Source organism: Carassius carassius, chromosome 48 (assembly GCF_963082965.1).
Source record: "Carassius carassius chromosome 48, fCarCar2.1, whole genome shotgun sequence".
Lineage (NCBI taxonomy): Eukaryota > Metazoa > Chordata > Actinopteri > Cypriniformes > Cyprinidae > Carassius > Carassius carassius.
The window spans coordinates 11064743-11353100 of NC_081802.1; the positions used below are offsets into that span (position 1 = coordinate 11064743).

The 288358-nt window shown below is 37.1% G+C and overlaps 13 protein-coding genes across 33 annotated transcripts in view; 4 read left to right on the forward strand and 9 right to left on the reverse strand.

Annotated features, from left to right (window-relative positions):
- Window positions 1-14078: 14078 nt before the first annotated feature.
- Window positions 14079-46803, reverse strand: LOC132131992 (TLE family member 5-like). 2 transcript variants are annotated; one of them, XM_059544200.1, is made up of 7 exons: window positions 46392-46803; window positions 24237-24325; window positions 21155-21218; window positions 18285-18329; window positions 16452-16514; window positions 16066-16140; window positions 14079-15217 (listed from the first exon to the last, which is right to left on the reverse strand). In XM_059544200.1, exons 1-7 carry the CDS (start codon window positions 46416-46418, stop codon window positions 14990-14992), a joined length of 591 nt encoding a protein of 196 aa, XP_059400183.1. In that variant the 5' UTR covers window positions 46419-46803; the 3' UTR covers window positions 14079-14989. The 2 variants fall into 2 exon arrangements, with proteins under 2 accessions (XP_059400183.1, XP_059400182.1); XM_059544199.1 differs by having other exon boundaries at window positions 14080-15220; window positions 46392-46800.
- A 5087-nt stretch (window positions 46804-51890) lies between these two features.
- On the reverse strand, window positions 51891-88028 carry LOC132131950 (guanine nucleotide-binding protein G(q) subunit alpha-like). 3 transcript variants are annotated; one of them, XM_059544142.1, is made up of 8 exons: window positions 87072-88028; window positions 64196-64380; window positions 63666-63820; window positions 62186-62314; window positions 61718-61846; window positions 53945-54074; window positions 52771-52924; window positions 51891-52635 (listed from the first exon to the last, which is right to left on the reverse strand). In XM_059544142.1, the coding sequence occupies exons 1-8, from the start codon at window positions 87205-87207 to the stop codon at window positions 52445-52447; spliced, it is 1209 nt and encodes a 402-aa protein (XP_059400125.1). In that variant the 5' UTR covers window positions 87208-88028; the 3' UTR covers window positions 51891-52444. The 3 variants fall into 3 exon arrangements, with proteins under 3 accessions (XP_059400125.1, XP_059400127.1, XP_059400126.1); XM_059544144.1 differs by lacking the exon at window positions 61718-61846 and having other exon boundaries at window positions 87072-88026; XM_059544143.1 differs by lacking the exon at window positions 62186-62314 and having other exon boundaries at window positions 87072-88025.
- An 8317-nt stretch (window positions 88029-96345) lies between these two features.
- LOC132131161 (guanine nucleotide-binding protein G(q) subunit alpha-like) lies at window positions 96346-98791 on the forward strand. Its single transcript, XM_059543149.1, has 6 exons — window positions 96346-96528; window positions 96719-96873; window positions 97038-97166; window positions 98094-98223; window positions 98309-98462; window positions 98576-98791. Exons 1-6 carry the CDS (start codon window positions 96373-96375, stop codon window positions 98776-98778), a joined length of 927 nt encoding a protein of 308 aa, XP_059399132.1. The 5' UTR covers window positions 96346-96372; the 3' UTR covers window positions 98779-98791.
- A 3419-nt stretch (window positions 98792-102210) lies between these two features.
- LOC132131475 (guanine nucleotide-binding protein subunit alpha-11-like) lies at window positions 102211-114021 on the forward strand. 4 transcript variants are annotated; one of them, XM_059543512.1, is made up of 8 exons: window positions 102211-102580; window positions 103233-103406; window positions 104433-104617; window positions 105213-105367; window positions 106962-107090; window positions 108482-108611; window positions 109738-109891; window positions 113384-114021. In XM_059543512.1, exons 2-8 carry the CDS (start codon window positions 103256-103258, stop codon window positions 113584-113586), a joined length of 1107 nt encoding a protein of 368 aa, XP_059399495.1. In that variant the 5' UTR covers window positions 102211-102580; window positions 103233-103255; the 3' UTR covers window positions 113587-114021. The 4 variants fall into 4 exon arrangements, with proteins under 4 accessions (XP_059399495.1, XP_059399496.1, XP_059399494.1 ...); XM_059543513.1 differs by having other exon boundaries at window positions 103251-103406; XM_059543511.1 differs by lacking the exon at window positions 113384-114021 and adding an exon at window positions 110802-111620.
- Window positions 114022-148974: 34953 nt separating this feature from the next.
- On the reverse strand, window positions 148975-152899 carry LOC132131252 (C2 calcium-dependent domain-containing protein 4C). Its single transcript, XM_059543273.1, has 2 exons — window positions 152798-152899; window positions 148975-151268 (listed from the first exon to the last, which is right to left on the reverse strand). Exon 2 carries the CDS (start codon window positions 151234-151236, stop codon window positions 149971-149973), a length of 1266 nt encoding a protein of 421 aa, XP_059399256.1. The 5' UTR covers window positions 151237-151268; window positions 152798-152899; the 3' UTR covers window positions 148975-149970.
- Window positions 152900-155593: 2694 nt separating this feature from the next.
- cdc34a (cell division cycle 34 homolog (S. cerevisiae) a) lies at window positions 155594-174799 on the reverse strand. The gene is made up of 5 exons (XM_059543442.1): window positions 174538-174799; window positions 158978-159064; window positions 158078-158175; window positions 157739-157873; window positions 155594-156689 (listed from the first exon to the last, which is right to left on the reverse strand). The coding sequence occupies exons 1-5, from the start codon at window positions 174721-174723 to the stop codon at window positions 156470-156472; spliced, it is 726 nt and encodes a 241-aa protein (XP_059399425.1). The 5' UTR covers window positions 174724-174799; the 3' UTR covers window positions 155594-156469.
- A 3624-nt stretch (window positions 174800-178423) lies between these two features.
- ap3d1 (adaptor related protein complex 3 subunit delta 1) lies at window positions 178424-215518 on the reverse strand. Of its 3 annotated transcripts, XM_059544033.1 has the most exons (34): window positions 215217-215517; window positions 206457-206552; window positions 206282-206362; window positions 205553-205633; window positions 205260-205367; window positions 205049-205178; window positions 204834-204973; window positions 204673-204746; window positions 204506-204555; window positions 204368-204417; window positions 203441-203489; window positions 202239-202384; window positions 201982-202130; window positions 201561-201791; window positions 201256-201487; window positions 200759-200904; window positions 200548-200689; window positions 197011-197082; window positions 196853-196925; window positions 196577-196773; window positions 196424-196497; window positions 194406-194568; window positions 194177-194305; window positions 189205-189258; window positions 185575-185676; window positions 184613-184765; window positions 184460-184507; window positions 184242-184262; window positions 180614-180803; window positions 180446-180534; window positions 180242-180327; window positions 179378-179499; window positions 179210-179289; window positions 178424-179093 (listed from the first exon to the last, which is right to left on the reverse strand). In XM_059544033.1, the coding sequence occupies exons 1-34, from the start codon at window positions 215310-215312 to the stop codon at window positions 178998-179000; spliced, it is 3750 nt and encodes a 1249-aa protein (XP_059400016.1). In that variant the 5' UTR covers window positions 215313-215517; the 3' UTR covers window positions 178424-178997. The 3 variants fall into 3 exon arrangements, with proteins under 3 accessions (XP_059400016.1, XP_059400018.1, XP_059400017.1); XM_059544035.1 differs by lacking the exon at window positions 189205-189258 and having other exon boundaries at window positions 215217-215518; XM_059544034.1 differs by lacking the exon at window positions 184242-184262 and having other exon boundaries at window positions 215217-215516.
- Window positions 215519-216584: 1066 nt separating this feature from the next.
- On the reverse strand, window positions 216585-224874 carry hdgfl2 (HDGF like 2). The gene is made up of 16 exons (XM_059543245.1): window positions 224640-224874; window positions 224065-224141; window positions 223336-223474; window positions 223076-223249; window positions 221208-221330; window positions 221025-221093; window positions 220766-220952; window positions 220499-220583; window positions 219912-220215; window positions 219694-219824; window positions 218923-218990; window positions 218771-218841; window positions 218143-218244; window positions 217741-217894; window positions 217526-217649; window positions 216585-217434 (listed from the first exon to the last, which is right to left on the reverse strand). Exons 1-16 carry the CDS (start codon window positions 224709-224711, stop codon window positions 217305-217307), a joined length of 2010 nt encoding a protein of 669 aa, XP_059399228.1. The 5' UTR covers window positions 224712-224874; the 3' UTR covers window positions 216585-217304.
- A 1084-nt stretch (window positions 224875-225958) lies between these two features.
- On the forward strand, window positions 225959-230620 carry ubxn6 (UBX domain protein 6). The gene is made up of 11 exons (XM_059543999.1): window positions 225959-226185; window positions 226583-226737; window positions 226817-226881; window positions 227742-227870; window positions 227943-228040; window positions 228113-228188; window positions 228259-228343; window positions 228438-228657; window positions 228742-228872; window positions 229628-229776; window positions 229863-230620. Exons 1-11 carry the CDS (start codon window positions 226103-226105, stop codon window positions 229986-229988), a joined length of 1317 nt encoding a protein of 438 aa, XP_059399982.1. The 5' UTR covers window positions 225959-226102; the 3' UTR covers window positions 229989-230620.
- Window positions 230621-231723: 1103 nt separating this feature from the next.
- Window positions 231724-248537, reverse strand: chaf1a (chromatin assembly factor 1, subunit A (p150)). The gene is made up of 16 exons (XM_059544000.1): window positions 248197-248537; window positions 247275-247322; window positions 245295-245845; window positions 245161-245208; window positions 244650-244894; window positions 244482-244542; window positions 244313-244381; window positions 243879-244093; window positions 243585-243756; window positions 238687-238767; window positions 238492-238593; window positions 238173-238419; window positions 234626-234767; window positions 232655-232952; window positions 232485-232569; window positions 231724-232403 (listed from the first exon to the last, which is right to left on the reverse strand). Exons 1-16 carry the CDS (start codon window positions 248249-248251, stop codon window positions 232279-232281), a joined length of 2544 nt encoding a protein of 847 aa, XP_059399983.1. The 5' UTR covers window positions 248252-248537; the 3' UTR covers window positions 231724-232278.
- A 560-nt stretch (window positions 248538-249097) lies between these two features.
- scamp4 (secretory carrier membrane protein 4) lies at window positions 249098-261689 on the forward strand. Its single transcript, XM_059543131.1, has 7 exons — window positions 249098-249216; window positions 259043-259109; window positions 259236-259364; window positions 259476-259632; window positions 259703-259804; window positions 261200-261317; window positions 261416-261689. The coding sequence occupies exons 2-7, from the start codon at window positions 259103-259105 to the stop codon at window positions 261551-261553; spliced, it is 651 nt and encodes a 216-aa protein (XP_059399114.1). The 5' UTR covers window positions 249098-249216; window positions 259043-259102; the 3' UTR covers window positions 261554-261689.
- Window positions 261690-263495: 1806 nt separating this feature from the next.
- si:ch211-129c21.1 (uncharacterized protein LOC563087 homolog) lies at window positions 263496-275678 on the reverse strand. Of its 3 annotated transcripts, none has more exons than XM_059543132.1 (15): window positions 275557-275678; window positions 271171-271473; window positions 269772-269917; window positions 269602-269664; window positions 269394-269492; window positions 269055-269154; window positions 268841-268951; window positions 268066-268217; window positions 267814-267986; window positions 266693-266852; window positions 266388-266610; window positions 266055-266170; window positions 265518-265681; window positions 265154-265206; window positions 263496-264297 (listed from the first exon to the last, which is right to left on the reverse strand). In XM_059543132.1, exons 2-15 carry the CDS (start codon window positions 271280-271282, stop codon window positions 263579-263581), a joined length of 2391 nt encoding a protein of 796 aa, XP_059399115.1. In that variant the 5' UTR covers window positions 271283-271473; window positions 275557-275678; the 3' UTR covers window positions 263496-263578. The 3 variants fall into 3 exon arrangements, with proteins under 3 accessions (XP_059399115.1, XP_059399117.1, XP_059399116.1); XM_059543134.1 differs by having other exon boundaries at window positions 271171-271479; window positions 275561-275573; XM_059543133.1 differs by lacking the exon at window positions 275557-275678 and adding an exon at window positions 271555-271731 and having other exon boundaries at window positions 271171-271479.
- A 1134-nt stretch (window positions 275679-276812) lies between these two features.
- Window positions 276813-288358, reverse strand: part of camsap2a (calmodulin regulated spectrin-associated protein family, member 2a) — a 46828-nt gene continuing 35282 nt past the window's right edge. For 3 of the 11 annotated variants that reach the window (XM_059544076.1, XM_059544080.1, XM_059544075.1), the window contains 12 exons: window positions 285344-285434; window positions 285156-285252; window positions 284989-285026; window positions 284820-284886; window positions 282739-284728; window positions 281457-281593; window positions 281153-281373; window positions 280645-280735; window positions 280417-280482; window positions 279800-279918; window positions 279419-279537; window positions 276813-279091 (listed from right to left, as the gene is read on the reverse strand). In XM_059544076.1, coding sequence (XP_059400059.1) covers window positions 278786-279091; window positions 279419-279537; window positions 279800-279918; window positions 280417-280482; window positions 280645-280735; window positions 281153-281373; window positions 281457-281593; window positions 282739-284728; window positions 284820-284886; window positions 284989-285026; window positions 285156-285252; window positions 285344-285434 — 3342 coding nt within the window. In that variant the 3' untranslated portion in view covers window positions 276813-278785. The remainder of the gene's footprint in view (window positions 279092-279418; window positions 279538-279799; window positions 279919-280416; window positions 280483-280644; window positions 280736-281152; window positions 281374-281456; window positions 281594-282738; window positions 284729-284819; window positions 284887-284988; window positions 285027-285155; window positions 285253-285343; window positions 285435-288358) is intronic. The other 8 variants (XM_059544085.1, XM_059544081.1, XM_059544077.1 and 5 more) reach the window with 7 other exon arrangements.

Genomic DNA, 288358 nt, shown 5'->3' on the forward strand with positions numbered 1-288358 from the left:
CTGATTGTGCAAATCCTGGAGGAGAGGGAATGTAGGTGCAAAGCGACTGAGATTAGAAGCCTTAGTTAAAATGACCTTTTGTTTTACTATGGCACGTTATTGGGGTATGTCCTTTATGTGTTGTTATTGCAGAATGAATTTCAGTTCTGGATAGTTTTGGGTTTTGTCCGAAACGTGTTTGTTTCCTTTGTTTGCTGCATGCTGTGTCGTGTCCTCAGACTGAAACATGTGGCTATAATAAAACGCATAAATCCTATTCTCTGCCTGTTAATTCACTTCCCCTATGAGTTTAAGCCGAGCTGTTTTTTAGGCCATTTAAACCACATAACTCCCTCTGGATTCTCAAAAAACAGTATCTGGAATTTTTCAGTATTTATTCACATTGTCTGGCCCCTCAGGCAGAGCGCGTACACCTTCTCTCCTCATCTTTCTTTCCTCTCTCTCATTCATTTGATTATTTCACAAAAAAACTGTTTTCCATCATGAGCTCTTTCAATTCTCTCTCTCTCTCTCTCTCTCTCTCTCTCTCTCTCTCTCTCTCTCTCTCTCTCTCTCACACACACACACACACACACACACACACACTACATCTGGTCACAAGAATCTCTGCCTGTGGATTTTACACTTACATAATGCGCCAGTACAAGCCAAAGAGAAATGAGAAATTGGAAAGAGATTGAGTGTCCATTAACACCCACAAGGTAGGCAGCATTTTTGGATAAAGATCTGTATTTCGTGACACACTTGGAGGCAGATGACTGAGGAAAGACTGTGCTTTGTTTGATAGTGTGAGATGCTATTCTGATTCGAGCTGCCACAACAGGTGAAGCCCGAAGTTAATTACTGGAGTGATGGGAGGTCCGGCCACACTGATGCGCTCGCTAGCAATCAGAGCTTAGTTCGGTTAAAGAATAGACCACATCTATCAGAACAATCGATACTCGCTGACAAAGGTAGTCTCTCTTTTCTTTCATTTTGTGTATGTGTGTGCTTGGTAGGCTAACATACACTTGTGTGCACTCACATCTCACTGGAAAAATGCTGGTCATTTATTAATATAAAAATGGCTATGTGTGCGTACATACAGTATAGCCTATGTGTGTGTATATTTTGTTTGTAATCTATCCATTTTCATAATACATTTTAGAATGTATTTATAGATACAAAAGAATATAATTTGAATAATGTTGGTAACCAAACAGTTGTGTACGCTACCAATGTGTACTTTTGGTGCGCACAAAACAAGACCTGAAAAGCTGGGTTCATCCCATTTCCAAACGAACTCTGGTGCAGTTTGGCCAGCACAATCTCACGGCAATTCATACGTATTTTACAAGATGGTTAATTCATACAAATTCATATGATTTCCTTCGTACAAATTCATACGATTTGTGCTAAATCGTACGTATTTTACAAATTTGTATGAATGACCTACACCTAACCCTGTCCTTAAACCTACCCGTCACTGGGGTCTAGACAAATCTTATGAGTGAGGTCATCTGAATTCGCATGAATTAGCCACCTAATAAAAAACGTACGAATTGGTCGTGAGATAGCATTGGTTTGGCTCAAATATGAACACAACATGGACCAAAGCCATCTAAACAAACCAAAAACATAAGAGCCACGGTGCCCATTACAGTTTGCCTCAGTGTGCAACAGAGGAATTCCTGGCACTGTTTTAACCCCTTTACACATTTTATAAGCACTTTGTGAGTTCTCAGCTATATTACCACACATACAACAGAACGCATTTAACCCAGTGGACAGCATTGTTCTGTATTTTTGCAAAGTTCTGTCACAAAAAAACAAATGATAAATGCAGGTTGTGACCTTATCCTTATGCCTATTGTTTTGTATCTTTATATTTGGTGTTAAAAATGACTTTGTCTAGCATGTGAATGCTTAACAAACCAGGAATATAAGTATCATTTTCTTTTTTGCAAGAGATCCGTGTGAACACATTGTCAAACATGTTTGGAACGACATGAGGACATAATTTTACTTTCACGTTATGTATTTATTCCTTTCAAGAGGTTTTACTGTAATGCAGTGTTTGTTGTTGTTGTTTTTGAAGGCATAATTGAACAAGGAAAGGATCTTGGAAATAAATGAGATGAAAGTTCTCTCTCTATGCACAGCTGCAGAGGGGTCTGGCCAGTTGGAAGGGTGCCCGGCCCATGTCATGCCAATTAAGTTCATCAGCTAAAAGTCTTCCATCTGGGAATGCCGCCTGTTATAGCCAACACTAAGGCTACGTTCACACTGCAAGGCTTAATGCTCAATTCTGATTTTTTGAAGAAAATTCGATTTTTTTGCAAGGCCGTTCACATTTCCAATTAAATGCGACCTTTTGTGATTTCCTGTGTGAACATGAAAGGACCCAGAAGTGACCCGCATGCGCAGAAGAGTACTCAACGCTCAACGTCACTCGCACACTCGTTGTTTGCGGAAGTAGCTAACGTGGATTAAACATGGATAAACATGGATGTCAACAACAGTGTAGTCAACAGCGGAGCTCTTTTTGCAATATTAAAGTTATTTTCCCAACGGAGCCAGCACAATTACAATCTTCTCGTTTTAAGAAGAAAATTAAAAAGGAGGAGGAGAGCAAGGTTTTTGGCCATGGGGTTTTGTGGAGCAGTGGGATACTGATGTGAGTGGCTTCACTAATACAGAATTCATCAATTTATCTTCTTGTTCCCGCCTACTTCAACGCAGAATTATGACATTTGTAGCGTATCAATGACGTACGGGTCGGATACATGTGGCCTGGCCGTTCAGACGGAGGTCGCATTTCAAAAGATCGGATACGTATCGGATTCAGGACCACATACCCAAGTGGCCTGGGTCACATTTGAAAAGATCGGATCTCAATATCGGATCTCTTAAACTCAAACTCAAAGCCAAACTCTTTTGGTTTGATTTCAGCACTAACCTTTATTGTTTAAAACAGTGCTGGATTACAGAAACATGGCTTGGGAATATGTGCAATGGGCTGTTATAGATCACAATCCAGCTAAATAACCCCATCTGGTGGGAGCCTTGCATTAGAGGCAAATCAAAATTACAAGAGCGTCCGACATCAGCCATTTAACACACATTGTGAGGAAACTAAAGCTTGAATGTAATATGCCCTTGTGCAGCTGTAAAATGAAATTTCAAATCATAATGTTCAATCGGTTAACACTTGAGAAGACAATGTGTGGCCACATTTCAGTCTTCTAATTACGGAGTAACCGAGTGACACGGCATCACACTTACTCATTGCTAACTCAAAGCTTTACCTAATTAGGACATTATCCCATTCACACTGACAGTGAATTGCACAACAATTTGATGTAGGCATGTCTAGCAGTGCAACAAAATTGAAAAGACTACCAATGGAGTGAAGATAGTTTATTGTTTGTCTCAGTCTTTCTTACTGATTTATCAGCCTTCAAGTATTTTTTCAAGTGTCTTTTCATCTGTCCCCCACCATCACTTCATTTTTCTGACTCAAACACCCTTTGATGTCAGTGACCTGTTCTCCGCTGGGCCCTTGAGGGCCTTCTGTTCCAGCTCTGACTGATATTCACACTAAATATTGTATGTAGAGAAACACTGAACATAGGAATATAAAGCAGATTTGATATTCAGACAGTTTGAGATTGTCTATCACAAACATCCCGTGTGTCGCTTATACACTCTCACGCACACTCATACCGGAGTGTCAGGTAAGGAAATATCAGACAGGAAAAAATAACCTCGGGCACTGCTTTTGACTGACTGCTATTCTGAAATAAGAAGGAATGGAAACTTCAAGTCAGAATACAAAAATACCAGACGGTTTTAAAGGAAAAACTTTGAAAGAAATGCAACCGCGACCGTATGTAATTAACATTCCTGGGATTTGATGTACACAAATAAACACTATGGCTTTGTATTGAAGTCAACCAGAAAGGGCTATATTTACTTTCATAAAATAAAATGTGTACGTTTTCCTATTTACATGTAATATACTTTATAGTCTTATTGTAAACAATTAGTACATGAAAAATCTAATTCATAATTGTTCTTTAAAATATGAATCTGAAATGATTTTTATTTGACGTCACCAAACCCCTTTCAAGTCCAATACATTTATGATAGTCCCACTCTACATTTATTTACATTAAACATTCTATTTCTTAATTATCTGTTAGTCTCAAAACTAAGGCAAAACTAAGGGTGAACACAAAAACAAAAGGCAAAAAACAACATGAAGCGGAGCAGAAGACCACCACATCCTTGGGGTCGAGGCCAGAGTCCTCCAGGGCGGGGCAGAAGACCACCACAAGCGTGTAGTCAGGGCGAGAGCCCCCCAGGGCGGAGCAGAAGACCACCACAACCATGTGGTCAGGACGGAAGCCCCCCAGGGCGGAGCAGAAGACCACCACGTCCTTGTGGACGAAGCCAGAGTCCTCCAGGGCGGAGCGAAAAGCCACCACAACTGTGTGGTCAGGGCAGAAGGCCCCCAGGGTGGAGCGGAAGACCACCACAGCCATGTGGTCAGGACCAGAGCCCCCCAAGGCGGAGCAGACCTCCGTGCGGCTGGACCAACGGGACGACGAAACTCTGGTAATCCCCTGGTGTCCTTACTGGACTCCAGAAGATTGGTGCTGGCCTGACACTGCTCATGAAGATCATTGGTGACTTGCCTTTGTTCATGAAGATCAGAGGTGACTTGCCTTTGTTCATGAAGATCAGAGGTGACTTGCCTTTGTTCATGAAGATCACCGGTGACTTGACTCAGTCCCTGAAGATCACCGGTGACTTGACTCAGTCCCTGAAGATCACCGGTGACTTGACTCAGTCCCTGAAGATCACCGGTGACTTGACTCAGTCCCTGAAGATCAGCGGTGACTAGCCCTGACTCTGGAGGATCAGCGGTGACTAGCCCTGACTCTGGAGGATCAGCGGTGACTGGCACCTGACTCGACTCTGGAGAGTTCACTGGAGGGTCCACGGGCACCTGACTCGACTCTGGAGGGTCCACGGGCACCTGACTCGACTCTGGAGGGTCCACGGGCACCTGACTCGACTCTGGAGGGTCCACGGGCACCTGACTCGACTCTGGAGGGTCCACGGGCACCTGACTCGACTCTGGAGGGTCCACGGGCACCTGACTCGACTCTGGAGGGTCCACGGGCACCTGACTCGACTCTGGAGGGTCCACGGGCACCTGACTCGACTCTGGAGGGTCCACGGGCACCTGACTCGACTCTGGAGGGTCCACGGGCACCTGACTCGACTCTGGAGGGTCCACGGGCACCTGACTCGACTCTGGAGGGTCCACGGGCACCTGACTCTACGCTGGAGGGTCAGCTGAGAGTCTCATCCTGTGCAGCGGCGCTGGGCAAGCAGCCATCTTGGGCCATGACTCTGGACAGGCGGCCATCTTGTACTGTGGTGCTGGGCTGGCGGCCATCTTGTACTGTGGTGCTGGGCTGGCGGCCATCTGGGGTTGTGGTGCTGGACTGGTGGCCATCTTTTACTGTGGCGCTGGACCGGTGGCCAATTTGGGCATTGGCGCTGGGTTAGCGGCCATCTTGTGCTGTGGCGCTAGGCTGACGGCCATCTTGGGCTGTGGCGCTGAACCGGTGGCCAAAGTGGGCATTGGCGCTGGGCTGGCGGCCATCTTGTACTGTGGCGCTGGACTGGTGGCCAATTTGGGCATTGGCGCTGGGTTGGTGGCCATCTTGGGCTGTGGCGCTGGAACGGTGGCCAATTTGGGCATTGGCGCTGGAACGGTGGCCAATTTGGGCATTGGCGCTGGGTTAGCGGCCATCTTGTGCTGTGGTGTTTGGCTGGTAGCCATCCTGGGCAGTGATGCTGGACTGGCGGCCATCTTGGGTTGTGGCGCTTGGCTGGTAGCCGTCCTGGGCAGTGGTGCTGGACTGGCGGCCATCTTGGGTTGTGGCGCTTGTCTGGTTGCCATACTGGGCAGTGGTGCTGGGCTGACGACCACCCCGCCGGAAGAGACAGAAGTGGCTGGGGCATCCCACCGAAGCCGATGCTGCAGGTAGCGCACGAATTCCCAGAATTCCAGTGTCTCTAACTGCGCCATCTCCTCCTGAGACACTGGATCATCCAGCCTGCCATTAAAATAGTCTTTAAGGGCTACGTTATTGTATCCCATGCCCTCGGCCAGGGACCAGAACACCTGTGCCAGGGCACCCACCTCATTGCCCTCTTGGCGGAGGGCAATCAACTTCAGATACTTCGCCCTCCGCTCCGCCATCCTGGCTGGGGAGCGGTAAAAAGACATACCGCTGGTTCCTTGCATGACGGAGTCCTTCTGTCACATACGGTGTTACAGATAACACAGGAGAGGGAACCAATTGCAGGTAAGTCCTTTATTTGAAGGGTAATCCAAAGGGGTAAACAGTCCAGGCAGGGTCAAAACCAGAATATCCAAACATAACATAAACCAAACAAGAAGACAAGGCAAGGCAAGGGCAAGAACTGACGGACATGAATTAACATTCAACAAGGAACATTAAACAAGGACTCCGTAACACAGACTCAGACAGACCGGGTATAAATACACAGAAGGATAATGAGGGAACAGGAGACAGGTGGGGAACAATCAATACTCAACTGGAGGAAAGTGACCAAATAAGGGAACAGGAAGTGATAAGGTGACAGACACCGTGAGAAAGGAGGACCCCTAGTGGAAACCCAGGGAACACAACCCAGACACTGTGACAGTTCTATCACATTACATTTTTCAACCTGAACAAACCTTGCCTTGTCATAAAAAGGCAAAATTATCTGAGATTTAACCGGTTTACTACATCAACAATACGTATTTATTTATTGACAAACTACACAACATTAGAAAGGTCAAAAGTCATGAGTCAACCTCCATTTTGTTTAAATATAGTGACAATTTTTGTCAGTAGGTACGCAAAATCGAAAACAAAGTCCGTATCTTTTAAGAAACAATGGTATAATTTCCTGGCTTTATGATTTTTCCTGGATATTTATGCACATTGGTAGCACTACAACATATTTAGCAGACAAAGGTTTTTCAAATATTTTAGTTAATATTGACCCACACTTTGTGTACATCCAAGACACCAAGGGTGGTTAGCATGATACTGTTTTTCCCTTGGTAGATGGCGTATATATATTAACATGAGAACAGAAGTTTTATGTAAAGTGTACAGAACTGGCTCATGAGCAGATTCCTGCAACTTGGCCAAGCAATGTGTCTTCACACACTACACATTACCACTCCAGGCCGCCTGTGACTATGACACAACTGTTCCAGCAGCGTAAACAGACCACACATTGACCACATGCCATTCAAACCAGCCACTGCTGTTTGGCGGCAGCCAAGAGTACAGCCTCAAGGGAAACCGTTTGGATGGAGAGATGGGTGAAGTGTCCACTAGGGACTCATTCAGCCCTTTAAGCCCCTCCCACCATCATTACACCCCACACAAGTTGTACATTGACAAAGTAAAAGTTAATTTATCACATTATTTTCACTAATCCTGCGGTTGCAGGGGATGGTGTATACTAGGTTCGTGTGCCATCCAGAATTGAGAATGGCTTTTAAATTGTAATTCAGAGAAAGTTAGGGAAGAAGGGGATGAGTGACAGAAAGGATGTAACAACAGGAACAGAGAGGAGAGGTGAGAGAGTTGAAAAGTTGAAGCAAAGACAGATAGAGGCAGAGGGAAAGAACAATATGGGAAAGAATGACAGATAAGGAGAGGAAAGGATGGATAGATTGACAGCGGATGGCTGAGGAAGAAGGGCAAAAGGGCAGTTATGTGCTGGTAGCCCGAGGTGTTCTCCTACTTCAGACGCCTGATGGATGGAGGAGGCGGTAAACGAATGAATAAAGAATGAGAATTTCAGATGAAAGTTCTCTCCAGGAATAACAGATTCTCCTCCATCAACACATTCCGACCTAAGACAGATAGTGACTAAGGTGAGAAAGCTGAGGAATCTTTTTAACTTACTTTCTAACAGTAGCGATTGGCGACTTACTAACAAACATCTGTCCATTTACCCAGGAGGTGCGGCAATCAAGCTCCTAAAAGAACATAAAAAGTAACAAAAGTCATTCAACTAACAAATTAGCCAACTAACTAACATATAACCATCCAGAACAAAGAGTCAGTCAAGCTCCTAAAGGGAGCTTTTACGTCCTTTTATGTGCTTTACTGCTTCTTGTCCTGAAGAGATAGTTAGTTAGATACATTGTATCATAAAAAGCAGCACAACTAACCACCTATTCAGGACAAGAAGCCGTAAAGCCCATAAAAGTATGATAAAAGTAGTCCAACTGATTAGCCAACTAACAAATACATCTAGGACAAGGTGCAGTAAAACTCCTAACTGACATAAAAATATTAATCTAGTTAACTATCAACTAACTAACTAACATCTATCCAATTCAAGAAGCAGTAAAGCTCATAAAATGACAAATCATCATAAAAGTACTAACTGACTAACTATCTAGGACAAGAGGCAGTAAAGCTTGTAAAATTTAGTAAATTAAGTTAACTACCAACTAACTAACTAACCAACCAGCCAACCAAAATCTATTCATACAGGATAAGTATCAGTAAAGGATATAAAAGTATACAGTCTAATTAACTAACTTCTATCCATCCAGGACGAGAGGTAGTAAATTCCCTAAAAGATGGATAAGTATCATAAAAGTAGTCCATAGTTAACTATGTACCAACTAAGTAACTAACCAATTAACCAACCAAAATGTATTCATCTATCCAGTATCAGTAAAGCACATAAATGTAGTCTAATTAACTAAAACTAATTAACTACTATCTATTCAGGGCGAGTGGTAGTAAATTCCCCAAAAGACTAACTAGCCAACCACCTATCTAAGAAAAGGTGCGGTAAAGCTTGTAAATTACATAAAAGTAGTTATCTACCAACTGACCAACCAAATCTATCCATCCATCCATCCTGATAAGTAGAATCAAATTCCTATAAGGACATAAAAGTAGCCCAACTAACTAACTAAACATATTCAGGATGAGATTCGAAAGTATATTATTATATTCAAAGTATTGAATTCAAAATTCAAAGTATATTATTATATTATGCCTTACCTTGAAACATTTCTACATGAAAAATGACTGTGTACATCTAAATAGGCATCTTAGCAAAACCAAGCCTAAAATAGCGGTTACCTTTCTAATGCATTATGGGAAAGATGTGTGCAACCAGGAATTCATTTGATTCCAGACCAGTATATTTTAAGGTCTCACTGCTCTACAGCCTGATTCTATTGTTTAGAGGATTTTTTTTCTGAAATAAATGCTCTCAAATCTCAGAGCTGTTGGCCAAGTAGTGCTTTCTATTTACAGGAGAGGTAGAATGAGAAAAGGAGTGGATGGATGAGAAAAGAGACAGATTACAGTCTGACAGTCCTTCTCTCCCATGGTTCAATTCTGCAAGCACTGAGAGATATCACAGGACAAGAGGATAAAAAAAGAAAAATGAAGATTAAGATGAGTGCTCTGGCCACTGCCTGGAAAAATGAAGGGATGAAAAAAAAGATAGAGGGGAAAAAAGAACAACGTGATGTTGAGTCTGGTGTAAGCCTAAAGGAATAGAACAAAGAGAATGAAACTGATAAAGAAAGACAGAACAAGAGAGAGAAGCATTGACATGCCACATTAATAAACCAGAACAGCAGAGAGCAGAATGTGTCTCCATTATCAAGCAGTAAGACATACAGAAAGAGAGAGAGGACGGGAAGAGAGAGAGTCGATCATGATTAATCCACAGCCTGTCCTCTTTTAATAATCTCTCTTTTCACACTTGACACAGAAAACTGGTCTACATCAGCAGAAAATGTGAAGTCAGTCACTATACAGATGAATGTCATGAAACATGTCACCCCAAATTACAAGAAATTAATAATGTAAGAAATAAGGATTTTTAGATTTTACTCAAAAAAAAAAAAAAAAAGGTGAAAAATGTAACATTTTTAGGTCTGTTAACACTGTGCCATTGACAGATATCATGGGTATCATAACTAAAACTACAACTGAAACTAAAATTAAAACCATGAAAAACATTTTACTTTAAATAAAATAAAAGTAAACTGATATAAAAAAAATAATGTACTACTATAACTGAAATAAAAATTACGGTAATAAAAACAACAGATGCATATTTAAAAACAAACTATTAAAAAATGTCACACACAAACACAAAAAGTACTGATTCAATACATTACTAAAAACTATAATACTATCCCAATGACACTAAATTAATAAACATAATAAATATATACATAATGCAATTATAAATCATTTTATTATATAATATTTAAATTATATTTATACACCATAGTGGCCTTTAATTTATGTTGATTTAATTTAATAATTAAAAAATCATACCTTAGTGAAATAAAAATTTTACAGTAATGAGAACCTACTGAGAATAATCAGTAAAAATACATAATTGCATTTTAATTTTTAAAAAATATTATCATCACATTACGGTATCCAGAATGTTTATTTCAAATAAATGAATAAATGGAGGCCACTATATTCACTTTTAACAGAGTTTTCCCTCTAAGCTTCTATTTAATAGTAAGGTAGTTGTTAAGTTTAGGTATGAGGATTAAGGGATCTAAAATATGATCAAGCAGAATAAAGCAGTAATATGCGTTTTATAAGTACTAATAAACAACCAATATGCTATAACATGCATGTTAATAATAGTTAATAATGAATGCGTTCCCTAATCTAAAGTGTTCCTATAGTGATTAATACATTAATGAATGTTTATATATATTAAAGATTTTTAAAATAACTTTTCTTGTTTGATTGTTCTTTGATTTTGGGGTAAATGTAACCTGGAGATGTAACCAGTCTTTGTGAAATTCACCCCTATGCTTGCAACTATTTGATATTGTGATCCATTTGAATCTTTAAAGCTGGCTTGATCTCATTCCGCTCTGTAAATTGATCACAACAGCTTTTAAGTATTTAAACACTATGCTAAATGCGAGAAAGTGAAGCTGAATAAACAAAACCCTGCCTTTCTGAGAGCCTTCTGACAGAAAATAGGGCACTTTCATATTTATTTAAGCGCTGGGCTCAGATCCAGAGAAATCCTGTGAGAGTTTGAGACAGAAAGAAAGCTAAAGAGAGAGAGAGAGATGCCAGGCGCTTTGTGGCTTACCAGCAGCAACAGCAAACACACAGACATGGGCAGACTGTCATTCAAAAACCACAATCATGAGGGAGCGTGTGAGAGTGTGTACCAGAGAGAGGCAGGAAATAACTCACCGATCACACTGTCACATTTAGATACGACTGAGACGGCAGTTTACGAAACCAAATCAGGTTGAGCACCTCCAGCGCTCAGTGAAATATCTGGTTAGCCACTGTGGAGTGTTTATCTCTCAATGATTCTGAACTGTGCTATAATGACTCTACTGCCATTTAATTCCTTATTTATGGTGCAATTAAGATATAAAACTATGAAACATGAAAGGTGAAGAATACCTTGCTAAGTTTGTTGAATATGCTGTTCTGAAATGGGGAACGTCATTTTGTTTATTTTAAGCATAACCAAACAAACAAAACAATAAACAAATTGTTTTTCTAATAATACACCTCTTAATATTCTATATATATATATATATATATATATATATATATATATATATATATATGCGATGTTATTTCCCATAAGCATACAAACAACAACAGCAGCAACAAAAACATTGACATGTTCTACATTGATTTGATTGATTTTATTTGTAAGGCACCAGAAGCATTTCCTTACTGCAGAAATTTCAATTTATGTATAGTAAATGTTTATGTAGTTGTTTTGATATGGAATGAAGCTATTTTATAACACAATTATTTTTGCACTGTACGTTGTACAATACACATAAAATTAGGAGTTGAAAAACAAACAAAAATACTTTTATAGCACAGAATGCTTACAATGCTTTAAACAAATGGCAAAAGGCAAGCAACGAATTCTGGGAGGAGATGGCTGTCATAGGTTTAAGAAAGAAGGGATGGGGCGACAACCTGTTCTAAAGGGCCTCATGAGTAAAGAGTCCTCTAAAACACAGACATATCATTCCAGACTGACACAAAAGCATCCATTTGCACATAAAGCTGTAGGTCTATGTATAACGTACACATACAGTACACCTGCGGCCCATCTTTATAACAAAACACTTTGCATTTGGCTAGATCTGATCCTGAACTCTTAACAGTTATGCAGTAACCGCTAAATTTTTGTCCTTACTTTAACGAAAAAAGTGTCAATAGATAGATTTGAGCATATGTAGCAAGCCACAAGGATAAATCCTGGCACTTCTTTCATAAATACACTAGCAGAATAAAAGCAAAAACATTTCCCACAAAAAAAAAAAAAAAAAAAAGCATGAGAAGATTTGTTTTGAAAGCACTACGATATCATCAGGTGGCCTTTCATTTAAATTTTTTCTTATGTTGGCACTGTTTAACTTTTAACTGGAAAACAGAGCACTGTCCCATTAAGACGAGGTACAAGGAACCAGCTTCACTCCTGAATCTGATATGGTTTAACTATTTATGTTATAGAAGGTGTCCATAACTGCAACATTTGGACAAACCAAATCAAAAGCATCCATACAACCACAGTAAAAAAGCATAGACCTAGAAGGGAAAAAAAAGGTGTTAAGAGACTGGTTTGCATTTCCGGACTGGACCAAATAAGAAAACAGAGTAGATAAAGTGTGATGTGTACTTTGGCATAAAATGTGACATAATCTATGACTACTTGATGCTTACTCGGGACTGAATAAATGTTAGACCAATTATTTATTTTTGGGCAGGTCAAAAGAAGCATATTTTATATAATAGGTTTGCAAAAATCAACATAGGACACTTAAAATAGACCAACTCCAAACTAATATGACCCTGAGGGTGTTAGTGTGGACTTGCTATGGACTTACTGCCCCCTCTTGGTAGAATTACATACTACATAATACAACATGACACTGGGAGACTGAATAAACAAAACTGCAAAACTTAGCCTTTGCCTTAAGACAACTTAAGGTAACATACAGTGCTAGAAGAATTTTTTTTTTTTTTTTTTTTTGGGAGGGCTTGTTATAAATCATACTTATGATTTCACATACTTCCTGTTCCTGTAGTGCTATCAAAACAGTGAATAAAAATGTTTAAAGAAGGAGCTCCCTATTTCTTATTCTCACAACTTGCCTTCTAAGAAAAACAAGACTCTCACCATGTAGACGATCAACACTACTATAAAAAAAGACTGAAAATATATTTTAAACAGCACTCCTTTTCACTTGGTGAGCAGGTTAGCTAGCATCTCAAGGGATTCATCTGATATTATCTGTCTAAGACAGCACAACAGCTTCCAAGCACATTAGAAATCAGGCAAATGGGTAGATTGATATACAGTACGTTGAAGGGCGTAGTACAAATGTTCTTTCTTCATTTCAAAATAGTTCATCAAGCAGTTTAAAGGGTAAGTTCACACCTAAAATGGAAATTCTGTCACCATTTACTCACCCTTGTGTCCTTCCAAACCTGCATCACTGACTAGGTGAAACACTAGAGGAGACATTAAAATGAAAGCGAATTGTGACCTCAGCTATGAAGCAAAATTTCCAGAAGATAATATCTTTAATTTCCTAAGTTTCTCACTCAAAAAGCTTCAAAACACCTGGAATATAGTACACGAGTCATATGGATTAGTTTTGTGATACTTTTCTAATGATTTTTGTTCTTGACTGCTTTGGTCCCCATTTACTTTTATTGTATGGAAATGAGCAGCGCAAACATTCTTCAAAACATCTCCTTTTGTTTCCACAGAAGAAACCGTCAAACAGGTTTGGACTGACATGAAGATCATTTACAAAACCTTGACCTCCAACGTCCTCTCTTTTATTCCATACAGTTACATTGAATGGTGAGCACAGCTATCAAGCAAAATTTAAAGTGAAATGACTTTAATTTTTGACTTTAATGACTGAAATTTCTCACACAAATGGCTTCAGAACATTTGGAATATAATACATGAATCATATGGACTAGTTTTTGAATATCTTTTTTTTTTTTAAGTTAAACTAAACTGGTCCATATGACTCGTGCTATATTCCAAGTGTTCAGAAGAAGTTTTTGTGAGAAATGTAAGTTATTTACTATAAATTTTGCTTGCTGCCTGTGGTCACCATTCACTTTTATTGTACGGAAAGGAACAGCACAAACCTTCTTCAAAATAGCTCCTTTTGTGTTCCACAGACGAATACAAGTCAAACACGTTTGGAAAGACAAAAATTAAACAAATCCTCATTTTAACTTGAACTGTCCCTTTAAGGTAGGAAAGATGCAACAGCCATGACTTCGAACATAACACCAATCCTTTAAACTCTAAATGGATTATGCCACGGTTACGTTTTTAGATTCAAAGTTGCTTTTAGTCTCAGAATTACTGCCTGGGGCCAAAGTGCTTTTGACTCCGTTATTGTAGATTGTGGCTTTAAAAGGTGAAAGATTTTAAAAGGAAGAGAGTGAGCAGAAAACAAAAAACAAAAAAAAACAAAAAAACTGAGGAATTATTACTAAAGGGTCGATGGTCCATTAACTGTCGCACCATTTTGTAGACCATTTCCACAACGATCGTAAGAAATATACAATATATATATATATAGATATATACATATACGCAGGCAAGAAATAGTGTAAATAAAATCAAAATCAAGCTTCCGTAACACAATAAAAAGGTGGATTGGTATAAATACATACAGAGAGCTGGTGGAATAAACCAGAACGAATGACATTAGGCATGTGAACACAGTAGCAATTTAGAGGGAAGGTAGAAAGATGGAAGGAAAGTGGAAAACAAAGAAAAAGAAAATGGGAAACAAGTGCCTCTGCTCTACATGGAGCTCTGGATTATGATTGGATGAAGGAGCAGGTTTGGCGGGTGACTAGTCGGACTTGTCTCCGTCTTCCTCGCGGTGGCTGTCGGAGGTCTCACGTGTGCTCTTATCCTCCTTGGCCAGCTGGGCCTGAGAGGCCAGGATGCTGGAGAGGGAGAAGAGGCCAGAGCTGGAGGTGACAGCGGGGAGGCCGGCCGGTTGGCTGAGGCCGAGAGGAAGAGGGGTCATGGGCAACGCCAGCCCCTGCAGCTGAGAGAGCTGGTGAGCCTGGAGCTGCTGCTACAGAACACACACAGTGTTGTTACCTACGTCATTTCTTAGCTAATTTTTACTTCACTATAAAACATTACTGTAAAATATAGTTACAACTCTAAAGTATTACTGGATGAACCACAAATAAAGCCATAAATTAGCAAATTCTAAATTAATGAATCAAATCTATATATACACATTACCATTCAAAAATGTGGGGCTCAATTAAGTTTTTTTTTTTAATAATAAATATGGCATTTTTAAAAACCGGATATTTTATTTATAGTTCGATTACGGATATTTCACGTCATGTTCGAATGCATATTCGAATATCGAATAAAAAGTGACAGCCCTAATGCAGAAACTGAACAAAGATGACAGTAAAGACATTTATGTGTTACAAAAAGATGTTTCAAATAAATGCTGTTCCTTTGATCTTTCTATTCTAAAGGTTGCTGAATCAATTTTTATTAGTTAATTTATTTTAGAATTTATATTTGTAGTATTAATAAATTTGCACGGTTTTTCTACTTTGTATTGTTTGTTGCGTTATTTTCACTTGTACGAAGCAAAAGCTGCAGATATTTTCAAAATATGAATGTATAGTTGTCATGCCAATAAAGCATGCTAGAATTAAAACTTAAATTTATAAGAGACAGAATTAACAAATTCAAAGCCATATAAATGCAAACATGACTATTAAACAATCCCTACAGCAACACACAATAAAATCGTTAATAGTGCCTTTCGTTAAACATAATTAGACTGCCATTAATTAATATGCATTTCCATAAACAAAACCTACTGTACAAACCTGCATTTGGGCCCACATGAGCCACACACACACACACACACACACACAGTTTGTTTACCCGTATTATGGAGTTCATCTCTGGTGGGGTGACCTGTTTGGCTCTCTCTATCGCCCCCAGAACCTGCTGTTGGTGCTGAAATAGACACACACAAAAATCACATCACATCTTGTACAACATGTTCCAACATTCACACTAATCATTGTGAACATAATCATGCATTTACACTATAAATACCTGCCCTCCAAAACAGTGCACCGAGCCCTTAGGCTGTATAGATTTTATAGGGATGTAAAGATTTTACAATATAATCTGTTCAAATCAGTTATATATGCATAAATATGCAATATCATGAATAAGATGACAAATCAAACTAACTGTGAGCCTTTAAGAAAGGCATAATGCTATAAACGACATGTTGAGGTAACGCTGCTATCTCTCTGTACCTCTTGAGACAGGTAAGGCAAGACTTGACCACAGATCCCATTTAATCTCTTCACGATCTCTGCCTGCAGGGAGAAACACACACGCACACACACTTCTGTTCAGCAAATTCTTCCCTTTTAAAGTCGTCACAAATCCCTACAGTAGCTCAGATGCAAAAATATAAACAGTCCTTCTTGTCAGAGTACATAATTGACTACAAATACAAAAAATCCAATAATAATAATGATATATAATCAAATAATTCGAATGTTTAGTAAAGATCATGTTCCATGAAGATACTTAGTAAATTTTATACTGTAAATATATCAAAACTTGATTTTAGATTAGTGATTACATTGCTAAGAATTCATTTGGACAACTTCAAAGGTGATTATTTTTTTGCACCCTCAGATCTATGCTAAATATTGTCTGATCCTAATAAACTATACTTCAATGGAAAGCTTATTTATTTATTAAAAACTGACACTTAAGACACTTATATTTACTACTGACACACTACAGCAAAAGATAGAAATAATTGCCTTAAAACCATTTTATTTTTTTGGTGAAAATACTAGTGGCCTAAGACTTTTGCAAATTACTGTATGTGTGTAAAATACATATTTAGCTACAAAAAAAAGGACAAAGATATTATGAATGGAAAGCTCTTATCAGGAAAACGTGAAATTTCTGAATACTGAAAATGCCTTTGAGAGCGTGAAAGAGAAAAACTGTAAAAAAAACATGCAGTGGGACAAAGAGAGAGGCAACAATAACCCTGTTTCAAAAGCCTGCCATGTTGACACTTCAGAGAGAGAGAGAGAGAGAGAGACAGAGAGAGAGAGAGAAAAATGACTGCATACCAAACACTGGCATGCTTTATTCTTTGCATTCATGCCCTGTATTTCTGTCTTGCACACACTCTTCTGTGCTGGCTGACTTTTTAAAAACATATTTCACCTGTGCCACATAAAGGGGCAGGGACTGATGAATTGTGCTCGTGAGACTGGAGCAGTGGCAATGGTGCGTGCCTAGATTTCCACATGCAGTCAGTCAGTCTAACTAAGTGTCGTCCACATACAGATGATTCTATAGACATTACAAGGTTCTGAAGAGCCACACTCATTGCTGCATTTCTTATTTTGTGGAAAATGAAGCAATTTCACTCACTGCATCATTCAGATATCTTTATTTATATATTTATAAAAAATATATGATCACAATTTAAATTAACTGTTTTGAATTTAACATTTTCTGCATCATTACTCCAGTCTTCAGTGTCATATGATCCTTCAGAAATCATTGGCATGATTTGCAGCAGAAGCGTTTCTTTTTATTATCAATGTTGAAAACATCCTTTTTTTTGTGTGGAAACAGATTTATTTATTTTTTCAGAAGAAAATCTTAAATTATATTTGAAATAATTTGTTTTGTAAATAATTTTGAGAAATATATATATATATATATATATATATATATATATATATAACCTTTACAAAAAATAAATCACAAAATGTAATAGCAGGTCAGGCACAAAAAGTCAAAAAAGTTACTTCCTATGGACTGAAATTTTCTTTTACATTTAATTTAGCTGTCCATCAAATGTGTCCCATATTCATTAAAAATATATCCCAGCTACCATGCCCTAGAAAGTGTAGTCACAAAGCTGGCCATGAATAAACCAATTTTCATAAATTGTTAAGGCATATTTTGATACCCCACTGACACTTTTGTGCACAGACTAAAGCACCAGCATTCAAAAACGTGAAGCAAAAGTGATGAAGATAAAAAAATCTGAGCATGTAAACTAACTCTCAGGGATGTGCGTTATTCATCATATTAGACAAACTCACCTGCTTGTGCATTTCGATGTTCAGCCCATAGGACATCTCATAGTACTGCAAAGAAATAAAGCAAGTCAGACATAAACGTGCTGTATTACAGCTTTAATACACAGAACTGAACATCTAGGACCTCAGCGTAACATGTGCGGCGTACTGGTGCGTAGTACGTGCTGAAGTGTTAGCCTCACTCATCATCAACACGTCTACGAGCAGTGCAACACACGCTCGGCCGCTGAACAAGACCAGGGAGCATCAGTGATGGAGCCAGAGTTAGATCAGGGTCGGCTTTGCCAAGCAGCAGTAGGTCCCTAAAGCAATTACCACCCACGCAAAGCAGACGCCTACCCTCCCCATCTTCCAGCGGGTGCGGACAGAGAGGGGGAACCCGATAGGCTATTAGAGGGAGGGAGGGAGCTCTGGCTGATGTGCGTGAGAGCAACGCCGCACAGATTAAATGAGATTAAGCCGCTCGACGGATCAATTAGAGGCAGAATATCAGACGGCAACATGAGGCTCGAGCCGGAGACAACACGGTTAGAGCAGAGGGGAGGGAATATCACCGGGGGGATGGAGGAGAAGAGAGAGCAGAGTATATGGACAAAAGAAAGAACGGCAGACAAGGTAGAAAAGGAAGGGATGGGGGTGGAGGACCAGGGAGTAGATTAAGTCAGATCATACAAGATGGAGATGAATTTAAACTGAAAGATTATTTGAGAAAAATAGAATTTGATGCCAGCTTCTTTAAAAAAATGTACTTGCATTAAAAATAAATGATAATATAAAAATATAATATAACAATATAAAATAATATAAGACTGTGAGAACTGCCAAATATAAGACCTGATAATAAATAAATAATTACAAATATATAACATAATATAAAAAACATAATATAACAATAATCAAAGTTGAAAAAAATTAACCACTAGATATACATATAAACAAATGCATATAAAAAAAAAAAAGGTTTTTATTTGTAAATAAATAAAACAAAAAATATATATATAGAAAAATCATCACATATTGAAAACATACACAATTACAACTAAGCCATTTGTGAAAAATAAATAAATATATATATATACACATATATATACATATATATATATATATTAGGGGTGTAACGGTACGTGTATTCGTACCGGACCGTTTCGGTACAGGGCTTTCGGTACGGTGCACGTGTGCACTGAATGCAATATTTTGTTTGCGGAACATATACATTTTCGTGTTTCCAAACGAACATATTAAGTGGCGGATATTAGTCTGCCGTTTTTGCTGTTTGTCAGTTGCGTGATGGCTGCTTTGCGTTTTCTGTGTCTTTACACACCAGAATCGTGCCTGACGCGGCGCTGGCGCACTGCTGCTACTGTAGGTGACATAGAAGGAGACCGCCGACAGACCAGGATCTTGTCTTCACGACAACAATATATATACTTCATGTTGAGCATAAATATAAAGCCTACTGATAAAGGACACTGTCAACAGTATTGACGGCAAAATAGACTATGTTTGACAGGTGCAATATGCCAGTGTGTCACCGGCCTAAGGTTTTCAATAGGCATCACGAGAGTGTGAACATCACTACAACTAGGAAAAAAATGACCGTAATTCAAATGCAGCTCCCGTCTGCATTTAAACAGACCTTTGCTCTTAATTCCGATCGGGCCAACGCTATAACGAAATCTGAGCAGGTCTAAAAACTGAAACTGTTGATGCTGCACTTCACACTTTGGCAAAGTTATATATATATATTTTAAATGTGAGCAGGCCTACAAGCTGGGATTGGTAATGCTGCACTGTAATCATGGTTATTTATTTATATTTTTCATATTTTATTATATGATATTGGTTTGAGACAGAGTATTTTATTTAGTGGAGAACTTTGCAGCAGTATTTTATTTCTTTTTTATTTTTTTATTTTATATATTTTATTAAAAAGTATTTAAAAAAATACAAATTGTAAACACGTTGTTAAAAAAAAGTTTATAGTAATAAACAACCTGCAGTTTAATGTTTGCATTTCTTTCCCTTACTGTACCGAGGTACGTACCGAACCATGATTTTTGCTTACCGTTACACCCCTAATATATATATATATATATATATAATTTCTAAGAGCTAATGTTTTTTGTAATTAATCAAATAAATATAACATAATAAACAACCATATCATAAAGAACATAATAAGACTAAGAGCTGTCACATAAGAACTCTAAACTGAGAAATAATATATAATAACAACTGCCATTTGTAAATAAATAAAAACTAAATCATATAATATAATGTAATAATGTAAAACTGCAAGAATCACTTAACTGAAAAAACACATACATATATATATATGTATATATATACATATGTATATATATATATACATACATATATATATATATATATATTGTGTGTGTGTGTATATATATATATATATATATATATATATATATAGACACACACACACACAAACACACAAACTACAAAGTTGTTTGTAAATAAGTAAATATACTATAATAATAAAAAGTAATATTATAAAGAACCATCAGATTTGAAATAAGTAAATAATTAAACAAGTAAATAAAGAAAACGTAATATAACTTTCTTTAGTAAAGTTGCCTAGAATACCAAGTGAGCCCAGCTATGCCACTGATGTCCCCTTTAAAAAAAAAAAAATAAATTCAGATGCATGACGCCTCCGGGTGGACAGGAGGTACAGAATGGTAATAGAGCAGCAGAAAAGACAGTGCAGAGGCAGACAGAGGATAAGACACAATGGAATCAGACAGGTAAGGGCTAGGTTAGTTTCTGGCGGATGTGAATATGTTCCGGCACATCTAGCCTAAGGCACGTCCCACTGGAGGAGAGCACGTTCTGTGCAGACTTACCATGATATAATGACGTTGCATTTCTGACTTCTCACTGGCCAGCTTGTCGCATTCGAGCTTCAGACTGGAGAGAGAAAAGAAAGACTGGTCAATGGAAGAAAAAAAAAATGAAGACACCAGATATTTTTAAGATTTTGGGCTTCTTTACATTCTATTGGTACTGGAGTCTATAAATAGAGAGAAGAATTTAATGTTAATAAACTAAATAAATAAATAAAATAAATAATAAAATAAATCCTTAGTAATCCTTAGTGTGTTTTTATAGTTTTTATTAGTAGGAATCGTATTATTATTATTATTATCTTATCAGGAGTTTTGTACATTTTTGAGCATCACACGCAGTTACACATTGTCGGTTAAAAACAAGAAAGTGGCTGGTAAAAACATTGAGTGGCTGGTAGATTTTGAAATCCACCAGCGACAAAAAAGTTAATTTCCATCCCTGATATATATATATATATATATATATATATTTTTTTTTTTTTTTTTAGTTAGGCTTTTTTTTTTAACCCAAATCAGAACCCCAAATCAGCCACATTAAAAAAAAAAAAAAAAACTTCGCTAATTTGTAAAAATACATAAATAAATAAATAGATAGATAGGAAACACTTTAATTAACTGGAGAAAGAAATGATTAGACAACATTAAATCAGTCAAATATTTGTGTGATCAATTCATGGATAAAATTTAACAGATGTTTGGCTTAATTTCTTTATATATATAATGTATAGATATAAAATGTTATTTATACATAACATATATTATATTTAAGAGAAAGTGTCAGTACTGGATTTTCATACAATGCCGAATGGAATCGAACCAGAATGTCCCATTTGAGCACCGCAGCTAATCTAGCCTTTCAAGACTCATTACTGCTTTTGTTCCCAAAGGAAACCAAAACTTGATTTAAAATTTTCAGCATGTTGGGAAATCCAATTAGAAGTTCCATGTGGAAAAGAGTGTTGCATGAGAAAATGTAAGGGTGAAAACAAGCCAAGAAACCATAACTGATCTATAGATAAAAAATAAAAATAAAAAAAGTGCCACGACATACTAGAGGTTTTTGTTTTGTCTCCATGTGAAAAGCATTCTGTCTCTTCATACCTCCCCAGTCTGCTGCTTCCACTTATCCCAAAAAATCTGGGCTGTTATGACTGTGTAACATATATTGGGGGTTGCCATGGTGACCATCCTCCCTGCTGCCAGGCTACCTGTGATTGGCCATGCCAGCCACTGATTGGCTGAGACCTCCTGAAGCTTCCAAAGATGCTCTCGCCGGAAAAAAGAGACGGCAAAAAAATGACACATTGATGGAGTTTTATTGCCGCCTCTTTCCGCCTCCAAATCGCTCCTGCTGTCATCCTTATTTTGATTTATGTATTCCCTGATCTATTTGTGCATTTGTAGCAGGGAACGACAGCTCGGGCGAGGCTCTGGGGAGCGCCTGCAGTACATTTCCTTTAAAAGGCTGAAAGCAGCACCAAAAAAAGTCCTTGTCTTTTGAATCTCAAGTGAAGTCAATGGCGGCGAATCCATGCTCTGAATACACATAGAAAACCATAGGGCCTATTCTTCTGTGAATCAGGGTTAAATGAGGGTTTTCTCGTTGTCATGGGAATAGGGAGGGAAAGACAAGTTGCCTTAAAGACGGGACAGTAGCAGCGTCTTTGTGTCTTTAAAAGAGTCTTCCGTCTCGTCTAGTCAAAGCATCAGATGGATCAGATCACAGTAGCCGCTCCATGTTAATCGGCAAGGGAATAAAGGCATTGGGGAAGCTTGTTAGAAGCGTTAAACAAAATATGCCTGCTAATAGTGAGTTTAGTCACAGTGCTTTGTAGAGGACTGCCTTGAAGAAACGGTTCAAAAATAAATGTGGTTCTAAACTTATATGGCTTGCTTGCTTGCTCCTGTGGAACACAAAATGAGAAATTTTGATAATGTGGTGGTCGCTCTTTTCTAGTGAAGTCTGATTCAAGAGCAAATGACTCTTACGAACTGGTTCTTTTAATGGACTGCACAAGACGACACAAGTTATGGGACTGAATCAGTCTGATGATTTTTTCACAAAATGTACTCACTGAATCAGAGCAGTTACTAAATTTACATTTGATTTACTAGATCACGAGTTATTACTTTATTACCTGTAATTTCTGGTTGCTCTTTTTTTTTTTTTACCAGATTCAAGAACAAATTACTTTTATGAACTGGTTCTTTTAATGAATCGCGCAATAAAAGACTCATGAGTTAATGGTCAGAGTCAATCTGGTGATTCCTTCACAGAATTAACTGAATCAGTAGTTACCAAATTATCATCCGACTCACTCACTGAATCACGAGTCATTACTTTCCAACTCATAATGTGCTGGTTGCTCTTTTCTACTATAGTTAGAATCAAGAACCTTATAAACCAGTTCTTTTCAAGTATCAAAATGAAAGACATGGGTCAGAATCCATATGGCAATTCCTTCACAGAATGACCTCGCTATAACAGACATCTGACTCACTCACTGAATCATTACTTGCAGACTCGTAATGTGCTGGTTGTTCTTTTCTATTTTAATCAGATTCCAGAACAAATTACTCTTAAGAACTGGCTCTATTAATGAAAAAAACAAGACGACTCATGAATTATGGGCCATGAATACATAGCTATTCCAACTGCTTCGACCGGATAATTGAGTGAATTCAACTGAACTGAATTAGTCAGATTTGTGAAAAAAAAAACATTTTAATTCAGACAACCAAATCAGCCGATTCTATGAACCAATTCTGACTCAAAATAATGATTAATTCACGGACTAGACATCGCTATGTTTCAATCTTGAAAGCTTCAGTCCTCCATTATAAAACAGCAACCAGCACATTCTTCAAAACATCTCGTTTTGTGTTCCACAGAAAAGGGTTTTATTCTTAAATAAAACTACAACAAAAATTTCCAATAATTGAAATAAAGTCCAAGTACAAAAACGGGAATTAATATTTATTTAAGCCAAATATACACAAGAGTGAATCAATGATGCCAGACAGTAATTTTTAAGTGAACTATTGCTTTAAGGTACTGAAAGTGTGTGTGTGTGTGTACCTGTGGTATTGTGCTTGAAGGAACTGGAACTCGTCCTTGATGCGGTCGCATGAGTCTGACGTTGTGAACTTCAGCTGCTGCGATGAAGCCTGGAACAAAAGTAATTTACGGCGGTCAATCACATTATTCAGAAAACGTGTCACAGCATCAGCTGGGCATCCAAGGGACGGACCAGAGCTGCGGTTTCAATGCCAAGAACAGAAAAATCCGGCCAAAACAGATGCGGCTTTCTAAACACAGGGAGATTTGTAATCAAGAGTGAATTCAAGTGTACTGAATAAAAAAGCAGCAAAAGAAATCTCGAAGGCTTACTGCTCTGCAACATTCAAAACTCATAATTTAGAAGGCGTCTGTCATGTCTGGAGCGCGACATCACCCGAGGTTTTTGAATTACATGTATTCTGCTTGCAGGTGAGCTTATTTCCCTAGTGTGGGGGCCACACCTGTAGGGAAAATGCAGATGTTATTGCAACTGTTTCGCGCTTTTCAGGGTGGATTTTTCCTAGACTTGGTGACATGTTGGTGGTTTTCCCAATAAGTAACTGTCATACTCGAATTTTGATGAATGCAGGCCTTCCAGCTTTCAATGTAATTCTAGTAATGCTGAAAACAAGAAACCCCAGGACGATCTCTGCTTTTGCCAATGTTTCAAATTCTGGCTACTGAAAATGTGAAGAAATGTGCTACAGTAGAAATGTCATTTTGACAGTAGAATTGACTTGAGTTCACACAGTCACGAGTCAAATGAGCTCGAACCTTTGGTCACAGCGGTGCGCGAGTTAACATATGATTTAAGTTTTGGTACAGACCAATATTTTGTGGAACTATTTTTTTATTGTAAATGAGACACTATTATCAATTTTATTAATATTTTAAATGAGCTTATATAATTAGTATCACTACTACTACCATTACTTCTACTAATACTATTATTATTATTATTATATTAACCAGCTTCCAGAGATTATTATTTTTTTTTTTTTTTACAGTGGATATGACTGGTCAATACTGTTTTGATAGCATATTTTCTATCGCCATTTTTAGCATAATAATAATAATAATAATAATAATAATAATAATAACAAAAACAACAACAACAACACTAAAATATACTAGCAAAACTTACAGATACTACAAGCAGATATTTATATACAAGTCAAAATTTGACATTTTAAAAAATTTGAATTTTTAAATCTTTGGAAGTTGGAAATAATAGTAATAATAATAATAACAATTGTGTGACCTATTTATTAGGTTTTAATTTTTGATCCTCCAGGCCTATCAGTAAAAGGAAGCAAAGATAACAAAAGAGAAACAAATTCGGACACTTGTCATCTATCAGCATGCTGGACTGGTTGTTTTTATTGGGCGCTCTGATCTCTTATGAACAATCGAGCAGCTGATTCATCATGTTATTTTCCAAATTGCCAACCCGTTCTTGACTCCTTTTGAGTGTTTGCATTTTTGCGTTGAAAAAATCCCGAGCCACTCAGATGAAATTCTCAGTACGAGTGGACCAACCTTTAACATAAACTGTGTACTTAGCCCGAGCGCTCTGTGCTCTGCTGCATATGAAAGAGAGGCTTGTGTCAACAGCCAGCACTTAGTGCCCAAACAGTCAATCTTTTTCAGACTCCGCTAACAGTGGCCCTCACATCTCTGGGTGGCTACGGGAGATACGGTTTCCTTAGGGAATGCTGAGGGAATGGGGCAGATGGGGAAAGTTGTTGGGGAGATCACTGGTGTTACATACTTACAATACTTGCTTTCAACAGCAGCCATGCTGACCTGCTTGTTATACATAACGTCACCTAGGATGTTTAAGCATACGCTAAACACTGATAGCGGTTTCCTAAACAAAGAGAGCACTTTAAAACGGTCATTGAAAAATTTCAGATTTGCACATGCTGTGTAAATGAACACGTGCTTATGGGTACTAAAGAAGTTAATAGTGAGCAGAATTATGGTCATTTTTTTGTCATGATTATCAACTTTGGTATTTTGACATTTAAGTGACTTTTGTATTCAAAGCAACTTTAAGTATACTTATTACAAAGTTAACCTTTTATAGAATAATCTAGAGTTAATAGTGCCCAATGGTGTTTTACATTTATTCATTTTTCCAGTTGCTTAAAATCACTTTAAGATAAGTAAATTAACTCTTTAATGTAATCTTTTGAAAATAAATAGCTAAATAAATATCTATCTTTCATACTGTATATAATTAAGCTATGATGCCTAAATTCAATTATAGCATTAAAAAAATATACATTTTATTTTGTTTTGGCCTATCATTTAATATATTAAGAATATTCATATTTATTTATTTAGGATTAAATAGTATATCATTTAAATATGGGCCCATCAGTTAATATATTGATATTCTTTATTTATTTATTTATGTAGGACCAAATAGTATAGTATTTCAATAGAACTCGATCGATATTTCATTTTGCCAATATTATCGGCCGATATGAGCCTGTCGCTGATAAATCGGTTTTACCGAATATGCCCGCTGATATTTTTTTTAAATAAGATATAATGCAGATAAAATGCTTGAAATGGTGTAAATACTTAGTTTGTCCAGCATTGTTTGCTATTGGCGACCTGAATGAAACGCTGTAAAGCTATGGAAAACCATTGAAACTTTGAACGGCCATATCTCCTTAACTTTCAATGGCACGGAGAATCCGCACCAAATTCGGGGATCCCTTCAGCTCAAGGAACCCTCTGGAACGCAATTGTAGTGTATGTCTAGAGGTCATCTTTTGAATGAGACCACCCCCCGCGTCGATAGTCCCCGGGGTTCGGGAGTTACGGGTGGTTAAATTCGAGGTCCGGCACTGACCGATCTAGCGATCCCGGGGGGCTACCGACATGTGGAGAATGGTGTTCGAGAGGGCTTCTCCAGCTGAAGGGATCTCCCGAGTTTGGTGGAAATCTGGAAAAAAGTATGTTCCGAAGTGAAATAAACTTCAATGGAATAAAGTTTAAAAGGAATTTAATTCAATTAAAGATGAATAAAATTAAAATTTACTGTTCTGTTCACGGATGTTAGACTCATTTTGGATAATAGAGTTTATTGTTTAACATTGTTATTGCCTACATTACATATCTCCGTTTATGTATATATTCTGTTTATGTATACTGTATTCTATATTATATATATATATATATATATATATATATATATATATTAGGGGTGTAACGGTACGTGTATTCGTACCGGACCGTTTCGGTACAGCGGAAGTCTCCTTGTTCAGCGCAAATCCCCCCTGCAGCTGATTCTAAAGTTTTCAATAGGCATCACGAGAGTGTGAACATCACTACAACTAGGAAAAAAATGACCGTTATTCAAATGCAGCTCCCGTCGGCATTTAAACAGACCTTTGCTCTTAATTCCGATCGGGCCAACGCTATAGCGAAATCTGAGCAGGTCTAAAAACTGAAACTGTTGTTGCTGCACTTTACACTTGTGAAAAGTTATATTTATTTTTTTTAAATATGAGCAGGCCTACAAGCTGGGATTGGTAATGCTGCACTGTAATCATAGTTATTTATTTATATTTTTAATTATATTTTATTATGTGATATTGGTTTGAGACAGTATTTTATTTAGTGGAGAACTTTGCAGCAGTATTTTATTTCTTATTCTTTTTTATTATATATATATATATATATATATATATATATATATATATATATATATATATTTTTTTTTTTTTTTTTTTTTTTTTTTTTTTTTTATATTTTGTGAAAAAGTGTTTAAAAAAAAAAAAGTGTAAACAAATTGTTAAAAAAAGTTTCTAGTAATAAACAACCTGCAGTTTAATTTGCATTTCTTTCCCTTACTGTACCGAAAATGAACCGAACCGTGACTACTGTTACACCCCTAATATATATATATATATATATATATATATATATATATATATATATATATATATATATATATATATATATATATATATATATATATATATATATATATATATATATATATATATATATATATATATATACACATATATACACATACATACATTACCGCTCAAATGTTTGAACACACAAATGGGAAAGTATTGGAGATATGGCCGTCCGTTCAGTCTTTTGACTGGTACTGTACTATAATCACTGTTGGGAACGTTACTTTAAAAAAGTAATTAGTTATAGTTACTCACTACTTGTTCCAAAAAGTAACTGAATTACTCTATAATAAAAGTAACTCGTTACCAGGGAAAGTAACTATTTGCGTTACTGTAAAAAAAAAAAAAGTTGCTATATGTCAAAGAATTTGTTTTCGATATTTATTGCACGTCAACGGACAGCAAGAGTTTTATCCTGCTTTTATGCGGTGGGGGGGGTGGGGGGTGGGAATGAAAACTTCCTTTTCATTCTTTATGTGCCATCTATTAGGGCTGTACGGTTAAAAATTATAATCACGATTATTTTGATTAAATCAAAATCACAATTATTAATAACGATTATTCTATCCAGCTAAAAAAACAAAAAAAAACTGCTAAAACCAGCCTAGACTTAGTCTTTCAGCTTGGTCAAGCTGGTTGTTCCAGCTGGTATCCCAGCCTGACCAGCTAAGGAAGTGGTCAAAACCCCTCTAAAACCAACCTTCTGACCAGCTTCGACCAGACCAGGCTGGATGACCAACTAAAATCTGTCAACCTGCTTAGGCTGAGTTTAGTTTTCTTTTTTTTATTCAGCAGGGAAATGCAATAACATTTAAGGTGTCCTTTAAACAACCTCCACTGACTATACACTGACTTCATTTAACCAACTATGATTAGGGATGCACCGAATATTCGGCCACCGAAAATTTTCGGCCGAAAATGGCCAAAAAGTGCATTTTCGGTTTTCGGCCGAAACACTTTTATTACCGAAACAACACGGCCGAAATGTTATGATGACGCAAACAGAAACCGCGACCTGCACGTGCACCTGCATAGCGCAGACCACGAGCTCCCCGCGTCATTCACTTCACACCAGTGGGTCTTAATAGAGAACATTCTCTCTATTCTTATTCCTTTATTCGCAGCACTAAAGCGTCTCCTAACAAAGAGATTGAGACGGACCACGAAGTGAAAACAAAGAAAAGTACAGTCTTATAGAGTCTGTTAGCACACGTCTCACTGAGATCTTTTCGGATCCTCCGCACTTCATCGCGAATGTGCTTGATCCGCGTTATAAAGACCATTACTTGGACGCGGAAATATGGCAGAGCACACGAGAAATGCTCCAGGCCGCGCTGGATGCGGAGAACCCGCGTGGAGACGGAGAAGCGCCAAGCGCAGGAGACTGAGAACAGAGCGCAAAAAAAAAAAAGACTCGTCTCTGCATATATAATACACACACATATACATATACATGCATAATATCAGATTGTAGCCATATTTCTGCTAGATTCTTTGCTAGATTTCTGCTTTAATTTGATAAAAATGTTTATTTATGCCCTGGCCCTATTTAAATACACTCTCTCAAATATTTCTCAAATGTCAGGCAGATGACAAGCTCAACTGCTCAACAGCTAGATGGTTATCTGTCTGAAGTCCCCATCCCCAGAAGTGATAACAGTCTTGCCTACTGGAGAAGTAATGCACTTTCTAGTACTACAGAGAAAAATTTCAAATGCTCTTCACCTAAATGCACTTTTTATGAGAGAACAGTTAATTTTAAAACCTTTCTGCAGGCCAGTAGGCCTGTACATTATTATTTAATATACAGATGAGTGGGATTAAATTTTAGTTTGAATTTTATTTTATACTGTGCATTGTTGCAATGTGCTTAATAAATATTTGCATAATTTGTAATTATGCATTTTTATGTTTTTTTTAATAATTTATGTAATTGTAATTATCTTTGAAACTTTAATATTAATTTATGCAATTGCAATGTTTTAATTTTAGTAAAGTTAGTACACGGTCATAGCAATAAATGCAATGGTACTAATAATTGGGATAATTTCTTTCGGTGTTTCGGTTTCGGTTTTCGGCCTTGGTTTTCTCTTTTTCGGTTTTCGGTTTCGGCCAAGAATTTTCATTTCGGTGCATCCCTAACTATGATAATACAAATCTCTTGGTTTTGGTTAGTGTTTTGTCATCTGTATTCACATTACATTTTGCAAATGGGAAAAAGCCACTCAGATCGCACAGTAAATTTGCTCAAAAATCGTGAATTCACACTGAAAACTAACATTGCCATGCCATTTTCAACACGAAAACTGGTAAAAAAAAAAAAAAAAAACTTTAGAAACTCTTAATATAAATTCCAGCAATTCCAATATATGTAAATTTATTGTCAAAGGGAGGAAAAGCACATTTATTCCTCAAACACAACAGATCCATTATTGAAACTCAGTGAAAGTTTGATCATGACCCATTTGGTAACACAAACAGTACAAATGGCTTGTGAAAACACACACATTGTCTATATGACACTTTCATGTAAGCAGAATATCGCTGTGGAGAGATCGCTAAACTCATAGGCTGTTTTCATATCATCATCAGCACTTGTTCCGCCATCTCTGTTTTGGGGCTTAGAGCTCTTTTCATCTGGCAACCACAAGCATGATCGCTAGTGAAGACTTGTTAGCAATGTATGCACGTTAACGTAAATGCCAAATTAAAAACGTTTCAGGATAAACAGCCAAGCTGGGTCTAAACCTGTCATCCGGTGACGACTGGACTTTTGATGCTTGTCAGGGGCAGGATGCGCAGCACTTAGACTTGGAGCAGGAGAGCTACTCCGGCTGCTACTCGCAGTACAGCCCTGTCAGGCGCAGCACAGTCATTCTATTCTACATCACTCACCGATCAAATCCAGTTCTGTGATTACCGCTAAATCGCCATCACTTGCTTTCAAATTGAGCGGCATTTGATAGACAGAGCCGTAGATCACTGATAAATTATGACAAAATAACCATCTCGACAATCATTCAGGTAAACGCAGTCAGTTATGTCTCTAGTGAATGAAAACAGTAGGGGTGACAAATAGTCGACGATTCGATGCTTCGATTCGAGGAGCCTGATTCGACTACCAATCTCACAGTCGAATATTCGCGGGCTCTTATGATTATGCCATTCTGACAAATGCTCACTCTACTGGTCATCTTCAGCGCGCACAGCTCAAAACAGAAATGCAGAACATTAATAATTACTGTCATATAGGCTAACTTTATAATGAGAGCACTACTGTAAAAATTTTGAATTGTTAGGATTTCGCTGACGTTTAGTGTTAACTATCTTTTAATCAAAACATAAAAACATTATTTACCCCGTTTGTATCTGCGAGGCATTTGTTACACATTTTCCCTGTGTGTTAACATCAGTAGTTATGGCTGTTGAATGTCTGACTTGACTCAATGTGTTTTGCCCCGCCCCCAAGCATATGATTCGACCATCAGTCGAATATCAGGAAGATTCGAAAACCCTAGAAAACAGCTGAGAAAGAAATGGGATGTGATGTGTATCATTATAACAGATCTGTGCATCAGGTCTTAAAGGGACAGCAGCCTATAAATACTGCTACTGTAATTAATGATCATCAAACACCAAAACATCTGTGATAAAAATCTATATTTGATTTATACAGTAAACACTATGCAGTGTTATTTCCCCTAATTATTAAATTTCTGTATTTGAATACTACAAACCTTTTTTTGCAGCATATTGTGTTGTATTTAACTATGCTTGTAATTTGTGTATTTGTTATTTTTACTGGCTGTTCTCTTGTCGCTTTAATCATGTTTAAACTTTCTTAGTTAATCTAGTAGTATTTGCTGTGGTATCAAAGAAGTACTTTGCTATAAGTAATAAATGGAAAGCAAGTCAAATTTGTATTATTTTTATTTTCTTGCTGATCCGAAAAATTATCTGATCCGTGTGTTTTACTCCTTAATATCGGTATCGCCCCCACAAAAAAACATATCAGTCGGGCTCTAAATTTTAATTTCGGACAATCAGTTAATATACTGAGGTCATTTATTTATTTATCTTTATTAATTAATTTTTTTAGGATCAAATTGTATAGAATTTCAATATAGGCCTAACAGTTTTTTGGGGGTGGGGTTTTGAGCTAATGAATCACAGCTTATGTTGCCACTGTTGTCAGATTTTATTGCTAATTTGAAATAAGTTATTGAAACGTGACATTTCACACAGGAGATTTCTGTCTTTTTCCCATTCACGTAAATAGGAGCTATACTTGTATAACTGGAAATAGCTTCTCGGAAATATTGCAAAAAATAGCAGCTGACTGAACTGACTTTCTTTAAAAGTGATTCATCGCTCTTCTCTATCAATTGATCTACAGAACTGCTTTATGGAATTCAAACCTGCAACCTTTTGGTTACCAGACTAAATCTTTAATCACTAAGCTACACCAGCCTTAATAAAGTGACGGAAACCTTTAAGGATGCAAAGCTTAGTCTAATGATTTTCAGCTTTAGAGCAAATCCCATATTCACTTAAAAAAAGAAAAAGAAAAAAAAGAAAAAGGAAACCACACACAGATGCACTCATGCAGCACAAGAGCCAAAATATGGGACAATCCCTAATTTGACTCTGCTTCTGTGCATTTCTCCTTTGAGATGCAATTAAACCATTAAAAGGCTTTATGCGCTGGTGGGCAAATTGTAAGTCTTCTGTGGCTAAATGGGATTCATCATTCCCGTAATTTACAGTTGTGCCTCCCACCCCAGAGTTTAACAGAAAAAGAAATGTTCTAGAAAATTCTTTTGAAAACTCTAATGTTGGCAGTTTTTCCCATCCCAAGGGATTACATACAAAAGCCCAGATGTAGTTATCTGAAGAGGAGAAGAGAGTCTTTACACTTGAATTACAGTGAATGTGGTTCGGTGAAATGGCACCAAACCAAGAGGCACTAGGATCACTACAGCAAATCCTCACCCCCAGTCTTCCTGTATCTGATGCTATGTTTGGAATAACATACTACTACTACTACCATTTCTGCAGTATACAGTTTGTATACTATGCACAGCACATACAAATAGAATATGCAAAAGACTGTTACATTAGCCAAAATGTGGTGTACACAACAGTGCATGCTGTTTGAAATACTGCATCCTAACTTTAACCTCCATTTCTAATTATTCATTATTTGAACCAACAGGGCTCCAGACTAATATACAAGTCCTACAGATGGTGGATATCATTTAAATAAACAATTATCATAGTTGTCAATTTACCAATTTAGCGTGAAGTGACCCATAAACACATTTGTTTAATAGTAAAGTGTTTGCTTTAAATTAGCGCTCAGTAATTTTACTAAAAATCTGATTTAAACAGGAGTTTTTTGTTTTTTTAATTCAGTTACAAAAACTGTAGATTAGCCAGAATTGAGTCCCGAAAATAAGACTGATTACCCCTTGGTTAACTGCTAGTTCTTAAGACACGGTCGTAATATAGAGGCTAGATTTATGCAGCTGGCCCCAATAGTTCTTGGTTTTGGGGTGTATATAATTTATAGTATAACTGAATGGGACAGTGGTCTAGGGATGCACCAAAATTTCGCCTGCTGAAAATGATCGGGCAAAAATCAGAAATACCATTTTTGGATTTTGAATCGAAAGGGAAAAATCTGTTAATGTTCAGTTATGTTTTACATTTGAAAGAGCTTCTGTTATGTTGAAGTTTTTGTCGTTATTGTACAGAAGAGTAGAGCTTTTGGTTGTGGATTAGCTTTGCTATGCTAGTGCAGTAACAAGTTTTTTTTGTACTTCAGCTATCTAGCTGTATCCAGTCTTTTAATTGTGCAAACTATCTCGTAGGCAAATACAAACAGGACTTAACTCGAAATCACAGACACTTTTTTTACATTTATTCAGGTACATTCCATTAAAGAAATTAAGCCTTAAAAACTACTCAAAAATATTATGTGTAATATTGTTATGCTTAATTTTTGCTTATGCTTAAAAGTAGATAGTACATACCATTTTTACAGTGTAGTAATTACATTAGACTTAAAGTATAGTGTTTCTTCACAGTAGCAGAAGCATAATGGGGACTACTAAACCGGAATCCACAATGTGAAATAATGGTGGTAGCTAATCATGTTTGGGACAGGAAGCTGATTTTGATGATTATCCCTTCGACCCAGCCTAGGTTATTGCAAACCCTCACCCCCTTTCACTTTGAAGGGAATGGTGTTATCCCACTTCCTGATGGGAACCGTCAGTCAAGAAAAAAAAGTGTACAGCATGGCAACTCACGATTGAAAATTAAAAGCAGGCAGGTCAAGGTGATTGCGAGATTATAGGCAGAACAGTTGTAATCGTGATTGATGCCATGTTGATAAAGAGCTCGGCATGGGTCAGAGACTCCGGAAGACAGCCGATTACTCCCGACCCTGTAACAACTGGCACGGCCGTGGGAGGCGAGCAACTGCCCACAAATAATGACCCCTTGGAAAGAACCCTTTAGATGTATGGACTTCTCGGTTTAAGCAAAATAAGACCAGACTGGTTGATTAACATTCAACTGTGAGCCAGTGTTATTTTAGTATTATTTATTTACAACAAGCATGTAGAATTTTATTTTATTTTTTTTCAGTTTCAATACTTTTATTTTCATTAAGTTTTTCTTATTTACGCTTTATTTCAATTAAAGAAAATGACTGTTTATTCATTTCAGTTGAGAATAGCAACACTTATGTGAGTTAAATACAACTTCATCGAGAGCATCTGTGTACATTCTTACAAATACCAAAGACAAAAAAAAAAAAAAACTTCTCTAAAAATACATGTAACATGATTAGGGCTGAAACGATTCCTCGAGTAACTCGATTACAAAAAAATGATTGAGGCAAATTCCTCTGCCTCGAAGCCTCTTTTAATTTATTTAAAATCTCACGTCAGGTTCTTTCGCAATTTTATTTTTTTTTTTTAATGTGACAACACGTTTACGTCAGCAGGAGTCAGCAGTGTTTTGATTTGAGGGCGCGAGCAAACGTAAAGAGAACGTCGTGGCGTGTGTCCATTGCAAGATAGAGCTGGCATACCACAAATAGGGCCCTATGATTTCCGCGATGCAGAAAACGCAGAGGGAATCGCGGAATCCAGTCATAAAAACGGATTTTACAGTTTAACGCAGAATGGCACGGACATTTGCCAAATTATGAATGAATTAATCAAAAATAGGTCATTGCACTTACATCAAATCACGATATGAACTAATATCTGTAAATATTAAGCCGGAACAGTCTATTTAAATATGAATCCTGCATGTTCTGCGTGTCTCTGTTATGAAATGGAGCAGAAGCGCGTCTTTATTCATTAAACACACGGAAGCACGTGTGACACTCCGGTGATTTCAGCGTCTGCTGTCTCACTAAATAAGGACGTGAACACATGAACTACATCTCCAGAACTGCTCTGAGAGTCACTTCATGAGCATTTGACCGTTTGATTTGAGTAAAACTAGCGTCACATCACATACACAGAACTGTAAAGGTATGTCAACCCGTCAAAATAAAAGTCCTGTTAAGTTTAAAGACAAGTATTTGCCAGAGATGTATTACTATTGTTTAGAGCTGAAACAACGAATCGATTTAATCGATTAAAATCGATTATTAAAATAGTTGTCAACTAATTTAGTCATCGATTAGTTGCTAAATAACTTTTATTTGCCGTAAGCGGCTCATTTCGTGCATATTTCAAATCTGCGGTGACCAAAGTGTGGCAGTAATGAGCCACCGGAGGTTTTACTCAGCCAGTAGAACAGGAGAAGTAGCGAATAGCCAATAGCTGGCCTCGTTTTATGTCACGTGCTTCCCGAACAGCGTCTCTGCAGCATTCAGCCGCATTCAGCGGGATGTGGGACTACTTTACTTTGAGCCTTCAAAAAAGAAGAGTAACCTGTAAACTCTGCACTACTGAACTGTTTAAGGGGTCGTTCACATATCGCGACTTTTGCGCGCTCAAGTTCGTTATTTCCAATGTAGGCACGCGGAATGCGCGCTCATAATGGAAGCGACGCGGACGCGAGCCGCCCGTTTTTCCAGGCGCGTCCGCACCGCATAGAGTTAAAAACATCTCAACTTTTCAGAGAGCCGCAAGCGCACCGCGGGTCATGTGACAAGAACTAACCAATCAGTTTCATCCTTTCCCGTAACAATGCTGAAAGCTTAGCCAAGATGAAGGAACAGCTGATCATAGTTGTATATGGATTGCCATTTTGAAATAAATTTAGTAGCAGAGCTACTGCAAGCGATTTTTAGAGCTGCAAATCCATTTATCCTTTGCTGAAATTTTCGCGTCATCAAGGAGAGAGCACGTCATGGTTGCTTAGCAAAGGCAGACGCCTCAGGAGCGCAACAGCACAACGGCCCCTAAGACTTTCATTTGTGCAGATTCTCCAGTACAATATTGTTTGCAAATGTTTAGTCGTAAAAGCTGATAACATTGCTTTTTAACAGTTAACATTTAAACATTTACAAACATGTTCTGTGATCAGTTTGTCGTTTACCAGTTCAAAATTCAGTCTTGCAGCTTAATTATGACTGAATGAGAGAGGTAATGAGAGATGTTTAAATATATTTGAAATGCAATTTTCACACAGCAGGTTTTTAGTGTGTGTTCAAATTTTTTTTTTCTGGACAACCTTCTGATGGATTTTACTTTAAAATGTGAGTTCCATTCAGGTTTCATGCCATTGGCACTTTATTCGAAAGGATTGTTTACAATTTCACAGCATAAGCTATAAAGCTGTTTCCCAATAAATAATAAAATGCAATGTACTGCAATTTGATTCTGTTTTATCCTTATTCTTTGTGAAAATATGTTCTTAAAGATTCCTTAATAAGCTTTGTTCAGGATGTTAAACTACTTTAGGAGCTCTAAGGACTGCCATGGTGAAAACATTATTTGAAATCTCCTTGTGAAATTTGCTAGAGTATGGGTCTGTTTTTTTATTGCAGAAGAGTTCAACAAAGGATCACTAACACATAATAAAACAACTCCAGGTATATTTTTGATGAGGATATGACAATGCAAAATGGTTAAAATCTCTTAAAAATCTATGCTGAAGGATAAATACCCTTTATTTATAATTTACTTATATAAACCGATTAATCGTAAAAATAATCTACAGATTAATCGATTATCAAAATAATCGTTAGTTGCAGCCCTACTATTGTTCAGCAGAATGTACATAGCCCTACTACTAAAAAAAAAATAAAACATTATTTTTTTTAGGTTTAATCACACAACATTTCTTCCATGTTTTATTTTTAATAGTAAATCCCCTTTGTTTACCAAAAAGTTAAGTTTGCTTAATTTTCAATAATTAAAAGATAAATTAAATTAATGTTTTATGTGTTTAATGTTTAATGTGCATCTCAGAAAATGCTTTATTTAAAACCCCAACTGAATGGCACTTAAATGCACGTAATTCATCTGTCAACTTTATTGTCATTGTTCACAGTACAAGTACAGACAGAGAAACAATGGGTAATAATTAATTGTTTATTTTTTGATGTATGCATTGCATTCTATGCATTTAAAAAGTAAAAATATTTTTTTTCTAAAAAAGTAAACTTAGTTGTTCATTTTAAGAGACCCAGGAGTCTTATTTTCTCTTGCATAATTACTATTGCACTTTAATTAAGCAAAAAACAAATTTTATCCGATTACTCTACTAATCGATGGAATTTTTGGTAGAATATTCGATTACTAAAATATTCGATAGCTACAGCCCTAAACATGACAGAAAAACATTCAGTGAGGGAGTCACTCAAATAACTAAAACATGATTCAACTGGATGTCACTGTTCATATTGCTCATTGTTGTTTGCAATGAACTAAAAGCCACAAAGAAAGCATTCAAAGGTCCCGTTCTTCATGATCCCATGTTTTAAACTTTAGTTAGTGTGTAATGTTGTTGTTAGAGTATAAATAATATCAGTAAAATTCTAAAGCTCAAAGTTCAATGCTAAGTGAGATATTTTATTTAACAGAATTCGCCTACAAAACACGACCCGTTTGGACTACATCCCTCTAGTTCCTGCAGTAATGACGTCACTAAAACAGTTTTTTGACTAACTTGCGCCCACAGGAATACACAAAAAGGGGGAGTGGTCTTGTTGCACTCTGACGGAAAAGAGGAAGAGCTGCGTTTGTGTTTGTCGCCATGTCGTTGAAACGCTGTTATTCTCATCTCGGAGTCCAATCATCTTTGTTTGGGCTTCCCAGGGATGCTGTACTTGGAGATTAATGTTTATAATTTATGTTTAACTCTGTTCCTGAAAATTATAATCCACATGTAAAACTATGTGCAGCACATTTTGCTGAGGACAGCGAGCTTCCTCAATCTCAATCAGTTTAATGCCGGATTCGCAATAAGATTATTCTTGAAACATGGAGCAGTTCTTTGTCTGGAGAAGGCGTTATTTATGGACCACAACCGGTAAGTGTATTTTATTATTTAAGTTGATGCATTTAACAGTTTCTGTTACTTATTACACAAAGGGCAACGCTGTTTAGTTTTGTTAACTAGATGTTAGGGCTGTGCAAAAAAATCAAATGCGATTTTCATGCGCATCTCGTCAGTAAAAACATCTCCAGCACGTGCGTTCTTTTACTGTCTATGGTTCAGATCAGGATTGCCAGGTTTTCAAAACAAATCCTGTCCACTTGCTTCTCAAAACTACTCCAAAACTAGCCCAATCGTGTTTCCAGGAGGGCAGCGCGCTCTAAGTTGGTGTCGAATCACAACACAGGAACCGCTGGCACAATCAGAACTACTTACATATTTCTGAAGGAGAGACTTCATAGAACAAGGAAGTCATCAGCCCGTTTTTATGACAGTGAAAACAACGGTATACAGATATGTGAATGGTGTGAAAAAAAACAGTTTTTTTTACACGCGAAACATGAACACATGTTATATTGCACACTGTAAACACAATCAAAGCTTCAAAAAAGCACGAAAAACGGGACCTTTAAATGTTTTAAATAATTTCATTGTTCATTGTAGGGCTGCACAATTAATGCGCATCTTGTCAGTAAAGCTGGTTCTGTGATTAGAAGTAAACTGCATTACCTGCTTTCAGGTGGAGCAGCCTTTACTACACAGAGCAGTAGTTCACTGACAAGCTATGTAAAATCGTGTTCATAATTACAGATGATTAAATTGCACAATTATGAAATCGAAGACATTGTTTTGCGATTTCGAAAGCTGTTTGCGTTGTCAGTGAACTGTGTAGTAAATGCCGCTCCACCTGAAAGCACGTGAAAGTACCACATTTAATAATGTTTTAACTCCATACTCACTTTTCAATGTCAGTCGAGTATTTGAAATAAATCCTTCTGTGAGATGATGTGGCTTCTTACACAAAATAAGGCACGAAATGTATTTCATAGTATTCTAAGCAGTGATAAAGGCGGTGTCGATTAGTATTGAATTTTTATATACTTTATTATAATAAAAATTAAAAGACAAACTCAGATGAACCATATATTGTTGTAGTCGTGTGTTTATTAGTAGGGCTGCAACTAACGATTATTTTGATAATCGATTAATCTGTCGATTATTTTTACGATTAATCGATTAATCGGTTTATGTACTTATATTTTAGTTTTTTCCATTCCCCCCCCCCCCCCCAAGTAAATTATTAATAAATGGTCTTTATCCTTCAGCATAGATTTTTAAGAGATTTTAACCATTTTGCACTGTCATATCCTAATCAAAAATATACCTGGAGTTGTTTTATTGTGTTAGTAATCCTTTTTCGAACTCTTCTGCAATCAGAACACTGACCCATACTCTAGCAAATTTCACAAGGAGATTTAAAATAATGTTTTCACCATGGCAGTCCTTAGAGCTCCTAAAGTAGTTTAACATCCCGAACAAAGCTTATTAAGGAATCTTTCAGAACATATTTTCACGAAGAATAAGAATAAAACAGAATAAAATTGCAGTGCATTGTATTTTATTATTTACTGGGAAACAGCTTTATAGCTTTTGCTGTGAAATTGTAAACAATCCTTCGAATAAAGTGCCAGTGGCATGAAACCTGAATGGAACTCACAATTTAAAGTAAAATCCATCAGAAGGTTGTCCAGAAAAAAAAATTGGACAGTCACACACAAAAAACCTGCTGTGTGAAAAAGAGCAGTGAATACTTAGAAAAAAAAGTGCATTTCAAATATCTTTAAACATTTACCTCTCTCATTCAGTCATAATTAGGCTGCACGACTGAATTCTGAACTGGTAAACTACAAACTGATCACAGAACATGTTTGTAAAGCTTTAAATGTTAACTGTTAAAAAGCAATGTTATCAGCTTTTACGACTAAACATTTGCAAACAACATTGTACTGGAGAATCTGCACAAATAAAAGTCTTAGGGGCCGTTCACATATCGTGCCTAAAAACGCGTGGAAAACGCTAGGCGCATCGCTTTCTCCTTCTTTCCAAAGCGCTCGGGCAGAAGCGCCCCTGAGGCGTCTGCCTTTGATAAGCAACCATGACGTGCTCTCTCCTTGAAGACGCGGAAATTTCAGCAAATGATAAATGGATTTGCAGCTCAAAAAATCGCTTGCAGTAGCTCTGCTACTAAATTTATTTCAAAATGGAAATCCATATACAACTATGATCAGCTGTTCCTTTCATCTTGACTGAGCTTTTAACGTTGTTACGGGAAAGGATGAAGCTGATTGGTTAGTTCTTGTCACATGACCCGCGATGCGCTTGCAGCATTCTGAAAAGTTGAGATGTTTTTAACTCGATGCGGTGCGGTGTTGGAAATAACGAACTTGAGCGCGCAAAAGACGCGATATGTGAACGTCCCCTTAAACAGTGCAGTAGTGCAGAGTTTACAGGTTACTCTTCTTTTTTGAAGGCTCAAAGTAAAGTACTCCCAGTCTCCCACATCCCGCTAAATGCTGCAGAGACGCTGTTCGGGAAGCACGTGACATAAAACGAGGCCAGCTATTGGCTATTCGCTACTTCTCCTGCTGTACTGGCTGAGTAAAACCTCCGGTGGCTCATTACTGCCACACTTTGGTCACCGCAGATTTGAAATATGCACGAAATGAGCCGCTTACGGCAAATAAAAGTTATTTAGCAACGAATCGATGACTAAATTAGTTGACAACTATTTTAATAATCGATTTTTATCGATTAAATCGATTCGTTGTTTCAGCTCTATTTATTAGTCATGTTGAATCAATGAAAGCGGTTAAATCTTCTGTTTATTCAGCAACTGCTGTATTTTTTTTATTTTCTGCAACGTATATTTGGAGTTTCAGCGTGTGAACGCCCTCTGACCTTCGGATGGAGATTAACTGCTGATCACAGAACCATACTTCACTGAAATATACGCAAGGATACAGTGAGAATGTGATCATTTTGCACTGAAGGCACTATGAGAAGTGTACGAACAGTGACGATCATAGCCTTTGGCTGTGGAGGCGGAAGTGATTCAGCAAGGCTTCTTTAGCCTGGTGTGTCTGCCGACAGGCAGGTCGGAGCGAGGTGCTGCCACATTAAACAGTCCCCCACCAGGCTGCTTTGTTCCAGACCACTGCTTTACTCTCGGGCGCAGCTTTCCCACAGCGCAAGTCCATCACTGCCAGAGAATACTGATGCAGCCCGTCTGTCTCAGTGCGCACACGCACACACACAGAAACATGTGTGTAACATACAAAGGCAATAAGCCACGAGCAACTGGCAAAAAACCTGCGCTAGTAAAAATAATCCTGCGACGCAATTATCGCAGCATGCGTCCTTCACACCAAAGGCCAGGAGAAACACAAACAGTCAGACAAGCTAATTAAGGCATCCGCGCCTCATCCTTTCACCACAGTACAGGCCGAGCCTATTCAGGGCGGATGGCATATTGTGAGCTGCTCTTTTGAAATGGCCTGAATTTATCATTTAAATGCAAAAAAAAATAAAAAAATCCTGGGAAATAAAGGAAGCGGTTTTTCCTTGTCCTCTCCACGTACGCTTTTTTAGTCCAGAAAAGTGTTCGAAGACATATTTGTGATGTTAATGAGCAGTTATGCCATCCACAACCTGCAGAAATAAACATTGAGTGTTGCTGCATATTTTTATGCTATTTGGCACAGTTTAATTAAAAACAGATTATTAGTCATGACTGCAAAGGCAATAATTACAAAAACTAAATTTTTATTATGTATGTGTGTGTGTTTGTGTGTGTATTTATGTGTATATGTATGTGTGTGTGTATTTATGTGTATATGTATGTGTGTGTGTGTAAAATATTTTTTTTTATAAAAATGCAGTTTATATAGACAATTTTTTTTAAATATTAAAATATATACTTTGTAATAAAAGTATTAGGGCTGAAACGATTCCTCGAGTAACTCGATTACAAAAAATGATCGAGGCAAATTCCTCTGCCTTGAAGCCTCTTTTAATTTATTTTAAATCTCACGTCAGCAAGACGTCTTTCGCAATTATTTTTTTAATGTGACAACGCATTTACGTCACCCACAAAGCCGAAGGAGACACAAGCGCTGCGTCCGAAATGACATACTGCAAGGAATCAGCTGTGTTTTGATATGAGAGCGCGGGCAAACGTAAAGAGGAACGTCGTGGTGTACGTCCATTGCAAGATAGAGCTAGCATACCACAACTAGACCCTATGATTTTCGCGATGCAGAAAACGCGGATGGAATCACGGAATCCAGTCATAAAAACTGAATTTACAGTTTAACGCGGAATGGCACGGAATTTGCCAAATTTTGAATGAATTCATCAAAAATAGGTCATTGCACTTACATCAAATCACGATATGGACTAATATCTGTAAATATTAAGCTGGAATAGTCTATTTAAATTTGAATCCTGCATGTTCTGTGTGTCTGTGTTAATGAATGGAGCAGAAGTGTGAGTTCCTTTATCACACACACTGAAGCGCGCGTGACGCTCACGGTGATTTCAGCATCTGCTGTCTCACTAAACAAGGACGTGAACATGAATATCATAGGCACACAGAAATGTAAAGGTATTCACGGCACCCCGTCAAAATAAAAGTTTGGTTTAACTTGAAATTATTGTGCCTGAAATATATTACTGTTGTCATATATACGGTTGTACACATTTTTTATTTATAAAATGTAATTTAACCATTAAAATAAATTAAAAAAATTACAGCAAAAAAAAAAAAAAAAGTAATCCAGACAAATTAAAATGGAAAAAAAAATAATTTGGAATTTGGAAAATAATAAAACTGATTTCATAGGGCCCTAGACGTAAAGTACGAAAGAGACAGGAACTGAAAGAAAAAAAGACTAAATCAGCAAATGCTAAGAGGTAGATTCAAACTTTTACAGCTATACAAGGAAAGTCCTTTTTAAAACCATTTTTATCTTAGCATGACAAGAAAAGTAGTTTTTCGTCACGCATGCATGAGTGTGCAGGGGATAAACGGTGAAGTGGGCTCTTTCTCATGCACGTATGCATGTGTCTGTGTGTGTGTGTCTGTGTAAGAAACAAAGTTTATTTAATGAGCAAGATGTGGGACCACAGGGATAATCCGCCGCGTTTAGGGATTTGGGGAGAGAAAGACCGAGGTCTGTCCTGCTCACTCGAGCAGACTTAATAAATCTGCCCCGAATGCCCCCACCAAAACATCAGGTCGAGAGCCACACACACACACACACACACACTGGTGCATGTATATGTCAGTGCCAACTCTCACTTCTCTTTTTAGCCATTACTACAACAATGGCTTTCAGAAGCGACTCCTTGAAAAGCCACAATCAATGGCGCACTCCAATTCACAAATCCCCACCATTATGACATCCCTCATCTGAATCTGGATTCAAAGAACAAAATGGAGGACAAAACACTATTAAACATCCTTAGCCACACAACACAGTCAGATATGGTTGCAGGAACTTACTCCCTTAACGTTCATACAGCATTGAATGAACATTCACGCAATTTGTACACCGCTGGATGCCTTCCGGACGTGTGGGGTTAAATCTGTAATCCCTGTTTTTAATTTGGTGCGGAGGGTAATACTCCAATAATACTCCAATTTGGGAGCATATGGGTTTGAAAATTTCGCCAACGTTGTTAGGTGACCTTGAAAAAAAATGGACGGGTGGGCTTGCAGGAATCAAAAAGCTGCATGTACGGCTACACCGAGGTGGACCATTCAAGTCATGAGGCGTTCAGGCTGGTCAGAGTAAATACTTTCGGTGTCAAGTCTGGTGAGAAGTCATTGCTATGGAGTCACAGCGACGTGGCAACAAAATAGTGCCGACTACAACCGGGCCCACATTTTCACATGCTCCCTGTCAGCCGTTCATTATCAGACCGAAAAGGAGCTGTTCAGTTCACGACCTCAGCTCAAACACCTGAAAAATACGACGGATATATTATTGGATGCGATTTTTGGGCAATTGGCCCTACGCAAAAGGGTCCAGGTGTGACTTCCAAATTGATCCAGTTTATTTCCTTAATACATGGGTCGAACAAGAGGGAAGAGTAAAGTCAGACATACAAAATAAAAAAAAGAAAGACGTGGTGTATAACCATCAATTAAAATGCAATAACATTTTAAATTAGCCTATATTTTTCATGGTACATTTTTTTTGGCCTGTATAAATATTACACATTCATTAAAATCTTTCAGTTTTTGGGGGGTCGTGCCAGATTTTACAAACTAAACTAACCTTGCCTTGTCATTAAAAGGTCAAATTATGTTAATTTTGTTATAAGCAAGATTAATGACTTTTTTTCTCTTTTTCAAGAAAAAAATAAATTCTGAAAAAATTGCATTCTTGAAAAGAAAACCTTTCTTCATTATGATTTTTTGATTTTTAAGAATTTTAAAAATGTTAACAATTTTGATTCAAAAATAAAAACATGTTCATTATGAATAAGGTGCATTCAAGTATGAATAGCATTTTAAACATATTTTAAAATAAATTAAAATGACAAAAAATGAGTGTCACATAATCGAACCACAAGTTCAAGTTAAGAAATGTTTTTCAACAAACTTCTTCTGCCAAAATAACTTTCCTTTCTGTATGACATCACAAAGTCCACATTACACAAGCCGATCAAGTGTCACCCTAATATTATATATATATATATATATATATATATATAAATGGCATTTTAGATGTAAAATGAGTTGTGGATGTTGATTTTATAAAGGCCAAACGAATGTACAAATTAAATCTGTAAAGCAAACCAAATCATGTTGCTCAGTGGCATCTCATTCCCTTCTATTTCCCGCCATACGGCATTAATCAGGGGCGCCGAATCAAAATATCTGTCATATTAGCTCATTAATCAGCAACAAGCCTGCAAGAAACTTACCATGAGATGAGTTATTGCATTCAAACCAGTCTAGAAATACAACAGAGTAAACCCCACTTTAAATCACTTACCCAGGTTAGTTAGGCTGAGGAAGCAACTCATTAAATGTGTAACTCAATCCATAAATGAGTTCATAAGCAGTAATACAGACTCTCTCTACTTGGGTTAAAAGAGCAACACACCTCTGATTAGCTGCAGGGAAAACATCTTGCACAATGCAAATGCATGTCATTACAGATTTACACCTTGGGTTTTTGGCAAAAGTCTTGCTGTTCTTACAAAAAATTTTAATTAAATAAATAAATCAGCTCGTGTTCTTTAAAAAGTGTGATTGTAGTGTAAGTTAACATGGATTTTGACACTCCATTGGCAAAATGATGAGAGTGAGAAAAGTGAGATTGTGAGATGTGATTATAAACATGAATTTGGCACAATCTCATAATTTCATGCCTTGTACAAGGTTATAAACGGTTAGTAAAATAATGAAGCAGAACTAGGAGGTTCTGGGACTTAAGTTGCATACAATAATACACAATTGGCCAACTGTTAAATGTCACGGCCGCACAACATCTACATTGTTTCCATTTGCAAACAGTCATGCACTGCCAAATCACACATTAGTGGATTGTAAGGTAAATACAAAAACAAACCGTGTGGTTTGGAAACCTAAAAGGGTGATGTAATAAAATGTATGATGAATATTTAATCTTCGCGATAAGTTTCAGTATACACACTTAGACGGATGCCTCTCCTGCCAATGCTAAGCTCAAGACAGCTAACAACATCAACACACGCGCCAAAAAACCGCTCGGTTTTCACTCACCGAGTGCCTGGATTGTGGAAACATCATGTCAGTTTTGGTCTTCAGGGTCTTGCCTTCTCCTCCTCAGAAAACAAGGAAGCAGTTCGCTCAGCAGACGGTTATATTAGTGTGTTTTTTCTTTGTTCCGTCGCTAGCTGAAGCTCCTGTGCCAGCTACAGGCAGCTCGCGCCGCTGCTATGGCAATAAAGTAGCCTGATGTGTGCCGCACTGCACGCGCTCTTTAACACGCATTCGGCATCAAAAAATGATCCGGAGATGATTTGTTGGAATCTATCGGATTGATATGGCGTCTTTCCTGTCCCTTTTCCACGTTAGGAATGAGCTGAGATGAGGGCTGGCGGATCTCTCCTCCCTGGTTGGAGGAAATCGAGTGACTGTGCAAGAGATGAAGTGGAGTTTGGGAGCTGATGGCTGCTGTTTTTTTTTCTCTGTATGTGTGCGTACGTACATACATACATACATACATACATACATACATACATGCATGCATATATACTTACGCTAATAATTAGACTTTAATTACATTAATAAATATTTAGATTATATTTAGATCATCAGTAAAATATGGAGTGCCACAAGGATCCGTCCTAGGCCCCCTTCTATTTTCAATATACATGTTGCCCCTTGGTAATATTATTAAAAAATACGGAATTAGCTTCCACTGTTATGCTGATGATACTCAGCTATATATCTCAACGAGACCAGATGAAACTTCTAAATTATCTTAAGCTAACAGAGTGTGTTAAAAACGTAAAAGATTGGATGACAAATCATTTTCTCCAATTAAACTCGGATAAGACAGAGATATTAATTATAGGACCAAAAAACACTACACAGAATCTTGTAGATTACAATCTGCAACTAGACGGATGTACTGTTACTAACTCTACAGTCAAAAATCTGGTTGTTATATTAGACAGCAATTTGTCTTTTGAAAATCATATTTCCCATCTTACAAAAACTGCATTCTTCCATCTTAGAAACATTGCCAAGCTACGAAACATGTTATCTGTTTCTGATGCAGAAAAGCTAGTTCATGCATTCATGACCTCTAGACTGGACTATTGTAATGCAGTTCTAGGTGATTGTCCTGCTTCTTCAATAAACAAGCTACAGGTAGTCCAAAATGCAGCAGCTAGAGTCCTTACGAGGTCAAGAAAATATGATCATATTACCCCAATTTTACAGTCTCTGCACTGGCTACCTATTAAGTTCCGTATCAGTTACAAATTATACTTACCTATAAGGCCCTAAATGGTTTAGCTCCTGCGTACCTAACTAGCCTTCTACCACGTTACAATCCATCACACTCCCTAAGATCACAAAATGCTGGACTTTTGGTAGTTCCTAGGATAGCAAAGTCCACTAAAGGAGGTAGAGCTTTTTCACATTTGGCTCCCAAACTCAGGAATAGCCTTCCTGATAATGTTCGAGGTTCAGACACACTCTCTCTGTTTAAATCTAGATTAAAAACGCATCTCTATCACCAAGCATTCGAATAATGTATCTCTTAAATTGTGAGTTTAGTTGCATCTGATCAAATGTGCATTCTTATTCATTAGCTTGGGTCCAACTAATTAATTTTACTTTGTTGGATCAGCAGTTATGCTAATGATGTCTCTATTTGTTTCTATGTTTTGCCACTAGGATTTACACAAGCTCCAGTCTGGATCCAGAACGCCTGAGAAGAGATGATGCTGACCCTCAGAGGACCTCAGATGATGCTAACCCTGAATCAAGAAAAGAACTAACAAATATTGCTACAAGTGTGACTGCATCATATAATAATTATTAATAATATTAATAATTTTTATTGTCTGGCTGACTACGTCTTGTATTAATTTTTCTAAAAATCCTGTCATACATGCACAAACTGATAGTCACCACTTATAAGCTACTACTAAATATTGTAGAAACATAATTTTCTGTAAAGTTGCTTAGTAACGATTTGTATTGTAAAAAGCGCTATACAAAAAAAAAAAAAAAGAAAATTTTCTGAATATACATAAAACTTGCAAACATTTTATATATATATATATATATATATATATATATATATATATACACACACTCAATTAATTTTTTCATGTAAAATTACGTTAAATACGTAAACATACTTTTCTCATATCGTTTAGAAATTCATTGTTAGAAATACAATATACAATATTCCATTTACATTTACAAATTATACAAATATATGCATCAATAAAAATTACTTAAATCTAATCAGATTATTCTGATATGAACAGTTTATATACACACACACACACACACACACACATATATATATATATATATATATATATATATATATATATATATATATACTTCAACTTTGATCTTCACATAAAACCTCAAAATGTAAAAAATAGCATACAGCCATCTAATAAATATGCTGAAATTTGTGCTGTGTGTGAATAATTTTGTCATGTATTATTGTGTCTACCAGGACTCTTAATGTAGGTGATGTTTCACCAGGTGGACATTTATCTTTCTTGTAATAAAAGGCATAAATAAAAGCGCAACACAGACGCAAACATATAGGAACAAATTTTATTCCAATTTAAAATGGATTTTTTTTTTCTTTAAAGGAGAAGGCTATGAAAGTAATTTTCAATGCATGAATGAGGTTCAGACAAAAGTGGTTGAAATGAAACGTACAAAAAAAGAAATAGGTCTAAAATACTGTAAATGAGCAATATTTAATTTATATTTAAATATTTAATCCCCTTGTCAGCAGGGTTTCGTGTTAATATGGTTTCTCCTTTACCCAGCCCTTTCCACCGAAAACAAACACATGCAATTAAAATTTAATTTCTTTTAAAAACAGCAGTGTCACCTTTAATCTTAAATACAGAATAAAATTGTCCTTTTCCTATTGCGCACTTACCATAATCACATACTTAATGTTTATTTGTTTTTAAAAACCGGACCATAAAATACACAAGTCCTTTTTAAATGATTTCCACAACATTGGCACTTGTAAAGAGTCTGGCTCTACAAATCAAAGGGATTGGCACACTCAATATAGTACATAATTTACATTTGGTAAGCTTTATATAATAAAAAAAAATTAAAAACAAAAGCAACCGACCGAACAAGCAATACATTACAAAGTATTACAATACTTTGATTTTATACACCACTACACAAGTTTATTTTATCCGTTTTATCAAAAACAAGTGTATTATATTAAAGCGTCCTACATACAAGTGTTCAGGTAATGCATCGACATCAGAAAAGAAAAAAAAGGGTATAGCTAGCTTCATATTGTTCACATCCATCACGTCAATGTGGACCTCAAGCAAAGCATCATTTCTAATCATTAGTGTCTGCATCTCAGAGTACCAGAAACAAGTTTGTAGGAACAGATACGTCACATGAGTGGAGTTTGTTCCATTACTGCAGAGTATGTTCAGAGCATCAACCCAGGGAGGAAAAACATATATCAAACTTCATCACAAATTGTTGAGAATGACCAAAAATTCCCCTTGAACACCAGCAGAACAGGATATCTATGATATTTTTACCATCTGTACAACGTATTCTGATGTTTTGTGGTACTTAATGGGTACGAAATGACTTAGTAGTAGATGATGTATGACTTAGACGTAGTGTTGTAGTGTTTCTGTTGGATAAAGAAAGGTGTTTCTCAGATCAGGCTAAGCCCTTTAAAATGAAAGCTGTATGTACAAAAGCTTTAAATGTTCATGTGTTCAGAAAAAAAACATCGTAAATTTGCAGGTCCACTATTTGTACAACAACGAAACAGTTTGAAATTGGCATATGATGATTGACAGTACCATCCCACCCAAGTAAACAGTTTAAATTGAAGTGTGAAGCCCTACCCAGAAGCAAGACGGTATGCAAATCTGGATGTTTGAAAAACTAAATAAACAAAAATGCTTAAAGTTTAACTGGCCTAGCTCGAGAGGATTTAGGTAAAGACAAAAAAAATTAAATAAAGTTAATTTGGCAAACAATTCGTAAAATGCACTAAAAGGTCCAAATGTATACGCAAAGAAGGCTTAAAGGATTAAATGCAACAAAACTGCAAATATACAGGGAAAATTGAGTATACACCTTCAAAACGACACTTCCAACATAATTAGTCTCAAAAAAGGAATCCTCCTACAATACATTCAATTACTGGTTTACAAAAAAATTGCGCCATTAAATGACTGTTGTGATTCAAATATTTCGCTAAATCATTACGTGAGATGTTGTGATTTTCGCAAATTCAGGTTCTCTCAAGCTTTGTTTATATAATACGAACAAAGCCAATAAGACTTGTATGAGTGCTATTGTGCAACAAATTCATAGCCAGTCGGGCAAAAAAAATATATATATATATATATTTTCCGATAAATGAGTACGCGATACCGTCATGACCCCCAAAACCAAACATGGCAAAGAGAAACACGTGACACCACCGCATACTTTATTCCTAACATATAAAATCAAAACGATCAATTTGAAGTCGCTTCACTAGCGACAAAAAAATAGCATACATTTTCCGAGGATCTCTGAAGGTGCTCCTTGGATGCACTGCAAGCTGAACCCATGGAAAATGTCAACTCCCGTGGTGTCCCCCGCGCTGTCCCTGATTCAGATACCCACTTCGGCATATCTATTGCTCTATTGTCTTCATAGAGTCCTTTCATTCTTCGCCCGCAATTAGCCCTTGTAATGAAAAGTATGAAAACTCACCTGGAATTACATCGTAAAGACCCACCCCACCCCCCTCAAAAAAGCCAGCTAGCTATGGAATCTAAAAAGCTAAATTTAAGCGAGAACTAAGATATGGTACTACGAAACCGAGAGCGAACTCTCAAAAAACAACGCAAGCAGAGACCAGTTAAGAATTGAACCACTGATAAAATTCTCAATTTCCTATTTGCATAAAGCGACATTGATGAAATGGAAATTCAGTTTCCCATTCTCAAGCATTTCATATATAAGATCAGAGCGGCGACAATCGATTTACGAAATACCATAAAGAAAAGATCACTTGCCAATGGAATTTTTTTTTTTTTACAGCAGTAGAGACTCAATTCCCGATGGAAAAGTGAGTCTGACTAAATTACATATCTGGTCCATAAATTACATAAATAAAAAAAACTAAAATCGATTTCACCATATATAGCATTTTTGCACTGAGTTCCAAATGAGTTTACGAACATTTACATCACTGGATATTCATATCTCAATGTTATATTGAGTAAAAGCATGAATGAATCGGCTAGGAAAGGCGTTTATTTGATTGCTTCGGTCAAAGATTTAAAACCGATGTAACAAAGCATGTAAACAAATCACAATCTTTCAGTAAATATCTTTGAATACTAGCTGGATCCCTTTAATTATACTGATTAAAAACCCAATACCGGCAAACATCAGACTGGAGGAAACAGCCACCTGAATGATCAGTTTTGTGGATACAGAAGTGAGCCGGGTGTTTTTAGAAAAAACATTTTAGGGTAAACGTTTGAAGATAAAAAATTAATAATTTTATCTGTCACTTATTACGAAAAATTCACATGGTGTGCCATCTCTTCCAAATACTAAAGCAGTGATGGGAAATCTCTATACTTCACTCCTAAAATAGTATTAAATCACCTCCACCTCTAGTGTTATAGCATGTGATTGCACAACTATCACCTGGTTAAATTCAGTAATGCAAGGTGAAGTCCTTCAAGAATGTCGCACACTCATTGGGTCTCCACAAAGTGTTTCCATTAAGTTCCTACCTCAGTAAGAGCCCACCTACAGCCCATCTACAGAGCAAACGAATGCTATTTATCATCAGGCACCGGTTTAACGGCCCAGCCTTCGTGTTTGAGGAAGATTGGATGATAAAGCTATCAGCTGGAGGGGTCGACACTCAGAAAGAGAGGAAAAAACAGGCAAAGATGAGGACTATGAGAAGATCCAGTGCCTGATGGGGGTGAAGGTGTGTCCGAACGGTTTCCATTCATGTGTTTCTGCGTGTGAGGTGTGTAGTGCTTTCGGCCATGTGTGCGCTGCAAGTGTGTCGCTCTCGTTTGGTTTCTCTCTCACACCAAGTTGTACTCTTTCAGGTTGTGCTGCAGGATGGTGTCCTTGACCGCCGCGAAGACGAAGCGGATGTTTTCGGTGTCTGTGGCACAGGTGAAGTGCGAGTAGATGATCTTGTCGCTGTCTGGGTTCAGGTCCACAAACATCTTCAGGATGAACTCGCGGCCAGCCTGAGCGTCTCTCTGGGGACCTGTGAGTCAGCAAATGAGATAAGCATTGATTTTGAAGACAAAACAGGCTAATGGGAAGTGTATTTGGAAGTGGTTGCAGTTCACAAGTCTACCACATTGTGTCAGTGTAGGCTTCATTGTGAAAAGATTGTTACCATCAAATTCAGGGAAATAGTCCACCAGGTGAGAGTACATGATCTTCTCTTCCAGAAGGTCCTTTTTGTTCAGGAACAGAATGACTGAAGAGTTCATGAACCAGGGGTAGGTGATGATTGTGCGAAACAGCGCTTTGCTTTCCTCCATGCGATTCTGCAGAATTCAGAAACAAAAATACAACAATGAAAGAAGCGGCCCAGCTTCGACTTTTGCATCATTAACTGTGCTTAATCTAGCTGATGAACCTCAATGGAATATATTTCCAAATATACAGAACTCTATTACCCTAATATTACTCTTAAATACACAATTTATAAAATAAAAATTATATGAGTAAATACCAATTAGAAATAAAATTTAATTATGTATAATGAATGTCATATTTGTACACATTTTAAAATAAATAAAAATATCTAATACTAATAATAAATGCATTTAAAATGTGTGAATACATTACAAAAATCTATAAAATAATTTTAAAAAAGTATAAATAATAATGTAACAATCACAAATATTAATTTATAAATGTACATTATTCATTTGAAAATATTTCCACATTATAAAAACAACTAAAATAACACATTGTATTAATACTAAATATGAATAATTCAATATTATATCAAACAAATGATAAATTATATACATAAATATAAAATTACTAATACTAGTAATATTTATTCTAATAAATAAATTACAAAATATAAAATTAAACATTAAAATTGCTTGTCATTGCATATATACATTTTAATGTTTGTTTACACTACAAAAAATATATATAAATAACAAAAAAAAGAATACAAATATTGATTATAATAACTACTTTTAAAAAAAGTATAAACAATGTAACAATTTAAAATAATAAAATGTATAAATGTTCATTATTAATTTGATTTATACATTATAAAACCTACTAACAGACAATAATATTAAATCATATCTAAAACAAATGATCAGATACATTAATGAATTCTTATTTTGATATACACATAAAAATCTATAAAATAACTTACTACTAATACTAATAAAATGTATAAATATAATTAAACAAAAAATTTGTAAGTGTACATTATTGTATTAATTGTATTTTTTATACATAACTACGCAGTCACAAAAAAAATATACAATATTGATTATAATAAATAAATACAAAAAAAAAAAAAGAAAAAAAATCACCTCATTGTCAGATTCCACAAGGACCTGGTCATATTCGCTCAAGGCAACCAGGAACATGATAGACGTAACGTTCTCAAAGCAGTGGATCCACTTCCTGCGCTCTGATCTTTGCCCTCCGACATCCACCATCCTGAGACAAAGGGGGCAAAATAGGAGTTCACATAAAAAGAATGGTTTGATGATTATGATGACAATGAAATCAAATTACATCTAGAGGCCCTGCAATGCCACCAAAAATAAATTGGTCCTTAGGTATGGAAACCACTTGTCACACAAAATTAGATGCATCTCAAAAATCACATGTCTGTTATCATTATATTAAAATTTTGGCTGGAAAATCATGAGGTTAATTGCATTACATCTGGAATTCATTCTCACCAACATGCACAAATTAAGTCATGACTGTGTGGTTTCCAGGGATCAACTGTTTGGATAATATAAAACTGAACAAGACCAGCTCAAAAAACGACAGCAGACGTTAAACCTTCCCAATTTAATACAAAGAATTACAGAAGTTTTGAAACAGGACAATAAGCACGTAATTATGATTTCATCATGCAGCTGGAGAGTTTGGGGTTGGGAGAACAGATCTACGGTTAAGCACGGAGCTGGTCATCTTCAGTTCTGATAAAATGGCGACATTGTAAGAGGTGAATTTCACAAAGGAAGCAAAACTAACAAACATTTATAAATACACCACAAACAAAAACAGAACTGTAGAGTTTCAGATGTATGCTGGGATTAGTAACATCTATACAAAGACAATGAAAGAATGGATAGGACGGACAGGGTGAATGAGCGAGGAAAAAGCATGTTCACAGACTTGTAGCCACTGTATTAGTAAAGACCAGGGACAGATGGAAAAACAGATATGAAAGGTGCATCGAGCCGGTCAAAAAAGCCAAACACGCTTATTCACAACAAAGCAAATATTAAAGATGAACTAAAAGTACATGGGCCTTTGCGTTTCATGAACAAAAGTAGTTTTTTTTTTGTTATTTGGAAAACCTCATCAAACAAAAAGTTTCTTCATCGAGGGGCTCTTCTGGCCTTATAGATTTGTAGAAAATTCACTTTTTAAATACTTTTCATACTAGTTTGATTAGTAACATTATCCAATAGCAAATATATATTTAACAAATCATTTGTTCCGCAAGTCATACTCATTCTCACCACAATTTTGAATAAAATGGCTGACACCTTTGTCTCACTAAGGTGAATTTCATAGCTGGCATTTTATGTATGGATAATAAGCAGCCCTTAATGTCGATCAAATAGATCCACCATGACAAACAGAAAATATTTTTTTATTTAGCACAGTGGCTAGATTAACAAATAATCAGACACCACGCGATTTAAATATTCCATCAACGTTTAAAAGACTTTATGAATTCTTCACTGATAAAATGGATAACATCAGAAATACAATAACAAATGTTGATTCTACAGCGTCTTACACTTCAGTTTCATCCATCGCACCCAAAGATAAACTGCAGTGCTTTACAACTATAGGACAGGACGAGCTAAATAAACTTATCACTGCATCTAAACTAACATGTTTATTAGATCCTGTACCCACTAAATTACTGAAAGAGTTGTTACCTGTAGTAGAAGAACCGCTTCTCAATATTATTAACTCATTGTTATCTTTAGGTCACATCCCAAAACCATTCAAGCTAGCGGTTATTAAGCCTCTTATTAAGAAACCACAACTAGTGAACTGGCAAATTATAGGCCCATTTCAAATCTTCCATTTAGGTCTACAATTTTAGAAAATGTTGTGTCTGTTCAATTGTGCTCTTTCCTGCAAAAAATTATAAATAATAATAAAAAAAATATTATCTATATGAAGAATTTCAGTCAGGTTTCAGGCCCCACCATAGCACAGAAACTGCAATTGTTAAAATTACAAATGACTTGGTTCTTACGTCAGATCAAGGCTGCATCTCATTGCTAGTTTTACTTGATCTTAGTGCTGCGTTCGACACCATATATCATGACATACTCATAGATTGATTACAAAACTATACAGGTATTCAAGGGAAGGCTTTAATATGGTTTAGATCCTACACGTCCGATCACTACCCCTTTGTTTATTTAAATGGGGAGTCATCTCATTTATCATCAGTAAAATATGGATTGCCACAAGGATATGTCCTAGGTCCTATGCTATTTTCAATATACATGTTGCCCGTTGGTAATATTATTAGAAAATACGGGATTAGTTTCCATTAGGCTAGGGATCTTACCCGGTAAAGAAAATATGATCATATTACCCCAATTCTACAGTCTCTGTACTGGCTACCTTTATTAAGTTCCATATCAGTTACAAAATATTACTACTTGCCTATAAGGCCCTAAAACGGTTTAGCTCCTGTGTACCCAACTAGCCTTCTACCACGCTACAATCCATCACGCATTTGGCTGGACTTTTAGTAGTTCCTAGGATAGCTAAGTCCATTAAAGGAGGTAGAGCTTTTTCGCATTTGGCTCCCAAATGCTGGAATAGCCTTCCTGATAATGTTCGGGGTTCAGACACTCTCTCTCTGTTTAAATCTAGATTTAAAAAAAAATCTCTTTCATTCAAATAATGCATCTCATAATTTTGGACTGCAGTTGTATCTGATCAAATGGCAGTATAATTATTTAGCTTGGGTAAAACTAATTAATTTTACTTGGTTGGAACAGCAGCTACGCTAATGATGTCTATTTGTTTCTCTGTTTTGCCACGGGTTGCAACTAGGATTTACACAAGCTCCAGTCTGGATCCAGAACACCTGAGAAGAGAGGATGCCAATGCCTCAGAGGACCACAGATGATGCGAACCCTGAAACAACATACAGAACTACCAAATATTGCTACAAGTGTGACTGTATCATATACTAATTGCTGTTAATAGTATTCATCATCCAGTTGACTACAGTATGTCATTTTTCTCAAAATTTCTGCCAATTGCACATTAACTGACAGTCACCACTGATAAGCGACTATCGTAAAAAGCGTTATCCAAATAAACTTGAATAGAATTGAAAATATTTGTGCCATTTAATGCATTTAAGACACTGTGTTTTCCTCTGTCCATAACTGACATGTCAGTTACAGTGGGTACGGAAAGTATTCAGACCCCCTTAACTTTTTCACCTTGTTATATTGCAGCCATTTGCTAAAATCATTTTCCTCAATGTACACACAGCACCACATATTGACAGAAAAACACAGAATTGTTGACATTTTTGCAGATTTATTAAAAAAGAAAAACTGAAATATTACATGGTCCTAAGTATTCAGACCCTTTGCTGTGACACTCCTATTTAACTCGGATGCTGTCCATTTCTTCTGATCATCCTTGAGATGTTTTTACACCTTCATTTGAGTCCAGCTGTGTTTGATTATACTGATTGGACTTTATTAGGAAAGCCACACACCTGTCTATATAAGACCTTACAGCTCACAGTGCATGTCAGAGCAAATGAGAATAATGAGGTCAAAGAAACTGCCTGAAGAGCTCAGAGACAGAATTGTGGCAAAGCAGATCTGGCCAAGTTTACAAAAAAATTTTTTGCTGCACTTAAGGTTCATAAGAGCACAGTGGCCTCCATAGTCCTTAAATGGAAGACGTTTGGGACGACCAGAACCCTTCCGAGCTGGCCGTCTGGCCAAACTGAGCTATCGGAGAAGAAGAGCCTTGGTGAGAGAGGTAAAGAAGTACCCAAAGATCACTGTGGCTGAGCTCCAGAGATGCAGTCGGGAGATGGGAAAAAGTTGTAGAAAGTCAACCATCACTGCAGCCCTCCACCAGTCGGGGCTTTATGGCAGAGTGGCCCGACAGAAGCGCCTCTCCTCAGTGCAAGACACATGAAAGCCCCCATGGAGTTTGCTAAAAAAAAAACACCTGAAGGATTCTCTGATCTGATGAGACCAAGATAGAACTTTTTGGCCTTAAATCTAAGCGGAATGTGTGGAGAAAACCAGGCCGGTCCAATACAGTCCCAACAGTGAAGCATGGTGGTGGCAGCATCATGCTGTGGGGGTGTTTTTCAGCTGCAGGGACAGGACGACTGGTTGCAATCAAGGGAAAGATGAAGGCGGCCAAGTACAGGGATATCCTGGACGAAAACCTTCTCCAGAGTGCTCAGGACCTCAGACTGGGCCGAAGGTTTACCTTCCTACAAGACAATGACCCTAAGCACACAGCTAAAATAACGAAGGAGTGGCTTCACAACAACTCCGTGACTGTTCTTGAATGGCCCAGCCAGAGGCCTGACTTAAACCCAATTGAGCATCTCTGGAGAGACCTGAAAATGGCTGTCAACCAACGTTTACCATTCAACCTGACAGAACTGGAGAGGATCTGCAAGGAGGAATGGCAGAGGATCCCCAAATCCAGGTGTGGAAAACTTGTTGCATCTTTCCCAAAAAGACTCATGGCTGTATTAGATCAAAAGGGTGTTTCAACTAAATACTGAGCAAAGGGTCTGAATACTTAGGACCATGTGATATGTTTTTTTAATAAATCTGCAAAAATGTAAACAATTCTGTAATTTTCTGTCAATATGGGGTACTCTGTGTACATTAATGAGGAAAAAAATGAACTTGATTTTAGCAAATGGCTGCAATATAACAAATAATTAAACATTTAAGGGGGTCTGAATACTTTCCGTACCCACTGTATATTTTTCATTTGTAAATGTTAGAAAGTCATGCAAATATAGCCAATTTGCTGTCAGGAGTGGGCGATTCTTACGCAAGTGATCGAGCGCTGTGCTAAACAGATGGAGCGCAATAGAACAGAAGCTCAATCATTTTGAGGAAAATATACATTTTGCTAAAATATTTGTTGTTGAACATTAAATGTGACATGCAGAATTTTAAACCTACATAAGTATATTAAGTGCAGTAACTGTAAACCAAATGAAAGCTAGCTAATACTGCCCTAATTACTAGCTCATGTGATCCTCTTCAGTTAAAATCGTTTTTTTTCCTCATTTTTAATTGAGGGATTTTAACTTTTAATTTGGTGTTTTTAATGCTTTAAAGAGAAATTTTATATTGTATTGTTTTAATGTTCTACTAATAACCATAAAGTACAGCTGTCATAAAACCAGAGAAAGGCTGCATAACTTCTGATCAACTGAATGTGCATGTAGCAGCATGTTAAAATGTTTTCATCTAAAAAAAAAAAAATCTTGGGCACAATGCATTAAAGGGATCGTTTACCCAAAAATGAAAATTTTATGTTTATCTGATTACCCCCAGGGCATCCAAGATGTAGGTGACTTTGTGTCTTCAGTAGTACACAAACCAAGATTTTTAGCTCAAACCGTTGCAGTCTATCAGTCTTATAATATAAGTGGATGGGAATCACGGCTAAAACATACCAAAAAAAAAAAAACCTACATAACTTTTTTTTTTTGCTTTATTGTATATGTTTTAGCCGTGATTCCAATAAAATAAATAAATAAATAAATAATAAATAACAGCTTTACTTAAATTACAGCTTTTTGTACTATTATGGCTACATATAGCTTTAATTAATATTTTATTTGTAAATTTTTATATCTCTTTCATTTTAATTTAGTAGACGTTTGTCATTTTGTAGATTTTCTGTAATTTTTCTTAATTTTTTTAAACATCTTTAGTTTTACAGTTTTACATCAAGTTAAAGGAAAATGAGAAAGGTTAACCGAAACTAGCTGAAATAAGTTTTTTTTATTAAACTAATTACTAGTAAAGACACTTTTTTTTAAATATTTTTAGTTTTAATTATATTTACCCTGCCTACAGTTGAAGAAACACCCACTCGTAATTGTATTTTACATTAAAGTAAGTCGAATAGTACAGTCACATGCGTTATATGTTGCATTAAAGCAGATTAACGGTTTTTTTTTTCACTCTTAATGCAAACAGACAGAAAATGAATAAGTGCATTACAAGAATATGCTCAAGCTTAGTCAGCAGTCAGGTAACGCTCACTGCTCCTAAAATTAATGGAAATGTACGAAGACAAACTCACTGGAGATTCCAGCTAAAACAGAAGGGAATAATCAGAGCAATTCTCAGCTGTGCTATTTTTTCCCTTATTACACTTGCAATCGTGCTCGGTGAGGCAAAACATAAGAGAAGGATTTTATTTTATGTAGGCAACACAGTCTCGCTAGCTCGGTCTCTAGTGGCCAGGCATAAAGCTTTGATAAATGGACTCCTTCAGGAGCTACAACCTAAAATAAAGCCTCTTCAGCCAGCCTCCGTTCCTGCAGGAGGTACAGCTGACCTACTTACGAGGATAAGCTCTCTTACTCTGGAGGACGAGGAGCCGGAGAGGAAGACAACTCAACCTTGATACAGAATGTTTAAATGGCTGGGGTTGAGGAGTTTAGTGTGTAACCAAGTAGGTTACTTAACCAAAACAATTGCATTTCGTAACATCGCCTACAGAGGTTATCTGCATTCTGTAGTAGCAGTCACCTGAAACCACATGTGATCTACCTTGACATTTACCTGGAATGTGTCCCAGCCACCTCCCAGAGAAGTCAGCAAGTATTTGTTTGTTTTAAATGCAATAAACATTCACAAAAATGGTATTTGTACATGTCAAGTGCAGAACTTTTGTGATCACCTCTTTTCAGAGGATTTCTCTCTCATCTAGGCTCTAAACAGGGGGGTTGTGGAGTGCTACTCATTGCCACATCACCTGCCGAGCCGTGGTTCGTATATATATATCCTGCTACAAGGGCCTGAGCTCTGTGTGGGAATGTTCTCTTGTGTGCAGTGGATTCTACTTTAAGGCCTTGAATTGCAATGTTTAAAAGGTAAAATTGTGTCTGGTGCCGAGTACTGTTAAAGAACTCGGAACTACTTTTTGTAGTATGGACTTTTCTTGGCATTACAAATTTTTACACTTACATTACATTTCAGTTTCTCATTATGCAAATAATAACCATGACTGAAATCTTTATTAAAGAAGTCGTGGCAAATTTGCAGATACTTTCACCAAAGAAGACATTGCTAGGATTCAAAAAAATGTCAAGTGATACGAAAGCAAAACAAAAAAAGTTTTGGTATCAAACTTAAGAGCATTTAAAATGAAAACTAGGATATTATATAGAGAGAGAGTTTTGTTCTGCTAAACAGTTTAATACGTTTAAATAAATATAAAATTTAATTGAAAGGTTAAAAGGCAAAAACAAAAAGGCACAAATCAAATGAAAAGACAAAAACAAAAAAAATGCAAAACAAAAGGTAAAAAGAAAACGCAAATCAAAAAAAAAATAAAAATAAAAAGGCAATTAATAAAATGCAAATCAAGTGACAAGTCAAACAAACAAAAAAACGCATAAAGAAAATACCTTATGCTTTTAAAAATTTGATTGCTTAATACAGCTTAATGTACTTAAATTTATATATTTTAGAAACAAAACAAAAGCGAATGGCAAACAAAACAAAAAGCAATATTGCTCTAATGCATAAAAACTGTTGCTATCACTCCTAAGAACTTGGTTCTGGTTAGAACATGGATGAACCCTTATGTCTCACAATCAACCTTCAATCCACTGAATTTCACACACATAAATAACGATAAAGACAAAAAAAATGGATGAATGTTAATGAAGTTAATGACTTAAGAATGACATTAACAGCCAGTAACATCAGAAAAGTTGATAAACTTATCGAACCTTGTTTGTTTAACTGGCCGAAGTGTACCAGATCAAAAAGTTACAAACATATGAAGACATTAAAACTTGAGGAGGAGTCCTCTCCGACATTATGGTCTACCTGAAAATGATGCTTTGCAAGTCGAAGGGATATTCAATAATCCCTGTAGTAGGGATGCGAACCCTAAGCACGTCTTGCTGAGTCGGCAGATATGACGGGTCTGCGATACGGTCCAAATCACTTAGATAGCTAGAGACAAGGAGAAATGGAGAGAAAGGAAGAAAGAAAGAATCAAGCATGGCAGCAGATCCCTTTAAGATCCCCTTGGAAAAACAGTGAGGGAACGCCACTCAGGATCCTGGGATGCAACCCCACAACCTTCTGCTTATTCCACTGATGATCTCTACAGTGAGTTCCCCCAAAACAACACTCTTTAAAAGAAGCAAAGAAACCACAATAGCAAAGGTTGAGCCCCGGATAGGTGTGAGAATGCAATCAGGGAAGGCAGAAGTGCAGTAGCAAGCAGCAGCAGGTTAAAGGTCAGGAGACAACGGCGGCAGTGAGGGTGTGCCGTGGGATTGGTGCTACCTGAAGATTATATTCTCCAGGTCAAAGGGATACTCTATGATGCCAGTAGTGGGCACTCGGACCCTCAGCACATCCTGTTGGCTGGGCACGTATCCCGGAAGCGATATACGCTCTAAATCGCTAAGGTAACTGTGGGATGAACCGGTGAGAAACAGAGGAAATGTACATGTGTGTATATATACACAACTAAGTAGACCCACACGAAAACTCACAAAAAATCCTGAACTTTTCATGTTTTCCATGCAGTTTTGGAAAACCTGTAAAACTGATTTAAATATGGTTAAAAAAGAAAAAAGGTATTTTAAAAATATAAATATGTAAATATTCAAACCCCAAAACATACATTTTGACTTATCGTTATTGTTCTAGACCAGATTTTCTTTTGTGGAACACAAAACGTTTAGAGAATTTTTACGCTGCTCTTTTTCCCCCTTTGAAACTTGGTGGGACTTGTTCAGTTACAAGCCACAGTGCATGAACATTGAGTCAAACCTGGCACAACACATTTTTACATTGAGTGCAAATGAGATTTAAGGGGATTTTCAGAACAGAATTTTGTTTGCTTTTTCCGAAAAAGGGATTAAAATGTTACAATAGGTGTGTTTGACTTTGGCTGTGGCTGGAATTCACAGAAACTCTGCCATTTACAGTTGAAGACTTGAAGTCAGACGCTTTCTGGTTCCCAAAGTAATGTTCGTGTCGTGTTGCGTATTTTATAAGATATGAAGTATATTACTGTATTTTTCGGACTATAAGTCGCACCTGAGTATAAGTCAGCCACAGTGGGCGGTGCACAAAAAAGTTAATTTCAATCCCTGATTCATTACCATTTTTTATTTTCACAAAGACACTGTACGACATCAGACGACATTGCCCAAGTCACATGAGCAAAAATATGCCATAAAAGTAGCCCATTATAAGCAGCGTAAACATTCTTTAAAATTTCTCCATTTATTATTTTTTTTGGAACAAGATGAATATGTAAAACTTACATTTTGAGGAAGTTTTGGTAAGAGCATAGATTCCGTGTGGGTGTAATGATAAACTAAGTTATGCCATTTTTCACATAAAGGTGATTGTACTGTACTTTACTGCAAAGGCGCATTCACACCAAGGACAATAACTATTACTGAAACTATAACCATAGAAGAATATGGAAGTCCACACCACCACTATAAGGAAACACAAAGGAAAACACAGCCAATCATATTTATCCGGCTTTTAAGGAGCTTTCACATTTAAAGCAGCACAAAACCGCAGCACGCTTACAATAAACAGAATGTAATCGTCCATTGGTGTGGAAGCTAATATAGTTATTATGTTCTTGGTGTGAACAGGCCATAATACTGCATCTATACATCTATGACTTATCACAAATATGCTTCTAACTGACCGCAAGAAGAGATGTAGCTTCCGACAACTCAATTAAAAGCAATAAAGTTAAAAGGAGCTAATGGCTAATAGCACCATACACACTTACTATTTAGTGGAGTCAGAGAGCTGGTACTCTCGCCTGCGGTCGTAGGCTTCCTGGATGCCTTGATCCGCCCAGAGCATCTTTATTGCATTAACATAGGGCTGGTCGAAGGAGCAAACCTTCTCCACGTCGACCTCTCGCACCAGCAGAGCATTGTTCTGTGGATAAAAACACATTACACAATAAACAGCCCATTTTATGTCTTAATGGCGGTGTAATACTAATGACTTCCAATGGGGTTTACAACCAACTAGGTCACAAATTGTCGAGTTAAAGTTTCTTCTTATTAAGGCAATATCAACTGATTCTTCAAAACCAAAACATTAGAATAATTAACTGTAATCCTGCACTGAAGAAAGACAGCTGACCGTGGTGTGACAGCAATAAAATTTACAAGCAAGTTTTGTAATGCTTTTTATAGCCACGTTTATGGCCTATCTGGGTTTGATTTGCATCTCGACGTGCACTCTGGGCATCAAAGAGATGATTACAGTGGAGTGACAGCCAGGGATTGTTCAGCGTGCAGCAGTCACCTTGTTATTTTCGTTCTCGAACGGGATCTTGAGGTGCCAGGTGGCATTGATCATGGCCTGCATGGAGGTGAAGATGTTCTGGTAGACGAGTTTGGTGAAGCCACGCTTGTCCTCATCGGTGTAACCTGTCCCGTGAATGATCCGCATCTGTTTAATGAACGTACTCTTGCCGCTCTCGCCCGTGCCTGAGGATGACAAAACAACAGCAACATTGGGAAAGGGTTAGATCATATTTTGGCTCCAGTTTTAAATCAGCCTCCTGATTTTTGAGAGCCCAAAGATATCAAGGTCTATCTGAAGCTTTTTCGTATTTGGCTCCAGTTTGGATCCAGCCTTTTTAAAAAGGTTTTAGTCAACGACATTTGAAAAGACTCTGGATGATGCCAACTTTATAAGGATAATAGTTTTGTATGTTGATTCATTCACAAGTTGTAACTGCTGCCTAACACGTTTGTTGTTTGCTTAATGGAATACACAGTGTTAACTAACCACATAACATCCATTTGGCAGTAATATACAGCTATAACAGGTTTCTTTTGACACACTGCACTCTGGCTGAATACTTTTTAATTGTAACATTAAAACAAGTATTTTCTATTAAGCTGCTTTAAAACAATGCGTTATGAAAAATGCTATACAACTTTGAAAATCAAATACGAGTATGAATACTAATTTGAAACCATTTATTCAATAATTAATTAAAAATCTTAAAATTACAAACTACAATAATATATCATTATTAAAATTCTACATTGGCTTTAAATATGATAAACAGAACTACGATTACTAAACACTTGTATCAGAGAGTATTTAATAGGCCAACATTTTATAAAACAATATATAAGAAATTAACATTTACTATATATTAGCACGTATTTGTCTTGTCTTGACAAACATTTGCACAACTTTTCTACAAAATATTTTTATACATAAGCTAACATATGGTACTACATGTACACATTTAATATTAATATATGTGATAGGTACCAAAATGTCATGTTTACAACAACTCTATATTGAAATAATTAAGTGTAGAAACCTTAAACAAAAGCATTTTCATCTCCTAAAAAGAGGAGCTTCAAACTTTTATGTTCTAGTTCAAGATCTAATCATGCAATTAACCATGTTAACGCAATGTAAACTAATACAGCCACACTTTAAAACAGAATTCTTATAAAGGAACATCTCCCTGTGCATTTCTTAGGTGCTTAGGATGACTCAAGCCAGTAAAAATGTTTAAGCCATCGCCAAAGTTCAACAATACAACTTCCCTGGAAACTTGGGAGGTCTTGGACTAGCGGGTGGAAAAAACAAGTCAAGTAACTGTTCCAGTTTTCAAAATATTTCACGTTCCGGACAATACAGTGTCAACAGTTAGGAAAGTCGTGCATCGATTGGTATGATAACCAGTTGCACAGGTTTTATCTTGGTGTACACATGATTCCAGTATTGACATCCTTGACAACTGCCATTTATTTAAACAAACAAGAGAGACTGAATTCAAAACCCATGATCGAAGGCCTGTAGCCTAAATCGTGCATGGTAAGGAAACATGGCGTAAACGTGTATATCAGCAGAATGAGCATTTGTTTTTTATATTTTGTAATTAAACTCTGCACACCTAGGGGAAGTCGTGGCCTAATGGTTAGAGAGTCGGACTCCCAATCGAAAGGTTGTGAGTTCGAGTCGCGGGCCGACAGGAATTGTGGGTGGGGGGAGTGCATGTACAGTTCTCTCTCCACCTTCAATACCATGACTTAGGTGCCATTGAGCAAGGCATCGAACCCCCAACTGCTCCCTGGGCGCCGCAGCATAAATGGCTGCCCACTGCTCCGGGTGTGTGTTCACAGTGTGTGTGTGTGTTCACTGCTCTGTGTGTGTGCATTTCGGATGGGTTAAATGCAGAGCACAAATTCTGAGTATGGGTCACCATACTTGGCTGAATGTCACGTCACTTTCACCTAACTGCAATAGATAGGTGCGTTGGAGACAAAGACCAACAAGGTCAAAAACTAAAAAGCAAAAAAAAAACAAATCCTGCACACTATGCAAAAAATATCTATTTATTATTGACTACGTTTCGGTCGCATGACCTTCATCTGGATTTTTTTTTAAAAGGTTTAAAAAATACCTAAAGGTCATGCGACGAAACAGTGAATAAATAAATATTTAGATATTTTTTTGCATAGTGTGCGAGATTTGTTTTTTTGCCTTTTCTTTTTTGTAATTAAAATGGCACAATACTGCGTTTCTTTGCAACCAAAAGGTGTTCTGGGCCTAATCAAATTTCACTAGACAGAAACGCCAGCTTTTTTTAAATTACATGTGTCTCAACATCATTAGGCATTAGAAGTCTTTTCTAGAAGCCATTGCCAAGTGGTTCGTTCACACACTCACAAAAAGTTGAGCTCATATGAGAGATGCAAGTTCGATTTCCCATTATTTTCCTGTCCCATCTCTCCCTGAGCTGAGTCATGGCTAGTTTTAACTCCAACAGCTGGATTGTGATAATCCAGCTTCCCTGCAGACTATCTGCTTGCTGTCGGTCTCTCGCTCTCACTGTACTGCCGGTGGTTTGCTGACAGGGGAAACCCAATAAACAGCCTGGTTGCATAACCACTGCTCTCCTGGCACCTTCGGCTTGCCAAATAGCTGCACCTCCCTGCAGCTTTACAACAACTGCGCCACAGAAACTGAACCAAAACTGTTTGAACATTACTGAAGCACCTTGTTATCAGGTCTTCCTCCATATTAGGTCATTTTGTGGGAAACAAACACACAAATGTTTGGTTGATTGGCAATTAAAGGAAACTGGAGACCTGGTAGTGAAACAAATGCATGTGCAAATTCAAATAGCTGGTCTACTTCTACAGTATAAAGAAATAACAGACAAGGTTATTTGTCTTAGTGGCTGCAAACTGATGTTTGCAACCAGATATTATTTCCGTAATCGGATGCATTTAAGCAAAGCAGGATGGGGAATAAAAAAAATTTAAAAATCCATCAGGAATTAACTGGATGATGGAAACAGGGAGTTATATCAAAATATAGCCAGACCAACAGGGGTGTAGCAATATTAAAACCAAGCCGCAATACACTTGGTACGCATTTTCTAATGTACACTACCAATCAAAAGTTTTGGTAACAGGTTATTTTTTAAGAAATTAATACTTTTATTCACCAAGGATAGCAAAAGTGACTGTAAATAAAAACTATTTAAAAATATGTTTATCTGAAATGTATCACAGTTTCCAAAAAATATTAAGCAGCACAACTGTTTTCAACATTAAGAATAACAAAAATAAATGTTTCTTGAGCAGTAAGTAATTATATTTGAATGATTTCTGTAATGATCCTGAAAATCCAGCTTTACATCACAGGAATAAATAACACTTCACAATGTATTAAACCAGAAAGCCTTTATTTTAAATTGCAATACAATTCCACAATAATAATACTGTTTTTAATACACTTTTGATCAAATAAATTCAGTCTTGGTGAGCGAAAGAAACATTTTTAAAACAACCCCAAACTTTTGTAGGTTTGCATTATATATGATAAACATTAAGGCTACATTAATGAATACTATTAGTTCCAAATCAGAGATAATTTCATTTACAGAGGTAAAAAAAAAAAAAAAAAAAAAAAATATTACATAAAAAGAATAGTGAAAGAATCATACATAAGACCACTGATATGTATTAAAGTAAATGGTGTCAAATTTGACTTAATGAAAAGCAAGCTACACAAAACTAGTTTTAAGAAACTACATGAGAGAGGTCAAACATCAAGGCCGAACTACAGTCTCTTTATTGAGGAAGAACAGCAGTGAGTCTGGATCCATCCTATAGTCATGTCCGTGAGCTCACAGTGCAGCAAAGGAGGTCGCCATGGCAACATTTTTACAGCAATGATTCAAAGAGGAGCCATACATTAGCGAGGTCTGCTCTTCTTTCACCATCACATGAATCAATCCTCCAACGGAAACCAAACAAAATGGCAAGCAGGAAATGGGAAAATTTGTAAAAGATCATTTCTACATTTCAGCCATGCCATGTTGCTGCACAGTAAGATAACATAAGCATGATGCCCCAACTGAAAACATGGAACGAAATGGATGCGCAATCTGTGAAGCACTACTTAAATCACTGTTGTTGTTGTTTTTTTTCCTATTTCTATTGCCGAAATTTCAGTGCATTGCTACTAGATCAAATATAGAGCCATTGTAATCGGCACTTGGACTTAACTACATTATGATATTTTAACGACATTATGAAGAAACTCATTACCACGAGTTTAGAATACTATAAAATATATATATTTTTTTGGAGTAAAAGTTAGTATGTCAGTGAATCTCTTTGTTGGACAACAGGCTCATACACATGCAAACCTATCACAAACATGCTACTGTAGTATATTTATTTCATTGCACTGACCAATTTTTTTGTCCGACTGTACAGCCCTGACCAAACCAGTCCAAGATTGTAGAGGCAGATGCTCATTTAGCGATAAACTCCTTCTCAGTTTCACGACTGCCTTCCAATGAAAAAAACTAAAAAAACTAGGTTTTATCGTTGTTATCACACCAAGACTAATTTCTTATAGTGTGGGCCATTTTTATCAGTATATCGTAAATGATAAGATATTTCCCACCCCTACGATTATTACGATATGGCAAAAATATCATATCACAATAAATTTTTCAGAAAAAAATAAATAAAAAAAATCACTATTTACAATTCTTTGCCCATGCTGGTTTTACTATTTTGCAATAGTGGGCGAAGTTGAAAATAAGAAAAATAGTAATTACTTTATCTTTGTTAATAAATAAGAACAAAGATACACATTACAAATAGAATATACAAATTAAACAAACAGTGCTTAATTTTTCAGGTACAGAAGAGGTATTTAGCAGTAGCATTCAATAAACTGAACAAATAAAAATAAAACACTAAATACACTTCACTGTATAAATTATACATTGATTCCTATTAAAGCAACTGTATTATTGTGTATTCACACAGGTCTTTTTTTGGTTCGACTGAATCGAATTCAAATTAATTTTCCCACTTGCGGATCTTTTGGGCAGGTGTGAATACCGCGATCACATTCGGGTGCGGACAATGTTCGCTATGTGATACTACAATATTTTTTTCAAAAGCTGATTGTGGAGACATTTTAATCATCCTCAAATCAAAAAACGTGATATCGTACACCCCTACCTAATCAGTAATCACACTTCTATCTATACATCAGAAGCAACCATTTAAAATGTTAAAATACAGTAGCAAATTTGGTTTAAAATTAGACAATTGCAAAAAAAAATGTCCTATTCTACAACTTGCACAGCCATTTGATTACACTTCATAATGTGTCAGTTCAATCAAAAGTTCCAGCTCTACATAACCGGTTTCCCTTGCTTGTGTAAAATGGCGGATACCCACAGAAAATCAGCTCACATCAGCTAAGAGACCCATGTCGGGATACAAGTGTGTGTGGGTGCTTGCCCAACACACACATACTGGAGAACTGGAAGCGAGGGTAAGACAAAGCTTCCCTATCAACAGATGTAACATTTGAATCTTGCTCTGCAACGTTTTTAAAGCATAATTAGCACTGAAAGTCACCACAGTCCAACCAAAGCATATAAACGCACTTATAGTAAATTAAAAATAAAACAAACAATAAAACAAAGCATTAAAATAAAAAATACAATTATAAAAAAGACTAATTCAAATGATAACAGTAAAAATGAAAATGGCTAAATAAAATAATAGAAAAAGATAAAAGCTAAAAATGCATTTATAAGAGATAAAATATCTGTAATAAAACGGCAATAAAGATAAGAGAATAAATAAGCCAAAAAATACATACATTTTATAATTTTTTGTTATTACAACAAAATGGTAAAAAACATTTTAAAGAAAAAAAATAATAAAATAATTGTTTAAAATTTTATTATACTTTAAATTATCATTTATTTCTGTGATGCAAAGCTGAATTTTTAGGATCATTGCATCACATGATCCTTTAGAAATCATTCTAATATGATGATTCATTATCAAAGTTGGAAACAGTTCTGCTGCTTAATATTTTTTCAGAACATGTGATACTTTTTTAGGATACTTTGATGAATAAAAAGTAAAAAAAAAAAGCTATGTTTTGAAAATATTTTGTGATAATATACACTACTGGTCAGTAATTTGGGGTCAGTAATTTTTTTTCTTTCTTTTTTTTCAATAAAATTAATACTTTTATTCAGCAAGGATGTGTTAAATTGATAAAAAGTGATAGTAAAGAAAATATATTATTAGAATATATATTAGAATTTTTATTTTTTTTTTGAATAAATGCAGTTCCTTTTAACCTTTTATTCATCAAATATATTAGACAGCAGAACTGTTTCCAACACTCATAATAAATCAGAATATTAGAATGATTTCTAAATGATCATGTGATAGACTGGATGTTACATGTGACTCTGAAGGCTGGAGTAATGATGCTGAAAATTCAGCTTTGCATCACAGGAATATATTATTTTTTAAAGTATATTCAAATAGAAAACTATTATTTTAAGTTGTAATAATATTTCACAATATTACTGTTTTTCTGTATTTTTGATCAAACAAATGCAGGCTTGATGAGCAGAAGAAACTTCTTTAAAAAAAAAATAGTTAAAAATAGTAATGTTTCCAAACTTTTGGTCTGTACTATATATATATATATATATATATATATATATATATATATATATATATATATATATATATATATATATATATATATATATATATATATATATATATATATATATATATATATATATTGAACTATATATATATATATATATAGTTCAAACAACCGTTCAAAAAATGAAACTTTAAATGGACTTGAGAACAGGCCATGTGTGTTTTTTATTGAACGTAACCGACACTTAGGCTAGGCGGAACGAGGCAGCCATAATCAAATGCTCAAAAAGGCTAGGGCCATTACAAAATTATTGGACAGGAAAACAAGTCGATCAACATTTTCGGGGTTCAGAGGAGAACCAGGGTTCATTTTTTATTCACTATATGTCCAGCTGTTGAGAAGACGCGCTCCGACCACACTGATGTCCCAGTGACACTCAGGTACTTCATTGCCAGCTGCGCAAGGTAGGGGTATTACTGCCAATTTTCCACCACAAAAGCCGGTCGCGAGACCTCCAGATGCGCTTAAATGTCTTTACATTGACTCAACATTGAAATCATTCGCGCCAGGCGCTCTATTCACGTTTGGTGTGAACGGAGCATAAGAGGTCGCTTTTGACGTCACTGGGTCTTATAGGCGCGTAAAATTGCTGGTATTTTCTGTGTAGCTTTCGCAACGCATACTGCACTTTCGGAATTCTTTATTTTCTTTTTCTGCTTGTTTGCGAGTTGTTACATCTATATTTTTTAATTGTTTTATTCTTTTACAATTAATAGTGTACATATTTGGTTAAAATCGATTCCCTATTTTCATTTTCAAAACTTTTTGGTTGATCCGATCGATTGTGCAATCGATTTTTGAACTAAAAGTGACAGCCCTAATATATATATATAAAACAGAAATAGTACTGTGTTGTTTTAAAGAGAAAATCAGCTGCTACTCCATACATAGGTTTTTTTCTTATATTTTATTATTATTTAATTTTTTCAATTAAACTGGCATAGTAGTATACACTCAAAATATACATTTGTGTGTATATATAAATATATATTAGTGGTGGGCCGTTATCGGCGTTAATGTGCTGCGTTAACGTGAGACTTATCGGGCGATAAAAATAAAAAAATATCGCCGTTAATCTATTCTCAAAGTTGGGTTGAGAGCTGGGTCTATACTAGGTGAGCTATGATGACTGTCACCTTGATATTTTAGCACGTATACCTAGCCGAATCTGTAGGGGGAAAGAACGAGTCTTTAAACCTGCATGTATGCCTACTGTGAAATTAGGCCTAAACACGCCTGTTTCACACATAATGCTCGTTTCAAATATAATCCGTCTGCAGTGCGTATGCAGTCCGGCAGCACGGACTCATACTCATTGTGCTTTCACAAAGGACGCGTTTGCAGTCCGCTACTCGGTAGGAAAACAATCACTGCACTGCTGCAGACGCAACGCTCCTGGAACGCACTGACGGACCGCAACCACGCGAACGCTGGAATCTGTTAACATTGGTGCGTAAAAAAAAAAACGAAATGCATACGCACTGCAGACGGATTATGAGTGAAACAGGCGTAAGGTTGTTTGCACCTTGTGCAATGTGTTTAAAGCTTTAAAGTTTAAAGCTTTCTCAAGCAGTTTGTGATGCATTTTGGAAACAGGAGATGAGCCCCTGGTCTAATGCACCACCCGGCTTGAGAAACCCGTTCTCAAAGACTTAACGTTACTTTTAGTCATTATTTTATTTGGGTAGCACACATATTCTAAATGCCTTCGGCAGAATTCAAATGAGCCATTTTAATCTAGATTAATTCCAAGATTACAGTGAGATTAATCTAGATTAAAAAAAATTAATCGATGCCCACCACTAATATATATACACACACACACATATACATACATACATACATACATACATACATACATACATACATACATACATATATATATATATATATATATATACACACACACATTTACTATTACAAATACTCAAGTATTTGTAATTAGAGTAAACTACTTTTTAAAATACTAGTAATCAGACTACAGTTACTTTTTTATGGATTACATATTATTTGCACAATGTTTCACAATTCACTGATTCTCCTAAGTTTCTTTTTTTTTATGTTTATATTTTTTCCTAATAAACCTGTCACTTATATACGTTTGTGATTCTTTGAGTTTTTCCGGCGGAGAGGGGGAGGGGTGTCAGAATTACGCTCAGAAGAAATCAGCAACAAGATAATGAAAAAAGGAGGGGAACCTCTTTTTATACAGTCTATGAGGGGAATGCAGCCTAATTTATTCACTGGATGTTCAGACATCATTTAATTTTTAAAGACGCGGAAAAAATGTCACTATCATTGTAAACTCTGACTACCAATTTGCTGTCCATGGAAATCTTTGACCTAGCAAAGTTAATGCTGGTAATTTCATGTTCTTTAATATATTTTTGTAATGTTGATTTTTCTTCATTGTGCACTTCAAGTGTTTTGAGATGAAGTATTTGACCTGGAAATGGTCTTTATATATTAGGCAGGGCTCGACATTAACACTTGTCCGGAACAAGTGGATTTTGTGAAAGTGCAAGTGAAAGAATTTTACTTGCCCGAACGGACAGTAACCTGATCAAAATTTTTATAACAAACAATAACTAGGGCAGCACAATTTGGCGAAAATGATTCAGATTTTATTACTTTCAGTGTAAACTGTGACTAATAACAGATAATGTATTGACAGTATCAAGGTCGAGTCAGTTGAGGCTCGTGCAGCCGGTCTGACTCACAGAGAAATAAACACTATAAGCGCAACCGCACACACAAAGAAACAAACATGAACAAACACACTGCGGTAGAAAAAAAAATCTAAATATTCTGTATAATGTGTGCAACATCACACGACAAGGAGTGATGTTTTCCCGACTGTCAGTGAGCCGGTTACTTCATTCATTTGTTGAACGAATCAGCCGTTTGAATGAATCGGTTGAATCAATGATTCACTCATTAAGACAGTGACTTGCCACCACCTACTTGTGGTTTAATATCATATTTAAAAGTATCATTGCATTTTTCAGCATAACAGCAATCAATTTAAGGCAAATATAAAAAAATATGTTGATTAAAATAATACCTGATAGAGCACTGATGAGAATGCTTCAGAATATATTACATTTGTACCAAAAAAAACTTTTTTACTCGGACAAGTGAATTATTTACTTTTTACATGACAAGCTCATGTAAAAGCTTAATGTCGAGCCCTGTATTAATGTTATTGTTGTGAGTTTCATCCTCTTTAATATTCATATTTGTAATGTTGTTATGGTTTGTTTTTTCCTCATTGTTACTATGCACTTAAAATGGTTTGAGATGGATAGAAATGTCATTGCTGTATGAGTTTAGTCTTTTTCAAAATTCATGTTTGCAATGTACCTATTGTTTGTTGTTTTTCATTGATACAGTCCTATTAACTTCGTGTTTTTTTTTTTATTTATTTTTATTAAAGACACAAGTATGTGTAAAGACACAAGAAGTTATTGTGGCTCTCTTTGGTAAATTAAATGTATAGATTTTTAAATATATTTTCAAAAAAAGTACAAGATTAAGCTAACTGAATATATATGATATCAAATAAGGTTTAGCACAAATGTAATCTAAATGTAATCCAAAAGTAATCAGATTATGTTACCAAAAATGTGTAACCTAAGAGATTATATTACTGACTACAATTATTTTCATGTAATCTGTAACTGATTACAATTCATTAGTAATCTACCCAGCTCTGTGTGTAAAAAAAAAAAAAAAAAAGTATAAAAGATATTGAATATATAAAAAAAATTGGAATACTATAAATACAAAATACATAACTATAATACTGTGTTATAATATTATATTATACAAAAAATATATATTAAAAAATTGGACTCTGGTAGTTTTAAAAGAAAAAGTCTACTTTGGCAGTTCCTTATACTTCACAAAACTCATCCTGATTCCGGATAAATGTTGAACAAACACAAACACTGTCTACAGTCTCTGCAACTCCAGCTCACTGGCTTGAACATGGAAATCATGAGGTATGTATTAACGGGATATTTGCATGGTTTTAAACTCAAATGAAAATCCTGCAGCCTTATCGTTAAGTGGTTGCAAATGCTAACCCAGCATTTCATAAACACAACCACAGTGGACAGATTGCTTCGCTTGAGTGAGGAACAGAGTTTGAAATTGACTACGGCATTTTGTCTGCACTTTCGAGTGCAATTCACCATGAGTGGGCCGAGTAATACTTCAAATTCGGCCTTTAAGCAGTGTGTATAGAGAACCTGAACGACACAAAGGTTTTTCCTAGCGATAAAGTGAAACGAAAACAGGCCATATGTTGGTTGCATGAGAACAGTGTCAGCTTTGTTCTAGGCGTGTCCAAAAAACAAACATTCTGTACAATCTTTATGAGTCATCCAGCTCCTCTGCAACACACAGGTGTTATAGACTCTATCCTCCGGTGCGTTTTCAACTCGGCTGGGTAAATATTGGCTAGAGCTGACTGTGTGGCGTAATAAGAAACCTGGAAGTCCGGGTTGTCATTCAGATGTGCCCGCGCCAGAAACAACTTGCTTAGCAGCACGTTTATGTGAATAAGGTATACAAGTGAGTGACAGACAAGATCCTTTTCCTTGCTTTCTCTCTCTCTGGATCTCTGCATCCGGATCATGTGTGCATTCATGTGTGCAGCAGAAGTGTGGGCTGAAAATAAAGAGTGGCTGCCCTCGGCTCAAGTCCCCCCAGCAGAGAACGCCAACACACACACACACACACACACACACACACAGTCTTCTCTCTACCTCAATCACCCTGTATCTTCAGTTCCTCAACCAGAGAACAAAAACACAGCTTGCTGTACTGCAACAACTAACTTATCAAAATCATGCAAATTGATGAATGAAAATAGCTGACGATGAATGTCAAAATCGTTTAGTTGAGTCTGCTCTCACTTCTTGTAATGTTTACATCTAGGGATGCACAATATATCGGTATCATATATGGCTTTCAGCTATTTGATCTATATGTAATTTTGGGTTTACCCTGTCAATTTTGCATGTAAAAGTCATGTCAAATGTAAAAAAAAAAAAACTAGTTAGTTATGTCTGTGAATGAATGAAATCAGTAACATAGGTCTATTGGTTATCGGATTACAGAATATTTTTAATTTATCTAAAGATAAGGATATTTAATTATGCATACACATTTCAGCCCAAGTAAAGTTGAGTAAAATCTTTAGCTAATCTCAAAGTTTGTATGCATATTTCTTGCTGTATATCAGAATGTTGTTCATTTAAAACAAAGAATTGTATTATCAGCCAAATACTGAATATATATATATATAGTAACTCAACTGGTTATCATTAATGCTATACTATTAATACTAATAAGTAAGTTATTATACTACCAGTTTTCAGGAGTTTGATGAAAAATTTTATGCTTTACAAGTTGAGAACTTTAAGGGAACATTTTATCAAACCAATAATCTAATGAAAGTAAAAAATATTGTCACTCTAGTAATGTAATCAGAAAAAAAGGTTCAAATAGCTGGAATACAGAAGACAAACAGCTTCTAGAGTTTGAACAAACATCAAACGACAAATAAATGTTGAGCATTACTTTAGAAGGAAGCTACATCAAGTCAGGAAAGTTAGTCACGCTAACAAGTTAATTAAATATTCAGAGAGAGGACAAAGACGTATTATGCTTATTTAAACATGCTTTAAGAATCCAGTTTAACCAGACATCCAAAACCATCGTTTTTCTTGGAATAACCTTGGGGGAGGCAGGTCAAAGTGTTTGAGAACTTCTGTAGAACGCCCCCCAAAAAAAAAAAAAAAAAAAAAAAAAAAAGAGACAAACCACAAAAAGGCTTTATGTATTACAAGAATAATCAGGGTTTTGCAGGTTTTTGTGATGGTAAATTTAAGACTTTAAGACCTTAAATAAAGATTTAAAGAATAAACTGAAGGGAGTACAATACATCAATAAACTGTTTAAAGTTAAATGTCTAGGGAGAAAATAAAGAGTTGGTTTAGAAACTTTTCAAAGTTTGAAAGAGCAACTTCCAACTTTTGGCCTGCTTTCCAGTACAAATGTCAAAATATACTAAAATCAAGTTAGTTACCTGAGAAGCAAAATGAGATAAGTTTCTGTGAAACTGATCAAAATGAAGTGAGTTTATGACTAGGGTTGGGAATCGTTAGAAATTTTCCGGTTCCGATTCCGGTTCCACCTAACGGTTTCGGTTCTGATTCCGGTTCCATTAAAATCATTAAACAATTATTAAGAAATAGTGGTAAGGAAAAATGCACAATACTCAACTACTCAATGCTCAATACTGTTTATTACTTACTGTCAACTTAATTTAAAGGTTGGCAATGTCAAAATGCAACATATATTACAGTGTACAGATCTTCATAAGTAGGGTGGGGTATTTTTTGGTTTGGCTTCTGGTTTCATTTAAATGAACTATGTTTTTTACTATTTTACCTTCACTGAATGTAGCGTTGCTGGAAACTAGTAAGTAATGCTGAGTAATGCTAGTCCATCAATCAGCATGTGTTTCAAAGTTGATGTTTTTTACACTATCAATAACGTTTTGCTTTTCAAGCAGGAATAAGCTGGTTGGCCAAATAGTCCCTTGAGGGCTGAGACACTTGTTAATTTCCCTTAATTAATGAAATATAAACGGTTAAACGTATACACACTCTCCATAAAGTCCATATTTTACAAATAATAATGCAGTCAGGAGATGGTGTGATGCAATGAGTGGTTTCCACATTTTTAAACATTTAAAATGCATTAAAATAAATATTTTCTATCACTTTGCTTATCACTCTTGAAATGACCTGTACACTAAATAATCTAACCCTCATACTTGCATAACAATAGCAGTGCATTTATTTAGTTGTCCAAGTTGAAGCCAGTATGTATATTAATGACAATATGGGACAAATATAATGTCATTTAGGGTGTACTCACACTAGCCAGTTTGAACCGTGCCCGAGTGCGTTTGACCACCAAAGCGCGGTTCGTTTGACCAGTGTGAGTGCTCCGTACCGTGCCCGGGCGCGGCTCGATTGGCCGGCCCTGGCCCGCTTGGAAGAGGTGGGCCAGAGCACGGTTCAGTTGGACTCGGGCGCGGTTCGCATGCAGTGTGAGCGCTAACCGTGCTGGAGCACGGAACAGGACGGGTGGCATCACGGTTTTGCGACGCTCCAAAAGCTCAGCTGGTACCTTGCAAACCTCCTCATACGAGCAGCACGATTACGTGAAAATTTTCGCGCCACTAAGGCGACACATCTGTTTAACAACAGGCTGTGAGAGGGCTGTGGACCACCGTGGACCAAACGACACAAAATTATCCACAAAGAAAACCGAGCGATGGACTCCATTGTGTTCAGAGAGCGCCGCTCTTCCTGTTTATCCCGAAACCGTTGCGCACCATAATGACGTAAGCGTGCTCCGGCACGAATGCTGAAACCCTATGTGAGTGCAGGCCAGAGGGGGAGTGGGGACAATCGTACTCGGGCCCGGTTCATGGCAACCGTGCCTAGTGTGAGTACACCCTTAGTGGCGGCAGGTGCAGCGCGCTGCTGTTAGATGTACAGTCAGACAAAACGATGTGCAGTTATCAAAGGCACGAGTGCACATACAGTCGTGAGAAACAATGTGTTCGGCAATTAAAGACGGGACAGCACAACGAGTTTGTGGAATTCGTGTTATTGGAATCAATGTGCTCAGTAATTAAAGAGGCAGGGAGGCGTGTCTGTTATTCGGTTCTCAATTCCAGTCCTCGCACCCGACTGCTCTGCATATTTTGCACGTTTCTCTTTGTTAACACACCTGATTCAGATAATCAGCTCGTTAGAAATGAACTCCGTGCATGAACTGTGTTCCAATTGTTCATTGCTCCCTACTCTCTGAGCAGGGGAAATCTGTTGAAGTTTACCTCACATCGAAACATTCATTCACTGATTTGTGCTGTGCAGCGTCTTTAAACATGGACAACTGTGACATATTATACCTCTGTAAATCAATACAATTTAAATTCACGTCTTGCACACTTCAATGCACTTTGATTGGAACATATAGCTACGTTCGCTTCGAACTGGAATCATGGCTGAATATCCTGTGATGTCCACTTCGCAGGGCACTTATGTTCGAATAGAACAAATGCCTGAAGCGCTAAGAGAAACGTTCAAAATGTGCAGAGCAGTGGGGCGCGAGGACTGCAATTGAGAACCGCTGCTTTACGGGAAACGCTGAATTAGGGCTGCACGATTAACCTTTATCGCATCGATATTGAGGTTTTAACTCCCGCAATAACCTAACCTCAGGAGTCTGAGGTTTTTTCCCCCACCTCTGACATTTGAGTGATAAACCTATTAGCCAATCAAAATGGTCAAATCTTGCGTTCCTGGCTTGCTGGCCAATTAGAAATGGCAATGGAAAAACAAGGTTGTATGCAGTGCATCGGCTTTCTGTCAGCAGAAAAGCAGCTAACACACAACGTTTACCTCGAATTGTGCCAGAAAAAGCTTGTGTAACTGCGCAGAAATGGCCGAAGGCACTTCTTCGGTGACGTGAGAGGAAGCGGGGGAGCACTTGGTTAACAAGAAGGGTGGTACTTCAGCTGTTTGGACTTATTTTGGATTCGCGAAAAACGACGTGGAGCAAAAGAGTGCTAAATGTAAAATATGTCGACGTGCCGTGGCCAGATCCAGAGGAAACACTACCAATCTATACCAGCATCTTAAAAATCACCACCGACAGCAATATGATGCATGCACAAAAAAATGTGGATGAAGACAAAGCCACAACTAGCCATGGAAAAAGCAAGCAACCAAGCATTAAAACTGCATTCGCTTCTGTTACGCCATATGAAAAGTCCTCAAGAAGGCACATTGAAATCACGACGGCTATAACACGTTATATCGCAAAAGAAATGATTCCCCTGAATACAGTCTCAGGGGAAGGCTTTCAAAATCTCGTTCATACACTAGACAGACGTTATGTGGTTCCATCCAGAACCTACTTCAGTCAAGTGGCGGTCCCACAAATGTATGCAGAATGTAGGGGGAAGTTGGAGGCAGAACTCCGAAGCATTGGATATTTTGCAACAACGTCTGATTTATGGTCAAGCAGGACCACTGAGCCCTACATAAGCCTTACATTGCATTTTATTGACGATGAGGTTCACCTGAAAAGCCGTTGTTTGACGACAACGTACTTCCCCGAGGAGCACACAGGAGAAAATATAGCCAGCGCAATAAAGGAAATCTTGATGAGTTGGGGCTTGTGCGAAAAGAATCAAACATGTATCACTACTGACAACGCAGCAAATGTCATCAAAGTGGCTGAACTCAACGAGTGGATGAGGCTGCAGTGTTTTGGCCACAGGCTTCACCTGGCTATTGGTAAGATTCTCTCCTTTTCTCCCACAAGTCTTGTTCTTGTGTGTGTGCTGCATGATTACATTGACTAAGCGCGCCTCACAATATCGTGCGATACTCATTAACAAGTTTTACTGTTAGAAATTCTTAAAATGTTTTCTATATAGTGGTTATTTATTTTTTTATATAGTTGCTGTTAATAGCTGTTTTTTGTTGCTTATATAATGTAGATTTATGGGATTAAACTGTCAATCTTACAGGTCTGCTTTCTCTATCTTATTTTTTTCTTAAGAGAATTCAGTGAAAAACGAACCACGGGTCTGATGGATGTCCAGAAAGAACTGAAACTTCCAGAACACTCACTCGTCACTGAATGCCAAACAAGATGGGGTTCAAGGCAAAGGATGGTGGATCGCGTGTTAGAGCAAAGTAAAGCACTGACACAGGTACTGTCAGACGACCGAAAAACCAGACACCTAGTACCCACGTGGCAGGACATAGAAGTCCTTGAATCCATCAACAGTGCCCTTAAACCTCTCCAAGAGTTTACAGACGTCCTCTCAGGTGAAGAGTATGTAAGCGTGTCCTACCTCAAACCCGTCCTGTATCTGCTGAAAAACACAACTCTGGCAGCCAAAGAAGAGGACACTGACTTGACGAAAACAATTAAGTAAAAAATCATTGCATACTTGGAGAAACACTAAAATGACCCAGAGACACAAGAGCTGCTTGATGTCGCATCTCTTCTGGACCCAAGATTCAAAAAAGATTACATCAGTCCAGAAAACGTGATGCGCATTGAAGACAGAGTGAGGGTTGAGATGGAGGAGATTGCACGAACGGTAATAGTATTATCATGTAATTGTAATTCAAAATATTTAGTAAAGAATTAAAGGAGCTATATGAAATTCTAAAAAAAAAAAAAACACTTATGTCACAGATACTTAGGAATAATGTTAATATAACATGATCTCACCAGTAATGGTAAAGGCAGAATTTTAAAAAAAAAATTTACGGTGACAGAAATGTAGTTTGTTGTGTTTTTATGCTTTGCCAGGAGACCCCAACCATTGTGGTCTTTTTAATTCAAGTGCAGTGCTCATTATGGCCACTATTTTACATTCATCTCCTTTATGCATTATTGCTGTTTTATGTTTTACAGGAGAAAAGGCCTCATAATAGCGACACAGGGGCAACTGAGAAGAAGGGATTGCGCCGCTCAGTGGGCAGTTTGTTTACCAAACAGACACCCTCTGCTGCTGTGCGGGTAGAGGCTGTCATCGATGCTGAACTTAACAGCTATTTGATGGTTCCAGTCATTACCGGAGAAAGTGACCCCCTGGCTTGGTGGAAAATTCACACTGTGAATTTCCCAATACTAAGCAGACTGGCTCGAAAGTATTTGTGTGTGCCAGCAACGAGTTCGCCCTCAGAACGTCTTTTCAGTGCCTCAGGAAACATCGTCACATGTGAGCGGGCCTGTCTCAAGCCTGAAATGGTAGACATGTTGGTGTTTTTAGCAAAAAACCTCTAAAAATGTAGCACTCTGACAGGAGTTCTCATATTTGCACTTTGTCTTGCAGTGGGCAAGATGAGATGTTGTTGTTTTTTTATTTTACTTTAAAATGATTGTGTGCAATTATACAACCATTTTATGTTTGGTGATTGTCAATTTTTTCTTAAAGTGAATTAGGGCTGGGCGATATATCGAATATTAGCGATAATATCGGAATAATTTTGATGAACGATGTACAATTTGAATATATCGGGAATATCGAATATTTTAAATTCAAGCATACTTTCCCAAAAGAACGCGCCGAATGTCCAAAAAAGGAACCTGTAACTGCTGACTGCTCTACGCCCCTCTACTACGAGAGCTGTAATGATAGCGGTTGCCAGATAACAAGAGTTTAAATCTCCGAATCAGAGCTCCACTGTTATAAGGATACATTTTCTGCCCGGTGTTTGCTTATTTTAAGCAATCTGGCAACCATGCGCACGTGCTCACTCCTCATTGCGGAAGAGCCGCTGACGATAATCTGAAAACACTAACAAGCTGGAATTGAGCGATCTAATGAAAGCGTCGTTCAGCCGGTCTGTGTTCTGTCGTGAGATCTCAACTGTATTGTTTGCGTTTGTGATCGCAAAATAAATGCACTTACTCGACCGCTGATGTTTGAATAGAGAAACATAGGCTATGGCCATTTGGAATTACTATTGGGGAATTTCACTGATATGTTTACCAGTTTCCATAATATAGACAGAGAAAATGCAAAAGTCTTTGGTATTCATTTATATATATTTTGACAGTTGACAGACTTGTGTTCTTAGCTTAAAAACTTGTTAAAAAAATTAAAATAAAATACTTCTCCCAGTTGCATAGTTTAAATTGTGAATTGCATGCACTAAAAAGTTGACAGAATGCACTTTCTATAACTGTTACTTAATTTGCACTGCTTCAGTTACATATAGGCCTACATATGTATTCATTTAATAAAAAGCAGTAAGTGATCTCTTGGTCTAGATTTTTTAACTGCTTAAATTAGCTGTTTAATCTAAATGTTTTTTGTTTTTTTTTAATGGGCAAAAGAAAATCATGTTTTATTTTTTATTATTTAAATGCAAATGCAAACATATCGAGATATATATCGAATATCGTAAAAAAATAGACAATATCGCGATATATTTTTTTTTTGTATATCGCCCAGCCCTAAAGTGAATTTAATGTTTCAAGTGGATTTCCAGTATGTTGTTATTCTATGCCATCAGAGCATGTTTTCGGTGCCAGTGACAACATTGTCACATGTCTCATGCCAGAATTGTAGACATGTTGGTGTTTTAAGCAAAAGAACTCTGAAAATCAGTTCTCAATCGCACTTTATCTTTCAGAAGGCAAGCTGATCTAGCTTTTTATTTTACTTCAAAATGTGTGCAATGCAGCTGTTTTATATTTACTAAATGCCAGTGGGTTGCAGTATTGCTATATTTATTTTTTCTAATTCCAAGTCTAATAAGAGATTGTATTATTTATTTTTCAATTTTTAAGTTTAATGGGTTAGAATTGTTCACTTTTTCTCAAAGTAAATTTAACATTTGTCAAGGTAATTCCCAGTAGGTCTCATTATTCTATGCCATTAGAGCATATTTTCAGTGCCAGTGACAACATGTGAGCGTGCCTGTCTCAAGCCAGAAATGGTAAATATGTTGGTGTTTTATAGTAAAAAAAACCTTTAATGTAGCACTCTGACACAGTTTCTGATTTTGCACAGATTCTTATCTTGCAGAAGGCTGGATAAGGTGTTGTTTTTAATTGTTATTTTCATTTATTTTAAAATGTGTGTGTACTGTGCAATATAACAGTTTCATGTTCAGTAAATGGCAGTGGACCGCAGAATTATTTTGTTTTTCTAATTGTAAATCTAAATCTAATAAGAATTCATTTTCTATTTTTCAGTGTTTAAGATTGTTAAATTTAAAAATAAATGAACAAGTGGTTAAGTTCATTTCCATTATGTCTTATTCTTTGGTATTTAGGTTCAGGTATTTAATAATCACGAAGCATCAAACAATCCCATTACCTCAATAACTACCTCAATAACTATGTATGTAGTTTATTTAACCCTCTTTGTCATAAAAGTAACAACATATTTTATTTAATTTAATTTTAGGTTTTATGCACTTAAAAGTATTGAACGCAAAAATCAAAAATCGCAATCGCAATATTTGTCAGAAAAACCGCAATTAGGTTTTTTCTCAAAATCGTGCACCCCTACGTCGAATATTCAGAACACCAGCGCAAGGCTGCTCACAGCGCTTGGTCAAGTGTTGCACCAGAACCGTTTTCGGAACCGAAACTTAGAAATTGCTCACGGTTCCGGTTCTTTTCCGGTTCCGGATCTTTTTCTGAATAAGAACCGGTTTTCGGTTCCCATCCCTATTTATGACTGAAACAGCAACAAATATCTCATGAACAAATCAAAGGTAAAACAAGGTTTCATTAGGGCTGTCGCGCAATGATACAATATGGTTACGACTGTAATATTCTCGCGAGCCGTTGTAGCTTTACGGTCCTTCGTTTGTTTTGAACAGGGAAATTTCTTAACCACGACAGCCCAAGTTTTCATACCCCTCATTTGACAGATATTTGTTATTTTAGAGGGGTCAACCTGTTGCCCATTTTCCACAAGTTGATATGACTCTTTAGGGTCTTAATGAAAAGTCTGTAACACAGTTTGGTTAAAAATTCTCAATGGTAGTTTAAAAAACACAGTATTACCCTGTCAAGCTCTTCAGAGCAATCCATTTTGTAGCATTCTCGTTTAAATGTTAATGAGCTCTGCTGACCCCGCCCCTCTCTTGCGAGCCGCTCTCAGAGAGAGGTTTACTTTAGCTGCATTCATCATGAAACTTGCTAATTAGAAATTATTAGGAAAGGCGATTTGCAAAGATTCATTAAAAAAATTAATCAATCAAGAATGATTCGCGTGAACAAATGCATTTTGGTAAATCGGGGGCGCATTCCCTTCAAAAAACAAAGGGAGTAAATGACAATTGAGATGTTCATTATTACATCCAACAACAGAACACTTCAATCACTTAGGAGTCATTCTTGTCGCTCCTTCGGTGAAACAATGACCGACTGACTACAGCTCACTCAGGGCGGGTCTAAGGTTACACTACTGTCAATCAAACTATCGTGGGAGGGGCCTGTCTGTGTGACATCTCACAGATAGGAATTTGAGATCGGCTCGATTTGAGAAAGGGGTAAAGATTATCACACACTGCCAACACACATTTCAGTTCAAACAACTTGTAAAAGTTCATGTAGCATCGGATGACCCCTTGAACCATAAACTCACCTTTAGTTGTTCAATTTCTCAGAAAACAAGACTTCATAAGTTCAGTTTGCATCTCAAGTCTCTTGATTTAAGGAGGTTTCAAAACATTTGTATTGGAAAATGACAAAAATATGGAGGAAGTTATACATTTTTAACACCAAATGCAAAATTGAATGTTGTGACTATGAATTTAAAATCTTCTGCTCTTATTTAAGATCTTTTTAAGGCCTTAATCTGGAAATGGGGCTTTCTGAAGATCTTTCAAAGACCTGCAGAAGCAAATTAACAATTCAAATCTGCCACTCTTTTAGAAAGTAGCTCTGCAAGCCCTGAGCGGTGACTGCTTCCTCTCAGCTTTCAGACAGAGCAGTCGAGAGTTTACAGAGCTAGAAGCAGAAGGTTAACAGCGTTCATTGGTCACGCAAGGCCCTCATCCTCAACAGAGGCGTATCTTATTGCCGTCTTTCCTCTGTGAGTCTGGGCACAAAGGCTGGTTGTGTTGCATGAGCTTTCTAAGGACATGCATTCTGTGAAATGCTTTTATGGGTCAGCCCACACTTCACAACACGGCCCCGTGACCATGTCTGTTCATCTACGCAATTTGAGGATCCCTCTCTGAGCAAAAACATAATCTTTTAACAGCAACTCGGCACGTAGCAGCCAAATTAAGGCAGTTTTTGCCATTTTTGGGAACAGGATTGGCCTGAAAAACTGCAACCTGGACAGAACAGGTTTCATTCTCAATGTCGGCGCTTCATAGTCTCATTGTGCCTGCCAAGGAGCAGTTAAAGAGACACAACCATAAAAGATACAATCTGGACCTTCTTTGACTTCACCAGTCAAAAACTGTGATGCAAACACTGTCCTAAATAGATTTTGCAACCCGAGTTTCAAATTAAGGCTCTGATTTAATTATTTTCATAGTCACTGCATCTCTCCGATCTGTAAGGACGTGTGTTATGAAACATTCTACCCAACTGAAATATTCAGATATAATCTCTTAGGCTTAAATTGCTGACAATCTAGCTTTGCTTACAGCCACAAATTGGGCTAATGGCTCTGACACCAAAATGAAAGCAAAGAGCGGCCTAATGGTCAGATCCCGAGATGAATGTAAACTGACACTAGTGCAACTCAAAGACTCTTTAAAACACGTACATTGCTAATAAATTAATATGGAGATTTTCAGTAACAGTTTAACAGGTTTTGTATGGTCTCATACCCTTGTCAAAAAATATTAATTCATGTTCGATCCTTATGGTTCCCATACAAATTGCCATATTAATTTCTTTCCAGTCATTTGATTGCAATCTCTCACAATATATTTTAGTTAAAAAAAATTTTTAATTATACAGACTATGGTTGTCAATAAATATCTTAAACACTTAAAATATCTTCCCCATTTAACCAAAATATTTTTTAATATTTGAAAAATAAAAAGATTAATTTAAACAAATAACTAAGTTTTAAATATATTTTATTTCAAATATTTTCAGCAAACACAACACATTCATTATATAATTTAATAAGTAGATTTTTTTAATATTTTAAAAACAAGCTCACACAAACTTCATTTAGTAATATTCCATGAAATTACCCTATATTTCCACGACCGTGGGGAACGATCCCATTAGACCTGGGTCTACACAGAGACAATTTATAAAAGGACTTTGGTCTACATGAAGATGACTATTCTATCATCATTAATTTTAGGAGCCAACAACCCTAAAACACAATGCAGATCAACACGTGCATGGATTACATTAACTGAAATCATGCACACGAATGACAAGTTGTGAAAGCAATGCTTCTTTTTCGACTTAAGCAGCATCACTGTGCATTAAATCCACAAAGCAATATGAGTTCATGTCAAACCTCACACATCTCTCGGCCATAACTGACTGTCAGCAGTGCACTTACCCAGTAAGAGGAGTTTGAGCTCTCGTCTCGAATCTCGTTTGTCTCTCCGGAGCTGCTTGTCGATCTCGGAGTTGATTCTTTTGGACTCCTTCGCCTCTTCACTCATGCAACAGGCCATCATGGACTCCAGAGTCATCACCACGGCGTTTGGAGATCCCAACCCTGTTCTGACACACTTCTACGACCCGCTTCCCTTTGCAACCGCGTCGAAAGAGGAACAGAGTGGATCTGGGGGAATGTGGTTTAAAATGCCTTATGGTACACGTAAATCGATGAAGCAAAATAGACCCCAGCCTGCTCATACAAATGGATCTATCAAACAAGGCCAAACACTGGATGAGATTGGAGGCCAGATGTGAATCTAAAGGTCTCAGGTCCCTGCTATCAGACCAGCTCAAACCCTGTTTTTAGGATCTGTAATCACTACCAACTAGAGTCCCAGAGGGACAAACTTGCCTGCCACGACATCCGTGCTGTCCTTTGCTGTCTCGCTAAGCTAACCGCCCCAGTGCCCAGATTCACCGCAACACCGTCCATCAGCTGCCCGGATCTCTAGCTAACACACGGCGACAGGTGGCAGAAGACAGCCATATGCGCTTTTAGAAATGCTACGTTTATATATAACACTGACTGTAGTGCAAACATTTGATTTTTAAGCATCTAAAACCCGAAAAGTGAATTAGCTAAACGCACTAACTAGCTTAATTTGGTGGGCTAAGCTGCTAGCTAGTCGGAATCTTTATTTACACTCCACGCGCTGATTTCACCACTCATTTCTTTGAATCCGATTGGGGTTCAGTGATATTTAAAGCCGACATTTTTTGGCGGAACAACATGACACAGGTGTGGGATCGCCCCACCCCCCCAAAAAAAAAGAAAAGAAAAAAAAATCGACGGAGTGAGAATATTTCCAGATGATCACACCGTCTAGTCCGGTGTGAGTCGCATACAAACCTGGAGTTGCGACAGCTGGAAAATAGAGCGTGAGTGACGGGGAGCAGAGCCTATCGGAGGAGACAGCGCTCAAAGGGGAGGGGCCTCAAATGAGGCAAGGTCGGTGGAGGAACGGCTGTGGAGCTCGCGGGGCGTGTCTCGCCACAAACCCTGCTATTCGACTGAAAGGACAACGCCCATTCCTAGTCAAACATAAGCCTATCCTCTCTTTATACTTTAATTAAACACTTTTAATAGTTTCATAAAATATATAAAACATATATATTTATATTCAGAGGTGTATTATTAAAACCAATCACAGACAACATCGATACTGTGTGGAAACTGCTTGGAAGAAAAGGGTAAAAAAAAAAAAAAACATCCGGGTCCAGTATTTTACCTGGAGCTATTTAAAAGTTACTGATCCTGTAGTTACTAGTTACTATTCCAGCACTTGACTATCTTTACTGTTGTTGGTAACATTCAGTTGTTTATTACAAGACAACAGTTCACTGATTACAGTTTTTGACAGTGATGCTTATAATGGACTTTATAATGCATAAAATAATGCATAGCCCACTAAAACATTTAAACGGCAATAAACCATTGTTTAGGTCAACAGAAAACGTCATGAAACGAGACAACCAGTCCCAATATATACAGCCTAAAACAACTTCCCTGTGACAACTAGCCCCTTTCTAACTAAAAAGTAATCTAGTAAATCAAAACAGATACTTAAAACTATGTAAACAGCTTTACTTAATTGGTGGGGAAAAAAGTGACAGCCATTCTTAGTTGTACCGCTCTGCAAAATGTGAAATGTAGTGCATTAGTATTGAGATGTTCACAGGTATGGCAATGAGCAATCAAGATAACAATGTAGGTTATGCTGTTATTTTAAGGAACAGTTTCCCCAAATACTGTCACAATTCTATCATGATTAACTCCAGAACAAAGAAAATACGGGTTGAGCCATTATAACATTACGAAATAGGACAAAAAGGAAGATGGAAACATTTTAAGGACAAATCCAGGCCTTATATGAATTCACCACAGAAGATCAAATAGAAAAGTAGATGAGACAGAGAAGGAAGTGGATCTAATGCTTTGAGGATGTGACATCACTCACTAGGTTTCTGGTTCTGGAGGAGAATAACAAGGATGTAAGTTTCCGCCTTCCCAGACTTCTAACAAATCCTTTCAACAAACAACTCAACAGTTTGATTACCTCAGATGGAAGTAAGAATGAGCTGCAGACCATCTTGCCCTACATGTGCATTTTTAACCAAATTTTCCAACTTTGGAATTAATTTCTAGTGAGAACTTAGTATTGTTGTAATTACATATATGCTTAGTTATCATCAAAGCTCTCCCAGTTAGCACATATAGGTCTGGAAGATGTCTGTTAAAAACCGCTTCATCTGGAAAGCATCTGCATCTTAAGATGTCAGTTTCACATACATTCTATTAAATCATGAACTTCTTAAAGACATTTTCTAAACGTCTATTTGACATCTGATAGGAAACTTCCAATAGACATATTACAGGTGAGCAAACACTCTAAAAAATTACGTCTCGCAGATATAAATGCAGATGGCAAAGAGACATCTCTGTGATAAAGGTGTGCTATCAGGGCTCTATCACTTTTAGGAGGTCACCTGAAAAGGCAGTGAGGCAACAAGTCATCTGCCGAAGTTTTCGGATACAGCCCTGAAGTTTTGAAGCCCCGGAAGGACTGCTCTAGGAAGGACTCAACCTCATTAGGATGCAGCCTTTCATTTGAGAAGCACCTGCATGTTTCATCTCCTGTTTGTCATGCATAGCTGATTTGCTTTTCCTCTCCTCGGTGGTTTGGCGCCACCTTCAGGCAAGCCTCGAGACGATAAAGATGCCATGCTGTTCATTCAGGATTGCATGAAGAGCAAGTGTTTAGGTGTGAAACAGCGAACTTTAAAAGCATTTACTCTCACTTCATCTGCGCCTCAGCCCTGATAGCACACATACATCACGGAGACGTGAAGGGGAATAAAAGGATACAATTTAAGTTATTCCACAAGTTGTTTTTTCTGTTTAGTTTAGGTCAGTTCTCAGACTCGGCCGGTCTTCTTAAGCCATTCCTTTGTTGACTTAGATTTGTGTTTGAAGTCTTTATCATGCTGAAAGATTAAATTCCTTTTCATTTACAGATTTGTAATACATATTCATTTTGTAGATCTTTTTTTAATCATACCTGATTCACACTTTCTTTTCCTTTCATCTTTGGTTTGGCGCCACCTTCAGGAAATATTCAGAATGTACCGGATGTCATGCAGTTCATTGCTCTACCAAATATGTCACTTTATGGCAAAAGTACTTGAATTCATTCACACTATGAAAATCGAACAATATTAACTATACTACTAATTTATTTAAATATATATTCAAAATAAAATGTTTTCATATACTGAATCTTCTGTATTTATTGAAGTATGCCATAAAATATTTCAGGTTTTCATTTTAACACAGGAAATTATATTTCTTTGTAAACCAGCAATGCTGTGTAGTGTGAGCCAGAAACAACAGCATGAGTGCTTCTTGAACATGAGAGCATGCTTTCTCATTTAGTAGGCCACAGTGGTGCACTTGACACCCAAGAAGGTTTGCAGGCTCTGGACCAATTTAAAGCTTGACAAAAGTTTTCAGAGAAGACAAAAGAAAGACGTGGCTGTTGTATAGTTTTGCATAAAGTTGTCACTAGTGATAATTATGATTTCCACACATTAATTCTATACATTTTTTATATTTACTTCAAAAAAATATCAAAAAGTGACAAAAATACATCCTTAAGAAATGAGATCAGTATATTCATGAAGAAATAATGATAGCTGTGTCATGTTCATAGTTATGAATGATCAGAAGTTTATATTTCTCAGCAAACAGTCCATTCTGACTGCAGAAATGGATGATCTGAAAACATTAGCTGAGCTTTTGTACGTTTACAAAGCAACAAATCAACCTTTTGGTCGAGCACGGTTTTGAAAAATTAATAAAAACATACTAAAGGTCTCTCATGGCACAATGTAACATACTTTTGTAAAGTTAGGGCTCTTGCAGTGTAATTATGTAAAAAAAAAAAAAAAAAAAACTGCTAATGCTTACCTTGCAAAATTTCACCAAGAACAGTTCACATGGCAGGAGTGATTTCTTTGTTTCTGACATCCATGTTACAAGTGCTGTTAAAAGGCTTTGTGACCTCTAGTGGATTCTTTTGGCATAACATACCTCAATCAGATGGTGGAGATGGCTCAGAAATCAGCTTGAGTTAAGTTAGGTACTCGTGTAATTTTAAAGGCCAGTGATTAGTGGCATTTCATATCAGCAATCATATAATGGTGGTGGAACTGCCAAATAATAATAATAATAATAAATATTTTTTGTAATGGATAAATATAAAAGATATTAAAAATGTTAATTATTAAATTATTTTATACATACAGTAAAAATAAAAATGTTTTATCTCTATGTGTGCACTAATTTAAGAAAGACTGTATCATATACTGTAATGTATTGTAAATCTGATTAGGTCTGTGATATCCATAGATTTATGCCCAGTGGTTCCAGGATCTGAACATACATCAGATAACACAGCTGAAGAGAAGTTATGTAGAGGCTATTCGTCATCTATGGGCAGACAAAGGCTTTAAGATTTGTTACAGACGGCGCAGAGAGTATCAGCTACTAGACTCCACTAAATAGTAAGTGTACTTCAGGGAGTTCCTGGCACTACCTGCATTTTTGTTTATTTCCTCTTTCCTGATGCCAGTGCATGCACCGAATGTTATGCACATAAGACTTTCATAAGCAATTCTATGGAACATTGATTTTCATTAAAAGTGTTTGAATTCTGTGTTCTTTATAGTTTTATTGATAACTTGGAGCACATCGCAGCTGAAGGCTACATCCCAACACCTCAAGATGTTCTTCAAGTCCGGTTCCCCACCACCGGCATCATAGACCACTGCTTTACTTTAGAGAAGATGACTCTCAGGTACAGCAATGAATGACCGAACCCAAACTTTATGTGTAATAAAAATGTCTTTGCACTATTTTTAATCCATTGACACAAGCTGATTGATGCGTGGAAGAGAGCTTCTCACTGTTAATAATAATAATAATAATAACCCCCAATCGCACCTTCATGACATTCCACATCAGACTATAACATTGCTCTCAATGCTAATCCACGTGCATTCAGAAACATTATTTTATGGATTTACATTTGTGTTCTCTTCAGCCAAATGAATGTTTTAGCATTATTTATAACAAAGCACACTTGGACTAAATGTAATTGTGTAAATGTACTTTTTATTTTGCCTAACAAATAATCTATATTTTAAATACTAGACATGTCAATATTTTAGAAAGGGAGATTTTGAATTGCTTTTTGATGTCACCTAGACACCAGTTTCTAATTATTAAAAAGTGGTTTGAATTCTTGGAAAAGATATTTATTTAAAGGGGGCATTTTAAAATTCTTTTATAATGATTCCTGGGGTGCACTCCTAATCTTAGTATGGTTGTTTCATCAAAAACATAATGTTGATATCAATTGTCATTTTCTACTGCTGTGAGACTTCCAGTGTGAAAACCCACTGCTATGATTGGCTAACATCTTTCATTATTAAAATTAGCATTACATGTGGTACTGTCTTGCAAACTTTTATTGTGTTTTTACTATAACAGCCGCAAAGATGAACCATAAAGTGTCGATTTTAGCGATATTTTTAGCACTACTCGCATTGCATCAAAGGTACAGTAATGTCTACTGAGCACACGATGCAATGATCTCCTGATCGCAACAGAATTTCCACAATCTCAAAAATACTTTCATCATACTGTACAGTAAGTAGCACAGTAAAAACATAAGGTAAATAAGACTGCAAGTCACTGATGATAAAACGGGAAACATTATGTTTACCACAGATATCTTTTTTGATCTTTTATGATTCGAAAAACCCATAAGAAATTTTAAAAGAACCAATGGTATATTTTGATGTCAAGACTGCAGCCATGAAAAAACAAAAATACTATGTAAGTCAATGGCTACCATCAACTGTTTGGTTACCAGTATTCTTTGAAATATATTATTTTGTGTTTAACTGAAAAAAGAAACTCATACAAGTTTGGAACAACTTGAGGCTCAGTAAATGATGACAGAATTTTCAATTTTGGGTGAACTATTCCTTTAACTCGTAATCCTGTGTCTCAGTGGTAGAGCATTGTGTTAGCAGTGCAAAAGGTTGTGGGTTTGATTCCCACGAAACACATGTTAAGTAAAAAAATGTTAGTCTGAATGCACTGTAAGTCGCTTTGGATAAAAGCGTCTGCTAAATGCATACTTTTATTTTATTTTACAAGCTTCTATTCTTTATGGTAATAAGGACCCATTATCTTCTTATGACTACAAATCCACAACATCTCATGACCATTTACATATATAACACAAAAACAGAGGATGCATACATTTTCAGCTGAAGCAATAAAAGTATACAAATCCTTGTAAATCAAAGCACATGCTTCAATTTACAGCAGTTCGGCAAATCCAAAACAATGAAATCATTTTAATATCAAAGCTAAATCATTCTTGGATGCCTGGATCTACATATTTTATTGTATTGCATTTTGCGTGTGCAACAGACGATGAACCCTGCTTGGATTTGGAGCAAACAGCAATTCCACAGCAATGACCTTCACAACAGATATGCTTCACAAACAGCAACCTACACTCCAAAACATATCCTCCTCATCCTGGAAATGAACATTATCACGTACTATTGTGGCATTATACTGGTCTATAATCGACATTTCTGCTACATCGATTCAGTAAAAGTATTAAAACCAACAGTTAACCATTGTTATGGTCAAAAGAACCCAGAATATGTTGTGTGACACTTTACTGGTTCTGCTAGTATAAAATATGTCGGTCCCTTTAAATAGCTACTAAGCTTGGCAGAATAATGTCAAGAAATGTCATTCCTCTGACTTCCCTTTGGTTATCTAATGCTTTGTAACATACCCAGCATATTACACATTAAAGGCAGACTTTCAGGAAATGCAAGTGGTTTGTCTGTAGTGAAGGAACAATAGACAAAACATCTATAAGGGAAATCTCCTTCAAGGTGGCATATCCACTGTCCAAATTGAGCAAGAGGATGTTGTTTCCCATTTCACGCCGTAGGTTTTCCTAATAAAGGTGAGTGTTTCTCTTGTCGTGTTTACTGTCATGTCATGTGTTCATTGCTGTGTAGCACAGTGATGTAAAAGTTTATTTGTTGTCCATAGAAGAACTTCTCCATTTCAGTCAGTGATTGATGTGTCTATAATTGTGAGCTATTGTTCACACTGTTTGATGCTAGGAGCCGATATCACTCAACAGAATATGTACGGTTAACATGAATATCTATTTTGACTGTAGCCTAACATTTGGCTTTCATACATCAATTTAATTAGAAGTCCTAAGTAATACAAGGCTGTGCCCTTTTTGAACACAAGACACTCTCCAGATATAGGGCTGAATGGGAAATGTATCAATGTGTCTGTCCAGTGACTAATAATGAAAGCGCAGTTTGCAGGGAAGCGTTTCAGTTGTTCACGGTGGACTGTCTGACTTAAAGGGACAGTTCACTCAAAATGAAAAAGTGGTCATCGTTTAAACACCCACAAGTTATTCCAAACCTGTAATAATTTGTTTCTTCCGTTGAACATAAAAGAAGATACTTTTAGGAATGTGAGTGTCTAAAAAGTTTCTGTTCCCCAATAACTGTATTTTTTCTCTTCTTTGGAAGTTATTGAGGACCAGCAGCTGTTAAGTTACCCGCATTAGGCCTATTCAAAGTATCTTTGTTTGTGTTCAACAGAAGAAAGAACTTTATGCTGGTTTAGAACAACCTGAGTAAATTATGACAGAAGTTTCACCTTTGGGTGAACCATACTTTAAAGTGACAGACACATCTGTGCTTCTAAAGGTGTAGGCCTATTGTTTTATTAAAATTTGGATAGTCTGTTAATATTCCATACATTATCCGAGCTTGGTAGACATAATTATTAATATTTATTTACTGTTTATTAATTTATCATTTATATTCATTATATAATAATAATTTCATACAATTTGGCATTTAAAAAAATGCTAAAAAATTTAGATAACAATTTGGACAAAATAAATTAGATAATAATGTGGTCCTAATTTATGCAAATGAATTATAATTAAAAAAATCACATTCAGGTCACAACAATTTAACAACAACATTTAAAACAACAATATTAATGTGTTCTGTTGCAAGTTTACACACTTGAGCATGTTTTCTCATGGTCTATTGTTGAGCTATGAGTTCTTCACTGATTATTTGTCCTTACAAACCCAATTTTCAGAAAACAAAAAACTAATGGCCAGCTAGTTCATATTATTTCTTCTCCACCAATGAAAAAGTTCCAGAAGTCGTCTTGCAAAAGGCTTTGAAGCTTTGCATGTAGCCCGGCAATGCAGAGACTAAAAACCTGTCTTGATAAGCGAGCTCTGTAATCAACACTCCGGGTTTTCCTTTTCCAGCTTCCGGCACACTAGTTCAAGAAACCCACACAGCCAAATCTGCATTTAATTAATGATGAACATACTACTGTACATGGTCATTTTGAAGGAATAAAAAGTCATGCTGAATATTGTTTTTGTTTTTATAGTTCCTCTAATTCTGTTGGAGTAATGGGGGTTTCCTACTACTGTCCATGGTTCATCTGTTGCTTGTCTGAAGAGGAGAGGAACGGCATTTACATAAATAATGAAATCAAACGCATCCTTTCAGAGCAGAAAAAAAGACAAGCGAGAGATTTAAAGTTGCTTTTATTAGGTGAGATGATTCTGTCTGTCTTTAATCAGAATTTAATTCAAATTAGCAACATGCTGATTCATTCCAACTGATATGTTTCCTCTAAAAGTGAAAGCGAATTTAATCATAGACGTAAATGTCATAAGCGGTTTGTTACATCATCTCTTGAGGGTAACTTCCTGATATGTGTTCATGTAAGAGCTGATTAGACTTGTATAATAACTGTATAATAATTTACATTAATAAATATAGTGCTTAATGGAATATTAGTTAATGTATATTCAAAGAGTTAGAAACGTGAGATAATGTGCTTGTTAATGTTTGCTAAAACACTTATTAAACATTAGATAATGTTCAAACAAATCATTATGTAAAATGCTTACAAATGCAATTAAACTTTCATTGAACTGAAAGTTAATGGAGTGTAAAGTTAAGTATTTTTTTATGTTGAAACATGATCATTTGGCTTTTATTTAGGCACGGGAGAAAGTGGAAAGACAACGTTTATGAAGCAGATGAAAATCATTCATGGAAGCGGATACTCAGAAGAGGAGAGGCGTAGCTACACTAAGCTGGTTTTTCAGAATGTATTCCAAGCTATGAGTACAATGACGGATGCCATGAAGACCCTAAAGATCCCCTACTCCAACCCACAGAGCGAGGTGATCAAGAGAAGAAGTGTGCTTTTAGAGCCCGTTCATTAATGAGGGTTATTATATTTCAACAATTGCATACTAACAGTTAAAAAAAACAAAAAAACAGTTGTTATCTATATGCTGGCACCAATTTAAGAAAGACTGTATCATATACTGTAATGTATTGTAAATCTGATTAGGTCTGTGATATCCATAGATTTATGCCCAGTGGTTCCAGGATCTGGACATACATCAGATAACACAGCTGAAGAGAAGTTATGTAGAGGCTATTCGTCATCTATGGGCAGACAAAGGCTTTAAGATTTGTTACAGACGGCGCAGAGAGTATCAGCTACTAGACTCCACTAAATAGTAAGTGTACTTCAGGGAGTTCCTGGCACTACCTGCATTTTTGTTTATTTCCTCTTTCCTGATGCCAGTGCATGCACCGAATGTTATGCAAATAAGACTTTCATAAGCAATTCTATAGAACATTGATTTTCATTAAAAGTGTTTGAATTCTGTTTTCTTTATAGTTTTATTGATAACTTGGAGCACATCGCAGCTGAAGGCTACATCCCAACACCTCAAGATGTTCTTCAAGTCCGGTTCCCCACCACCGGCATCATAGACCACTGCTTTACTTTAGAGAAGATGACTCTCAGGTACAGCAATGAATGACCGAACTCCTTAACTATAGAAGTTATGCTGGCATTTAAAGGGACAGTTCACCCAAATACTGTCATCACTTTTTATCTTTCATGGAACACAACAAAATATATTTTGAAGGCCCAATGTACTGACACACATGGCTATTTCTTTTCTAACTTTGTACATTAATGGCATTTTGACATAATTCTGTGCGTATTCAAGTGCAATAAAAGTGCAATAACTGATAAGAAAACTTAACTGGGTATTCACACTGGCCTGTGCATGTGCTTTAGGTGTGTGTCAGTAAGCACATTTGCCATTCTTTTTCAGGACTTATTTTATCATTCAGTCATGGTAATTTTTATTCTAATATGTCTATAACTTGAAAGCTCAAATATGCTTCCGTTTTAATACTTATGCTTAGCATGTAAAATCAATTATATTGATAAACCCTTTATGTTTTCGCCAAATAACCTGTTGTTTTAGACCCCATTGACTTTTATTTCAAAGGGACAGTATGGACATTCTTCAAAATATTTGATCTTCTTTCTCATAAAAACTGAAATCTTAAATGTCTGGAACAACATGAGGATGAGTAAATGGCAGAGTTTCGATTTTGGGGGTGAATTATCCCTTCAACTATTGATAATATCATGTCCTAAAACATTAAGAAAGCCTCTGCGCTATTTGCACACACTGCAAGTGATTTATTGTGTTTACATAACTGACAAATAACCTCAGGCAAACGAGTTAACTCAGCAAACAAGACTGAATTTTCAAGGAAATCAAAGTGAGTCATTGTTTGTCATTAGAAATGTGACAAAAGGGAAGAAGGAACTGATTTTAGGGACAAATCTGGGGCTGTTACGAACCTACCTCAGCAAGATGAAATAGAAAAGTGGATGACTGAACTTGATTTCTGGTCTGTCTGTCTTTTTCAGGATTGTAGATGTCGGGGGTCAGAGGGGACAAAGAAGAAAGTGGATCCATTGTTTTGAGAATGTGACGGCAATCATATTTTTAGCCTCCCTCAGTGAATACGACCAACTCCTTGAGGAGAATAACAAGGATGTAAGTGTCTGCCTCTCTCCTCATATGTCCTGTCCTTCTATTTTAATATTAATATATCTGTATAATCTGACTCTCTTTTTTTCAGAACCGCATGGAAGAGAGTTTGTCGCTGTTCTACACCACCATCCACTCAACATTTTTTGATAATTCATCCGTCATCGTCTTCCTGAACAAAACGGACATCCTGGCTGAGAAGATTCAGTTCTCAGATCTAAAAACATACTTTCCTGAATTCAACGGTAGTTTGGTGCACATTACATGAGATAAAAGACAAGATTATACATGCATCTCTTGTTTATCATATCTGATTCCCTCTTTCTTTTCTTTCCTATGTGGTTGACGCCACCTTCAGGCAAACGTAGGGACATTCAAGATGCCATGCTGTTCATCAGAAATTTATACAAACAGAGAGCGGTTTCCTTCGAGACTAAGAAATCCAAAGACATCTTCTCTCACTTCACCTGTGCCACAGACACTAAAAACATCCGGAAAGTCTTCAGTGACGTGAAAGAGGCCGTACTCATCAAGAAATTAGAGGAATATGACATACTCTAATGAGCCAAATGTGCACTTTTAAGGCACTCGGCATCAGACTGTATTGAACCCAATGCCAATCCATGTACGTTCAGAAATACTACTATTTTGTGGAGGCACATCTCCATACTCGTTTTACCAATATTTATAACTGGACACACTTGGAAAAAATTTAATTATAGGTTGATTTTTATTTCGCTTATTTTATTTTGCTTAACTAATATATATTTACATGTTAAACTTGGACTGTTTTATAAAGGGAGATTTCAAATGGTTTAAAAGCCATGTGATATTAATGAGGAAAACTGACTTTAAAAATCAGTGTGATGCCAGTTTTTATCATTAAAAACATGGCTCAGAAAAGTGGTTTGAAAAGCTTTAGCATCAATTAGTAAATAAATGCAAATGCAATTCACATTTTAATGTGACTTTGATGTCTAAAATTAACTAGTAAATTAAGTTTCCCCTAATAAATTTTGGTAATCCAAAGGCACCATCCAGAAACAGGCAGAAGGCCATGTCCAAGTCCAATACAATAACAACAGGACAAAACACAGGCAAAGGATAATCCAAAAGACAGGTATTAATTAAGATTTTGGAACAGTCAATAGCAACTAAGAAGAGGATCTGAGAAGAATAAGGTTGAAGAAGATCTGATATGTGCGCAGGACCGAGACCACGCAGTGCTTTAAATACAAATATTAAAACCTTAAACTCAATTCCTTACTTTAATCTTTGACAGAGGTAGTACTTTTTGCCTGCTGTTTCTTGTATATTGTCAATTTGGACATACTTATCTTGTTACATACTGTTATTGGCCAATTAAGGGAAGAATGCATCTTATACCCTTAGCCTGTATAAAGCACTATTTAGGGGACTGCCATTTGTAGCTGTGTCTGACACTATGGGTTTTTCCTAATACCACACCTGTGGTCATAGCACTTGACCACTGGTCTGCTTACATCATGTATTTCCAGAATTTGGCCCAAGTGTGCATTAAAACAAGTGTGGATACAACTTTTGATTACCCAATGGGACACTCTTACAATGGTGTTGTAAAAATGTTTTACTTACACATTTTTTAATTTCAATACTTTGCACTTTAAAGTAAACTTCCAAAGGTATTTTCAGTAGTAGTCACTATGTAACATCCAACGTTATTTAATTGTGTTTCTAATTAAGTGATAAAAAGCAGTTGTAAATGCTTTACAAAATACACAGACTCGCCTCTGTGCCAATAAAAATGTGCAGCACTATGTTTTAGTACCAAAATTATATGTAATATCTACTTAATTTAACTTATTCTGTGTGTGTTTATGGCACTGAGTTTGGCATTTTTCTGACCTGGGACAGCACATCTTGTAACTTGCATGTGCACTCAAGTGGTAAAGACTGCAAGCAAGTGTGAGTAATCAATCCCATGATGCACAAAATCAAGTGTAACCTACTAACTCAACGACTAGCTGCTAGACTACTGTATAGTATCCATACACCTGAGCATAGAGCCGAATACATTCCGCATCTTGCCAGAATATGGCGTCTGCAGCATTTTCCGCCATCCTCACTGTGTCTTTCAGTGCACTTAATTTGTGGAGTAATGTAGGAAATAATGAATGAAGAGTTTATGGGAGTTGTTTTTTGGATGTAGCATCAGTATTTTTTAAACAAATCAGTGGAGTGAATGAATTCCATTCTCTAATAAATGTTTTGAACGGAATGCATAAATGCAGTCACTTGTTGCGACCTACTGGCATAACAGCATAACCTGCAGAAATCCCCACCATACTGTGAAAAATGACAAACTGGATAGAGCCATGAAAAGTCCTAGTGCTGTTGGAACATTGCTCAGTCAAGACAACTGACTGTTTTATAGACTGTAGCTTCAGTTAACACTATACCAGTCAAAAAAAGCTAAATGAAACACAATGTCGAGGATTTCCAGGAACCCTACACATACGCATTAACAGAATATCACTGATTGTTTAGGGCAATAAGGACCCAGTGTCTTCTTGTAACCAAAAAGCCACAACATCTCATGACCATTTAAATCTATAATGCAAAAACAGGGGATACATACATTTTCCATTGAAAAGGTTGTTTAACAAAAGCAATAAAAAGTCATAACCTACACAATCTTGTAAATCGAAGCACATGCTTCGGTTTGATCTAATTTAAAGCAGTTCAACAAATCCAAAACATGTGAATCATTTTAATATCAAAACTAAATCATCCTTGGAGGTCTGGATCTACATCTTGATTGTATTGCATTTTGCGTGTGCAACAGAGGATGAGCTCTGCCAAGAATTTGGATTTGTGAGTGAGCAGCAATTCCACAACAATTTTACTCCAAAGTTTGTTTTGAATCTACTTGCCATAACTTAAAGCATAGCTTACTTTCCAGGTCACCTCTTCCATTCGCATCAGCTGCCCATCACATTTTTGTTTGTCTGTGTATTTCTAATTCACTGAAGCATCATTGATGATTTATGAATTGTATCTGTACAAAAAGAGTTTGTTATGCTGCTTTATATTGCAAACTGGTATTAGTAATATGTTTTAAAATGTATCATAATTATTAAAAGCACTGCCTTGTAGCACAATTAGTTTTAGGGTTTACTTTACTGCATTTGGTTATTCTTTACTTATTTACTGTATCTAATGAAGCAGAACTCTCCACATATTTAAAAAAAAAAAAAAGGCTTACTCTTTTGCATTGCACATAAGGTGGATGCAGTGTAAAAATGACTTATTGAATTTATGGTTTGGAATCAGATAGAAAATGGACAGGCTTGTGCTGCAGTTCCATAATAGATGTTTTGTCCTCCAGGTCTTTGTGGCTGAAATCTCTGAACAGGTTATCGAGGAATGTGCGGTGATATTACAATTATATTCCAGTTTGGTTGAGTCTCCTAAACTGTGTATAAAAACACCCATCCTTTCTTTCTCCAGGACTTTGACTTACCTGGTTCCTATGGCAATATGTGAACTATAGGCAATCTCAATATCTCACAACTCCGTGAAAGGCCTGATAAACCGGTTCTGCCTTCAAAGACAAAAGACTGACTTCCAGACCCCAAGAGAGAGGAGTGTCAAATGCCTGCACAGCTATTCAAGAAGTTAACACCACTTGTGACTTCGAAAGCAGCTTTTATGCTTTTCTGCCTGAAACTGGATGTTTTTCTTCAATGTGATACTCAAAACTAATAATCTACACTCATCTGCTTAGGTCAGTCTTAGCAAGTACTCTCAATTCTGTTCACTATATTGATGATAACAACTAAGGTTTATCGTGCATTCCACTGACAAACGGATGTGTTTAAAAACTTAGTAACCTGTCTAAATAGACAGCATTTTTTGGGAGATAGGATGCCTAAAAATGCTGACTAGCACAACCCTAGAGGGCGCGTTCTCGTCAGTTCTTTTCGGTTTATGTACGCATGCGTCATACGGACCTTGCGTCGCGTCTCCAGCGTTTCGCGTCAAACTAAAACCTTCTGAAAGCGCGCCTCGAGACCCTTGCGTGCAGTTCCCCGGTATGCAGCAGCAGCTGACTAGATTATGACTCAGCCCATGTTCACAGTGACAATTCGTGTTCAAGAAGGACTTTCCTGAATTGCAGGTAGCCTAGAGCTAGATTTTCCTCCAAGGAGGAAAAATCATGTGAAGTTTACAGAAGAATTTGGATTGTTTGGGGGGAAGCTTTTTGAGAAAAACCTCTACAAGAGAAAGAAGTTAGTTTAAACCCAGTTCGGCTGAGGGAGAATTATGGACCGTGTTTCGTAAAGGCATTACTGACTCCGTACAGGTGTGTCGACGAATGCAGGTAAGAGATTCATCGCGTTTATGTTGTCTAAAAATGTGTACATTTATTCAGTTAGTTCCTGTCTTTATAGTTAGCCTGTGCGAACCTGCAATAAGGGGTTCGTCTTTTTCGTCGTAGGGGAAGTCCAAGATTTTTTTAACGTGTTTCAAATAGTTTTTAGTATATCAAAATTTTATAAAAAATTAAAATAAAAAAGGTTTTCCCCTGAATGGTCTATTACACTCATACTTGTACCCCATACGTATACACTAGAATGGAATTTTATACATTTATACTAATGATGGAAGCTTGGCTCATTTACGAGAATCGGTTCTTTCGAACTGTTCGCTTTAAACCGATTCAGTGATTCTATTAGGTCACAACGCAATAATCTTTCTCGCATATTTGAAACTCTGGGTTTGTTGCAGCCAACATGGCTCTTAAAAAGTAAATTTGAACATAAATACAATTTGTTACAATAAATAAGCGTTTTTATTTTTTAATAAATAAATATCTTCTGAAGAACCTATCTGAACGAATCGTTCTTAAATTGATTCACAAAAAAGTTAAGAATCAAAACAACTTCGCTATTATATGCGTTCTAAATTCAGTAGACCGAATTTTCTTTATGCGAATTATTCCATGGAATATTTATCTCTCAATGGCTCTTCAGACGGTTTAAGGGCTGTAGCGGAGATGGGGGGCTGTGGGAGATGGTGCTACACGACGTGCATCTGCTGCTTGTCTGAAGATGAGAAGAACGCCGTCGTCATACACAATGAAATCAAAAGAATCCTCGCTGACCAGAAGAAACGAGAACGCAGAGAAATCAAAGTGCTTTTATTAGGTGAGAAGTTTTAACTATTAAAATGTATTTAAAAGTCATTAGAAGCACAACTGTGGACACTGAAAACATCACCAAAGGAGCTGAAGACTTTCAATGTTCATGACAGGTGAGAACATCTCTGAGTCATCTTAACTGTGAAGGGAGTGAACCATTGTCTAGAAAATACTTGTTTATGCATGTTCCTACTGATGCATTTAAATATGTATTTAAAAAAAATAAAAATACAACCTGCACTAATGTTTTATTTTTTATTTATTTTTTTATTACTGTTGAAGAGCATCACCAAACCTGAAATACAGATTATAGTTGTGGCACGTTAAATTGTGAATAAAGGTGTTATTACTGCTTTACATGTCACATTACCTATAAATTATTGGTGTGGCACCTACATGGAGACGGTTGTAGCTGGCCAGTTAGTTAGTATGACTAATCTCTTTATCAGCTTTCAAATTTGTCACATGATGTCTCGAGGGACACATTCTTCAGTGATCAAGTAATCAGGGCATGCCTGCTTTTTTATTTTTTTTGCCTTATTGCCTTCTTTGGCAATGAAGTGGGTAAAAACTGCTCAAACTGATTTGTTTTGATGTGATGTGTGATTGTTTGCCTGTCAAATATTTGCCGTTTGAGAACAGCCTGAGTTACTGGGAACTAGTTAATGCTTGTCGGCTTTAATCAGTTAAACCAAAACAATTTGAGGAAAATTGTTGTAGACTTCACAGCAGAGAATATCCCCCGATGTTGGAGGACACCTTTGTTCAAAGGCATCCAAACACATCTGGCTGCATGCTTTCTGACAGTCTCCAGCTGTCAGTCTAAACACGGTGAAAACATCTCGCTTTGTGGCTTCTCTGTTATGAGGACAGAGAGCATTCCTTTGTTTGTGAATAAAGCCTTGTATATTATCATTGCATGTTGCATTCTTTTCGGTTCTCCATTTTTGTCATACCATGACCTGGTTTCAGAACTAGTTTTTGATATTCCTATTCTGCTTCATGTAATTTTTTTTTTTCTTATGGACTTCAGGCACCGGAGAAAGTGGGAAGACGACTTTTATCAAGCAGATGAGGATTATTCACGGCAAGGGCTTTTCCGAAGAAGACAGGCGTGGCTACACTAAACTGGTTTTCCAGAACATCTTCACAGCAATGAAGGCTCTGACAGCGGCCATGAACACATTAAAGATTCCCTATGGTAACCCGCAAAACGAGGTAAACTGCCAGAGAAAATCTCTGATTGCTTCCCAATCCCTCACAGTTTTAAATGTGAAATTAAATGCACAACATCTGTACATTTAAATATACAAATCATCAACTTTTATGTAAGTATGTATATATGTGTATGTGTTACGTCGCACACACAAGGAACACGGGGATGAGGGAGCAAGAAGACACAGAGTAAAGTAGTTCAAAATGGGTTTTTTAACTAAGGCTGGGGATCACAGGACTCGACACATTAGGATGACATGACATTCAACAGCTGACAAAGAATAAGAACTAGAACACACTTTAAATACACTGGACCAATGGAGAACACCTGGGAACGAATTAATAAACACAGCTGGAGACGAATACACCCAAATAAGGACAGGAACAGGAAGGACCATATAAGGGCATTGGAGTCACATAAGGAGCAAAACACACACAAAACATAAACCAGAGACTGACAAAATCTGCGTGTGTGTGTGTGTGTATGTAAATTATACCTAGCTGTGACAGCTGTTCTTTCAAATAGACCAGGAATATAGAAAGCATCCACACAATATGTATATAAACAAGCCTCATTTGTTGCCATTTATATCCTTAGATATATGGGAAACAGTTTCAGGAAGTTGAAATCCGTCAGATGACACATTTAGACAGAATGTATGTGGACGCTATCCGCCGACTTTGGGCTGACGATGGTATCAAGGGCTGTTACAGTCGTCGTAGAGAGTACCAGCTTCTGGACTCTACAGAATAGTAAGTATCTATATAAAAAAAAAACTAGAGATAGATAAACTGGGATCAGGACCCTGACGCCAAGCCTTATATCATTCTAAAGGGGTTGATTTTATAATACCGACCAGTTGACTGTATATTCGCATGTTTATTACATGAATACGTAACAAATAAATAAATACATGGCCATGAAATTCTGATTTGAGAGACAAGAAATTTAACTGAATATTTATTATTACATTTCTTTTAAATGTATTTGAGGCGACTATATTATTAGAATTAGAATTTTTAATGAATTATAACATCTAATATATACATTTATTAAATCATTTATTTTAATATTATAGTATGATATTCATTTATTAAATCTAAAATGATCAGTATTAGAATTACAGTTATATAATTACATTGATAATATTAACCGCAAAATTGATCTAATTATTACTGTTACTAACTAAATAACTAACTACTTAATAACTAATTACATAATAATTAAGATGATCATAATTACAATACTAATACTAATGTTTTATTAATATACTATATTATTAATAATTTATTATATTACATGAATGAATTAAATTGTATATATATTTAATGAAATGTAGTATTTCTATCCGTATTTTATCATTAGAATATAATTAAATCTTTTTATTATATATACTATCGATTATATAATTTTATTAGCTAATTTATTTGTAATATTATATCTTGATATGTATTAAATCATTAATAATAATAATGCATTTAATTTAATGGCACCTTTAAGGTCACCTTACAAGCAAATAAACAATAGTCTAAAAGAATAAATAGATTAATAACAATAAACAAATCCCATAAGCATCACAACAATGATGTGCACATATAACTACATTAATAATGTTAACAAATATATTTCTAACATATATTACATAAATACTAATATATGATAGTAATACTAATATATTCATATTAACGGGAATTTTAGCAGTTCATTTTTTGCCAAATGTTTATGTATATTATGTTTATGATAAAAACACCCAAAATGGTTTGTGCAGATCCAAAGAACACCACTGGAGGGCAATACAGCTGTATCTTTAGACAAGCTTGCAAATCCAAGCAAGTCAGTATTGCAGTAAACCACTTGGCTGCATCAAATATTAACAAGTTTTCTTTCTGTTCTCTTCTTTGATGATTGACTGATGTGTTGTCTTTTATTTTAGTCTTATATTATTAACACATTTTCACTCTTCAGATTGTATTAAAGATGAATAAAGTGTGTTTTTGTTTTAAAGTCATAAACTCACTTTAGGCCTGTTGAATTAAGGGATTACTTAATATTGTTAAGCACATTTCCTGTAAAGTACATCATTGTGTTCTTGTTAGTCGCTACCTAATCACTCCTTTACACAGTTCTGCTCTCCTTCTCATTCTCTCTTCCTGCTTCCCCGATCGTGCTTTCAGGTCTACAAACCTGGCCATGATAAGAAACACAAACAAACCAGGACGTTTAATTAAACTGCTGTCTAAAGCACAAACACCAATAAAGCAAAAGGCAAATATCATGGCACTTTATCACACTCACACAGTTGTGAAGTGTTACACTAAACTATGTTGCATTTGTTTTTTATTTTAGCTATATGACACATTTGGACCGTATTGCGGCCCCAGACTTCATCCCCACAGCCCAGGATGTGCTCCGAGTCCGATTCCCCACCACAGGCATCAACGATTACTCCTTCAGCGTGGAGAAGATCACCCTCAGGTACAGACATCAACACTTTATAGAATTATATTATTTCATTTTCAAGTCCGTTTTTTTATTTATTTATTGTTTTTAACATTTTATATTTTATGATTTTATTATTTTGTTTTGTTAAAGGAATAGTTCACCCAGAAAAAAAGAAAAAGAAAGAAACAGCTGAAAATTTTCTCAGGTTATCCAAAATGTAGATGAGTTTGCTTTTTCATGGGAACAGATTTGTAGTAATTACATCACTTGCTCACCAATGGATGCTCTGCAGTGAATGGGTGCCATCAGAATGAGAGTCCAAACAGCTGATAAAAACTTCACAATAATCCACAAGTAATCCACACCACTCCAGTCCATCAATTAACAACTTATTTCTTAGAAACAAATCCATCATTAAAAAAACTTCCAACCATAACTTCCAGTTAAAATACGGGTCTTCTATCCATATTCCATCCTCCAGTGTAAATTTGTGTAGTCTGAATCAGGAGAGAAATATGCACAGATCAAGTACTGTTTACAAGCACAAACATTTAAAAACAAAAATGGTTTTTCATGTAAGAGGACAACAGGGGATGGACTTTTTCACTGAAGTAAGCATTATTATGCATTATGGACAGGTATTTTGTCCATTAGTGATGGGTTAAAATTTAAATCCATCTTAATGATGGCTTTATTTCTTAAAAACAAGACATTAACTGATGGACTAGATTGTTGTGGATTACTTGTGGATTATTGTGATGTTTTTATCAGCTGTTTGGACTCTAATTCTGACGGCACCCATTCACTGCAATGTATCCATTGGTGAGCAAGTAATGTAATTAATTTCTCCAAACCTGTTCTGATGAAGAAACAAACTCATCTACATCTTGGATGGCCTGAGGGTGAGTACATTATCAGCAAATTTTCATTTTTGGGTGAACTAAACCTATAATTCAAGAACCCCCTGCAGTTTCCTCACAAACCTCAAGGGGTTTGTGGACCCAGTTTCAGAAACCCTGGTGTAAGAAAAGTGGTGTTCAGTAATAAGATTTAACTTCTGCCTGGCAACTACCTAGAAAACCATGGCAGCAGCATAGCATTGTGCTAAAAATCACTAGGAACACTTTAGCAACTATATAGCAACACTTGAACAAACGTCCTAGCCTTGCTTGCACTCATATACTTTTCAGAAAATGTAAAACAAATATAGAAATTTTTATAAAGAAGCCAGTTACAAGATGCGAGTCAATTACTTGATGCAGTCTACTATATTTGGAGGCAGACATGTTTGATATATGACAGCAAGGAAGTAGGAACAAATGATAAGGGGCTCACAGTTAATGTTTAATGGTTTTGGTTCAGACAAAACGTTTCAAGATTAAACAACAGAACTGAATCCCGGTCTTAACACTTTTTATCTGAAGGATTGTGGATGTGGGTGGTCAGAAGTCAGAGAGGCGGAAATGGATCCATTGCTTTGAGAATGTGACATCGCTCATATTTTTAGCCTCCCTCAGCGAGTACGACCAGGTGCTGGAGGAGAACAACAAGGAGGTAAGAGACTCCTTCACCCCAGTCTGCCTGAATCTCTCTCGTCCTAATCGATTGCTTTGATCAGTATATCTTGAGTTGCACTTGTACAGGCCCGAGTCATATTTCAGTGCAACTCAAAGACAAAAAGAAATGTGCATATTTCTAATCTGCATAAAGATATAAAGCCGATATTGTGAAATTATGCAATTAATTACTTTTGTTACTGTTAAATAAAACAAATGGTTGCTAACTGAAACATTTAATAAAATGAAAAATAAAATAATAATACTAATATAAAATATAACTTATTTACTAAAATATATACTATACTAATAATAAAACTATAAACATTACATGAAAACTTAAAAAACTTTAATGGAAATTAGAAATTAGAAGTATAATTTGAATTACTGAAACTAAAACTGCATATAGATTTATGAAAAACAAATACAAATTACAAATAATAACAAAATTCCTTAAAATAATTGTAAAAACTTTAATTAAAATAATGAAGTTGCAATGAAATCATTCAAGATATTAATCAATTATATAGTAGTATGTAATTAATACTAAAATAATGCTTGTTCAGTAAGGAAAAAAAATTGGACATATTTACATGATAATCAGATATATAATTCTTTTTGTATAATATTAGCATGGATACACTTCATTTAAACTACATATCACAAATGAATTATTTATTTGAATTATTACATTTATACAAATTACATAAGTACTAATTAAATACAATTTTATTAAATTCTCTACAAAAAATGCCAACATTTTACAAAAACTAATTTATATATATTTTTTGCATTATATTCATTGCATTATAGTAATGAAAAAAAAAACAATTTTCATATTAAAATAGGCTACTGACAGGTTTTAATTGTTATTGCCACAATACAAAACATCTCAATTGTCTTAAAATATGCTTAGTTTTATTTATGCAAAAACATGTATTTTTTTGTCATTAAGATAAAACATGACACAGACATTTCTTGACAGATTCACGCTCTGTTGTTTCAACGTTTGTGTGAACCTGCGCCGAAACGCTGCATTGACAAATTGCGTAATCTCTCTTGCACCTAGTGTCTCTCTCATTTAATTAACTTCTGCTGTGAATGCTTGCTCTCTCCGGCTCCAGAACCGCATGAAAGAGAGCTTGTCACTCTTCTACACCACCATCCACTCGCCATGGTTCGCCAGTTCCTCCATCATCCTCTTCCTAAACAAGATGGACATCCTGGAGGAAAAGATCAAGACATCAGATCTAAAAACTTACTTCGCAGGGTTTGACGGTATGGAAATAAGTATTTGTGCACCAACAATTCAAGAAATCTGCCTCTTAAAAAGAAATATTATGGGATGAGAATACCAGGCTGTCAGAATTGACAATGCAGTCGGAACATGTTTTGCTTCACAGCAGATGGTGTAGGACTGATATTAGTTTGTTATTGCTGATAGAGAAGCAGTATTTGTGGCAATGTTTGATCACTGTAGATCTCTCGTCCAACCAAAAATAGCCAATTCCATGCATTTACATCCAGAAAGAGTAGCTTCGTCCTTGAGATTTAAAGAGAACTGCTCTTAAAATGTGCCTTATAAAATAATAATAGTTAAATTTAAAGAGACAGTACACTTAAAAAGAAAAAATCTATTGTAATATATTATCATATATAATTGACCTGAATTTCAGCATCATTACTCCAGTCTTCAGTGTCACGAGATCTTTTAGATATCATTCTAATATGCTGATTTGCTGCTTAATCTTTATCAATATTATTGGTGCTCAATTATTAATAATGGTTCTAAAGTTATATTAAAGCAAGTTTTAGCAGTTTAATATTTTAGTGGAAACCGTAATAGATTTTTTCAGGATTCTTTGGTAAATAGAAGGTTAAAAAACAGCATTTATTAGAAATAGAAACCGTTTTATTAAATCCTTTTAGAAAATAGTGTTTTTGAAAGAATCTCCTATGTCCACCAAGGCTTCATTTTTATTTATTTTTTATTTTATGAATAATACATTTTGAAATCTTAATACAGTTTAAAAAAGACCTGCTTATTTGATGTTAAATGATGATTCTTTCTCTCGCCTTTATTATTCCTGGCTCTATAATTAGCATGTGGTGCTCCCAGTTTAATCGCTCTTACCTTCCAAGCTTGTACTAACTCCTCCCCTTTTCTGTGGTTTGGTGCCGCCCTCAGGCAAACGGCGGGATGCGCAAGACGCCATGACGTTCATCCACAATATGTATAAACAGAGAGCTGTGAGAGCTGAGACAAAGGAGGGCAAAATCATCTACCCTCACTTCACCTGTGCCACAGACACCAATAACATCCGGAAGGTTTTCAATGACGTTAAAGACACTGTCCTTATCAAGTCACTGCAGGAATACGGAGTGCTCTGAGCAGCCCATTTCTTTCAGGACAAGGCTTGCTTCTGCCAACCTAATAAACTGAGCTTGGAGCGACGCACACCTCTATACAGCCTTCCATTTCTCTGTCTATTGCTCCATCTATTCCTATTTTCTTACTGTTTTGGTGGATAAAAACATCAGATGACACATTCTCCAAATTAAATCATTTGAACATTGCCAAACGTCTACTTAAAGCGGCATCACTCTGAAGGAATGAGGAAGCTGTCATATCATACCTCAGACTTTGACAGGAATGCTACACAACAGGCAGATTTTCAGCGTGTTTTGGTTTCGAGGGGGTGGCAGGAATTTTACTCTATAGCTGCTGGCAAGAATGACCTGAGAAATACAAAGCAAGGTTTGGCTGATCTATACTGGGGGCACGTGCTCAGTTTCTTCGCCAAAAATGTGACTTTACTGATTGAAATAGGACCAAAAAGTTATATGGAAGACTGTTTATGCGACAGAATAAAGATATAAATAAATAAAGATAACCTGTTATCTCACAATTCAATATTTTTTCTCACAATTCAGATCTGATTTTGCTTGTGAGATATAAACTCGCAATTCTGAGAATAAAGGTCTGATGATAAAGTCTGCTACTGTAAAAACAACAACAACAATAAAACAAAATTATATTATATATTTGATATACAGTACAGACCAAAAGTTTGGACACACCTTCTCATTCAAAGGGTTTTCTTTATTTTCATGACTATGTCACACTGAAGGCATCAAGGGCTATTTGACCAAGAAGGAGAGAGATGGGGTGCTGCGCCAGATGACCTGGCCTCCACAGTCACCGGACCTGAACCCAATCGAGATGGTTTAGGGGTGAGCTGGACCGCAGACTGAAGGCAAAAGGGCCAACAAGTGCTAAGCATCTCTCGGGGAACTCCTTCAAGACTGTTGGAAGACCATTTCAGGTGACTACCTCTTGAAGCTCATCAAGAGAATGCCAAGAGTGTGCAAAGCAGTAATCAAAGCAAAAGGTGGCTACTTTGAAGAACCTAGAATATGACATATTTTCAGTTGTTTCACACTTTTTTGTTATGTATATAATTCCACATGTGTTAATTCATAGTTTTGATGCCTTCAGTGTGACTCTGCAATTTTCATAGTCATGAAAATAAAGAAAACTCTTTGAATGAGAAGGCGTGTCCAAACTTTTGGTCTGTACTGTATATAAAAGTATAGTTCTTCAGGTAGTTCTGACTGTCTGATCGTTGTGTATAACAAGTGTAATAATATCTTTAACCATAAAACTGTAATTAGTTAATACACACACTGCATATATAAGGATTAATTTATTATCAATTCATACAAAACTCGGGTTATCTGTTCAGTTGTCATTTAAGCATTTAAACTGATCCAATCCAAATGCTGTAATTAAAATTAGACACTTTACATAATTTCTAATACTACTTAAGTGTGCTCACTGTGAATAATTCAGGGAAGATTACATTTGTTTTGTTATATGTTTAAAACTGGAAATGTAACTTAACGCCTTTATAATAATAAACATCACAAGCATCAGCTACACATAGATATGAAGCACTTTCCATGAATAAAGAACAAAAATACAAATTACAAAGTTTTCTCAAATGGTCGATGAAAATAGGCAGTTCATCTTAAGAAAATATTGATTGTGAACCTCAGAAGGTGATTTCTTTTTCTGTTCATTTTGATATTTCATTTGATTCATGTAATTTTCAAGGTTGCAACACTGTTACTGTTAAATTCTTTCTAAATAGAATATAAATATAATTCACTTTTGCTATTTTCTTACTAAAAAACATCAAATGAACATTAAAAAAACAAATTTCCCATAAATCTAAGAAAACTATTTGCTTGATTGTTTTCTATTTACAGTAGAATGGGTAACAGGGTTGAAGGTTGAGCATGATGGATGCAGTTTACACTACAGTTTGTATAAGAACTGAGAAAATGTAATTAGATTATTTCACCTCTGCATGCTGTAATTATTATTTATTTTATTTTTTCCCCTTAGTTTTACTAATTTAATGTTCTCAGTGTCTTATATGTACTGTATGTATTTAAGTCTGTACCAAAAGCTCCTAAAAAACACACTTGGGGAATAAATATCATTCTGATTCTGATTTTATACAAAGTGCTATAGATATAAAATCGTTGATAAGTAACATATCTAATAGTTCTCAAAAATTTATATTTTTTTTCTCTAATGCTTTGAAAAAACAAATTGTACCGTATACATGGAAAGTGCCTCTAACTTAAGCATCAATAAACTGACCCCCCCCCCCTTTTCTGTCCTTTTGTTTTGTTTTTGTATATATTTTTCCTTATGTCTTTATTTAAATGTTTTCTAACTCCACCTTATTATGATGGCAGGCAAAAAGGAAGACATGAATGAAGCGATGGACTACATCAGGGCCCTGTACCTCAAACAAGCTTTCAACCGTGAAAATCGAAAACAGAAACACATTTACCAGCACTTTACCTGTGCAACCGACACCGACAACATCCGCAAGGTCTTCACTGATGTCAGGAGAACCCTACTCGTCAAGGAACTGAAGTTATATGGTATGCTTTAAGATGCAGAGCGGCTTCATCTCAAATCTCCTAAGCTACAGACAATCTTAACTGATTCCTGGAAAGACAAAAAAGAATTGCTAAGATCACTACATATGTTATAACACGGTGGAATAGATATCTCTATTAATGTAAATACATGACTGATTCGCTGCACTTGCATTTGAAAATATTTTGTTACATATTTTTGCACCATTAAGAGAAAAATATGACTTTCTGACTATCTACTGAAATTAATTTCTATATTCTACCCAAATAGAGTATCAGAAAATATGAAAAATGAAAAATAAAGAGACACTATTGGTTATAATTACAGTGTATGACAACATGACATGGATCTCAAAAAATGAAAAGTGATAGAAATATTCTTTGAAATAAAATGTCACCATTTTCATGGTCAAAATTCATGAACTCTTTGATTAAATACTGTTTGCTAAATGAGACTCAAGTACTTCATGTGTTTATTCTATATTTACACAATAGATTCAATAAATATTGATCACTGTAAAGTCATCTATGTATTTAAAATGATGCAAAACAAATAAAAAAAGATGTTTTACCATCTAAAATACTATTTTTTAAAACATTTCTATCAGCCAATGATAATTATAGTGATAATTATCAGCGGCCGAGATCGCATCTGATTGACAGAAAACCCTCGAGCTCTATCAGTTATTAATGTTCTGGGCCCGCTTCCCCAAAACGTTCTTATCGCTAAGTAGTTCTTAACCTATTACTTAACCTCTCTCTTAACCTTATGGCATGGTTCCCGAAACGTTCGTACGCTAAGTATATCTTCTGTAAGTCATACTTTCGTAAGGTTGGTCTGGACCATTCGTAGCTCTCTCTTAGCGTTATTTGAGCTCATGACGCTACTGTACAGCAGTCTTTAGAAACCAGCGCAGCGAAGTACAAGTCAAACTATGGTATGTTGACAATTTTGTGGCTCAACAATGATTTTCTGTTATTTTTTAAGACTCATAATAAATTATGTTCGCAATGGATACAGGCCTATTTATGAAGTTGACTTTATGTGGTTACAGAACTAATAAGGTGGTAATTAGCCTAGGCTTTTTCGTAATGTAATGAAAGCGAATTGGCAATCATTTTTTGATAATTAAAATCTGGCAAACAATTTGGCTCTAAATGGCTAAGATCTTTAAATGGGTAAGCATGGTGGTGTCCAGTAAGCGACCAACTATGGCAGCGATCCAACGTGTTCTTGTATTGAATCAAAGACGGAGCCGGACTCGGAGCCGTTTAGTCCATGTCAGTTTTTTTATTCGGCAAAACTTAAGCCCTTTTGACATTTTGCCTGACGTGGCTATATTAAAAAAAATCCCCTCCCAAGACAACTCATTGTGGAGCAGCTAGACCTCCCCAGACCTGCGCTGGCCAGGCTAACGCGGCGGAATTCTGCTTTAAGCCCTGAAGCCCAGCGCTACTTTTTTTTTTTTTTTTTTTTTTTTTTGCTACAGAGAGATTAATCGAGGTCGTGGGAGAGGGCTATAGCCTAATAAAGACCTCTGTGTGGAAGTGCGTCCACACTGTCACCAACGCCCTTCTGCGCCATGCCGGGGATTGCATCCTGGTGGATGGCACTCATCCCTATCGCCAATCCATCAGTGAATGATCAGGCGTAGGCTACTTATCGCGAAAGGAAGACGCGGCCATAAATGTGCAGGTTATAGTGGACCATAGGGGTGTGATATCTGACCTGGTGGCAAGGTCCAGCAACACTTCAAGTTCCTCTGACGAGAGGCTTGGTGCCCTTTTTTACGTTTTTACGCTTCCCCAGCATATTTTGTATCGCTCTCTCTCTCTCTCTCTCTCTCTGTTCATTGTAGATAGGTTGCTTTTTATTAAAAACATAAACCAATTGCAATCAATACCGCATTAAACAGAAGTAACTGCAGCTGCTTGCCAATCAATTCTAATTGTAAAGTACCTTAGCATTAATATAAAAGTGTATTATATAATTTTTATAAGTCGTTAAACCCATGTCAAGAAGCGGCACAAGTGGCACAACGGGATGGATGATTAGCGAGGGATACCCGGTTTGTCTTACCGTCACAACATATCGTGCAGGGACGTGCGGTCAGGGTAGGCAGGGTAGGCAGTGCCTCACCAAAGGAAATGTTGACATTACATTTATTAATTCCAAGAGCTTTATTAATTCACCACATTATTAATTGCATTAATTGTATTCCAAATATTATTTTTTGTAACAAAAATTTTCAGGAATACACATAATATACTCATTTTGCCATTGTTTGCTCCTAAAAACCGTTGTTTCATGCAGGAAATTCAAAAGCCATGGCCATTGAGGCAGAGGTGAGCGGTGCCTCTTTGGTCCATAGAACGTAGTTTATGTAGATTTGCGCATGCGCAGTCAGTTCTCATGCTGTCTTGAATTATCAACATTGAGGCAGAGACCGAGCTTGCTTCATGTCACGTGATCTACTCGCTCTCACTCAATCCGCGCGCTTCCCGAATACTAGCATCTAGTAAACTTGCGTGTCGGTGTGTGCGCCTAGCAGTTTGTAGGAGCGAATAAGCTGTTTTTGTACTTTAAAGCTGTACTGCTGACGCAATGTTTTCTGACTGTAGCCTGGTGCGCCGTCACCAGACCAAAGGTGTGTGTGTGTGTGTGTGTGTGTGTGTGTGTGTGTGTGCGCCGTGGCTGTCTGTGCGCGTTTGCGCATTTTGATGGAGTGACTAGGCTGCCGCGCCGCCTCCTTTTCTGTGTCCCGCACAAAACATTTGTTTGTTGTATAAGTCATAAGATAGATGTGTCCATTAATTTGATTATTATATTTGATTGTGCATTAGCCTCACATGACTGACTTTGCTGAATGCAGGCAGCGATCTGATGATGCCTGATATGAACTTGGGTTGCTAAATTAACTGAATGAATATATGAACATATTCCACACATTGATAGGTCACAGCCTACCCATGACAAGATTTCACCGCACGTTACTGATATCGTGTGAACATTACTGACCCTTTGATAATTTAATTTATATTTTACTGATAACTTAAACTATGTTAAAATAAATGTTACTGTAATAATTTGAGGAATTTTTCATTTGCATAGAACGTGTTGTATTTCTTAACGCTGTATTGCACCTTCGCGTAAAGTGGAAAATCGATTCATGAGCAATCGATGCCAACTAATTCAGCACCCTGACTTTGGACAGCGCTCTTGTAACGTCGGACGTAAGAGGCAGCATGCTAAGAAGCTTCCTAAGGGACACTTCGGGGAACACACTTAGAAACATCAACAACTTTGGTAAGATATATCTTTCGATGTCTTCTTAGCGCGCTAAGAGTGAACGTTATCGGGGAACCGGGCCCTGGTCATTTTGTTTCAGTGTGCAGTTTGTTAATATTACGCAAAGCATACAGTCAAAGTAAACTTCATCATTAAGCTGAACTGTGCACATTTATTTTAGACATGTCTTGTTTAATTCATGCGATAAACGCATGTTACTGAGCTGTGGGCTATGACTAATTTCACGGGCAAAGCAAAGTTTTTACAATTTAGGATAAATATTGTCTATTTTTATTTTATAGAAATAAAACTTCATAATATGAGAAGGATACATTCTACGACCTATCCTGCAGTCATCATGGTGAGATTAGGTTCCTTCAATCTAAAAAACAAGAAACGAAAAAGAATCAAAATCATCGATTTCAGAACCAGGAATTGGAATCGGACTCGATCTTCAAAAATCTTGGAATCGAACAGCCCTCTGGAAATACAAACCGGAAGACAGAAGACAACGAGCTTTGTGCTGAAAAGGGGCGTGGACACACAAGGTCTTTATAAAATATTACAATAATACCTATAATAATATAGGTATATACGATACTGTCACGTTCGGTGTTATGGAAAACACAGGAGAGAGAACCAATTGCGAGTACGTCTTTAATAAAGGGAAATCCAAAGAGAATACACAGTCCAGGCAGGGTCAAAACCGGTAAATCCAAACATAACATAAACAAGGCAAGGCAAGGCAAGGCAAGGCATTGACGGACATGAATTAACATTTAACATTAAACAAGGACTCCGTGACTAAGACTCAGACAGACCAGGTATAAATACACAAAAGGATGATGGGGAAACAGGAGACAGGTGGGGAACAATCAATTAACTAAACAAGGAGGAAGGTGACCAAATAAGGAGACAGGAAGTGATAAATGATAAACACTGTGGGAACTGAGGACACCTAGTGGAAACCCAGGGAACACAACCCAGACACTGTGACACAATACTATACAAATTCGAGGAGTATAAATATGATTCGAAATGAACATAACAGCCAGAAAGTCCTGAATTTCTAAATAAGTATATAACTTTAAATATCTGAATTGTCCGGTTCCCAAAGGATCTCCTTCTCTTTGCTCCATAACCTACTCAAGCTTGAGGATATTCTTCTAATCCCTTGCTTCACTTTCTCCTCCACACAACAATAATTTCCAGCGCCACCTATTTCCTGAACAGGGCTCAGGTTGCTCTTTAAATAATCTGGAAGGGATATTTTATGGGTTTTAGGCAGAGAACAATAACAGGGCAAGTTGTACAATTGAACAATTACATTAAGCCAAATTTAACACTTTTCTCCTTCTGCTCTTCTCCCATTCATTGCATGAATGCATGAAAGTAGAGCGCACAGAGTGGTTTTATCCTTTTACAAGCTCTTTATGACCCAAGTAAGAAAAGAGCCTCTAATAGCTTATACAGTAATTTTAGCATGATGCTGAGCTCAATCACATGCAGACCTTTAAGGAGGTGTTTGAAAACAGCCACTCTCACTAGAAATCTATAAGAAATGTGCCGTGATTCAGTGTACTACTCTCTATTCATTCTATTATGAACGTGTAACATACGTCACAGAATAATTTAGTTATTTTCCTAAAATCATGAACATTTCCGCCACCGCGTCATTTCCAGCACATCTCAAATCACGTATTTGTTTGTAATAGCGTTCTGAAGTGGAAATGACATTTAAAAGACTCTCGTTAAAACATGGCTGACTCCTTTGTAGACTACACATAATTAAAGGCACAATGTGTAAGATTTTCATAAAAAAAAAAAAAATTCCAAAAAACCACTTGCACTGTGTGATATATTCCATGCAGTTGTGGTCTTACATTATACCAATAGTTCCAAAAACAGAGAAATTCCAATTTTAAATAATGGTTGTTCCCTGTTCATTGTCGCCTATCAATTACATAATATCTGCGCTATCAGTTCCAGCTTGTAGAAACTATAGGTGCATTCTTGGCATGTTGTAATTACTGTGATTACAAGATACCAATTTGTAAAAATCGTTCACGTCCTCATAGAACTCGTAATTTAAACTTGTGAACTGGGAGTTTTCTGAGAGCGATAACTTCTACTCGTACGACAAGACATGAATGATTGAGAACTGAAGGGGGAAGCTCTACTGAATAAAATTCAACCATATTAAAGTCAAATAAGTATTACATATTTAATCAAATAAATGAATGAGTGAATTTTCTAAGTGATTCCTTTACATATACGTTTTGGGTGGACTGTTCCTTTAAATAGCCTTTGGTTGTACATGGACTGGTTGACATTAAGTTTCTACGAAGAAGAAAAAAAGAGAAAATCCTTTCAGGTGAAAAACTGTAGAAAAGCACCTATACACATTATGAGCACCTATAGGTTATAACCTGTAGGACTTCCTTTAGCCCACAAAACACCCTCCACACGGCGATGCACTGATTTAATTAGGCGGCGATAGGTCTCATGGAGTGTCCTCTGTTGGTAATCGGCGTACCACGTTCGGTCATCGACGTGATACACCAGGAATATTGATTTCTCAGACCAGGCCACTTTCTTCCAATCATCCACGGTTCAATCTTGATGATCATTGGATGTGTTGTTGGTGATGGCGTGCAGGCATGCAGGGTGGTGTATATACTGCTCTGAGAACTGCACCTGCGGCAACATTTGGATGCCAGGCGCACTCATTGATTTAGGCTGGGCGAGGTCATAATGGCTCATCAGTGTATACATGCACACAAGAGTCTATACACTGGAAATGTCATTTATGTTTGTTTCTTGGTCTATCTGTAAGAATTATCTAAAGATTGAGCAAACATAATGATCATATGACAGCTCAGGCCTTGACCCAGTGATTCATAGGGGCATCTGCTATTGTTCAGTTTCATGAAAGATTTGTTCTGCCAATTGCTTTGCTAATATACATAAGGAGCAAGTCAGACCAGCCTGGAAATACTTCCTTATTTATTTATGAAGGAGTCAAATTTAATCTGAAGCATTTGTCAAGCACTACTAAAGTCAGGTTTGACGTCACGCAAGTCGAGTTACATTGATATTTAATACAGTCTACTTTACAAAAATGTGTTTTTATTATAAACATAATGTATGCCTGTGGATGGTATTTTTAAGGATATGTGTAAGATAATAGATGTTAAAGTTAACATGCTGCATAGACAGACACAGAATTGCAGTCATGACACCAGTTTACCGACCCACGCGCACTAATAGACAGCAAGTCGGAAACACACACTGAAGTGCGACTGATGTGTGATCCAGCAGCACCGGTGACTGTCATTCTCTGTTGGTTGAGCGGACACTCTTCCCGCTGGGCACCTTGTGTTTGTGTGTTTGTGTGTGTGTGTGTGTGTGTGTGTCAGCTTCCTATAAGCCACAGCCATGGCACAGCTAGTCTCACTGCCCTTGTCAGAAGGATGCCTCTTTAGATGTGCTTACCATTTTTTCCAACAAACTCTGCTGCCATTCTTTATTTCCTGTGATCAGGGTAGGAGTGATAATCAAAAATTCCAAATTTCTAAATTCAACAAGTTCAATAGAGAGAGAGAGAGAGAGGAAGAAAATACTGTCATCATTTACTTAACTTCATACAGTACAAACCTGTTCTTTCTCTCTCTCTCTCTCTTTTTTTTCATGGAGCATATGATGATGTTTGGCAGACTGTCCAAGCTGCTCTTTTTTATGCAATGAAAATGCACTCTACCATACAACTTCAGTGCCTTTTGATGCTAAACCAAAAGAACAAAAAGAACCATAAAATGCCATAAAATATACTGCATACACACATCTTTCATAGCCTTTATGTAGGAACGGATAGGGAAAAGGGATGATTATTTTAGAATAATTGCTTAAATTGCAGTCTTTTCCACACACAAATGGGGTCCCATGTGTTCTGGAATTAGTCATCAATTTTCCAGGTTTTCCAGGACACGTGGGACCAGGACACATGGAAAATGAGATAAAATGTCAAATGTCCTGGAAAATCTTGTTGTTGTCCTGTAAAATTATATATTATGTTTCCCTTTTATGGTAATTTTTAAGGAGGAGCCCCGGAAGGATTAAAGTAGGAGTGACGACAGTGTTGGACGACAGAGTACTAGGCCTGGACTTTATTTAGTTTTTTGATTCTGTTTGTGCACAATAGTCATCCGCGAGGGGCTGTCGCGCACAGACAGAACCAAAACATCTCCTTTTATCCTTCCGGAGCTTCTCCGTGGGACTCGAGATCGGTGAGTGGTGCAGGCCTCACGCATTAGCATTAACTCCACCGGCCTCGCTCCGTTCCCACGGCTCTCGGCCCCGCCCTTCTCGTCACAGTCGCGTTAATAAGTGCATCACTGCTTTGTTTACAGCGTTTACAGAAACTTGGCTTCACAAGGACATTCCCAGTTCGCTTATGGAGATGGAAGGTTTCTCCTTGGTTCGAGCGGATAGAGGGGAGTCCTCGGAGAAAGTCAGAGGTGGAGGAGTCTGTGTGTACGTGAGTAACGGATGGTGCACACAATATACAGTGAAAGAATCCGGCTGTACTACTGACGCCGAATACCTCTGTCTAAGTCTAAGACCTTTTTATCGAGGGAGGGAGTTTGGCAACGTGATATTGTGTGTAGTGTATATTCCTCCCAGTGGTAACGCCTCCAGAGCTGCCTTAAGTATATCGGACTGTATTCAAAAACAGCTACAGCGAACACCGGGAGCTCCAGTCCTTGTCTTGGGCAATTTTAATCATTGTAAACTAGAGCCGTTTTTACCAGGCTTTTTCCAATATGTTAAATCTGCGACCAGGAATAATAACGTTTTGGATAAATGCTATGGCAACATTAAGGATGCCTACAAGGCAAAAACTAAACCCCCTTTATCCACGTCTGACCATAATATAGTTCATTTAATACCGACATACAAAACTGCTTTAAAAAGGAGTAAACCTCTGGTCAAGACAGTGACTATATGGGAGGAAGAAAAGGTAGAGGCATTAAAAGGGTGTTTTCTAAGTACGAACTGGTCAGTATTTCACGACACAGATCTGAACGTAGTTACTGAAACAACTACGGACTATATTCGCTTCTGTGTGGATTCAATACTACCCAAGAAGGAGATAATGGTGTTCCCTAATAACAAGCCTCACATAACAAAAGAAGTGAAAGCCTGCATCAATAGGAAAAAAGTAGCTTTTCTGAAAAAAGATCGGGTTGAGTTAAAAGTCGTCCAAAAAGAACTGAATAAACTATTATGGGAAGCTAGGAAGCGAAAAAAGGACTACATTGAACAAAACATTGCATCTATGAACAACAGAAAACTGTGGAACTCACTGAGAACGATCTCTAACATGGATTCTAAAAAACAACGTTTCATTACTACTGATGATTTTAAGAAAGCAAATGAATTGAATGACTTTTTTATTCGCTTTGATAACAATGATTCAATTAAGGAATGTGAAGAGTTCCTACAAAACATTGAATGTGCAACGGATGTTAGATTACTTGTGAACCCTCAAGAAGTTACTTCTCTTTTTCGGAAAACTTGCATTAAGAAATCAACTGGGCCGGATGGTATCTCCGCTTATCTTTTACGAGAGTGTGCAGAAGAATTAACTCCAGCTTGGTGTCCAATTTTCCAGCAATCCTTGGACAGTCACATGGTTCCTTCTTTATGGAAAAAGACTATTATTACACCTGTTCCTAAAAAAACGGGTGCTGTTGACAATAATGATTTTAGACCAATTGCTATAACTTCTGTAATTATGAAATGTTTGGAGAGGTATGTGATGTCGAGACTGAAATGTTGCGTAAATTCATAAGTAGATCCATTTCAATTTGCCTATATGGCGGGAAGAGGAACTGTTGATGCTGTTAATACTATCACTCATTTGACTCTTCGACATCTAGAAATTTCTAATGCTTATGCACGACTGCTCTTTGTAGATTTCAGCTCCGCTTTTAATACGCTTCAGCCGCAGTTACTCCTGGGTAAGCTTGTAAAAAGTAATGTCAACCCTTTTATCATTAAGTGGTTCTTTTCTTTTTTAACCAATCGTACTCAATATGTAAAAGTAAATAATACACTCTCTGATGTTAAATCTATTAGTATTGGTGCGCCTCAAGGTTGCGTATGCTCTCCTTTTTTGTTTACTCTTTATACAAATGACTGTCTTATAAATAAGAATAATTATATTATCAAATACTCTGACGACACAGTGATATTGAGTCTCTTAGACAAAGATCATGATATATTAGCGTATCAGTCTGAAATTGAGAATTTTGTGTGGTGGTGTAATGTAAATCATCTTATCGTAAATGTATCAAAAACGAAGGAAATGATAATAGACCCAAAAAGATTAGGTGATTATAGCCCAGTAATCATCTATGATAACATCATTGAGCAGGTGGATACCTATAAGTATCTAGGTGTGGTCATTGATCGTTCATTTACTTGGAAAGCCCACATTGAGTACATTTGTTCAAAATTTCAACAACGCTTATATTTTTTGAGACGCCTTAGGCTGTTTGGTGTAAATCAGAGAATTATGCAATTATTCTATTACGCTGTGTTAGGTAGTTTTTTGAATTATGGGATGCAAACTTGGTATGGCAATCTTTCGGTCCAATTAAAATCACAGCTTGCTCGTCTTGTAAAAATTGCAATGAAAGTTATGGGTGTAAGAGAGTACTCATCACTTCAATCAATTTACGAATCGTTGATTTTTAAAAATGCACAGACAATAGTGAGTGATTCAAGCCATGTTTTATTTCCAATGTATCAGCTTCTGCCATCAGGGAGACGGTATAGAGTCCCATTGTGTAAGAGCAACCGTTACAAAAAGTCATTTATTCCTGTATCAATTAATATGTTAAATGGTAAGATGTAGTAATGTAGTCATGTTGAATCGGATCCATTTTTTATTTTTTTTTTATTACATATATGGTGGAAAGAGGTGACTGTTGCTGCTGTTAATATTTTAGCTTTTTATTGGTTGTGTGTTTATGTGTATGTATGTATATGTTGTGAATCAATGCAGCTTGAGTCCAAGACAAATTTCCTTAAAAAGGACAATAAAGTATACAAACAAACAAACAAACAAACAACCACGGAAATGCTATACTGCTAACTACTGGCAGAGAGTTTTATGTAGTACTATTTCAATTAGAAATCTCCTGGAAAAGTCTGCTGAGTCCTGAAAAAATTATCACTGAAAAATAGTGGGAACCCTGTGGAAACCCATTTCCTCCACATAAGAAAAACATATTTTGCTATGCTAAATTGTAATTTTGACATAAGTTTAAATTATGACAAAAACTCAATATTTCAATATAAAAAGTAAAAATAAAAAGCCATAATTATGACCAAACATTCAAATTTATGCTATAATTATTACTCATATGTATGACTTGTATTTCATATTTATTTGAACTTTTAATGTTATATTTTTTGGCAAATTTTGAATGGCGCTTACAATGCAATTTCATAATTAAGACTTAGTAGCTTATCATTTTGACTTGTCATATTGTTTACCGTCATTATTTTGACTTTATCTTATAATGACTTAATATCTAAAAATTTAGACTTTTTATCTCATTACTATGACTTAGTATCTCAATTTTTCAAATCATCAACTTTTTCTTATGTTGTTTTCTAATTGGGATTGACTTGGGATGTATATTTTATTGTATTTTATAGTGCTTTTGTGGAACTTGGAAACATAAATTACCATGTACAGTCATTGTATGTAAAGAGCAGCAACTTTTACATTCTGCAAAACATCTTTGTTTTAAGGAATAAAGAAAGTGACAAGTTCAGACTGAAATAAAAGAATATAACATTTTGGGTGAATTATCCCTTTAAGCACTTGATAAATGTTATTTTTATTATTTTCTTTTTCAAAGAAAATATTCAACCTCAGTTGCTCAGCTTTGTTTCTCTCTGCTGCATTATTTGTAAAAAATTTTTGCATATCTGTGCCAAAAATTAAACCCTGTCACGTCACTTTGAGATTGTGCTTGTATTGGGTTTCATTAATCTTACTTCTGAGCCTATTTAATAATGTCAGACAGTTATTATGTGACATTTAGAAATATTTATTCATCTTCTGTGTAAGCTTGATTATTATGACAGGTTTGTGTGAACGTGGGTTAGACTGAAGATATCCGTCTGGTTTAAGAAAAGCTTAATATACCCATCTGAATATAACATTAGAAACTTAGAATGACAGCTTACCAAAAATTGATTTCCACTTCCAGGTTAATAAAGTATGTAGCATACTGTGGCCGAGCAGCTGGAATTCAGGAAGCTTTAGAGTCTGACTCTGGAGAGATGCTGGTCGCATTAGCTGCATGGGTGGCCATGATGTCACTGTGGACTGCATTTGCTGATAAGAAGCTGCCAAATCTGTTCTGAAATACACTGGCTAGAGCTGGTTTTAAAGTTCCTCTGTGTATTTATCAAGCAGCTCCTGCATTGATGTATGGAAAGTGTCTTTCCACTTCAGCTAGGAATGTTCTAAGCACCTGCTGTATGTAAAACACCAATAATTCGACAGGTAACACTGCCCAGGGAGGCGAGGGGTCTTGAGAGGTCAGGCTCAAAGGCAATGTTCTGTGTAAATAACTGACGGCTGTCCTCATGAAACCTTAACCATCATTTATTCCCATTAAAATGCATCGTTTCTGTCAATTTTGTCTTTCATTAATAGCTCTGCTAAGCCAACTTGTACAGGCATTGTTGTTATGCAAAGCGTGCTACAAACCACCTGCATGACAAATAAATATAAATATATCATAAATGTAAGTATCACCGTTACTATTGCTCATATAGGACATGATGATTTCCATGATGCAGAAAGCATGGGCAGAAAAGCTGAACCTAGTGGAATTCAAAATAACGTTGAATGTTACAGAATAAAAAAAATTAAATGAATAAATTGAAAGTAGGGCTGTACACTTAATCAGATCACGATTTGGACTTGAGTCTGTGAATATTAAACCACAAAAAGAGTAAATATGAAGTTTGCATGATCTGTGTATTAATGGTGCAGTCTTATCCATGTGCTCCCAGGCTTTTGATGCTTGTGGTTTTCAGTGTCTGCTGTCTCACTTTATGAAGACATGAACACATAATCTTCATCTCCAGAGCTACTCTGAAAGTCAATTCATAATTCATTTCATTTGATAAAACTATCAACAAATACATGCAGAAACTAAGAGGTGTTGAATGTCTACAAATGCCAAAAATCTAATTTTGGTTTAACTTGAAGAAATTATGACAAAAATAATAACAGTAATAAAGTAATTAGAACAACAATTAAAAAGTTTATTAAAACATATTTTGTTAATACATTCATGTGACTTCTGTTTTAATCTCATTAAAGGAATTGTTCAGAGATTAATTATTTTATACACTCACTTGATTACCACCCATATTGATAATAAATAAGTAATAAAATCATAAAACGCAGATTCCAGAAGAATTAGAACAAGACAACAAGACAAACTCATTTAATAGGACTGCCCTATTATAATTTTGTAATTTTATTAAATTATAATTTTTTTTTTAAAGTTTTATGAATTCACTTTTTTATTACTAAAATTGAATTCAACCATTAAAAAGGGAAATACAGAAAAGAAAAATATGGAAAACACAGAATTTGGGAAACAACAAAACATATTTCATAGCACCCTGCATATTCAAGTGTTAAACATGAAAATATGAAAAAAAATCTCAAATCTTTATTTCCTTCTGGTGGGCCATAAAGCAAGTGAAAAAAAAAACCTCAGAGACTGAGGAAGGGACCCAAATCATAAATAAAGATTACTTTTTTTCATATAGCTTCATAGCAACCACCCTGAACACCCTAGCAACCACATAACAAAGCCAGCGAGTTTTACACAGGCATGTGCCACTCAGATTTTCTCCTGAAATTTTTAAAATCTAATTTCCACCCTTGCTTCCACACATGCTGACTCGCATACACACCTGTTTTGAGGACATTAATTAGACTGAACCAAAACAGCTCAGGGCTTTTGGTTTATTAATGCTGAAAAACACCAAACACAAAATGTTCCCAATTAAAATGAAGATGAATGGCAGGGCACGTCCCTCCCTTAAAGCCTCTGCGTCTAAATGATCACTGTGCAGTCAAACCATTAAATACACAGCCCTCACCCCATCCCGACAGTCTCTGCCCGAAGCACCCACTGCGATCTGTCTTTCTCAATCTTGTTTTCTATTTATGTCTCTCTCAGTCCTGGTTTTGTCACTACAGGTGATGAGCTAGGGGACGGCGCATTCATAACAGCTTAAATAAAATACTCATGTTTTTTAAATGAGCTGCATATTATAAAAAGACTTGACAGCTAACAAGAGATAAACAACGTAAATGAAAACACATCTGATTCATAATAAAGTAAAATATCAAAGAGTTTAAACATGATTTATCTCAAACTTGAAAGGATATAAGATGAAAGGGGCACCTGAAACTCTTTTAAAATACAAAGGAAACTTCAAATCAACGTTTTACATCAATACAAGGAACCCAGTCAAAACACAGGTTTTAATTTCCTTGATGTTGTCAGAGCATGCTATGTTGTTAAACATCCTGTTTCACTCTTTGTGGCACAACCTGAAAGATGCATGTCTACCAGTCCACGGCTAGCTGTAAAAAGGTTGTGGAGAAACTGTTATGACTGTTGACACAAGTGTCGGAAAAGCAAACATGCATGAGAACAAAATGGTGCCACCAAGACATCCAAATGTTCGGTTTGGCACCAGAGAGGCGGGAGAGTTTTATTTGTCTATTTCTTGCCTTAAGGCACTGTATCTTTTTTTTTTCTACTGTAACTTCTGATAAGAGAAAAGGACAAGTCTAAAATTAAAAATCTAGGCTTGAGACATAAAACAAAAATAAGTAATTTTGTTATTTAACGTGCATACACCTCTGCTTAACAGAATTCATTTTCATATTCATCAGTGCATTCCAATGAGGTATAATGTAAGAATATCGAAGCAATAAAATTATTAGTCGTGACCAACGTTTTCCTTGCAGCACCATTGCTTAAGAAACATTTCAGGAAATGCAGATATGGCAAAAAACTTTCTGAGAACATTATTTTTGATCAGAAAATGTTGTAATTGCAGTAGAAAATTTTACCTTTTGTGTTGTTATATATACATTTTAAATATACTAATAATTATAAACAATATAATAATAATGTAATCAAGTATAAATAATAAAACATTATGGTCCTTTAATAAAGAAAAAAAAACATTAAAATGTCATTTGTGTTCAAATATTTCATATACATATATGACATCATGGATGTTTATTTGACAACGTGAATTTTTTTTTATCTATTCCAAATATTTACAATGAAATAAGATGTTCACATTAATTCACAAAAAAAAAATGACTGGGAATATTCCCTTATGTTTCCTTAGATTTTATTTATTTTCTTCACACATCTTTAGCTCTTAGCACACATGATTGTCTCCTTGGTAACAAAGTACACTTTTTATGTTATGATGGGAATGACACCATAACTGAAGGACTGTTATGATTTCTGTCAAACGTAAATTAATCATTTGCATTCAGTAAATATTGAAAATAAACAACGTTTCAAAATGTAATAATATTCATATTCACTATGAAATTTTCACACTTTAAGACAGGAAGTGGACTATATTTACTACCGTGTCTGAACAAACGGTTCAGTGACATAAATCCCATTCTGGAAATCAGTCCTGGTGGGTGGACAAAGCCGAGACAGTTATGTCTTTGGTTGGAAAGAGCGAGCTCTTGTATTTCCATATTGAATTTTAATGAGTGTTTGATTTGAAGGGGTGAATGAGACTGACCTTTCCTGCCACACTATACCAGTGATGAATCCTGCACACACACTGAGACTAATTGTAATGGAGAGACTTCCAACAGAGACACACAAACAAAAACTTGCAATGGATTTCTGCGAGCTGCACACTGCAATACAGAATGAGAAGCTGACGGATAGTAAATCTGTTAATTATGTCACTGATTAAACACACTGCCTATCACTTAATAAAAGAATTACATTGCTGAGTGTTTTGGAAATTTTGGATTTTGTTTGGTTTAATAATTAACATTACCTTTGCAAGTATGACTCTCACTCAGGTTGTGAATAAGCAGAACTTAAACACTCTTGCGTAGGATTACCATCGTACAAACTCATACGGCATCTACACCTTGCAAAATGATGTTTGCTCACAAGATCAGGTTTGACTGTGCAGCTGGTAGGGCTGAGGTCAGCCTGGTAGATCATCTTAATCAAGATAAGGACTGATAGATCACCTTGGTTTACCAAGTCAAACCATCAATCATATTCCAAAAAACAACCTGACCACCATAAACTGGTACAACACAGTTTTTCCATTATGGCACTGCAAGCTAACAATGCAATTAGCACAAAATTAGTAAGTTCCTGTCATAATCAACACACTCGTTTGCAGTGCAGACTGCTTTGTTGATTGCAACAGAAGTATTATAATCTGGTTGCTTGTTTGCTCACTTAGACCTAACCAAACTGACCAAACAAAACATAAATATGTATTTATGCACAGAAATATGAACCCATGTAGACTTCAAGGCAAACACTGAACAGGAGAGAGCATTTTCTAATCTGTACATCCAGACCTTAGCAACATTTTCTTTAAAAAGCACCTACTGTAGCAACAAATTTAGCTATTTTTAAAATGTATTAGTCAACTTTTAGCAACTATAACTCAAATGATAAAAAGGCACACATTTTCTCTCTAAAATCAGAGGTGGCTAACAGTAAACATATTATGTGAATTAAGTTGCTAGTAGCAATAGTTCAACAATAACTGTTCATTTATGATAACACCTTGTTATTAGTTTGTACCTGCACTTGTTGATGGAAAAGGTACTGATCATTTTCTGCCAGATCATTATATTTTCAATATTTAACACAAAATACAGTGCATCATTTTAAATTCAGTTGAAAAACCTGTGAAAACTCAATATAGAAAATCCCTTCAGATACAGACTTTTCTTAAACTAACTAACCACCAGTAAACTGCTCAAAAATATGATCATTCAGAATGTGTAATTTTACTAGCTAATAAGAAAATACATCAAATTGATCAAAATGTGTAAATGTTCAATAATTCAATGTTGTATTTAAAACTAAATATATGATGTTATTAATATTTTAATATTATTATTATATATATATTTTTTCACTAACAAATCTAAATGAACATATCCATAATCATAGTTTTTTGCTGCTATTTGAGTGATCTGATTGTGTATTCAGTGCAGTTTTGTGTTATAATTACATGATGATGTCATCGGGCAATGACATCACAACGTCATTTAGCAACTTTTAACAACAAACTGTCCTGCCTTTAGCAACTTTCCCTGAAAATTAGTTGCCAACACTGTGTACATTGCATGTAATTTTCTCCATGATGGACTTTAGAGGTGAGGTCGATCTGCAATAAGTATTCTGTAATTTCATGGCTTGTTCTGGGGAGGCTTAAAAGCCTAGTTGACCTTTACAATGGGACATTAGCCAGCACTTACTGTGATGGGCCACAAAAGCATTATAGTTTATAGACCGGAAAAGGAGATCTTTGTCAGCCTTGGGGCACTGACGCTAGCATGAAGCTAATGCTAAATGACTAGTTCCCTGCAGTCAGTGCCATTACTGGAGTTGTTGGACTCAATATTGTTTTGCTAAAAGGTTAAGACAAGGGTGTTTTTACCTCTCTAAGGGCACAGGAATTTTCAGATACAACCATTTTGTCATTTATGCTTTCCTGAACTCCTGTAATGCCAGTAAATACTTGCAAATGCAAATGCTAATGCTGTGCTATTAAACCAGATATGTTGTTATTCAGGCAGCTAGCTATAAAATTGTCAAAAGTACAATTAACTTTGTCTATATTGCATAGCGACATTCTCTTCAAACTATTTCTCTGCTATAACAATGCTTATACATAAAAGAAGCAAGTGTAATTGTATTAAAAAGTGCACTTAAAGGTAGAGTGTATTTTTTAACTTGGACCTTAACCTGGACTTGCAGATGACGCAATATTAAAGTGACATAAACAATGAAATTTCCCTGTGCTGTAACTAAATTGATTATGTATGCCTATTCTATTCTTAATTAATTAAACACTGCAAATAGAATATAATGATCAAATTAAAAGTATACATATGCATCTAATTAAACCCCCATAATTAACATTTTTGGGCAATCATCAAAATGGATAATGTGTTATGATTACAATTTCCATGAGAATATTTTAACTATAATTTTCCACTCCTATGGCTGACTGGTCCCCAGTAGATTTAGCTTTCTTCCTTTCATGAGGATGCCACATGATAGTGAGATAATGAGCCAAACACACAAAGACACGCATACGTGCACACACACACTTTCATCTCAAGAAATCTAATTAGTCAAACAAAATTTGAGAGGACAATTGTGGCAACTTCATCTTTCCCATCCAGGCACAGAAATACTCACCAACACTCCCACACTGGTTTACTGATTGAACATTTGCGTTTTCAAAACCAAAAACGCTGTAAACAAGGCCATCTAAAGAGCAAACGCAGAAAGAAAAAAGGGAAAACATACAAAAAAGAGCATCAACCAAGGCTCAGACTGTGGGCTGCTGCAGAGATAAATAGTTACGTGCCTGTTTGGCTTGTATGTCCATTCATCTCTCTCTGATCTTCTCAGTCTGTATGGACCCTGTCACTGAAGCAGAAACAACCATTTGTACACACACACATATACACATATATATATATATATATATATATATATATATATATATATATATATATATATATAAAGTTAATTTGGAACCAAATAAATTTGATATAAAATTTATAAGAAAATGTAGCCATGTGCAGTAATATTGAAAACTGAGAATGTGACGCATCGTGATATTGAGTTGATAATGATAATCGTAATTAAATTGAATTGTGAAACCAGTGAAGATTCACACCCCTGTTTTTAAAAAGCGTATAACTGCAATTTTAAGATGTAAAGTTGTAAATATGTATTTGCACAGCAGAAGAATTAATTGGGAAAAAATGTAGATCAAGAATAATTTTGGAATTGGATCGTGACTCCCAGGATCGGAATTGGATCGGATTATGAAGTGCCTGAAGATTCCCACCCTTAATAGATGTACAGGTTGTCACAGTGTCTGGGTTGTGTTCCCTGGGTGTCCACTAGATGTCCTCTTTTCCCACTGTGTCTTTCACTTCATTAATCACATTCCTCACGTCCCTGCTTAATTATTGCACCCAGCTGTCACTAATTACCTATCATCACACCCTGTCAGTTTCCCATTAGCATTTGTCTCTCCTTGTGTATATAACCCGGTCTGTCTTAGTATGTGTCACGGAGTCGTTGTGAATTCATGTCCGTCAATCTGTCTTGCCCGTGCCTTGTCTTCTTGTTCTTGTTCTTGTTCTTGTTCTTGTTCTTGTTCTTGTTCTTGTTCTTGTTCTTGTTCTTGTTCTTGTTCTTGTTCTGGTTCTGTTTGGATGGATGTTTTGGTTTCGACCCCTGCCTGGACTGTTATTCTTTTGGATTAACCCCTCGAATAAAGACTTACCTGCAATTGGTTCTATCTCCGTGCCTCATTGGATCCCTGCCGTGACAGAACGACTCCGTCACTCTAGGAACCAGCGGTATGTCGTTTTTCCGTTCCCCAGCCAAGATGGCGGAGCGGCGAGCCAAGTATCTTCGGTTGATCGCCCTCCGCCAAGAGGGCAATGAAGTGGGGACCCTGGCTCAGGTGTTCTGGTCCCTGGCCGAGGGCATGGGTTACAACGATGCGGCCCTAAAGGACTATTTTAATGGCGGGCTGGATGATCCAGTGTCTCAGGAGGACATGGCGCAGTTAGAGACACTGGAATTCTGGGAATTTGTGCGCTACCTGCAGCATCGGTTTCGGTGAGATGCCCCAGCCACTTCTGTCTCTTCCGGCGGGGTGGTCGTCAGCCCAGCACCACTGCCCAGGATGGCAACCAGCCAAGCGCCACAACCCAAGATGGCCGCCAGTCCAGCACCACTGCCCAAATTGGTTACCAGCCCAGCGCCACAGCACAAAATGGCCGTCTGTCCAGCGCCACAGCACAAGATGGCCGCTAACCCAGCGCCAATGCCCAAATTGGCCCACGTTCCAGCGCCACAGCCCAAGATGGCTGCCAGCCCAGCGCCAATGCCCAAATTGGCCACCGGTTCAGCGCCACAGCCCAAGATGGCCGTCAGCCTACCGCCACAGTACAAGATGGCCGCCAGTCCAGCGCCACAACCCCAGATGGCCGCCAGCCCAGCACCACAGTACAAGATGGCCGCCTGTCCAGAGTCATGGCCCAAGATGGCTGCTTGCCCAGCGCCGCTGCAAAGGATGAGAGTCTCAGCTGACCCTCCGGAGTCAAGTCAGGTTCCAGTTTACCCTCCAGAGTCGAGTCAGGTGCCAGTGAACTCTCCAGAGTCGAGTCAGGTGCCAGTTGACCCTCCAGAGTCGAGTCAGGTGCCAGTTGACCCTCCAGAGTCGAGTCAGGTGCCAGTTGACCCTCCAGAGTCGAGTCAGGTGCCAGTTGACCCTCCAGAGTCGAGTCAGGTGCCAGTTGACCCTCCAGAGTCGAGTCAGGTGCCAGTTGACCCTCCAGAGTCGAGTCAGGTGCCAGTGAACTCTCCAGAGTCAGGGCTGGTCACCGCTGATCCTCCAGAGTCAGGGCTGGTCACCGCTGATCCTCCAGAGTCAGGGCTGGTCACCGCTGATCCTCCAGAGTCAGGGCTGGTCACCGCTGATCCTCCAGAGTCAGGGCTGGTCACCGCTGATCCTCCAGAGTAGAGACACCATGTAATTACCAGAGTCTCGTCCTCCCGTTGATCCGGCCGCACGGAAGTGGTGGGCTTCTGATCCGCCCTGGGGGCTTTGTGCATCGACCACAGGGATGTGGTGGTCTTCTGCTCCGCCCTGTAGGGCTTCCGCCTTGACCACAGGGATGTGGTGGTCTTCTGCTCCGTCCTGGGGGCCTTCCGCCCTGACCACATGGTGGTGGTGGTGGTCTTCTGCTCCGCCCTGGGGAACTCCGGCCTCGACCACAAGGATGTGGTGGTCTTCTGCTCCGCCCTGGGGAACTCTGGCCTCGACCACAAGGTTGTGGTGGTCTTCTGCTCTGCCCTGGGGGGCTTCCGCCTTGACCACAGGGGTGTGGTGGTCTTCTGCTCCGCCCTGGGGGGCTTCCGCCTTGACCACAGGGGTGTGGTGGTCTTCTGCTCCGCCCTTTGGGGCTTCCGCCTTGACCACAGGGTTGTGGTGGTCTTCTGCTCCGCCCTGGAGGGTTTCCGCCTTGACCACACGGTTGTGGTAGTCTTCTGTTCCGCCCTGGTGGTCGCCACGTGAAGTCCTTCATGGACTTATGTTTTTCGTTTTCTGTTGTGTTTTCTGTCGGTTCCCCTCTGTTAGCCTGGCCCTCTGTTCCTCCCCCTGGACCTCCTCCGGTCCTCCTCCCTCCTGGTCTCCCTGTTTTGTGTTTACACTTCTGGTGTCTGTTTCCTATGTTTCCTTTCTGGCCCTCCGTCCCTCCCCCTGAGCCTCCACCTGTCCGCCTCCCTCCTGGTCTCTGTTTTGTGTCATGTCGTGGAGCGTCTGGGAGCCGCTCCGTAGAGGGGGGGTACTGTCACAGTGTCTGGGTTGTGTTCCCTGGGTGTCCACTAGATGTCCTCTTTTCCCACTGTGTCTTTCACTTCATTAATCACATTCCTCACGTCCCTGCTTAATTATTGCACCCAGCTGTCACTAATTACATATCATCACACCCTGTCAGTTTCCCATTAGCATTTGTCTCTCCTTGTGTATATAACCCGGTCTGTCTTAGTATGTGTCACGGAGTCGTTGTGAATTCATGTCCGTCAATCTGTCTTGCCCGTGCCTTGTCTTCTTGTTCTTGTTCTGGTTCTGTTTATGTTTGGATGGATGTTTTGGTTTCCACCCCTGCCTGGACTGTTATTCTTTTGGATTAACCCTTGAATAAAGACTTACCTGCAATTGGTTCTATCTCTGTGCCTCATTGGATCCCTGCCTTGACACAGGTTGTATGACAACATTCGATGCATCATTAATCGTAATCGAATTGAATCGTGGGCCTCTGAATCGTCATCGAATCGTGAGATACCCACAGATTCCCACCTCTACAATTTATCTTGATCTTCAAATTCCAAAAGTTTTCACCCCCCAGCTCTTAAATAATATTGTTTCCTTCTGGAGCATCGGTGAATGTTTGACTTTAAACCTTTTTTAATAGTTGTGTTTAAGTCCCTCAATTGTCCTCAAAATCATACAATCACTGCTGGAAAGGGTTCAAATATGCAAAGATGCTGGAAAACTGAAGAATCTGCAGGACCTGAAGGATTCTTCTGAAGAAGAGTTCTCAGTTTAACTGTTCAGAACAAACAAGGGACTCATGAACAACCATCACAAAACAGAAAGACAGTCGTGGATCATCCAGGTAACAGCACACAGTATTAAGAACCAAGGGTTCCCAAACTTTTGAATGGGGTTATTTTAATAATTTCAGCAATTTTTTTTGTCTTGTGGACTATATGCAAACATCTTTTATGTAAAATATTTTACCCAGGACAGTACTAAATAAAATTAAAAAAAGCATTTAGTATGATCTCTCTTATTTTGTTTTAATTATTCACATTTTCACATATTCTGCAAGGGGTTCCTAAACTTCCGCATGCCATTGTATATGCAAGTGCAGCTCCTATCACTTTGAATGGTGAAACATCACATTCTCCAAAACTGTTCATAAATGTTGTTTCTTTTGCTCCAATAGTGTTAAAAAAGCGTTATTCAGGCTAGACGATCCAGTGTGTGGTCCTAAGCACACATCTCAGAACTCTGACTGTTTCTAGTGCAACCAGGACTTCAAACGGCATCTGCAGGGATGTGAGGACTTTACTGATTAGCGATTGGCTCTTTCACTCAGGAGGCGGGACTTCCTTCAATAAAGCGGCCATATTATGCATTTCTTTTTTCCCCCATTTAAAACTATACGAGTGACACATCTTCGCTATTCTGCAGTCTTTGGTACAAGAGGGCGGAGATATGCTAATAGGGCCGTGGGCAGACTCAAAACAATAAAATCAATAACTGAAACTGTTCAGGTTTTTTGGGTATTAAAAAAAGGAGTAAATTGATTTGTATTATTGTAGGGTGGTTGTGTCCACATAGTGCTAAGACACTGATTTTGATAATACTTCTATGGGGCTTTTATGTCCTTTTTGATAACATGAGGATGTCAGTTCAACCAAAATGACAGAACTGGTAACAGTTCCAGAGTGTTTGGTACCTTCTGCATGTTTGTACCATTTTATCCTAAAGGAGGCAGGAAAGAAGAGCAATATGAAGAAAAATCAAAGAGCAAAAGAATATCAGAGAAGCGAGAAGGGCAAGTGAGCAAAGAGGAAACAACATCTCAGCACTGCCCTTAAAAGCCCAGCTGTGAGAGCTCAAGCACACGCCATCAGATTGGACCCCTCAAGGAATCACTACAAGAAGCAAAGCAAGCAGATATTTTCTTTGTGTCATGTGCAATGAAAAGCCGAGCTGTTATTGGTCATTGGCAGGAAATCACAGAGAGTTTCCTTAATGGAATGGAAATCAATACAGCTGCCAGTGGGGAGTTCATGCTGCCAACAGAGGGAATCGGAAATAAAGCTAATCCTCTCACAGCCACACAAAAGTTGCTAAAACGGGATGTGAGAACTCAAAGTGAGATTACGGTCAACACAAGAGGGAAGCTATGATGAGAGGGAGATTAAAACACAAGGGAGCTAAAAACTGACCGAAAAGTTCAACATGACTGATGAAAAAAAAAACAACAATGTAGAAAACAGCACGAGAAGAACACTCACCTCATACTGTATATGACAGGCACAGTGCTTCAGATTATTTTGGGCCTGTTGCTTGCAGAATCGTATGGGAGGCCGAATTGAGTGGCAGTGGGAAATCGATTGAGCAAATAGTTGGACTGCAAGGATTTAGAGAGGAGGGAAACATGTTCCTCTCCCTCTGACGGGAAGTGTGCACTGTGTGTTGTTATATAATATTATGTGCTATATGAGCCGAGCGCAGATTCCTTTTGTTAGTGAGATGAAAAATGCTCCTGTGGCTTCAAGGATTACTGGTCTCCATTTAGCGGGAAAACTCTTTTTCACTGATGTTTTTGGGAAAAATCTGCTTAAGGGACCAAGCTGAAGTTCTAGGAGAACCACGGTACATCAAATTGTCAGGTTCGTCAGAAACTCACAGAAAATACAAGTCAGTTACTATTATATAAAGATATAAAATTAATGTGTTGTATTTTGATGAACTGTTTCTATCATACACATTCATACACATTTTATTTATCATTCAAAGAGCTCAATTTGGCTTGCATGTTAGCATACATTTGAATTTCCTTTTGATTAGATTTTTGATTTTAATTTTACATTAATGTTTACATTCGATAATGTTATGACACTTTTTGTATCATAGTGTTTGTATCTTGAGTGTTTTAAAGTGCGAAAAATCACAAAGCACCACAAAATAGACAAAAACCATTGCTGGTATACTTACTGTCTTTGTGTTGTTGTTGCTTTCCCTCACTTACTGGGGGATGATGCCATCAGGGAGCTGGTTTTGGATATTTAAAAGGATATTATGCAAAACTAATCAGAAAGAGAACAAACTAAAAGTTTGCTTGGCACTTATTATGCAAAATCCTCTTTTACAAGGTGTTTGGATTAGCATAGTGTTCGCATTAGGCTTGTTCGAGATGCATCGGCAATGCACAGACCAATCGGCGAATGACATCAAAATACAGAGAGAGCGATTTAAAAGCTCAAAGAGCTGATTGGTCTGCGCAGCGCCGATGAATCTTGAAAGAGCCTAATACTGTTTTTTCAGCTGTCCGTTTCATACATGTACAGCTGAATACCTGTCCTCTCACTCTCGCTCATGTTGCTTCTCCTCTCTGTTTATTGCCACATGGAAATCAGAGATGTCTAGGCTCCGCCCCCTTCTGGAGTCAGGCGGGAAGTTGCAGCTCATTTTCATGTAAGGGAACACACCCCTGAAGCAGCACTTTTTAGACCCGCCCTGAAAACGACACTTTTCAACAAGTTATAATAAACGATCTGTATGGTATTTGAGGTGAAACTTCACAGGCACATTCAGGAAAGCCATAAGATTAATATTACATCTGCTCTTTAAAGGGATAGTTCACCCAAAAATGAAACTCACCCCAGCATGATTTACTCAACCTCAAATAACCCTAGGGGTATATGACTTTATGACTTTATGAGTCATATTTTAAAAAACGTCCTGGCTCTTCCAAGTTTTATAATTGCAGTGAATGGGGGTAAAAATTTTGAAGCAAAATAAAGTGTGTCCATCCATTATAAAAAGTGTCCCACACGCCTCCGGGGGTGTTAATAAAGGCCTTCAGAAATTTATCGATGCATTTTTGGAAGGAAAATAACCATATTTAAAACTTTATGGGGAAATAATTCTATGGAAGTCAATGGCTAACAGCAACTTTTTGATTACACACGTTATTCAGAATATGTTCTTTCATGTTCAAAAGAAGAAAGAAACTCATACAGGTCTGGAATAACTTGAGGGTGAGTAAATTATGACCATTTTTTTTATTTTTTAGGTGATGCATCCATGGTAAGTCACCACGGTTCTGAACAACTACTATGATTGCTCATCTGAGAGCATCTCTCGCTAACGCCGTCTTTGTTGTGTTAATCACTCTCTCTGCATTGAGAACGACCACACTCTTAAGAACAACACACACACACACACACACAGCAGAAATTAGCCTCTGTACAACAGCAGAATAATGACATGTGGAAGCAAACATCTCTCAGCCTTTCATCAAATAATGAACATTTCACCTCACAGCCACCTTTTCATTTGAACTTTTATTCAGATAGAGCAGCAATTTTCTCTCTCTCTTTGCTAAATAACTGCTAGTATTAGCAGCTGACATCAAATCCTCTGCTCCATTAACATTTGCACAGCACGATTAGCAGTTTTTTCCTATACCTAATATGAACTTGTTGAGGGCAGCTTGTTTTTTGTATATATTTGGATGTAGGTTATTTTTGAATGGGTATCGACAGCATGTTGGTGGTTGGGTCATCGCTGAAGCTATATAGCGTATGTTATTGTTTACACAATACTGAACATGACAGCTGCAGTGACTCCAATAAAACCAATTTTCCTGGAACACAACAGTAGTTGTGCGCACCAGAGGAGGCTGTGTTTCACCTCTGGTGCTCACTGTGCACAGCTGTAAGCTATGAGCTGCTCAGTGTCTTCCATAGAAGAGGAAACATCAGTGCTTCATACTGCTGATGATCATAGCAATAATGATCTTAGCTTCATGCTGATTCATTGTATTGCTGCCTGTGTAATGAATAAGAAGTCACTTTGCACAAGTATGAGCAGTTTGTTGTCCAATTTGTTTTAGAAAGTGACAGAAACAACAATTTCCATGTTATTGCTCATCTGACATAAAAACCCACCAAAATGACTGTCCAACAGTGAAAAGTATTTAAAAAGGTCTTTATTTTTACATCTACAGTAATAAAAAAAAAAATTATTAAAAATAAATTAATGGTTTTCCAATCGTAAAACCATTAATTAGTAACACAACACTTTTTATAGAATGGAGGATAAATTACCAAATTTGTACTATTTTTTTTAATCAGCATTAAAATTAATTATCACTATATTTAATTACAATTAATTTTTTTATTAATTTATGAGAACAATAAGTTTCATTTGTTGACTTTTTAGCAATTTATTTAAATATTTCAAAATGTATTTCATAATTTACTTTTGAGAAATTTGGTCTTCCATAACAATTACCATAAGGTAAAGCAAATATGAAATACAACAGACATTTATTTATATTTTTTTTCAGCTATTTCATTATTATATTAATGATTTCTACATTTTATAGTAATACATAATTGTTAACAATAATTTATTTAAAAAATAATATATACATATGTGTGTATAAATGTAATATATATACATATATATATATATATATATATATATATAATATATATATATATATATATATATATATATATATATATATATATATATAATATATATACTGTTTATTGCTAGAAGATTACAAATCATGTTCAAAATTCCTCATATAAAATGAACAGAAAATATCAAATCTAAATTAATATTTTTTATTTAAAAATACATAAAATCTAATGAAAAAAAATGTCATACTTAGTTTGGTCTCCTATTCATTATAACACTTTCTGAAGATTAAGCACCTCTTATATGTGCCAGAAACTTCTATTTTAATGTATAAGCCCCAAAAGTGCCGGCTTGAAAAAAAGAAAAAAGGATTAAGTTTTAGCTGCATTCATAAAGGGCAAAACTATTTATCCTACGGTTTCAAGTTATCTGGCTTGTCCAGGGCAGCAGGCAAGTCAAATCAAATGATAAAAAAAAGGCACCTCGAGATTTCATGTATGAGATAAAAGAAAGTAAAATGTATCATTCCAACTCAGCTGTCCTCCTCATAGAATGGCCCACTCTTGATAAGAGGTCAGAGAAAGTGGAAGTTTCCATCTATATCGCGCATGACGTCAAAGCAGCCTGTCACAATAGTGGCCTAGCAACAAATAAATCCCATTTATGGCTTTTCTTCAACAAAACCTCAGAATCCCAGATGCATTATGGACTGATTCACATGTCCACAGTACTGTGCCAGTTTACAGCATTATCATGGGAACTCTTCGTAATTAAGTGCTTTTTATGTACGTGGCATCAGCAACAGTCTTGCTGTATTCAACCCACCTACACAGCTATGTTCTAAAGGTGTGGTCACATTAGCAAGATTTTGGGGACAAAAAAGGTTCATGTTATTGTAAATGGTGAAGTGACTTTCAAACCAAGTGATTTTGCTTGACCAACTTTGAAACCTTTGTAAAATCTGCGTGCGAATATCTTTCGCCAAATTCCCAATTGTGTTGATTCCTCTTGAAATGATTGGATTTCACCAGCTAAAGTACTATTAATATGACCTCAACTCTACACAGAAAATTACCGATTTCGAAAATTACATTGGCAGCAAAATACTATTAATGACAGAGACTGAACATACAATATTTCAGTTTGGTGTTAGCATGTTGCTAAGCTAACGATGCAGCACTCTAATAATCATAAACATCCATAGCCCACACCAAATGTTGAGTAAAATAATTCATTTTAAAATGAGATTTACCATGGTCTATGAAACTTCTCTACATTGAATTACTTCGCCCACAATCTTGGATTATTGTTTAGAATATTACTTAGCATGCTGCTAAGCTAATGATAATGACTTGATACTCTACTAAGCATACATGTTGGCATAAGTAGTCAGTTTTAATTAGATTGAACCATTTTATTCAGTTTTTGTGATTAAGTATTTTTATAATCAGCAAACTCTTTACCATGTTGGAATCCAATTTTTTATTATTGCAATGCATTCTGGGGTTGTTTTATTCACAAAGGACACGACATTGAGGGTGAATAAATAATGAAAGAATTTTCATTTAAAAGTGAAGTGTGTCGTGTTAAGTGGTTTTAGATTATCTATCACTTTAAAATATCTTTAGCATGTCTCAAAATTCTTCCTTCTTAGGTAGCTCACTAGATTTTGGAACAAAAGCCATTAACTTGGAAGAAACAAGAAGAAACAAGAAAACAAGAAAAAGAAATCAGAAACAAGATAAGAAATCAGATATCTAACAGTACTATGTCTCAATTTGCTCTTAATAAATCAGGGGTTCGACTGCAAACAGACACTTGTAATATTGTGCATGTTTTTAATAACATAAAAGATTGAGAGGATATTGGCACTCTGAGGCTTTGGACACCTGTTCAATTGTGAGATAATTCTCTTTGATTTTATGGAAGCAGTGCGTTAAAAGGGATGCCAAAGTTTCTCCGTCCATCATGTTCCCCCTCACTCTAATTAAAGCTTTGCCTGTTGCTCGCCCAGGCAGTTATTAATTCACAGGTGTCCGCGTCGACTGCGTCTCCATGCCAACGGCAAGGTGTCCCATTAATCCCTCCACATTTTATCGATGCTGATTAATCCCAACCGCAAACAAAGACTACACTCTCATCTCGCCCCGTTTCTTACCGGGAAAAATGGGAAAGCGTTGATTGCAATTTGAGCGCTTTCATGTGGAAACAGTGGAGGGTTTGAATACAGTATTGAGCTGGATTTTGATTTGGAAGATGATTTGTGTTCTCGTTATGACGTTCTAAATGGAACAGACAGCCTCTTGAAGCGTAATATTTCAGCCAAACGTGATTTGGATACGCAACCTTGCGTTGAGGTCAGCAATGCGCCCAATAGCTCCTACTTAAATGGACAGTTCACCCAAAAATGAAAAGTTGGTCATAATTTACTCACTGTCATGTTGCTCCAAACCTGTATGAGTTTCTTTCCTCGGCATTTTTGAAAAAAAAAAAAAGTCTCAGCGTTTGGTGTCCATACAGTGATTATGGAGTAAATTGAGTGTAACAATGTCGTGTTAGCTAATGACTTCATCTTGTTGTATTGAGTTAGTTTAGCAAAATCATCTGCTGAAGTCTACTGCATACATAGATATCCATGTATGCATTTAACTGGGGTTGCAGATGCACAGACCACTTGCTCTCAAGTGTTCAACCTGCTTGGACCATTCCAATATGGGAAGTCGTGGCCTAATGGTTAGAGAGTCGGACTCCCAATCGAAAGGTTGTGAGTTCGAGTCCTGGGCCGGCAGGAATTGTGGGTGGGGGGAGTGCATGTACAGTTCTCTCTCCACCTTCAATACCACGACTTAGGTGCCATTGAGCAAGGCATCGAACCCCCAACTGCTCCCCGGGCGCCGCAGCATAAATGGCTGCCCACTGCTCCGGGTGTGTGCTCACAGTGTGTGTGTGTGTGTGTTCACTGCTCTGTGTGTGTGCACTTTGGATGGGTTAAATGCAGAGCACAAATTCTGAGTATGGGTCACCATACTTGGCTGAATGTCACTTCACATCACATCACATATGGCGGACAGCCTATGTATAGCCATCCATAGAAATAGACACTAATAGGGCATCTATAACATATCTATGGTTTAAAAAATTAAAAAGGTAATTGTGACTTTTTATCTTAAAATTCTGACCCTTTTCAGTTTATATCTAACAATTCTGAGCTTTCTTTCAAGATTTCAAGATGTAGACTCAGTTCTGAGAAAATTTTCAAAATTGTGAGATGTAAACTTGAAAATGTAAGAATGCAAAATGCAAGAATTCTAAACTTATATCTCGCAATTTAAAGTTCCCCCACCAAAACTGCATTTGAGATAAATTCGCAACTGCTTTTTTTTTAATTTATTTATTCCGTTGCAGACCATAATATTATAGCAACATGTCCTCCAGCCCATACAACCATATAGGTTGTTTGTTGCTTCTATGAAATATGACCCATAGGAGCGTTTACTAAATTAGCAGCCCTACTGACAGCAGGACATGCCACAGAAACTTTCAGATTAATGCATTATGCTCTTTTTCTGCATTACAATTTGGTATTTGTGTAGCTTGAGTGGTAAAAAAATGTTGCATTATAGAAGCAAAGGGATCATGGGTTTGATCCCAGGGTAACATGCAACACAGCGTCGTTATTTTTATGCCTCTAGAGGGTGAAATAAGGACAAATTAGAGGTTGTAATTAGGACAAGTACAAATATACAAATGTCCTATTGTGCCATTTTTTGAAGGAAGACTGTCTCTATTATAGAGGCTTACGGTGTGGTCAGATTAAACGTTGTATGGTGAAATCCAGTGATTTCAATAAAAATTAACGCGATCAAGAATTTTAAAATATTTCCCAATACAGATTTTGCAACACTCTGACCAAGAGAAAGCTGCTTGGTTTGAAAGTTACTTCTGTGTGAGCTGTGCTTAAGACATTCCACATTTTCCAACAATAGACATCGGATGATTTTCAGCCTGCAAAATGTAGATGAAATTGCAATCACGCCTTTAGGGGTGATCTCAGTACGCAATTACAAGTTTTGTACACGAAACATTTTTTTTAAAGTAAAAACTTTTTCTAAACAGCTCAAAATGTTTGCATTCAGAAGCCCACTGTGGAGAAGAAAGACCCAGCATCATCTCCACTGCCTTGAGACCACATATTCATGTGCTTTCCGTTAGTTTCAGGGAGCAAAAGGTAAGGGCTCTTATTGGCTGGGGGATTGCTATGGCAACAACAGAGTTGGGGAGCAAGTGAAGGGGCTGCTGCCTGTCTATTTTGCATGTGCTGGAATGAAATGGGGAGAGACGGCCATTCAAGATGGTCTGACATATCATGCAGGATGAACTGTAACAGGAATACTTTGTTCCATCTTGGAAAAATGAACAACGAACAATGATTGTGGGTCTGGCATCCAAAATGTCTTACCACTGCCGTATATCTCTTTTCAATTATTCATGTGTAGTCTACAGAAAATAAACAAATAAATATAATAAATAAATAGCCTAAAGTACTATGGCATTACTAAGGGGTATTTATTCATTTATTTACTTACTATTTTAAATATTATATACATACATGGTTTATGAATATGGTAAATGTACAGAATCATATTTAGATATGTTCCTGTAAAATACTAAAAGTATTACATAAAATATAATATTAAATAAACACAATAAAATACAATATTTATTAAATGTAATATTAAAATACTCTTTAATTTACAGGTGCTGGTCATATAATAAGAATATCATCAAAAAGTTGATCTATTTCACTAATTCCATTCACTATTAATGTGCTTGGACACAGAGCTCTGTGAACAGCCAGCCTCTTTTGCAATGATCTTTTGTGTCTTGCCCTCCTTGTGCAAGGTGTCAATTGTCGTATTTTGGATAACTGTCAAGTCAGCAGTCTTCCCCATGATTGTGTAGTCTGCAGAACTAGACTGAGAGACCATTTAAAGGCTTTGCAGGTGTTTTGAGTTAATTAGCTGATTAGAGTGTGGCACCAGGTGTCTTCAATATTGAACCTTTTCACAATATTCTAATTTTCTGAGATACTGAATTAGGGATTTTCCTTAGTTGTCAGTTATAATCATCAAAATTAAAAGAAATAAACATTTGAAATATATTAGTCTGTGTGTAATGAATGAATATTCAAGTTTCACTTTTTGAATAGAATTAGTGAAATCAAATTTTTGATGATATTCTAATTATATGACCAGCACCTGTATATATTTAAATTGAAAACATTTAATTACACTTTCAGTGTGTACGTAGGTTGGAATATTACAGAGCTCAATATTTATCCAGAATACTGTTGCAGATGGATCACTTACATAGACAACAGTGATATTTCCACTTCTCGGCAGTCTTGACCTTTTAAGATGACCTGTACTGTCTTAGATTGTCTTTTCTTGTCTTTCCATCCAGCTTGAGCAATGAAGCTCACTTGATCACAGGCCTCCTCTCAGTTCAGCTTTATTGCTACCTACAGGCAACAACAGACCAATTTAAATCAGATTGACATGCGTTCCCATGGAAACCCCAGGAACATCTGCCCTTGATGATAATAGAGAAAAAACATATGGCAGAGGTTTGATGATCTGATATAAAATTGCAGATTTCTTGTGGACTCTTTCCAAAAGCTGAAAACATCTAAACAGAATAACGATGTATTCAGAAAAGCACTGATTTCCAATCCCTTTCTATCATTCTATTATGAAAAACCATTTGGAAATCTAATTCCAGCAGAATAGATATATTATCCCAGCTTCCAATATAATACACAAAAAAATCTATTTCTGAATTGTGTGAGAGGGCATTTTCAAAGAACATCATGTCAGAGGTGGAGTAAGTGTAATCCTACACAAAGGCGACTTTAATGTCCCAAAAAAAGTCTTGAACAAATCACTATGTTAATAAAGACTGAAGGGTTTTTAATCACAAGTCGTGAGGAAGTATGTTGTATGCCCCTGTTTATTATTTGTTTATTAATGTTTATTATTTAGAATGTATGTAAAACTGACATCTTAGAGATGTTTATCAGATTTTTGTCAGATGTTTGTACACAACAGATGCTTTCCAGATGAAGAGATCTTTAACAGACATCTTGCAGACGTAGCGTGACATGACGTCATTGTGCTGTATGTGACTGTGAGTGACTGAGAGATGACAGGAGAGCTGACGATTCTTGAATGAATCTGTTTTTAAATTAATCATGGGAGCCAGTGATTCAATGGTCCATTCACTTGTTTCGTTTCTAGTTGAATCAGCCATTTTGAACGAATCGTTTGATTTGAATGATTCAATAAATAATTTATTAAAACAGGGATTTACTGCCACATGCAAGTGTTTTTATTGTCACATTTATCCATGACATTCCTTAACCAGCCAAGGTGGCAACAGAAAATTGCACTCAGAAAAATAATGTTTAATTAGCAGAATTGACCCAAATTACTCAATTTCAGAAAAAAGAAAGATTAAAAATAGTTTGTTCATTTTTTATTAAATAATTTTTTTTTAATTTTGTAATTAGCTACAAATTTCACTAATGTTATTATATTAATACAAACTTTATGACCCTTTAAAGCTAGAAATGTCTTTTTTTCAGTTTCTGAAAAGAATCAGGTGACAGGAGAGATCAGTGTGAGGGTGACAAAACTAGAGAAATAAAGGATGGATTTATTGTTCATATTTTAAATTTATAAATTTTCAAGATTTCTAAAAAATAATTTTCTATACATTTTTACAGTAAGTTTTGAAATGCAGGCATAACAAAACATTCAGTAAATAAGTTTATCACTTTAAATAGTGATTTATGTCTTCTTTATACATACATATTATAATATATATATATATATATATATATATATATAGGCTATATAACGTGACATGGCATGAAGGCAGCTAAATTAGTATTTTTAGTGACGCTTGTGTAGTGATCAACCGATACAGTTTTTTTTGACAGCCAATGCCGATATCTTGGAAATCCTTGGACAGAACTGTAACAGCGAACAAGAGGAAGAATCTGAGCACTTTGTGCTTATTCGCTGCTGTTATCAACGCCATCAAAATAAAAGTCCCTACTCAGACGCATTGGCCCAATAGGAAAACTTATCGACCAATGCCGATATTTGAAAAATGCCAAATATCGGCTGATGTGAAAGTGAAAGTGACGTGACATTCAGCCAAGTATGGTGACCCATACTCAGAATTTGTGCTCTGCATTTAACCCATCCAAAATGCACACACACAGAGCAGTGAACACACACACACACTGTGAGCACACACCCGGAGCAGTGGGCAGCCATTTATGCCGCGGCACCCAGGGAGCAGTTGGGGGTTCGATGCCTTGCTCAAGGGCACCTAAGTCGTGGTATTGAAGGTGGAGAGAGAACTGTACATGCACTCCCCCCACCCACAATTCCTGCCGGCCCGGGACTCGAACTCACAACCTTTCGATTGGGAGTCCGACTCTCTAACCATTAGGCCACGACTTCCCGCGCTTTGGCTTTGGCGATATATCGGTCGATCACTAGTTTAATGTTATTTGTATGTATGAAATGTTAATTGAAGATGCTACTATGGGCATTACTCACTGGAAAGGACATTGAATCCAAACAGGAAAGTTTAAGAAAAGAGGCAGAAATGGGTTGTTTAATATGGCTGTCATAGAGACAAGATCAGAGAGAGGGGTGAAACTATTGATGGCTCATTTGGAAAAACATGTGTGCTCTACCTCTCTGTCTTTCTTTCTGCTCTGATTCTGTTCGGCTCTCTTGTTCCTTTTTTCCTCTGGCCTAATGAGATGGAGGCCAGGCGGACAGCGAGACAGATGACCCTCTGCTGTTATCTATTTACCAGAAAGAGATGCCTGGTCTTCTCAGCCCCTTTTGAACATTTCTGTTTACTGAGAAACCTTTCTTAGAAGCCCCAGAAACTTCTGGAAAGGATTCCCTTAGTGACCATAGACATGTATTGTGTTACATTTTGTTGTCTCATAGCATAGAGGTCACATTCTTTTTAGGGGACAGAGGTCTCAGATACACATATTTCATAAAAATGGCTCGTTGCTCAATGGCTTTAATTTCTAAGTCATAACCACTTTGATTTGATATTAATATTTTAATATATCAGTTATATGGATATACTACCATTTGCATTTGGACCATTCTGAAAAGACTATTTTCCTTCCTTAGTATAAATTCATTATCCCCACATGCCACATTACAGCAAATTATGTAATAATAACTAAAGAGACTTCTGCGTCACCATCCTTACTGGTTTACAAAATGCACCACCAGAGTATCAGTAGTGTTAAAATTGAAGTACATTGATCAAACTATTAAATAAAAAAAAGCAAAATGGACACAAATGTGTTATTTTTATTATTTCTTTCATGAGTTGCAAAACCATCCAGCTGTCCATTTAAGATACAAATACCCCAGTTGAACATTCATGCAAAGGTGCAGAAAAAAATTACACTGAGATCTTCATCAAACAGCTCACACTTCAAAAACTATTATAGGTTGATTACAACAGTGAAAATATTATCCATGCACACAAATTACAAACACCAGAGTTGACGGGATACACTATGAACAAATCACACTAAACACCAGGTGAACAGATCACTTCTACATCAAGTACATAGGATTGGCACTTTTTTCCATTTTGCAGAAAAAGAAAAAGTAAACCTGTTAAAACAGGAAGACTCCAGCATTCGAGTGGTTTAGGACATTGAAGACTTAATGAAACTTGAATATAAATGAAAATATTCACATGCTTTTTGCACTCAAATAATTAGTGCACAATCCAGAGATCATAAATATATGTTCTTTTCCATTCCCTGCATCGCCTTTGTAACCAACCAGCTATTAGTTAGTTTCAATGGGGCCAGTATTTTTTTTAGCATTTTAATGAGTACTAGCTGCCTTATTACCTCAAAAATGCATTTTCTGCTCTTTATCTACAAAGCGGAGCCAGAAAGTTAATAAACACTTACTGGATTTATATTATTTAATATGAATCATCAAAGTAGGCCAGATATTCTTTACAATAATTTAATAGCTATTTAGCTATTAATATCTCAAGCCATAAAGGAAAGATCCATACATCCATCCATTCATTCATGATCACCATATACATTTTACCAGTACATTTTTGGCTACAGGATTGGAATTCTGATCTTCCTATATTAACATTAATGTTAATGTTAATTGAAATTTTACTTGGTACTTTCCTCTGGGTAAGTAGTGTGCATGGAAAGTCTTTCAAAGAAAGTATTTCATATAACCCTGTTTGACAACGTGTTCAAGCCAGAACACTCATTTTATATGATATCCAATAAATAGATATAGATAACGATGCTCAGTCTGAGCAAATCTAAACATGCAAAAACAAACAAACAAAAAAACAACAATTTGCTCTTCAGTAAGGCTTTCGGGTTTCACCAAACGACATTCTGCATATTTGCAAGAATACATCGCATTTACAAGTTTACGCCAAAGTCTGACGCCAACACATGCAGTGTGACGCAACATTGTACACTCTGGTTATTTGTCTTCCAAATTAGCCAGTAAATGAATCAAAGCTAACATTAGCACAGAGGGCCATTGTGTAGCTTCAAAGGACAACAGGTCTGTGGAGTCTTTACAATCAAAAAGGTAAACGCTTGGTCTTAATTAGGCTATATGCATAAAACAACCAAGATACCCAAGTAAACAAACAAAAAGACTTTGTTATAGACTTCTATATTTACAGGAAACAAATTTAGAGCTATGCTAATACCTTGATCTTAAGCAGGTGGTGGTAGTCGTTTCTGAATCTGTAAATACTAAATTAACCACCACATCAGGCTACATGAAAGATAAAGAAAATATCTAGTACAGAAGACCTTATTCCACCTTTGAAGACAGTGTCCCATTTTGAAGGCCTAAAATCCAGACAAGAGCTTGCACAAAGGGACCTCCCGTTCACCTAACAGCATGTCTCTTTTCAGACTAGTGCCTTTATTCACAACCTTGATCTTCAAAGCTAGGTTCTTAATCTGAGCCGAAGTCACCGAATCAAAAAAGAAGTCCTCGTTGAAGATGGGATTGCGGCTGTTCTTGATGATCGTGCTCCTCTGCTTCTGCAACTTGCCTGGATTGAGGTAGAGCGACACACAACAGTTGATGCTCTTAATGTCAAATATAGGATCATACAGGTCCTCGGCCGCCATAATGCGGATTCGCAGACGGGCTGTACCCGCATCATAGTCTGTACAAAGTCGGACAGTGCCTCCTTTGTGCATGTTGATGGTGTGCTCCTTGTGTTGACGGTCCGAACCATGAAGATGGTCCAGAGCTCCACCAGCTTGCAAGGAGGAACACTGGCTCCGTCTAGGAACATTAGGACTGGGCTCCGCTGAGCTGCATTCGTCTGTAGATAGGGAACTATGTCTGGCAAATGTCCGCTTGCCTTTGGCGACCTTGGCCTGTGTCTCATGGGTAAAGATCTTCAGTAAAGAGGCGGAACGAGAGAGCAGTGGCGAACTGAATGGGGACGACTCCGCTGAAGAGCATGTGTCGCTCTCGCCACCGCTGAAGTATCGGTAGGGGTTTATGTGAGAGGTGCTGAAGTCTGGAGGGTTGAGGTGATTCCCCTCATTGCTGCTTTTGCCTTGGGACTTGCGTTGGGAATTGGGTGATGTAACTGGACTGGTGTGGTCGCAGTGGAACAGGGACTCTTTTCGCCGGGTGTGGGGACTCTCCATCAACGTGGCAAAACCATAAGAAGTCTGAGTCTTTGGAATGTAAGGAAGTGACATGGCAGTCTGGGATTGAGGGTCGGCGTTGGTGTCGTCCGCTACGATGTCATCCGCGCTCTCGATCTGAATGATGTGGCGGTTAGCCGCCCTGAGCAGGTTCTTGGTATCCCCTGCCAACTTGCTGACTAATCGTGGGCTACGAGGACTGCTGATCTTCTTGTTGTTGATGGTTTGCTCTGATGCTGAGGGTCTCAGGCTTTCTTTGGACTTAACGTCTGAAGTTTCTGTCTCTGGTGGACAGCTTACCAGCTTTGGGGGGATGAAGAAATCTGGAATCTTATCAGGTGTGAGGACATTGCTATAGACTGGGGCCTTCCCTTTGTCACCCACTTCTCCTTGGCGGAGCACATTTGTTTCAACCGAGTCCCGGATCTTCTCCAGAACCCACATGATCCCTCTGGGCTAAACCCGCTGGGTGATGCCTGTAACCACAAGCAACTGAACATTCAATAATGAGCTCCAAGTACACACAGCTATTAATAACTTACAATTGACTTTCAAGGGGGACTTTTGAGGGTTGAAAATTAAATTTGTGAAATTAATCTTACATGACCAAACATTTTACAAACACAAAGACTAACCTTTTAGTGATATGCAAGCAGTAAGTTAATGAATAATCAAATTTTTTGTAAATATTCTTTCCATTATAATGAAAAGTGCTTAAACAGCGTACTGTTGTTATGGTTATCTCTTCAGGAAAATATGAACACTCCGTTTCCAAACATCTATTTACCATCAAGTGAAAACGGATTAAGATTCCTCCACCTTTTTTTTTTTTTTTTTGTGAGGTGGGTAGAGTGGGTAGATGTCTTACCCCCTTAATTTCCATGTGCGCAACATTCTAGACTTGAATAAAACTATGTTAGCACATGAAGCTCATTAACAGTTCATAGACTTGGTGTGAGATGGCATTTTTAGAAATCACTTAAGTGCATATTTAGTACATTTTCAAATACAATTATTTATGAATTACGAAATGTACTAAATTGCCCTTAAAGAAATTATCAGAAAAATTTTATATCAAGTGTACATGATTAAGATCAACAACTCAAATGATATTTGAAAAACTTTGACTATAGACAAAGAAAAATCCCTTTTTTTTCCTCTCTCTCTCTCTGGACACTCCTTGTTCAGGGATTTTACCCCCCCCCCTTTTGTTCTCGGTTCTGGTCCTGGATAACCCAATCACTGGACATTTTGCCCTTATGTTTCAATAATGTTATCAGCTCATTAATAGAGGCTTCTGAAGAGACCTTCACTGGGCACTTCAGATAAGGGAGACCATATGCAGTCTGGGGCAATCCAGATCAAAACAGAAACAGAATCAGAAAACAACTTAATTAGTCTTGCTAAAAATGTTTGGTTAAAACAAATTTAAGATTAACACAAAAGTGGCTAAATTATTCTTATTTTTAATATTATTACATATCAAAACGGAGATCGAATTTACAGGAAACAACTTGTTGCACTACTCTGACAAATGACACTCTTTAAAAATATTTTATTTATTACACTTTGCAGTGGTTTGCGCATAAAAAAAATAATAATTTGAATAAACAGGGTTTTTTCTTAGCATTTAATATGTAACATCCTCACCAGCTGTACATCTATAACAGAAAAAACGGTAACTGTATGAACTTGTATCAGTTTCAAAAGTGCTTGTAACTGAACCCGCACATAAAATGACATTGAATGCATCTTAAATGTGTATTCAACTGGTTTGCAACTACATTAATTTACTAAAAGAAAACAAGACAAAGACAGCATCTTATGACGAGTTTAAATGTGAAAGCTTTTCTTCAATGTCTCAAGTGTGTACTTTTTGAAATGTAAAATAAATCAGTCATTTCTCATTAATATTCACCGTCTAACACAGCTTTTTTTTCTCATTAGAATGAAGTTTATGAAAAGTAAACTTTTAAACCTGTTGCATTTAGAGTAAATGACTTACTGGATTTGCAAATGATTTTCCTCTTCTCTGCGAATCCTCACAGTACAGTATTCACCTTCACAGTGTTCATTAGTGTGTGGTCTTTCTCTTCCCCAGGCTGCGATGAGAGAGGTTCAGATCCGCTGGTCGCCTGTTGCGTCTATATAGTCCTACTGCAGACGCGCGCGCCTGAACGAGCCAATCAGAGGAAACGATACTCTTCCGATTAAAGATGTATCGATTCCGAGAAACAGAGCACTTTAAACAATCAAGACCGAATGCTGGGTTTTAAAACACACACACACACAAACACAGTGACCGTTTAAAAAAAGACTTATGATTTCAAATATTAAGATGATAGGCTGATAACGTCAAGTTGGGTTTACAAAAGCCGGCAACGAGAACCAGCTTTTATTCACAACCTTCCATAGAGGTACGGAATGATTTATATGTGTCGGTTCCCGTATTGGTTTAATGTACACAACACTGACAAGTTTCCAAAGTGTTTAAGTTAGTATTGTATGGGTCTTCAGTCACACCACTAATATGTGCCCCGGTTCAAATTTTATTATTTATAGTGAATCAAAAACGCTATCACCGATTCTGATCTCTTCTGATCTCGACTCTTATGAGTCGGTTCTTTTAAATGATCCGAAAACACACGAGTTCGAGCGTTTACAGAATTCGGACTCACTGAACCGCAAGGTGCCGACTCGCAATGAACCGAGAAATTACAAAAGTTGTTCATTCTTCTCAGTGTTTCTGGATGTTCATATGATAACATGTAGTTAAAAACAGACATTGTGAGTTGTAATCATTAATATTTAAAATACTTAATATTATCATTAAATTAATATTTATATATTCATTTACCGAGAAAACGGAAACAGAACCGTTCATTTACCTAAGTATTAAGTATAATATAATTAGTATTGGCCATTGCTGCATTTGGCTTATATAATTAGCAACAGGCTTTAAGTAGCCTTCAGTTAGACAGTACAGTTTGAAGTTGATTTGTACTCAGGATGTACAAAATAGGTGGGTTACTCCATCATCGCTTGTTAGTTGCTCAGTCATTGCTAAAATTGACTGTTCCGAAAAAGTGAAGTCAGTAGAGCACAAAAGCACTTGACTTAATTTAATTAAAATCACTTGCCTATCTTCTACCGCGATCTGACCATTGGTTTCCCTGGAGACCTTGCCATATCTATGGCAACAAATAGATTTTTACAGGAGCAGGAATAGAAAAGGTTCCAAATAGTGACCTGAGGAGAAAGAAACCCCGGGTGATGCTGGATCTCCAGGAATAGAATGAGACACAGAGTTATGTACATGTACTCTCACACAAAAATATGGTATCCCAAAACTGGTATCCCCTTTCTTTGTTCCGGAGCACGATTAAAAAAAAAATACTGCTTCAAAAACGTTGCAGAAAAACTAAATATAATCAAGTCCATATGACTCATGTGATGCCATACAATAATTATGGGAGAAGCTAAACAAAAAGTATGTTTAAATGAAATGAAAATATTGATATCAACACAAAGCTCTCTTTGGCAAGTAGAGAAAAAGTAATGATTTCGGACTTGACTCTGTATTTAAAGGGTTTAGCTGGATGGCTCTGTTCGACAGATATAAAAATCTGGAATATCTATAATAAAAAAATACAAATAAAGGTCAAAAGTGGACAGACAAAAGGCCCAGAGTACTCAGTGTTCCAACAAGTTATGTAGGGCTCACATGGATTCATTTTTGTTCTTTGTCAAACGCAAGGTGTGGAAGGGAATAAACACCGCTCACTCATTTTACCGTAGGGTTTTTGTTACACTCCATTCCCCATCATTGGTTTCCTTGGAGACAGCGAAACACTTATACCCTCCGGGGAGACTTCAGGTTTCTCCCATCACCCTCTCCTCTGAATCACGCCAATCCGCTACACTCGTGGAGTGGGTGAGAACAACACTACTGTCTGGAAAGCAAGACCTTGTTATAATGGGTTAAAGATGCTTCATATGCAGTAGCTCTACCTACACAACACAGAATGTGGTTGTGTGTTGAGATTTTTTTAGCGCGTTAAGTGATTTATGATTACTGGATTTAAAATTGGAATATAAAAATTCCATAATTCACTAAGTTTTTTTTAACCATTCCAATTATTATTTTTTACTTAATGTTCATGATTTCTGTTAATTAAAATGTCATTTTTTTCTTTTTTAAATGGAACCATTTTTAACAAGGGCTCTGGGACAGTGAGATGGGATACTGTAGATCATCAGTGCTTTATGCTGTGTTGCCTCCGATCAAAGACCTTTCAGTTTAGCTGACTTTCAAGCCACGTCTGTCTGATATCATAGTTGAGCCGCAGACCTCCAGACTGCAGTGACATCTTGTCAAAGGATAGATCTTGGCATATGAGTGCTGTAGCAAACTCCATTCATTCTTCATTCTAATGAAAGCTCTACCACTTATCATCAATGGCTTTTAAATGCAAATTTACCCATTATATCCATTTTTTTCCTCATGAAATGGCTTACTAGCATATGCCTTTTCTTCACTTGCACTGTACTATGAAGTATGTTGTTGGAATAAAATGCAGCAAATTAATAAAAGTTTCAAAAATCATGTAGATAAGAGCATAAGCTATGGTTGGGAATAGGATAGACTGCTTAATCTAACAAAACTGGAACCATAAGAAGCCCACTGCTGGCCTCTAGTGGCACAATTGGTATTTTGGTAAAAGTTGGCAGTGTCACCAAAATATACAGGAACCCAATTTTGTATATAATTACATTTATCAACATAATTGTATTACAGGAATTATAATAAAGATCTTTATTCAGACTTTAAATAGATTTACAAAGCATAAAAAAGTAGGAGGAGAAAAAAAAAGAACAAAAAAAGAAAGTGGCCAAAAAGCGTTTAAAGAGTCTGTTTGGATCAAGAGTTCAGCCACAAACTCGAAGTCTTGTGTCCATTTTCCTGAGGAGGATTTTAGGTTCCAAATAAAGCGTCACCACAAAGCTTTAAAATAAAAAAGCATATATGACAGCTAAAATACCAACAAATGTCAAAGAGTAGCTAAATGTAGCGAAGATTCAAACGCAATACATCGCAACCCCATAAAACCAAGAACAAAACACAAATAAGACATGCCTGTTGGCAAATAAAATAAAACATTAAAGTCCAAAAAGGGGACGAAGCTTAGATGTAATTCATCCATTTATCAGTCAGCTTGTTCAGTCCTTGGCTTCAGAAGCAGAATATGATGCAGTGTGGTGCAAGAAAGAAGTAGCCCTGAGAATGTGTATTAGCTACTTTTTTGCCCCACCCTAGTCGCGAATACTGTTGAATCTTAGACACTGAAAGCTTGAGATCAGGTGCCTTTGAAAGGCAAGTTGTTTATCGAGCATCAAATAAACATAAGCTGGACTGTTTCACACTGATTGGTTGAACCCAACATACCCCCAAAACCAGACAAAACTACAAAAAAACTATGCGTCTCGGTTTGGAGTTGAGTGCAACATCTATTTGCTTCTTGAACAGACGTAAAGAGTTCATCTCTTGCCCTTCATGAGATGTTGTCGATCTCAGAGCTTCCAACAGAAAATAAACATCCTTCTTGACTTGATTTAAAAGCTACAAAATCAAACGGAAAACCAAAGCGGAGATTTCAGAAAGCTTGGGCGCTGCTTGTCAAGAGTCCTCTGTCCCAGAGTCGTCGTCATCATAACAACAATCCTCACCCTCCTCTTCATCATCGTCTAACTCCTCATCATCATAGTAGTCATCATAGAATAAGGTGGAGCCCTCATCGGCAGGTGGGGCGCGGGTACGGACGCAGTATTCGGCCAGCGTGGTGGGCACCTTGACCCCGTCTCGCTCTGCATCGACTTTGGTGGCTAGAACCTGCTTCCTGTGAACCGGACCAAAACATGCAATTGAGTGCAAACACGCAAAAATGCAACACAAATGCTATGCATTCATAGGTTTAGATGTATTTCTATATTCACTTGCATATCTCATACATCATATTCACTGAATGAAAACTAATACTGGTTTCATGCAAATTTTGGGGTGCCAATTCCAAAAATAGTGTCCGTTTTTCTCTATAAGACACATTCATAAAATGTGAATTTTGTAGCATTTTTGCTTTTAATATCCATTTGTAAGGCGAAGGAGTCTTTTATTATCATCACTTAATCATCACAGAACTGCCACAAAGACATGATTTCTGTCTCTGTCGAAATTGAGTGAAATTTTTTTTTACACTTACTTGAGGAGGTTTTAGACTTGTGCGAAAAAGGATTAATGCAAATAACAGGAGGTGGAAACACATTTGCCAAATAAATTCCTCCATGTGCATCAAAAAGTCATGTGACTGCGTTATGGGATGGCATAACCTGACTAAACAGCAGACTGATCTCATTGCACAGCATCTGAAATGTTATGGTCATTCCTAAATGCCTGAGCAAAGTCTGTCACCAAAGTATTTCTGTATTATTGCCTCCCAAAACAGTCTTACATTACTGCATTCCCAAAAAACAGCATCGACCTCCGAAAGCAACGACTGAATTTATTGTGACTGCATTCGTCTTCTCGCTCTGAGGCACAAATAATTAAATATGAAAATTATATTCAGTGGTTACTCCTACTTTTCGCAGTGATATTTAGTGTCAGTTTATCAGGAAGTGACAATAATGTTTTCTTTGACTCTTTGGATGGAAATGGTGCTTATTCGCGAAAACCTGGCTAGTGACAGTTTTTGACAGAAAATTACTGAATTTGTGTATTTATTTATAAACTTATGTAAAGTTCTTTCACTTTAAATGAAGTATTTGAACATTTTTCCACTACTTCACAGATTGTGAGTTCAATGATCATTCTATTTTTTTGCACAATCGGCCTGAGGCCCAACCCTAGTAAAAGATGTGCGTGTAAATGGATAAAAAAGGTTTCTTGTACCTGATGATCTCTGCATACTCGCGGTCTTTCCCCTTACTGTCCCTCCATTTGCGGTACATGACGGAGGCGTCCACGTTGGCAGGCGAGAAGGTGTTGGGCTCATTCAGCAGGGAGATAACACTCAATAAGATCGTTCTGAAAGGGAAGCAGATATCAGCTGATTAATTAAACTAATCCAGACTCTTTGGCTTATTGATCTCAAACTGTTAAGGCAGACAGATAGACAAGAAAAGGCATTGTGCAAAGAATCACAAAAGACACTGCACAATGTACTGCTATTTGACATTGGATAAATTATCTGTAGAACATTGCGGTCTAATTTTGATAATTTGGTTGTACCTGACATTCTGTGTTGGGTTCCACCTCTCTGACGGCAGTTCTCCGCTCTGGGGATCGTCCACTGGTGGGTGCAGGATGGAAATACATACATCGCCATTCTGAAATAATGTTGTTAAATGTGTTTACCAGTATATCTTGTTAAATATCTGGCATGCTTACTTTTGATAGCATAGAAAATGATGCTTAGTTTCATAAAATATTGTAAAAATACGATTAAATAGATGTAAATAATTTGTGAATAATCTATTGACTTTCTATTTATTTGTTATTTTTTTGATTGATCTATTAACATGATTCAGTAGAAATGACTGAAATTGGCTTTTAAATTACACGTTTAAGTTCAATATTTGTAATTATAATAACCTTAACATTTTTGTTTAAAAGTCTAAAGACCACTAGTAAATTCTTTCCACATTTATATATAAAATAAAATATTACCAGGATTAATTTACAATTATTTACATTATTATTGAACTGATTTTTATTGAAAAGCTTTAAAGCTATTTTTATTATATAAAAGCAGTATTTAAAACAAAACTTCACTTGATACCCTCGAAATTGGTCTTAACTGTTTTTAGATTAAAAATGCCTGATTTTCAGCACAGAAATCTGTATATTAATGTCCATATTCAAAATATAATACATTCAATTTAGTGCACTAAATTTTTTTTAAGGTAACAGATATTTGCTAGTGTCAAAGCAATGATTTTCAAATTAGGTAAATTCATTCCTACATTAATTTATTTACAATAAAAAGGTAACATTCATAATGAAGACATTTTATATATATATATATATATATATATATATATATATATATATAATTTAATTAATTTAAATGTGTTATTTTTATCCAAATGCTGATCACGCTGCAGTGTAATTGGGTTTGTGTAGGCTAACCTCATAGATGTTGGGATGCCACATTTTGGTAAGGAATCTGAAGGCAGGAGGAGAGTACGGGTAGTCCATGGGGAATTTGATACGTGCCTGGAAGAAATAACACATGAATCAGGGAAGTGAATGGATGTAATGGCACATTGTTTTCCAATGTTACGGGATAAAACACAGAGCCACTCAATGGAGCAATGCAACACCAATACCCAAGATCTCTACCGGTGCTGTATGACTTTCACATTGAACTACTAAATACACCTCCATGACACATTTTAATGATGTATTCATTGGTTAAGTGGTTAAAAAAAAGGGGGGTTATTGCAAGATTACCTCATGCACCAGCAAATGAAATGTACCCTCAGTATGTTTTTATTTGAGAATATCTGATTTAACTGAAAGCCTGTTACAGTTAGGCTTCCATCTGCAATGCAGCCAAACAACATATAAACTGATTTGGGGCACAGGCTGCTAATCCGTTCTTTGTTTGGACAGAAGACTCCAGGCATGTAAAAAAAAAAAAAAACACACACACACACACACACAACACACACACAGTGTAGAAAAACAACTAGCTGAAATTGTGAGCTCTACTGTAGGCTTGAAACGGGTGTCAGCGGACTGAACTGCAAACGTGGTCGAGGTAAAAGGAGCCACCCTTCGAGTTTCTATGATATTTTAGTCACTAGATATGGCCAGACATGGATTAACAAGTGACATTAATATTTTTTGTAAATAAAAATTAAATCAAAAATAGTCCAAGGTTACATTTTTATTTATTTTGAAATAATAAAGGTGTATTCTTAATAACACTTATTAAATGTAATATTTCTGTTGATAAAAACAACAACGAGTGTATTACACATTATTATTATTAATAATAATAATACAAATCTTTAAATTTAAATAATATTAAAGTCGGGATTTAACCGCGAGCCAATTGGAGGAGGAGTTTATATGAATGCATCTCTGAGGGGAGCTGACTATCTTTAGAAAAGTTTACTTTGTATTTTCTTCCCACGCCTCTGAACAATGCATTTTAAAGTAGTGTTCATAAGCGCAGCGCTGCTGTGTTTACAGCGGTAACCAAGGAAACGCTGCATCATTGCTGTTCATAAATGCCACCTGCTGTCAGAGAGTGAATCTGCGTCTCATTCAGCGGATATGTATCCACCTTTATCTTCCTGTATACGTGGGCCATTGGTTAATTCCATGAGTCTGGCTTCCGGGTCTCATTCACGGCCAGCTATTTTTTGCTGTACAGAACGCTTGTTTTGCTGCTTGATATTGGAAAATGTGTGCATCTTACCATATTATTTGAATGTGTTGTCTTAATTAGGAACACAATGGTTTATAATGCAAATAGTTTAATCATTTACTGCACATTATTGTTATTCTTCTCGTTATTTCCCTTTAGCTGCTAATGAACTGGAAGTCTTCCCCATAGGCTTACTTCCGTATTAAAGAAAAAGGTCTAAAACTGAAGTCGGACCATTCTGTTTTGCTTCAATTTTCAAAACTATACAGTCTAATTTAGATTAAAAACTACTCGTGCCGAATGCATGCTGAATCTTTGTTTGGATCATGTCTAAAATCCAGTGGTTCCCTCTAATTTTGAATGGAAAGAGCACAGACAAAGCTTTAGTTTGTTCATATTAAGAGATTTATTTATTTGTGTAACTTGTTTGATTTGTGGTTTGTTTTAAAAATCTAAATTTTCTGTATAATGTCTTTGATCTCATTTTGTTAAAAAAAAAAAAAGTGACAAAATTGAATCGTGAATCGAATCGGGAGTTGAGTGAATTGTTACATCCCTTGTAATAAGTATTATTTTGTGTTTGATAATGTATTCTTACTAAATAGTAGTAGTCATAGTAGTAGAATTATTAATATTAAATCATTATTGTTGATGGAAATTATGATAATACCATTTTAAACTGGGATTCTAATAAATGTATTACTTATTACTTAAGATTATATTTATTATTCTTATTGATAATCTTAACTTGGTGTATTATCTTAAGTGACAATTTTTATAAATACCTAGATGAAACCTTAAGGTGATGATACACGTGTCCACCTTTTTGAGCAATGTTGCCCGGGCACTTTCCCATTGACAATAGGCGACAAATTTCTATCTGGATACTTAAGAGTACAGTCTTGTGGAAGCCGAATCTCAATAACTTTCAATATCATGGACCATCATTCAAACAATAGAGTTGGTGGCACCACATTCAAGGTTCTGTCAAGGTCGGAACTTGTTTTACTGAATTCAAAACCCAAAAGATTACACTGAATCTGTGACATGCATACCCATGAATATCTGGGTATAAACAAACCTGCAATACATACATGCACACATCTACTCAAATCCTTTACAATCTGTAGCAAGCTGACCCTGGTGCCTTTCGGTTCAGTGGGTGGTGGGCACACATGCAAACAGACCACTCCACAACCCTCGCAGCACATATTGGCTGATTTGGCACGGTCAGCTGGTGTGTGCTTCAAAGGCCCAGCTCTCAGAGGGGGTACGGGGGGTTGGGACAACCGGCAACCAAACACACACACATACACACACACAGCGGGACCTGTACATATCAAGTGCTACTCGATTCCTGAAACCCAAGTGGTGTAGGGAAACTTTCAAGCAAGCAAGCTTATTAAACCTCAAGTAGGGATCCATGTGAGAAGGTAACACTACAGTATTACGTTTCGCCAGAGGCAGCTTACAGGATTCCTTCGCCGCTGCACATGACCTGACACACAAGAGCTCGTTGATTTGTAGTTGGTACGTACAATTAGGCTGGTTAAGGGCCGTTTATCGTTTATCATTTTTTTTATCGGATGCATTGTTACATCCTTTGCAGTTGCAACATTAACAGTCTATCACAATGTATAACATACACCATAGCTAAGACTTTTTACCAACCGACTGGTTAAAAGCGGTGTATGTTTTTTTAGTCATATTTTTAAAATTACCGCTTGTGCAGCATCAAAAGCATATAAAACTAGATCTGGCTTATAACCACTTTTTTAGAACCGAACCAGATCTGATACCAGAAAACCTGAGTACCAGCCGATATAAGCGCTCTTTATTGTTATCAGTATAGAATTACTATACCTCAGTGTGTTGAGGTCATCACTCTTTTGTATGTTAAACAATCTACCACATATAGACAACTTATATGGGGAAAATATCTAATTGTGATTTTTTTGACAAATATTGCGATTTGATTTGCAATTTTACATTTGCAAAGTCAAGCTTCAGCTCAATATTGTCAATAATGTGCAGCACAGTATGAGTATCATTACCCTGCTGAAAAAAAAACAGTTTCTTACAGTTTCCATGAAACCATTACAAAATTCCTTTTTGTTTTTGGCATTATTCCAATAGGAATTACTGTTGCTCTATCCAATATAATTCCCATTATAACCCTGAAATCCTTTCAATTGTGTTTTGGGAGGGGTTACACACACACACACACACACACACACATATACATATATATACACATACTTTTTTTTCAGCAGACAAGATTATAATGGTATAACTTATTTTATAGAATTAACTTAGTTACTGAATTTCACTGGAAAGATTATTTTTTTATATAAATAAAGAACTGTATTTCTTTAATAATTGACTAAAGCTGGGATCAGCAACCTTTTCGGCATGACGTGCCATTTTTTATTTTTATGGTTAACCACTGTGCCGACACAGCCACCCCCCCCCCCCACCACACACACCCCGATATAATTCTGTATTTAAACGGTACATACACAATTTTTTATTATACGATAAAAAAAAATGTTTTTTTAACGTTTAATCAACGTTAATGCACTGCTTTAATTGATGAACACACAGACACACACACACACACACAACACACACAACACACACCACTCGCACACAGAGATCTGAGATCGTGCTGTGCAAAAAGTAGCATTCAGAGTGTTGTCACGCTACTTTTATTAATCGATACTGAATCGCTACATTATATTTCTCAACAACAAAGGGGCAAAATCGCTTCATTGTCTGCAGAGAGAGACAATTTACCCCCCCCCCCCCCCCACTTTCTTTCTCTCAAAATGGCCATATTTCAGAAACTTTTTCATCACTGGATATAGCTTTAGGTCATTTAACATTTCTATGGTAAAACGTATTATTAAAAGTTGACTAATGTTAATTGATTTGCAGCTTCATCTTACCTCACTCTCTTTAACGTTAAACTGACGCTTCGCGCTCTGCTTCTGTGAACAGTAAACCCCGCCTACTTTGATCTGATTGGCCATCTCAGTCATTTTGACATTGACGAGTGCTGTTAGACCGAGGCTTTGATCTGAAGCACCTAGTATGTGCAGTGTTTGCACGTGCATCCATGCAAGTTAATTCTCACACTTTAATAGTATTTGTAGCTCCTAACAGGCTGTGTGACTATGAGAAGTTATTACATAAAACTGTACGTCATTATACAGTTTTCCTTATTGCTTGCGTGCCAGCGATTATCCCTCTGCGTGCCACTGTTGGCACGCGTGCCGTAGGTTGCCTACCCCTGGACTAAAGTATTTCATGTAACACTGTATTTGGGATTTTAAGAACAAGTGGAAAATGTGCTGAATGTTTCATTCATTCAAGTGAAATTAGCAAGCAGTTAGACTGAATTTACATTCGTTTTAAACGCGGAGCCAGGCTCGAGCTGACGCAGGTCGCGCGCGTGAGTCAAGCCCTCATCCATACTGCCAGATGCGCTCGTGGAGATTTGCGGTGCAGGGCCGCGCAGGAATATAACCGAGCGTTACGAAACAGGCTGCGGGAGTGCGGGAAGTGTGAACGGCTCGTCCGTGATGCAGGATTCACGCCACGTGAGGGAAGAGAGGAGCGAGTATGAGAAGCGTGTATTTTGTATTTTACAAACTATAAATGTATGGTTTTGCTAGTACTAATGTGTATTTAAATGTCTTAAACCTAAAATAAGCCTTATATGTTTGAAAAAACTGAATATTTGTGATAATATGAACCAGCACTCAGCGCATCTGATCTGGCTCAGCGCCAGTCAAAGCGCGAAAGCGGATATAAATTCAGCACTTGATGACGTGACGCACTGAAAGTTCTAATCACACCGCTGTGATCGCACGTGTCAAAGGGTTAACAAGTTTATTGGTTTACTTCGACAGTGCTTCCAGTGCTCCTTCCACAATTAAGTTAACAAACCTAAAATAAGTGAGAGGAGCAACTAAATATCCTCTCATATTTGAATGACAACCAACAAGAGGATTTGTGACTGAAGAATTGTCTTCAAATTAGATAGATAGATGGATTCTCTCTCCTGCCTACTGGCATAACATCAGCGAATGTTCTGGTATCGCTCAATATCATAGCTCTGCTTCTTCTCCCAAGTTGCATTGACGCATTACAGCTGCGAGTGCCGCCAATTGTTTGGGGGTGGAATTGCATCGGTGATCTTTGTGAAGAATTCTCCAGTTGCTCTTCTCGTCGACGATTGATGGAACGGGGGCCAATCAGATTTCAGCAGGGGCCAGGGCCCCTGTGGCCCCGCCTCTAGAACCGCCCCTGTGAGATGTTAAGATGTCACAGAGGACTTATTTTAATTCTTTATTCCAACTTCCAAGTGGTTTAGTCTACGTTAGTTATGAATAAATTATGTTAAAACATGTATAAATGACTCATTCTTGAAAAAAGGCAAAAGAGCTGTGTGTGTGCTTACATTTGAATAATGTCGGGCTGTAAACGGGTTTGGGCTTTTAAAAAGCGGTCAATCAAAATGTAGCCCTACTTGCCGAAATCAATTTCCTATTTTTGTTTTCGAAACTTGTGTTGGATGGTCCAATCGATTCGTTCAATAGATTTTCGAAGTTTTAGACTAGACGGGAGAAGGGATGGGGAAAGATCTGGGCACAGTTTTTCCAGAACTTGGAGCAAAAAAGCAAAAATTTTGACACGGACAAAACTTTGAGCGGGACACAAACTTGGGATGCCCAAAGTGCAACAACAAAATAGTTTTCTACCTTAAAATCTCACAAACTACTCGCAATTCCTCTCAACACCACAAACATATAAGCATAAATTATTTCACAGCAAATTCTCCCAACCACGACAACAATAAACCCAATGTGGTTATCTGAAAAGTTGTCTCTAAATCTTCTAAATGAAAAAATCTTTACATTCAGTGAAAAGGAAATGAATATTTACATTAAATGAATCCTTTATGGTTTGTACCTACTGAAGGATGAGTGCCGTATGACGCGCTACTGCTATGTTTCTGGACCAGCTGATTCAGCAGATGTTAAACTTCATGAGCCGAGCTTTACACTTGCTTTACATAACAACTCATTCTGGAATACACTCATATCAGTGTTACACAATCATATTTGGTTGAACAGAAATTACAATGTGGGCCTCTTGGAATAAACAAATAATTTTTGCTCGAAAATCCCTGTCTTGGAGCCCAAACTAAAAATCAGTCTTTCTCCTACAATCCCATTTGAGAGGAAGCAAGAGGAGGAGAATCCCATGGACATTGGGTTGGAAGGGAAATAAACCAGGCCGCTTCTCTCCTTGAGCAATCTGTCCCTTTCTAAAGTCATCCAGTGCCATATCTCGCTCCCTCCATCCCAAATGAAACATTGGAGAAGACGGGGAAATGGTTTCCTTCAGGGTAAACTACATGAGGGAGAGGCAGTCCCTGAGGGCCAGAGGTAGGAAGTTGTTCTTTTAATTCCCTCCATTGGTTCATTTGACACCAAAACCTAGTAAGAATGAACTGGCATCCACTAGAAGCAGGTAATTAGCCTAATTAGTGAGCCATAAAGTTCTCTGTGAAGAATTTGAGTACATGTCGACTGATCCATCAGATTAATTTATTCAGACTGTGCAGTCTTATCTACATCAGTGGATCTACATCGGTTACCTTTTTTGATAATGACAGCTGCTGTAACATTGGAGCAATGATTGACAACAGATTGGCTGCTGTCTCCCGATTCAGTGGGATAATCAATAATAAGCCAATAGCCCACCGAAAAAGACGACAAATTAAACATGCACTTATCAATCACTTCGTAATCATAGATTATAATAACCATGCATTGATAATTTTTTTTAATTATTATTATAATTATTATGAAATTGGCAATTTCAATTTACCAACATCTATAACTGACTGTTTGATTTAACAATTTTCACAGTCAGCTTTCACTTACCAAATTGTGGATTTATCCATTTACCATTATTTATAATCGATTACTTGATTTGTTTTTTAGACCATTTTTGATTATCAGATTGTGATTTTATTCAACGTTTATAATGGATTGCTTCATTTATTGATTTTCTTCGATTTTTATTAAATCATACATTTATCAATCTACAAGCAATTTAATGAACTGCTAGATTTATTAATTTTCATAATTTTCTTTTGATTATCAGACTCTGAATTTATCCTTTTTCCGATGTTTATAGATATAATATACATATATAAATTAATCTGTTTACAATGTCAATAATTGATTTCATAGATAAATTCACAGTGTGGTTTTTAAGTTGAATATTAAAAATCAATAAACCAAGAAATCCATTATAAATATTGGTGAATAGATAATTTAACTATCTGATATTTAAGTTGATTATTTACTATTTATAATAGATGGTTTGATTTAACATAGTCTATTTTTGTGTATTGAATTGTGATTTTATTTTTAAAATCACCTGAGAGACACATACGGGCCACAAAATATTTTGCCATTTCAAACCAAATGGTTCTAAAAAATAATAATTTCTAGCTTTACATTGCACATTTTCTCTAGTTTTTCCCAGGTATTGTGCACGACAACTTGATATATGGAACATTAAAATTGCTTCTAAATATGAATATAAGACCAACAACAACTACATTTAAATTTTAATACACTTGAGGTTTCAGGGCATATGTCTGAACTGCACAGAGGATGTTAAACATGAAATCCTTCTCACAAAAGATTGTTGATTACCGGTTCTTAGTCATACCAGACATTTTGAAAGTGTTAAACTGAGTTGTTATTATGGGCTGACTCACTCCACACAACTTCCAGGCACTAAAAGAAGCTAGAACAGGCCCAGTTGGTGTGTCGGTCTCTGGTTTCTGTGACACTCCATCAGTCTGGCGAGGGAGGGGGGTAACATGACACAGCCAAGCCCAGCTCACATCACCTGCCACAGGCCCTGGGTGTGTGCATGCTTCACTAGAGCGACAAGCAGATCAGGAGCAAACCCCTGCTACCTGTCAGATCAGTGCCACATGTAAGAACTTGAAGCCTGCTTAGAGAGATCCGACTCATGAGAGCTAAATGACTGCTCCAAATCTCTCTTAGCTGGAAAACTGAAGCTAGATACAGTGTGATGCTAGGGGTGGGTGGCATGACCAAAATCTGAGAAATTCAGAAATTCTAAATAAAATAAAAAAAGGTTTATTATAGGCTTATTAAAAAAAGTGCCCCTATTATGCAATTTTTAAGGTTGCTAATATTGTTTTGAACAGGTTTAGATGCATGCAAGGTCAAAAAACATGTTAGTTTTTTCAGAAAATACATTTAATTTTACATAATTTCTAAATTATGAATGAATCAAGTCAAATAAATCAGACTCTATACACCCCTCCTTTCCATGAGCCCTCACTGCTGTGATTGGTCAGATGGCACAGTCCTTTGTGATTGGTCCAGAGCTGTAGAGAGATCTCTCTCTACGGCTCTGGATTGGTCTACAGCATACAGCGCGTGTCGGAAACTAAGCACTCATTGCCATGACAGAATGACAGCCCTGGAGACTTGTCAATACATAGAAAAGATGGTATGGATAGTAGCTTACCAACTCAAGCCAGAGTCTGATGATGAAACTGTTGAAGTGGCTGAAGTTTGTGGTAATTATGAGATGTGATAAAAATAAATATAAAATACTCACAGCATAAGACACAGCAGTTTCTCAAAATGATGTTTACAACATAGAAATTTTACTCTGTTTGTGGGCAGGCAAGTTGGCGACCTAAAACATGGGTCGGACATTATGCAAATGTATTGAATAATGGTGCGTTCAAGTCATCTCGTATAGATCGTATTTACGAGTTGAATGCACATGAACGCCACCACAATATCGTAAATACCAGTGGGGAGCTCGGGATTTTCTTCAAGCCCCGATCTGTACGAGTTGGGGGCGTGTCAGTGATTAACATGGCGGAGTATAAAATACTTAAAGGTATTTAGCTGTGATATTGTAAGGCTTTTCTATTTACAGCACAGTAAGTTAATCGACGGCGCATAATATGATGGCATTATAATATAACAATGCTACTTGTAACAAAGTTGGCAGTGGCTTCATAAATTAATTTAAAACATTAAAAAAACGAAGTATACCTAATGCACATTTCTTTGTTCTCCATTTTCTAGAACAAGAGTTTAAGAACATTGCTGTATTTTTGTGTTATTAATTAAGAGAAAGTACTCCTCCATCTTGCTCTGACAAAAGTGACTTGAACGGACATGCCGTTGTAAGCACAACTTCCCAACTCGTGCGTACGAACTTCCCAGGAGGACTTGAACGCACCATAAGACTCAAATTCCTGACGACGGTTTTTTTTTGACAGATAAAAACTATCTACTGTGCACTGTTGGCTTCACAACTTTGCAGAGAGTTTATGTTCACATACAGCTACATGACACACTGCATGAAAGGTAAAAGTTGAAAAGGCATAATGGGGCACTTTAAATCCTGATTGGATGAGCAGTGTTTGAAGTCGATGTAAAATGACTATAAAATGCACAACTGTACATTCTATGTTAATAAGTAAAAATGTGTTCAAATAATGAACTACTTGATGGAAAAATACCTAGTACCAGTTTATGCCACATCAGTGTCTGTTGTTGCAGTAAAAAAGACAAACAAACAAATAAATAATATATAAATAATAATAGTAATTATTAGTTCTTCTGGATTGAGTCTGTCTCAGTTTGTTCTGTTTCTTCATGTTATTCCAGACAGACTGATGATGGTGAGATCAGATCTCTGTGTGGAGCACTGGCTACTGTCTAGTGCTGCAACGACGCGTCGACGTCATAGATTACGTCGACTACAAAAATTTGTCGACGTGTGTGAAATGCGTCGACGCGCCACACTGTTTACATCTCGCGTAATGGCATACTGGGAATGAAGAAAGTTGCATTCTATCACAAAAACAGAGACCACTGTTATCAAAAGCATGGGAATACTTTAAACAGATACCAAATAAAATGGCCATTTGTTCCCTTTGAAAAATCGATATGTACCACGGCAGCACAACTGCGATGCACGAGCACCTCAGAGGAAAACATCCTGGTGCTCTCCGGTGTTACGGTTTAACTGGTTACCGTGTGATCTGGTGACCAACTTCCTGGTTCAGGTCTCTGCTGCAGATGGAACGACCGCAGCAGATTCAGCGATTCTAAAAGCATAAACTGATGTGATATTATTAAGCATATTATTAAGCGTCTAATAAACGCAGACTTGCTCATTGCATGATTCTGATATTCTTGTAAAGATTACAAGTTATTGGTATGATCACCCTTAGCAGCTGAAGTAAGGTTAAAATAAAAAATAATGCGCTTGCGGCATTCTGAAAAGTTGAGATGTTTTTAACTCGATGCGGTGCGGACGCGCCTGTTTTCGTGACCGCGTCGATTCTAAAATGAGCCGCGCATACCGCGCGCCTACATTGGAAAGATGCGATATGCGAACGGCCCCTTAAAAGACAGCGCGTCGCAAGACAACAGTCACAAACCACAGAGTTACCCCGAATCAGCTCCAGATCTCTGGAAACTTCAACCACATTGGTTGAAAATGAATAAAGGTTGAAATATTATATTAGAAGTTATACTTATATTTTTTGTAAAGTTATGCAAAGGATTCATTAGCTAATAAAAAAAAAGAACATTAACAATTATTTTTATTACAATAAATAATCTAGAGTAGGCGACTTATCGAAAAAATAATCGTTAGATTAGTCGCCAGAAAAAATAATCGTTAGTTGCAGCTCTACTGCTGTCAAACTCCTTGTGCAAACAAAAATCTCACTGGATTATTACAATTAATGGCAAAAATAATGTTTGGAAATGTAAGCTGATATTTTCTACTGACACACTATAGACTATTTTTTTGGTGAAAATACTAGTGGCCTAAGACTTTGCACAGTAGAGCTTGTGTGTAATATATAAATATATATATATATAAAATATTACACTAGCTATATTAGTGTTTTTAAAGATTAACTCTAGTATTGGCAGCAATAAATATCCAATACAGATGATACCAATAAAGAAGAACAAAATAAATAAAAATAATATTAAAAAATAAGTACACACACACACACACACCCACCCTATAGTTTTGCTGTGAAAAATCATAACATCAAAAAACAGGAAAAAGAATGCAGAAGGGAGACCTTTCTGTTTTGATGAAGTAGATTAGTGTGCAGGAAGTCATGGTAACTCATCTCTTCTTGTTGGAAGAGACGTTGAGAACGTCGCAGTGCTAACCTGCTTCCTTCCAATCCTTCCTGCATTGAGGTTTTCCACATCAATGTAGGAAAACAACAGGAGAGAACTGAATTTTCACAGCTTTGCATTACATTTCAGACAACAAGAAAGAGAGACCCTACTGGCCCATCAAACTTGTTTTTGGTTCCAGCAGGTTGTGACTCCGTAGCCGTTGTTCCCAGCAGGTTGGTGGCCACTAATGCCTTGATGTGGCTAATGTCATGATGTGTGGAGGTTGGTAGGCCAGCAACAAGCCAATGACACACAGGCACAGCTATGAAGCCAGGCTAAATATAACTGCCATTATTGTGGTCTGACAGAGTGACATAAATGCAGAGTGCATTTAGTAGCAGCTATTGGCTCAAGTAAAATCTAATGTTCCATGTTTGTTTTTGCAAAAAGTGCAGCTTGAAGATCATAAGGGTTTCAAAACGGAATCTTTGCTATGTTAATCAAATTTAGACTTGTAGGTCTGTCAAAATTGCTCAAAATTGACGTTCGAATATTCCCTCTAAAAAATATTCGAACATTTGGTTGCGCATGTTGTCAATGACGCGCATTACGTCAATAACAGGCGAAAATAATACAAAGAGACATAACTAATTGTATAGATAGTCTATTTAAGTTTAAACGTATGACAACGTATTACCTACACAAAAACAAGGAAATTAACTAATGGCCAAGACTGCAGACCTCACGCTCTCGCACCCTCACGTTGTCTGCACATAATGGTTTAAATGAACAAAAAAATTTTGTGCAAGCAGTTTAAGCCATATTATTAATATTAATTGAAGTTTTACAGCATATAGAACTGACATTTTAATGCTCCGAGCGAGCTGTACTGTGGTAAACATGGAACTTTTCCTTGACATGAAACGATAAATAATCAAACCTCGGATGCATTGCTTTACAGAACTCCCCGAAGCGTGCCCCATCCGCGATACTGATCGGTCTCATGTCCTTAAAAATGAACGAAATTATTTTATCCGCTATGGCCTCTTGTCGTGTTGCAGACAAAGAGCTTGCGGCGGGCGATGCAAAGTAACGTTAAGTGTCAAGACGTGACTGTTTAGCTGGAGTTCCACACATTATGCCATGCTCATTTGGGTGCACATTTTTGAGATGTGACCTCATGTTGCTAGTGGTCGAATGTGCGACTCCTGTGAGGCTGTGACCTGTCCCTGAACCCTCAGGCGCGCTAGTGCGCCCACTCGCAAAGCAGACAAGCACGCCTCTACTACCGCGGGCCTTTTTTTCCACATTTTTTTTTTATTCGAATATTAATTTACACCTTCGAAATTCGTTTTTTTAAAACTATTCGAATACATATTCGAATTTAGAATATTCGTTGACAGCCCTAATGTGTCATGACCAAACTACTGACAGATGGAGCAATAAATATGACAGATACTGTCAACAGAGAAAATCTTGGTAGCTGCCACGGTTTTTCTCACCGTTTCTGCTGTTTTCCGTGTAAAAACTACGCTGTTCTCAGTGGCGAGCGATGGTGTTGTAAATTAACAAGGCAAAGTTGTGTTATTTATTATAATAGTTATTATTATTTTTATACATTTGTATGTATCAGCTGCCAGAGTTCGTGCCAGGAGTCACGACCGTTTGTCACTGTTTCTGCGGTAAACTACACTGTTCTTTTTAAATAAAATATTAGATGACACAAATCATATACCAGCAAGCAGATGTGACCAGAATATGAACCCAATAAGCTAAATTGCTTAAGCATTTTCCCAAAAAGAACATACACATAAGGAGTGCTTAGCTGTATAGACAGTATATACGCACATACATATAGTGTTGTCACGGTACCAAAATTTCAGTATTCGGTACCGATACCAGTGAAAATCCACGGTTCTCTGTACCAATTTCGGTACCGAAGCAAAACACAAAAATATGCTAATTAAAAAAAATTGTGTTACAAAATTACAATTGTGTTTAAAGTTTTTCTACAAGTAATATAAATTATGAAAAACAGTAAACAAGTTTCACCAAAATTTAATTTGTCTTTTAATTAATACAATTTAAACATTTTATTTTTTGGTAAATAAAGGGGATTTGCTATTAATATTAAAACATGGAAGAAATAGTGTGTGATTTATTTCTTTATAAAAGTTTTATAAATTTTTTCAACAGTAGTAGCAGTATCACATACATTCTACTAAATAATAGTAATATTTCTAGCACAATGACTTTATGTAAAAATTTACTTATTTTGACGGGTTGCTGTGAATACCTTTAAATTGACACTGGTTTTACTCAAATGAAACTGTAAAATGCTTGTTAAGTGACTCAGAACAGTTCTGGTGATGTTGTTTGTTTATGTATTTGTGTTCTCATTGAGACGGCAGATGCTGAAATTACTGCAAGCGTCACGCGCTTCAGTCTATGTAGTAAACAAAGCCGCACGTCTCCGCCATTTATTCATTCACACAGAGACGCGCAGAACATGCAGGATTCATATTTCAACCAACTTTTGCGGCTTAACATTTACAGATACTGGTCCATATGGAGACTGATTTGATTAATTTATGCTAACTTTGACAAATTCCGTGACTGTCCATATTAAAATGTAAGTTTTATTTTCATTACTGGATTTTGAGATTCCGTCCGTGTTTTCTGCTTTGTGGAAATCATAGCGCTGTATGTGTCAAGAACCGGGTTGACCAGGCACTCGGTACCACCGGTACTTAAAGAAACCTGGTAACGTCACATTTTCATTTTTTAGTACCGAAGTACCGGGTCTTTTGACAACACTACACATATATATCTATTTCTACAACCATATATACACACACAAAAATACAGTGGAGTAGCCATAATTTCAGAAGTGAGGGGGACAGAAATGTATAATATATATATATTTTTTTATTTTTTTTCAAAGGTTTCTGCCTTTTATTTAAATCATACAGCGATAGCTTGATTTTGTCCATATTAGGGATTTCCTGGTACAAGTTATTTATTTTATGAGTCTGTCTTGTACTTTTCTGCACAAGAGCGCCCTCTTGCTTCGAGTATGAATGAAACATACTGTATGGGTGTTGAGTGCTCAGTGATGTCACAGTCTATCTGGTCTCTTAGAATTTAAGTCTATATTCTATCACAACGGCCCTTGAAAACCTTTATAACACACTTATTCAGAAAAAGTGAGGGGGCCGAATTTACGTATTATTAAAAGTGTGGGTGTGTGTGGGGTGGGGTTATGAGTATTTATAAACAGCTAATGAACAGCCAGGAACTCTGGGGATGCCACTGTCAGTGGCTTTGCTACCTGCCGCTGCCAGAGAAAGCCAGGCCTTGAAGAACACCAAGTGATAAAGCTCCAAAAATGAAGCCATTGATTTTATAGCATAGGTTAGTGCTGAATAAGGGACTTCACTGTCCATCCTGAGGAAACGTTCTTGTGGTTATTATATTCGAAATAAATTCATACTTTGAACTTTAAATATCTAACTTTACAACATTCAGTCACTGTTCCAGTTAACCGTGTGTAAAAAGCAACTGATAATCATTTTAGAGAACAATGAGGAACAATGGAGCTACTCTTTCATTTGAGCACAGACCAAATTATGGAGAAATGGAACGTTGGCGTTTAAAAAAAAAAAATAGAGCGCCTTACCGTTCTCTTTAAAAAGACAGTACAGCGAAAATGAAAATTATGCACGTGTCGTTTTTAATCCAAAACTATATTTGTTATTTCTTCCGTGGAACACAAAAGGAAATATTAGGCCTTTTTTGTAGCAGCCAAGGTCACATCTTTTCTTCATTTTACATTTTGTGTTCCACAGAAGACTGACAGTCAAACTTGTTGGAAACAGTCGAACTTACATTCCTTTAAAATCAAATGACACTTAAACATTGGCCACATTTACAGAGGTCATAAATAATTATAATAAAACAGTCTCTCTGTTTTTCGTGTGTTTAATTTGACGTTTATACACAGAATTAGTCCGTGTATATAAACTCGTCAAGTTACATCAAAAGATAAGATACACTCAGCCGTCACTCACCTTAAAATAACCCCCCTCATAGTGCGTATTAGGGGGTCCGAAAATCGCGACTTCCCAGTTGTACAAGTCCGACTCGTCGACTAAAGTTATTCTGAAGCCTTCAACGGGCTCGTCCTGGAGACTTTTCAGCTCCAACATTAAAGCTTTTTGGGAACTCGCAACATGAAGGTGTCCACGCTGAGCCATATTCCGAAAACAAACGATGTGGCATCCAAAATAACCCCCGCAAACAACTTCAGTTCACTCATTCACAGCCGCCGTTTTTTCAGTAAGCCCACACGCTCCAGTCGCCCACGACGCGCCAACAAACCCGAGATAAGTCACTCGATCACTATTTTCTCTCAGCTAGTACCAGCCCCTGTTTTTGTCGGGCATCTGAAGTCCCACTTTAAGCACCTGCCGTCGTTATTAAACGTGTTAAATAAATCAAGCGTTCCGCTAGTAAATAAACACGCAGCGCAGGGCAGCTTCAGCTTGTTCAGCTTGCGTCTCGCTCCTCCCCCTGTGCGGGCGGCTGGAGATCAGGCCCCGCCTCAAACGCCTCCCGCAGCCAATGAGCGAGCAGTAAACCACAACACAAGGAAGTGTTTCAACTGCGCTGAAAGACAGTTTATACTGCTACTGAGACGTTTCATTTCAACGTTGTGAATGCTGTCAAAAATGTTCCCATTAGATAACCTTTAATAAAAATACTAAAACAATTACAAAAAACATTTTCTGAAACAGCAAAAACATTGGAATAATACAATTTAAAAAGATTTTTAAGTATATGTTTGAAACCAAAACCACACTTTGTGACTATCTATCTATCTATCTATCTATCTATCTATCCCTGTTGTTCTATCTATGTCTTTGACTTACACTACAAGATATTTCATAAATAAATTAAATATATAATTAAAATGTATCCTAATAAGGTTTAAATATTAAAGTAAACAACCATATAGACAAAACAGGAAATGAATTTACTGAATTTTAATGAATTTAGTATTATGCATGTGTAAAATGATTTCTAAATAACAAATACCCCAAGTATTTTTTTTTAACTGTTCACTGTCTAATGTTCACACATGATTATAAAAAGGAAACATCTAGTCGATCAAGCAGAGGGAAACATTTGGTCTACACGTAGACATGAATTTATTGGTGCACACATAAAACTATAGCATCCTTCTCAAACTGTTTCACGTGGACCTCTCAAAAATATTGCTTGCACATTATTGGTCATTATTGTAGATCATTTATTCATCTTAAAACATTATATTACATCATACAGTCGGAAAATACATATGAAGGAGTTGGAGAATACCTTCAAACGAAGAGCAATGAGAGTATATTTAATGAGAAGCCAAATCCAGCAATATCTGCACTACATCTTGGCAGAAGGAAACCCTTATTAGATTAGCTGGGCCAATTCCCTCCAATCACATTTAACAGCTAAGTATTCATATCTATACGGACCCCTAAATCCCCCCACAAACCCCTTGTTCTGATATTTATATATATAATAATTTAATGCAAAATTATTTTTTTTTAAAAACATTCCAAGCCATTTTCTGAAGTTTATGTATTCATAACAAATAAAAATACATTATACCATCAAAAGGTGAAATATGGTGAAGCCAACTTTTACATAAAAGGAAGCTCGAAAATAATTGCGACAATCAAGGAATGCTAGGGGACTTTTCTATGCAAGTGTTTATGTATTAATCAAAAACAAAAAAACTAACAAAAAAGTAGGCAAAATTTACATTCCTACCCATGCAAGTTATACATTTCAATGTGACTTGTAGCACAAAATTCAGATTTGTTAATAATTAGTTGCTTTCATCCACATCAGCTGATTCAGTCCTCACAGGACCTGTAAACCACTAGTTTCTTTTCACCTGCTATTCAAGTCACTTCTTGTTGATGAACTCAGTCGTACGATGGAAAACACTTGCAAGATAGCTTCAGGATAACTGAGCAGATCTTTACAACTGAGCGCTACAGCGAGCTGGATCAGACAGTTAAACACAGGATTTACTTACAGCATGAGCCTGAATTAGTCACTACATCAATGTGGGAGAAAAAAGGCATTTAACAGCATATAAAAAAAAATGATTCACTGTAATCTGCAAATGTATAAGACGGCAGTACGAAGAGTTAAAGAACACATGAAGCATGAGTCTGGATGACGTCAAAGCCGCGGTGGCATTGACAGATGTGATACATTTAACTTTGTAGACTCCCTTTAACAGCATTATATTCTCAAGACAGCTATTAGAAAGACACAAGGGATCGCTTTAATATAATACACTGTCCAGAAACATGAGATACTGTCTGTTAAATGGCATGTTTTAGCAGTATCTGAGGGTAAAACGTTTAAAGATCAATGTTGTCAGAAGAGAATTTCAAATCATACTTGTTTGTAAAAACAATGTCATTATATATATATATATATATAAACACAGACATATATTAGTGCTGTCGAATCAATTAATCACATCCGAAATGAAAGTTTGTTTATATAATGTGTGTATATATAAATACAGATGCATACATGTATATATTTAAGAAAGGTGCTGTAGCCAACATATTAAAGTGCGAAAGTCATAGTTATGTTGTCGGTTAAGTTACCAAAGCTCCCTTAAAATTGTTCATGTATTTGTTATTGATGATTTACATTTAAGAACAGGTCTCTGAACTGCTGAACTGTCCTGGAGCAAGCCAGCCCAGTCTCCCTCATCAAACACACCCCCATTCAACTCGTCAGCTCATTAGTAGACACTTTAAGACCTGAAGTGGGTCAGAAAAGGTAAAGAGTTATGAGAAAATATCTATATAATCTGCATCATGTTCAGCAGTGGCAGCTCTTAAAGCAGCCAAAATAACGCAATAACTCAGCTGCTGCGATGTCGGTTAATCAAAGAACAAAAGAAAAAACCGAAAACCAATAACCTTCAGAGTGTTTTTAAAATTTAGTGCTTAACTTTATTCAATTTCTGTATTTTTCCTACTTGGAGAAGGCCACAGGTAGCTAAATATGACATTTATGTTTATGTGAAGATTGGTTTAAGTTACTTTAATTTGTTTGTTTTTTCTTTTCTTATAAATGTTCAAATTGATGGCTCTCAAATACTATATTAGTAACGGCTAATAGTGCATGGTTAAATATTAGAGAAAAAAAATTAACAGAGACATCAGTATTGGTATCAGTGAAACCCAGCTTCAGTCATAAAAAAAGATGTCATTAACAAATATTATGGCAATATAAATGTTTTTAATAACTTTAATGTTAGGTGGGATTAATCGTGATTAATTTCTGAAAATAAAAGTGATTTAATTATTTTAATCGATTGACAGCACTCATATGATTTTTATTATATATAAATGTGTAAATACATATATATGTATATATATATATATATATATATATATATATATATATGTATATACAAATGTAAATATTTCTATATATAAGCAGTACACACATTATGTAAAAAATCTTTCATTTTGGACGCGATTAATTGGTTTCTTTTTCACAAACTACAGTACAAATCAAAATTATTCTGAGCTTAACAGGCGACCTGGAGATTCCATCCTGGTGGCATCTATTAAGGGTTTCAATGGGGCTGAACATTTCTGGAAATTTTCCAAAAAACGGAATGTTTTCAAAATGTCGCGTCCATTAACTGGAACATAAATGTGCAAGAATCACTATATCGGACTTGCGAGATGTGAAATAATCGGGTTTTACTTTGTCACTTTTATGAACCGTTATTATCCTGAGCAAGTTTTGTTATTTAATTAATTATATGCAACTGTAGTATTATCTCCCAACATTGGGACACAGATACTACGGCCAGCAAATGATATCACTAACATCACATGTGATCGCAAGTATAAACATGGTCTAGATAGAATACAACCCTGTGTACTTCTATGTCATATTTGTGTGCAACTGCACTTGAGAGTGACATTAGTGCTCAGAGGCAGTTAAGAGTTTAAGAATGGGATTTCTGGTCTGAAACCAGTCCTGCAAGGGATAGCCTTCGAAAAGAGCAACACATACGTGATGAGACTGGCAAGGAACAAACACACTGATGTTTAATGCAGAGAAAGGCGCTGATGAAAAAATGCAACAAACAACAACAAAAAAAGCACACATCAACAACGAAAAAAATCCAGTTCTCAAGATGAAAGTCATGGACCGTTAAGACAATGGAAAGACTGTCAGAGAGATGAAGAAGCTAAAGAAGAGGATAAAGAGTGAGACGAAGGAGGACGAAGGGGGAAACAAAGACAGGAGCGGGCTTGAAATTTGTGGTCTTAAAAGAAGAACAGTAGAACGACTGATCCAATAAATACAAAGGAAGAGGAGGGACACGAGTCTCAGAGTGCGATATATGATTCTGAGCGTGTGGTTCAGCTGGACAGGCTGCTCTGGGATTGGGGTTCAGGGGGTTTCAGGGTCACAATCAGCATTTCGAGAAGGTCTGCTTGATCTCATCCAGCACATTCCCCAGCAGCGATGGCTCGTCGCACTTGGCGTCGATAGAGATGGTCTGATTGGACTGGAAAAAAGAGAAACACCATTTTAAAGAATCCTCTTCTTCAAATATGAAAAGAGTTGTTTAGTGGAATCAGAATCATTATGATTCAGTTTATATCCCATATTCCAAATACTCACGGTTTTGACCAGCAAACAGACGTGGTGACCCTGGATCGACCTGCTGTACATGGAGGCGCAGGAGTCAATCCTCTCCACAACTACAAACACAGGAAACGAGAGAACAAAGGATTTAAGAGTGTCCATATTTTGAAACGCATCACAGGCGTCATTGTGAAGTTGGCGCACCGGAGAAGTGATGGTGGAAGCAGATCCTGGCCAGCAGGTGATGGAAGGGCATGCTGATCCCCTCTAGCCGTAGAGAGCTGCCCTTCAGGTCGCCCGACTCCAGCAGCTTTGCGTATGCGTCACTGACAACACAAGGTTCTTATGTTCAGCTACATGAAACCACTCAGTACAGATTTATTACTTTGATTTAGTTTAAACCAATTAACAACAGCCATGATTTAATTAACATTATACTTTATCCACACCTAAGCTAAAATAAATAAATAAGTATTAAAAAAATAATAATAATAACACTTTGAATATTTGGGGTGGAAATCAAATAATTATGATCATTATTTTTGTAATTTTAGAATTATTCTAGAATTAATTATTGTTATTATTTATAATATTACTACTACTAAAATATTATTACTACAAACGCTATAAAATATTACTATTAGCATTAAAAAAAAATGTAAATGGCAAAAGCTCCAAGTTTGCTGTGTTTATTTGTAGGTCTGAACAATTTGGCCAAAATTTTGGTGGTTATATAATTTTTTTGGAGATGAAATCAATTTTACTCTAATAATAATAATAATAATGTTTTATTAATATTGTTACTACAACTACTACTAAATAAAAATTGTAAATAAAAGAAATATGACTATTTAGGCCTAATATTACTAATATAACTACAATTGCTTTTGAATATTATTATTAGTATAAAAAATACAACAATACATTGTTTTATAGCACAACAAAACAATTACAATACTGATAATTCTATCTTTATTTTAACATGCACGCATGTGTGTGTGTATATATATACACATCTATCTATCGGTTTATATAGTGAGTGAGTGAGTTTGGTGATGTGTTGCTCACCTGTAGCATGGGGTGGTGATCAGATATGATGTGCATGTAAAGTGCAGTTTGAAGTCCAGTTTCTCATGAGTGGAGGATTCGTCCGACTGCGCCAGAAATCAATCAATTCTCAGGTCAACAATACTAACACTCACACTGGAAATACATGGAAAAGTATGAACTCTTGTGTGTGTGTGTGGGAGTGTGTGTATAGGAGTTTCTCACCTTAACTATAAAGGTGAGGGTTCCCTTTAGCTTCTGAGGCATGACAATACTCTGCACTGAGAACACGAAGCGAGCCTCGGTTGAAACCCCTGGAAAAAGATTTGAATGCATGAGTAAAATCTGCCTCAATCCAGTTAATGCCACTTACAGGAGCGTCGCTATCCTGACCTGGTGGCAGCTGGAAGGGAACGGTGAGACTGTCGTGAGGGCCGGCTCCCTCCGGCCGCTGCAGTTTAGAGTTGAGGGAATCCATCACATTGAACTCCATTGACTTGAGGAAGCTGTCACTCTTATTCTCAAAGATGACTGATACCACAACTTTGCTCTCATCCTGATGGTTGCCCTGGATGTCATACACCTGCACAAAAAGGACGTGTTTTTTATAAGACTGGGAAACTATTAGGAGGCCAAAACATGCAGATCAGCGGTTAAAGAAGGCCAGAAGAAATGGGAATATCACAAGCCCAAAAATCAGGTCGAAGGCAGTTAATATCATTATCAATCCAAAATGAGAAAGAAATCACATTAGCTTTAACTACACCAAACAGGTGCATTTAACAACTAATGTTTAAAGTCAGAGCTCAAAGGCAATTTACAGTCTTACAACATTCAAAAGACGTCAGTCACAAAATATACCAGATTTCATTTGACTTTAATGAACACAAGGCTGTGAGGGATGGAAAAAGTTTTAATTTAATGTTTAATTTAATATGTTGTGCATGTACATATATTTATTTTTTTAACTCAAATTTCTGAGTTTAACAATGTGAATACTTTGTCTTCACTGGCTGCACAAAAAATATGCAGACCAAAGAATTGATATAGATTATAATAAAATATCATATTAAATTACATTCTAAAATAATTTAGTTATCAATTGTAAAATTGATTATATTACATTATATATAAATTTTTTATTCATTATATTTATTATGTAGTGTACATATATACACATACACACACATACATATATATATATATAAACACATACATATATATATACATATATATATATACACACATATATATATATATATATATATATATATATATACATATACATATATATATATACATATATATATATATACACACACATATATATATATATATATACATATATATACATACACACATATATATATATACACACACATATATACACACATATATACATATATACACACACACACACACACACACACACACACACACATACATATACATATATACACATACACACTAGTGATGCGCGGGTCGTCTCATAACCCGCGGGTGGGGTTGGGGCAGGTTGAGAAATTTGCACTTTATTGTGGGGTGGGTCACTAAAAACTAAAATTTTTAAAATCCATTTATGTTTCATGGAATTTAGTGGTGGAAATTTTGATTCTTTCAAGAGATTTGTTGATTTTCAGTTCGTTCACCAAAATGATTCATTCACTGATTCGTTCAGTGACCATTTCTTCATATTACACAAATACGCCAGCAGTTGGCGAAAAAGAGTGTCTTATGTGTTATGTCTCAAGTCAACGAACGTATTTACTTGTGACAAAAACTGATTTGGCTTTATTAAAGTGTGTGCATGATCGCATTAAATAAATAGTCTAAATAAATTGTTCAGATTAACAAAGCACGAGGTTTTATCAGGGATTAAACGTGGAGTTATGTTCTGTATTCCAAATATGAAAACAAGCGTATGTGCACCAATAACTGCGCTTTGTATCTGCTAATTGCTGATCGAGATTTGCATGCTTGGCCGACTGACCCTGTATACTCTCATTCAATTCATTCACGAACGAGATGTATCAGTTCATTCAACTCTTTCACCTATGAGAAGATCGTATTCGTTCACTACATTCAACAAGTCACATGCTCCGACCGTCACATCTTGAGTAACTCTTTTTGACAGGATGAAACCGTTCACAGAGCTGTTCACGAATTGCGCATGCACTGCTAATAGCGCCGCGCTCGTGCACTGCTGTGGGAGGAACTTCATTGAACGAGAAATTAGTCTTTTACTGTCTATGGTCAGTGGATTACGTAAACGATAGGGGTGTCAAAATTAATCGTTTCTACGGTGCATCGCGATGCAGACTAGGACGATTCGGTTTAGGTTCAGTAATAGCCCATAACCGGTTATAATGTACTGACTCATTTCTGACGTCATCACCGCGTGCTTAGTCGCGGCATACAATGGCAGAGGGAGGCGAAACGCCTGAGCGTGCAATAAAAAATGCTCCAACCACTTTAAAAGCCGACATTTGGGCACATTTCGGCTTTTATCAACAACACGGTAAGCCCGACCTTGACAAGACACACGCTGTGTTCAAATCATGTCACGCAAAAACAAAATATGCAGGGGGTAATACCACCAACATGAGAAACCACGTCAGTCGTTTTCACCCCGAGCTGCAAACGCCTGTCAGTGCCATTGTGGATCCAGCTCAGCCAAAAATTTATCAACTTATATCAACGTTGCCGCCAAACTCAGTGCGAGGGCAGAGAATTACCAGAGCAGTGGCATCTTTTATTGCAAAGGATATACGGCCCTTTTCTGTAGTGGAAAACGGCACATTACATTAGCAATGACTGGAAGATTTTGTCTCATGTGCTGCAAACGTGAGCCGTTTATGAGTCTCACACGGGTGCTCATCTGGCAGAGCTACTGTCTCATGTCATGGATGAATGGCAGCTATCACATAAGGATGTAGTGCTTGTAACAGATAATGCGTCGAACATGATCGCTGCAGCTCAATTCGGAAAATTCCCTCACGTAACATGCTTCGCGCATACGCTGAATCTGGCATCTCAGCGCGCTCTTAAAGTGGGCGCGCTCTCCAGGCTTTTGGGCAGAATCCGACGAATATCATATTTTGTGCATTAAAAAACACTGCTGAAGTGCAGATTTAGTTTTTTGTATATTGATTATATTCAAGTAGGTTTGGCCTCTTGTTTATTTTGGTTTGTAATTTAATTTCAATGTCAATATTTAAATGTTTTACAAGAAAGTAGACTGCACTATATAAGTATTTAAGTACACTCCCTGCATTATGCACTTTTAGTACTTACATTTGTGTGTTCTAATCTAATGCTGCTGTTGTCTTCTGTGCCCAGACTTGAGTTTTATTTGATGTTTGATACATTCAAGAAGCGTGTTTCAGATAAAATTAAAGGTTCAGTTCATATATCTGACTGCTTGTATTTATTGACAAAATTGTATACATGAAGCAAAATTGAAAAATAAGGATGCAGTGCATCATCAATGCATCGTGATGCATCGAGATAATCGAATCGAACTGAATCGATGACTTGATAATCGTAATCGAACCGAACCGTGAGACCAGTGTAGGTTCACACCTCTAGTAAACGAGAACGATTCGTTCACCTAAAAGATTTGTTCACGAACTAACCATCATAGTGCAATTACCTATAGCCTATATTGATAAGGCTACGATACGAAGGTCTAAGTAGCAACGTATATTCCGTGATGTCCACGATGCGCGGGGCGGCGCGGGTCGGGGTGGGTCAAGAAATTTTACTTTATTTGCGGGGCGGGCCAAATAATTTCATAAAAGCGGGACCCGCGGGTTGAAAAAAACCCAACCCGCGCATTACTAATACACACACACACAAAATATATTTTCTATCTGGCTCTTAATATATTAATATATATATACATGCACACACTGGACTGAGCTATTAACCTGGTTTTTGTTTGTATTTGGTGTCTATTGTGACTAAAGTCTGTCTCACAGCAAGTTAGTGGCAACAATGGTAGTTCTCTTCCTATGGTTACCTGATCAGCATCTTCTTTCATCTTAAAACATACATAGAGACACATGAACAATACATCATTCACAAACCACAGACCAGAATCACTTAAAGCAATGAGTGGCTTCAGCAAAAACAGCAGCCGTGTGACAGGATCATGAGATGTCAATTACAGGCAGAGCTTTCTCGCCGGGGCAGGAGACAAACATCAGACTGACTCACTCCACATCACGTCACACTCACCATCTTGATGTAGGAGTTCTCGGCCAGCAGAGAGTAGTTGGACATGGGCTGAAACGAGATGGAGGTTGGATAAGTAAAGGATAAATTATATTTGCTTAACATTTAATGTCGCAGAGTGGCCTTCTGTGATTGTCTGGTTAGAAAGATACTGACTGGCAGAGGCTCCTCTTCCTCCACGGTGCCGTTTTGCACGGAATCTTCTCCGCCGGCGTCACTGTGATGGTGATGGTGGTGGTGTCTCTTCTTTTTCTTCTCCTTCTCCTCCTTTTCTTTCTTCTGTTTCTTTTTCTTGTGTTTAGAGGATTTCTGAACAGGAAATCAACACACAGTTGGCTTAATCTGGTTTCAACAGAGCACAGCATTTTTTGGGATTCTTCTGCTGATTTTACAATAAAGTTTTGATTAAAACCAAAAAAGAAAAAAAATAATAGGTGGCCAGTAACGAAGTACATTTATTTGATTACTGTACTTAAGTACACTTTTTAAACGTATTAACATCACTACATTTGAAAGACTAATATCGTACTTTTCACTCCACTACATTTATATCAAGGTCCTCGAAAGTAGAAAGACGTTACTATGAAGCAGCTTTAAAAGTCAGTGTGTGATTTCTTTTCTTCTCTAAAACTTTTTTTTTTTTTTTTTTTGACAGCCTATCAGTAATCACTTTTGTACGGTTACATGAAGTGATTTCCCAGCATTTTTTTGAACAAGGGCCAGTTGCAAATGTGATATTTATTTACAACAATTCAATGTAAGTTAATATTGTGGTATATATTTCTTGCAATATTGTCCGATTTAGCAAAATTATACAAGTGCTTGATTAAAATAATGTTTTTGCATATTGTTTTATTAAAATGCATATATTTATTGTTGATTAATGATTCATTTAATAGTATATAATGTTTTTATATGTCTACACACACATGCATACATTATTCTTGTGTACATTTGTGTATGTTTTTATGTTTAGTTAAAAAAAATTATAAAAGTATTGTTATTTAATGATTAATGTGTATATATTTGAAAGATTTACAAAGATGAAAAAGCACTGATGGTGGAACAAACAGAAAACTGCTTTTTAAAACAAAACCAAACAGTTGTGAAAGCCCCACCGTTTCCTCTGGTTCTGCGTCTTTAGGCTCATCAGGCTCAGATTCTAGGGCAGCCGCAGAGCTCGTGTCCACAGCAGCAGCAGACGAGAGCGCCGTCTCTTCCTGGAAACAATCAAACATTAAAACACACACTTCCTGCTTTCAAAATCTTACAAAGAGTGATCCTCTACACTACAGGGCATGCACAATTAACAATATCATGATCAAGAAGAAGAAAAGCTAATTTGAGGTTGTTGAATTGTCACATTGGGAGAAAATGCTGAGAAAGTGGTGAACCAGAAGTGAAAAGTGTGATGATTTAGACTTTTAGCTTTTCAAGTCAAGATAATACTGTGTTTGCATTAAGAGGAACTGAACTACGTTTGGGCAGACAAAAGTAGTACATCAAAATCTCAGGTGACCTACATTCGGATCATGAGGTTTTGTGCACATTAGTTGTTTGACAAACCACAAGAACTGTCAAGAGTGATGCAGTGCTTAGCACTGCATCTAAACTAACATGTTTATTAGATCCTGTACCCACTAAATTACTGAAAGAGTTGTTACCTGTAGCGGAAGAACCGCTTCTCAATATTATTAACTCGTTGTTACTTTAGGTCACGTCCCAAAACCATTCGAGCTAGCGGTTATTAAGCCTCTTATTAAGAAGCCACAACTAGATCCTAGTGAACTGGCAAATTATAGGCCTATTTCAAATGTTCCATTTATGTCTAAAATTTTATTCTAATATATTCTATTCTAATATGAAAAATTTCAGTCAGGTTTCAGGCCCCACCATAGCACAGAAACTGCACTTAAAATTACAAATGACTTGGTTCTTGCGTCAGATCAAGGCTGCATCTCATTGCAAGTTTTACTTGATCTTAGTGCTGCGTTCGACACCATATATCATGACATACTCATAGATTGATTACAAAACTATACAGGTATTCAAGGGCAGGCTCTAAGATGGTTTAGATCCTACCTGTCCGATAGCTAACATTTTGTTTACTTAAATGGGGAGTCACCTCATTTATCACCAGTAAAATATGGAGTGCCACAAGGATCTTTCCTAGGTCCTCTTCTAATTTCAATATACATGTTGCCCCTTGGTAATATTATTAGAAAATACGGGATTAGTTTCCACTGTTATGCTGATGATACTCAACTATACATCTCAACAAGACCAGATGAAACATCTAAATTATCTAATGGTGGGTACACACCAAAAGATAATCGGGCTGATTTTCGGCCGATTTCCCCCCTTCCGACAATCCTAGCTATGTCCCGATTATCTTGATGGTTCGACAGATTATTTTATCAGATTTTCTCTTGGTGTGAGGTGCGTTAAGAGTGTCCAAACCTGATCGGAAGAACGTCAGAGCCGCACTGATCACGAATCGTAAATATTAAACTTGTTTAATATTTACGATCAGAAATCCTGGTGTTTGGGGGGAACCCCAAGGACAAACGCGTGCACGCTCTGGAGATTATCACGTGAAATGAAACAATATCCAATTAGAAAGTGAATGATCACGTTCTTAAAGAGTGATGGAAGATCTGATAACAATTATTTAAAGTTTAATAAGGCAATTTAAAAGAGAATAAGATCTCTTTACCAAGAGAGAGCTGAGAACAACAATTATATATATATATATATATATATATATATATATATATATATATATATATATATATATATATATATATATATATATATATAAAATCAGTGTGATTTTGTGACCATTGCTCACCTCTAGCTCACTCTGTAACTTGTACAGACCATGTCCTCACCAAACCCTTCTCTTTTTCCCCCGTGAATATTCAGTGAAAATCATTCCAAACACTATCATTGCAATATCTTCCTGCATATCGTCTGCAATGCTTATTCTGAAGTCTAGCGAGATTTTGCGAGATTTCCTGTGTTCCCAGTCAAGACTCTGGTTGAAAATCTGTTTCATGTGTGGTGTGCTGTCTTTGTCATATCATGGCACACCACACACTATAGGAGCAAAACGGTTAAATCTAGGATTTTTTATCCTCATGTTTGTGGTCTATCACATTTTGAAAATCTTATAAGATGTAAAAAAAAAAACCTATTGGTGTGTACTCAGCATAAGCTAACAGAGTGTATTAAAAATGTAAAAGATTGGATGACAAATTATTTTCTCAGATTAAATTAGTTTAAGACAGAGATATTACTTATTGGACCAAAAAAAAAAAAACCCAGTACACAGAATCTTGCAGATTACAGTTTGCAACTAGACGGATGTACTGTTATTTCCTCTAAAATCAAAAATCTTATATTATAAAATATATAACTTAGTTATATTAGACAGCAGCTTGTTTTTTGAAAATCATATTTCCCATCTTACAAAAACAGCATTCTCCCATCTTAGAAACATTGCCAAGCTACGAAACATGTTATCTGTTTCTGATGCAGAAAAGCTAGTTCATGCATTCATGACCTCTAGACTGGACTATTGTAATGCAGTTCTAGGTGGATGTCCTGCTTCTTCAATAAACAAGCTACAGGTAGTCCAAAATGCAGCAACTAGAGTTCTTACCTCAGTTCTATTACCCCAATTTTACAGTCTCTGCACTGGCTACCTATTAAGTTCCGTATCAGTTACAAATTATCATTACTTACCTATAAGGCCCTAAATGGTTTAGCTCCTGCATACCTTACTAGTCTTCTACCACGTTACAATCCATCATGCTCCCTAAGGTCACAAAACGCCATGGACATTTGTTAATTCCTAGGATAGCAAAGTCCACTAAAGGAGGTACAGCTTTTTCACATTTGGCTCCCAAACTCTGGAATAGCCTTCCTGTTAATGTTCGGGGTTCAGACACACTCTCTCTGTTTAAATCTCATAATTTGTGACTGCAGTTGTATATAATCAAATGTGCATTCTTATTCTTTAGCTTGGGTTAAACTAATTAATTTTACTTTGTTGGATCAGCAGCTATGCTAATGATGTCTCTATTTGTTTCTCTGTTTTGCCAGGATTTACACAAGCTCCAGTCTGGATCCAGAACGCCTGAGAAGAGATGATGCTGACCATCAGAGGACCTCAGATGATGCTAACCCTGAATCAACAACAGAACTAACAAATATTGCTACAAGTGTGATTGCATCATATAATAATTGCTTTTATCGTCTGGTTGACTACGTCTTGTATTTTTCTCAAAATTTCTCTCATATGCACATAAACTGACAATCACCACTGATAAGCTACTACTAAATATTGTAGAAACTTAATTTTCTGTAAAGCTGCGTTGCAATGATTTGTATCGTAAATAGCGCTATACAAATAAACTTGAATTGAACTAAATTGATGGCTGTTCATGCTGATACAGACATGATCATACAGAAGAAGCTTCCGACATCAGTAATGAAGACACATTTACACCTCTGCATGTGCACACATGCACCCTGAACTAAAACAAGCAAATGCTAACAAACACAAATGTGTCGAGACATGTGAAAAACTGTGAAAAAAAGGGGTGTGCGACAAAGAGACTGGCACGTCAAGAACAGTGAGAGCCCGAAGGGAAAACCCAAAACAGACGCTCATTAACAACAGGACAGACCGACAGCAGTATGACCGGAGGGGAAGCAGAGGGAGAGAGCATGAGGGACCGGACCTGGGCGGCGGGGGGGACAGGAGCGCTACAGAGCCAGAAATCCAGATCGGAGGCCTAGAACAGAAAAGGCAAGGTGGGGAACATGAGTCCAATCCTGTTTGACTCAAACAGAACCCCAAACAAATGCTCTGATGACAACAGAAAACAAAATGAGCACATATTCCATCACCATGTCTGTTATGGCCACTTCAACAGCTGTTCAAATGTACATATTACATTAAAAAAATATATATAATTATTCATTTATTATTAAATAAAGAAATTGTATTATTATAAGTAGTAATATTGTTATATTTCTGTTAATTTATAATTTTCTACAATGTAAATGTGGACATAATTGGTTTTCATGGAAGCAAGTAAGAATATTTCAGTTAACCCCTGCACTTCCTAGTGGTTTAGATTAAGCAAGCAGGAATTTTCATAGACGAATATCATTAAAATTAATATACATATACATATATACATATACACATATATATACACATACACATACACACACACACACACACACACACACACACATACATACATACATACATATATATATAGTGGTGGGCATAGATTAATTTTTTTCTAGATTAATCTAGCTGTGATCTTGAAATTAATCTAGATTAATCTAGATTAAAATGGCTCATTCGAATTCTGCCGAAGGCATTCAGAATATGTGTGTTACCCAAATAAAATTGACAAACAGTAAGTCTTTGAGAAGGGGTTTATCAAGCTAGGTGGTGCATTAGAAAAAGGGGCTCATCTCCTGTTTCCAAAATGCATCACAAACTGCTTGAGAAAGCTGTAAACTAATTCCACATTGCACAAGGTGCAAACAACCTTACGCCTGTTTCACACATACTCTGTCTGCAGTGCGTATGCATTGCATATTTTTTTACGCACCAATGTTAACGGATTCCAGTTGCGTTCCAGGAGCGTTGCGTCTGCAACAGTGCAGCGATCGTTTACGTACAGATTAGCGAACTGCAAACGCGTCCTGTGTGAAAGCACATCGAGTCCGTGCTGCACCACATACGTAACGCACACGGACTGCATACGCACTGCAGATGGAGTATGTGTGAAACAGGCATGAGCAGGGCCGTAGCTGGGGTCAGCGGGGACCCGGTGAAGGTGGTACCAGTGGGCCCTGTTTGAAATTGTTTAATTTGTATGTTCGTTTATTTTTATTTATTTGTGCTATTTACACAATGTTTAAGTTTTTTTTCAAGTTTGTAGGTGTCAAGGTACAGAAACCAAATAATTAAATGTAAAATAGCACTGGATAGTCTTCAATGTAAAAATGAAATATACAATCAAACCTACATTTATTCAGACACCTTCAACATTTCTCACATTACAGTTTTGATATATATATCAAAAATTATATCTGGTGTCTGAATAATTTTTGGTTTGACTGTTAAAACTACAAAGTAATTCAGTCAAGAGAAGTGAGTGATTTTCATTTTCATTTTCTTGGATTAACATTACAGCAGCCAGTAGCTAAATTAGGCGCGGTCACTTTAAGAGACGATGAACGCACTCAATATAATACACATCCCATTTTTTTCCTCAACTGTTTACTTTCACTTAAGAAATAACTGACAGTTTTTTCGAGCATAATTTCCAAGGTGGATATTTTGACATATTTTGTATGTATTTGTCGGCACAAGAGCAAAAATAAGCCAATTCGATGTTCAAGTGTTTTGAGACGCCTTTCTCTGCATGAGCCCTGAACACCAGAACACCGCGAGTACTGAATTGGGCTCATTCACATCTTTTTGTTTGTTCAAACTGCGATTTGTATTTGTTCGTTCAGGTGCAGGAGGGACTTCGAGGAGAACTTCTCAGAAGAGAGCTCGGTTCAGTGTCGCTGTGATACGCGGCTCTCTCTCTCGTGCGCACCGAACACAGTGCGCGAGTAACCAGCTACTCTGTTCAGCTTTTCCGCTTCTTGTGTTTGGATGCTTTAATGTTTAAATCAACAAGCGGTAAGGCTTAAAAACATGTGAAAAAGATACGCTTTCGTGACGATGCGCAGCAGTGGCCCGTCAACTGTCCTGAGCATCTTTTTAGGCTGGCCTCAGCAGCCAGTCAGTTATATAAAATATCAAGGTGAAAGTCATCATAGCTTGCTTAGTATAGACCCAGCTCCCAACCCAACTTTGAGAATAGGTTAACAGCGATATTTTTTTTTATCGGCCGATAAGAGTCTCACGTTAACACAGCACGTTAACGCCGATAACGGCCCACCACTAATAAATAAATAAATATATATATATTATATATATATATATATATATATATATATATATATATATATATATATATATATATATATATATAGGGACGTGAACAGACATTTTGAGGGGCAGGGGCTCAAGTGAAATAAAGGGCACTTATCATAATTAGTTTTTTTTTTTTTTAAACAAAAAAGTATATATATATATATATAATATATATATATTAACGCAACTGACTTCCTTTTAAAAAAAATAATTTAAAAAGTTAATTGATTTTAACTTCCTCAAACACACGCAATCGTTTCATTTTCAAAAGATGTCTACAAAATAATCAGTTCACAGAAACCATGGTCTCCTTAGTATTCACTAGGTTTATAGAGCAGCAAAGGAAACCATTCCACAATGTGCATGTTTTGAAAACATTTTCTATGCTACTAGTTTCAAGTATATTTGAAGAGTTCAGATGCAAAACCCTCTAAGTGCCATCTGAAATTTTCTTATGAGCTTTTTTTTTCAAGCTCGTATTTAAGTTCAGTAATTTAACTTAAATGACAATTAATAGGTAATTTTCATTGCCAGTAATGTGAAATAAGTGAACATAAACATACAAGCTTGATAAAAATGATCATTATTGAAGGAAACTTCAGATGGCACTTAGAGGATTTTTCATCTGAACTCTTCATATTTAGAATAACCTAAATAACTGCATCAAACAGAGGGGCGTGTTTTACTAATAATTTGTTTATTTTTGCACAAGGCACTACATCGTTTGAATTATTTTGGTGTTATCAGAATACATAACACTTTAAAATTAAACTTACCAAAATAATTGAGTAAAAATTCAATAAAAGCCAATGTCATGTATGTATTTATGGTGGTATGGAATACTATTTTATAAAGGTTTCGAGGAAATAAAAAAAAGTTAAATTACTTAAATAGTTAATTTATAAATATTGTTATTTTTAACGTTAACTTATTTCTACTCAGTTTTATTAATGTACCAGATGCAGTTACTCAGATTTACTACATTTTTTAGAGTGTATCCTCCATCTGTTTGCATCTGTAGATTTCTTCTAAATTCACCAATTTAGATTTCTAAATTTCAGGGGGAAAGACTCTTGATGTAAGTCAATAACTGGGGACGTTCTGTATGCAAATTAGGCGTCAACTAGTTAAAATGCGCACATTTGCATCTAATTGACAGGGAAATGCAGGTAAATAGGATAAACAAAATAACTAAAGCATATCACCTGGTGGTGATATATGCTTATTTTATTAACTTATTTTATTACATGGCTTGGTTGAATTCCAATGTAGAATGCGGTCTGTTATAACCAACAGACCGCTGTGCGGAGTATAACAGACCGTTGCCATGAAAAACAGAGTGTTGCTATGGACTCACAGGATTCTAACCGTAGAGACGGAGCGGACTATTTTCTTTAGCGGAAGCAATACAATCGGGTTAACAATCGGGGGAGAGGGAGAGGGAGCGCTTCAGAACTCCTCACTTGATATTTAGATTCTATATTTCAATAAATATATTTGTTTGACAGGGAAGCTGTGTGCAAACAGATATATGTATTATTTTAAAAAAAAAAAAAAAAAAAAAGCATCCCAGAAAAAAGGGCACTTTCTCTCCAGGAATAAAAAGGGCAGGTGCTCAAGCCCCCTTTCATGTCTATGTGTGCACGTGCCTGTATATGTGTGTGTGTGTGTGTGTGTGTGTATATATATATATATATACACACACACACACACACACACACACACACACACACACACATATATACATACATATATGTATATATATATATACATACACATATATATATATATATATATATATGTATATATCGAAAGGTTGTGAGTTCGAGTCCTGGGCCGGCAGGAATTGTGGGTGGGGGGAGTGCATGTACAGTTCTCACTCCACCTTCAATACCACGACTTAGGTGCCCTTGAGCAAGGCACTGAACCCCAACTGCTCCCCGGGCGCCACAGCATAAATGGCTGCCCACTGCTCCGGGTGTGTGCTCACAGTGTGTGTGTGTGTTCACTGCTCTGTGTGTGCGCACTTTGGATGGGTTAAATGCAGAGCACGAATTCTGAGTATGGGTAACCATACTTGGCTGAATGTCACTTCACTTCACTTCACATACACATACATATACATACATATATACATAAACACACACACACACACACACACACACATATATATATATATTAGTATTATAAGTGCATGTTGTAATATACATATATGTTCATGTTCATATATATATATATATATATATATATATATATATATATGAAATCTAAAATAAAAAAATATTTGTAACATTTTTAAGTATTTCCAATTTTGGACTACTGTCAAATAATAACATGCATAAGTAACATAACTTCACTATATTTTCTGCTGAAATGCATTAGACAATACAAATAAGATTTATTCGATAAAATTAACAATTAATCGTCCATTAATCATTAACACCTCTAAACAGCAGTGTAGACTGCAGTCATGTGGCCATTAAAACAGATGGTTTCATGCTTTATTTGGTTAAACGATAGATTTAAGCTTTGTATATAAATGTTATCATTTGTGGCAGCCGAAATGTGAGCAGTTTCAACAATGTAATGGAATATTTCACAGTATAAATAAAGCAAACAGCAAATGTTAGTGATGGAGAGGCTATAAGACAAGCTTTTTTAAAGATAATACTTTACTAGAGGTGCAAAAACGATCATACCTCAGCAGATGTGGGCGGGGCTGCCGCCTCTTTGGTCTCCTCTGATTGGACGGCTTCTTCCGGCTGGGACTCCAGAAGCTCCTCCTCCACTTCTTTATGTTTCTTCTTTTTCTTTTCCTCTTTGCTCCTCTACAAACATCAAGTGATGTTATTAAACAGCAATAACTCTTAATTGCTTAAATGCAGATATGGGTTTTCAATTATTATTCGTACAAAACTGCCATCTCACCTTCCTGTCCTTCTCCTTGCCTTTCTTCTTCTCTTTTTTCTCCTTACCGCTCCTCTTCTTGGTCTCCTGCGGGATGCTCTCATTGACTCGGTCCTCAGCAGGGCTCTTCAGCACCTCTGGACGGTGGGTCCTCACGGGAAGCTTCTCGCTGTCTGCAAGCGGTCTGGATAGAAGACGAGACAGAGATTAGATGGACAGAAAGAAAAGGAGATTGTGAGTGATAACCAGTTACATGGAAGCTAGGAAAGGCTTCAGTTTGTTCCAATATATGGGTCAAAAGTCCAAAGGCCTGTTCGCAACAAGAAAAAACTGAAGCGTAACATTCTCAACTACATCGTGTTTTGTGTCAGAAATTGAGATTTGCTGTGAAGAGGCCTTTAAATCAGTAACACGTTCCTGTACAACAACAAGCTGAAAACAGCTGAGGGGTTTAATCTGTGCCCACGGGTTTCCAGGGAAAAGTCAAAGCCAGGCAAGGCTGTCAACGCTGGTGTGTACTGTACATACACCACCATTAAAGTTTGAGGTCAGTAAGATTAGTAATATTTCTGAAAGAAATGACCAGTTTTATTCAGCTAGAATGCATTAAACTGATCAAAAGTTTATGACAATAAATGCATTTATAACGTTACAAAAGAATCTGATTTCAAATGAACTTCCTATTTAAACAACACTGAAAACAAATCACGATTTCTATATATATAACAATATATATATATAAATATTAACCAGCACAAGTGTTTTCAACATTGTTAATAATTAGAAATGTTTCTTGAGCACTAAATGATTTCTCAAGGATCATGTGTAACTGAAGACTAGAGATATGAGATATATTTAAACTTTAACATATTACAATAGAAAACATTTTTAATTGTATAGATTTTTCACAACATTATAGCTTTTTTGTATTTTTAATTAAATAAATGCAGCCTTGGTACAAAAATTGAATAACGTCTTAGCAACCCCAAACTTTATAACTAAAGAGTTCAAGTTGTAGCAATATGACCACAGCCAAAACCCAACCTGCAGGTGAGCCGATCAGTCATGCACAATGTATACTTGACAAATATTATTCAGTTCAACAGTGACATACTACACTTGCCAGAAAGAAAAAAACAAAAAACAGATGCTGGTTATTGGGCAGTTGATTCCACTGGGTCACATGACCACATGAAGTACTTACCTTGAGCTAGAACTAGACAGCAGACTGTCAGGAGGGCAGATGTGTGCGTGCATGAGGGAGAGAGAGACAGAGATGGAGAGACACAAGCAGAAAGCAGTGCGTGTAAGAGAGTGAAGAAGATACAGGAGAACTGGAGAAAGCTCCTCGATATCAGAACACGGAAAACCCAACAGATGCAAAATACAACCAGCTCGGTTTTGCATCTGCATGAACAGAGATTCTGGACTCAGCAATCAGCATCTGCTAAAGACGTCTAACGAACAACAGCCGTGAGAAACATGAGAATGTAAACAATATCTGGAGGAAAAACAGTGGTGATACTGAAAATGAAGTATTACCGTATTTTTCGGACTATAAGTCGCACCTGAGTATAAGTCGCATCATTCCAAAAATACGTCATGATGAGGAAAAAAAACACAAGTCGCACTGGACTATAAGACGCATTTATTAAGAACCAAGAGAAAACATTACCATCTACAGCCGCGAGAGGGCGCTATGTTTTCAGGTGTAACTACAGGAGCAATGAGCAGCACTAGAGCGCCCTCTGGCAGCTGTAGATGGTAATGTTTTCTCTTGGTTCATTTCACTTGGTTCATGTCAAATTAATTTTGATAAAATAACTCTCACCTGACTATAAGTCGCAGGACCAGCCAAACTATGAAAAAAAGTGCGACTTATAGTCCAGAAAATACAGTAATTGCCGTCTTCAGACTGACAGAAAGTGTCTCAGACCAAACAAGAACATGACATTTCAGTTTTAGTAAAAAATGCATTTCTGTGCATCACTACATGTAGTGTATGCATGAACTGTAGGAGGCATCGATGTGGTACATACTTGTCCAGATCGATGTCCAGAGCTTTATGAGGGTCATTGGGATCCTTATCGTCATCGTCACTCGGTAAGGCATTCTGGGAAACAAGACAAACCAACATTATTGTATATAGTTTAATGGATAAAAATAACAACTCCAAAGTAACAGCTGCTCACCTCTGGCATTTCCTCTGTGACTATGTCCACCTGGTGAGCTGGCCTGATGTCTTCCTCACTCTCAGGACCTGAATCCGCCTTCCTCCCTTTCCCTCGCTTCTCCCGCTTTTTCTTTTTCTCCTTCTTCTTTCTCTCAGCCTTATCCTTCTGCCGGCGATCCTCCTCCAGCTTCAGGTATTGGTCGGACATGGGCACCCCTGGACCAAACAATGGACAATGAAATTGAAGCGTGGTTTTATTTGGTCTGCTGAAATGAGAGATTGTAGATCTGCTCACCTGGGACTTTGAGAGGCACACTAAGGTCGATCTGCACCACCGGAATGTGTTCTACACCTGGAGCGTCGTACACCTGCAATTGCAAACAAGCTTGAGGTGCTTAAAATCATGTTTCAGCCTGAGGTTTATGTGATCGCAAAAATCATTTGATTGCGTACCTTCTGAGATGATGGCGAGGCCTTGATGTAGAATGGGTTGTTGGCCTGTTCCTGCTTCCTGGCTTCCCTCCTCTGTGTGAAATCGGACAAGTGTATTAGGACTAGAGGTGGACGATATGACCAAAATCACAGTATGAGTAACTTTATTTAATGGTAATGATATTAGGTCTCTATGATATCAAAATATTTAATAACATACAAATTTCATAATTCTTTTCACAAGTGTCAATATCAAACTAACCAGCCTAGATATTTTATATATATATATATATATATTGAATAAATGCAGTTCTTTTTAACCTTTTATTCATCAAATATATTAGACAGCAGAACTGTTTCCAACACTCATAATAAATCAGAATATTAGAATGATTTCTAAATGATCATGTGATGTTACATGTGACACTGAAGGCTGGAGTAATGATGCTGAAAATTCAGCTTTGCATCACAGTAATAAATTATTTTTTAAAAGTATATTCAAATAGAAAACTATTATTTTAAGTTGTAATAATATTTCACAATATTACTGTTTTTTTCTGTATTTTTGATCAAATAAATTCAGGCTTGATGAGCAGGAGAAACTTCTTTCAAAAACATTCAAAATAGTAATGTTTCCAAACTTTTGGTCTGTACTGTATATATATATATATATATATATATATATATATATATATATATATATATATATATATATATATATATATATATATATATAGGGCTGGATGATTATGGCCTAAAATCAAAACCTCGAATAATTGAACATTTGACCTCGATTACGATTAATGAACGATTATTGACTATAAGCAGTTATTTCATCTATGTTCGTAAGATTTCTTACTAGGGTTGGGTATCGTTTGAATTTTATCGATTCCTATTCTTATCAATTCCTAGTTTTGATTCCAAATAAGATAAAAAAATCCAATATAAAAAAAATTAAGTCAAACATTTTATATGTCAAACATTTTTACAAAGCATTCTGTTGCAGCTGAATAACATGAGCAAAAATCATCAGCCTACAAAACACTGCAAGAGGAATTTTGCCTGTGATTAAAAAAAATACCATAGCAAAAACAACTAGATTAATATAAATTTCAAATATTAAAGTGTTAAAGAGTCAGTAATAAGATAGGAACAAACAAATCAATTTGCAATATCATAAATAAATACAAAAAGGATTAATCAAGTAAAGTTATTAAATATATTCAGTCAAGATCAGTGAATGATTTTTTTTTGTTCTTTGATTAACATTAATGACAGGCAGCGCGTTTATTAGGCTGTTGTCTCTAAGCAAAAATACTGCACATGTGTGTTTTCTTTCGGTCTCATAAGACAAAAACGGCTGTGTTTATGATGATATACTGATGTAGTTTTCTGTATCGTAGTTTCGACTCGGAACAACCTTTTCTACAGTTAAAATACACAGAACAGTCCGAGAACGGACACAAACCGGGAACCCGCAGCGCGACGCCGACCACTGCTCTCTGTGCACGCGCTCGTGCTTCATGTGCGCTGCACACAAACATGCTATAATAAGTTTTGAGATTCTAAGCTACTTTAGTGATAAATCACAGGACAGCGCTGACAACTAGTTTCTGTGTTCCTCTGTGCGCACGATCTTCACATCTACTGTTTATATGAGTGTTTGTGCCACAATGCAGCTGCGCGAACATGGTAACTTGATAAAATAATACACATACGATCATCTAATCGCTTGAATTTCTAAACCATAAAACAAATACAACTGACAAAGTTTAGTGCAGACGCAAGGCTCACCGCTCACGCGCCATCAGTATGTGTTTAACTTAGTGATGTGTCGTTCGTGAACGAATCGTTCTTTTTGAACGAATCTTTTAGGTGAACGAATCGTTCTCGTTCACGCAATCCACTGACTCATATTTCTCGTTCACTGAAGTTCCTCCCTCCACAGCAGCCTGGCGTTATAAGCAGCGCATGCGCAGCTCGGTGAACCGGTTAACAACCATTTCATCCTGTCAAAGAATTTCTCAACCTCGAGCCAATAGCCTTCGATTATGAGATGTAACAGAGCATGTGATTTGTTAAATGTAGTGAACGAATATGCCCTTCAATGAACGAGTTTCATATGAGTCTGAACTAGATCTATAGATCTTACATCGTTCGTGAATGAAATGACTGAACTGATACCCATGTCGTTCATAAACGTGTTGAATGATTTAGTATATCTTGTTCGTGAATGAAATGACTGAACTGGCACACATGTCGTTCGATGAACGGAATACGTCGTTCGTGAATGAAATGAACTGGTATAGCTTATCTCCTTCGTGAACGAAATGAATGAGAGTAAACTGGGTTAGTCTGCTATTTAGCATGTCAATCTCGCAAAATGCAAAGAGCAGTTACAGGTACTGTGCACATACGCTTGTTTTGATATTTAGCATACAGAACTCCACGTTTAATTCCCGATTTATGAATGTGAATCTATAATATACAACCTCTAATATACAACCCCTACAATCTGATCAAACAATTAAAATGCTAATTAGGCAAGAAAACCTTGTGCTTTGTTCATCTGAACAACTTAATTAGACTTTATATATTGAATGCGATTATGCACACATTTTTATAAAGCCAGGTCAGTTTTTGTAACAAGTGAATACGTTTGTTGACTTAAGACAAAACACATAATACACCCTTTTTTGCCACCTGCTGGCATATTTTGTGTAATATGAAAAAATGATCACTGAATGAATCAGTGAACGATTCTGTACGAATCATTTTGGTGAACAAACTGAAAATGAACGAATCTCTTGAGAGAATCATAATTCAAGCTCAAGCTCACTGAAAACAAGTAGCGATTGACAAGTAAACAGTCAGCGATTAAATAAGAATAATTAAATACATATATTGCATAAAGTCATCAAATGTATAAAAACACTACATATTCTTCACTGTGTAAAGCTTCAGCTTCTTATTAAATTTTCAAAAGTAATTTAGTCAAGAGCAGTGAGAGATTTTCTCTCTTTTGTTGTTTGATTACCATGAATGATATGCAGTGGGAATATTAGACTGCTGTCACTTTAAGAGCTGCCTGAACCCAATAAACTGATACAAATGTATTCTTTCTCAGCTGCTTGCTTTCACTGAAGACCTAATTACTCCGGTTATGAGTACATTTGCATTGATGGCCATTTTGACACATAAAAGTGTGTGTATTTTAGCAGCAAAAACAACTCTGTTGCAATGCTCCTGTGCCTCACTGATGGCGATCAGAAACAGTCTCTCAGAAAGAGTCTCTCAGACAGAGTTCCATTTAACGTCTTAAAATCACTTGTTTTTTAACTGCAATGCTTAAAAAATGTGCAAATGATACCTCTTCATGTCCACACAGCACAGCAATGTCACGAGAGCGTGTAACCACGATAGAGGCCATAGACCAAAATCTCTACCAGTTGACGAATTTCTAACGGTCAATCTTGTCTACCAGTATACCCCCCACCCCTAATTAGGACGGCTGTATTTTTATATTTTCTGTAGGTCTGAAGGACAGCGTGGACTTACCCTGGCCAACTCTTTCTCGTCCACCTCAGTGTGTCTTGATCTGGAATGTTTGTGTTCCTCTTTAGTGAACACCGCTTTGGGCTTCTCATCCTCAGACTCACTCTCTGACGGAGGCTCATTGATCCAGGCATCCAAATCCAGACTGAAGGGAAGAACAACAGCTGAAACATCTATTTCTTTCAATTCCCTTGATATAAACTCAATGACTCACCCTTCCGGTATAGGCACTTTCTTCTGAGCCTTGGGGGCCACAGGATTGAGCTCTCCAGCGAATAGAGCAGTCACTTCCTCGGCCACCTCCACGTTCTTCTGCTGCAGCTTCTGAATGTACTTCACCAGCTGGAGGATGCAGGACGCCTGCAGGGGAACACCACAGTTAATATTGCAGTATGTGTGTGTCTGTTTCGAAGCCTGATAAACTCTATTATTATAATCCCAATCAATGAAAAGCACTTTACCCATGCTCACAACTGATTCCAATGGAGGTACATTTCAGACCCCAATAAACCTTGCAAAAGCACATTAGACCACATCAGACCCCTTTAAACCCTCTTCAGATGCCTTACACCACGCTGGCATGTTTAGCACATTGCTAACATGATTCAGTATATAACCAACCATATTAACTTATTGCTAAGCATGTTTTGGGGTGGAGTATTCCTTTAAGTATCGTAAGGGACGAGATGTCAGAATAAAGCTTCTCCTCACCCTCTCCTGCACTTCCAGGTTGGCACTCTGGACGAAGAGTGGCAGTCTGTCTATAAGCAGCTGGCTGGTCTCCTGCGCGGTCTGGCTGTCCGTCTCCCCTTCGTGCTTTCGCAGCACGGTCGCAAACAGCTTGGCAGCATTTTGTACGTACACCGCCTGGATGTGACCGGGCAGGGTGGCCACTTTGGGTCTCAGCATAGCCTCCAGTGTCTGCATGGGGTCTTCCAGATGCCTGTGGGGAAGAGGATGTTAGCATGCTGTTATATGGTTGAAATATGATACGTCAAAAATACGTCAGCACGTACTCTGAGAACTCTCCGCAGATCCACGCGGCAGCATAGAGAACCTCACAGATCCCGTTGCGCTGTGTGTTGCCCGTCAGCAGGTGTGCGTTGTCCAGCAGAGTAGCCATCTGAGCCACGGCGAAGCCTCGGATGGCTTTGACGCGGATGGCGACATCCAGCATCTGTGAGGCGATTAGGTGGCCATGCCTTGTACCTTCCAGACGAGTCAGTTCCACCAGGATACTGATGTACCTGGAAGACAGATAAGGTTGTTTTCTGACTCCTGTATCCAGTAATGGCTATGTAAAACAGTAACGAATACTGGCATATTTATCTAGCTCAAGATCCAGACCTCCATCTAGCGCATATTTACATAGAAAAACAACTGAAATTCTCTGTCAACGGCCCCCTAAATGTGTACTGGGCTGTTGTTGACTCTTACCACTCAAAGTTGGTGATATACTGGTAGTTGCTCTGGCTGCAGATGTCGATGATCTTGGTGAGCAACTCGTCTCGGTAAGTGGTGCCTTCCGCTTTGTCCACATGCAGCATGAGCTTCTTCACAATCTCCATCAGGTTCTTCTTCGAGACCTAGCATTTTCCACCACATTTTAATAACATCTTATATTTGAGCTCTTCACTACGAGACTTAACAGGAATGGAAGCAAACAAATGCTGTTTTCAAACAGTCATACACACCATGCCATAGAGCAGATCCAGAGCTCTCAGTCGGATGGACTCATCTTTGTCATCCAAACACTGCAGGATCAGGTCCTTGTGCGACTGCACGGACTTGGGGTGCGTCTTCAGGATCTTGGACATGGCCAGAAGACCCAAGTACTTCACTGCAAAACATCACAGCGCCTAAGTGACTCTTGAAATGAAGTGCTACATTTGCGTTTTATGCTAATTTATGTTTTGTCTTAGTTCTTCTATTTACACAAGTTGGCATGTAATGGAAGTAGTAACAGATATTGTAATCTGAATGCGAGCTTGCAAGGATGATGCAGAAGTCCTGCATACATCACCCAAGAGATTGTCTAGCATTTTACCAGCAAAATTGAGACATTTTTATCTAAAAAGGTCAAAACAAACAACCAAAAAAATATTTCCATTTTCTGCCGACTTTCAAATCTGCTGAATTTAAAGCCTATTGCTAAAATGTTACTAAATTAACAGAATTTGAAATCACACAAAGACAATGGGAAAACACAAACACAAAAAGACAACATATACACACACACACACACACCACCACAAGAACACAAATGGATTTCAGTTTTTTTTACTCTACCAGATTTTTACAAAAATTAACCGCATATTTGATTTGAGGCAATTGATGGTTGAAATGCCCATACAATCAAATAGACTAAATACAGATGCAAGATCGCTGGAACCACGGTTCTGTAGTCTTGGGCCATTAGGACAGTGGGCTTATCCTGCACGTTCTAGGTTTGTTGATGCAAAAACAAAATGTACAAAAACGCTGATCTATTTAAGGAAGACATGGGGCTTCAGGATTGACAGAATGCCAAAACACTCAGCTGGAAGTAAATACCAAAACGGTCCTGTGAGGGAACTCAGGGGTTTTTGAGAAACAAAATATGGCAGTCCAGGATTCACAGAGCTACTCTACAGCCGGCTTCACTGGGACACTGATAACTCGAACTCCCGCAAGATAATTTAGATTACTTGATGCATACTGCTTTCTGGAGGAACCTTTTCTGGTTCCGCAAGCTATAAAATATGATCGACTCTTGCCAATTTTCTATTCTAGGACTGAGGTGTCATCGAGTTATCCAGGATGGAGATCTATATGGACTACAGGGCCAGAAGGGGGGACTCAGAAACACACAGACAATGAGAGAATGACACACTGCAGGCATTGACAGAAGGCTCACAGTTCTGGTCTGAGTCTTCAATCAGGATTCGCAGTTTCTGCACACAGAGCTGTGGACCGGAGAGAGAAATGGAAAACAGAAGGAAAGATACAATGCATTACTACCATGTTTAAAACCTTTCCACACCATTTTACTTCAACTGTCAAAAAGGAAGCCAACTTCAGAAGGGTCAAGTGGTTGTCTGAAATCCAAGGACTCAGTTTGGCAACTTATAAAAAAACTTTTTTTTTTGGTTTTTGAAAAATAATTTAGTAATTTATTCATTTAGCAGCGGTTTTATGCTAAATTGACTATTTAATAAGGATAATTGCTGAAATTAAATATTTAAAAAAACTTTTTTAAATATTCAATTTAAATATATAACGCATTAAAATGCAACATTTATTATGTTTTATAATTATGTTTTGTTTTTTTATTTCATAAATGAGTCATCGGCTCAACATGTCCAAGATTTACTAAATAAAATAATAATAATTCCTGTTCGTTAGATGATCTGCTTCTTCATTGAACTATAGTAAAAGACATGAAAGGACACACAATACTAAATATTACTACCAATATTAAATTATATTAATCATTTATTGACTTGTATACATTATTCATATTTAGGTATTTTATAAATTACATTAAAAACTTAAGGCATTGGCCAAATACGTCTCAAATTTACTCTGTAAATGTAAATGTAATTTAAGATTTTCACTTTATATGACCCGCTTCTTAATTTCTTCATTAATTGCACTTTAGGAAATTATATGAATGGACACATAAATAAAACCTGAAGTATCAATGAAACGGCTAAAGAAAAATAAATGTGAAGTATCACTTTATAATTTTATCAACAAAGTTCTCCATATTGAACATTATGAATTAACAGAGTAAGTGTAAATCAGACCGGTGTGGAAAGGGTCTGATGTGACGGTGGCCCACCTGTATGCTAGCACTGTGATTGGGCATCCCAGAGGACAGCGAGATCAACACTGAGGTGAAACAGGAGAGAGAACAGACATTAACAGCGATGTGTGTGCTTTAGTACAACACCGGGTCACGGCACCAAATAAGACTGACCTGCTATGACCGTGTTGACACACTCATAGAGAAGCGACATGGCCGAGGTACTGAGGGAGTAGATAAGTGGAAGGGCAAGAAAAAAAGAAAGAAAAATAAATATTATATCTAACCCTAATATTTTTGGCCAGCTTGAGAGCTTTGGAGAGTTTTAGTATCACTGTTACCTGTGGATAAGGTTTGTTAGAGGCTCAATCATCTTCTTTCCCAAACGAGGCTCCAAAGGAGTGAGAGCACCGAACTGAAACATAAAAACATTATTAAAGAAATGGACAAAAGTGGAGAATTGGTTCCTTTTCCAACCCAACACATTTAGGCGTCATCTCACCAGCTTTATGATCTTGATGAGAACCCAGTTGTTGGTGGAGGAGGTCATGAGTTTGAAGAACAGGGGTGCCAGGGAAAGGTAGTTCTTGGGATTTCTTCTGGCCAGTTCACAGATGACATTCACAGCTGCTGACTGGACACCTGGGAAATACACAATTTAAACAAAGTTCAAGTGGAAGCCTGAAATATTAGCTAGATGAGATTCGCCCTCCATACCGGGATCTGGGTCCTCCAGCTTCTCTTTGAGGCGTGGGAATGCAGGTCGCAGGGACTCTGGATACTTCAGGAACACTTTGTACATGATCAGCACTGCCTTCTTGCGAATGTATGGCTTAGTGTGGGACATCTGAGATGGATGAAGGGTGAAACTGAAGCAATGTTCTCAACGTCAATATTTGCCTTTAGTAAACACTGTGAATGGTTTTACCAAAGTCATAATGTCATTGGCCAGGTCGCGAGCAAGGTCAGGGGTCACAAAGCAGGAAAGGCCAGTCAGGGCCACACCTGTGTCATACTGGTGAGGACTACTGAGATCCTGGTGAGAGATGATAAAGCATCCCATAGCAATCAGCAGGGTTATTATAGTTAACCACAACTAAAACTGAAAATAAAAATAAAACCATTTAAAAACAACATTGAGAAGTATCTCAATGATACTAAAATGACTGGCAATCAGTGTAATCAGAACAAATACAGGTGAAATGGAAGTTCAAAGCGCACCTTGCGGATCTGATTGGTCGTCAGCATGATGACATCAGTGCCCTCATGAAAGCACTGTGATGCTGCAAGGTAGCCAATTCGCTGAAAATAAAAGATGAAAGAGTCATTTATGAACCAGTCTTGCTGAATAAAAACACAAACTAGGGATGCAGGATATTATTGGAACAATATCAGAATCGGATGATAAAGGCTTAAAAATAGAAAAAAATCACCATCGGCCCGATATGAAAAATGATGCCGACGTGTCTTGCTGACAAGACGAATAGCTCACATGTGCTCAGGGTGTGCTAGCGCTAAGATCACGTCAGTAGTGTGGTTTCAGCAGCGGCAACAGGCTCCTCTTTATTTGCTTTTTATTTATTTAGGGGGCAAAATAGGCCAACTTGTAATAAAATTAAAGTGAAATACACAAATAACATTAAAGGGACAGTTCACCCAAAAATGAGAATTACCCCATGATTTACTCACCCTCAAACCATCCTAGGTGTATATGACTTTCTTCTTTCAGAGGAATACTATCAGAGTTATATATGAAAATGTCTTGGCTCTTCCAAGCTTTATAAACGGCAGTGAATGTCAATATTAAATACAATAGTTCAATAGAAGTCGCATAAACTGTGCCAATCCTTAAGGCTAAAATAGTATATAAATTCTAAATCATAAAAATGTTGAGAACGTCTGGATCTGGTCTGACTGTGTGCTAATATTATTTACGACATTGCCTCTCACCTTGTATGTGAATTTGGAGGAGCTCATCACCTCCACGATGTTGAAAGCAGCCCAACTGACATCATAGCCAAGCATCTGCAACTGTTAGGAGGAGAAAGCAAAAGAATATGTGACGGCTTGAGCTCAAAGAATTATGAAGCGGATCAGAGAGGATATAAATGGTGAGTGGTCTTACGTAGGTGAGCTTGCAGACTGCATTGGCTTTAACAGCGATGTTGTCCTGTTTGAGCTCTTGTTTGATCTCATCGATGCATGTAGAGATGTATTTGGCCTGTAGAAAGAACAGGAAGTATTGAGAGACAAAAATATAAAAAGCCAATGCTCTCCATGACAGCCCAAGGCATTGTTTAGCTTCCTGCTATCAGCAGCATCTATCAAATCACTGCTTGAATTTAACCACAATAGATTATTTTATATATTTTTATCTGGAAGCATTTCTAGATTATCATTTAGCAAAACGAGTTTGAAAAATTGAGCTGCCAAGATGGCAACGGCCCGCTCCGCCCACTTTAGGCTTCAAAAATGTTCTTCAGAAATCTACGGGTGACATCACGGACACTAAGTCCATGTTTTTTTTTTACAGTTTATGTTCTTGACCTGGCTCGCGCTTACAAACAGGAGCGTTTGAAAGCAGGATCCATTTATAAGCAGATGTTTGTGTATCTGTGTGAGAGTAATTGTCCCCCGAGGCCATAGGAGAGCGCAGTGAGCAAAAAATAATTCAGCACATTTAAATTGTCAACACAAGAAAGTAACCATCTCTCTTCTAACAAAACATACATTACGTCTAAATTAACAAAAAAAAATCTAATATAATTTCATAAATTGCAAAAACAATTATGAACAAAACAGCATCATGTATTTATGCATTGCTTAATCCAAAGAGCCGAAGCGAATAAGGAATAAACCTCCACACTCCTTGGTTCAGATAGTTTACTGTGGGGTATCATTCTCAGCACGTGTCTATATCGTCCTTTAGGCCTGGGCGATAAAACGATATCGATATTTATCAATGGTACACCTTCTTCGGTATCGATATAAAAAAAGTTAGATAGAGCGGACGATTATAGACACGTGCTGTGAGTGAAGCAGAACTAATTATAAAACAGTAAACTAATTCAAAACAGTATTTAACCACTATAATAGTATCTCGATGCTAAAATAATACTGGGTTGGACCATAATGCCAAAGAACTATTTTGTGTTTTACAGCGAATATTATTTTTTTAAAATAATATGGGTTTGAAGCAAAATGAGGGCTATTAAATTACAATTTTCATTTTTAGATAAACTATTCCTTCAAAATGATCCGTTTGACCTTCTTTTTCACCACAATCAAAACCATTTTTCATTCTGTCTGTTGTACAAAGATTTTTTACATGCCTTATTTTACTTCAAACAAGTGATTGCACATTATTTGTGTCAGAATTATTAGACATTAATAACAAAATGATAATAAAAGATGAATGTCTATAGCACACGCCTAAGAAAGCAAGACTCAAAATAATGTTCAAGAAAATGCTCAAAACTAGGTCAACGTGTGTGTATGTGCTTGTGTGTGGAAAGAATGACAAAGCATTGATAAACCACAATATTTCAAGGCCAGTGACATTACATCGTTAAATGATTACAAATTAAAAGAAAAAAAAAAGAATGAGAGAAGGACCTTGGACACACAGCATTCATACTCTCTGCATCTCAGGGACACACAGAGTGCTGTTGTATGGGCAAGTGTGCTGGTCATGTGTCTTCAGTCATGAGACGGCCAGAGAAGTGACAGGAGGGAAACAAATGAAGGGGTCATAGAACCGGTACACAAGCAAAGCCCCTCATTTAGTACAAGACCTCTTCACTGGGGTAAAAAGTGTAAATATGCAATAAAAGAAGGTTCTCCAGAAGATCTTTGCAAATCCCTTGTGAATAATGCCTTATATAAATATATATATATATGAGGTAAATACATGTTTAGTCATAAAACTCTAGATGGCGCAGGCTGATGGGTTGTTAACGTAACGATGATATTCATAGAGTTAAACGACTTGGCACAAGCTGATTGGTTCATGCTGCATATGCAGCCAATGAGATTACTGCCCCGCATTAATAAGGCTGGCTAGCATTCACTAGAGATTCTCTGAAACCCTCCGCCTTCCCCAGCTCCACCTGTATAGATCTGCTACAGGTTATTTTATATGCTATTTGTGCAGCAGCAGTATGTCTTAAAAACTCATGGCACTGTATCACCATATGCATTGGCAGTAGCAAGTTCCTGTACTTGCTATTCTATTCCGATCTATTCCGCCAAGACCAAATACATTGTCAATCCAATGCTAAAATCTTCATAAAGTTGTCATGATTAAAATGAAGGTTCTACACATGGTTTTCCAATCACATCCTTACAAGTACTTGTGAATGATGCATTATGGGTCATTTGAACCCAGAGACCCAGTTTTTCCTCAATTTACAACCATCGGCATATCAGAAATTACAAGGAAAAAGGCCAATATAACAAACCGGTGGTTTATCATCAACATACAGCGAATTACACAAAACACTTATTACAACTAACAGTAAACAAATATATATGGTATATTGGTAAAGGAGATCTCATACATATTTAAACTTACAAAAAATATTCAAATGTATACAAAAACAAATTAGAAGATGAATCATAATAAGGTCTGTTACAATAAAGGATTAATATGTTTTTCATTTATACAGTGAAGTGCTGTTTTATAATCGTTTACTTTATTTCTGTATCTGAAAACTGTTAAACCTACCTAAAAAGCACTGTTTATTTAATATCTGTGTTCTGTTGTATTTATGGAGGCCTGCTGAATGTTAAATGGATCCAATTCATGTTTATTAGAAATTATTTGATGATGCAGCAATAAAACTGCTAGTATAATTTAATGCAGGTGTTTTTGAACTTTACCAATTTAAAACATGATCAAAATACTTGGCTGATGTGTTTGAGGCAGGACTTTTATTTTGACAGCACTGAGAGCAGCAGCAGCACCTGAGCACATAGTGCTCACACTCTCCCTCGTTTATTGTCAGCTGTGCTTTATGCATATTCATATTCATGTCATTTTCACTGTGTTTGTAATAAATACTTTCCAATCTAAAGTATGTTTATTTTACGCATTGTTTTTAATCCACTGTCAAATGATTTCAAATTTCTTAAATATTAATTAAATAATGATTATATTGGATTTATATCGGACCCTTGCTTCCCAAGATATCGGCATCAGAATCGGCTGTCCAAAAAAAATATATATATATATCGGTCAACCAGTAAGTGTTTGTTAAAATCTGTATTGCCCCCAAAAGATCCTATTGGTGCATCCCTAGTCTCTACAAAATTCTTGCAAATGATAGTGAAGATTGAAAACATGGAATAGAGATTCTCCAGAAGGTTTTCAGTCACATCTAGAATTTTTTGTGAATGGTGCATTATGGGGTTTTCAGCTAGCAAAAATATAAATATGATGTAAACGAGGGTTCTCTTGTCAAATCTTCACACAACTCTAACGAAGAATGCATTATGGGCAACTTCCACCCCTTGAGGCTGAAAATATGGGGTAAAAAGAAGGTTCTCCAGAAGAGTTTAGACTAGAGCTGAAACAACGAATCGATTTAATCGATTAAAATCGATTATTAAAATAGTTGTCAACTAATTTAGTCATCGATTCGTTGCTAAATAACTTTTATTTGCAGTAAGCGGCTCATTTCATGCATATTTCAAATCTGCGGTGACCAAAGTGTGGCAGTAATGAGCCACCGGAGGTTTTACTCAGCCAGTACAACAGGAGAAGTAACGAATAGCCAATAGCTGGCCTTGTTTTATGTCACGTGCTTCCCGAACAGCGTCTCTGCAGCCATAGACATCATATGATGTCTATGTCTGCAGCATTCAGCGTGATGTGGGAGTACTTTACATTGAGCCTTTAAAAAAGAAGAGTAACCTGTAAACTCTGCACTACTGCACTGTTTAAGGGGACGTTCACATATCGCGTCTTTTGCGCTCTCAAGTTCGTTATTTCCAACACCGCACCGCATCGAGTTAAAAACATTTCAACTTTTCAGAATGCAGCAACCGCACCGCGGGTCATGTGAATTAGAACTAGAACTAACCAATCAGCTTCATCTTTTCCCGTAACAACGTTAAAAGCTCAGTCAAGATGAAAGGAACAGCTGATCATAGTTGTATATGGATTTCCATTTTGAAATAAATTTAGTAGCAGAGCTACTGCAAGCGATTTTTTGAGCTGCAAATCCATTTATCCTTTGCTGAAATTTCCGCGCTTTCAAGGAGAGAGCACGTCATGGTTGCTTAGCAAAGGCAGACGCCTCAGGGGCGCTTCTGCGCGAGCGCTTTGGAAAGAAGGAGAAAGCGGTGCGCCTAGCGTTTTCCACACGTTTTTAGGCGCGATTTGTGAACGGCCCCTAAGACTTTCATTTGTGCAGATTCTCCAGTACAATGTTGTTTGCAAATGTTTAGTCGTAAAAGCTGATAACATTGCTTTTTAACAGTTAACATTTAAAGCTTTACAAACATGTTCTGTGATCAGTTTGTCGTTTAACAGTTCAAAATTCAGTCGTGCAGCTTAATTATGACTGAATGAGAGAGGTAAATGTAGATATTTGAAATGCACTTTTTTTTCTAAGTATTCACTGCTCTTTTTCACACAGCAGGTTTTTTGTGTGTGTCCGATTTTTTTTTTCTGGACAACCTTCTGATGGATTTTACTTTAAATTGTGAGTTCCATTCAGGTTTCATGCCATTGGCACTTTTTTTGAAGGATTGTTTACAATTTCACAGCAAAAGCTATAAAGCTTTTTCCCAGTAAATAATAAAATACAATGCACTGCAATTTTATTCTGTTTTATTCTTATTCTTCGTGAAAATACGTTCTGAAAGATTCCTTAATAAGCTTTGTTCGGGATGTTAAACTACTTTAGGAGCTCTAAGGACTGCCATGTTGAAAACATTATTTGAAATCTCCTTGTGAAATTTGCTAGAGTATGGGTCAGTGTTCTGATTGCAGAAGAGTTCGACAAAGGATTACTAACACAATAAAACAACTCCAGGTATATTTTTGATGAGGATATGACAGTGCAAAATGGTTACAATCTCTTAAATCTATGCTGAATGATAAAGACCATTTATTAATAATTTACTTGGGGAAAAAATGGAAAAAACTAAAATATAAGTACATAAACCGATTAATCGAAAAAATAATCGACAGATTAATCGATTATCAAAATAATCGTTAGTTGCAGCCCTAGTTTAGACACATATTTACAAAACCCCTGTGAATGATGAACTATAGGTAATCTAAGCCTAGAGAAACTGAAAATACAATGATTCCCACTTAGCAAAATAAAAATATAATGCAAAAGAAGGTTTTCCTGTCATATGCATGATGAATTATGGGTAATTTCATCCCTGAGATAACGAAACAGGCAGCAATAGAATGTTCTCCACATGATGTTCTTGTCCAATGAATCCTCATTCAGCTCCAATGAGGCCATGACTGAAATATTTGTAGGTAGCCAAGAGTCAGAGTCAACCAGCTCAGCAAACAGTCACTAAAGTATGAAGATGAACTCAATGTCCTTCCAAACACGAGAGCACAGTCTGGAGAAAAACCTTCCTTCCTTCTTTCTTTTTAAACACTAACCGGAAAACAAATGACAATTTCATGCAATTTACAAGCTGCTGTAAGAATAGACTGTTCGAACACACCTATGATCACCAAAATGATTTGACACCAAAATGATTTGTTTCAAATGCAACTATGCTGTCCAAAAATACAGTTTAGGTAGGCAGCTCCAGCCAGTGCTTTGGATGAGTACACCCACCGCTTGTGGAAAACAAATATAGAGGTCTCACATGAAACCAGCGGCAGAAAGCAAACAGAGCAGGGAACGCACATACACACACACACGCACAGACTGACAGTGCATTCAGCAGTCTATGAATATTTCACAGCACCGTCCGCTGTTGGCCAGGTAACAGACACCATATCTAGGTACACCAGCACAGGTTACATTGCAGAAGCCTTGCTGATACCGGACTCCAGATGTTTGCAGATTAAACAGGACCAGGACACCAGAACTGGAACATTAAAGCACGTTTTAAAGAGGTTTGATTCTGAATGCACAAAAGGTGTGATTTAACCGGACCGAGCAAAACCAGTCAGGCCTGAATCAAGACTGTAGTATGAAATCACTGTAATGAGAACTCAACCATTTATTCAAAATGAAACAACTGGATTAAACTTTGATCAACTTTTTGAAGTAGAGCTGCAACTATTGCTCGATAAAAATGATTAATTAATTATGATAGTAGTATAGAAAATGTTTTTATTGATAAGTACATTTTAGTATTATTTATATTATTTTAGTTTTTTTTAATTATATATATATATATATATATATATATATATATATATATATATATATATATATATTATTAAATTATCTTTATTGTTATATATAGATTTTTTTTGTAGATTTTAAGTTTTTACTTTAGATTAGTTTTGTAATTGTTACAATTTTTATTAGTATTTGTTTTTTCTAAAATATTAGATTTTTTTTTTTTTTTACATTTATTTCAGTTCTAGTTTTCAGCAATTTTAGTACTTCAACTTACAGCTTACACTAGCTGCAAAAACAACATCCCCCCCCCCCCCCAAATAATATTTATATTTAAGCTTTATTGGAATTAACACAAATGTTTTAATAATTCATATTTTACTCAATGCAAAACTGGTACAGATATTAAAATGCTGGCAAACACCGATAAACTGATAATTATTTTTATGTAACGGCTGACAATGGATAAATGGCAGATAATACAATTCTATAGAAATTCATAAAAAAATACAAATAAAACATTAACAACTAAAATCAATTATTTTAAATGATCCAAGGGCATTTGGCCATCATATCTTTAGTACAAAAAAATATATTTATTTGGGATTTGTTAAAGATTACCTTTAACAGTGTTAATAAATTATTAGTATTTTTGAAAGATTAACTTCAGGTAACCTAAATGTAAAAACAGGACGTGAGCATGAATAATTAAAATATCCAATATAAAGAGAGCGTCTTTTTTTTTTATAGACGCAATGCTGTTTTTTGCCACAGACTAAACTGGACAACGCAGGTCATCCAGGAAGGTCCATCCTGCATCAAACTGACACGTTTACCGGCTATGACACATCAGAAACACTTGACATCAGTCTTCAGCGTTCACTAGGTTTATTGCATTTCATAACACGTAAATCACTGACCTACTATCTGCTGCAAGGGCAAATGGTTGATTAAAAATCAATATGAATCTTCTAAAAAAGGGAACAGAATTCTAAAGCCATAAAAGTGGGGAAACCCTGTTGTGATTATAAATGTTCACTGTCACAGCATCTTGTTCCCTTTTTCAGAGGGAGGGGCGAGGATGGAGCGTACTGGAAGAGAAAATTCAGCCTTGTCATTATAGGTAACCAGGCAGCCTGAGGCCTACACACGCGTTCACATCTGATTCATCATTTCAAAATGAAATCATCAATTCTCCTCAGCCCCGATGCTGTGGTCAAACTGACAGTTGTGATCTCACAGCCTAGACGCCAGCTGTGTCTTAATAACTAGTTAGTTGGCTATCGAGAAAACATTTCTGGGCATCACTGAGGGGTTTGAATCCAGCGTTATAAGTCCATTCGAAAATATGAATCAAACGTTTTGTTTGACATTGTGTGTGCGTTCACATATTTGAATTAAACTTTTTTTTTGGGGGGGGGGGGGGGGTATTCATATACATGTTCAAACAGTTGAATCAAACATTTGTGGGCATCATAAACACATCAAAACTTTCAAATCTACTATAGAAGAACGTGTCCTGAAATTGTTTTGCATTGCATTATTCATTGTTCAGTACATTCAGCATTTTTGCTTAGTCGGTCAGTTTTTTTTTTTTGTTGCTATTTTCGTCCTAATAATTTCAGTTGCAGAAAATACTTTCTAGTTCCCCATGAACGTTTTGTGTATAATAATAATGTTCGACCATGTTAGGTGCGCTGGAACGTTTGAACTAGAAATTTAGCGTCATTACTGGTGAGTTCGAACAATCGATTCGAACATCTGTCAACGTCATGGCAGTATTCGAACATTTGAATCGAACATTTGTGAGCATCGCAGGCGTCATCATGCGCATTCGAATCCTCCAGTTGAACATCGCAGGGCCGTTCCAACGTTGTCAGAATGCGATGTCTATGATTTCCTGGAAATGCTGTCTAGCTAGGCAGCTCACTAGGTGTTAAGACACGGCCAATCTCATGACACACACACACACACACACACACAAGTGAGGCAAGCTATTTTGAATGAACGTCTGTTCTTTAATGCGCCCAGTCTGTTTGTTACATTATAATCACGAAAACAGGACAGAATCAATTTTGTATTTACTTTGCAGAATGTATTTATAAGTTAGCAATGCTAACTTTCAGTGTGTGTGTGTGTGTGTTCACTGCTCTGTGTGTGTGCATTTCGGATGGGTTAAATGCAGAGCACAAATTCTGAGTATGGGTCACCATACTTGGCTGAATGTCACTTCACTTACACTCACTCACTAACTGGCCTCCTCCATGATAAACAAAACGATGACAGAGTGTTCTAACAACTCTAACAGCTCTCACCTGCCACACAAGCGGTAAAAAATCATTGAAGTAACAATGTAACTATTAAAGTGTGTTAAAGAACAGTCGATTGTTATCGTGGCACATTTGTCAGCCGGTTAGCTCACCTGAAAACAGGTGATTTAAGGATCACTGATACGAGATCGGCTCGATATCAGCTGGGTTTTACGCAAATTTACAATAACATTATGTTCTGAATTGCGGCAGGTAAAATTGAGTAAACGAATAAGCGTGTCTCACCTCATCTTCCTTGTGGTTTCTAATGCCACGTACTAAATCCTGCAGGTTTTTATCGAACATCCGATCGATGCTTCCCTTCACGATTTTCAGAGCCATGGTGATCTCCCTCCTGTCCGAGCGGACCGAACCGAAACACGGGCTTTAAGTGAGTACTGACCGGCCCGCTTGAGCGCTAGTCTCTCATTCAGTCTCTCACACAGGGGCCTGTGCTGAAGGGGTTTCGCTCTTTCTGTAAGCGCTGAGCTGCAGAGGACCAGGGAAGGAAATGGCTGACAAAATGGAGGACCGATCACCTGACTACTGGCAAACGCGCGACGCGACATGACGCGACACACTGGACGCTTCCCTGCGTGACGCTTTTCGGAGCTGAGGATTTTGAGATTTACGTCTTGAAACATTTCCCTTTTTGATATTGCATATTACAGTTACATATTGCATAAATAAATAATTCTAATCAACTCTAAACCTTTCTGTAAATATTATGTTGAATCAGGCTGTGTTTTAACCATAGATATGTCTTAATAATAATAATAAAAAGCAAATAACTTCGTACTTCCTCAACAAAGAACTTATGAGGTGTATTTATTATTCTTCTGAGATTACAGATTTTCTGTTGTCGTTATTTTATAATATTATATTCTTAATATATTTTATTCTTTAAATAACATAAATTGGTTAATTTAAATAGTTTAACCCCGCAAGAGAGCGCGACGCGTCCCTTGGCGTTTGCGTACGAATGACGTCAGCGCCCAGTCGACCAATCAGAACCTTTGTTTACACGAACGCGTCGCTGCTTTCACGTTTTTAGTTTATAAATGTAAATATTGTTAATTATACAATAATTTCGTCATAGGAATGACTAAATCTAATGACTAATCTTTTTGTATTCTATTTTCTTTTTATTTATTATACAATTATAAAAAAGACCTCTAACACTAGCTTGCTCTATTCTTTTTGTTTTCTTTTTTATTATATTATTTAAAAGCCCTTGCTACGTGTACTGTTTTTAAGCTAACTGAGACTTGTAATAGCACTTGTATATCATTGCTCTTTTGTTGTTCTTTTGGAAGTGTGTGCTAAATAACTAAATGTAAATGTAATAGAAGACAATGGGCGTTTAAAAACATAGTATTCTACACCTATTAGTACCAAAACATGCAGTCTATACTTTGTAGTATGTACTAGGCAGTATGTCAGTGTAATATTCTGAACATACCCAGAGAATAATTCATGGTTCATCTACATTTGCATTACATTTATGCATTTAGCAGACGCTTTTATCAAAAGCGACTTACAGTGCATTCAGGCTATACATTGTTTTTTTTACCAGTATGTGTGTTCCCTCAAAATTTACAAAAGCATTCAAAATTGTGGCCATCATGCAGAATTTTTATTTAATCCTTCATGGATACTAAAAAAAAGCTCAGACCAAGTTACATAGCACTAGAAACCAGTTTATAATAAGCATGTTTTAGGACATCCGAGAAAAGAATAGCATTATTGGGTCAACCTATGCAGAAGTTATTATTATTAGAGGACCAAACAACAGACAACAAATGGTACGTCTACAGCATTTAGTGAGTCCATAGACACTAAAAGTTATGAAATCCATACAGATCAGATGTAGATTTGTGCAGTAATAATGAGAATGATGATCAAACTTCATGATCTCTTGAGGTTCGGCTTAGTGGGTCAATCAACAAAAAATCTGACTGTTTTATTTTCCTTTTTTTTCATTAAAAAAACAACTAAAGGAAAAAAGGTTTTACTCATAAAAAGCAGCTACGTTATACAAGCACAGTCTCCAAATATATGTGGGCTTCTGTATTTTTCCTCCTAGACGTCCCTGTGGTTCTGAACTAAAATGCTGGTCTTCAATTGACCAAACGTGGGTAGTGCAGCATCATCCACATTGAACATTTAGATTAAGGCGCTTGTTTGCCTCATGACGTCCCGATTCAAAAGTGCTAATAATGTTCGTATCACGTTTTATGTACAACACGAAAAACTCATGTAGATCACAAAGGTGTGCAGACTAAAAGTAACACAAATGAATGAAGGAAGCCAAAGTGTGTTTGTGAGCGCAGTTCAGCTCTCAGACGACATCTGCTCGTCATGAACTCTACTGTCCTCTTTTACGTCTGTGTCTGCTGTGGGACTGTCCTCTGTGGAGTCAGCTGGGAGTGTTTGCTGCTCTGTTTGGTCATCTGGATTGGGCCTGAAAGACACACACAAAACCATTCTGCTTAAGAACAAGGAAAATGTGCTGACTAATTATTAAAACAGAACGAAAGGTGTCCGTTCTTCACCTGAAGCCGTTCGGGGATTTGTTCTCATCCTGTTTCTCTTGGTCTGTGGGTTTGGGGTTGCTTTCAGATTCAGAAATGTCTTTTTTCTCATTTTCTGACTCTCCATTCACTGGTTTAGAGTCATCTAGAAGGAAGATACGAAGTACAAAAAAAACAACTCTGTTTTAAAACTCATTTGATTACTGAATGGGAAAACTTCTCATTTGACAGTTTACCTGTGTTTTGTGTGTCTTGCTCATTGGTTTCTTGGTTCTTTTCATCCAGTTTTGGTTTACCGGACTCGATCTTGCCAATGAACTGGAGCTTTAGCTTATTATAGACTGCAGTGGCCTTCTCCATAACCGCACTACTTGCTTTGTACCGCCGAATCTAAAAGACAAAAGACCCTTTTTGAATGCGCCGTTTTACTCAGAAGTACCTCACATTCAAGGGTTAGTTCACAATTCAGCAAGGACAATTTTTAACATAACTCTGATTGGATAATTCTGAAAGAGGATAGTCACATACACCTAGGATGCTTCGAGGGTGAGTAGAAGATGGATTAATTTTCATTCTCGGGTGAACTAACCCTTTAAATAGATTCAAAACGGAAAGATGATCTCCAATTTTTTTAATACCTTTTTGAGTGTGGCAATAACATCTGCATTCTTCTGCAAGATTTGAGTGGTTACTTGTACCGAGCTGAGCTCCTCCAAGGCCTGTAGACACTTCTCAATATCCTACAGATCGAAAGGAAGCAGAAGACTCATTCCCATGCATGATAGACAGCTGCTATTACGGTTAACTACTAGTAACTATTCAACAACTTTGTTAATTGAAATACAGCTGAAATCAAATCAAATATTTACTAACTATTAACTGAAATAAGTTTAAGCTGAAGCACTAAAATCACTAAAAGTAAATTGAAAAAAAAAAAAAAAAGTAATGACCCGATATGAAACTAAAGAGTTAATGCTAAAGAGTTCAAAACTATTTGAGTGTGTAATATCTAGAATAAAGAAATTTTTGAAAAAACAAACTGTGTAATAAACAGTAACATCTCACAGGAACAGAATGAACTTAAACAAATCTGAATCAACTGATTCAATGAATCAAGCTCCTGGGAGAGTCTGACCAAAACCACTGCTAGTTCAAATACAAGACATGGAAGCTTTACTGTAAGATCAGTAGAATAATTTTTCCCGTATTTGTAATGGCTTTTATGTGTGAAAGTGACAAATGGCTGGACTGCTGATGTCTACTTACTGGGTTGTCAACCTTCAGTGCAAACTTGATGTCTGTGTGAAGCTTCTGTAGTTTCTCTTCAGGTGAGGGTTCTGAATATATATACAGAGCGACAGAAACAGGAGTTACAGTTTGACTGACCATAACATTATTCAAAAGAACTGCATACAGACCTTTTTTCTTCTCGACTTTCTTCTCAGGTGGACGCGCCAGCTTCCGTTTCGGCTTCTCTGGCTTAGGCCTTGTGGAAGAAAAATGTTGATATTGTCAAGTGGTAGAGCGTGGTAGAGTGGTTGTGGGTTCGATTCCCAGGGAACACATGTTAGGTAAAAACTGTTAGCCTGAATGCATTGTAAGTCGTTTTTTGATGCATAAATTTAAATTTAATTGTCAGGGTTATTACTGTTAAATAAAACAAAAACAAATAAAATTAATTAATAAAGACTGCATTCACATTAAAAAAAAAAAAAAAACATTCAAAATGACCTAAAAATAAAGGCCAATACAAAATCCTAATACCGCATTTTCTGGACTATAAGTCGCACTTTTTTTCATTGTTTGGCTGGTCCTGCGACTTATAGTCAGGTGCGACTTATTTATCCAAATTAATTGACATGAACCAAGAGAAATGAAGCAAGTTAAAACATTACCGTCTACAGCTGCGAGAGGGCGCTCTATGCTGCTCATTGCTCCTGTAGTCTACCCTGAAAACATAGAGCGCCCTCTCGCGGCTGTAGACGGCAATGTTTTCTCTTGGTGCTTTGTTCTAAATAAATGCGACTTACAATCCAGTTCGACTTATATATATGTTTTTTTCCTCGTCATGAAGTATTTTTGGACTTATGCGACTTATACTCAGGTGCGACTTATAGTCCGAAAAATACAGTAATACTATAATATATAATAAATTTATACTAAGAATTGTATTCAATCAAAATGCATACCTCGCTTTGTGTTTCTCCTCTGATCTCTGTGGCTTTTTTTCTTTGATCCTCCTTTCTTTTTTCTCTTTCACCTCCTTCTCTTTCTTTTGCCGCCCTTTCTGGCTGTCTTGACGTTTGGTGGATTTTTTCATCTAAAGAGAAAACACAACCCAAACACAGTCAACATTTTGAGAGGCGACACTAGTAGAAAGCGTTTGGGGAAAGTTTTGGTGACTGGCCTCTGTGGGTGATGTCGAGTCGGAGTCTGATGGGGCGGGGATGGGGGGAGGCGGAGGTTTCTTGGATTTTTTGAGAGGGTGATCATCCACGTCATCATCTGAACTGCTGCTGCCGCCGTCACTGCTGCTTCCTTTTCTGGCCTTGTTCTCTTTCTCTCTTTTCCTTTTTTCTTCCTCCTCTTTCTCTCTCTCCCGGAGCCGACGGAGCTCTTCGGCCTCCTCTTTCTTCCTTCGCTCCTCCAGTTCCTTCCGTCGCTCCTCATCTCTCTTTTTCCACTCGCTGACGCGGTCCGTCTCGCTGTCGCTTTGAATAAAAAGTAAAACTCCAGTCAAATCATCCATGTGATCCTCCAAAATTCACAGAATATTTGCATGCTTTTTCATGCCATGATCATGTCAATTGTATGACAACATATTAGCCTGATGAAAACATTTCTAATATTTTTTCATCCTTTAAATGAAAAAATAAATAAATAAATCAAATCACTGGCTTAAATCAAAAAGTTGTATAATAGAAAAAAAATTACATTATCATGATCAGTGCATATGTAAAAATGCTAAAAAGGAAAAATATGAACCAAGCTCACCTATCGCTGTCCGATGAAGAGGAAGGAGCCCTTTCTGGAGCTGGTTTGGATTTCCTTCCCCGTGGCTTTGGTGGAGGTTTCTCCGCTTGGAAAATGACGCAAAAAGAAAAGTGTCCTTTAGTATTCTGATGTACTTGTCTGGGATATCTGAGGACAACGGTCTCAGGTAAAGTTTCCATCCACCGTGCTGCTATTCAACGCAACTTCTCAGCCGTTAAAACTAATTATAAAATGTGCTGGGCTCACGTTACAAAGTGCATTTCTCACCTTTCTTGCGCCCTTGTGGGCCTTTCCTTGCAGGAGGAGGAGGTTCTGAATCAGAGTCGGATTTGGACCCAGACTGCGATTCGGATCCAGAGACGGCTGGCCGGGGCTTCTCTTCTTCTGAATGGCTCCTGGCGGCCTTCTGATCTGACTGGGAGCCTGATTCAGAGTCGGAGCCAGATGATGCCTTCTAAAATGACACAAAATAACAGTGTAAGATCAAGCGATTATAGATGGCCACATGTCACGGAGGTCGTCTCACCTTCCTCCTGCCTCTACTAGCTGGCTTTTTGCCGCCTCGACCGCCTGACTCTTTCTGTGGCGTGAAGTCCTAGGGAACACATTAACTCGTTAATAAAATTTTAACATGTACCGTTAACTCCACAGATTTTTTGGGGTAATAGCAAAGCCATGAGGGGTTTAAGTGAATTCCAGACACGAATACCTGATCACTGTTTTTGCCCGAGTCAGAGTCCGAGCTAGGTGACGGTTCTGGTTCTGAGGGAGATCCACTCTCCTCTCCATCTCGATCACTGGATGACGCCCGTGTTCTCTTCACTGGTGGCCGCTGCTAAATTTGACATAAAATAATTTTTTTTTTTCCCATTTATGTTTTTTATACATATATGCAATTATAAAGTACTGAAGTGAAACCTTCAAGCTTAAAAATTAATGTTTTATGTCATAAAAACATTGTATGTGTCTTAAAGTGCCCCATATTATGGATTTTTGAAAAGTACCTTTCATTCAGTCTGTAACACAGCTCTAATTGAATGAAAACATCCTGCAAAGTTTAACATCTGAAAGTGCAACGTGTATAAAGTTATTGTCTTTAAAAGAAATTCAGTCATTTTTAAAATGAATCCCAAGCCATTTCATGTTGACATCAACATGAAACATTAGCATACTGCCCGCCCACTTGTTAGTCTATTCCCATTAGTCTGAATGAAAATGCTAATTCATTCTTTGCCACTAGGTGCAGCTTTTGGAGCGTAAAAATAGCGGTTTCCCCAGTAACGGCTGTACACAAAGCAGCACTGCACTCACAAACGCTGGTTTATCAGGCATAACAGCCATGATGACATGAAAAGAAGACCAATAGGACCAATCACGCAAACGAGGGGTTTGTAAAAATGAATAGTTTGGTTAAATGAATAGTTTAGGAGTCGTTGAGCAAACGTGTCAAAATAAAAACGTATAAGACAATGAAAGTGTTTTTGACCTTGCATGCATGTCAACCTGTTGTTGGGGACTCCCAAAACCAAAATATGAACTATTCATTACCCATAATAGGGACACTTTAAGGCCTGTTCACACCTAGAACGATATCCATATAAGCATCCACATCAGCAGGCAATAAGGGTTTGTCGTCTGCCATTTGAAATGTTCAAAATCCACTTTAAAGAACTTGAATGGCAGTCAGTTTTTATCATTAATCAGAAGGAAAAACACTTCTTAAAGTGTTTCCCATGATATCATTCCTGCATGTTATTATCATCATAGTTGTGGTGTGAACTTTGCTTTTCTCATAGATTTAGTAACTATTTCATTTTTGTTATCGTAATTGGTATGAACAGCCCTTCACTTTTAAGTTAAAAGGAATTTCAAGCAAGCTATAAGATGTTGAGCCAAACTACTTCAGCCGAAAGTATAATTAATTTTTGACAAGAGCACTTAGCATTTGTGTACAGCAGAACACAGCCTTTCAAAGTATACTCTATCTTACAGTGTGCATGAATACAGATGCTTGACACATCCGCACTACAAAGTTTCATCCCTGCACTATTTCTCTTAGAAGGTATTTGCGATAAAAACGTCTTTGTGCTCCTTTAAACTAGATTCGCATGCGTTTCTTAACGCCCTCACACAAGTAGGTGCCTATTGTTGTTGCTTCATCTCATTCGTTTTGTTTTTGACTACAAAACAACCGCCCCAGGTGTCGCAAATCAACTAATAATTTGTGCAAAATAATTCAAAGGCGGTTAGAAAAATCTGTCTGCGTGTGTACTATGCTGATAATGCACTGTATGCACACATTCATGTAAAGGTAAACCATGCATTCATAACATAAAATGACTCTACTGCATTAATAAAAACTATGTGCACTACACTGATTACTCTACTAACACTCTTCTATGTAAAACTAGTGAATTTGTAACAAACTATCTGACATTAAAAGCTTTGAAAAGAGAGATTCAGAGCACCTGAAAGTATAATGCATAACACTGCAGGAGAAGAGATAAAAGTGGCAGATGAGATGAGAGCTGATTCACACAACATTCAATCATGCTGGCTTGTTTCGTGCTTGGATACCTTTGCAGCAGGAGCTTTGCGCTTCACTGCAGTCTTCCTTTGATCCTCACTTCCAGAGTCAGAATCATTACTTCCCGTTTCAGCTTTCCTCGGTACCACCGCTTCCTCGTCATCTTCCGCATCACTTCCTGGCGCAGGTTGTTCGTCCTCGCTGTCCGATGATGATGAGGCAGGCTAAACAAATTCAAAGAAGATGTGACAAATCAGCATTTGATGACATGAACTGACAGATGGTTATGCACAGAGAAATTATGTCTTACTGCAGGTGTGTTATAGGAGGCGTGAGGGTTGTTTTGGATTTCCCACAAGCCTTCATTGAACCCTTTCCTTTTGTTGGGCTTCCCAAATCGGTCTTGGTGCTTTTCATAAGCAAAAAGGTCCTTAGGTGCAAGGAATGCTCTGAAAGGAAAGAAATAGCATATTAAACCAGTATTATACAGTTGTGTGAAACAGAATTAGTGACAGATCTGTTCTTCTGTATTTTGACGTACATATGAGTGTAACGAACTATCCAAAAAAAATAAAAATATGTCTATGCATCGCAGTTGATTGGATTTTAGGATGCAAGCATAACACTAACTTTTATGCCATTTTTCTTAAACATTATGAAACTCATTTTTACCAAATGAAACAGTACAGATTAAGTGTTTACAATAAGATCCAAAAGATGCATTTAGACAATAGATTGATTTTTCATTGCATGCTGACTTTAATATACTAAAGTGGCTACAACATTCTCAGATCGAAAATAACGAAAAAGGGAAACCAAATATGGTCTAAAAAAGGTTCTTCTAGTGCCACCTGTTACTCCATAACAGTTCTGACATGCAAAGCCCCACCATGCTTTTAAAAACATTGTGATTATTAATCAACTTCTACAGAATTAAAGAAATAAAACATGAGACTATGCACACAGCACATTATAAGTAATATGCATCTATTTATCATAATGAACAACCTCGTGCTGGTCAGGATCAAGGGATACGTACGTTTCATGAGTCCCGAAAAAAAAAATAGGGACTTTATTAGGTGGTGGTTTGACAGCCCCTTCGGCAACATCTTCAATCTGGAGTAGAAATATCAAAATAAGGTGATTACATGTTCTTCAGAGCTTTTGCAGCAGAAATGTGAAGGTTTATCAAATTAAACACAAGTTTTCTTCTTTGGACTGAGTAAGTCACGTGCAATGTAAACACGACAACCTCCCCCCAATTGCAGTTTACCTGATGCTGAGCCAAAGCAATATAAAAGTCTCGAGTCTAAGTGTAGTAATGATTCATATTTTACCCCATTATGCATCTAAAGACGTTTCCCGTTGTATAAAATACAAGAATAAACAAAACTTTGCGTACACTCGACCTTTGCTGCTCCTACTGCAAACGAGTTAGCAAGCCAGCTAGCCTCATCCATTCATTACTAGGCTAATAAAACGGAACAAATACATTAATCAAGGTGTGTAACGTTAGACTGTACAGTAGAATATAATTCGATCTTATCCGCGTCAGATACATGTGTGTGTTGTGTGTTGAGTAAATCGGTGGTGGGGGGTGTGCACTGCCCTCACCCGGGCCGGCCAGTGGGGATAGCCCTTCATTTTAGCAAAGACAAGATCCCCGGGCCGAAAGTTGTGCGGCATCTTGTCGTCCCTCTATGCACCGCTCCTCGTTCTGCTCGTTTGTGGTCGTCCGTGATCCGTTTTTCAGGCCGACAGACAGCGAGACCTGGCTCGGGGACAGTACGAGAGGCAAGGCGGTTGGTTTCTGCAGCGGTTTCCGCTCATTCCATTTTTTTGTCAGCGGAAGTCCCGCCCCTCTTGAGAACGATGATTGGAGGAACGGGCTGTCACTCTTTGCGTCCACCAATAAGAATGTACAATGTGTACACCGCTAAAGACTTCATATCAATGGTATTATATTAAAAGTCGCTCCGACCTGCGACGGTTGAAAATGAAATTGGGGAAATATAAATTATTATTTTTATTTTTTATTAAAACACATATTCGAAATGCATTCAGTGTAATGTAACTGCACTTTTATTAATATACTCCCCCCCCAAAACATGAGTTAATTCATATAATATATAATCTACTGAAAACAGGAATGAGAATCGATTCTGATTCTGCTTCGGGTCCCTGAATTTAGTAGTTATTTCAGTAGTTTTTAGTATATTTTAGTAGTTTTGAGGAATACATATTTGTTGGGGAAATATTTGGCTTATACTCACTCTCGCAGTTTTTTTTTGGCCAAATATGAAACAATTAAAATGTAACAAAAAAAAAAAAAACGGAAATATTAAGCATATGTATTTATTTCTTGCAAAATGTTTGCTTCTCAGACTGTATATTGACATTTCACATTTTGAGGCACTCCAAAACTGGTCTTAACGATGTATAATTAAAAAATACAAAACACACAAAAACATATTTTTTCGATTAACGTACACATTTCTTTCATCGTTTAAAAGAAATAAATTATTATTATTTTTTAATAAATGAAACAGAAATACTATGTAAACACATTCACAAGAACATTAAAGATCAAGTGGAAACAAACATGCATGCCAAAAAGGTTAAACATAAACAAACAAACAAATCAATGAATAAAATAAACGAAAATAAAATGAATAAATGTTAAATAAACAAGCAAACAAACAAACAAAAAGAAAGAATCTGTCACTCCTCTCCACTTGTTTTTTGTAGTTTAACATATATAACGGTAAATGCACACATTTACAGCTCAAAAGAGATCACAACAACAACAATAAGAGGTATAATATAAACAATATATACAAGAGATCTCTTTAACCTTCCCCTTCGCGTGATGTCGCTAAAACCCAATATTTGAATATAACCAGAGACAATTTATAACCCAATATCGCTTCGTGAGCGTACTTCCGGTCGAGAGTCCGTCCTCTTCCGGCTGTAAACACATCGCTTGGGTGCTGCTGTGTCTGACAGTTATAAATAATTAAAAACAACTTATTTATATATTTTTTAATAACATTTCTCCACATAGTTTTTTGCTAAGAATGAAGAAGTTTTTCGACGACATCAAGAAGGACATCAAATTCAAATCGGCAGGACCAGGAAAGAAACTCACAGATGACGGAAGGTAAAAGATCAGACGGTAATGTTACTTCAAACTGAAACTCAATTAAACCTAGTGAGTTAAAGTCACATGGATACATCGAATAGCGTGTCTTCTTATTATACACTTTTAGCGTTTGAAACCTTTCAAAGTGCAAGTTAGATATTATTTTACGCCTGAAATCTACTCCAATGTATAGAAATCTGAATAAAGTGCATTTACACCTGTCGGACTGGATTCATATCTGGTTCTGACTCATGGAAACATGTACAGTATGTGCTAAAGGCATCAGTGTCTCCTCGCTATTATTACTGACAGGCTTAGTGAAGCTCTTGTTAGTCACGTGGGAGGGAATTAACCCTGAATGTTATTGGTTACATCAATGGTTTTGAGCACAGAAATAAGTGGGTGGTTTCTCTAGGAGCTCTAAACCTCAAGCCCCAAAGGTTGCTCACGGGACCCCCAGAAAAGCGCCCACTGAGGGCGCAGAGAGGGCAGGGGCCGCGGCCCTCGCCAGGATCGAGCATCAGCACCGGCCGGTGTTGAAGACGTCCCAGGATGCCATACGGAATCAGGGTACATTATTCGATTCTTCACTCGTGAATCTGAAAATATTAGTGAATATAACTGGTTGTTTTTTGTCATTGTATTTCAGTGAAGCGAGAACTTGAAGCAGAGGCAGCTGCCACAGCTGCCAGCCTGAAGAACACTGATGTCGAGGCAAGTCTGAGTACTGAAGAAAACTGGGTTTTAAAGTGTCGGGGTTATAGATCATGTGACTGGTGTTTGGTCATGTGATCTGAACATGGCCACTACCATTAGGGTAGACCACCCTTGTGCGGAATAAACCTTTTTCTAGGCTACTTGTGTGACTGGAGTGAGTGTACATAATTTTAAACATTTATTGTCAAAAGTATTATTAATTTCTGTGTAAAAAAAATAGCTTTGGGTACCGTTAAAGGAATAGGTCTTGTTAATTCATTTTAATTTGATATTTAAAATTAGTTTGTATTTTTTTTAATTACAAAAAAAGAAAAAAGGACCCCCCCCCCCCCCAAAAAAAAAAAAAAAAAAATTACAAATAATATAAAAGGTATTTATTTTACAAATATTTTTAGTCAGTATATTCAGTTTTAAAATATTGTAATCAAAAGTTAGATGAAAATTAAAAAATATATACATAATGAAAAACAAATCACCCAGAGCAAAATACTGGGTGATTTGTTTTTTAATTCGTTTATATAGAAAAACATTTTTAAAAATCAGTGTTTCCTCTCTGTATGATCACCTTTCATCCCTGGAAAACAGAAGTCAGTTTCTTTCAAATATTACTTTTACAAAATAATAGAAAAAAATATTTTAATTAAACGCCTGATTACATTTTAATATAAACTACAATACAATTAAATAGCTGCGGAATGACTCGTGAGTATACTGTCTAACAAAAAGTCATACAGGGTCGGAACAAGCTGTGAATAAATGACAATTTTTATTTTTGAGTGAGCTGTGAGTCAGATTTAGGCTCATTTCAATAGCAGCATTACTCTTTTACTGACCAGATTTCTTTGGTCCTTTTCAAGGGCTCTGGTGTTACACAAAAGGATCCGTCTTGTTTCTCAGTGTCGGGAGTTTTCTTCATCTGTCCTCTCACTGGAAAAACCTTAACAAAGACAGAGAGAGAGATGCACATAAAGGAGGCCATTCTGATGGTGAGCTTATAACAGACTGAATCTGGGAAGAACTTCCATGTGGATGTTCCTGAACATCTTCTTTCTTCACAGAGGTTCTCAGAGGATGTGATAGAGGCCTCCATTATGATGATTCACACCTTTAACAAAGACAAAGAGAAAGTAAAGGCCGCAGTCGACATCATTAGCAAGTGAGGACGGTTTCATTTGGACTTCCGACTGTTAGTGTAATGTTCCACTGAACCTCTGTAATGTGTGGACAGGTACGTCGAAAACATCTGTAAGAATCCGACTGAGGAAAAGTACAGGAAGATCAAACTTAGCAATAAAGTGTTTCAGGTATGAGCATCGTCTCTGCCAGGATGGAGAACGATATAAATACTTATATTTTGTTGTTTTGTTTATAAAGGAGAAGGTCAGTGGGATTGAAGGATCTTGGGAGTATCTTCAGGCCTTGGGATTTGAAAGCACCTCGCTGCAGGTAGACGGCGAAGGTAATGGGTAAACAGCGTTATATTTAGTGGTGAAGTGTATAATGTCTTTGATGCCACGTCTTCACACGTTCTCTATGTGAATAATGTCTCTCAGACAGGAATGAGGAGTTCCTGGTGCTGCCGGCGCAGGAGGCCGAGGCTCTGGAGCAGATGAAGGTTCATTTGGAGCGGCTGCAGAAGGGCGAGCCGGTCCGAGCCAAGCTGGACCGTCGGACGCAGGTCTTCAGACCCTCAAACCAAGCCACACACTTTGAGCTCCCCCTAGACTTCTACAATCTGACTGCAGAGGAACTGAAACGAGAACAGCAGCTGAAGTAAACCGATGAACAACAGTGGCGTTTGAGCGGTCTAAGCTGATGAAAGCCTTACCAGGTTTTTCTGATCTTCCTTCATTGCAGGAGTGAAGTCGTGGAGAGAAACACGATGCTGCGAACGAAAGCCATGCGTGAAAAAGATGAGCAGAGGCAGAGAAGAAAGTACAACTACACGCTTCTGAGAGTGCGCTTACCTGATGAAAATATACTCCAGGGTTGGCAGTTTTGAATTATTAATTTTATATATATATATATATATATATAACTTGTAAAATTAGCCACACACTTTTATATATACACCTATTGCAAGCAAGAATAATGCACTTATGAGAATTGCATTCATTTACCTAAACAATAGTAAACAGATAAGCAAAGGAAAAATTGTGTACAAAAAGTAATGATGTAAAATTGAATTAAAAATGAAATTGAAATTGTTTTAAAAATTTTTGAATTAGTCATTTTTTTCACAATATTCTTTGTTAATAAAAATAAATATGAGTAAATAAAAACAAATTATGTCCAATTGAAAAGTATTCTTTTAGCAGCCAGAACCATATAATATATTTAACACACATGTATACCTTTATAAATGAGAAATATATATCTAATAGTTTGCATTGTAATGAAGTAGTAAACCGAAAAGATGTTTGAAAATTTGAAATGTTTAAAAATACTTTTGTTAAAAAATAAAATCGCATTGAAAATGAGATTTATCTCAATTATTTTATTTACAGCTAAATATTTTCCTTATTCATATTTACCATTTTATATTGTCTTTCAAAGTAGGCTTTGGCATAAAATGTTTGAATCAAATCCTATAATGTTGACAAACAGCTCAAATAGCTTTTTTTTTTTTAACCAAATGTGAGTTGCACATTGATGCTTTTAAACCTTTCAGAAAGCTTTAGATTGTCTGTTGTCCTCTTTGGTAAACTTGTTCAGCATAAATTCAATTTGATATGCTCTGCAGGCACTTTCCTGGCGTGGGAGAGGGTGTCAGCGTTGTACCAGTTCGTGCGTGAGTCTCTGGAGAACGGCTGGCAGCCCTTTGAGCTGATGGCACCTGGAGGACAAAAACTGAAGGATGATGAGGAATTGGCTCTGAATGAGTGCAACCTGGTAGGTCAAGTTCAAAACCGTCTACAATGTTTCATTCAATAAAAAATGATCAATACTTGAATCAAACATTTGTTTTCACCTTCCAGACCCCAGCAGCTCTGCTGACCTTCTCGTGGGACGCCGCAGTGCAGGCAGACATCGCTGCAGCCGGAGGAAAGACTGCTGTTCTGCTTAAAGCAACACTGTTAGAGAACATAAAGACCCTGAGCTGAATGTTTAGTCTTGCTGTGTCTCCCTGCTGTCCCTGACCTGTGCCCTCTCGCCACTCCACCACTACCACAACCCACACGGTTTCCCAGGATGAGCCCGATACATTGAGTGTGTCCATGACATGTGCTAGGTAGATTTATATGGTGCTAAACACAGGTGTTCCTGTCAGAGATGTTATGAGGAGCGTTAGCACCTTATGGGCCAATTTCCAAGCAATCTGATCTATTCTAATGCATTGTTGCTTGAGGTAACATGACCAGTCATCATATGATGATGGAAGATGCTCAGTTCGATTGGAAATGGTCTTTAAAATAGATCTCTTGTCGTTTAAAGCACTTTTTTAGCTCCTGCTGAGAGAGGAATGTTAATGTACCATAAAATCTCATTGTTAAAACAGAAGTTTGAAATTGATCTAACATGAACTCTACCAAGGTCTGATTGTCTTGTTTTATTTTCTGCTTAACATAAACGAAACTACGCATGAATGTTATAATCCAACTTTAATTAGACAAAAAGCTCTGGTCTCCAACAATCTACCTCCTAATGCAGATAAATGTCCACTCGTTTCATTTGTCAACATGTCAGCTAATTGACTTGTATAATAAAGCCTAAACTATAAAGTGCATGTGACAAATTTTTATCATCCAGTTTTTCTTTTCAAATGCACATATATATTTATTTATTTTTTGCACTAGTTGTCCACAAGTTTGCAACATTAGCCCAGCCGTGAATGTGCAAGATTTAACTAGAATAATAGAGTAATAAAGTGCAGTAAACTGTAAAAGTGTTTGCGATACAAACAAGTGTGTTTATGGTTATGATAATTAATTAAAATATTATAAATATCAGTACATAATATTTTGCAGCATAACCACAAAGATAACTGGAAGTGATAGACACCAGAAGTTTTGCTTTTACAATTGGTCATGTTAAAATAATGCCTTCTGGAGAGAAACCGCACAGACACTAGACGAGCTTTATTTTTTTCAGAGTGCACATCGAGCATCTGTGTTCATGCACACCTATAAATGAATATATTTTGAAAGGCTATGTGATGGCATCAAAGGTCCACCTTATGTATAATGCAAAAGTAAACCATTTACAATCAACATGCAATAATTTTGCTTCATTAGAAGCTAGTTAAATTATAACTAGCAGTAAAATGTTAAATTATTGTTACAAACAAGTGTTTATAATTATAACAAATACCAGTTTGCAATATTATGGAGTACAGTGGACTAATTTTGTAAAGTGGCTGACGCTGGAAACCTTGCACAATCAAGTTAAAATTGCACCTGCTTTTAGATTACAAACCTGTTGAATACTTTGGGTATTAGACTGATTCCGTTGCAGAAGAATATTGTCACAAGCTTGTTCCTTTATTAAACCATTCTGTATTAAAAATTAACAGTGCTTGTATTTTACACCATTTTGTCAAGTTCAAAATCTTGTGTTTGGTTGCTTTCGATGTGATGTATAAATTAAAATGCACTGTCAAATGTGATGTGTGTGAAAAACCAAATGTCTCTGAAAAAGTAACTCTTGTGCATGTGATCACATGGAAGGAAAATGTTTGTTAACAGCATTATTATAAGTTGTTCATTTTTAAATAATGCTTTATTTAAACAAGCTTTGTAGGAAACCCATTACAACGGCAAACTACGGCGCAGTTTATTCGAGACAATTAAGAAAACACTTCGCCAAAAGATATGCCAATACTGCGTCCCCCACCCCCCCACCCCCATGTTGGATGGCCACATACTATTTCAGCTTCTACACCATTGTTAAAAAAAAAAAAAAAATAGTATTTACACCACATAAGGCAGCCTGGACAACAAATGGCATATGCTGTTTTTATACAAAGCCTCTTGGAAAAGACAACAAAGGAAATACTTCTGGTGGGCTAAAGATGTTAAGATGGGGGTAGAAGAAAAAGAAACAGAAATGTAATATAAAAGTGCAATATATTTCAATTGTCATTATTTTTTAAAGACACACCAGTTCAAGTATTCAGAGAGAAAAAACATTACAGGATTTAAAACAATGCACAGAGCCTAGCAGACAGCATCAACCTCTTGATGTGTGTCAGCACTGATGAATGTACCAGGAAAGTCTGTGGGAGCTCTCCTATGAAAAAGAGCAGGACACCATCTAACACATCTCCACTTAAAGAAGAGGAAACAATTGATTCATTCTGGGGACCTTTAATACTGTATGATCTGTCGAAGTGTAGAACAGATTTTGAGTGTCTGGTTCACATGCATAACACACCTAACAGTAAAGAGTCAGATCTCAGGCGGTGGCCGTGGTAAGGCAGGGTAGGGCAAGAGCAGCAGTTTCGGATGCATTCGTGTCCATGGGCTCTGTGTTTCTCTTGGTTTGTCGCAAGGATGTGTTGGCATCCTGTTCAGAGGATCCTATGAGGAAAAAACACATTTATCAAGCTTATTCTTACAGATTTGTTTGTTGTCAAGATTTATTAGCGATGATACACCAACCAGATTGTTCCCCAATGATGATGCAATCATCATCTTCATCATCTTCAGTGTCTGCTTGGAAGCCATCGGTCTCCATTGTCTCAGTCTAAATACATAGTGTAATAAACAGCAAAGTTAGCAGTAGACAAATGGGTAGTGAGCATAAAAAAAAAAAACAATCAACACTGCACCTGTTCAGAGTCGCCACATTTCTTCATATACTTTGTGATGGAGTGGCTGCTGGCACTTTTCCTCTTGTTGGAGGGTGTGGTGGAGCTGGACGTGTTGGGCGAGTTGCCCTGTGAGCCGGCGTGCTCGTCGCGGGTAATCTGAGCGCCGGAGGTGAGGTAGGTCCACTGGCAGGGAACGGGCAAGGCCTCCTGAGAATGACGAGCCAGAACTTCCGGATGCACATACCAGCAGCATCGTCTGTAAGTGGAGCGCTTCTCGTACACGGCGTGTTCCTTTATGATTCGTCTGATTTGGATCCTTTTGCCAAACAATAAGACAATAGACTTAGAAATGTGTTTTGTGTAGCTTCATAAATCTGGTATGCTGCCGAAAACACTCCCCAGTAAGAATGTGACAATTAACTGCAAGCAGGTCAAAAATCATTTCAAATATGTGACGATTTAAATCAGTTTAGATGCTAAACAAATCGTGATACAAACTGGAGGAGTTTATATGAATTCATCTCTGAGGGGAGCCGACTATCTTTAGAAAAGTTTACGTTGTATTCTTTTCATCTTGCCTCTGAACAATGCATATTAAACTAGTGTTCATAAGCACAGCACCACACCATTGCTCATTTACTGTAAAATGTCTTCAATCTCGTTTGGCAAAAAAAAAAAAAAAAAAAAAAAAAAAAAAAAAAATTTTTTTTTTAAAATCAAACCGTGAAATCAAAGGTCGCAAATCGGTTCTAGGTATGTTCATTTCAGTTAATTTTCCAGACCGACAACCGTTACTTGTTATCCGAACATTAACCGTTAACTGATAAAATTAGAATATTAAGAATAGAATAAACAAATTAAAGGAATAAAATAAATAGTCATACACTAAATATTTTTTAATTAAATTATTAACATTAAGATGACAAAACGAAAACACAATGAATCCTTCATTTCTTAAAGAATATGCGGGTATTGAAAATCGCTTTTGAAAGCACGCTCGCTGTTCACTTTCACATTCACATGCACTCTGTGTAAAGGAGCACAAGTAATCTTACAAGATCAGATATTTGTCAGTGAGTTCAGGAGCAGCAAATACTGTCCGTCATTTAGCCTACAACCCATGATCAGTCAAGCTCGTGTTGGATACAGAGTTGAGAGAAGAGAAGGGAGAGAGAAGAGAAAAAAAAAAAAAAAAAAAAAACACCACCTTTTAAACAGTATTAATCGGTCTTTAATTAAGCTTGATAAATGTGTTTTTTCCTCATAGGATCCTCTGAACAGGATTATTATTATTATTTTTTTTTACTCAGCGGTTAATATGAGAATCCCTAATCGGATCGAATCGTGAGTTGAGTGAATCGTTACATCCCTACTCCCCGGAGTGCAACAGGAAGTCAGTGACATGATTTCAATTTTCAAATTGAATTCGAAATCTCAATTAACAAAAATAATGGGGCTTTGGTAAATGGCTGAAAATAAGGTCTGCTTTTAACAAAAGCTCATGATATTTTTATGTTTTACTCTATGACATAAAATGCATCAGTAATACCCTGTGATTTCTGTAAGATTGTACATGCCTTTAAACAGGTGGGTTGCAAACAAGTGGCTAAAGGTGGAAACAGATGATATCAGGGACATTTAAAGTCATCAAAAAAACAGGAAAACTCATCTACTCAGTCTACTTTTATAGCCTCATTGTTTAAAATAAAACTCTTGCAAACTACTCAAACTTTCCAATTTAGCCCATCACTAGCTATTGCTTTTAATATATTATTCTGATTGTATTTATGCTTCAAAATTTAAAAAGTTCATTTGTGAAGATAGATAAAAAAAAATTTAAATAAAGTAAGATTTTGAATTTATTTAAATTTAATTTTAATGCTAATTTTCTGCAGTAATGCAAAAGCCAATGGCACAATCTTGTTGGGGTTTTTTCAAGGTAACTAAGGTTGATGCTAACTTTCAGTAAGACACCGTAAGATGGTTTACCTGGGTGGCACATTGTCACTAAAATTCTGAGGACTTTCTGTGGGTGAGGATGTTTGCTGGCGAAAGAACTCCAGGAACTCGTTGATTATGACTTTATTGCTGTTCACATTCCCATGCAGCAAGGGCAGCAGCTGTGACAGCACTGAAGAGAAGTGAGAAACACATTAATATCTCAGCAATACATGTGAGAGGGTTTTACAATGCAACTGTATTAAAGCATGTAATGAAGGCAGTTTACTTTAGTTCAGAAATGCAAATTTAAAATGGACAATGAAAACATTCATGGTGCACCCATTTTTGGGTGTGAATTTTCGAGAAGGGTCTAGCTGCACACATGCACTTGCACTCTCAGACACCTGCGCTTCTGCAAGTGACGTCACTTTCAGTCATCGGTTCAAAGGACATTGCTCTAGTAGTCTTCTGGTTCATTCAGATAGGTACCTAGTTTATTTTTGACGGACACCACATTCAAACCGCACGGCAAATTCAAAAGTCAAAATATATACACTACAAACTTGGCACAATTGTAAATAAGTTACTTGTTTTAAAAATGTGGAAAACTTTGGGACTCTCGAGTCAAAAAGTTTGCCCACCCCTGCTTTAGAAAGTAGAGGCTTTTTTCTGGCAAGCCTTCCAAATATGCCATGCTTGTCCCATATTTTTGTAATTGAACGGTCATGAACAATATCATTTAACATGTTAACTGAGGCCTGTAGAGTTTGCATTGAAGTTCTTGGGACGTCCACTTCTGGGAGGACTGGTGTCTGTTTTGAATGTCTTTGAATTGCTTCAATGCAAAACTCACTTTAGCCTATATATAAAACATAGAACTTTAACAAAACAAATAAAAATACACCATGCTATAGGGCAGGCTATACCTAATATAAAATATCAAATAACTTACATATTTAAAATAGGTATACGAAACTATAAATAGGCCAAGTAAACATGTATAATATATAACCAAATAAATAAGAAACGTAGAACTTTTATTAGCAAAACAAGTAAGAAATTTTGAAGGCACGTCTACACTCTGAGGTCAAATAAAATAAATGACAAAGTTTAAGTAAAACCCAGCAAACAATGTGGAACCAATTAAATAAGAAACAAATGCAAAAAAATATAAAAATCACTTAAATCAACAGGTTTTTAAAAATCCAAAATATTGCCAAACAGGCGCTTTTGCATTTCATCTCAAACAAGATCATCCATCATCTGTCTCACCTCACTCTCACTGGAGAACTGAAATCTGATCTGTGATGTTTTTTCTCTTTAGCATTGTGAACACACACCTGAAGGCTCCAGAGCAGCAAACTGCCAAATCTTCTTTTGTAGAGATGCTCACACTTGCTGATGATCAGTTAAAAGGTATTTGATTAGCAGTGCCAGACTGTTACTTACCCTCTTAATGTTAACAGTAAGGGTGTCCTTACTTTGTCACACATGGCTCTTCCATCTTGGCTATATTTTTTTCAAATAAACAATGACACGGTGTGATATGTCATGTGTTGTTGTTCATTTGAGGTTTTATTTTCCTAAATTTAAGACATGCCAAGGACAGGCTTTTTATGTAACCGTCTTTGTCCATCAACATTTTTTATTTATTAATTATTTTCTATAGGAGGAAAACGTTAAATGTGCAAATTAAGGTATTGCGCTCTGGGCTTGTCTGCTTGCCTGTACGGAGTTGGTCCTTCTAACATCAGTTTCTTACTGCATTTTTTAATGCACGTTCATATCTGCTGGTCTGTATATCGTTTGCTTCAATAATAAGACTTATACTGAATTTGGTCTTTATCATATATCATATCTGCTTGCCAGGTAGTAAACATTATATTAATACACTGCATAAAGCAATCTTAATACATTAAGCCATAATAAGTGTTTATGGTTTTCTAAACGCTTAACGAGAGACTTTTCAGGACCCTGTATGTTATGGTATTATATTAGTCTTAGTGTCTTGGCACGATTCGCGTAGATTGCAAGTTATGGTACAGGTAGCAGTGTGTGCCGGCAGCTAAGTGACACTGTGATTTAACTGTAATTTTGTTTCTTTTTTCTTGTCTTCACCACCTGGCTACTTTTGTAAAATGTTGAGAGAGAGATTCAATTATCAAAATAAAAAATAAAAAAAAAGTTAAAAAAAAGATTCAAGTCACTTCACTTGTGGAAGTGCATGTGTCTGAGAGTGCAAGTTAGGGCTGGGATAAACGATTATTTTTAAAACGATTAATCTAGCGATTATTTTTTTTTTTTTGATGCATCGATTAATCTAACGATTAATTTTTCAGACCGATTTGATTTCGATTATCTCCCCATTAATTGACTACTAACAATTTATACATGTTGATTTACATATCTGAATGAAAAAAACATGAATTTCTTAACATTGCAATATATGTTTATTGCTCTTAAAATTACAAAATAAAAGACTGACTAAGAATGCATTACTTTGCACTTGTATAGAGATAGCATTCAATAAAACCTTGAAACCTTGAAAACACATAGCTTACTGAAACAAGCTTAATGAACACATAGGGCCTAGCTTACTGAAAAAAGAAGTTCTTTCAGATGAAAATAACAACAACTTGTTGTCTAGTATTCAATAAAAAAGGTCACCCAAAATACTTGTTTAGAGCAATTGAAAGAATACAGTATGTAAATGTAAACTTGAGGGCTTTAAGCTAATACAGAGAGTGCTTTTACAAAAAAAAAAAAAAAATTAACATTGGGAGCCAGCAGCCTGTCATGTAGAAAAAAAAATCTCTGAATGCTCCACGTGAAACTTTGGAGTTCCGCCCTTTTTTTATTGTGTCTAATGATTTTGGTTAATATGCACAAGGGAGGGAGAGAGCAAGAAGCGCTCGTGTAGTTTGAAGACTGAGTGCGCGAGCGCGCGTGAAACTTTGGTGTTTCGCCCTTTTTCTATCGTGTTTAATGATTTTGATTAATATGCACAAGGGAGGGAGAGAGCAAGAAGCGGGGCTCTTTCTCGTACGCGCCCTGTCAGGCGCAGCACAGATCACTCACCGATCAAATAAGGCTTTGACAGCCGCCAAAATAAAAGATTAATGCAGAAAAACCCCTGGATTGGTTATATAACGTTGGACAGAATGTTGATTTGGCCATCGCGTATATTCAGCGCACATAAGGTAAACGTTTTGCAAACGTTTTTTAGAGAAATAAAAACAGGTCGACGAATCGATGCGCATATTTTGCGTCGACGTCATCGATGACCTCGACGCGTTGTCCCAGCCCTAGTGCAAGTAGACTAGACCCTATTGGAAATTTCACTGGTGATTCACACGATTTTGCTGCACCGCTCTGTGTAAAAAAGCTGAAAACAGCCTTTAAAACAGTGCGTGTACTTCATCGTAATGCAAATACCATCCCTGCATGATCTTGCACTTGAACACTATTGGTAAAGGCTCATTTTAACAATAGCATTTCGTCAAGCAACAGACTGCAGATGAAAAAAAACTTTAGCTTCTAACTGGATCTATAATCTACCAAGCATATAAGAGTCAAGCACACATGCTGTACTCACATTTCTCATTCCTCTGTTGGCGTGCGAGGTCCTGTTCGGGGGTACAGGGCTCGTCTCTGGGTAAAGGCTCAAGCATGCAGATAGCGTACGGTTGCAGGAGGTCCAGGCCAGGCTCTTCCCCCTCCCACAGGCAGCCACGCACCACTGATTCCAACACCTTCACCTTCCCTTTAGACATCAGCTCATTCTCCCATTCACGCGCCTTCATCCTCTGACGCACCTTCTGTTTCTCGGGGTCTCCACCCTCCTGCAAGAGCAGCCTGTTAGCATCATGACATGACTTTATGAGGTGACTGAAGAAGGGGGATGTTTAAAATACCTCGTCTTCCTCAAGTGCTCCTTCCCCTTCTGACAGATAACCGTGGGGCACAAAGAAACCATCATCATCGTCGTCATCATCTCCTCCTTCATCGTCATCATCCTGCAGGAAAAGCCAAAGTTACCGCTAAATTCAAACATGCAGACAACAGTAGCTAATTTGTCACTTCAGAAATAGTGATGTCAGATTGCTCACCCCCTCACTGTGTGACAGAGATTCTCCCGGCTCCTCTTCCTCCCACTCTTCATCACTGTCCACCTCATAATCCAGCAAGTCCTGATAAAACAAAACAAAAAATAAAATTCAGATTGCTATGGAATCCCATTTCCACCACATAAGAATAAAAATCATGCTTTGGTAAATAGTCAATTATACTTTTCAAAGCAGCCTCAGAGAAAACCACTATGTTAATGTTCAAAATCCTAATATCTTCAATGCCTTATAGTTGCATTTAGCAGCTTAGCGTTGGGTAATATAATTTACATTTTGCAACTATATCATGCAATCAAGCAGTTGAGATTGTCTAGAATAAATATCCCAACATGAGTATACCACATGTACATGGATATACATACATATATCCAACTTTATATAAAGAGTAGGCACTCATTTAGTTACATATTGTCACAATGAGGACTTTTTTTCTTAGGTGCACCAGCACAAAAGTAAGGTGCACCCAAATTTTCATTCAAATCACATTTAACACTTTTACAGGTTCACTTATTTTTTTAAATTGCGGTCCATATAGACAATATTGACATGTAAATGATCAACTAACAATCTGGTCAACAAAGTTCTTTATTTGAAGCACAATTCTACAAGAAAGGTAACTTACTGAAAAAGTGTTGGTGCTTAAAGTGCTTCACTGAGCTGAAATTTAAACTTAAAACATCAAGATAAATGAAATAAAAAGAAAATCTAAATTAAGTGTTTTAAGCTCTTTAAACTGAACATCTCATGGCTCATTTGGAGCATTTTTTGTTTGTTAAATATAATTATTTTTGTTCTTTTTAAGTAACGACCAAGCGGCCAGCGGCAGACAGTGAGTCTATGTTTGATCAATTTAGCCTTCTCAAATCATCAACTTACCTAAAATAAAATCTATAGATATAAAACAGTTCCAAGCATATAACGGTTTAAACGTTAAACTAGATAAATGTGCGCTATATCCAATAGTTTGTTCAAAATTGAAAACAACTCTCATTATAATCATAATCCATAAAGATGCACTTCTCTCTAAAGGCACATCTAATGAGATGGCGAGTCAGGATCAGCAACTTCATTCTTGCGACAAAGACTCAGAAAACACTTGTTTATTAGTAGGGCTGTCACTTTTAGTTCGAAAATCGATTGCACAATCGATCGGACCAACCAAAAAAAGTTTCGAAAATGAAAATAGGGAATCGATTTTAACCAAATATGTACACTATTAATTTTAAAATAATTAAACAATTAAAAAATATAGATGTAACAAAACTCACAAACAAGCAGAAAAAGAAAATAAAGAATTCCGAAAGTGCAGTATATGTTGCGAAAGCTAGACAGAAAATACCAGCAATTTTACGCGCCTATAAGACCCAGTGACGTCGAAAGCGACCTCTTATGCTGCGTTTACACCAAACGCGAATAGAGCGTCTGGCACGAATGATTTCAATGTTAAGTCAATGTAAAGATGCGTTTACGCGCGTCTGGAAGGTCTCGTGGCACGGTAGAAGCGAATTCGCCTCATTCACACATCTGGTTACAGGAGATTCTGAGTTATGAAAAGGACCATTGCAAGCTGACAGCGACCGGCTTTTGTGGTGGAAAATTGGCAGTAATACCCCCACCTTGCGCAGCTGTACCTGAGTGTCCCTGGGACATCATTGCGGTCGGAGCGCGTCTTCTCAACAGCTGGACATATAGTGAATAAAAAACGCTCTGCTCTGGAGCCCGAAAATGACGACTTGTTTTCCTGTCCAATAAATTTGTAATGGCCCTAGCCTTTAATTATGCCTGCCTAGTGCCGCCTAGCCTAAGTGTCGGTTACGTTCAATAAAAAAAAAACACACATGGCCTGTTCTCAAGTCCATTTAAAGTTTAATTTTTTTGAACAGATGTATGAAATGGATTGAATCATTATTTAAAATAATCTTGGAGATTTTTGTATTGCCTAAATCATAAATGCAGCCGGGTTGAAGCCTGCAGTGATTTTTTTCTGTTGTTATGGCAGCCGTCCCCTCTGCACATATATTTTTTAGAGAATGTTGCATTCCTGTTGCTGTTTGTTATTTTGCACGAAACTTCATGCCAATAAATAAGAAATATTGCTGACTTGTGCGTCTCCAGCGCTCTCTTTACGTTCGTCCGTTATTTGACATTGATAAAGGAAACGTCTTTTTTTTTTTAGACATGGAAAATCAATTTTACAATCGATTCAATGAACATGTCTTATAAATCAAAAAAGATTTTTTTCACAAAAGTGACAGCCCTATTTATTAGTAAATAATTCATATATCTCTCTACTATTTCCCCCGTCACATTTATGTTATTTACTTTTGCCAGTGCTTTGCGGCAAGCTTGAGCCTATTGCATGCATTTGAACGGCGAATTGTTCAGCTGCGCTGCTGCTGGCGGGACAATAAACACCGTCGAGCCACTCTTGACAGTAGCGGCAGCACGGTCTCATGTTGTTTCCACCAGTGTGGCAATTTTTTTTTCATGACTAACTGATGGATGTCTAAAATATAAAAGGAGAAGTCTAAAACAGACAGGAGGCCCGGCCTGCGTCTGAACTATGACGTGAAAATCATCCCGAAGGGCGGCTTGAGGGGTGTAACAAAGTCGGGGTCCGTCGGTGGACCACAGGAAGAATTTCAGAGTCGCTGAAACACACAGACTTCAAACACAGAGTTGCTATAGAATCAGAGGGAGTTGGGGCACTGTAGGGTTTATTTCTGAATTGCTTGAAATCAGAGGAAGCAGAGGCCCTCGATAGTGACCAATGAAGTTCTTTGCGAGCTGAAAAACTGCCAAGCCATTGTTCTGCTCGGATGTCATCCAATTTTTTTCCTAAGTAAACAGTCACATACAACCACAGACTGTATCATGTATATCTTATTAAAAAATCTAATTTTACTTGGTACTTTTGAGAAATGACCTCACAAAATAATTGTATTTAGACAGTAATCACAATTACAATAATGCTGCCATGACAATATTAAAGTTAAAGGTCGCTCTGATGCTACATTTCCAGTTCTTCCTACAGGTTTGAAATATACTTGCGATGGTAGCTAAGTGAAAATCCTATTACCCATGGCACAAAAATAGTCTACTACACGAGACAAATAATTTGTGACTTTTAACAATATTTTTATTTATTGAAATTCATTTTTGATAGTTTATGCTGTGTTTAGGGAGATTAAGTAATTTTTATCCATTTACCACACAATTTCTCAGCTACACCATTAATATAGATGAAATATTCCATTTTTATGGTGAAAAAAAAACTCTGACCAAAAAAATGACCAAAATTAAATATTAAATTTGTTGCTAGATATTGATCTAAATGTTAGGGGCAGAATTGTGCCATCTGCTGGCTATAGAAAAATCTGTAGGAAATACAGCTTTAGTGGGGAAAAAAAGGGTAATTATAACTGCACTTATAAATGCAATGAGAGACAAACATGATCACACAAATATATACACACACACACCTGCTCTTTGTCCGTGAAATATCCAGCGCATGAGGGATTGTCAGTGGGAGTAAACAGTTCTTGATAAGGATCCACAATATATTGAAATTATCTAAATATCGCAAATGTAAACATGATATGTACGGCGTGTATGTATGAATGTTATAAAAAATGTATTAATATAGTTGTTGTAATTATTATCATTATTATTGTCTTTTTCATTTTAACATAACAGTAAAGTTACAATATTAACATTTATAAATGTTGATGGGAGTTTTTATTTTGACGGAAACCCACAGAAAGTCCTCAGTACTTTTTTGATGTTGTTGTTGACAGCAGCATAAATTATACTCATTACTAATTTGGGAAGGTGCATTGTCACATGCCTTGTAAAAATTAATAAAAGTGTCACTGAGCTACTGACAAGTGATGGGCCTTTCACACAGGAACGCAGGCAAACGTTAAACTATTTATAATTTTTAGCAGGGCGTGTTCAACAGCAGTCGTGCAGCGCTGTTTGAACACCTGCAATTCATGCATGTATTAGAAAACATAACGTTCTGCAGTGTATTTATTTAAGGCCATTTCACGATTTAAATTTCACGATTTAAAGTAACCAGCAACAACCACCTCTTCCTCTTCTCATTGAATACATGAGATGCAATACTAAGTCTATCCCTGTCGGTGCTTGTAATGATTTTTGCATCATCCTCAGACAGTTTTAAATGTCTCCACACTGCACACAAGTTTGCTGCATAATTGCGCACCTCTGTTTGATCGCGTAACGTCATTGTTTGTTACAATGTATTCAGTTTTTTTTTCTTATTTGGCCGAACACCATAATTATTATTATTTTTTCCTATTTTTAGCCTAATAATTTCGGCTGCTGAATATTTGGTGCATCCCTAGTAAATATATAATTGCGTCGCTATATCATTGATATTGCGATATGCCACTTTTTTATCATATAAAAATTTATACCGGTATTAAGGGTGCGCGATAAATATCGTGCGATAATTAATGCGCATCTCGCCAGTAAAGCCGGTTCTCTAATCAGCGGTAAATTCCATCAAGTGCGTGATTTCACATAGAGCAGCTGTTACTACAGAGTCGTTGTTAACTGACTAGCTGTGCAAACAAACGCTGATAATGAACGTGGATTTGTGCAGCTAGTCAGTTAACAACGGCTCCGTGAAGTAACAGCTGCTCTATGTGAAATCACGCACCTGATGGAATTTACCGCTGATTAGAGAACCGGCTTTACTGACGAGTTGCGCATTAATTATTGCACAATATTTATCAGGCAACGCTAACCGGTATTATCGTGAACAGTATGATATGGCACACCCCTACTGCCCGCCCAGGTAAAGTCTATGTGTGGGAAGCACTGATTTCATTTACACATTCTTGTGTTTTTACCTTGTCTTGTCTCAGCGGGTAGCGTGGAGAGATGCAAGTGCTTTTTTTACACCAGGTCCCCCAATAAGCTGGACGATAGTTGTCATGGAACTGCAGGAGTTTCATGCGGCCATAACGGTGGCGGTCTGGGACGTCATCTGCCTTTTGGTGGTCAGTTACGACCACACAATCTCTAATAACAGAAAACAGACAAAACAAAGAATAAGTCTTTCACATCACTCATATAAACAGCAGCTGGTGTTCCGCACATTTAAAAGTTTGTGTATCTCAGCAACAGGTTCAGTGTGGCTTTACCTTACAGCACTGTGACTTGGCCGGGTTGGACCTGAACGGCGAGGTTTGTGCCTTGTCCAGTCCTTCAGTCCATTTAGAGAGCCATCAGGTTGGGCAAGATAACGGTCCAGCTCCTCTAGAACTGAGTCTTCACACTGTACTCGAGTCAGTGGTGCCAGAGACATGTTAGCGTTAATCTCAAAAGGAGCAAATTTCCCACAGGCAGACGCCAGAGTCTGAAACACAAATAATACACAAAAGTTAAAAAAGAAAACACAGCATAAATGAAGCATGACACCCATAACATTTGGAAAGATTTCTAGCTTTTAGATTTTTCTCTTGTCTGTTTGTCCAACAAGGACTCGTTCTCAAAGTAATATCTTATGTATCATTTGTAAATGTTTCACATAAGTAGTTTGACAAGTCTTTATTCCAGTGAATAATGTGACCCTTACCTTTGGTGCCAGCTGGGTCTTGGACTTCTGTAGAAATCGTGTAATCTCTGCCTTCTCAGCTTTGATTCGCTAAACAGATAGACAAACTCAATGAGGACCTGAATAGTTCGCAAAACAATAACATCTAAATTTGAAGATCTCAGGAATAAAGATTGATAAAACCACTCACTTCTTTCTCTTCCTTCAACCGTTTTTCCTCATCTTTCTTTCTTTTCTCTTCCAGTTTGGCCCTAAATAGCAACATATTTTACAACAGATTTTAATACTCGCATCCTTCATAAAATTAAGAAAAAAAATCTATACAACTATTATTGTAATAATGTACTGAGACACGCACTCAATTTTCATTTGCCGCTGCTCTTCTTTAGCTCTTAGTTTATCAGCCTTTTCCTTCTCCTCCCTCTCCTTTTTTTCTCGTCGCTCCTTTTCATCTTTCTCCTTTTTTTCTTTCTTCTCTCTCTCCTTCTCTTCCTTTAGCTTGCGGGCCTCCTCTTTCTTCCTTTCCTTGGCAGCTTTGGCATCTTCTTTCTGACGTTCTTTCTCTTCCTTTTGTCGCCGCTTCTCCTCCTGCTCTTGGACACTCTGAGGGACAATAAGACAATAAATAGCTATTCAATTGGAGCACAGAATTTCACAGTGAAAAGACTTCAAAAGGAAACAATCAATCCTTCTTGAACCCTTAAAGTGCAAACATCCGCATTTTGATCAAACTTGTTTGGCACTTTTGGAGGAGAAATAACCCACACTAGCTACTTAGATTTCAGCATTGGGCTCATGCACCCAAACCTGAATCTCATATTAACATTACACATTAAAAATATTGGTTTCTAAATGTGATGTGATTTTACCTTAAGGGATCGTCTCTTAATTTTACTAGCTGTGTTTATCTGTGATGTCTGCAGAAAGGAAAGAGAGTGGTCAACAGGATGAACTTAAGCAACAACAACAAAAAAAAAATTGAAATTGATTCATGTCTACTCACAGAGGCAGGGGTGGTGGGAGCGCTCTTGCCGGGCTCTGGTGAGCTCTCTATCACTGAGAGGGAGCTGGTAGACTCGGTCGACAGCACAGACTCATTCCCGTGACTGACTTCAGTCTCCTGCTGCTCCTCTTCCTCAGTGTCAGACTCCTGAGCAATGTCCAGCAGTGGTAGGGCATCTTTGTCCTTCTCCGTCTCTTTCTTTGTCAGTGGGCTGGTTGGTTCTGGTTCTGTTTCTTCACTAAGGGGGCAGGTGGCAGCAACCGGAGGTGCAGGCTGCTGTTTGACAGCATCATTTGAGTCTTCGGTGAGGTCAATTGTTTTAGGGCCAGAGCGGACTGGGGAACGCTTCCGCCTGCTCATGAAGCAATCAAGTGGTCCACGGCCATTTACCAGAACTGGGCCATGGTGCAGCGGGGTGGAGGAACTGTCCCCATCATTTTCTCCATCCAATGCATTCAGTTCAGAAGACCTGGGGACAACCGGACCTTTGGTTCTTTTGGGCTCACTGCATTCCTTGGTTTCTGGGTTGAGCCTTTTGAAAGGTAGACGTGCTGTAAGGAGGCACTGCTGTTAGTTATTCTGAAAAGACTATAAAACACTAGGCCTCATACATTTGCTGGCCATTATACACTGAACATCTAAGGATCTGCGTATCAAGCTTGTCTTGCAGTTCAGCAACAGCAGACAAGAATCATGCTGACTGATTTGAAGATTAAGTTGGGGCTTTTAAATAAGAAAAAAAGCACACGGCTGCGAAAGAAAGAAAGGGGCGCAAAATGAAATGCCGCACAAAATTGTTTTACCTCAATAATAATTGTTGAAAGTCAAAATCAAAATAAAATTTGATCAAGCACACGTTTCTACTGGATGGAATTTCAAAAGTGCTTCCTAATTTGCATTCTTGTGCACTATACTATGTGATTTGTTTAGTATAGTGCAATTAATGGGTTCACACCGAAAATAAAAGTGTATTTTAAATATCTGAATAAAGTACCCATTTAGCTATAGGTACAAATGCAATGGAGCTTTTCCACTACATGGTACGGCACGGTAGGGTTCGTTACACTTTTGGGGGGTTTTCCACTGGGTTCAACCTGGTACTTTTTTCAGTACCACCTCGAATGAGGTTCCCAAGTGATTCGTACCATTACCAGAACGTGACGTTTAAACTCTGCTGACCACTGATTGGTCAGAGAGAATCATCACTAACTGCGTCACTGAACTTGTGACACAAACACAACAGAACCGCTAGATTTAAATCAGCACAGTCATGCAAAGTTTTGAACGAGCGCACCTTTTTTTAACAACCAAAAATGGCTGTTTGGTTGTCTGTTGAGGAAGTACAGAGGAGGCAGAGGAGCAGATCCAGCGAGAGCCTCATGAGTCATGGCAGTAGAGACGGTGCAACTATAACAACAAGTGAATAATACTGCCCACTCTAAAGTAATACTAAACTGCAGTGTAAACGAAAACCAAGCCATGCTGAGTCGTACCATGCAGTGGAAAAAGAAAAGCCGTAAGAGACAGCACTCAGTGGCTGTAGATTCAATTACGTTAGTGAAGTAGAAAAGCTATTAGACTTGATGGATGACAAAATAACCTTAAGAAACTCATACACTTTACTGGAGTGTACACACATCATTTGAGATGCAACTTTAGTAAAGTTTTAAAGACAGTAACACCATAAAAGTAACTTTATAAATCATTTGTTTCATGCTTTTATCCTTATCAGCAGTAATGTCCATTGACAGCTCTCTAAAAGGTTTGCGTGACCTGATATCATAAGTGAGTCAATATAGTTTGAGACGTACTCCATTAAGCACTTATATAGACAATTTCCCAATCCACCAACAAACATTTCCAAACATTAATGGTAATTAAGGATTTTAAACAAAATAAACACCCTAGATTGCCCCCAAAAAGTTTATCAGCCCTCAAGATCCATTACTGCCTAGAAATATAAACATTTAAGTTGTTTACCTTGAACAAGCTTCTTGCTGGTATTAGCTTTGCCCACACAATCCATGCCTGAAATATATAAAGAGCATGTTAAGGTCCAATCCTTCATCAGAAATACATATGCAAGCTATAAAAAAATAATAATAATCAAATGACATCAATCTGACACGATCTCTGACATTATGATCAATACTTAACGTAAAACGTTACTCAATGTCAACGTTACTCAATGTCAACCTACGCCTCGCTATAACAAAGGTAACTGCTACCTCTGCATGCAATCTATTTAGTTGACAGTCACATCGAACCCAAAGATTTCATTTTGTCGATAAATAGTAACTTTAACCTTTCTAAATGTCAAAAATCCCGCACATTAAACACAAAAGCGCTTACAAACTTCTAAAGAAATAATGGAGGCAAAATACACGTATGTTTAGTTTTGATCTCCCGCCTTTCAGTGAAAGCTGGTTTGTAACGTTAGGCCTGTGGCGACTGACTCTGGCTGCTGAACCTGTGACTACTGAGACATTAAGTTCGTTCATTAGCCTGAGGAACAAAGTAGTAGACTGAGCTCAGAACAACATAAACGGGGCTTATTTCGATAAACCCGCTCAAATACAGAAAAAAACGTTACACGTAATGAAAATTACATTTAGTGTGAACAGAAAACAAGATTGTCAATAACAAATCTGAGCTCACCTGCTAATTAAGAGCCAAAACCCTCGACAACTCCAAATGCTACTTTGAAAATACATTTTTATCGTCTCTCAGAGCAAATGAACCAAATTAAAACGGTTTCATTAGTAATGTCCGGTAAAATGTGGAGTTTTTCGTCCGCGTTATTAGTCACCTAAGTTATATGCACTCTCTTACCGTTATTATTCCCTATATATAGACTTTAATCACACATTAAACCAGTTGTATTTCACATTAAACATCAGACCTCTTCGTGGTGTGGAGGCCAGAGGCTCCTCGGCCGCGAGCATCACAACCACCATCCGCGCGCCCTTCAACAACTCGCGCTGGAAACGTTAAACGGAAACGGGCAGCGCTTTTTTGGACTCCGTACACAGCCCCTTAAGGCTAGTCATCGACTGCACGTCTTTTCCTGTTATTACATTAACGTGTCGACTGCGAATTTAATTAGTTACTGTTACTTTTAGAGCGGTTGGTTCTGTTTTTTCCCCCCTGTGTAATCCCGGTCCAGCCGTTCCAGTCTCATCCCCGGCCAGACTCCCTCGCGCTCCCCACTCAGAATTGGCGGGAGCCTGTTGCTGGAGTTGATCGGAGGGCGCGATTGGCCAGCGGCGCACTACGTCACATCGACGGAGTCACGTTATTGGCTGTCACGTTTGATTCTGCCTCGCAACACGTAGCGGTCAAAGCCTGTGATTGGACAGTGACTGTGATTCTCGAGTAGGATTGGTCAAAAATGTTATTTCGTGTAACTACTTTGCGTTGGTATTTCGGTGTAAAGGGTTTCTGATGAGTGAAAAACTTTTTTATGAATTTATTTTCATTTTTTTTTTTACCATAGACTGTATAAAAACCGGTTTTTACCTAAATAAAACTGAAATAATTCCGTGTTTCTGAGGTGGGCTTTGAGAGGCTTGACACATTCCAGATTTATATTTTAACAGCAACCCTCAGTAATTCCGCATAAGACTGTGAATGATCCTTAATTCCAAAGCACGAAAACATTCAAACAAACTTCTGCCAAAATAACATAAAGGGGTCATATTCATACATTGCCACAAGGCAAACTGACCACACCTTTAATGATCTCGGATTGGGCCTTGTAGTCTTTAACAGTTACAACTTCCGTCCGCCACATGCAAAACAGGCCTTATTAGAACTACAATTCCCATAATGCACCAGACCGCTAGTCCGCCACGGGATTGCCAGAATTCAGGACACACCGCAGACACTTTCTTATCAAACTATTTAGCGGTGCACAGGTATGGTATGATTAAGAATATGTAACGTTATCTGATTATTATCGGAGCAGTCGTTTTTTCTCTTAAGCACATTCAATTATATTTCTGATTTGCGTAGAAGTTTTATAGTTTGAATATTTTTTTCTACTGCAGTTTTTTTTACATGGTTAGCTGTTGGCGTGTATTATGTTTTCAAATATCATTAATACTGTGAAATATCATTAATATAAGGGCTGCTCCGATCACGATCGGCCGATCGTTATGCGCATCTCGTCAGTAAAGCCGGTTCTCTAATCAGCGGTAAATTCCCTCAGGTGCGTGATTTCACATAGAGCAGCTGTTACTACACAGAGCCGCTATTAACTGAGAAGATGCGCAAATCCACTTTATTTTCAGCGTTTATTTGCGCATCTTCTCAGTTAACAACGGCTCTGATCAATGTTTCTGACTGTCAAACAAGACGCACAGAGGTTTCTGATAAATCATGTTTTATTAACTTTATTTGATAACATAATTTATAACTAACTGTATTATTAAACGTAATATAATTATGGTAGGTTTGCATTAAATAAAAGATCACTGTTTGCATTCATGTGTGTTTTTATCTATGTTTATTTGTTTTGTGAAAGATCTGCAGCATAAATCTGTTGTTATTCTTTTGCATTAATTATCAGATTAAACAGATTTAGTGAATTATGAATTAATCATGTATTTTTTACTGTGTAAAATAATAAAATATGTTGTGAAAATAACGATGAAACAGACTGATGTATGTGTACAATTGAGAAATGGATACTTCTGAAGATAAATCGCAGCCCACGTCCCACGAGGTAAATATTTAATATATAAAAAAAATAATAATGCAAACATTTTCGAGAAATAAGTAATTTGTACATTTACATATTTGGTAAGATAAAAATACATTATATAGCTGTGTATACACACATGAGTTAAACTTTCATTTTCGTGAACAGTAGGGAACATTAGTGTATTTTAATTCATTCACCAGACCCAAACATACACAAGTTTCAAATCCACTGGCTCAGTTAACATTTATAGTATAGTGATAATAGCAGTGTATATCTTATTTGCATTTGAAGTGATATTATAAATCCTGTAAACATATAGAAGGTAATATTTGGACTTCTCCGGTTCTCTGCACTGACGTTTAGCACAACCGGAAATATCTACGACCACACTCGCAAGACGAGAAGGGTCTGGCTGCAGAACATGGGCGAGTGGAGCTCCACTCTCAAACCTGAAATACGTCACCTCCACTTGAAAACATCAAGATGGCGTCGCCGGGAGTACTTCAAACTTAAACTCAGGTAATTTTATCTCTGCATCGCTAAAATTGTGAACTGACGCTGTTGTAACGTGCAGTGTAAGAAAAACGCACAGGGCTTATGTGAAATTACTCACAAAAGGATTAATAAACACTATAGATTTATATCGCAAGCAATGTTGATGTCTGGCCACTGATCTATAAATCATATATACACCACATATAGTCATGTATAGATCAATGTGTCTGTCCAATGTTTTTTTTATTAAGTTATCAAGTTCAATTACAAACCTTTACGCCACATTTCAACAACTGAACACATATTATTAGTGTTGATACAGCCAAATAGAAAGAAAAAAGATGAAAAAAAAAACAAATAACAATAATCACACCATAAGATAAAACAGAATAAATAAGGGAAAGAAAAAGAAAGATGAGGGTCTTATTCTAACAACAAAAACAAGTTCAAAGCATACAAGAGTTTCTGGGCGTTCCTGTCCATCCTGTAATGAAGAGACTTTGCAAATATCTTTAGTTCATTCTTCCATCCGCTGAAGTGAGGTTTAACCTTTAAAAACTTACATCTATGAATATATTATTTGTACAAAGTAATTAAGTTATTTATCAAAAATTCTAGGATCTTTTCCTTCAACAATACTCCAACCCTAATTGAGATCACAGTCAAAGGGTGTATTGATATCTGTTTGGAATGAAGCCAGCTTTGAAATCCAGCCAAAAAGTCTGTTCAGATTCACATTGGAAAAAACATATGATCTACAGTTTAATATCTTTCTCACAGAACCTGCATGAATTGTTCTCCCAATTAAATCTTTCTTGTAGAAAGTTATTAGATGGTTAAATGTCATTTAGAATTTTAAATGTTACTTCTTTGGCTTTAGGAAGAACTGGATAAGTAAAATAACACTTCTTTATTTTCTTTGCCTCTTCTTCACTAAATTCTTGAAGAACATACTTTCTTTTCAGTTGACTGGGGAAGTACAGTTTGATAATACATTTGCTAATTGTTTGCTCTTTAAATTTTTACCTTCAGTACATGATAGCATAGGTGTAACTTAGTTTTTGGTGGCTTGTGGTAAAATAACGTAGTGAATAATGAAAGGACACGATCGTTTTGTATGTGTATGCCTTTAGCATTTGTTATATAATGCTAAAAAGGTCATATGAGGTGGTTGTTTTCATATTTAATTTTTCATTCACTTCCAGGGATACGATTGGCATAGAAGATGCAGCATCTTTACATTTTAAATGTATGTTGGCACCCTAGAAGTCAAAGTCTTTTTACATGTGACATTAACATGTACATTTATGTTTTGTTTTTTTTGTTGTTCTGTTATTCTATTGTTTAAATTTTTTTGTTTCAGATCAAATGTATATCAAGTGTTATCCATCCTCATAACACCTCCACAAATAGAGACTGGAACTTCTGAGCACCATCACCTTGTCTGCTTTGGGACTGTCATAGGTGAATGATGCAGTACTTTTCTGTGTTGAATTTACATAACGTCAATACACAGACATAGTTTTGTTCCAGTTTTGCTGTGCTCATGTCTTCTTTGTGTCCCCAGCCCAGCAATCAGATGCATCAGAACAAAAGGCACAACTGTGGTGGCCCAGGCACCTTCAGCAACAATAAAATTGCTTTAACATGAATGATAATTAAATGCCAGTATTGTAATTAAACTTGACCCATCTGACGTAATTGTTCATGCCAGAGATTTAACAACACTGTCAGTCAGGAGCATATTTAACAGGAGCCACACTCAACTGGGAGTGCTTTTGGGGTTTTACTCCTCAAATGACCACCCTGGCTACTGTAGCTGGGATTGCTTCACAGACGATGGAGGTCTTGAAGAGTAAAGTGTGCATGCGTGCGTGCGCACACATTGTGTTTTTACTGTAACAATTATGGTCACTTGCAGTTCATGTATTTTCAGTGTAGTGTAAGATGTGTTTATTATTATTATTACTCAAAAACCATTAAAACTTCTAAATTGTGGAAGTTATTCTTCATTATTTTACTGTGGTTATTTTGTATATGTTGTTATTTTGATTAAAATACAAAATTCAACACAAATTATGGTTGAGGTATTATTTTAATAATTTATTTAAAATTTCATTATTTTTTCACTGCTAACATAAGGTTAACTTTCTAAAATGTATAGAATGTTACATTGGCAGTTGTACATTGGTAAAACAAACATGAACAAAAGGCAGAAGCCCTAAAAATATGGATTGTGGATGTCTGTAGTGCAAATTGCTGGGGGGAAATAAAAAAAATTGCTGTCGTGTCATAAACCGTAAAAGATTAGTATATTATTATTTTTATTATTTCTACTAGGTAAAAGTAACAACGATAAAAGTACAGAACATTTTAACATTACGTACAAAGAGGTGACATAACTTGCAAAACACCCTTTATACATGTATATAACAAGTAATAATACAAAACGAAAGTTTGGTGGAGTTGACGTATTTTCGCTCTTGAATGGAGCTCCACTCGCCCCCATGGTGACGTAATTCCACGGAAACTGTTGCCTGTGCCAACATGGCGGCGGCGTTGCTAGTGGAGGTGACGTATTTCCGCTCTTGAGTGGAGCTCCACTCGCCCGTATGTCTGCAGCCAGACCCTCTTGTAATTCTACGGAAAGTGTGGCCCGGTCCAACATGGCGGCGGCGTCGCTATTGGAGGTGACGTATTTCCGCTCTTGAGTGGAGCTCCACTCGCCCATACGTCTGCAGCCAGACCCTCTTGCGTATTTCCGCTCTTTAGTGGAGCTCCACTCGCCCCTACGTCTGCAGCCAGACCCTCTTGCACAAGACCGGAAATCCAAGATGGCGGAGATATGCAACTAGCCCATTCATCACGTCAGAGCATAGACTGTATTTTTTTTTTTTTTTTTTTTTTTTTTTTTATTAAACTTCAATATACAAGTACAGATTTTGTGTACAAACAGTAACAATCACGCCAGGGGAGAAGACAACTAAGATAACATACAATAAAAGAAGAAAAAAATAAATAAAAAAACAAATCATACAAATGCATTGTAAAGCAGAAACATTGTATGTGACCTAACAGCTTTCTTATTCGTAGAGCAGGAAATGGAGGAGATGTATTGTTTTACATTAACGGAAAGTTCAATAAAGGTAGGTTTCTTATTCTGGAATTTCGATTTATGAATGTAAAACTTGGTCAAAATAATAATTAGATTGATTAGATAAAACTCAGAGGTAAAGTTCATGTCATGGGTAACAAAACCAAACAGTACATTTTCCCATTTCAGCATAAAGTCAAGATAAATATGGTCGGCAATATATTTACTTAGTTTACTCCAAAGCAGCCTAGTATGAGGACACAACCAAAATAAGTGCACAAGTGTTTCTCTTTGATCTCCACAAAAGGAGCAATTAACATCAATATCTTTTTTAAGCTTCTGTAGGTAATGATTAGTTGGGTAAAACCTATGAAGCATCTTAAATGAAATTTCTTTAACTTTATTCGTTAAAAAAAACTTATGCGGCAGCAGCCATATTTTATTCCAACACATATCACCAACAAAATGAGACCAATATGGCACTGATGATGGTACAGTGATAATTTCTTGCTGGAAAGATCGGCAAATGTTTTTATTTACACTTTTACTCTGAACTGAGAGACAGCTTTTACCAATATGTGTTTCCAAAACATTCCCTAATACAGGGGGATTGTCATTTCCCATAACACCTCTAAATAACGATATTACACCTGTAGGGATGGCATCAAAGACAACAGAAAAATCCTTTGGGGTGACAGGGATGCCAAATGTAGTGAGAAATTCAGAGTAAGAATAAAGCCGACCATCCTGATTAAACAACTGGCTAACCAAAAAAATATTGTTTTCAAACCATTGTTTTAAAAAAAGTGATTTGTTTTTAAATAGAATATGCTTATTGTTCCATATGTAGAATCTATGAGGGCTAAAATTGTGTTTGTAAATCATTGACCATGCCAGAAGCATTTGTTTGTGGAAAGAAGCAAGTTTGATTGGAATCTTGTCAATATTATAGTTGCACAATAAAACAAAATTGAGACCACCGAGTGAAGTGAAAATATGGTGTGGGATAAAGTTCCACAGAGATGTTGGACACCGAAGAAAACGCCTAATCCAATTTATTTTAAAAGTGTGGTTCAGTGTGGTGAAATCTAAAAAATTAAGGCCACCCTTGCAGTACTCATTCATTAAGACTGACTTTCTCACATAGTGTGTGCGGTTTTTCCATACAAAGTCATACAGAATCTTGTCTATAGCTTTGCATGTCTGCGTATCTACACTTAACGAGAGAGCTGCATACGTTAATCTAGAGATTCCCTCTGCCTTAGAGAGTAAGATTCTGCCCCTTAAAGATAAGTCACGAAGAAGCCATTGGTTTAATTTTTTTTTAGTTTTTTCAATAATTGGGGAAAAGTTAACTGAGCACCTGAGAATATCATGTTTGTTTATAGTAACTCCAAGATAAACTACAGAATTTTTGACAGGAATATTCATAATTGAGTCAACATTACAATCTTTAATAGCTAATAGTTCACATTTTTTCAAATTCAAATGGAGCCCAGATGCCTTTGAAAAGGATTCCATGAGGCTAGTGACAATAGGAATTTGTAATTTGTTCTTTAGAAACAATGTGGTGTCATCTGCCAGCTGACTAATAATAATAGTTTTATTAGCTATGGTGATACCTTGTAAGGAGCTTGATTTAATGTAGCTGCATAGAAGTTGGGCTGCAAGTAGAAACAAATAAGGCGAGATAGGGCATCCTTGGCGGATACCCCTCTGTACCTCAAATCTAGCTGAAGAGCCATGTTTAAGCTTTATAGAGCAGTTCGCATTAGTGTAGAGGGTTTTTATAGCATTACAGAAAAAGTCACCGAAACCAAATTTTTTAAGAGAAAGATAAAGAAAATTGTGCTCCACGGTGTCAAAGGCTTTGCGGAAATCAAGAAAGAAAATAAAACTCTCTTCCGAAATTAAGTCTGAGTAATCAATAAGGTCTAAAACCAGCCTAATATTGTCAGAAATATGTCTGTTGGGCATAAACCCTGATTGAGCCTCGTCGATAATGGATGCTAACACGACTTTAATTCTTTTGGCAAAGATGATGGCTAATATTTTGTAATCATTATTTAACAGGCAGATTGGGCGCCAATTATCTATTAGAAGTACGTTTTTATTTGGTTTTGGAATTAAGGTTATTAAACCCTGAGTCATACTCCATGGCAATACATTGGCTGATAAACTCTCATTGAACACTTGCAATAAAAAGGGTGCTAATTCTAAAGAAAATAACTTATAAAATTCAGAACTTAACCCATCTGTTCCCGGTGATTTATTATCCTTCAACCCATTTATACAGTTCTTAACCTCCGTTAGAGAAAGAGGGAAATCACAAGCATCTTTTTCTGACACAGAGAGTTTAGGAATATTCTGTAGAGAATCCACAAAATTTAGCGCATCGCATTCGGAGTAATTCGTTGTATATAGCGCCTTATAAAAGGTAGCGCAAAATTCTGAGATAAGCTTCGGATCATCAGTTATAGTGTCATTGATTTCAAGTTCATTAATAATGTTCAATTTGGCCCTATACTTTTCCAAATTAAAGAAATAAGTAGAGTTCTGCTCTCCTTCCTCTAGCCATTGTCTTCGCGATCTGACGAAAGCACCTGCAGCCCTCCTTCTATACACCCCATCAAGGTTCTCCTGCAAGTTAGATAATTTAATTTTGTTCTCTTCTGTTAGCAAGTCTGGAGACATCTGAGTAAGCAACGAAATTTTGGAAATTATATTCTGTTCCTCAGAAGCCCTAATCTTAGCAAGGTTACTTCCAAACTTCCTAAGATATTTAGAAGACTCATATTTAAAAAGTTCCCAGTTTAGACAAAATGACTGCTCCTGTTTGGCTTTTGTGAAAAAAAACATAATTAACCACGTTACATTGTCTTTTACTTCTTGATGACTAAGTAAAGAGTTGTTTAGTTTCCAATAATTGGCTTTAATATGACTATTTGAGGGGAATAAATTAATTGAAATCGATATAGCTTTATGGTCACTAAATGGACATGGTAAAATATTCACTGTGATATCTTGTTCTTTAAGGCTCTTTGAGACTAACCAAAAGTCAATACGGGAACACCTTGTAAGATCTTTGTTATTCCAGGTGAACATAACTGTATCAGGAAATTTAACTCTCCATATATCTACCAATTGAAATTTATCCATGAAAGGTTTTAGAAAACTGATTTTATTACTGCACACATGTGGCCATCTATCTATTTGAGGATTTAAAACCTCATTGAAGTCACCCCCTAATACTATTAGAGCGTTAGGGAATTTAAGTAACCAATGTTGAAGTTTGCTTTCTATTTCCACAAACATTTGAATGTTCTCTGCACTTGAGTTGTACCCATAAACATTTAAAACAATAATAATGACCTTATTGTAATCTATAATTTGACAGATGAAATGACCCTTTGAGTCTGTGTCTGTATGTATAATATTGCCGTTAAACCTATGTTTTAAATTTAACACACCTGCTGATCTTTCGCTACAATGAGAGAACCATAAATCAAAACCCCACTGACTTCTCCAAAAATTAACATCCTTTGAAACCGAATGAGATTCTTGATAAAAACATAAATCTGTGTTCTGCTGTTTCGCAAATAAAAATAGAGCTTTACGTTTAATGATATTTCTTAAACCCCTGGCGTTTAACGAAAATATTGAAAATGAAATGCTTAGAGAATTAACTCGAGATATACAACAAGAGACAGAAATTGAAACACTGAGCAGCACTGCATGATCGCAATGTAATAATCAAAAACGTAGCCAAATATGAACCCAGGCTGGACACGGACAGACCAACTGTCCAAACATACCTGTAGGCCTTGAACCTGAAAATGTCCAAACATTGTACTTATAAGAAACTCGCAGTTTCAAGAAACATTAAAGTCTTAATGGCAAGGGGTAGCCATCTCATTGCAAATTATAGACAGGTCAGGTCAGCTCTCGTCCATCGATAAACGCACGCGCACCGACGTAGAAGGCAGGCTTTCCTTCACTCCGCGCCTTCTTTATCTCGGGCCAGAACTTCACTCTTGCATCTTTGGTCGTCTGTGATAAATCTTCGGCGAAACGGAGCTTGTTGTCACGCAGGAATGGATGGTTTTTTGCAGCCTTCCAAAGCGCATCTCTGTAGGATCGGAGAGAGAACCGGATGACGATGGCTCTTGACTTTATTTGCCCCGATTTCCCAAGGCGATGTGCGATGTCGACGGCCTCGGCAGCTTTGGGCTTTTCATCTGGGAGGATAGTTTCGCATAGCTCCATCACCTTCTTCTTGACGTTTTCATTCTGGCTTTCTTGAAGTCCATAGAGCTTTAGATTCCACCTTCTGCCATATGACTCCATATCAGAGATTTGCGTTTGGAGCTTAGACAACTTTTGTTCTTCTTTTTTTAGTCGAGCGTCGACATTTTCTACTCTCCTCTGTGTGTCTTTAATCTCATTGCACGCAAAATCCAACGTTTTCTTCAGGCCCTCTATTTTTAGTGTATTACCGTCTATTTTCTTTTCCAACGAATCTGATCGCTCATTGATGAGTTTGGACAGGGTGTGGATGACAATATTATTCTCAGCAGATGCATCTCCCGGTCCGTAAAGAACCTTTTTCGCCGCCGGGGACTTGCATGGAGTTACAGGTAGTGCAGGAAAGTCTTCGGGTACAACTGTTAGTGTCGACATGCTGCTGTAGTCGTGACACTGTGCTATCAGACTAGCGTTACCTTGGACCTCAGGGATGTCGTTTTGGACGTTATGTAGGCCTAGTCTTTTCCTTCCACGATTCGACATTAGGTTGCAGTAGAGTTATGCGAGCCTACGGTTTCCAGTTCGTCTGTACTTCGTATGTATGCTGGTTGGCCAGTTTTTCCAGATATATTTTAACTTTTATGCAGGCGCTCATTAAAAGATACCTTACACGGTCGCCATCTTGGCCCCTCCAGAGCATAGACTGTATAAAAACATGGACGTAGTGTCCGTGATGTCACCCGTAGACTCCTGAAGTGTGTTTTTGAAGCCTAAAGTGTGTAAAGCGGGCCGTCGCCATCTTGGCAGCGCGTCACCGCGCGACTCTCCCGGGCAATCAAAAATGGGCAAAAAGGCGGGAGCTAGTTGCTGTAGCCACACCCACCTAGCACGACGGCAGTGTCAGCAGCGGCAATCCACCTGTCACTCAAGTGGCTAAGCCCTTAATTATGCAGAACTTTAAGTCTTAATGTAATTTAAACGGATGAGTTGTCATGAAGGGCAAAATTAGCTATTTAGACCAAAATCATTTTTTGAACCAGGCTGTAAACATGTTTTTTCCTGCTGTAAAGTTGGGCATTTTAACATGGGGAGTCTATGGGACTGACTCCCTTTTGCAGCCAGCCTCAAGCGGCCAGTCGATGAATTGCAGTTTTAGTCACTTCCTTATTGGGTTCACTAGAGAGAGCGGGAGGTTGGCGCTCGGGTCAGAGAGAGAAAAAATCACTACTACCAGAAACATAAACATTAAACACTTTATCCAAATCGAGAATGACGGGTAAGTCAGGTTTGGTTGGCATATAAAATGTATGAATCTCACTTTTTTCAGTTACTTTTCAATGGAAAATTGTTTATTGCTATTGCTGTGGTTAGAAAATGATTAATTTCCATTTTTGCCGGACAGATCGAGCAAACAATTTCCCACCTCTGCCAAAGTTTATGCGCATAAAGCCATGTTTTTACCAGAACGTGGCTGAGGAAATCCCACAGCCCTACCAGCTGCTTGTGCGTCGAGTTTACAATCTTTGGATGTGTGAGTAAAGAAATGTAAACTCTATTGGGAATAGTTTGGTTTCAGCTTTACCAAAGTTCAAATTCCTAACTTTGACTGAAGAATCTAATGACTGAGATTTCTATTTTTCAGTGTACTGTATCACACTATGTGTTAATGTGGTGGCCTGCATAGCCTGGTGGGCTGGCGGTGGTAACGTGGACAACTTTGGGTTTGCGCTTCTCTGGCTGCTGGTTTTCAGCCCATGTAGCTACACCTGCTGGTTTAGGCCACTTTATAAAGCATTCCGGTAAGGAATCCATTTTGGGAAATGACAATGGTTTGCATTTTTCACTTTTACCTGTTTTTTTCTATTTTAGGGCTGATAGTTCCTTCAACTTCATGGCATTCTTCTTCATTTTCTTTCTGCAATGTGTCCTTGTCTTCATTCAAAGCCTTGGAATATCAGGTTGGGGTGCTTGGTGAGTAACGTTTAAAAGTTAGGAAATTCAGTATGAGCATTGGTGGAGGGGCATCTGTTCGATCTGATTGGCTTTCCTTGGTGCCACCCTAAGATTGTATTTGCTACTGGTGGTTTAGTGATTGACATTTCATTTTACCTCTTGCCAAAAAAGTATTTATTTTGCCATGCAGTGTGGCACTCTGTTAATTTATGTTAATGTTGAATGTTAAGAGAATATTAACATTGTTTGCAAGAACAAGTCACATGCTGTACAGGGATAGTATGGAAACATTACTATGGAAGTCAATGGCCAAAACTCATCAGTTACTCATCAACTAAGTGGGTTACTGTCAAGTTAGGTTTCCTTAACAGCTTTTATGAAAACTGAGTCACTGTCTAAGTTAACATTAGACCAGTGATTCTCAACTGGTTTGGCCATGGGACCCAAATTTACCTACTTTTTAAATCTATACTTATACTTAACATGCATATAAATTGAAAGAATATGACTAATACTGATGCCTATAAGGTATGGCCAAGTCCCAAACTAGTTTCTCATTTGACTGCAGATACTGAATCAGGACAGCTTTTTCAGTTTTACTCCGGCACTCTACTTTATCAACATTTGACAGAAATGTCAACAGCTTCCACGCATCTTTCAAAATAAAAGTCTTGCATCAGAAAAACATTCAGAATAAAGTTTTTTGTTGTTGAGAAGCCTTTTGTCCAATACAGTTAATCACATAAGAGAGACAATATCGTTCCACATTTAGCCTAGTGTCGTAAGTACAATACAGTTTAGTTGATGTGGGGTAATGTGTGGTCCGAAAAGGGTTACTTTGGCACATTGAAGAGCTCATGGTTATGTGAATTATCACTTCTAACTCTAATAAGCAATCATGTACCTTTGATGCCAGGTTAAGGTTAAACACTCATTTTCTTTCATTGTCTGTGAACCTTCTGAAGTAGCCTTGGCCAACCCATGGAATAAACTAGTTCTGACACTAACTATGAGTTCAGTTAACATCATTTGTGGTTTAATGTCAATTACCACAACCAATTTTTTTTGGTTCCCTTAAAAAGGAAGTTCATAGGACTAGGCAGTAGATGCATTGAACATACGCTTGTTGTCATTGTTTTTGTAACTACAAAAACGAATTATTATACATGGTAATTTGTGACTAATTTGATTGATTGCATCCTAATTTTTTACTTCAGTGTCATGATGACATAACTAATGAAGTAATTGCTTTTAAAAAAAGACTTCACAACTTCACATTTCGGCCTTTCAACACTACATTATTAAAGCCAGTAAGAAATTAATACTTTTATATATTTCTTATCAGATAAATGCAGCCTTAGTCATTGTGTGAGTATCTTAAAACTTCCATATTTTTCTTCTGTTTTATTGCAGTGGTTGGATTGCCACAGTGGCATTTTTTGGCACGAATGTAGTCTCGGCTATATTCATGCTCATCTGTGCTCTGCTCTTTACCATAGATACAGCTCTAATGGTTTTCATTCTCATCAAGGTATGATTTTCATATACAGTACACACGACCCTTATTAAAGTAAACCCTTAAATCAAAATGAAAGAGCAATGTGTGACCTCACTCCTGTCCCCTACTAGGTTCATCGTCTGTATCGCGGTGGAGGAGGCAGTTTTCACCAGGCACAGGAAGAATGGAGCACGGGTGTGTGGAAAAGTGCCCCTGTGAGGCAAGCTGGATTCAACGCCATCTCTCAAACTGGCCCCAGCCTGCCCTAGTATCCAGCCGCTGTGCCCAATTACCCAGAGAGCGGACCCTGGTGATACTTTATCTGAACTACAGGTGGAGCCAGAGTACCACTGGTTGTCTTAACAGTAAAGGGGCAGTTTGCAGTGGGATGTTACCTTTTCCAGAAAACACATATTACTCTCAAAGCGACAGCAAAGTGGTGGACCATGAGTATAAAAATAGCAAAAAGGGACACTATTACGTTGATGAATTCATCTCAGTTCATCATTCCATTTTTCTTGCTTGAGAATGAAATCGGAATAGTTACATATCAAATCACTGAATCATGTAGAATACATATGCATCTACTAAATATGATTCTATTCTGTACAATCACATTAACGTTTTAGGAAAAGTGTTTGTTTTTAAAGAGGAAAAAGCATGCCAAAACTTTTTTCTAAATTATGGCAGCTTTTCTATTTACCTCAAGAAATGTCCACATCAGTGCTTCTGCGATTCATTTCAAACTTCGGTTAATTATTCGCTCAGACTTTCAAGATCCACAAGCATTAATTGAATGTCTTTGTAAATGGTATGATTTGCATATGACGCACCATTTTTAAACTGCTGATTTTTTTAAGGTCTATGACTGAGAATGTTTCTTGCAAACACATCTTGTGCCTGCTTGCTTTTCTGTTTAAAGCTTTTCACCTCTTCGAAATGAAGACCGCCTTAATTCTTCATGCAAATTAAGCATGTGTGAACTATCAAGTTTCCCTCAAGTGCTACAACTCTAGTGGTGGATGTGGCTGTATCCTGAGCTGTTACTAATATCGGCTTTTAAATATGTATTACTTTGCATTTAATCCTTGTTTCATTTAAGTAATCATCGTGCTTCATATTGTGTTTCCAAAGTGGTTGGTAGGAGGCACTCAGTATGAACATGACTTGATCTATATGTTGAAGATCTCCCTCCACTGAGCCAAAGGAGGCTGATTTTGAAACATTCCAGGACTGGCCTTGTGTAGCCAAAGTATTTAACACTCCTGTATCTATACTGTGACTATATTGGCTCTCTAATTAACTTCATTTCAATAAAAACATTCCTTTTTAGATTGAAGTTGCTTTTATTGTAGTTGCTCCTCGCTTCTGAATAGGCATACTTAATATATAGTGGGCAAAATTAGTAGTATGTCCAAAGTCAGTATTAACGGAAGTGAAACGGAGAGAGAATAGTCGTAGTTGGTTAAAGGGTTAGTTCACCCAAAAATGAAAATCAGGCTGTGTTTTACTGTAGATGTATATGACTTTCTTCTTTCAGATGAGACTTTCGGAGTATATATATATATATATATATATATATACACACACAGTATATATATATATTCCCCCATCGATTTGCTACAGGAGGCCTTTGTTCACCCCCCGGAGCTGTTTGAGACACTTTTTAAATTTTTTTTTATGGAAGGGCGCTTTTTATTTCACGTCTTTTGGACTGAAGCAATGCACCACCTACTGACTACAATGACAGAGCTTGAAAGATCATAGACAGTTTGTTATATAACTACGACTGAATTCATCTGAAAGAATAAAGACATATACACCTAGGATGCCTCGCTGGTGATTAAAATGCAGCCTAATTTTCATTTTTGGGTGAACAAACCCTTTTAGAAATGTGTACTTGAGTGCAACGCTGGGTCATGGCACCAAGAAATCCTGACCTGTATGCTTTGTACTCGACAGAGAGTGAATGTTGCAAAGAGTTTCCGTAACAAATGTAATAGCTACATGGTATGCAATTTTGGACGCACCTATTAATTGGTAGGATGTTTACCTACATTTTTTTTTGATTGGGCAGCAAATGTACCAAAATCTTCTAACAAAGCTATGTTAAGACAAACCTTGCTTTTCTAGTTAAAAATGTATACATTTCTTTGAATTTAAATTAGTTTAACTTGCATTGCATTTTAAACTAACTTTGCAAAAAAAGAATTGTTTTTTTATTATTTTTATTTATTATTAATAAAAATAAATAGGTATAGAAACTATACAAAATCATTATGTAAATAAAAATCTTAAATCTCAGACTCGTCTGTAATGTACTTAAAAATACAAATGTCCGTTGGTGTATCCCCATTGGTGATATTCCTGTGGAAGCTAGTGGCTTCTAGACCACTGTTCGTTGTGAGACACAGCCTGGCCATTTGCTGTTTACTGTCCACAGAATCATTTCCTGTGTGCATGTATTCCCTTTCTGGCAGATTCCTGGGGTTTTTGTTTGATTGTCTCCCACAGCACATAAATGGAGAGATGTGGCCCATGTACAGGTTCCAGATCAGCAGACATGCCATCATAACAGACAGCACGGCCAACACCACTTGCATTACTATCCATTTTCCCTCACTGCTCAGATTTTTTGAATATGATGGAGGCTCTTCGGGTTTATGCAAACCTGATGATGTTGTGTAGCTTTTAAAAAGGATTCCCAATGTGGTCTTAATCTTATCTGTCACAACCGCTGCTGATTGTTCACGCAAGTCATAAATGGCCAGCGTTTGGGTGTAGTCTCTCCCTTTCGCCCGCTCAACTGACATGCAGGTGTAGCAACCAGCATCAGTGGCAGAAGCGTTGTAGATAAGGATGCCTTTGTTAGAAATAGTATACTTCCAGTTTGAGTAGGGGAGTGGCCTTCCAGCAAAGTTCCAGGTGACCTGGGCCAAGTTAGAGTCTGGATGACACAGCAACCTAATGTTGTTTCCCAGCACCAGGGTCTGGATCTTTGGTTCCACGGGAGCTGAAAATGTGAAACACATGTTAAATAGAGCCATGATTTTAAAATGGAATGGTTCACCAGAATTAAAAATGCTGAAAATTTACTCACTCTCAGGCTATTCAAGATGAGTTTTTTCCTTATATGAACAGATTTGGAGAAATTCAGCATTACATCAGTTGCTCACCAGTGGATCCTCTGCAGTGAATGGGTGCCGTCAGAATGAGAGTCCAAACAGCTGATAAAAACATCACAATAATCCACAAGTAATCCACACCACTCCAGTCCATCAGTTAATGTATAGTGAAGTGAAAAGTTGCATGTTTGTAACAAATCCATCAAGACGTTTTTAACTTTAAAATGTTGTTTCCAGCTAAAATTCGAATCCTCTATCCATAATATTTCTTTCTAAAGTGAAAAAGTCACGTAGGCAGAATCAGAAGAGAAATATGCACAGATCAAGCACCATTTACAAGCAAAAACAGCTCTGAACTGAATCTGATTTTGATGTGAGAGGACAACAAAGAGATGGACGTTTTCACTGTAGGAAGTGTTATTATGGATTACGGCCTTTTATTATGGCCAGAAGCAATGGTTTTAAAGTTAAAATGCCTTGATTGATTTGTTTTTTTCACACAATGTTAACTGATGGTCTGAATTCATGTGGAGTATTGTTTTTATCAGCTGTTTGGACTCTCATTCTGACGGCACCCATTCACTACAGACGATCCACTGATGAACAAGAGATGGAATCCTACATTTCTCCAAATCTGTTCCAACAAACTCTTTGATGGCCTGAGGGTGAGTACATTTTCAGCAACTTTTCATTTTTGAGTGAACCATTCCTTTAAAATTGCATCAGAAACAAGTAGATAAAAACCTGTTGTTGGGCATCGAGTGGCATCCCCGTCCTTTAGACTTTGTATCAGATGGCTGAAATGCAAAAAGTTTGATGTTTACTGTTAGCATATGTTGTTTAAACACACTTACATAAAGTCCAGTAGATTTTTCTCGAAATGCAAAACGGTTAAATAGTTTACTAAACCTCAGCTATGAAAATACAAGCAAAGTTTTTACATTTTAACTGTTAATATCTCCTCCTGTGTTCTGAAAATCAAGTCATGTTGGTTTGGAATGACATGAGGGCAAGTTAATGATGACATACATAAAAAAAAAAAAAAAAGTTTTTTTTTTTTGGCAATTTTTCCTTGATACAGGATTGTACTTGTGTGTGAGCGCTTTACCCTTTTGACTTCTCAGGTGATGTGGGTACTCTAGAGCACCGCTGCACTGTGGCGTCCCAGGCACAGTAAGGGTCTCTGGCCAGCACACAGTCCACACAGGAAAAATAACGACTGCAGCTGCTGACGGGCATCTGGACAACCCCAGACGCAGAGCCTGCATACAACTGGACAAAATAAACAACTCATGCTGATTCATGCATTTGTTTCGTGATAAACATGCAACAAAATATTCCTTCACTTAATCTTTCTGACAATTGCCCATTAAAGCTGATACAAAAATATAAACACACTAGAATCGGTGTAGCCCATTTCCCGAAATAAATGATTTATATAAACCCAAATGAGTCAGAATAGAATCAAACCAGTCTTTAAAGTTGCATATAATTGAATCAGCAAACATGTATATATAGCATTAACAGAGAGAGAATCTCTTATTTTACAACTGAATTATACCAAAGTGAATCAAATTCAAATCAAGGGCCTGTGAATTTAAAAATATTTAAATCTACATCTATACCCAGTCCCAGTTTTGCGTACCTGATTCTGGTGAAGTCTTAGGACGTCAATTGGATCAGCATTCTGAAACAGTTTTACTTCTTCAATAATGTGCATTTCTCCATCATAGTTCACTGCTTTCTGCACACAACCATTTTCTGATGGAAAACAGAAAACAATTGACTTGCATTACAAAAACATTCTATATCCAGCTTTTCCACTTTAATTAACGTAAAAACCACAAATTCAATAGGTTGTGATTTAAACAGCTCAGTCCAAAGTACAATTAACCTTCCTGTGAACAACTGTTTACCCACACACCCTCTAACTGACAGTAAAGAGCTGCTCTGCCCTAGAAGCGAACAGGAATCTTACCTGTGCCGATGAACATCACAGGATAGGACTGTCCGTCTGGTGCGGTTACATCGTCTACAACGAGCCGGGTCAACAGCGCACCTCCCTTGAGCAGCAGGGGCTTGCCTGTGATTGGACGGACAGCGTCGTCCATGAGGGGATGGTCTCGGATGAACTGTAGGGTTTTATCGGGGAGGTCCAGCGAACGCATTATTCCTGCACTTTTTGCTGCGTTGTTGATACACTGCAAAGATGAGAATGAACAGATGAAAATAAGATGTACACTTTAACAATAAGACTATGTAAGACCACTAACATGCACTTACAGCTCCTGGTCGAGGGACTGGAAGCTCTCCGTTGTACATGACCCACTTCACATCAGACATTTCCACAGTCACCTCTGTCTTAAATTTGCCACGTGAGAACACCTCGCTGATATCGGTCACGTTGTACGCACACACTGCCGAAGACCTATCTGTTGAGCTCCTGCATACACAAACAGATCATCATCTTTTATAGGCTAAAAATACAATACTAAAACTGTGACTAAATTGGAGGAAAGAGGCAGACAATCCTTTAATTATCAGTCCTACCATTCTCTCAGATCTAAATGACATGTGACTCATCCGTTACATAGTCAGATCTGCAGTACATCATAAACTGCAGCTATTTTACAGCGAGTTATACTCATGCACTTGAAATGCGGATGAGGTGTTGTACTATTTTTAATCAAAAACACCAACGCCAATTTTTAATCTGCAACGCCAACAAAACTCATTAAGTCCCATTTTTAGAATTCACACTGAATTCAAAAGTGGTTTGAAATCAGATTAAAAACTTGAAATATGTTGCAGTGTGAACAGTAAAGTGGGAATTATAAAGGACTGTTCCACCTTTTTAAGCATCATTTAGTGTTATTTTTGTATCACTGAGACACTTTTATAGTTTTTTTTAAGGTTTAGTTGTGTTTTTGTTGTTTTGTTAGGTTTTTCATATATATTGTTTCTCTACATATTATGGCAACTAAAAGAAATAAAAAAGGAAAGTTTTTTTTTTTTAAATTATAATTATTTTTATAGCCATTTTATTTCAAGTAACAAAATATGTTTTGTATGGCTTATTTTATATAACTATAATAACCCTGGTTCAAACTCATTCATTGTCAATCACGTTTACATTTGTTCTTTTTTTTAATGAGTGAAATACAGTAATTTCAATAGGAATCAGGCAAAGCTTAAAGTTTCCCATGCTGCTTTCACAATGGGCTCAACTTGTTCTCACAGCTTTGACCAACAAAAAGCTGCCTGGTTAAAACTTTGTGGAAATTTGATTAATGTGACCTCACCTTTACTCTATTTAGTGAACTATGTGGTAAACGTAAACCGTGAATAACTGAACAAATGTGCAAAGTCAGATACAGATTGAGTGAAAAAAGGACAAAACCTACGACTGAGAGGTGAAGACAGCATAAAAGACACTTTTCCTCCATTTCTTGTGGCGTACATGGAAGACGTCCTGTATGATGTAGGGCAGGCTGGGCTCAGGGACAGAACAATCCAGACGAGTCTTCAAGAAAGAGGTCCATTTCCTCTGGAGGGTCCTTTGACCACCCATGTCACCCTGTAGAACAGGGGAAATGAGATGTCTTTATAAGATCAGGGCTAAATATGCCAAGGTAAAGGGATCAGTGAAGTGTAACCTTGCAGACTCTAGCAACACGGGACACCACAAGCTTGTTATAGAAGTCGTACTCCACAGCGTTCTCACTGAAGAACATATAGACCTTGTCATCGTCACCCTCGGGACTGTCCTCGCTTTCTGGGACAACATCCATGTACACGAAGTTTGGCTCTTGAGTGGGTAGAAAAAAATGCAAATCTCTCACTTCGTTCAGAGCAGTGTTGATACTGAGGTGTAGATATAATTAAACTACTGGTAACTGAAATGAACTAAATTGTTCTGGTAATTAAAATAAAGCTGAAATAAATAGAAGATGAAAAACCTAAAAACTTGCAAAAAAATAAATAAATGGAAACGTAGCCTTGGCAACTAACTAAAATAAGTTTAAGCCAAAATAGAAATATCGAAACAAATTGACTAAAGCATACAACGATAACGAACTTAACAAAAATTAAAATGGAAAATATAAAGATAATTCAAAATTGGAAAAATAATTTGAAATACTGCAACAGTACATAAATAATAATAATATAACACTGATTCTAAGACAGATTTCTTATGTTAATGCCATTTTGCAGTTTTGAACAAGTTACCTTTTTTTAACTAATTTTTTAGTTCAAAATAAACGTTAAACTTAATTGTTAAACAAATGATATTATTGATATGACATGTTCTGTTATTACAACTACATAAAAAATAGGATTGAACACAAAGCCTTTTATTAAATGTACTAATAAAAGCGGGTAATTAGTTTTTGTTTTCTTGATGAGGTTTTGTCATAACGTCTGACATACCATTGAGCCAAGAGCTCTTAAACACGGTCCGCAGTGGAATGGGAGAAAGGCGGAGAATGACCGGCTCCGAACCCAGAAAGTTTAAGGTTGTGGCAGAATACAGGTCTTGATCTGTGACAAAAAAAATTGAATCAAAATTAAATAAATTATATACAGAATTTCCCCAACACAATCCATTTAAACTATCCTAAATCTGCAAGAAAGACATACATACCAACCATGACGGAAGAGGATCTCTGGAACGGATCAAAAGGACATTTCCCCCTCCCGTCTTCCTGCTTTCCCTCCAGTTTCAGCTGCCCGTCACCGTACGTCTATTCAAAAACAATGAAAACAAAATGTTTTTTTTTACAGAATGACGCTAGCACACAATGGATCACATGAAACCTAATCTCATACATACCAGGAAGAAAGTGATGGATTACAAGATACAACAGTGAGTTTTTTAGATTTTGGAAACAATAATTTAAATGTGTGTAGTCTTTATATTTTAATATTCTATCACTCAAAAATATACATATTTAATATTTTGAATTATTAAATGAAAACTTACTATGTAATCACAGGTTGGGCTAAAGGCGTTTGTCCCGCACACGTACATCAAGCTGTCGTTCATTTGATGCAGCATGCGTACATAGTTACGACAGTCGATCTGAAAAGATCATCAGTCAGATGGATCAAATAGTTTCCCTTGTTCAGAGAACTTGCATATGTTGATGTGTTAGTGAGAATGCGTTGGAGTTACAGAGAGGTTTACTCACCTCAGGATGTTTTCCTTTAGAGGTGCACTCCTTTTGTTTCTCCTCTGTAACTTTCCAAGGCACCTGATGGGTGGAGAAAAATCAATACAGACTATACATGCATGAAGCAAGGTCAAAGAATTCTGTTTTATTGTTGCGAAGAGATAAAGGAAAGGAAACCAAACCGGCACCTTCGACTTGGCAACAGAGATATCGTTAATGTCAAGGGCGTAGATGGCCTCTCTCACCCCCAACACCAGCAAACCCAGATCCCCCCTAATCAGCATTGTGGAGTAATTCCAAACACCTTCCTCTTTAAACATGATCACATGGTTATCTAAGAACAAAAACATACATGCACAATGAATAACAATTCCTCATCCATTTGGCACTGAAGCATTATAACTAAGAATTACATTGTAACAACTGAAATTGTTCTTTTGCTCTCAGGGTGGAGATGTTCAATGATCAGGGTTCAAATAGAGTTAAAAAAATGCAATGAAAGGAGGTGTTTAATCACTGGAAGCTGTTTGATCAACAACTTCAGGAGGTCAAAGTAAATATTAAATATATTTATAAACAATATGCAAATAGTTTTATTTCCATTCATTTTCTATGGGGATTGAAAATTTTCAACCCTGGTACCAACATTTGCGACGTCTAATATTTGTGTTTTTCCCCCAGCAATATGTTTATACAAACAAACAATAAATAAATAAATAATGGTAGAATGTGTTGCAAGTAACAGGGTTGCAAATTAAGTAGTGTAGTACCAAAGTCTTGATAAACAAAGCAAAATATCAGTTTGATAATTTGTTCTTACAATAACTTTAGTAACAGAGTCTGAACTGGTTGAATGCACTCAACACTACAATTGGTGTAAAAAAATTGAAAATTAAATTACATTTAAATGAGTGTAGAAAGTGATGTTATTTCTTGGATGTCAAAATGTTAAAGGAATTTTATATTTTTGGTAAAAGGGGAAAATCATGTGGTAAAAGGGTTGCAACTTGCAAACAAAATGTTAGAAATGTTTAATTATTTGTGGTATTTATTTTGGTCAAGTTATTACAACATCAAATTAAAAATAATTTTGATAGATTGTCAAAACACATTACTATTTTAACTGTTAGAAACAAGCCAAAAAGTTCAAGACCTCAGAGATTTTATGTCAAAATCAACCTAATAAGGGGATGTAGACAGACATCTCACATGTTACAAGTAGCTATTTTCATGTTAAGAAGCTTTAATGTTAGATAATAGTTTTTATAACACATCATCAAAAACATGAGATTTGTGTACTGTATTTTCTACATATGCTATGTAGATGAATCTTATCTTCCTACTGAAAGTTGCAAGTAACATGGTTGCAAATTGAACTAATACTCAGAAGGTACTAACTTAGTACCAGATATTCTTGATAAACTAGCAGTTATATGAAAACTACACATTTCCCATAAAGCTAAATATTTGTTGGATCATACATTCTTACAATAACGTAGGTAACAGGGTTAAAGTCTGAATTAGATGCTAATATTTAGCTCACAGGTATACATGGTTATATACTCACTCAACAAAGATTAATCTTACCTTCATATTGAATGGTTTTTCGTGGGATGCTATTCAGATTGCTCCCTCCAGAGTAAGCACATGCCAGAAAGATGCCATTCAGGACAATGAAGAACCACAGAGCAGAATACATAGCTTTGTTCCTCAAAAACTACAAAATTAGTACTTCAATAAAGAAAATCAGCTTTTAAATCATGTTTTCCATAGTAGGCTGGTTATGTAGGCGTCCGTAACCTTATCGTTTGAGTGTTTTCGTGGCTTAAGGTGGTAGTCCATGATGCTGGATACTGAAGGGCTGGAAAAAACAATTGTCTGCTGTCCCGTCTACATCTGTTGAACAAAAACAGCACTAAACTAAGATCTATTTCAAAAGGCACTTCCCACTTCCCAAACATAAAGATTCACCTGAAGTCCTGTTCCTGCATGAACTGCACTGAACCGTAGACTTCAAATGGAGCGTGACAGTAGAAAACAAAACCCTCCACTTAAACTCATCCCTCAGTAAAAAGCTCAGCTCAAAGCTGCACTCGCAATACTGTTTTTTACCACCAGGAATTCAACAGTGACTCACTGCTATTGCATCAAAACACATGCTGACTGATCCCAGCTATTTGTGCTCTCCAAACGTTGAAAACAAGAAACACAGGTCATGTTCGCACTCAGTTTTGACAGGACGTGTGCGAGGACTTAAATAAAGAAGCAAGCTGAGACATGTGTGGACTGTTGTGCAATGATACCTGAAATTGTTGATGCCTGAGGTTGAAAACAAGCAGCATGTTCACGTGAGGCCGTGCGTGAAAATTCCTAAGCGTTTGACACGTTTGAAATGTTTACATTCAAAGGAGACACTCTTGACTGTGTGTTCGGTTGAGCAACAAAAGTACATACTGTAATAACATTAGATTTAAATAGCACGTGAAATAGAAGAAAATAGCAAGTAAAGAGCGCTTGCTTGTGCAGCAAATTAAGTGAGCATTATTTGATTTTACTTTGCCTAATCAAAACAGTTTGACTAGTTAGTCAAGTACAGGCCTGGAGGATGAATCAAATGAATCATTCAGTTGACTGCCGTTGCTCATGTTCATCAGTCGAATCATTTCTGAGTAAGGACTTATCAGACGAGCCTCTCCCAACTGTTCACTTTCTCACGGGGCTGGTAGACCTGAACAGTTTCAAACTTATCAAGCTTATACAAGATTTGCGTACTTGGCAACTGATATATAACAGCATGTAGCATTAACTGTATTTTTTTTTAAATAACAATGATAAATCTAATAGTTATTTAAAAAAATTTTAAATACAAAACGAAAAAATAACAAATGTAAACAATGTAACTGTAAAATAATAATAATAAACAAATACATTTAATATAAAAAAATTAATAATAAAATAAGGCACTTTAGGTAGAAGTGCTGACAGTTAGGTAGAAATAATATATATATATTATTTCTACCTAACTGTCTGATATATAATGATATATCTGCAGCATTAAAGGGTTAGTTCATCGAAAAATGAAGATTATGTCATTAATAACTCACCCTCATGTCGTTTAAAACCCGTAAGACCTCCGTTTATCTTTGGAACACAGTTTAAGATATTTTAGATTTAGTCCGAGAGCTCTCAGTCCCTCCATTGAAGCTGTGGGTACGGTCTACTGTCCATGTCCAGAAAGGTAAGAAAAACATCATCAAAGTAGTCCATGTGACATCAGAGGGTCAATTAGAATTTTTTGAAGCATCGAAAATACATTTTGGTCCAAAAATAGCAAAAACTACGACTTTATTCAGCATTGTCTTCTCTTCCGTGTCTGTTGTGAGGGAGTTCAAAACAAAGCAGTTTTTGATATCCGGTTCGCCAACGAATCATTCGATGTAACCGGATCTTTTTTAATCGTTTTAAACGGTTCGCATCTCTAAGACGCATTAATCCACAAATGACTTAAGCTGTTAGCTTGTTTAATGTGGCTGACACTCCCTCTGAGTTCAAACAAACCAATATCCCGGAGTAATTCATTTATTCAAACAGTACACTGACTGAACTGCTGTGAAGAGAGAACTGAAGATGAACACCGAGCCGAGCCAGATAACGAACAAAAGACTGACTCGTTCACGAGTCAAGAACCGTTTCTGTCAGACGCGTCCGATTCGAGAACAGAGGAGCTAATGATACTGCGCATGTGTGATTCAGCGTGAAGCAGTCTGACACAGAGAGTGTCTGAACCGAACTGATTCTTTTGGTGATTGATTCTGAACTGATTCTGTGCTAGTGTTATGAGCGCGGGTAAACCGAAGGCTTGAATCAAGGGCAATCATCGCCAATGACGCCATTACGTCGAGCGCAAAAGAACCGGTGAACCGGTTTCTTCAACCGGTTTATTGAATCGAACTGTCCAAAGAAAACTACTAGTGATCCGAAAACCGATGCAACCGGTTCTTGACTCGTGAACGAGTCAGTCTTTTGTTCGTTATCTGGCTCGGCTCTGTGTTCATCTTCAGTTCTCTGAACAACATGAATTACTCCAGTATATTGGTTTGTTTTAACTCAGAGAAAGTGTCAGCCACAAAAAGTTAACATCTTAAGTCATTTGTGGATTAATGCGTATTGGAGACACGAACCGTTTCAAATGATTCAGTTCGATTTGGTGAACTGGTTCAAGAAGATCCGGTTACATCGAGTGATTCATTCGCGAACCGGATATCACAAACTGCTTTTGAACGCGCTCACAACAGACAAAGAAGAGAAGACAATGCTGAATAAAGTCATAGTTTTTACTATTTTTGGACCATGTTTCAAAATATTCTAACTGACCCTCTGATGTCACATGGACTACTTTGGAACGACATAAGGGTGAGTCATTAATGACATAATTTTCATTTTTGGGTGAACTAACCCTTTAACTATAAACTACTTATAATTATTTTTTAATGTTTTTAAATATTAATTCATTTTTATTAGTAATTTATCTTTATTTTTTATTATTATAAATGAATGAAATCATACAATTTTAATTCAATTTGTAAAAAAAAAAGACTTAAATACAGTTCTACTAAGATTGATGAAGAAATGAAATAAAAATATTTGTACAAACAACATGCACGAAGAAAAAAAAAACCTAAAACAGAAAATTATATCAATGACAGCATATCTGCAGACCCTCATGACACTGCATGAATTACAAAGGTTAAATCTAGAAAATCAGTTTAATATCTGTTATGTCATTTACTGCTAATTTGCACAGCTGGTAATTCCAGCTCTGAGTATAAATATAGGCCTTTTTAATTGGCCTTTAAGATAATAGTTCCTGAGTATTCAAGTGGTTCAGGTTGAACTAACACTCAGTGATTCATTAATCTGCAGCTTTCAATGACACTTTATGTGTCACTGGTATTGCGAAACACTTTTACGTTGGAAAACACTCCCAGTTCATGGGGTTAGGCCTTTGTTCACTCAATTCGCTAAAAACAAATATGCTTTATTATTATGAATGCCGGAGGTGGCATTCATCAGTTAAAGCTTAAAGCTCTTTGTAGAACAACAACAAACAAAATGCAATCGGAGCACTACTATAGCAAATATTTAGCAAACAACTACAGTAACAAAAAATAGCATTCAGGCTGAAAGTGCAGGTAAGTGAGTAAGTGCACTACATGAAGACTTGGGTAAACAGACAGGTGTGAATAAAGTCTGAGCACGACTTGAGAAGCTGTTGAGTTTATCTCAGTGTCTTAAGTGTGATATGTCACACATTACAGTGGCTCTGCATAAAATGTGACTATTGCAGGTGCTTTAGACAATAAAATATGACACTGAAAGTCACTTTTCTGAGATATTTTAGCAATTACATTTAATCAACTGGTGATTTTTAGTTGTATATGAAGTCAGTGCATCTCAAGTCCTCACAAGTGTCCTACTAAAGTAACCAAAGATGAATTTCACCACATTAATTATGAACAGCATCATCTGACAACCACAAATTAATACTTTTCGTCCTCATTCTGAACAACACATTGATCATCTTATCATCAAAAGGCTTCAGACTCATGCTTATGCTATTGTACTTCAACATTAATGCAGTTTGGTCTGATATTTAGTATCAAAATAATGACACAGACATTTTTAAGCGTCTAAATACTTTTAGAGCCATTTGAAGTGTGGAAATATAACCTGTATTGTGCATTAGGCGTCTATTTCGTTGTCGTTTCTTCTTAAATTAATTATTTTCTTGATCAATACATTTAAAGAGATGTCAAAGTGAAAGCATAACACACAGGGATTCACAGTAAACCCTGAACAAACATTAATACAGTTACAGAAAAGACTAGCATCTAATTAAATATTTAAGCCTTTCATTCGACTAAATTAGGCGCAACAAATATTACCGCAACTCGCCCAAAAACATAAATCAACTCACCAGAGATGTCAGATATACGCTCTCCAATGTTTGAATAAATGTCTCTCGTGTATTCAGATATTACATGTCGCTTCGAGAGTAAAGTACGGTCCTGAGTGCATGCGCGTAACCCAAACCTCACCTGAGCGATAGCGTGTGACGTCACCTGTCAGCGGCCTCATGCTTGTAAAATATCAGATGTTGTATTATTGAAGACGATTACCTTTTTTTATTTTTATTTTTAACTTTTTACCTTTGATTTAGATTTTTTATTAAGTGGTGTCTTAGAACGGTATAATTTAAATTTAAAAAATACAATACAATATATATATTTATAATAGAAGTGATGAATTACAGCCAATCAGAAAGCCGTATGGAGCGGTTCTCTCATCACACGCATGGCAACGAAAAAGTACACAATCAAATAATTCACGATTAAACGATTTTAGCATTATTCAAAATATATACTCAGTGACTTATAGAGTTTGTCATGTAATACACTTAATTATCAACACAGTTTCCTTTAAGTTATTTTCAAGATCTGAGGTAAATTATACATATTAGCTTTCATTAAGGCTGTTAGAGTCGTGAACATGATATACGAACTCAAATTAAACTAGTTTAGTATGAAATATTTGTTATTTGTAAGTTATGTGGTTCAACAGTGTTGATGGAAAATTCAAGAAATGTTCTCAAATTAAATGTTTCCTCCAAACCCCTCTTAGATTACTTCAACACTGTTTATGGACCTGCAGGAGATTTGTATTTATTTATTTATTTATTTCTATTGACAGGACATATGGACGTGAATATTCAAGAATGATTCATTAATTTGCACTTTTGAGTATTAAAAATCCTCTTAAATGATTTAAATATTATTTAATGTTATTATTCTAGCACTCATACTTCTACTGAAGTATGCAGTATTTCTAGTAACTACATCATTTTTAGCATACATTGTTGCATATTTTGATAAAATTCCAGGACAACCCCGATAGCAAAGATGTCTGTTAAAGATCTCTTCATCTGGAAACCACCAGCTGTGTACAAACATTTGATAGACATCTCATGTCAGTTTCACATTCTTAATCATAAACATTTTCTAAACGTCTACTTGACATCTGATAGGAAACATCCTAGTATTGCAGGTGAGCAAACACTCTAAAAATACATTGTGCAGATGTAAATGCAGAAGTCAAATAGACATCTCCGTGATGTACGTGTGCTATCAGTGAAATTCATGAATGTTCAACAATAATCAACAGGCTGCACATGAGGCCATGCAAAATTTATTAAATGCAATTGAAATCGAACATGTTACTTGAACAATACGACAGCACAGCGCCTGAAAGAAAATAAAAGAGATAGACGTGCTGGAGAGATTAGAGAACACACACTGTACAGTTATCTATCGATCGTGCTCATTTACAGTTAAATAACCCTTGTTGGTGCCTCGAAATGGCCAAATAACATTTGTTTCCAGTAGCCTAGTACCATTCTAGCGGATATAAGAAGTCAGCTACTGTGTATTCAGGGCTGTGCACATATTTCCATCCCAAACACCGACGACACATCTCTCAAACTACTCAAGAAGTGTTTGAATGGGAGAGAACAGGTGTGCAAGTTTATGTCTCGAGAGGCAAGCACCTAAAATTACAAATTTGTACGATTCCTACTGAAATCAAGGGCACAAAAGGAAGGCCGTTTTTTCATCTGGCAACAAAGCCTCTACCCGTATACAGCCACATACTGCCTTAAAATAATTAAAGGTGTAGTCAAATTTAGCTACCATAGTTTGGCAAATTTTTGCTGGCGAAATTGAGTCATTTCAATACTGGGAATTGAATTGAGGGCAAAGGATTTTCCAATGCAGATTTCGTACAGATTCATCCATACTGAGCGCTTTGACCAACAAAAAGTTGCTTGGTTTGAAAGTAAATTCAACATCGCTACACTGTTACCAATGGACCGGTTTTGCCAATTAAATTGTATATTTTTACCAAAATTTCGCAAATATGATCACATCTTAAGTGGGGATGCTAACAGACTAAGATTCGTAACATCGTAAAATGCCACACAGACTCCAGGCGTATACAAAATGCGGCATGTCGTAACCTCTTACAAACAAGTCCAAAAATGATTGATTTTTAGTATTTAAAATAATTTACCAATCAAACGATTTAGTCCTCAGTCGCAAAACATGGAAATTGCTCCAATGATCCGGTAAAATATATCATTTGGCAAACTGCTTTTAATACTGACCCGGGACAGAGAAATACTTCAGATCAGTCACCACAAGCATACATAACAGTATAAAAGTATTATGAAAATGATTATTACTCCAGCACATGATGCTATTCATCTTCATCCATGGAAATATCGTTCAAACAATTCAGTCAAAGATAATCAACCTGATTTGTTTTTTTTTAATCGCACCAACAATATAACAGAATGGTTTGGTTTTCTAACGCCTAGTCTTATTGAAGACCTTTCATGAAAGATAAATATTGATTCAATCATTATGCTGAACATTTCCATCAGTCGGTCCAAAACAACAACAACCCTATATATACATATATATAAAAAACGCCAACAGGAACGGAATGAAATGAATTCACAATCCTGCTGTGAATCAATGCCGTTAGATAATGTTAAAACCCATCAAAAGTGGGTTCGGCCTGCAAACTAAACCACTCACTGCACATTAGCACACTGGCTAGTGTATACTAGATATGACAGTACAGTACTAAACTGTTAGCATCACACGCTATGCATGTGAGAACCTTTCCATAAGCAGCCATACAATCATATCAGCACAGTCGTGACAAATAAATCAAATAAAAACAGGATTAAAACAAAGACAAAAAGCAACATAAGGCCACACGTCAACATTTGTGCAAGATTTCTGTACAAACTAAGAACATTCAGTGCTTTAGTATACCAAATTAAAATAAGTCATCCATGACAACTTTTCATTATTATTTTTTCTTTTTTTTTTGGCACATTTGAATAAAAACGACATGTATGCGGTGCAGTAAAACAACTTGAATCACACAATCTTGGATGTCTGAAACTTGAGTTAAATCCATTTGCAACCCCATAGAGTTTTACATTCCAGTTATGCATAATTTTACGCAGTCTTGTGTGTCCGAACGACAACTGACGGAAGAGTGTAAAAAGAGTTGTAAGATTGGATTATGTACACACAAGTGCATTGAAAATGTGTACGTCCGGCGTCGAGAAACACTAGGACTTCAGGGCCACTACTTTCTTCGGCGTTCCTGGTTTTTTGGTGTGCCACAGGTGGCTGTGGATCGTGATGGCATCCACGCTTGCCGACATGGTCTTGGCTGGAATTTGGCTGAACTGCTTCCTGTCTGAGTTGTACTTGTAGAGGCCGTCAACCATCTTGCGCGAGATGGTTTTAGGACCGATGCCGGCCAACTTGTTGATCTCCTCTGTGTCGGGGCAGTATGTGAAGACAGAGCGGAACTGGCAGCCAGAATCCCGGAACAGGATCAGGAAGTTGTTGGCCCCTGATTTCTCCATTTCCTTAAGAAAACAAATACATATAATTAATAAAATGTATAATATAAATTTAGTGGTGAAATTTTTTTTAAATTGAATTTCTGCAATAAAAAAAAAAAAGTTAACCTCTTAAACATGCTTTTTACAATTTTATGTAAACTTCACTGTTATCAGTACCAAATGCAACACAGAAAATAAAATAGGTTTTAATCTGTTGTGTTTCAGAAAGCAACAAAATATTAAATTACATTAAAATTCACTAAATAAAATATAATGCATTCATTGCATTTAATAGCTATATTATCAAATATTAAATTTAAAACAATAATAGTAGTTAATGGACATGCTTACTTCCAAAATCTTGTTTTTCTGTCCCTCATTGACTTTGCCAGCCAAACAGCAATGTGCCAAAGCATTCTGAATTATATGCTTATTTGATTTTGCACTGGGTTCCTTATATAATTTAGGACCTGTGGCAAAGAAATAGAAATGGTATTATGTAAGTTGATAACATAATATAAAAGATATTGTACCTTTGGAGTCTGCTGTTCATCCTCCAGTCCTCTAGAGGGAGCTGTCACCTGAAGTTCTCAGCATGTTTTATACATTGCATTTAATTATGTGCAGTATGTCCAAATGGTCATGTAGACAGTATTGCTCAGAACTAATATACAGGCTCCCTCTGGTGGACTGAAGCCTATAAATATTGTGAAACATTTTAATATTTTAAACCTGTGTATTCGGTATTGGACGTAAGTGAGGATGTGGTGGAACCATTCTCCCAGTCTTTCTCTTCATTACGGCTGCTGGAGCGAGTGGGCGACAGGCAACCATCTGCTGAATCAGGCCTACTGGGAGGACATGGTAAACTTGGGTCCCGCAATCCATCAGATTCAAGAATAGTGCTGATGCATCTATTCATATTATTATGTAAAATCAAGTAGTGACTGAACTGAATGTCATATATATATATATATATATATATATACTTTATTTAAATCTTCTTGGTATCAACATCAAACTAAAAATACTTTTAATGTGAAGTTTTTGAGAAAGCAACATAATATTAAGTGCACATTAAGCCTTTAAATAAGCCTCTTGCAAAAAGTGAAATGCAGATGTTTATTTTTGAAGTTTCAGCGCCATTCAGTGTCAGCGTGAAGGTTAGTGAACTTAAATATTTGCAGATTTAATAATGACAAAAAAGCTGTGATGGGTGAACTATAGTAGCCATCTTTATTGTTCAAAGATGGGATCATTCCTCGTGTTGCTGCCAAACGCAAAGCAAAACAGGATGTTCTTCTTGAACAGAAGATGGAAGCACAGAATCTTATCCAACTACGACTGACCTTCTATTTCTCACACTAGGAGAGCTCAAATAGAAGAAAAGCCTGCCAGATGCTAAGCTGTGGCTTCTAAGAAGCAAGAACATTCAAGAATACGAAGGGAAAATACAGAGAATTCAAAAGATACTGGGTTAGTTTTGTACAGTAATGCTAGAGAAAAATACAGAATTACAGGGAAACACAGGAAGTAAACTCATTATCATTCTGCCGACTGCTTGAAGTGCTTTTTACCTTTGTGTTTTCTTATCCGAGTTGACACTGTCATTATCTCCAAGAGACACCAGAGACAGGCTGGAAACTGAAAAAACACGAGGTCGTGAACCTGGATGCAAAACACAAAACAGGACAGGACCCACAGTTACACAAGACAACAGCAAGCCCGCCAAACTTTGTGTTACCCTCATAACATTACAGCTCTCTGCAATAATGTTGCCAACAGTCTCTCTAACTCCTTCAAACGTTCTAAACACACACAAAAGTGTGTGATTTGAAAGATTCTTAAAGGAATCCAGCCGGCTTGGTTTAATTAATTCAAATGAGTTCAAGAAGAGTCCTTTGAAAATAGTTGGAAATAAGTTAGAAAGTTAATAAATTGGTTAGAATAGATATTTAGGCAAGTACAGTTCTAGAGTACTTGTTAGGGGGAAATACAGAGGGATGCAGTGAGCTGGACAGGAAAAGGCTGAGAGTAGCACAAAGCATGCAGTGCTGGACTTTGCCGGTAGGGGGCGCCCTTTACCTGCCGTGGCCCTGACAGGAGTCCTGGGGGACTCCATCACATCTCTGTGGATGGACTTGGGTCGTGGTTTTCTCTGTTTGGCCCCCATAGGCCGTGGTTTGACAAGCGTGTCCATGTCCTCCATAAGCTTCAGCTGTTTTCTCCTCAGGTACTCCTGTTTGATAAACTCCCGCCGGGCTTTGTCTTCTTCCTTCTTCATGCGATCTTCCTCTGCTTTCAATCTGTGGAAAAATACCGATATTGAAATTAAAGATGAGGGGGGAGGGGTTTAGATTTAGTGATTGACAGCTGGACTGGGTGTTACCTGGCCTCTTCTTTCTTTTGCTCAAGCTCCGCCTCTAGCTGTTGTTTCCTTTGCTGGCTCTCCCGTTCTCTTTTCAGCCTTTTCTCCAGAATTGCTGCTCGTTTCATGGCCATGCTGTCCTCTTCCTTCATATCATCCTTACAACATGAACACATTATCAGAATGGACATTAAGAATCTCTGTCAATGTCTTACGTTCAAGTCTAACTAGTATCTGAACAAGGAATCTGAAGGCAATTTACTGATGTTAATGTTACGAGTCTGAATGAGCCAGATACGCAACACTGCTCATACTCCCTGCAGAACGTCAACACCATAAAATAAATTATTTATTTGACTTAGTTGTCTGACCTAGATCAAACTGCTGCATTTTCAAGAGATCTGTCCCAAGCTAACCTCCTTCTGCGACTGTTCACGCTAAAAATAATTTTGTTCACTATAGTCACAAAGCAGCATTTTCCTGAGGTAAAGCTATGGTAATACACCATTTTGGGTTATAACTATGGCCCTTAAAGGTGTTGTATGTAAGATTGACTCTACTAAAGCATAAAAATACCACAATATGTTTGCAGATATTTAAGAAACATGCTAAATTAACATACTTGTTTATCTGAAAAACAATGCTATAGTCAGTTATTCCCCTTTGAAAATGTGCGTTCTGGGCCAGAATGTCAGTCTCTGTTTTGGTTTGTGAAACCCGTCCACTGCTAGTTTACCCAACTGTATCTCGCCACCTCGGATTGCCAGTTGACAGAAAACACAACGCATTTCATTTCATTCATTAAGTGCTTTTTGTTCCTGTTTGTGTCATCAAGTCTGAGAAGGTGGGGCCGGGTTGAAATAAACACTCTACAAAATGTTACATTTGGACTGCGATACCTAGTTCAACCATTCGGTGACATTCCTACATACAGTACCTTTAACAGATAAAACAGTTTCTTAATAAAATGTGTCAGGCACTCGCCACCGCAATGCTAAAGCCATTGCTAACTTTCTCTAGATGATTGCTTACTGGTCCAAAACAACATAGCCTAACATCAATAAAGTCAAGAAATGTAATATCCTCAATAAACCACATAATTGAAGGTAGAATTCAAGTTCATAGACCCAATGGTGTGTGACCATGTGATTTTATCACACCAAATTTTAACAGGTAAGCAATAGTAATAGTGATGCTTTCCTTAGCATTAACCTCTAAGTATTCACACGTGGTAGTGAAAGAGAATTTCCAAGCGTCCTTAATCTATTGATTAAGACAAGGATCTTCTGACATTCATATCTACCTTAAAGAAGAATCCATGGCACATTTTCTGCTCATCGTCCAGATTTTCCCCTGAGGTCTCCTTCTCGCCTTCATCTTGTAATGTCTGTCCATCCAGGGGCTTGAGAACAGACAATGGAACCTCAATCAAATTTTTGTTGGTCTGATAGGCAATATCAGTTGGCTCGGTGGGAGTGACAATGACGGTCTCCATTACGATCTGCGTCAAAACTTCCGACACACTAGATTCCACTGCCGGCTTTATCTCATTTGCTGGCTTCTTCAGCTGTTCCCTTTCTTCTGGCTCCTTGGCTGACAAGTCAACATCTTCAGTTACAGCCTGTTGGGTTTCATTGGATGGGGAGGTAATGGTACCAGAAGAACATTCAATCGATAACGACTCAAGGCCTTGTTCTATGTCTTTGTCTGTGGCTTCAACTCCTGATGGTGGTTTCTTCTCATTTCCCAAATAAGAAAATGAGCAGTACATGGACTGAGATGGGGAGAACCTTCTTAAGCGCGGTATGCTGTCCACCGACTGTGGAACGGTCAGGACACGGTTGAAGGGAGTGACCTTTAGCTCACTGGGTCTGGGTGTCCTTGGTGTCTTTGAATGGAAAGAAGCAGACTTCCTCTTAAGGTTTGTTGGGGAACGGTGCATAGCTCTAGGAGAATCCGCAGGTGAGGGAGACCCAGAAGAGCGCGCCCCACTCCCTCGGAGATCTCGCACCTGCTTTTGTGGAGAAGGTTGAGGTGGCGACACAACCCAAGCCTGTTGCTCCCGCATCTGCATGATTACCTCCTGCTGCTGGGCCAGCCGCTGCATCTCGTTCTGCAAGAAGCTTAGGGAAGCATTGAGCTTCTCAATGGAACGTGTGTATTCCATCAGGTCTGCCTCGGATGTACCGTCCTCACCCGCAGACTTCACCGGAGACTTGAATGGCTGAGGTGTCTCCGCTGGTGTCTTGCTTCCCTCTGAGCTAGGAGTGTCCTCCTGAGAAGGTGAGGTGCCATCTACTCCTTTCCTCTTGACAACTGTGAGGAAGGCACTGCGTCCCATCTTCTGGCGGTGTCGGGTAAAAGCAGCCTCTACTTTCTTCTTCTGAGCCTCAATAGCTCGACGCTTCTCCTCAAGTCTCATACGCAGCTGCACCATTTCCGCAGCCATGGCATGCCCCGGGTCTTTGAATGGCTGATGTGCAGGGCTCACCTCAGGTGATGGAGCCCAGGAAACCGAGTGAGGAATGCCAAGATCTAATCCATCTGGTGTTGTACTTTGGGAAGCAGCACCTTTTGCCTCCATGTTTGGATTCAGTTTACGGAGTTTCTGCTCAGCAAAGCTGGTCATCTTAATCCCAGGTGTAAAAGCAGGGGTACTTCCAGCAGGGGACTTGCTGCTTAGGGTGCTGGGACATGGGCTTGTAGAGCCCTGGCTATGGGAAGCTCTTGCTTCAAAGTCTTGATCTGTGTCAAGCTCCATGCTGACAGTACAATCCCTTAGGGATGAATCCTCATCTAGTGTCTCTTGGATGTCCTCTGTCCGCACATGGATGCCGGTGTCTACTTCAGTGGTGGATGTGCTAGCAATCCCTTTGGATGATTCTGAAACTGAGTCTAGCCCGCCATCCTTTGCTTCAGGGTTCAAATCACTTTTATTCTGGAGGTGAAGAAAGAAGCCCTCAGTGGGCACATGGGCCCTGGGGCTCTGAGATTTCTTCTCTGAGTTGTGGATGATCTCAAGGGCCTCTTCAATGCTAGGTGGCCCTGAGCCATTTAGATGGCTATTATGATTTCCTGACAGGCTGTCAGGACAGACTTCCTCCTCAATGCCCATGTTCTTGCCATTAACTGGCTGAAAAGACAGGTTTCTCTTGATGCCCCTGGTGCCGTGGGGCATCTTGGAACCAAAACCTTCAGTGCTGACAGACCGAGTCATCCCTCGTCCAGTAGGTGTTTGATTGGTGCTCTCTTTATCAAATGGGATTTCAAAGAACAATCCCTGAGCAGCAGACCTGAAGAAAGAATAGAGGATGGTATCCAGTTGGCATGCATTTTCAAACTTTATGTCTTTAATTCTCAATAATGAGATGAACTTGCACTTACTTCTCTTTGGGCCAAATACCCATAAAGCTTTCCACAAATGACATTGAGGTCGATCTCTTGATCTCACCTGCACAGCACACATGTATAACTTATATAGAACTGGGTGCATTTCATATTAAGATTAAAATTTTGTTGTCATAAAACATTTTTTTAGGCCTTTTAAATTTACCCGAGCCTGAAGTCTGTGGTTGAGGTCGGAGCGGGAGACTTTGACATGAACATAAGAAATATGAATATCAATCAAATTTTACGTTTAATTAATTTCAATTAATACAGGCATTCATTGTAAATTAAGAAGAAGGGGGAGGTTTTTAATAAAAGAGACTTTTGAGATACCTTGGTCTGTCTGGACTAGGTGGTTGTTCCATGAAACTTCTCTTAGTGACCTTTGAGATGGGCACAGATGGCAGATATTTCAATGAAGGGGCTGGTGCTAGAAATGACAAGACAAATGTGTCAGTATACAAACCAAGACCATTGGCTAATATTTCTAAAAAATTCATTCTTTTGTAATATTAGTCTACCTTCAGTATCCAACACCTGAGGCTGGATGAATGGTGGCTTAACAACCTCAAACCACCAGAAGAGCTCAGCCATAAACACAAGATAGTTATTCTGGTAAAAACAAACAAACACATTAACTTTTTTTCCAAAATAATGCACATGCTTGTATAAAACTAGTTTGTGTAATCCTCCTCTCCCGCAAGATGTTTCTGCAATTCTCTTAATCCTGGTAATGCATGAACGGACACCACCTGGAAATAGGAGTTCCCTTTTCCTTCAAATTTAGTTGTATAGCTTGCTTATATATATATATATATATAGAATGCTGAGGGATTTTATACTTTATGGTACAGTATATATATGTAGCTTTTTTTTGTCTAATAATGCACACATGCTTTTTTGTGCTATAAACAACATCTTTATGCCAAAACTACAGAATTCATGACCTTGAATTCATAGAGGGTACCTGACATGATGAAATATGTCTATGATACACTATTCCCACTCAGCAGAATTTACATCTAGCAGTTTAAAGGCACAGGGTAACTGCAGCAATTATCCAAGGCCATTCCCAGAAGACTTTACCTCAGCATTTTAATTGACTTTCAACAAAGAGTCCTTGCTCTCTTTATAGCCTACAGTAGCTCTAGACACTCAAAGCCACATCTATTGCATATATACAAATGATTAAAGCATTTACACATATAATCCAAGGCATCAGTTGTCCATCCATCCATCCATCTTCTACCGCTTATCCGGGGCCGGGTCGCGGGGGCAGCAGTCTAAGCAGAGAACCCCAGACTTCCCTCTCCCTAGACACTTCCTCCAGCTCTTCTGGGGGGACACCGAGGCGTTCCCAGGCCAGCCGGGAGACATAGTCTCTCCAGCGTGTCCTAGGTCTCCCCCGGGGTCTCCTCCCAGTGGGATGTGCCCGGAACACCTTCCCGGGAAGGCGTCCAGGAGGCATCCGGAACAGATGCCCGAGCCACCTCAGCTGACCCCTCTCGATGTGGAGGAGCAGCGGCTCTACTCTGAGCTCCTCCCGGGTGACTGAGCTTCTCACCCTATCTCTAAGGGATCGCCCAGCCACCCTGCGGAGAAAGCACATTTCGGCCGCCTGTATCCGGGATCTTGTCCTTTCGGTCATGACCCAAAGCTCATGACCATAGGTGAGAGTAGGAACGTAGATTGACCGGTAAATCGAGATCATTTAAAAAAGACTTTAATAATAACATAAGTGTCACATACTTTCAAATTAACAAAGATAAAGCTACCCATTGTCAATTAATTTAAATAGTTAATGGTGAAATTTGTACACAACCTCACTGATTTTATGCAATGTCACACATCCCATCTACCAATGCTATTGGCAATAACTAAAGGAATAAATTTAGGGGTCCACTAACAACATTTATATGGAGTGGATGAAAGAGTCGAAGCAGGTGGGTTTGTACCCAGATGGTGTTTGGCAAATGCGTCCTCTCCCCCATCTGCCTGCCTACGTACTTATTCACACACAAAGCCTGAACGTATTATTAGAAGGTTTATCTGTAGTTTTGGAGGGGGGTGGATGTTGCTTTTAGGGGTGTCAATTTTTAAGTGTTAATTTATTACAAATAATTACATTTAAAATAATGTGAAAAAATGAATCATGCTTCCTCACCAGTATGCAAATTCCTTAATAACAGCACGCCAACAGAATCATTAAAAAAAATTTTTTTCAAAATATGCTAATTTTCATTGGTGAATTTGCATATATTTTTGCATTAATTGCATGTATCAATTTTTATTAAGAAAGGACCCAGACAAGTTTGCAAATTGCAGAAAACCAAATTAAATATGAAAAATTAAAAATGAAAAATCTAACTTCTATTCATTTGTTAATCTATTTAACCAGGGGATTTCAGGTCACAATACAGTCCAGATTCAAAGCTGCACCTCACTACATGAAGCACATGTGCTAACCACACTCAACATATTAATAAAAGGAAGCAGCTGGGATTAGATTAGCTCTGACAGAAACTGGGTCAAGGTTACATCTCAGTGACCTGCTCTCGATTCCACTCATATTTCTGAGATTCAGCTCTGAAGTCTGGCACTGTATCACTGTATCAGATGGTTAGGTGCTAATAAATCTCAACATCCTGTGAGAATTTGGTACCATTCGTGGAATAACACTTTAAACAAAAAAACAGGTGGAACCAGTATCATTGCTCTCTGTTTAGAGTTTATTTAGGTCATTTTTAACAACATCCTTGTGGTTCAGTAAATGTGGCCAGGTTTCCAAATCCTTACCATAAAATGCCAAGCTACATCTCCACATTCATTTGTCACAGCCACTGAAACCAGAGTTCAACAGCAACAGCAGAAATGTCTGTTCCATCAACATCTCAAGAAGAACCAAAGACTTATCCTTCTTGGCAGCAGATGTTCTTTCTCTCCAGTCCAGAGAGGACCGAGATCAAAGACATGAAGGCATAACATTCAGAACAAAAACTCTTCACTTCACTCTATCACTTTCAGCCCATAGAGTGGTTTATAACTGACCAAGTAGTTTGAAGGTAAGAATCTCCAGTTTGACAGTATCTAAAACTCGTAAAACAACTTTTTTTTTCCAATTCTTAATAATGTTTTGATATCTTAAGAAGAAGAAAATCTCACAAAAAGAGTATTTCCCAGGGAAAAGCACAGAATAAAAGACTTAAAAAACGTCTTGCTGTAGAAAAGCTCTTCAGATCTTTTCAAAATGGCTTATTCAAAATGGCTTATATTTAAATATATTTTAGGCATTTTTAATGTGATTGTATTGCTGTTTAAGTGAATGGCACCAGTCTTCAGAGAATCTGCTTCCATTGGAAAGCTGGTTTAAGCACCAAGTTTGAAGGCATGCCTCATGCTTTTGGCTTTTTAACAGGTATAAAGTCAAATCCCACAGGCAGCACTTGCGCTACTGTGAGAAAAGGGCTCCAATTAACTGCATATTCCACGGCCAGAGAAATTTGACAAACCTTGACCTACAGTTATAAACGCATAAA

Bases quoted from the DNA above. Each gene is read 5' to 3' on its own strand.
- LOC132131992 (XM_059544199.1), bottom strand. From the start codon at position 46,418: ATGATGTTTCCACAATCCAGGCACTCG. The intron at 16,515-18,284 runs GTGAGTTTGTCT...TTCTCCCTGCAG, and splicing joins ACATCGAAATGCACAAGCAG to GCAGAGATCGTGAAGAGATT. The intron at 16,141-16,451 runs GTACAGAGAGAT...TGTCTATTTCAG, and splicing joins TGCCTTACCTGTCTCAAGAG to CACCAACAGCAGGTTCTGGG.
- LOC132131950 (XM_059544142.1), bottom strand. From the start codon at position 87,207: ATGACTCTGGAGTCCATGATGGCCTGTTGCATGAGTGAAGAGGCGAAG. The intron at 62,315-63,665 runs GTAAGTGTGTAT...TTCATCCCACAG, and splicing joins CTCTCTGACTCCACTAAATA to TTACCTTAGCGATTTAGAGC. The intron at 61,847-62,185 runs GTAGCACCAATC...CCTTGTCTCTAG, and splicing joins CTGGAGAATATAATCTTCAG to CTATCTAAGTGATTTGGACC.
- LOC132131161 (XM_059543149.1), top strand. From the start codon at position 96,373: ATGAAGCAGATGAAAATCATTCATGGAAGCGGATACTCAGAAGAGGAG. The intron at 96,529-96,718 runs GTGATCAAGAGA...TGATATCCATAG, and splicing joins ACTCCAACCCACAGAGCGAG to ATTTATGCCCAGTGGTTCCA. The intron at 97,167-98,093 runs GTACAGCAATGA...TGTCTTTTTCAG, and splicing joins TTAGAGAAGATGACTCTCAG to GATTGTAGATGTCGGGGGTC.
- LOC132131475 (XM_059543512.1), top strand. From the start codon at position 103,256: ATGGGGGGCTGTGGGAGATGGTGCTACACGACGTGCATCTGCTGCTTG. The intron at 108,612-109,737 runs GTAAGAGACTCC...CTCCGGCTCCAG, and splicing joins TGGAGGAGAACAACAAGGAG to AACCGCATGAAAGAGAGCTT. The intron at 109,892-113,383 runs GTATGGAAATAA...TTATGATGGCAG, and splicing joins TTACTTCGCAGGGTTTGACG to GCAAAAAGGAAGACATGAAT.
- LOC132131252 (XM_059543273.1), bottom strand. From the start codon at position 151,236: ATGTGGGTTCTGGAGAAGATCCGGGACTCGGTTGAAACAAATGTGCTC.
- cdc34a (XM_059543442.1), bottom strand. From the start codon at position 174,723: ATGGCTCAGCGTGGACACCTTCATGTTGCGAGTTCCCAAAAAGCTTTA. The intron at 159,065-174,537 runs GTGAGTGACGGC...TATTTCTTCCAG, and splicing joins ATGAGGGGGGTTATTTTAAG to GCACGTATCAAATTCCCCAT. The intron at 157,874-158,077 runs GTACAACCAAAT...CTTCCCTTTCAG, and splicing joins AACCCAACACAGAATGTCAG to AACGATCTTATTGAGTGTTA.
- ap3d1 (XM_059544033.1), bottom strand. From the start codon at position 215,312: ATGGCTCTGAAAATCGTGAAGGGAAGCATCGATCGGATGTTCGATAAA. The intron at 185,677-189,204 runs GTCCGGTCCCTC...GATTGTTTCCAG, and splicing joins CTGTCCCCCCCGCCGCCCAG to GAAGAGACGGCGCTCTCGTC. The intron at 184,263-184,459 runs GTGAGTGTGACG...GTATGTTTTAAG, and splicing joins AGAACTCCTACATCAAGATG to ATGAAAGAAGATGCTGATCA.
- hdgfl2 (XM_059543245.1), bottom strand. From the start codon at position 224,711: ATGCCGCACAACTTTCGGCCCGGGGATCTTGTCTTTGCTAAAATGAAG. The intron at 224,142-224,639 runs GTGAGGGCAGTG...TTTCTACTCCAG, and splicing joins ATCCCCACTGGCCGGCCCGG to ATTGAAGATGTTGCCGAAGG. The intron at 219,825-219,911 runs GCCAGTCACCAA...TTTTCTCTTTAG, and splicing joins ACTCGACATCACCCACAGAG to ATGAAAAAATCCACCAAACG.
- ubxn6 (XM_059543999.1), top strand. From the start codon at position 226,103: ATGAAGAAGTTTTTCGACGACATCAAGAAGGACATCAAATTCAAATCG. The intron at 226,186-226,582 runs GTAAAAGATCAG...TGGTTTCTCTAG, and splicing joins AAACTCACAGATGACGGAAG to GAGCTCTAAACCTCAAGCCC. The intron at 228,344-228,437 runs GTAATGGGTAAA...AATGTCTCTCAG, and splicing joins GCTGCAGGTAGACGGCGAAG to ACAGGAATGAGGAGTTCCTG.
- chaf1a (XM_059544000.1), bottom strand. From the start codon at position 248,251: ATGGTGGTTGTGATGCTCGCGGCCGAGGAGCCTCTGGCCTCCACACCA. The intron at 238,420-238,491 runs GTATTTTAAACA...CTGCTCTTGCAG, and splicing joins GAGCACTTGAGGAAGACGAG to GAGGGTGGAGACCCCGAGAA. The intron at 232,570-232,654 runs GTGCAGTGTTGA...CTATGTATTTAG, and splicing joins AATGTGGCGACTCTGAACAG to ACTGAGACAATGGAGACCGA.
- scamp4 (XM_059543131.1), top strand. The intron at 259,805-261,199 runs GTGAGTAACGTT...GTTTTATTGCAG, and splicing joins ATATCAGGTTGGGGTGCTTG to TGGTTGGATTGCCACAGTGG. The intron at 261,318-261,415 runs GTATGATTTTCA...GTCCCCTACTAG, and splicing joins TGGTTTTCATTCTCATCAAG to GTTCATCGTCTGTATCGCGG.
- si:ch211-129c21.1 (XM_059543132.1), bottom strand. From the start codon at position 271,282: ATGTATTCTGCTCTGTGGTTCTTCATTGTCCTGAATGGCATCTTTCTG. The intron at 269,665-269,771 runs GTGCCGGTTTGG...TCCACCCATCAG, and splicing joins TCTCTGTTGCCAAGTCGAAG to GTGCCTTGGAAAGTTACAGA. The intron at 269,493-269,601 runs GTGAGTAAACCT...TGATCTTTTCAG, and splicing joins CTAAAGGAAAACATCCTGAG to ATCGACTGTCGTAACTATGT.